We start from the raw sequence: 241,859 nt of genomic DNA on the forward strand, positions 1-241,859 counted from the left end.
ACTGCACAGCCTAGCCATCCGTGACCGTCACTTCTATAGTGACAAACAGTCCCACTTGAAATATATCAAGAGTTTCACTGAGGCCTTTATAGACTGTAATTACCATCCCAACATTGTACAGAAATGGATCTCGCATGTCTTTTATCTTTCCAGTCACCCACCACCTGCCAAAGTCCCACCATCCAGCCTCAGAGGAGCATTCTGCTTGTGGGTCAGTATCAACAAGGATTGGAGCAACTGAATCACATTATCCACCAGTATTTCAAATACCTCTTGTCATGCCCTGAAATGAGGAATGCCCTACCCACTATCATTCCCACCCCTCCCACAGTGGTATTGACCGCTCACCATATCTACACAATACCCTCATCCATCCCCACGTAACACCCACTCCCAACCCTGTGCCTCATGGCTCGTATCCCTTTAACAGAACTACATACAAGACCAGACCTAAACATTCTCCCACCACCTTTATTCAACTCTGATCACAAGCATCATTTATCCTATCATCAAAGGCAGGGCTACCTGTGAAACAAGTCAAGTGGTCTACAAGCTAAGCTGCAACCACTGTGCTGCGTTCTACATGGGCATGACACCAACAAGTTGTCTGTCCACATGAATGTCTACTGACAAATTGTGGCTAGGAAATGGCTAGATCACCCAGTTGCTGAGCTGCTGGCCAACACAACATTCTTCATTTCAATGACTGGCTCATAAGCTGTGCCCTCTGGATCCTTCCTGAGAACAGTAGCTTTTCTGAATTGCGCAAGTGGGAACTCTCCCTGCGATACGTCCTATGTTCACATAGTCCCCCGGGGCCTCAACTTTCATTAGTCTTTGTTCTTCAGCCCCCTGCTCCCTTCCCTGTTCCCACTCACGCACTACATGCCCTACTATTCCTCCAATGTACCCACAGCCGTTTTTCCCCTCTTCTTCCTGACCCCTCCCCCCCTCTGTTTAACCTATCAATGGCACCTAGCTGCCTAGCTGCCTTACCTTCTCTCCACCAGGGGGGGGGGGTCATTCAGCAGTCTTTCTTTCTTTCCTCCCCCCCCCCCCCCCCCCCCCCCCCCCACCCCACCTCACCACTGCCCTCTCAGTGACTCAATACCTCCACTATATGGTGAGTAGCACTCTGTCTTTTTCATAATATTAACAGGTTAAAAATTTTGCCTGAAAATGGCTACACACCCAAAAAAGAAAACATAAAATTGAAACGAAAAACAGAATTTGCATGAAACTTGTGTGTTTCAAATGAATGAGTCATTCAAGTGACCATATTGAGATAAATATTTATCTCAAAGATATTGCATGAAAGGTTCGAGTAGGACAACCCCACTGTGTGGTGAGATTGGCTTAAAGTTTAAATAAGGGCCCACTTTTCTGTGCACATTTTAAATAATTTAGTAGCATATAAACGACTTAAAAACTACTCAACCTCGGAAATTTTATATAGACCTTAGAGAAGATCAACAGGTGTGAAGAAAAGGAAGCAAAAAATCAAAAACTACAACATTTCTTGTTAAGAGGTTTACAAATAAGAAAGAAAAGTTAACAAAAATCTCAAACTAAACCATGCCAGAAAAAAAAGAAGAAACTCTAAAGAAACGGACATATAAGAGAATATTTAATCATGTAGTTTGGAGTAAACCAGTAAGACAGGGCATACAGAAAATAGTATTACACTCCTGGAAATTGAAATAAGAACACCGTGAATTCATTGTCCCAGGAAGGGGAAACTTTATTGACACATTCCTGGGGTCAGATACATCACATGATCACACTGACAGAAGCACAGGCATATAGACACAGGCAACAGAGCATGCACAATGTCGGCACTATTACAGTGTATATCCACCTTTCGCAGCAATGCAGGCTGCTATTCTCCCATAGAGACGATCGTAGAGATGCTGGATGTAGTCCTGTGGAACGGCTTGCCATGCCATTTCCACCTGGCCCCTCAGTTGGACCAGCGTTCGTGCTGCACGTGCAGACCGCGTGAGACGACGCTTCATCCAGTCCCAAACATGCTCAATGGGGGACAGATCCGGAGATCTTGCTGGACAGGGTAGTTGACTTACACCTTCTAGAGCACATTGGGTGGCACGGGATACATGCGGACGTGCATTGTCCTGTTGGAACAGCAAGTTCCCTTGCCGGTCTAGGAATGGTAGAACGATGGGTTCGATGACAGTTTGGATGTACCGTGCACTATTCAGTGTCCCCTCGACGATCACCAGAGGTGTACGGCCAGTGTAGGAGATCGTTCCCCACACCATGATGCCGGGTGTTGGCCCTGTGTGCCTCAGTCGTATGCAGTCCTGATTGTGGCGCTCACCTGCACGGCGCCAAACACGCATACGACCATCATTGGCACCAAGGCAGAAGCGACTCTCGTCGCTGAAGACGACACGTCTCCATTCGTCCCTGTCGCGACACCACTGGAGGCGGGCTGCACGATGTTGGGGCGTGAGCGGAAGACGGCCTAACGGTGTGCGGGACCGTAGCCCAGCTTCATGGAGACGGTTGCGAATGGTCCTCGACGATACCCCAGGAGCAACAGTGTCCCTAATTTGCTGGGAAGTGGCGGTGCGGTCCCCTACGGCACTGCGTAGGATCCTACGGTCTTGGCGTGCATCCGTGCGTCGCTGCGGTCCGGTCCCAGGTAGACGGGCACGTGCACCTTCCGCCGACCACTGGCGACAACATCGATGTACTGTGGAGACCTCATGCCCCACGTGTTGAGCAATTCGGCGGTACGTCCACCCGGCCTCCAGCATGCCCACTATACGCCCTCGCTCAAAGTCCGTCAACTGCACATACGGTTCACGTCCACGCTGTCGCGGCATGCTACCAGTGTTAAAGACTGCGATGGAGCTGCGTATGCCACGGCAAACTGGCTGACACTGACGGCGGCGGTGCACAAAATGCTGTGCAGCTAGCGCCATTCGACGGCCAACACCGCGGTTCCTGGTGTGTCTGCTGTGCCGTGCGTGTGATCATTGCTTGTACAGCCCTCTCGCAGTGTCCGGAGCTAGTATGGTGGGTCTGACACACCGGTGTCAATGTGTTCTTTTTTCCATTTCCAGGAGTGTATATATACTTAAGTATGGCCAGACTTTTAACTTGGACATAAGAAAGGGGTATCAGAAGCCAAACAATGACTGATGTTTATGCATCCAAAAAAGGGAAAATTAATGAAGTCCAGTATAAACTTATTTATTCAGTGTGACAGAAATGGATTACTTACTCCCATATTGTGTAAGTAATGTTTTTCACTCATAATATATAAACTACAGAATGATATAAACTAATTTATACCAATTTTTTTATTAGAGGTGACAATTCACTACATAAACAAATTTCCACAATCAGCAGAAACATCATTATTTATAGGAGCATTTACTACTTGGTTTAAAGTAATAATAATGTAGGGATCTGTAAAACTGAAACTAAACTGCTTAAATGTTTCAGGCCCAAAAATTTTGGAGATAGGAGAAAGAAAAGTTTGTAATTTTATAAACCCCATAAGACAGTTGCTGACATTCTCAAATTTAATTTTAATATGGCTACTTCCATGTGTGACCTGCCTCTTACAAGACTAGTTGGTGACCCAGAACTAGTTTGTGCACTGTATTAATGATTGTCAATTGGGTACACTCACCAGCCCCTGCGTGGTTTTTAGGTGGGTCCCCTACTCAATTTGACAATGCCAGGCTGGTTCCCAATTTCTTTCTAATAAAATATTATACACAGTTCAAATATAGTAACACAGAAATCAGAGTTTGCACATTTCACAAACAGATGCACACATGTTTTTTCTCCTGTAAGTTAATTAACTGATACTGTGGTGACAGGCAGGGTATTTGACCACAAAATTTAACTACATAAATTTACAATTTTTTTTTTTTTTAAATCTACTTCTGTCTAATAATATAAAATGATATATTTGCTATTAAGACATTAAATTTTATATCCAACACATTCTTATACTACTCGTGTACTTGGTAAGTATAGTAATGTCAACAGCTAATCATGATTAACTGCTCCCAAGCTTTTCAGGTATGGATTCATTAGACTCATTGCTCACTGCATGTTCAGCTTTTCTTATTCAAGTATTAGTATTGATAATGGATATAAATACCATTTCTGCATAAAAAGGCATAGTGGTTTAGACTTTTCTATTCTACCCTGCTTGTTTCTCCACATTTGACCAGTTAACTTATCTCAAGTTAATTAAATTTAATCACAGTTTGATTAATTTTCTCAACAACTGTTTAGTATGTTTTGCCTAATGTTAGGGAAATAATTTAGTGTTAATCCATTGTTACAGAAAATATTATTCTCATTTAAGCATAGTGTATCAAATTATATATTCAACTAATTGAAAAAACATTGGAATTATTCTTGCACACACTTTTTAAGTGCTGTGTGTGTGTGTGTGTGTGTGTGTGTGTGTGTGGGGCGCGCACGTGGAGATATATATATAAAGTACTGCATTCTAAAGTGATTTAATTTTCATTTTTCAACAGGAGCAACTCAACATTCCCCATCATATTTGTAATTTACACCATTGTGGATCAGTTTGTGTATTTTATGTGCGCATTTATATTTGACGCTCAAGTGCCAAGTGACAGTTTGAGTCCTGTTGTATACATGGGAACTAATAAACTTGCATATTATGGCAGTAGCCAGTTATTGAGAGTTGGGGAAATTTGCAAGAAAGTAATAGTGAACAGATGATAGTATTTTAGTAGGAGCAAAACATGTCTTATTCATTTATACTGAAGTATACAGCCAAAAAAGAACTATTTGTGCGTCAGATTTTTTGTAACTTATGTATTGTGAAAATAGGTAATTTGCTTGCAGTTACTGAATGAATGTGTGAAGCATGTATATTTGAAACTGTTGTTTTGTTTGAGATATATTGTAACAGAAAGTAAAGTAATACTGAACACATGAGTGCTACATAAGTGTGCAATTGTTTTCCTTCGATTCTTCCAGTTGAATCGTATAATTTATTTCAAACTTGTCAATCAGTATTAATGTGTACGTTGACAGCATTACAGAAAATGAATCTATATCTGCATGTCTGACTTTGGATGTTTTTGAAACGCATGTGCACATATATAATTTTCCACTTCATTTTACACAATAGTTTCAGAGCTGCACACCATTTTCTATAACATGCAATGATGTTAATAAAATTCAGTATACTGTCCTTAAAATTTATTTTAAAATGAAACATGATTTGAGATAGAGATTCGTATGCATTTATGTGTTTACACAACGTATATGTATGTATATATGTATATGACTATATTTTATATGTGTCCTGAATGTTATAATGCAGAAATATTGTCATCATGAGTGTGATCAAAACTCTAGCATTGTATCTAAATATTAATATTATTATAAAGATATATATCCTCGGATAAGAATTATATTTATAATTTAACAGTTGTAAATTTTAGTTTTGTGTATTTGCAACCTACGCTCTTTTCATAAGTCTGTGTAATTGGAAAAAATCTCATTTTCTTTGTAATTGGAAAAAACCTCATTTTCTTTGTAATTATGTGAAGATTTATATGTTTGTTTTTTATGTATTCCCTGTTTTCAGGCTTTCCTCACCCAGAACCAAAATAAAGCGATATACTTGAGAATGAAACTTGTTCATGTTCAGTTGTCAAATGCTGTTCAGCTTCAATACAATTTCGTGTAAGCATATTTGTTACTTGGCAATGGCCACGCCGCAGTGGATACACCGGTTCCCGTGAGATCACCCAAGTTAAGCTCTGTTGGGCATGGCTGGCACTTGGATGAGTGACCATCCAGGCCGCCATGCACTGTTGCCATTTTTGGGGTGCACTCAGCCTCGTGATGCCAATTGAGGAGCTACTCGAGCAAATAGTAGCGGCTCTGGTCAAATAAAACCATCACAACGACTGGGAGAGCGGTATGCTGACCACATGCCCTTTCTATCCGCATCCTCCACTGAGGATGACACGGCGGTCAGATGATCCTGATGGGCCACTTGTGGCCTGAAGATGGAGTGCTTTATATTTGTTATTTGTAAAGAAAATTAATCTTGTTTCTGAATGAAAATGTAAGACATTCAAATCGCATGATGATGATTTAATTGTTTCAGAGTTTACTTAAACTTTATTTTTCAGTAATTCCCCTTCATGGTATTTGTATATCACATCAATGAGCTTGAGAATAGAGGTGCTTTTCAATCTCAGAAAGGCAGTTTCAGAGGACAGACAAGGAAGAAAATACTGAGAATCCAATTAAGTAAATTACAGGCTGGGATAGACAACCCATTCTGCATGGTATCAAATTTTACAGTATGATTGTAGCCAGAAATACGTGCTGTGTAATAACTGAACATTTCTCTGAGAAGTGTCATTTTTGCGAGCAGAAGTAGTAAAAAAACTAAATTAAGATAAATGATGTAGGTGTATGCCACCACCTTAAGTAACATAGATAATTGTTCCATATGAGTTACAAATACAATTAAGCATTTCTCATATAACTCAGAAGCACCAGTTGTCATTTATTTTTAGGTTTTCTTTAGTTTGCTTATGTCTTTCCTCTTACCCCTCCAATTCTCCTCATACTGAGAAGCTAGTAGTCTTTCAATGTCAGCTGTCATAGCCTGGGAGATTGTATTCAAAGCAGGTATCTGCGTGACGTTGAAAGATGAAATCCCTTTGCCTTTTCTTCATTTTTTTACATTTTCTTCTGATCTACTCTGATAAAAACTTTCACCCTGAACAAGGACTTTTTCCTGGACTTCTCATTATCCTATGTCTTATATGGTGTTTGATGTAAAATTCCATGTTGAAGACTGTTGCACATTGTAGTGTCTAAAACTGTACGAGTTTGTCACAGTTGTACCCAGCCTTTTTGTCGCTGTATGGCACAGAATAATTTCAGTGAATTTATTCATGTCCGCAGTTACTTGTATTTTCCACATTTTTTTTTTCTTTCTCCACATTAACTATTTTGCCAGGAGGTAGAAATCTACACCCTGTTATGGAAAAACCACTACTTGGATAAGGAGATGATGTAACATATCAGTTGCTTTAGTATCTTTGTTCTGGTCTAAAAACTGACACTTACAAAGCAAAATGTTTTAATGATCATCATATAATGACAAAATAAATATGCTATTTCAATTGCTTCTTCAAGAAACCTGTTTTTCAAACTACATTTATGGTGTAGCAGTGTTCAACTTTGAACGATCTTCAGCAATTATAAAATTAGTTAAGTAAATCTAGCAACTATAATACCATGCCTGGAGCACAGTAACACCAACAGAAAACGGTGGAAATCCAGGATGGAATGTAACACTCCCATCATGCACTGGTGCTGCTGCTCGCAGTGTGGCCTCTGTTGCCTTAAACTGGAGTAGTATGTGCCAGTTGGGTTTTTGTGTGTGTGTGTGTGTGTGTGTGTGTGTGTGTGTGTGTGTAAGGGGGGGGGCCAAAAGCTTTAATTGTGAGATTTTTATTTTGTTGTGCCTATCTGCAACTCAGAATCTCCGCTATATGGTGAGTGGCAACGTCCTTTCATAATATTGTTACAACAGAAAACAGCATTCACACTAACTTCATCACCACCTTCCCCCCTCCCTCCCCCCTTCATACATCTCGTTGTGCCCTGTGTACTTTCTTCGTCTTGTGCAGCTGCTAAGCCATCTTTTCAAAGACCTACCTCTTTCCAGCTACCCCATCTTTGTGTCTCTCCCTACCCACTCCCTACAAGTATCAATAATTAGACTTGTGTGGCCATGGGAGTGTGCGTTTGGTTGTCTGTGTGATTATTATTTGTGTGTGTGTGTGTGTGTGTGTGTGTGTGTGTGTGAAGTGTAGGTTGTACTACTGCTGGAGAAAGAGCTAGTGATCAAAAGCTAGTGTGAATTTCTTATGCTGTGCTCCATGCATCAATCTGCTATAGGTGAGTGGTTGCCTTTCTCTTATTTGATGTGTTGTTCCATACAGACAGTTTGTTCTGGAAATCATAATTAGGGAAGCGGGTTGATTATCTTTCTATTGTAGAAGATTATAGAATGATTTTAGGATACAATTATGACTTATCTATGTATACTGGTGACTTATCCTGGTTCCCTTTGACCTTTTCTTTTCCCTAATTTCTGTGTAATGTTTAACACGTCAATCGATTCAAAACCTGCAAAAGCTGATGTCCCCGACAACAGTGGTCTCTAACACCTTTCTTGAGGCATCATCATACCTGTTCAACTGCACAGGTGATCGAGCATCCATGATTATCAGCCAATCACATTGCTGAACAGTGATATGAAAATATTTACATGGCTTCTGGCATCGCAACTCAAGAAAGCCGCATGTTTAGTCACCTCCAGCAACCAGACTCCCCTCGGAGGTGACGACAATATCTGTACCGCCCTTTGCCATTACAGACACATGATGGTGTTTGCTCGTCACCAACATTTCCCTGGTACCTTTGCATTGCTGGACTTTAGCCAGGCCTTCGAACGTGTAGACCATCCCTATTCGCGGGCAGTTCTTCAGCATATGGGTTTCCCTGGCGGTTTTATCACAGTCATTTTGTGCCTTTTGAGCGGCGTGGCCCTCCAAAATCGTGTTCAACGGCCACCACATGACCCCTCTTCACATAGCTCGATCTGCCCGGAAAGGCTGTCACCTTTCCACGATTTTATATGCTTTCACTTTGGAACCCCTGCTCCAGGGACTACACCGACGTTTGAAAGGTATTATGTACACTGGCACCATTTCTGTCGCGTGGCCTACGCCGACAACCTTGTTCTTTATCTGCCCAGTGAGGATGAAGTTCAAGCAGCACTGACATGGGTTGCAACTTACTGCGTAGCACTGGGCAGCTCCCTCAACATGTCCAAATACAAGGTCTGACTCATTGTTGAGGGCCTAGCAGAGAGAAGCATCGCCCCCCTTAGTGTCGCCGCCATGGTTCAATGTCTTGGCATTGAATTCACCACCAATCTCGGTCAGTCAGCGGCTATTAATGGTAGGCGTTTGCTGCAGACTGTCAGAGCTAGCCTTGCAGATCACTGGCTACGAGCCCTCGACATTATCCAGCGCGCCCAATATGTGAACATTTATCATGCCAAACATGGCTCAGGTACTACTGGTTCCAACTCTTCTGCCCCGACATCAGTTGATGGCATTGGGCTCCTTCCTCAGGGATGTTATTCAACGTGCAGTAAGATTCCCTTGCACTCCCTCGGGATCGTGGTGGCATGGGACTAATACTTGTGCCAAACAGAGTCACAGCACTGTACATCAACTCCCACCTCAAACTCGGGCATTGTTGTCCGCAAAGCCTCACTGGGCTCCTATTCCAAGACTTTGCACCAGTCTCATTGTCTGCCCCAGTTTTGGTCTCGGCCATCCCATCCTCCTTTTATCATATCTGGCGATTTTTCCTGGACTTCAGTTATGTCTACCCCTTACACCTTGTTACAGGAAAACAGTTGACTAAGTGTTACAACAATGCCACCTACCCAACCCCATCAACATTAAGTATCCCCAATGTGTGTGGCAGCACATATGGAAAGCAGGCCATGCCCGCTTTCTCAAATCTGATGTCCAATCAGCGCAGTATATCATGGGGAATGGCAAAAAAGTTAAACGATATCGACTGAATTGCATCTATCTGGCTGACTCGTTTCTCTGTACCCACCATGGAGTAGATGACACAGATGACCACCAGTTCCACTGTGGTCCAGCATCCAATGTCGGGGCACTTGCGTGCCATATTTTGATGTTTCTTACAAGCCAAACACCCACTCAGATTGCCACACACTTTTATTCTCGGAGGGGACTTATTAACCCACCACCAAAACTCACTCTGTGAACTGGATCTTTGGTCACACAATCAGTTATCTTTGTACTTCAAACCATAAGTCAGTGTTAGGATATTGGAATTATCTTAAAGAATGACATTGCATCCTAACATGCAATCCACACTATTAGCAGTACTTCTCTAATTCTTTAGGGAGCACCTTTAACAATCCACCTCGCAACTGGAACGTCCAATCCATGAGAAGATGAAAACTGATCTGAACCTACCTGAACTGAACAGAACCTAATCCAATTGAACGAGCAGACACATTTGGACATGCTTGCTGACTCAGGACCCGCTACTTGAGGTGCTCTAATATACTTCAGAGACAACAGTCTGTTGCAGCCACCTTTATTCACACATTATGTTCTATAAATGACATCATGAAGGAGATCTTTCAGGTATATGGAACGAGTCAGTTTATATGTTAACAGGCAGAAGCAACCAATGTGGGACACCCCTGAAAGTATAATGACGACAAATTATGACTAGTGCTAAACTACACATACTGATAATTTTGGGAATTACTATCTTTACATATATTAGAACAGTAAGAGCTACTTTGAGGAAAACCTCTTATTCTCCTCTTACACTTCTCAATCCTATTTTTTTAATCTAATATTTCAAACAAAGCAAACGTGTAACTTAACACAGACCGCTCTCATCTGTCTGTATACTGGCATAGTTAATACCTGTTTAATACAAACATTAGAGTTATGTGGACCTGATAGAGATTTTTGCATTATAATATAAAACTCCATTCTGAACTCTAGCTAGTTATGTGTAATACACTGCTCTGCAAAATTTAAGGGTACAGTAGATACATTGACATAACATATTAGCAACTCAGTGGAAATGAATGAAAGTGCACGAGTATGTTTCTAGAGGTCTCCCAGTAACGCAAAGAAAGCTTTGTCACATGTTTTGGGGGGTGAATGTGACTGTAATGCCAAATGGAGTGGTCCTGCAACACAAGGTAATTGAAGGAACCATAAATGACAGTGTGTGCCAATCAGCAAGCAGTTATAATGCACTGTGGTGGTGGCGGTGGTGGTCTTCATCACTACATGACCTGGAGTCAACATTTGGATGACTTAGCACAGGAAAGAATTTTCAGGAAACTGGAAGGAGGACAAAGTGTAATGAGTGCGGCACACGAGTTTGGTATCACAAAGTACATTGTTTCCTGTGCATGGGGAGGGTTCCAAACCACAGGTACTGCTGTCTGAAGGAGAGCAGATTGTCAGCCGTAGTCAAATACACTAGCAGATAACCCCTACACTGACAAGGGAACCTCCCCATCGCACCCCTCTCAGATTTAGTTATAAGTTGGCACAGTGGATAGGCCTTGAAAAACTGAACACAGATCAATCAAGAAAACAGGAAGAAGTTGTGTGGAAATATGAAAAAAAATAAGCAAAATATACAAACTGAGTAGTCCATGTGCAAGATATCCAACATCAAGGAGGGCGTCAGCTCAGGAGCGCCGTGGTCCCGTGGTTAGTGTGAGCAACTGCGGAACGAGAGGTTCTTGGTTCAAGTCTTCCCTCGAGTGAAAAGTTTAACTTTTTATTTTCAGACAATTATCATCAACTGTTGCATTCATTTGTTGCAGTTTATGTGACAAACTCTTATGTTTTCATCACATCCACAAGAAAACCCAAATCGGGCAAGGTAGAAGAATCTTTTTACCCATTCGCCACGTGTACAAGTTAGGCGGGTCGGCAACGTATTCTTGTCATGTGACGCACATGCCGTTACCAGTGTCGTATAAAATATATCAGCTGTGTTTTCCTGTGGAAGAATCGGTTGACCTATGACCCTGCAATCAAATGTTTTCGGTTCCCATTGGAGAGGCGACGTCATTTCGTCTACTAATTGCACGGTTTTCGGTGCGGTTGCAAAACACAGACACTAAACTTATTACAGTGAACAGACATCAATGAACCAACGGACAGGTCATAAATTTGCGAAAATAAAGAAAGCAAACTTTTCACTCGAGGGAAGACTTGAACCAAGGAGCTCTCGTTCCGCAGCTGCTCACGCTGACCACAGGACTACGGCGCTCCTGAACTCATACTCACCTTGATGTTGCATATCTTGCACAATGACTACTTAGTTTGTATATTTTGCTTATTTTTTTCATAGTTCCTCACAACTTCTTCCTGTTTTCTCGATTGATCTGTGTTCAGGTTTTCAAGGCCTATCCACTGCGCCAAATTATAACTAAATCTGAGGGGGGTGCGATGGGGAGGTTCCCTTGTGAGCAGTATGCAAGCAGAGACCCATATCAAACAGCAGGTGCAATTACAACCACATTTAACAGGACTGAAAGGCGTACAGTCTCTCAGTCCATAGCGGCACAGCATAAGGGTGGTTTTTTTTTTTAACTGAAAACCAGTCCGTTGTGTTTTGTTGATACCTGCACATCAGCAGCACTGTTTGTGATGGTGCAGAGAGCATAGGGACTGGACCAGATAGAAGTGGAGCCTCATTGTGATAAAGCAAGCTGGGATAAAATTACTTCCCCTCTTGTTTTGACATCTGCCTCCTTAAATTCATTTTTTCACGTTTAACTAACTACCATTAACATAAGTGAGCATAATCTGCATTTTCATAAAACAGAAAGGTTGGCCCTCAGTTTTAAAGAATATAACACCAGATCTAATTGTGCTTAGTTTTATGTATGTAATTGATTTTCTAATTTATTTTGGCAATTCCTAGTTAGTATATTTTGTTATAGGGTGAAATCAGTAATTGTTTCGTAACTTAAATACTATTCCCAGAATGAGATTTTCATTTTGCAGCGGAGTGTGTGCTGATATGAAACTTACTAATGAATTAAAACTGTGTGCCGGACCGAGACTCGAACTCGGGACCTTTGCCTTTCGTGAGCAAGTGCTCTACCAACTGAGCTATCTAAGCATTAAAATTGTGTTGTTGACATATAAACAGATATCAATTCTCTACTAATTATAAACATTTGGAAGACAAAATACTAGTAATCTTAAAGTATCTATTGGGCTCTCTTTGAAAACCTGTTAGCGAAACCAGCCCCTAATTAATTCCAAAGTAATTAACAGTTTTGTCAAAAGCATTGTTTGCATAACCATATACATTAATTTTATGATTTAAACAAATAATTCGGCTTAAATCTCGTAGCAGAGGGAACTGTTGATAAGAACCAATTTTTCGATGTATTCAGTTAATTTAATGAGTTAAGTTTCAATTGCAATTTCTGTAAATTAAACTTCAAACAATGTGTAGTTTCAGCACCTATTATTGTGAGGATATATAAGTGCCTGATTCTTGGTCTCGAGTCAGTCAGTCCAAGGCCAAGTTTCAGACAATAAATGTGTGTCGGTTAGAACAACAACAATGCATCAACGTAACTGTGAAATAAGTGTTACACAATTAGGCCATGTGTTAAAACAATAACAGTGTGTGCTCCATATGTACCTTTCTATTCTTCAAGAACTGTGAACTTTGTAGTTAGGTTTTTACTGCTCATAAACATACAATAGTACACTATGGTAGCAGTGTGTGGAGGTTTGCCTGCAAACTATTAATGAAGCTTATGGAAAGTTTAAACAGTATTGCACTGCCCACTGTGTATTATTGGGGGGTTGTGAACTCTGAAAGTAAAGTACTGTGAAATGCAATTGTGAACCTTTCAGCTACCTCATTTAAAGTAGTCAATGTTGTACTTTCACAACCCATTTTTTAGCCATTGTAGCAATACAGTACACCAACACCGAGGACAACAAACGGAGGAATAAAGAAGGTGAACTGCCGCAGCATTCTCTTCTTGGACGAAAGCAGATGCAAACAATAGTGATTCTGGACATACCATCAAACGGCAAGAAGTGGTAACAAGTAATGCACCTAGGAACATTGTCGAACATGATCATTTTGGTGGTCTAAGTGTTACGGTGTGGGGAGGCTTAATGTTGCGGGAGCGTACTGTCCTCCTAATCTTCGAACATGGTATATTCCCTGATCAACAGCATCATGAGGTCGAACTCCCTTTGAGGGGTTCATTCAGCCCTAAGTCCATTTTTAGGGGTGACAATGCAAGGCTGCACCGAACAGTGCAGGTGGAGGAGCTCCGGGAACAAGAGAATATTCGGTGAGTGTTGTGGCTTGCTTGTTCCTCCTAGTTAAATCCCATTGAGCAAGTGTGGATAGCATTGGGAAGATGTATTGCAGCGTGTCCACCTGCATTAACGACCCTCCAGCTGTTGTGACCGCACTGGTGGAGGGATGGGATGCCCTATCACAAGAATTCCTTACCAACCGTGTGGCTAGCACAGAAGAACAAGCAGTGCCATCCATGGTGATCACAAACGCTATTAAGAGCCACATCCTACTTTCTGTAATGTCAAGGGACTATGGCAAATCACAGAGACTTCAGTTTAATTATTATCTTCGAATAAAAGTGTCATTTCTGTTCGACTAGTTGCATATTTCTTTCCGTCACCTTCTGTACTGTAACAGTTCTTTCTGTGTATGGTCGAATTTTCAAGGCATGTTACATGGCAGTGACCCATCATGCAAAAGTTATCGTTGTCCTTAATTTTTTTTTTCTTTTAGTATTGTGGTTATGAATTAGTGTTTACCCTAATGCAGTATTGTTATGAATCACAAATCCTATTAAGAAGTGTACATATTATCATGCAAATGTAAGAATTCTTAGGTCCCCGAAGGGGCTTATATGAGATGTTTGGTTATCATGTTCAGTGTCCTTACTGCATCCTTCTGTAGTATACTTTTTTCCCCCCTTAGCTTCATTGTCCCAGAAGATTATGGTGTAGAACAGTATTGAGTGAATGTATGTTCTCAACCCTATCTACAAGTCAACACAATGCCAGAGATTTCGAAGTGTAAAGCAGGTAGAATTGAGTTTTCTAGTTAATTTATCCAAGTGCTAGTGCCACCTCATTTTATTACCCGTCTGAATGCCTAGGATCTTCATATGTGGAACCTCACCCAGTGTTTGCCCATTGGTCTTTACTTCCAGTCATTCTGATTTGTTTTGTAATTGCATATGAGTCTTTGTAAGGTTAATCCTTAAACAGTTTGCTGTGACAGTATTATGAGAAGGAAAGTTGCTACTCACTATATAGTGGAGATGCTGATTATAGCTTTCGGCCGAAAGCTATTATTGTGAGAGGCTTTTTGTTGTGCCTATTGGTGACTAAGCATCTCTGCTATATGATGAATAGCAACTTTCCGTCTCATAATATTGTTACATCTCATAATATTGTTACATCCCATTCTTGATTTTCCATTGTTTGACAGTGTGCTGCAAACCGTTTGTGAGACTGTCATTATTCTTCTGCTGTGTGTATTCGAGGCCTTGTGTCATCCGCAAATATCAGAATCTTTGAAGAGTTCTCCAATGTTCCATGTAAAGCATCTCAACATGCTAAGAGCAAGAGTGAGCCAAGGACTGCAACTTGTGGGACACCATATTTAATGTTTCATGTGTTCCAAATGTAGTTAGATTCCTGTTGCATAATTTTTCCCATGACCCTCTGTTTCCTGATGTTAATATGAAATTCCATCCATGCAAAGGGAATACTTATATAACATCGTTATCATATTAGTTTTCTCAGAAAAATTTCCCAGTGCACACATTCAAAGGCCTTGGCAAGTTCACAGAAAATGACAGTTGATTAATTTATCTTCTTTATTTCTGCTGCAACTTAGTTTGTGAGGTACATTGCCCTAGCAGTAGAAAAGCCTTTGCAGAAGTCAAATTGAACTGTTGTTAAAATGTTATTCTCAATTGGTTCAATTTTCTCTTGGCAGCCATCTTCCCAAAAAATGTTTGAGAACAGGGGAAGAAGGAAGATGGGTGTATAATTAGAGGTCTATTGCTTGTCTCTGGTGGTACTACCAATTACGTGCCTTTCAGGAGATACATCATGACACATCAAGTGGTTACAAATGTTACTCTTAAGTAGCGCTACCATGTCAGTACAAAATTGTTGTACTTAATGGTTTTAATGGTTGAAGTACCATCATAACCTCAAGAGTTATTTCTTTCCAGTGACTTAATGATTTTTTGATCACACCGACAAATGATTTGCCATACGGATGTCTAGTGGTGGGGTCTGCCTCTGTAAGCAAGTCTGTTAGGAAGAATGCTTGAATTTAGTAGTTAATGGTTTGAATTTTTTATCTTATGTATCACTGTGGCCATCATCAAGAAGTTGAAAATCATTTACCTTATAAAGTTTATTCATTCCTTTCCTGCCAAATAGTGATCTTTTTTGCCTTTGCTTTGTTGTAAAAGTTTTTGTGTGTAGTACATGATTTATGCCAGTTTGATGATATAGTATAGAGTCCCTACAGGAGTGGTATACACTTCATAAAACTTTGTAAGAAAGTATGTTCAGTCATCTGCAAACTCAGGTTTTCTTTATTATTTCCTGTGATTCTTTATACTACCCTTCGAGCCTGTGTGATCATTCTACTTCATATTCCCACAATTTATTATTCATTGACACTGTAGTCATATGATACTTCATTTTTGTGGAAAAGTTTACAGTTCTGAACAGTTAATGCAAGCTCCCCATTTTTATATTGCTTTGAAGTATTGTCAAAGTCTGAATAAATATTTGTGTAGCTTTCTTTAGATACAGATAACTACATATTCTGCAAAAAAAAGTCTGAGGTTACTGTGAAGATTTTCTGTACCCCTACATCTTTTCTTTGCAAAAGAGCATTTTAAAAACGGAGTTAAACATTTACGATTTTGTTATTTCTCTGTCAACATCAATTTCTGTGTCATTGGTGAGTGTGTGGACACAATTTTCGCTGCCACTGACACATTTAATATGTGAAAAGAATTTCTCTGTGTTACTTTTAAAAGTCTTTCATTAAGATTCTGTTACAGTAGTCAATGAGCACTTCCACATTTCCTAAAGTGTTTCACTCAGCATCCCTCTGTGTGTACCTGTATGCTTTCTCTTACATCTATTGTGCAATAGATCCTGTTTTCTTTTAGAAGTTATTTATGAAGGCTGTTTATGGTGGACGGTCCCAGCTATAATGGACTGTTCTATTGGGTACAGTCTTAAATTTAAAATCTGGCTCACAGCCACCCACCGTGGAGTCTAAATCCAAGTCAATCAATAAGTTGCATGCCTCGGAATTTAGAGACCAGTCACCTACACAATCTTACAGCACTGTAGGATGTGGAAGCTTCTGGAGGATGTGATGTCTTCTGCTTGAGTTCTGTATCTGCTCATGGTCCAGTGATAGATGTTGTGCAGTGTAGGTGTAAAATTGTGAGCTCCAGGTCACTCCTTTTTTTTATTTTTGTAAACTGCAGTTTTTCTGCCTGCTGAAATTATCAGTTTGATGGCCTCTCTAAGATAATTTGATTCATTTTCTAACCCATCAGAAATTGCAAAACCTTCTGGAAACATACCTGTTAAAGAGCTCTTGGATACATCAAGGTGAGAATAGTTTATGTGAAAGTGTTTCCTCACTATACCTCGACCACCCACGCCATCCAGATGATTGTGGTGTGGCACACATTGGCCATACTTCTGCTCTCACATTGACAAGCAAAAAATTGTTTATTATTATAGTTTGGCTTTCCACATGAAATATCTTCGACAAACTGTGTGAACACGGATTAATATGGGTGAATTTATGACTTGTAATTTTATTATTTGAAATTCAAGTATTTATGTAGTGTTTTTGACTGGACATTGCACTATTATTCTGAAAATGAATACTTAAAGGTTAACACACACATTCTATGTGGTGAATGTCCAGTTTCTATTTTTCCTGCCCCATCATTCAAAAAGTAGTTGAGTAAGCGACAGAAAAACACTTTTATACTAATAAATAATAATATGCTTACAGTTGTCGGAGTTTGGCATTTTCCATCAGTCATCTGACAGTTATGAACAGCTGATTTTTTTATTAGTCTACACAGCACTGTAATACAAGTTCAAGGGATTCTGTGGATTCCAACCTTGATTTCATTGTTTCCTATTACATGAGGAGGATACATTCTCGCACATAGCTCATCTTAAGTAAAAGAAAATCTGCTTTAAATGTCTAACCACCATTCGTAATATTTTCCCGCGACCTGTTAGAAATACGTTCGTTTCTGCGGTTGCAAGAAAGCGCCAGATAGCGTTACAGCACTTGAGCAGCTACGATGACACAGGTAGCCCACATGTAAAACATTAAAATATCTTACATTACGTTATAAAAGAAACAAGACACCAGAGGATACTTCAAGAGCGTCGGAATTTCGTTAACCATACTAAAACGCGCAATTCGGCTTAAAATGCGCATTTGTATGTAAATTTTCTTGGAGTACCAGTACTGTATTATCTCATGTTTGGTTCTTTATTTATGGCATAATGCCATAATTGCACTTAAAATGCAGTGAACAGTTGAAACTAGCCAATAGTGTGAAATCAAACACTTAGTTTAAAAGAAATTGACTGCCTCAACAGAAAAGATTAATAAAACCCAAATCTCTTTAGCAACCGGCAAAAATAACTTCATTGTTCTGTAAGGCGACTAATGTTTGACTGTCAGAAAGGTGGAAATAAAATCTAAAACGAAAAACACATTTTAGCCTCCCGTAATAACGCAACGTATTTTAATTCATTTGATAGCTCCCACCCACAAAAATCTGTTTTGTTATCATTTAACGTCAGAGCAATAAATGAAGCAAAAATAACAAAATCACTAAACGTAAACACAGGTCACGTCGAGACGACCCACCTCCCTACCGCAAGTCAGACTGCTCTGTGCATCAGCCCCAGATTTATTAATTTCCGAACAGGGGCGATATTAAGTAGTGGCGCTCAGCCACACTTCTGTAACCAGGAGCGGGAGAAGGTACCACTCAACTGCGCTTGCGCAAGAGCACGCCCGCAACTGCTCAAACGAATCTAATTTAAACAGTTGTCACGCCACACTCATCGGAGGCAATTTGTTGTTACAAAGCATTGCATAGTCTACCTAAAGCATTTGACACACTTGGCTGTTGACAGACGCTTGTATGAGCACTGTTTTGTTGTATACGGCGCATTTCCTTTGACATTTGAGTTTTTTTTTTTTTTTTCATGTTTTGTTGCTGCAGTATTATTCTGCAGTAGTGGGATACAGTAATGTCCTTTGTCAGAGTATTGGTTCTTACCAGTCAAAATCACAAAAATTTAACTGAAAACTAAAACAATGAAAACTTCACGGAATTCTAAACAATTTCCGGGTTTTTCCCGGTTTTCTCACAGATGAAAAAATTCCCGGGTTTTTCCCAGATCTCCCGGGTTGTATACACCGTGTGACACGCCCCGCTGTCTAGGAGAGCTGCCCCATTTTAATGCATCTTGTTAGAAACCTGCATCTATTTGTACCTGTTTTGCATATGTACCGCTTCGCATCAGTACTTATAACATGCTAGATTGGCCAGTGGGCCCCTTCTGCCTGTGATTTACCTCATGCCAAACCACAATGTATACTCTTCAGCAGTTTGACGGCCCTGTGGCCTCTATTCTACTTCCCAGCTGTTGGTACGCATAACTCACTGCAATCCGGCCCATACCTGGCTGTAACTTGTGCTCAGAATATTGCACGACACTAACTTTCCCTATCCTAAACTGTGGTGCCACTACTCTACATTTAGGACATTTGTAGACTAAGAGAAAGTTTTTGACAATGTTGACTGCAATGCTCTCTTTCAGATCCTGAAAGTGACAGGGGTCAAATACAGGGAGTGAAAGGCTATTTACAATTTGTACATAAACCAGATAGCAGTTATAAGAGGGAAGCAATGATTGGGAAGGGAGTGACAGGATTGTAGCCTATCTTCGATGTTATTCAATCTGTATGTTGAGCAAGCAGTAAAGGAAACAAAAGAAAAAGTTGGAGTAGGGATTAAAATCCAAGGAGAAGAAATAAAAACTTTAACGTTTGCCAACAACACTGCAATTCCATCAGAGACAGCAACGGACCTGGAATAGCAGTTGAATGGAATGGACAGTGTCTTGAAAGGAGGATATAAGATGAACCCCAAAAAAAGCAAAACGAGGATCATGGAATGAAGTCGAATTAAATCAGGTTATGGTGAGGGAATTAGATCAGGAAATCAGACACTTAAAAGTAGTAAATGGGTTTTGCTATTTGGGAAGCACAATAACTGATGATGGTCAATGTAGGGAGGATGTAAAATGTAGATTAGCAATGGCAAGAAAAGCATTTCTGATTAAGAGAAATTTGTTAACATCAAGTATAGATTTTAGTGTCGGGAGGTCCTTCCTGAAAGTATCTGTATGGAGTGTAGCCATGTATGGAAATGGGCTGCATATTAGTGCGAAATGATGGTCTTCAGACCGGGAGCCTCAATCCATTAAAGACACCTGCAGAAATGGCCTGCAGATGTGGCCTGTCCAGGAAATCCACTTGTGTGACCAGCTATTCAAGAGTCACAGACAGCATGTTTATGAAATGAGATCATGGTGATCAATTCATGCAACAGATAATTTGTGTAGACACTCTGAGATTCAATAATAATGAGGATAGGTAGCAACTTACTGTAAAGATGATCGCTGAACTGCAGTCGGACATGTAGAAGAGACAATCACACTCTCACAACTAAAGTTTTGGCCATATCCTTTGTCAGAAAACGACTGCATGTGCAAATTCACACAATCTCTCAGCCACAACTCATGCACACATGACCGCTGTTCTAGCCTCTGAAAACCAGTCCAAACAAACCACTCCTCATGCTTCCCTGTCTCTCATCGGCAACTGCTAGGCTAGCAGCAAGAAGTGGTGGCAGTACTGACTGCAAGCTGAGGGGAGTGATACCAAGGGAAAAAGCAGCAGGAATGAAGGAGTAAGTCACACGCTTATACAGCTGTCCCCAGCCAGCAACAGTGCTTGACATTTCAGTAAACAAACCATTTCATCTACTGAGACAAAAACGAGCGTTTTCCAGTGTGGCTTCTTTCTTCTTTCTTTTTTTTCCAAATATACCTGATGTTCCCATGTCACGTTTGAAATTCCCTGATTTCCAGAACTTGACGATACTGCACTTACATACAGTGTCAGTTTTTGAACATATCAGTCAGTCAGTTGTTTTGCTGTGTTAATTTTCTTGAGCGAAGTCTCATATCCACTTAATGGTGAGCAGCTGTATGTCGTCACACTTGGGCTGTCGTCACAAATGCCTCACCAGTTGATGGTCCCACATGTGGTTCAGTGACAATATCATCCTCCTGGTCATCAGTTTCTTCTCTCACACTTTGAATAATTTCATGCTCACTGAGAATTTGGAATCCAGGGTCTGAATAATCACAAGGAAGCAATTCACGTATATCCTCTACACTGCAGTCAGAATGTCCAGGGATCATCAAAAGGATCTTTCTTATGTCTTCAAGCGATATTTTATCCTCTGTCACTTCTCTTTCTTATTCTTTCTTTTCGTGCTGCTTCTTTCGTCTACGTCTTTCTGTACCTCATCTTTGGTTGAAATGCCTTTCAGTTTATTCCAAGCTCTTTCATAATGTGGTTGTTTTCACCAAATTCCATGCTTCCATTACCATGTAGGAGCACTCTTCTTTAAATCCAATTTTTGGTCATGAACCACAATGCTTTCATGTAGGAGTACTAGTTTCCTATGTAGAAAACAAAGTTGTTTCATACAAAGCCTTCCAAAAGAGTTGTGTCATATGCATTGTACAAAAATTCAGGGTCATCAGATTCTACTTTATTTTTGAATTTTTCAATAAAATTTCCTGATGTTTATGGGTGTGCCAATAGTCTTTCACCCCTTAAATCCAACTCATGAATACTGTGCCTTGCCTTGAATTTCTGAAGCCACCCTTTGCTCAATTTAAATGAACACAAACTGCTGATTTTCTTGAATAAAAATATGCTCCTTTTTTTTTTTTTTTTTTTTTTTTTTATTACAAACAATTGGTCTTGAATGAGAGTTTCCCAATGCTCACTGCTGCAAAACAACGTGAGTATACCATCTTCTAGCTCTTCATTTTCTGCTGCATTCATTGCTTTTCTCTATGAACTCCAATCTTTATTATCGAGGACAGACACAAAGTTTAATTTATTTCCGCTGAAGTTGTTACTACACTAAACATCACAGCTATCTGCTTACAACTCATGCCTTTGTCTAATTGTTCAAGGGCTGCTATTTTGTCTGCTAGCAATAAGACAAAGTGTCTCCTTTTAGAAGACATATGCTACACAGAAAATTAAAACACCACACAAAACAAAAGACACAGAAGACAGAATGTAGCGTGACAAATCAGTGTATACATTAAGGTGACAGCACAGGTCACACACCGCACTGAATGACGGGCAATACAAACACATCACTCTGCATACTGTATTCACTGTTCACTGGAAGATTTTGTCTTTTGATGCATTCACTGTGAATTGATTTCAAAACAATAAAGAAGTTCACAGTGTATAACAACTTTCAAATAAAACCAACAATTTTACTTATACAGTACACATTTCTTTTTCCTCAAAGAGATCGGGACAGTTGGGAGTTTGGATAATTGTAGTTCTACTACAAATGCAAACATTTGGATTGCTATCTGTGTAACAGAATGTTAATTACATCATTTCTTCAATCACTGTTGTGTGATAGTGCTGGTTCATGCCCAACACAATTAACTAACACTCGGTACATTTCAGGATAACAGTAGTAGAATAGCAGCAACGTGATTTCTCAACTAACTGTAATATATAGAACCTGTGTAGTAATTGCCATTTGAGTGGCGCCACAACATCTGTTAAGCAGTTACCTGCAGAAGTCATGTAATTACCACATAAATGAACACTGTTGTCTGTTTTGTAGCATTTGCAACTCGTGAACTGAAGACAATGTTCATTAAGTTAAATCATTCAAATTGATGCCAAATTCAAGAGAAGTTGTCTTCATATTGAACTTAATATGTATTTTGCAACCAGTGGTGCATGATTTGATTGCAAAGTAATGTTTAATGTGGCATATAACACATAAAATATTATTTACAAAATATCCATAAAGAATAATTACAAGTGCAAAATGGTATTAAAATAGGCTTGAAAAAGTATGAAGAAAACTGTGTTGAGTAGTATTATGTACAGTAATTACTTCTTTCATGATGATCGCAGTTACATTGTGAATGAGTATTGCAGTTACACAGAACAAATTTAGATTCTTCTTTGACCAGTACAGGTGTAATGGAAATTTTATTTAAGATTACGCTGAAATTAATTCACACCAGTGAATATTTGTGTCATTATAGATTATATAGAGGTGAGGTATATATCTTTCATTATTCATTTGTCAAGCTGTAGAAGCCATAGAACAAAGGAAGATAAGTGTTTTAATGTCTCATCAACAAAGAGGACATTAGAGATGGAGGAAAGATGGGGAGGGAAATCATCCACATCCTTTCAAAAGAACCACCCAGTATTTGTCTTCAGCAATGTGGGGAAATTACAGACAATGAATCAGGATGGATGAATTGGGATCTGAACTGTAGTCCTCCCAAATGCAAGTTCAGGCTGTAGAAATAACTGGTTAATTCAATTATCCAGAAGCAATACGCAACTCAGGTCAATAGCCCCAATTTATCTTTGCTCTCGTATATAGAAGATTGCATTTAATTATTTATAGCAACAATACATACAGCAAATTAATGCTACCAAAACAACCATGAAATGGCAATGGGGGAGAAATTATTAAAACTGTAGGAGAATATAACTGCAATTTGATATTACATTGTATTCACTAACTGGAAAAACGACTTTATTTGAAAAGGAATACATTGTGGCACTACATAGCTTATGTTCAATTCACATGGTTCATATTAAGAAAAATTTTTTTAAATATTTTTTTGCTCATTCGTAGCTGGTTCGAGACCATAAATGAATTATAGTAATGAATTTAAAAAAATATATACAAACTATCGGCGTTTGAACATGGCATTTCCGATAAAGGTCCGTTCATGTATTTTTAAGCGTTTCTTTTCTCTGTGTTTTCACTTAATTCGGACTTCGTAACATAAAAGCATGCAAAGACGACGATGGATCGAGGTGGAAGACTTTTTCTTTAAAAGTACAGAACCTTTTGTCATGCCAAGTCACGCAATAATTTTATAATGACTAAAGACACAAAATAAAACATACATTGTTTAGTAATAAGTGTGTATCCTGAAATATAAATACAATTTAAAATTTACTACACTCACATTGTGACTTATATTATGCAATTACGAGTGCCGTTTGGTTGAAACTCGTGAACAAAATAATGAAAAATGTAGTATTAATGGTGGTGCACCTAAATACGTCCGATCTGCACAAGACCTAGAAAACAAATGGTGACTCTTCCTCTTACACCAATAATATGACGATCAAAAATATTCAAAAGTTTCCAGCGGCTGCATACAATAGCTATACAGCTGTGGACTACATCTATGGCTCAAATTATTTATTTGATTACATATTATTACGTTTTCTCCTAAGAAAAGCTCAGCATGCAAATATGCCTTTAAACTGCCCCTTGAGTTGCGAGGCGAAAGGACACACCTGCAGGTGAGAAACTCACTTTAAAGCACATTACATACAAATACACATACATATCATATACAACATACATATCATAATATTTACACAAAACAGATTTTCAGTGTTTGAATGTGGTGCGTGCGCCTATAACATGCATAGTTTATACTCAGTCCGTGTGTTCATGTAAACAAGACGTCGCAGAGACAACATTTATCATCATGGTTTTCACAAATTTGGATTAACATTTAAAACAGGTACAAAATCCTAAAGTTACAACGCTCGTTAACATGATTACAGGATTAATCAATACAAAGATTATTTAATAATAACATCTTTTTGTATTCCTGTTATCCTCCGCCAAGCCTCTTTATCCAGCGCATGTTCCTTGTCGATGCTGCGATGTTCCATGACTCCATTTATGTGGTCTGTCCAAGAACGTCGTGGTCTTCCGCACATACGTCTGCCAGGTGGTTTCCATTCATAAGCCTTCTTTGGCCACCGATGATCTGCCATTCTCATCATGTGCCCATACCATATTAATGATTTTCTTTCCATTCTATCTATCATGTATCATTTGCCTTCATTCTAGCTCTTACTTCATCATTAGTTTTCCTTTCGATTCTTGATATTCTGCCACTCCTATGTTCGTTAACATGATATTAGAAATTGTTATTGCTGATAGTCTCTTTCGCACAGTATTGCACTTGAAATGTCTTTTTGTTTCACTTATAACTTCTTCACAGTTCCATGAACCGAAAACATACGATAACGTTATAAAGGTGGCAGTTAAATGTCATAGTTCGCTCTTTTGATACAGATGCATGTGAGCAATCACTTGTAGCACAGTTTATATTTCTGCACTGGTTACACTATTTATTTAGACCAATGTCACTGTTTTTGTCCTAGGTCGTACATCGCCTGACTGGTGGGTTCTCACACACAGCATAAGTTCGTGAAGACATGGAAGCAGGACCTTGTACGGCACGATGCTGGCGTCGTTATATGTTAGACATTTCAGGATTTAAGCTAGCTTCCTACTTCTGCAGAGTAGATATAGATGGAGGAGGAGTTGCTACATTTATTAAAAACTGCCATAAATTCAAGAACATTGACATTAATAAATTCTGTTTAGAGCAGCATCTAGAAGCATGTGCAACCAAGCACCTGTAGGAAATTATAATCTATTCATAAATCATCTAGAAGCTCTTTTGGATTATTTAACAGGAAGAAACAAAGAAATACAGATTTTCTAATGCAGTCTTCCAGTAAACAATTACTGCAGTTAGTAATGTTGTCTTTCAATCTAACTCACGCTGTAAATTTTCCAACTAGGATCACTAAATGTTCAAGGACAGCCATTGATAATATTTTTATAGGCAAATCAAAGGAACAAAATCATATCATAAAACCTGTAATAAATCAACTATCAGATCATGACATGCAGCTCCTTGTTTTAAATGTAAATTCTAAGCAGATTATCAAGACTGCTAAATCTGAGTACAGGAGAGTAGTCAATCAACCAAAAGTTGACTGTTTTAGAAAACTGCTCAAAGATATGAACTGGAAAGATGTTTATACTGCGCATGACATGAATGAAAAGTATAACACATTCATGAACAATGTCAGTACCATGTTTGAAATCTGTTTTCCTCTAAAAGTTACTCAAACTAAACAGAAGTCTATAATAAAACCATGCATCACACAAGGAATAAAGATTTCCTGTAAGAGAAAAAGGAAAATGTATCTGTCAACCAAGGATAGCTCCAATGCTGCTGACTTAGCTAAATACAAGGAATACTGTAAAATATTAAAAAAGTAATTCAGACATCTAAACAAATGCACTATGAGAAAAAGATAGCAATGTCAGGGAACAAAATGAAAACAATATGGGATATAGTGAAAGAGGAGACTGGTAGAACCAGAAAGGAACAGGAGCAAATAGCACTAAGGGTAGATGACACATTAGTAACCGATGTGTGTAGTGTGGCAAATCTATTTAACAAGTACTTTATATCCGTTACTGATAGAATGGGATTGTCAGGATCAGTAAATAATGCCCTTGAATATCTGAAACTAGCCTTTACAAATAGCTTCAGGTACATGAATATGTCACTCACTTCATCAAAAGAAATAACTTCCACAATAAAATCTTTAAAAACAAAGCATTCTAGTGGTTATGACGAAATATCAACAAAGTTAATTAAGGCATGTTCTTGTGAGTTTAGTACAATTCTAAGTTACTTGTGTAACCAGTCAATTATAACTGGGACATTTCCTGACTGGCTAAAATATGCAGAGGTTAAGCCTCTATTGAAGAATGGGGACAAGGAGATACCATCAAACAACAGACCGATTTCCCTTTTGCCAGCATTCTCAACAAATTTAGAAAAAGTAATGTACAGGCAGCTTCTCAACCATCTGACCACAAATAACATATTATCAAGACCACAGTTTGGGTTTCTGAAGGGTTCTGATAGCGAAATGGCTATTTACACCTACAGTGAAAATGTACTTAATTCATTAAATAACAAGTTCCAAGCAGCTGGTATTTTCTGTGATTTGTCAAAGGCATTTAATTGTGTAAACAACAACATCCTTTTAAATAAATTAAAATTCTATGGTGTCACAGGCAGTGCTGCTAAGTGGTTCATGTCATACCTCGCTAACAAGAAACAAAGGGTGTCAGTGCAAGGGTCTAGTGAATTAAGTCATCAACAATCATCATCAGAATGGGAAGAAATTACATATGGTGTCCCACAAGAATCCATCTTAGGGCCATTGCTTTTTCTTGTGTACATTAATGATCTCTCATCAGTTACACTGCCAGAAGCAGAGTTCGTTTTGTTTCTAGATAACACAAGTATCGCAATAAATAGTATGTCGAGTGTAGTTCTAGAAAGATCTCGTAATGATATTTTCATGGATATTAATAAATGGTTTAAAGGCAACTCACTGACATTAAACTTCGATAAGACTCACTATATGCAATTTATAACCTGTAAGAGGTTCCCACCCAGCATATGCATAAAGTATGAAGAAGAGCAGATAGAAGAGGTTGACAGTCTTAAACTCCTGGGATTACAACTTGATAATAAATTCAGTTGGAAGGAGCACACCCACCACAGAACTCCAGAAACGCCTTAACAAATCTGTATTTGCAATTCGAGCACTAGCAGACATAGGCGACATAAAAATGAAAGAGCTTGCATACTTTGCCTACTTTCATTCCATAATGTCATATGGTATAATATTTTGGGGTAACAAAAGATTTCAGAGTCCAAAAGCGTGTAATACATATAATTTGTGGAGTAAATTCATGGATGTCCCGTAGAAACCTCTTCAAAGAACTGGTTATACTAACTACTGCCTCTCAGTATATTTACTCCTTAATGAAATTTGTCCTAAATAACATATCTCTTTTTCCAACAAACAGATCAGTTCATACATACAATACCAGGAACAAAAATGATCTACACAAGTACTTAAAAGAACTTACTTTAGTTCAAAAAGGGGTCCACTACTCAGGAACACTCATCTTCAAGAATTTGCCAGCAAACATAAAAAAATTTGGTTACAAATAAAAATTAGTTTAAAAGGAGCCTGAAAGACTTACTTGTGGCCAACTCCTTCTACCCCATTGACGAATTTTTAATAGAAGCAAATGATGTATTGTATATTTTCATACTGTTAGTATTGTTATTCCAGTTTAAAAAAAAAAAGAAAAAAAATGTGTGACATGTTCCACATCCACAAGGATCTCCCCAACACGGATCTATGGAACGAAAAACTAATCTAGTCTAATCTAGTTTAGACCTGGTAAGAGTGCCCATCATTTCCGAGAACATTTTGCTCCCTGAGGACCTGTCCAAAATTCCTGCACCCATCGAGTGGTCTTCCTCGTTTTCGGAACAAAGCGACAGTAAGTGCAATAGGGTACCAGTTCTTTCTATACAGACTTGCAGAGATGCAGCGCAGTAAATGTCGATTTGTGATGCACTCAAAAGTGTCAGTGCACTTCACTATGACATGTTTTTCACGTGCTCAGTTTGTGAAGCGATATACAAATATTCGAACATAAGTTGTTGTGACGCACAACAAATGTCCGTTTACAAGTCTTTACGCAAATAATTCGTAACACGATTCTACATTAACAGTTTCTAAACAAATTTCAAACATTAATAGTTCATCATGTCTATATACATAACATTATGCCGTGAATAGTCTTTTACATTTATACGGTTTTGCACACCAGTTTCAAGGTAGTTATAAGTTCAGCGACGTGTAGTAAACGTCTGCAGATAGTTTCAAGTTATGTAAGTCTCATAACGTTTCCCATATGGGCATATGTAACAAGTACAGATAACTTATATAAGTGAGCATAAATCATTTAGCTTTACATAAATACATGTGAACATGTTATATATATTTTTACATAGGTACAAATTCACACAAATCTATTATATTTTGGCTTTACATAAGTATAGAGACATATTCCTCTCGTCTTCACACGAGTATGATTGATCACACAGAAATATTTTTCATATAGCTTTATATAACTTTACAATATTTACAGTATTTACAATCATTACAAGTTTAGATCTATGTTTTTGCTTTTGCAAATGATGTCACCTGCAGTAGATGAGGATTAGACACAACATCCCACACCAGCAATAAACCCAAGCCCACAACTACAAATTAGCAAATAACAAAAGCAATGAACTAACATCAAACACAAAAAATACTCACGACACAAGTGTAAGTGTGCAGTGCAAGCATGGCCCTAGTTACTCAAAAGTGTGTGTGTTCAATGGTGAGATGCATATCCAATCACTTTAAAGGTGAAAGTGTAAGGATTTAGAATGATTAAGGATTCACGTCAGCCAGTCGGTAGTAGTCGAAGACTGATAGTGCACACAATATAAAATTTGCTTTAAAATTATAAGTGGCTGCTGTAAGTATTCAGCGAAGAAGAAACTCTTGTTCCTCCTACTACTGCTGATAAGAACAGCTGAAATAAAACTCTTATACTACGTAGCTTCTCTATAGAAATACTATGAGGTACCTGTATTTGTTAGTTATGTATAACTTAAGCATGATCCATAGATACGATTAGATTAGATTTACTTTCATTCCAATTGATCCGTAGTGAGGAGGTCCTCAAGGATGTAGAACATGTCAGAAAAAGAACAATACATGACAAATGTTTTCAATTCAAACAAATAAGCAAATGTACCATTCCACAGGTCCCAAGTGGCATACTCGTCATTTTTAATGAACGCTGTATGAAAGAATCATTTTACAAATACTAATGCACTGAATTTAAAATCGAAAAAAATTTTATTTACTTATAAGGTAATAAACGTGTAATACAACTACTAAATACTTATTTACAATGAAAACATTACTGCACTGAACTGGTGCAGAAGTTAGAGTGTTACACACACTCATATATATATATATATATATATATATATATATATATATATATATATATATATATATATATATATAGAGGGTATTACAAAAAGGTATGGCCAAACTTTCAGGAATCATTCCTCACACACAAATAAAGAAAAGATGTTATGTGGACATGTGTCCAGAAATGCTTAATTTCCATGTTTGAGCTCATTTTAGTTTCTTCCACCTACACTCAATGGAGCACGTTATCATGATTTCATATGGGATACTCTACCTGTGCTGCTAGAAGATGTGCCTTTACAAGTACGACACAACATGTGGTTCATGCACGATGGAGCTCCTGCACATTTCAGTCGAAGTGTTCGTACGCTTCTCAATAACAGATTCAATGACCGATGGATTGGTAGAGGCGGACCAATTCCATGGCGTCCACGCTCTCCTGACCTCAACCCTCTTGACCTTCTTTTATAGGGGGCATTTGAAAGCTCTTGTCTACGCAACCCGGGTACCAAATGTAGAGACTCTTCGTGCTCGTATTGTGGATGGCTGTGATACAATACGTCATTCTCCAGGGCTGCATCAGCGCATCAGTGATTCCATGCAATGGAGGGTGGATGCATTTGTCCTCGCTAACGGAGGACATTTTGAACATTTCCTGTAACAATGTGTTTGAAGTCATGCTGGTACGTTCTGTTGCTGTGTGTTTCCATTCCATGATTAATGTGATTTGAAGAGAAGTAATAAAATGAGCTCTAACACGGAAAGTAAGCGTTTCCGGACACATGTCCACATAACATATTTTCTTTCTTTGTGTGTGAGGAATGTTTCCTGAAAGTTTGGCCGTACCTTTTTGTAACACCCCATTTTGCAGAATTTCCTGTTACACTGTAATATTCTAATTTACTTAAAAGGATATTGTGATTTACACAGTGAATTGCCTTTGACAGATCACAAAATATACCAGTTGCCTGCAATTTTTTGTCTAATGAATTAAGCACATTTTCACTGTAAGTGTAGATAGCCTTCTCAATATCAGAACCCTTTAGAAATCCGAACTGTGACTTTGACAGTAAGTTATTTGTGATAAGATGGTTATAAAGGCGATTGTACACTACCTTTTCTAAAATTTTTGAGAATGCTGGCAAAAATGAAGTTGGACGGAAATTTGATGCTATTTCTTTATCTCCCTTCTTAAAAAGTGGCTTAACTTCAGCAAATTTCAACCATTCAGGAAACATTCCACTGATAAATGACTGATTACATAGATAGCTTCATATGTTACTTAACTAAGAATCACAGTCTTTAATTAACTTTGTGGATATTTCATTATACCCACTAGATGCTTTTGATTTTAAAGATTTTATGATGGATATTATTTCTGCTGGGGTAGTGAGGGTGAAATTCATATTGGGAAAGTTACTTGAAATGTCTGGTCTGAGGTATTCCATAGCAGCATCTACAGAGCCTGACAACCCCATATTGTCAGTAACAGTTATAAAATGTTTGTTAAAAAGTTCTGCAACACAATACATGTCTGTCATTAATATATCATTTACTTTTAATGTTATTTTTCCCTCTTCTTGTTTGGTTCTACCGGTCTCCTCCTTCTCTATATCCCATATAGTCTTTATTTTGTTATCTTATATGACTATCTTTTCCTTGTAATATATTTGCTTTGATGTGCTCATTACAGACTTTAATATTTTGCAGTTTTTCTTGTAATGTGCTATAGCATCAACATCGGAACTGTTTCGGATTGACAGATACAGTTTTCTCTTTGTTTTACAAGATACCCGTATTCCTTGAGTAGTCCATGGTTTCTTTGTAGACTTTTCTCTAACCTTGGTAAGTTTTGGGGGAAAAGAGTGTTCGAATAAGGTAAGCACTTCAGGAAACTGTTCTTTCGGGAACAGATACTATCGTCATGTAGAGTTAAAATATGGCTTCCTGGCCATTGACCTTCTTGTGCAAACGCACACACTATGCCAGAACTCGTACGGGACTTGGTAGATTAATCTGCCACGAGTAATGAGTATGATGGGCAAACATCTCTTAGGCGCATGACAAATGTAGTGGTGTGGACATGTTGGGAATGTGAGTCTCACGGGGAGTGTGCAAGGGATAAGTCCCTGCAGTCGCGCTATCCTCTGTGCCCTCAGTGGCTCAGATGGATAGAGCGTCTGCCATGTAAGCAGGAGATCCCGGGTTCGAGTTCTGGTCGGGGCACACATTTTCAACATGTCCCTAATGAAGTACATCAACTCCTGTTTGCAGCTAGGGTGTCCATTTAACTACCGTTTCATTTCCAGCAAAGCTGCATGGTCATCTACGGTAACTGTTCTTTCGGGAACAGATACTATCGTCATGTATAAAGGAATAAAGTCACCATAATGCATGAAGCACTGTCGTCAGAACTCAAATTACGTATCATATTGCATGCATTACAATCGAGAACACTCGGCATGATATAAGATACGGTTTTAGTTGGTGATGATGCTTTTTCGTTAACACAAATAATTATTAACATTAACAGTAATAATTATTAACATTAGCAACAATAATTGTTCGAAACAAGCCGCATTAAGAAGAGAATGGTTTGCTAACTACTCTCTTGAAGATAGATCTGAACAGTCTAGTAGACGAGAACAGTCCCTCAGCCAGAATTACACTTGCTAGTATTTATCTTAATTCAGTTATATATGAGATGAAAATTTAATAGTCATGGGTGACTGGAATTCGAGTGTATGAAAATGGAGAGAAGGAAACGTAGTAGGTGGATATGGATTGGGGCTAAGAAATGAAAGAGGAAGCCACCTGGTAGAATTTTGCACAGAGCACAACTTAATCATAGCTAACACTTGGTTTAAGAATCATGAAAGAAGGTTGTATACATGGAAGAACCCTGGAGATACTAAAAGGTATCAGATAGATTATATAATGGTAAAGCAGAGATTTAGGAACCAGGTTTTAAATTGTAGTCATTTCCAGGGGCAGATGTGGACTCTGACCACAATCTATTGGTTATGACCTGTAGACTAAAACTGGAGAAACTGCAAAAAGGTGGGAATTTAAGGAGATGGGACCTGGATAAACTGAAAGAACCAGAGGCTGTACAGAGTTTCAGGGAGAGCATAAGGGAACAATTGTGAGGAATGGGGGAAATAAATACAGTAGAAGAAGAATGGGTAGCTTTGAGGGATGAGGTACTGAAGGCAGCAGAGGATCAAGTAGGTAAAAAGACGAGTGCTAGTAGAAATCCTTGGGTAACAGAAGAAATACTGAATTTAATTGATGAAAGGAGAAAATATAAAAATGCAGTAAATGAAGCAGGCAAAAAGGAATACAAACGTCTCAAAAATGAGATCAACAGGAAGTGCAAAATGGCTAATCAGGGATGGCTAGAGGACAAATGTAAGGATATAGAAGCTTATCTCACTAGGGGTAGGATAGATAATGCCTACAGGAAAATTAAAGAGACCTTTGGAGAGAAGAGAACCACTTGTATGAATATCAAGAGCTCAGATGGCAACCCAGTTCTAAGAAAAGAAGGGAAAGCAGAAAGGTGGAAGGAGTATATAGAGGGTCTATACAAGGGCGATGTACTTGAGGACAATATTATTGAAAGGGAAGAGGATGTAGACGAAGACAAAATGGGAGATAAGATACTGCGTTAAGAGTTTGACAGAGCACTGAAAGCCCTGAGTCGAAACAAGGCCCCGGGAGTAGACAACATTCCGTTAGAACTACTGACAGCCTTGAGAGAGCCAGTCATGACAAAACTCTACCAGCTGGTGAGTAAGATGTATGAGACAGGCGAAATACCCTCAGATTTCAAGAAGAATATAATAATTCCAATCCCAAAGAAAGCTGACAGATGTGAAAATTACCAAACTATCAGTTTAATAAGTCACAGCTGCAAAATACTAACGCGAATTCTTTACAGACGAATGGAAAATCTTGTAGAAACTGACCTCGGCGAAGATCAGTTTGGGTTCCTCAGAAATGTTGGAACACGTGAGGCAATACTGACCCTACGACTTATCTTAGAAGCTAGATTAAGGAAGGGCAAACCTACGTTTCTAGCATTTGTAGACTTAGAGAAAGCTTTAGACAATGTTGACTGGAATACTCTCTTTCAAATTCTAAAGGTGGCAGGGGTAAAATACAGGGAGCGAGATGCTATTTACTATTTGTACAGAAACCAGATGGCAGTTATAAGAGTCGAGGGGCATGAAAGGGAAGCAGTGGTTGGGAAGGGAGTAAGACAGGGTTGTAGCCTCTCCCCGATGTTATTCAATCTGTATATTGAGCAAGCAGTGAAGGAAACAAAAGAAAATTTCGGAGTAGGTATTAAAGTCCATGGAGAAGAAATAAAAACTTTGAGGTTTGCCGATGACATTGTCATTCTGTCAGAGACAGCAAGGGACTTGGAAGAGCAGTTGAATGGAATGGACAATGTCTTGAAAGGAGTATATAAGATGAACATCAACAAAAGCAAAACGAGGATAATGGAATGTAGTCGAATTAAGTCTGGTGATGCTGAGGGAATTAGATTAGGAAATGAGACACTTAAAATAGTAAAGGAGTTTTGCTATTTGGGGAGCAAAATAACTGATGATGGTCGAAGTAGAGAGGATATAAAATGTAGACTGGCAATGGCAAGGAAAGCGTTTCTGAAGAAGAGAAATTTGTTAACATTGAGTATAGATTTAAGTGTCAGGAAGCCATTTCTGAAAGTATTTGTATGGAGAGTAGTCATGTATGGAAGTGAAACATGGACGATAAATAGTTTGGACAAGAAGAGAATAGAAGCTTTCGAAATGAGGTGCTACAGAAGAATACTGAAGATTAGATGGGTAGATCACATAACTAATGAGGAAGTATTGAATAGGATTGGGGAGAAGAGAAGTTTGTGGCACAACTTGACAAGAAGAAGGGATCGGTTGGTAGGACATGTTCTGAGGCATCAAGGGATCACCAGTTTAATATTGGAGGGCAGTGTGGAGGGTAAAAATCGTAGAGGGAGACCAAGAGTAAATACACTAAGCAGATTCAGAAGGATGTAGGTTGCAGTAGGTACTGGGAGATGAAGCAACTTGCACAGGATAGAGTAGCATTGAGAGCTGCATCAAACCAGTCTCAGGACTGAAGACCACAACAACAACAACATGTGTTCCTAACTCAATAAATTTTGCCCTGCAGCTCAGATACTGTCAAACCATTTATCTTACGATCGCGCACGGTTGTCTCAGCGGCTGCAATATGTTGCTTATTTTTGTAATCAGCATAACTGAAATCCCACAACCACCTAAGCAAAGCATAGATATCCAAAAAGCAAACATTATTCTCCGTTCTCCACTTCATATTTCATTTTTTCTGCACACTACGAACACACATAACGTCAAAACTCATTTAACTAGTGTCGCCAAAGTTGGAACACGCCGAAAGTATTTTGTTTAAATAATTTCACCAACGAGTTGCGCAAACGCATGGCCCGTTTGCGATTTGGCCGGTAGCGCAGTTGCCTGCAATCTAGAGTCGTCATGTAAACTAGGCTGCTAGGCTGCGGCCCGCAAAACTAATAATTTTCACATGTTCTTGTTCTGCATTCTTTTCAACTTGAAACAAACATTAGCCTAAACCATAGGACGATGTGTCACATGTCATACAAAAATCTAAATTAAAATCAGGATGATACAAAATATTTGTGTTAACCAAAGAATGCTTAATCCTTATCAAAGTCTTTCTGACACTGGTCAGACCATATCCATATCTGATTCTTTTTGAGTAGGTTCCATAGATGTTTGCTGTTTAAAAGTTGGTATGGTAAAAATTGTCGAAAGAAAGAACAAAGTCCGAGGAAAGATTTCAGTTGCTTTCTAGTTCGTGGACTAGGAAAATTCCTGGTTGTGTCTAACTTTCCAGGGTCAGGTCGTATACTTTGAGCATTAATAATATGTCCAAGATATTTTATTTCACTCAAGCAAATTTCGACTTTTTGAGATTAGCTGTCACTCCAGCTTGTGCGAATTTATGCAGAATCTTTTGCAAAGTATCAATGTGTTGAGACCAAGTCTTACTAGCTATGAACAGTTCATCAGTGTAGAGAGTAACTGATTCAACCAATTCATCACCAAGTACAGTATCCAAGGCGATGATAAACACGCCTGAACTGTTGTTCAGACCAAAGGGAAAGACACAAAATTGATGGTTTTGCACCCTGAATTTAAACGCAGCATACTTTCTAGAATCTGGCGTGATTGGGACTTGCCGGAACGAGTTGGTCATATCTATTGTAGAAAAATACTTAGAATCTAAAAATTTCAGAAGTTGCTCTAAATTCTCAGGTTTCGTGCAAACAGGTAAAATAATCTCATTAATTGCACGAGATCCAAAACAACTCTGATATACCCATTGGGTTTCTTTACAACAAGTAAAGCGCTGCAGTAATGTGATGTGGAAGTTTTGATAATTTTCCACTCTAACATTTGTTTCAACTCATGCCACACAGAAGGTCATTGGGTAGTGGCACATTATAGGTTTTGTGGAATAAAATATGGTCAGGCTTAACTTCTATTTTATACACATATGTGTTGATCCTACCTGGTCGTTTGCTAAATACTTATATATACTTGGATAAAACATCATAAAGTTCATTACGTTCATCATGTGTGACAGCCGTTGTTTCTAATAACGTATTATTCATTTAAGTTACCAAGACCTCAAACTCGGCATCAGGTGCGTGTGTCTGTGCTTCAACGTCATCAGTGTGCTGTATTAACTGAATTTTGTTCCCTATACAATATTTATTATGCTTCAGAGTCCTTGTATCAAAGTCAATTGAAATTTCACTGCCCTTATCTCTAAGTACACATTTACATTGTGAGAAGTCAATAGTGTTGTCCTTCTCACACCATGTATTTCAACCTAAAATACAATTAGTGACCAGGTTTTGGACGACGAGGAATGGCTATTGTACGATTCAATTACCTGCCTTGACTGTCACGAATACCTACTTCTTAACCCTAGAAGACTTATTGCCTACGGCAGTTAAATTTTTCAGTTCTGGACTGGATATTCTGGTATGGGTTCAAACTTACATATTTTCATAGGAAAAGACACTAACAGCCGCTCCTGTGTCCAGAATAATAGTAGTGGGAATACCACTCACAATACCAGTAGTTGAAACCAAATCAATTTCATTGGTTGGTGAACAACATTGTGTGTTCATCAGACAAGTTTTCGTCATGATCATACCTTATGCATGATAATGTTTCCTGTATTCAACTGTCAGGTACATGCTCATTGTGCAGTTGCAAAGTGGGTGTGTCAAATAATAAACTTAAATTGAAGTAGCCCCCAATTCTTCCACAGCCACAACGGGGGGCACAGCAGTGACTGTTTCTAGTGTGACGTCGTCACATTTGTAGTGGGTGCAGGCACAGACGGAAGTAGAGTATCACTAGTTACTTCGATAATATTTACATTTGGGTATTGTTTATTGCAGTCTCCAAACTGGGGTGGTCATTGCGGTTTCATGTTTTGATTCACCTGCGGATTCGTAAATTACTCCTCTTTATTGATGGCCGCCGAATGAGATCACAGGTATTTTCTTCGTCCGCTAAAAGAACTTATGTAAGAGGGAATAGTGTCAAATGTAAATTTTCTTTGTTTTGTATACTTGCTGTACTGCCCGTTCTTGTCACACAACTGAATCTTAGCGACCCAGTAGAGCTAGTTCTTGAAAAAACTTGTTCTTTAGCTAAAGTCCCGATAATCGCGAAATAACCCGAAATTTTGCCGACATAAACACAAGAAATTCTTTTCAGGTTTTCTTGATAGTGCAAAATTCGTTTGAAAAAGACAGCTACTAGTTTCATCAGTGTCTATTGTCGCAATAAAAGTGTAATTTAACGTTTCTAAATCGTATTTAACTAACAAATATCGTATTGTTCACTATTTAGATAGGCGAGATAGACGCGACCTAGGCCTAAATTTTCGAGTTATAAACGTTTAAAAACCTGACCAAACACGCCTGATAACGTAAATTCTCTAAAATCAAAGTAATTACAAATTCATTCTTCTGTCATTGTATCTTTAAATCAGTACAAAAACAACACTCGCACATAAGACCTTTGTGCCGTTTTTTGTTTACACACAGTCCTTGGCAAATTTAAAACATTCTTTAAACTTAATTATTCCTTCGAAACTGACAATGAGTGAGAAATGTGGGAGCTGTTATAGGGTAGTGAGTAGAGGGATTTTTTGCCAATCTTGTTGGAAATATTTTCACTGGGGGGAATGCAGTGGGGAGAATGTTGGGAGAACAGGAAGGCTCTCTCCTGGAACTGCAGAGTATGCAGTAGGAACATTTTGATAGGGGAACAGGAAAGAAAAATCTGTGACCTTCAGGCACAGTTGGAGGAAGCAAGGAAGGAAATCATAAGGATCAAGGGAGATAGGGGGGAGGAGGGTGGTTGGGAATTGTCAGCTTGTAGGAGGATAGGAATAAAGGGATCGAGATCTGACAGTTTTATCATCAAAACCAAAATCGGGTAACTAACGCTGCCAGAGTTAAGTGGAGAAGAGCCTCAGGTAGAACAAGGTTCAGGAAATGTGCAGCACACTTCAGCTGAGACCAAGAAGCCTAGGAATGTACAAAGTGATAGAAAGAATAAATTGCTGCTGATAGGTAGTAGCCATGGGAGAGGTGTAAGCCCTCAGTTACAGGGCAGTTTAGGGGCAGTGTACCAGGCCACCAGTATCTTCAAGCCAAATGCAGAGCTAAGTAATGTGATAGAGGATCTAGGGTCTTTATGTAAGGACTTCACACAAGAGGACCATGTAGTGATAGTGGGTGGGGCAGGAGACAGTTTGGACAGGGATGGGGCATAAGACATAGGTGGTGACCTGGTAGAGATAGCGTCCCTGACTCAAGGCATCAACGTACACTTTGTTGAGCTGTTCCAGCGTCATGATCGACCACACCTTGATGTAGCTGTGAGACGAATCAGTGTGGGATTAGGGATGGTTCTGAGGACAGCCAACTGTGCTCATGTTTCTCTGGTGCCCGTTGGGACTATCAACAGATGGGGTTTCACTAAACATGGCCTACACATAAACAAGCGTGGGAAGGAAAGATTCGTACAGCTGATTCATGAAAGTATAGGGGGTGGATCTCGTGCCACACATGGTCAAATACCTGTTGTCATAGGTAGGAAAAGTAGGTCTTTTTTAGGATACATTCAGACAGCAGGTTCCCCTGCCTAAAGAGTATCTCCAGCAGATTAAAAAATACTGAAACAATCACACACAAGACAGATTTTAACACTTAAAATATCACACATACCAGATGTCAGAAAAAAAACCATTGCAAAGAGCAACATGGGGCATTTCACAGACTTAACAATCCTCCATCAAAACATGTAATCAACAAAAAATAAAATACAACTGTTAGAAGTTGAGCTCCAATCTCTGAACTGCACAGTAGTTTGTATTACGGAGCACTGGTGTAGAGACACAGAAATCCAACATGTAGTTTATCATAGTATTAAAGGGCAAAATCTTACTGCAGAAGTACTTGAAGGGGTGGAGGATCATGCATTTATTTCAGAAAAGGCACACATTTCAAATCAAGACATGACCTCAGTACAGTAATTGAAGACAAACACATTGAAATATCAGCTATTGATATCACCAAGAAATTAATGATTTTGTCTGTGTATAGAACTTCCATTGGTAGTGTGGACACTTTTTTCAATAAATTAACAGAAGTTCTGGATAAAGTCTCAAGTACAAAGGTCAACATGTTTCTGTGTGAGGACATTAACATCAACACTAATATCATATGTGAATCCAGCAGCACCTTCACAAACATCTTTCAAAGTTTTGGCATGTCCCTATTGGTCAATAGAGCAACAAGGATGTAGCTGTAAAAGATCTCGGACGATCAGACCATCTCTGTCAAATAACTACAGTAAAATCAGGCATCGAATCATTCCGTAAACTACAAGCCTACAAACGACATCTATCAGAAATCAAAATAAAAGATTTTTCAAAAGAACTTGAAAAACAATACTGGGATGAAGTGTATAAGGAAACCAACGTGAATATTTAAATTCTCCACATTGTCGAAATTGAACTTCGAAAAGGCATTTCCAAAAGTATGGAAGTCTGTATCAACATCTCACAAAAACAGATGGATAACAGCAGGTAGTAAGAAGTCCTCCCAAACACTTAAACACCTCAGTTCAAAGAAAAAGATTCACAATGATCCAGAAAGATACAAAAAGATCTATAGGAAGGTGCTAATTGCTGCAAAAAATTAATTAATGACAAAATAATATATAATCCAGAGAATAAAAGGAAAGCATTCTTGGATGTTACAAAAAAGGAAACAGGGAGAGGCAAACAAACGCAGAATAACATACTGCTAAGTGAGGGGGATAAGGTAATAAATTATCCACAACACTTATTCCAGATCCTCCTGCATTTCAGTACAATTTTCCATTGTTACAACCTCTCACCGCGCGGGATTAGCCGAGCGGTGTTAGGCGCTACAGTCATGGACTTTGTGGCTGGTCCCGGTGGAGTTTCGAGTCCTCCCTTGGGCATGGGTGTGTTTGTTTGTCCTTACGATAATTTAGGTTAAGTAGTGTGTAAGCTTAGGGACTGATGACCTTAGCAGTTAAGTCCCTTAAGATTTCACACACACAACCTCTCGATATACTACAGCATCATCCACAAAAAGCCTCAGTGAACTTCCGATATTATCCATAAGGTCATATATATATATATATATATATATACACTTCGGAAGACAGAGTAGACTTCTAGTCTCAGGAAAAGTCATTATACTCGTACATAATACGTGTTCCAAAATTCTACCACTGATCGACTTTACAGATATAGTTCTATTGTGCTGCACATCTTTTCGACGTCTCTTCTTGAAAACATGGATGACCTGTGCCTTTTTCCAATCTTTTGGAATGCTACGCTCTTCTAGAGACTTACGGTACACCGCTGCAAGAAGGGGGGGGGGGGGGGGGGGGCAAGTTCCTTCACGTACTCTGTGTAAAATCGAACTGGTACCCATCAGGTAGAGCGGCCTTTTCTCTTTTGAGCGATTTTACTTGTTTTCTATCCCTCTGTCATCTATTTCGATATCTACCATTTTGTCATCTGTGTGACAATCTAGAGAAGGAACTACAGTGCAGTCTTCATCCGTGAAACAGCTTTGGAAAAAGATATTTAGTGTTTCGGCCTTTAGTCTGTCATTTTCTGTTTCAGTACCATTTTGGTCACAGAGTGTCTCGACATTTTGTTTTGATCCACTTACTGTTTTGACATAAGACCAAAATTTCTTAGGTTTTTCTGCCAAGTCAGTGATTAGAACTTTACTGTCGAATTCGTTGAAAACTCGCATAGCCCTCCTCACACTACATTTCTCTATGTGTGATTTTTGTTCGTCTGCAAGGATTTTACAATGTTTACGTTTGCTGTGAAGTTCCCTATGCCTCCGTAGCAGTTTTCTAACTCGGTTGTTGTACCATGGTGGCTCTTTTCCTCTCTTACGATCTTGCTTGGCACATACTCATCTAATTCATATTGTATGATGGTTTTGAATTTTGTCCACTGATCCTCAACACTATCTGTACTTGAGATAAAACTTTTGTGTTGAGCCGTCAAATACTCTGAAATCTGCTTTTTGTCACTTTTGCTAAACAGAAAAATCTTCCTACCTTTTTTAATATTTCTATTTGCGGCTGAAATCACCGATGCTGTAACCGCCTTATGATCGTTGATTCCCTGTTCTGCGTTCCATTGAACATAAAGAACACTAATGCCATGAATTTTAGTTTGAAGAGGAAGAATGACAACGTTAAATTAAATGAAGTTGGCACCTCTATAGACTGTATAACAAATGCAAAATTTCTAGGAATGAATATTGATTCTCAATTGAAGTGGTGTGAACACAAAAAGGTACTTGCAAACAGAATGTCATCAGCATGTTATGCCCTTAGAATCCTATCATTAGTGTGTAACATGCAGTGTCTTTTTGTTACGTATTATTCATATGTACACTCATTTCTTAGCTATGACATTCTTTTTTGGGGAATTAAACCCATAAAATATGAGCACAGTTTTCAAACTCCAGAAAAGAGCCATGATAGTAATAACCAAAAATACTAGTCGAGCTCATCATAAAGATCTGTTCAAAACACTGTGGTATTTTAACTGCTCCATGTGAATACATTTATCAGTCAGTTATACACATCAAAAATAACATTGGTAATTACTGCACAAACAGCTCTGTCCATGACTGTGCAACAAGAGATAGACTCAAGTTACATTTACCAAGAAAAAAATAAACATAAAACTCAAAACATCATTTTCTACCAAGGAATAAAACTATACAATAAATTACTAAAAGAGATTAAAGAAATTGCAAAAACACTCTTATTTAAAAGGGCAGCTAAAAAGTACGTGTTATGCAATACATTTTATACATTGAAGGATTACTTAGATAAAACAGAGTAGGGGTTTAATAAAAAAATGTTATACAAATAAACAATAAGAAGAATGATTATGAAACATCCAGCATTCCACATAACACCTTCACTTCATGTTTTTTCCTTATTTTTTTCCTTTCTAGAAATACTTACCCCCAAGCTATGCATAGCACAATACTAACACCACTTTTTCTTTCTGAGCTCAACATCTTACTCATTATGGTCAGTAGCAGACTCAGTTTTTCAGGATAGCAAATGGGAAGTTGCGGTACAGAAAAATGGGCCAGAGATCATCAGTGTGTGTGTGTGTGTGTGTGTGTGTGTGTGTGTGTGTGTGTGTGTGTGTGTGTGTGTAAGTGTGTTCGTGTGTGTGTGTGTGTGTGTGTGTGTGTGTGTGTGTTTGTGTGTAGTGAGTGAAGTGTTATGAAACAATGTGTTTATAGTGTGTGCAGTGACTGATAGTGAGATATGAGTGAACAGTGTTGCAATGCATCATTTAATAAGTTATTTGTAAAAAAAAGTATTTATACCAGGAATAAATCTACTGATTTTGACTAACTGGAAGTCTGTAAATATATGTGTATATGGATTGGCTTATTTTAAATTGGTCTAAACTTGTAAATACTTTGACATGTCCTATATGTATGTAAAAAAGAGATCTACAGATGAATAAAGCTACTACTACTACTAGATACATTCCAGTTCTGAGTTAGCATTTGCGGTGGCGGCAGTTGCCACTGGCCTATATTATTGTTTTGCTGCAGTGCTCTCGCAGTGTTTTGACACTAGTCAGCGTAATTGTTACTCCAGTTCCACTGCTGCTTTTGTGGGGATCGATGGTTATTTTTGTTTCTCATAAAATTTTTCTTGTCATTCTGATAATTATTATTATTGCTGTAGTTGTTTTTGTTGTTGCGCGGTCTCTTATTTGGATTGCCAACATTAGAGTAAGAAGTATTAGAACCGTAGTCTGTGGTGTGTTGAGCATGTAAGTTATGTGGTGTAAATGCATTTACCATTTGAAGCGGTTGATTCTGTTGGCTTGTGTGTCCGACGGCAGCCGTCGTGCCTGAATTGGGTTTTCTACCCTGCGTATTTTGCATGGCGCTGGTGTAAACATTGTAGCAATAGTTTTGCCGTACGGAACACTGGTCCTCATAAACCATAACAACAAAATCGAGCACTGTGAGAAAATACTCTGCGTCGTTGTCGGGGATGTGCAGGAGTTTTTCTTTGATTTTAAACGGCAGTCTTGCCGTCAATGCGCGGACGATGTCGCGCGTTGCAATCGGCTCATCAAGGAAATGTTCTATATTCAAATATTTCTCGAAACACCGGCGCAAATTGCCATTCTGAGGATTCAATGGTTCAGGATCTACAATCTGCCTACGAAGTCGTTCTTGTACACATTATGACTAAAATTTAGATAAAAAGCCTCTCTCAAATTGTTTGTACGTGACGCATCTGTCGGCTTCATTATACGTCCATACAGCTGCGTCGCCTTGATATAACCGACAACATAAGATGTCCTCTTACGGTCACTCCACGTATGAGGAAATGCATTTCCGAAGGCTTTAACAAAGATGACAGGATGTACGGTTCTTTTTTCAGGTAGAAATGATTGAAATTGCCTTTGTATTATGAAGCTCTCCTCTTCCTTGGCATTATAGTTATGTTTAGTTTCCGAATGATTTCTGTTAAGGTTCAACTGGCGAATGGAAAGGTAAATGTTGTTGATAATTATCACTACTGCAATGCAGTGTCATGTCGAGGAGTGTACTGTTGCTGTTATGAGTATGTAGTGTGTGATGTGTATGATTCATAAATGTACTTGTGTTCATTGCCAAACTGTGTGTTTTGGTTGTTACTACCGTCATTGCACACTGGTTGTACGTAATTTTCAAACTGTTCCATTATGCAACGGCAGATTGTGCTGTTTGACTGATTACGTGTTTATTGTTATTTATAAATTCCGCGACAGTGCCGTGGACAACAGACGGCAATTTTTCTTGTAAGCACTCGTCAAATATTTGTCTTTTTGCTCTACCCAAATGTGAAATTCTCTATTGATGCATGAGAAATGGTTGTCAGTGCGTAGTCTCACTTTATCAGAAAGCTGTTTGTCAACTGTGTCAACCTTGTTTCCAACATCGGCAATACGCGTTTTTATATCATCATGCACTGCCAGATAATATTTAATCTGAGTAGCTACAGATTCGCATATTTTACTGAGATTGTTTACTTGTGCTTGCATATCAGTCACATCATTGTGTTTTTTTGTTGTAATGAAAGCTCTTAAAATTTTGCGTTGAAATCGGACACTTGTCCAGTCAGTCTGTCCTCGACATGGCTACACAAAGTGTCGTTCGACGTTTTAAGTGCAGCTAAATCTGATTTAATTTCATCACATGTTTTCATCTCATCTGTTTTAAAAGTGGCGCGTACAGGTATCATCTGTATGTCATGTTCTGTTATTTGTTTCATAATAGCATGGAACATTCTGGCAATAAGAGTCATAAGAATAAGCCTGATGCTAACAAACACAAACACAATGATTGGCCAGAAGCCATAGCACACGTACACTGGTGTTGTTGCGCTCTTGGAAGTAGGTCCTACTTCTGTGTTAGATATCTTATTACTAAGTTATGTTAAATGAAACTTTACGATATTCAAATGTAATAACAGCCATCAACGGTTTTCTTAATCACGCTTTAGCTATGTAGTTTTTTATTTCAAAAATCGTGTACAGTCACAGTCTCTGTACTGATGTCACGCTGTTAATGGTGTAATGGGTAGTTTGGAATTGTATTTAATGTTGTTGTTGTTGTGGTGTGTAAGTGTTATTGTGAAACATATGAAAATATAGCAACAAGAATAACAGTATTATTTGGCAGAAATAAATAAACTCTGATAATTCTTATTTATGTGCTGCTGAGCCCAACCATAACGAGTTTCACTAATTCCATAGTAGACATTAAAATGTTCGCACCAAATAAGTAATATATCACTCCACCATCTCTACCAATAACACTGGTGTCATAAATATTTCTATTTAAAGTCACTGATGAATTATGTTTGGAAAAATTAATCTCACGCAACAGCTATAAAATTATTTCATTACATAAAGTCTAAAATTGTTCTACTGAATGTTATTTTCACTTTTACAATATAAAAATTATAAATTCCTATCGGTTCTTATCGTGGGAGTTCAAATATTGTAATATCGATCGAAAGAATTAGTGTCTGATTAGTTCTGAAGTTCAAAATTGCCGCTCCATAATGGCGGGAAACAAAGCACGGTCTGGACTGCTGCGGACACGAAACACATTAATCGTTGGTTACACAGGGTGTTACAAAAAGGTACGGCCAAACTTTCAGGAAACATTTCTTACACACAAATAAAGAAAAGATGTTATGTGGACATGTGTCTGGAAACGCTTAATTTCCATGTTAGAGCTCATTTTAGTTTAGTCAGTATGTACTGCTCAACGGAGCACGTTATCATCATTTCATACGGTATACTCTACCTGTGCTGCTAGAACATGTGCCTTTTCAAGTACGACACAACATTTGGTTCATGCAAGATGGAGCTCATGCACATTTTAGTTTCAGTCGAAGTGTTCGTACGCTTCTTAACAACAGATTCGGTGACCGATGGATTGGTAGAGGCGGACCAATTCCATGGCCTCCACGCTCTCCTGACCTCAACCCTCTTGACTTTCATTATTGGGGGAATTTAAAAGCTCTTGTCTACCCAATCTCGGTACCAGATGTAGAGACTCTTCGTGCTCGTATTGTGGACGGTTGCGATACAATACGCCATTCTCCAGGGCTGCATCAGCGCATCAGGGATTCAATGCGATGGAGGGTGGATGCATGTATCCTTGCTAACGCAGGACATTTTGAATGTTTCCTGTAACAAAGTATTTGAAGTCACACTGGTACATTCTGTTGCTGTGTGTTTCCATTCCATGATTAATGTGATTGGAAGAGAAGTAATAAAATGAGCTCTAACATGGAAAGTAAGCGTTTCCAGACACATGTCCACATAACACATTTTCTTTCTTTGTGTGTGAGGAATGTTTCTCAAAAGTTTGGCCGTACCTTTTTGTAACACCCTGTTTAGTTACAAATAAAAGTCCATACACTAGAAATACATTTTGTAAATTTTACATTATATTTTTCGTTTGACCACTAATGACTATCTTTTACAATATTTAAAGGAACAGACCTCAGCTTATCTTCGATCTCATCCCCTTCATACATCATAAGAAGAATATGAGAAGGAAGAATTCCACAGACAATACAAAGCCAATACACTCTTTTTGTGGTATTACCTTTTGATATGTGGTTATTCTTTGTAGGAAACTGATTATAAAATAATAAAACAAATAGTTGTTATTTCACAATTTAATAATAATTCACAATATAATAATAAGCCGTTTCGCAGTCGAAAGACATTTTTGAAAAAACATTCCTTAATTGATAAGTCTTGAGCACTATCCCATAAAATGGCGACACAAAATATTCACATTGAAACTGCACTGCCCTTTGGGCTGGTAAAAAAATACATTTGTTCATAGAATTTTTTTTTCACCGTCCACTAAGTCAGTGCAACATATCATTCAATTTTCACTTTAGATAAAGAGTATTTAAGCTTGCTAAGTTTAGATAATGGTTAGATAAAACATCAAGTAGTATACCATATGTCTGGTGTGGTTATGGTAGTTTTAAATGGCTTCAGAACATGTACAGTTACTGAAAAGACTGCAGAGACTTCCTGGAGTTGCTTATGCCACCCCATCCGGAAAACCAGGAACAAAACCGTCCAACGAGCTTCGAAAAAGTCCAGTTACCTAATCTAACTGTCAGGCTTTACATGTTCATCACAGAAAATATTAAATCAGTTCTTGAGGTCAAAAGCGGACAATAAATGTTGTGCCCGCATCTCGTGTTCGTGCGGTAGCGTTTTCGCTTCCCACGCCCGTTTCTCGGGTTCGATTCCCGGCGGGGTCAGGGATTTTCTCTGCCTCGTGATGGCTGGGTGTTGTGTGGTGTCCTTAGGTTAGTTAGGTTTAAGTAGTTCTAAGTGCTAGGGGACTGATGACCATAGATGTTAAGTCCCATAGTGCTCAGAGCCATTTTAACAATAAATGTTTAAAAGTTCATTCTAATTGAAAGAAAATTTGAAGGAAGATCCTAGCGACATTGACTACTCAACCCTGTATCCAGTTGCTGGATCGGAGGTCGAAGAGAGATGGAAGCCTTTGCTGATGGAGGCTACTGCTGGTTCGCCTTACCCAGCACGTTGATGGAATGCCGGCTGCTGTCAACTGCACCCAGTTCTCGATCTAATATTTCTGGCACAGTTCTTGCTTCGACGTTTCACGTTCATCTCGTCCAGTGTGGCTACATGCAATATTTAAGATTAGTGTCAGTGACAAAGATATTATTTATTTTATGATGTTGAAGAAGCAAGTTTATCTCCATTCATACGGATTCACTCTTTTTTTTTGTGGAAGTTGTTCTGCATATAAACGCTGTTCTGGTTAATGTAGTGATTCACATTTCTTTTAAACAAATAACGCATGTATCACACTGCACTTTTTAAAGAGTCTGTTGTTCATCGTGTGCTTTGTTTATTTCTCACTGTCCATAAACATTTGCGCACTGTGTGGCGGAGTCGGCGTTGCACTCGCATTGTTGGCCGGTAGCTGACACTATAGTCTGTTTCAAGAGTTTATACTCGCGAGGTTATCTCGTTATATTAAAAGTCTGAGGTCTGTCCAAATAAAATTATTTTTTATTTTGAATTTTGTTAACAGTTTACCAATGGTCAGTCGCTGCTGCTAACGTATGCACTCTAAGAGTGTTCATATTATCACTGATTTGAGTGATGTTTCACTGCTTAACACAGTTTTAGAAAAAAGAAAAAACACTATTTGTGTCTATCCACTTGATTTTTAAAGTTCTCGTGAGACACCCAGCACAAAAATTCATTACTGCTGAGGCTCATAGTTCCACACAACAGACAATCTTCATATACTTTTACACTTACACACCAATGATATCTGCTCATATCTACATTTGGTTTTATGTCGAAACATGAAGACAAAAATTATATACTATATTGAGTGTCATATAAAAAATTGACTGATAGAATCTTCTACATTTGTCTTGATCAATAGATCATTTTGAAACAGTGTACATTTCAGTACATCTCCATAAGTTGGTATGTTTTATTTGTTTATAGTCATTTATTCTCATTCATTCACAATCGATTAAATCTCATAATTAGTATTTCGGTACAGATGACCATATTCGGTACACTCACTAGTAAGTAGCTCAACGAGCTAACGGCAAGGCAAAACCCAAAAGTTGAAAGTACCCAAAGTGGTACCCAAGCAGGCAAATGCTCCAAAAAGAGCCAAATCTGAAGTAAGGGAAAACGCGGACTAGCATTCAACTACATACAATCTGCTCGTGTGTGTGCACTACACATATCGAGGTAAAGTACATTCATGACTGATCCAAATTCAAAGATGCATGATATACTTAAATTATACACATATTTACTTCAGTATAACCTAGGTAGAAAAAAATCAGAAAATCTTATTTACATTAGAACATCTATTCTGACTGTTTGAAAATTTTACTGAGTGAACTTTCAAGGCTTTAAAACCATTAATTGTTCCCTTCATGGAACAACATTGGAGATACTAGAAGGTTTCAGATAGATTATATAATCGTAAGACAGAGATTTAGGAACCAGATTTTAAATTGTAAAACATTTTTCAAGGGCATACGTGGACTCTGACCACAATCTATTGGCTATGACCTGTAGATTAAAACTGAAGAAACTGCAAAAAGGTGGGAATTTAAGGAGACGGGACCTGGATAAACTCAAAGTACCAGAGGTTGTACAGAGTTTCAGGAAGAGCATAAGGGAACAATTGACATGAATGGGGGAATGAAATACAGAAGAAGAAGAATGGGTAGCTTTGAGGGATGAAGTAGTGAAGGCAGCAGAGGATAAAGTAGGTAAAAAGACAAGGGCTAGTAGAAATCCTTGGGTAACAAAAGAGATACTGAATTTAATTGATGAAAGGAGAACATACAAAAATGGAGCAAGTGAAGCTGGCAAAAAGGAATACAAACGTCTCAAAAATGAAATCGACAGGAAGTGCAAAGTGGCTAAGCAGGCATAGGTAGAGGACGAATGTAAGGATGTAGAGGATTATCTCATGAGGGGTAAGATAGATACTGCCTACAGGAAAATTAAAGAGACCTTTGGAGAAAAGAGAACCACTCGCATGAATATCAAGAGCTCAGATGGAAACCCAGTTCTAAGCAAAGAAGGGAAAGAAGAAAGGCGGAAGGGGTATATAGAGGGTCTATACAAGGGCGATGTTCTTGAGGACAATTTATGGAAATGCAAGAGGAGGTAGATGAATATAACATGGGAGATGTGATACTGCATGAAGAGTTTGACAGAGCACTCAAAGACCTGAGTCGAAACAAGGCCCCGGCAGTAGACAACATTCCATTAGAACTACTGATAGTCTTGGGAGAGCCAGTCCTGACAAAACTCTACCATCTGGTGAGCAAGATGTATGAGACAGGCGAAATACCCTCAGACTTCAAGAAGAATATAATAATTCCAATCCCAAAGAAAGCAGGTGTTGACAGATGTGAAAATTACTGAACTATCAGTTTAATAAGTCACAGCTGCAAAATAGTAACACGAATTCTTTACAGGCGAATGGAAAAACTGGTAGAAGCCGACCTAGGAGAAGATCAGTTTGGATTGCGTAGAAATGTTGGAACACGTTAGGTAATACTGAACTTATGACTTATCTTAGAAGAAAGATTCAGGAAAGGCAAACCTACATTTCTAATATTTGTAGACTTAGAGAAGCTTTTGACAATGTTGTTTGAAATACTCTCTTTCAAATACTGAAGGTGGCAGGGATAAAATACAGGGAGCGAAAGGCTATTTACAATTTGTAGAGAAAGCACATGGCAGTTATAAGAGTCGAGGGGCATGAAAGGGAAGCAGTGGTTGGGAAGGGAGTGAGATAGGGTTGTAGCCTCTCCTCGATGCTATTAAATCTGTATATTGAGCAAGCAGTAAAGGAAACAAAAGGAAAGTTCGGAGTAGGTATTAAAATCCATGGAGAAGAAGTAAAAACTTTGAGGTTCGCCGATGACATTGTAATTCTGTCAGAGACAGCAAAGGACTTGGAAGAGCAGTTAAACGGAATTGACAGTGTCTTGACAGGAGGGTATAAGAAGAACATCAACAAAAGCAAAACGAGGATAATGGAATGTTGTCGAATATAATCGGGTGATGCTGAGCGAATTAGATTAGGAAATAGGACAATTAAAGTAGTAAAGGAGTTTTGCTATTTGGGGAGCAAAATAACTGATGATGGTCGAAGTAGGGAGGATATAAAATGTAGATTGGCAATGGCAAGGAAAGAGTTTCTGAAGAAGAGAAATTTGTAAACATCGAGTATTGATTTAAGTGTCAGGAATTCGTTTCTGAAATAATTTGTATCGAGTGTAGCCATGTATGGAAGTGAAACATGGACGAAAAATACTTTAGACAAGAAGAGAATAGAAGCTTTCGAAATGTGGTGCTACAGAAGAATACTGAAGATTAGATGGGTAGATCACATAACTAATAAGGAGGTATTGAATAGAATTGGGGAGAAGAGGAGTTTGAGGCACAACTTGACTAGAAGAAGGGATCGGTTGGTAGGACATGTTCTGAGGCATGAAGTGATCACCAACTTAGAAATGGAGGGGAGCGTGCAAGGTAAAAATCGTAGAGGGAGACCAAGAGATGAATACACTAAACAGATTCAGAAGGATGTAGGCTGCAGTAGGTACTGGGAGATGAAGAAGCTTGCACAGGATACAGTAACATGGAGAGCTGCATCTAGCCAGTCTCAGGACTGAAGACCACAACAACAACATCATATGAGAATATAGATCTGATCAGGAATTGAAATTACAGTAAACATATCATCCGGTTACAGATGACCTGAAATAAACCCTTATAAATTAAGACACATGAGTAAAAGAATTTAAAATGAAACTACCCCATAATTACTATTTACATATTTCACAACGGTGCTTGGCACTGAATATATTTTGTTACTTGAAACCAATGAACTATGATTCTTTTTGCAAATATTTCTAAAGGTCCCTGTGACAATAGAGTCCCCTCAGTGTTGACATATTGCAGTAAACAGAAACGGTCACGAGGAATTGAACTAATCTTGAATGGCCCTTCATATAGTAGATGCCACTTCTTATTTTTCTTCTTAATTAGTGATGGCTTAGGATGCATTCTAAGCAGTACTAGTTCGCCTGTTGAGTACTTCTGTTTATTACTAACCTTTCTATAGAATTTAGTTTTGCGAATTTCGGCCCAGCAAGTTATATTATTTAATGCTATATCGAGCTTTTGTTGATGGGTCATCCTTTGGTCCTTGTATTTTAGATCGTAGATTTCTCTGGCGAGATCTATTATTGCTTCTCTATCCCAGAGAAATTCGAAGCCCTAAATTATTGGTACAGACAGATTTTCCATAACTGGGAACATGCACTTGAGGCTATCATTTCCAAAGGAAAGCTCTATCTGCGTCTAGAACTTCAATGTCTGTGACATCTCTCCCAAAACTCCTACAACGTTACAGTTGCTCACTGGCAGAATCGGTAATCTCTTGATTTGCATAACCCTCTTGAAAAATTGCCCACTTGTCACTGAAATATTTGCGAAAGTATCAAGGAGTACTGAGGTAATAATTCCATTTATGAACGCATTAACTGTTGCTTGTATATATTCTGCTGTTTCACTGTCAGAGACGACATCTTCTTGATACAATTCGTCCTCTAATTTTGTTCCATCCTGATAGCTAATCATATTAATTCTGTTAGGAATAGACCTATTGCGTTCATTTTGTAGTCCGGTTTCCTGACGAATACTTACAGGAAACGAATCTAGTTTGTTCGATTCTTTGTTGCTTGTATCATACCCAGTAATACTTCCACATTTATTATTATTTTGGTATTATTAGATGGAGGTGGTCTGTTTGGATCCCACGACTGTGAAAACGGACTGTTTGGTACAGGTACAGTCTGTATATAATTTACAGGCTGCCCTTGGTTTGCAAAATTGTAGTGGGGTTGCCAATGACTCGGCCCTGGCTGTTGCCAGTACTAATTGTCATCATGCATATTTTCCGGTCTATCTCTGTATGGACTTCCCGATTTGCTATCGTTTCTCTTTCTTTTATTATTTTGATGGTTATTATTTGCATTCTCTGATTATCATTCACATGTTGATAATCTCGGTTTCCTTGGTGATTATGATTACTGGGATTGTCCTGTTTCTGGTGACAGTCATCTTTTCCACTGTAATTCTTAGTACCATTAAATTTATTTTTATTCTTCTTTGGACTATTTTCGCCCCTAGTACGATTGTTCCCATTCTGTGAGCTTTTTCCATTGGAATAGTTGTTATTAGAATTTCCTGTATTGGAACCTTTTCGTACATATTCCTGGACCAGGTCTAGTGAGTCTATTACAGACAGAAATTCTTTAAGGTCATTGACTGTAACATTGAATGGCTTTTCCTGTATGTTAATCGGTAACCTTGCTTTTAATACTCTCAATAGATCTGGGGTAGTGACCGGCTCGTCCCAATACCAAGTCATATTGATGTACACTCCTGGAAATTGAAATAAGAACACCGTGAATTCATTGTCCCAGGAAGGGGAAACTTTATTGACACATTCCTGGGGTCAGATACATCACATGATCACACTGACAGAACCACAGGCACATAGACACAGGCAACAGAGCATGCACAATGTCGGCACTAGTACAGTGTATATCCACCTTTCGCAGCAATGCAGGCTGCTATTCTCCCATGGAGACGATCGTAGAGATGCTGGATGTAGTCCTGTGGAACGGCTTGCCATGCCATTTCCACCTGGCGCCTCAGCTGGACCAGCGTTCGTGCTGGACGTGCAGACCGCGTGAGACGACGCTTCATCCAGTCCCAAACATGCTCAATGGGGGACATATCCGGAGATCTTGCTGGCGAGGATAGTTGACTTACACCTTCTAGAGCACGTTGGGTGGCACAGGATACATGCGGACGTGCATTGTCCTGTTGGAACAGCAAGTTCACTTGCCGGTCGAGGAATGGTAGAACGATGGGTTCGATGACGGTTTGGATGTACCGTGCACTAATCAGTGTCCCCTCGACGATCACCAGAGGTATACGGCCAGTGTAGGAGATCGCTCCCCACACCATGATGCCGGGTGTTGGCCCTGTGTGCCTCGGTCGTACGCAGTCCTGATTGTGGCGCTCACCTGCACGGCGCCAAACACGCATATGACCATCATTGGCACCAAGGCAGAAGGGACTCTCATTGCTGAAGACGACACGTCTCCATTCGTCTCTCCATTCACGCCTGTCGCACACCACTGGAGGCGGGCTGCACGATGTTGGGGCGTGAGCGGAAGACGGCCTAACGGTGTGCGGGACCGTAGCCCAGCTTCATGGAGACGGTTGCGAATGGTCCTCGCCGATACCCCAGGAGCAACAGTGTCCCTAATTTGCTGGGAAGTGGCGGTGCGGTCCCCTACGGCACTGCGTAGGATCCTACGGTCTTGGCGTGCATCCGTGCGTCGCTGCGGTCCGGTCCCATGTCGACGGGCACGTGCACCTTCCGCCGACCACTGGCGACAACATCGATGTACTGTGGAGACCTCACGCCCCACGTGTTGAGCAATTCGGCGGTACGTCCACCCGGCCTCCCGCATACCCACTATACGCCCTCGCTCAAAGTCCGTCAACTGCACATACGGTTCACGTCCACGCTGTCACGGCATGCTACCAGTGTTAAAGACTGCGATGGAGCTCCGTATGCCACGGCAAACTGGCTGACACTGACGGCGGCGGTGCACAAATGCTGCGCAGCTAGCGCCATTCGACGGCCAACACCGCGGTTCCTGGTGTGTCCGCTGTGCCGTGCGTGTGATCATTGCTTGTACAGACCTCTCGCAGTGTCCGGAGCAAGTATGGTGGGTCTGACACACAGGTGTCAATGTGTTCTTTTTTCCATTTCCAGGAGTGTATATCAATGTAATCAGGAAACACTATAGAATTTAATAAAGTCATACAAAATTTCGATGTTTCCACCATTTTTGAGTACCCTGTATCCTTAACTTTGCGATGCCCCTACCATCAATTAGCGTCATTCGACTGCCATCTTGTGGCTATAATTCGAAGTGCCATCACAGCATTTTAATTTTACTTGTTAGAAATTTTGTCGTACGTGTTTGTCGTTTTTTCCATTTCCAGGAGTGTATTTTTCGAAGTATTTTCGCAGAGAGCTCATCTTCGGATTATATACTTCTGCATTGTAAACCACTTTTCTAAGTCTTTGTTGTATCGAAGCTTACCAAAACTGATCAAGAAATGCTCTCTCAAAATCACTGTACGTTTGCAAGTCTCAGCGGCATTTAATACCCAAAGCGAAACGTCCCACGGAATATGTGATACCACGAATTGTATCTTCTGTTCTTCTGCCAAGATTTCATAATGGGACTTCTGAAGTTACATATAAATACAACTGGGTGGATATTCTTTTTGCTCTCTTCATTGAAAATCTGAAATTGACGATGTTTCATGAGGCTTTTTTCATGCATCAATGTACTCAAATGCTTGGATTGGCTCTCATTAGCAGGTGATGTCCTCATTTTGCTACAACTACAATCCACTTCTAGTTTTGAATTTCTAGCCAGTGGCTGTGGTAATAAAGGTTGGTTATCATGGCTTGACTTATCATAACTTGCAACAGGGGTCGCTGGCAAACTTTGTGTATTACTCTGATTTATAACATGCATGACCAGTAGACGAATGTTGTGGTCTATTCTGCACTGCCACACTAGCAATCAGCAAATGTTCAATTTTAATTTTCGCTGTCAGGACCAGATTTTTCATTACTGGTTTCTGACATTACCCCTAAGTTTCGATTGTCTAGATTAATAACTCTAGCCACCTACATTTGTCCTTGTTTCTTCATTCGGTTTGTATTTTACCTTCTATCATGTCTACGACTGTAGTCAGCGTTTTAAAACTAGCTTCTAAGTTACTGATTTCAGTTTATATATCATTTACTTTGGTGGGAATATTTGCCAATGGTTTGATCGTGTCTTTAACTGCATATATCTCCTCATTAAAGAGTGCTGACAATGCTTTATCCCTGTTGATTATCACTTAGTTAATATTTTGAACAATTTCTTTGTCCCGCTGGATAAAGACTTGATTGATTTGTTCTAAGAATTTTCTTTCTCTTTCCTGTTCTTTTAATTCGTGTTACTCTGCTTTTAAAGAATTTGCTTCTAAATGCTGCTACTCTTTATGAGCTTCTTCTTCCCTACGTTGCTTTTCTATCAATTCTAACTTGACTATTGGTAAGTCCTGCCCCTTGCCTGGTGAAATTGTTATCATCTGCTTCTAGAGCTTTCACTACTGGAGTGTCACTCAATACTGGCAACTCCTCATTTTCAGTATCACTTGTCATGTCGGATAAAAGAATATTATCATCAACATTCGAGCTATCTGCCTCCTGCACAAAGTGTGCAGAATGTGGCTCACTTGAGCATCTGACACTAAATTTAGTATCAGCCTGCTTATTCGTTTTAGTCTGCTTCTTAGGCCTAACCATTTTTATCAGCGAATATCTCACACTATAAAGCAATTACAACAAATTCAGATTCCCCAAAATATTCTATAACTAACACAGGAAATAAACACTACAACTAAAAGTGTGTTTGTGTACACAAAAATTCACTAGATACAAAAAAATATTTGAAAATGCTTCTCGCAGCCAGAATATGATACTGTTACTTATTATGGGTGGAGTGAGTTCATCTGGGTGGTGCAAAATTCAGTATTGCACAAACAGATGTTAGTTGCTTGCTTGTGATATATGTGCTTCTGCTCCTACCTGTAGCTGATATGCTACGCTATCGGTGAAACAGGGCTGCACACTGCTTATAAACTGCCAGGTGATAGTTTGGTATTTACAGCAGTATCTTGTACGTTTGATTGGTACATGAAAAAGCAAACAAGATAAGCATAAATACCTTACAGTGGCAATCTATACACAAAAAGAAATACACTGATTACAATGTTTGTACTTGAGCCCCACGTGACAGGGCAGCAATGTAATGGGTAATTTGAAGTTCTAATTAATGTTGTTGTTGTGTGTGTTATTGTAAAACATATGAAAATGTAGCAGCAAGAATAACAGTATTATTTGACAGAAGTAAATAATTCTTATTTATGTGCTGCTGTGCCCGATCATAACGAGTTTCAAAATTCCATAATTGAGATTAAAATGTATGCACCAAATAACTAATATATTACACCATCATCTCTACCCATAACATATTTCTATTTAAAGTCACTGATGAACTAGTTTTGGAAAAATTCGTCTTTCACAACAACCATAAAATTATTTTATTACGTGAAGTCTGAGATTGTTCTACTGAATGTTATTTTCACTTTCACTTTTGCAATAGAAAAATAATAAATTCCTGTGGGTTCTTGTCCTGTACGTTCAAATATTGTAATATCGATCGAAAGAATTAGTGTCTCATGATTTCTTAAGTTTAAAATTACCTCTCCGTACGCTCACATAATAGCGGCAAACAAAGCATAGTCTGGACTGCTGCTGACACAAAACTTAACACATTCATAGTTGGTTATATAGTTACAAATGAAAGTCCATGCAGTAGAATTCCATTTTGTAAATTTTGCGCTTTATTTTTTCCTTTGAACACCTGTGACTATCTTTTACAATATTTAAATGAACAGACTTCAGCTTACCTTCGATCTCATCCACTTCATATAACATAGAGAAGAAGAACATAAGAAGGAAGAATTCCACAGACAATACAAAGCCAACACATCCCTTTTGTGGTATTACCTTTTGTTATGTGGTTATTATTTGTAGGAAACTGATTATAAAATAATAAAACATATTGTTGTTATTTCACAATGTAATAATAAAACACCATATAATAGTAAGTCTTTCCGCCGTCAAAAGTCATTTTTGAAAAAAATATTCGTTAATTGATAAGTCCCTAACACTGTCCCATACACTGGCAACACAAAATATTCGCTTTGACATGACAATGCGCAGTGTGAAAATGGCTCAGGCTGCTTTCTGTTCCGAAGTGAAACATGTGCACGGAATACGGTTGAAAAGTGCCGAGAAATAGGTAGTTCTTAATGTCTTTCATAAATTTATGGAGATAATCGTCTTTTAAGTTTCCCACGGTTGTATACAATGCATTTGTTAGGTACACCCAACATGTATGTATAGGGCAGTTGGTAGCTTAATGGAATGTGAATTAAATGCGGTTATTCGTGCGTTGGTTCAAATCTCCCCAAAATCATTATGTTTCTCTGTCAATTTGAAAGACCTACTTCCCGTAATTATAAAACTCATCATCATTTTTTATGAATAATTCACGTCTTCTTGTTTCTAATTAGATATTGGACGCAAAATCCCTGTTTCCATTTCAAACACAGATTCTTAATTATCGATGTTTTATGAAAGACTTCATAAAAGTTGTTTAAATTAAGAAAACATAACAGTTTAATTTTTCCAAGCAGAAATAAAAAACCAAGTCCTCTTTATTTGGACTATGTACATCGTTTTATACCACAGAGGAAGATAAGTACCGTAGAAATATGAAAAACAATAATTTTCACAACATCGAGCACATTATACATACAAGTGCTGCATTTTTAAATTTGCCCCCTCCATGTCGTTAGACATGACCTCAGACGCCAAAATGGGTACATAACTAGATTAATCATATTACTGGTAGACGGTCTGTTTTCTAAATTTGCTTCACCAGAATAGTCAATAATATGTCACTCGTTAGTATTCAAGTCAATCGTAATATCACTTTCCTTATTTAATGGAATGTCAGAGTTGGATTGTGTCCGTGTTTGCAGTTTCTGGTTCTCAACCTTTGCTAGTTGTTTGCTGGTCAGTACCATGCCACACGTAATGTATGACACAATAGCAATTTAAGATCGTTTGTGTAATCAGAATAAATCTAAAAATTAATCTCGTTGTGCGACAATGTCTGAACAAGAAAATTTATTGTCAAAAATAATGGTGGAATTTTGAATACTGCACGCCATATTACGTCGCATATTACTAAAGTCGGCTGTATTGTGAACTGATAAATCTCTTGTTGCACTGTATGAGTAATGAAAATAATTTTGGAAACCGCAATGTAGCTTAAAATGACTGATACGGAAACGGAAAATTGTAATAGATCTATCTACCAAGCAATTTACGATAGGACAAAGTGCTTGGGCAAGATTGCTGATGTTAAGATGCGACGCCTTACCTTGTATCCGCGATTGTAGCGTAATTCCATGTGTCAACTTAGAATCCAGTAATTTGTCTTACTTCAATGTATTCCGATCTCGGATATCGTTTTCAATAAACATGTAACGAAAGGAAGACAATATAGTACATATAACAATGCGTCAAGAAACGAAGACGCCAATTTAATTAAATTTTTCCTCATTCATAACTGAATCGAGACCATATAATGAATTATAGTAACGATTTTTTTTTAATATACAAACACTCGGAACTTGAGCATGGCATTTTCGTCATGCATTTTTAACAGAGTTTCTTTTCTCTGTGTTTACACTAAATTCGGACTTCGTAATATGACAGCATCCGAAGACGACGATGGATCGAGGTGGACGACTTTTTGCTTAAAAGTGCAGAACCTTTTGCCATGCTAAGTCACCCATCAATCTTACAATGACTAAAGACACAAAACAAAACATACATCGGTTAGTAATAATTATGTATTCTGAAATGAAAAGACAATTTAAAATTACTGTACTTACGTTGTGACTTGAATTATGCAGTTACGAGTGCCGTTTGGTTGCACCTCGTGAATAAAATAATGAAAAAAATGTAGTATTAATGGCGGGGCACCTAAATACATCCGATCTGGACAAGACCTAGAAAACAAATGGTGACTCTTCCTCTTTCGCCAATAATATGACGATCAAAACTCATAAAATTTTATCAGCCGCTGCATACAATATTTATACGGCAGTGGACTTTATCTATGGCTGAAATTATTAAATTCATAACATGTAATTACGTTTTCTGCTAAGAAAAGCTCAGCATGCAAATGTGCCCTTGAAGTTTATCTGCAGCTTTACTCGATTTATCTTTTCCCTTTATCCAAGAAGTGTAGTGTAACTCCATTTTGTGCAACATGTTGATAGGTGTTTCACATGAAGTGTAAGAGGTTAGTAGTTCCATTCTATACTTTTTCTTGAAGGAAACGTGAGGCAATATAGCAGCATACGTATTTGCAGTCATGCATCAGTGCTTACTGTATTATAGCTTATGTGGCTGGATGAAATAGGTAGAGCTACATCAAAGTTTTTACTCATAGGAAGCAAAGATTGTCTTTACTTAGATAATCAGTTCAAAGCAATTACATAGCGCAGAATGACTTCATACATAGAGCACCCAAACCATTCTGATTATACAGGTCTTAGTATCATCTAATAACAATATTTACAGTATAACTGCTGCTGATGCTTTGCTAAGAGAGGCACCTGATGAATGAGATTTGCTATTGGCAGTATGCATAAGAATGAGATAATCCAAAATAAAAATAAGAGATTCATCAAACTAAGTGAAGGCAAAGCCCTAGGTGCTTCCTCAAGTTCTTGCAGTTTCATCTTGATTTAGTTCTTGATATTATTGCACTGATGGTTCATTTAGGCTGTTTGTTTGGAAATTACTAAAGTTTATTTGCTAGAACACTCTACTAATTTGAATTGTATTTCGTTTTGAGTTGAATATAACTCTAAATTGACGCTAATTTGGCTTTCAGTCCATTTCCTGACAAATACTTGAATGATTTCCAAACTGCTCTGACTGTTCTGTTGTATGTCTCGTGAATTTTGTAAAATTTTGTGGCAGTTGGTTGTCAGTGCTGAATGCAGACATGTGTAAAAATCTTCACCGTTATAGGGGGTATCCAAACTGTATTTTTGTGTCTGTTCCCCATCTCATAATTAGTGAAATAACAGAGTGCCCATTCTGCTAAAAGCTCAGTTTCAGCAAATTCTTAAATAACAATCTACAGTTAGTAGGAATGCATGAATGGAAACATACTGTTCCACAGAACTCGAAGAGCTCCTTGCTTTTCGAAATTTTCCAGTGAGGATTACAATAAGACTCTTGTTTCACTCTATGCTGAGGAACCCTAAAGTATTTATTTTCTCACGTCATATTCAGACAAGTGTTATGATAGGTATAAGAGAAGGAAATGAATTAGATGCTGGTCAGCAAAGTTATTTGCTTGTGTACTACCTCTGAGTCCAGAAAAGCTGCTTAATTATTTTTTGTGTGCTTCATGAATGTGATATCGTCTCACATTACTTTGTGAGATTTCTTTGGATCAAAATAGCATGGACAGTCCATCACCAGCAAGCACACTTCATGCACACATGACTGCCAACTCCAGCACATCGTAATTTGGCTCTCTAGCATCTCATACACCCATGATCACATTCTGGCTTTGGCAGCCAGACTGTGATCATGTGTATGTGAGAGTTGTGTTTGCATGAGTGTGTTGTGTGTGTATGGTGTCTTGTTCTGATGAAGGCCTGTTTGGCCGAAAACTTTGTTTGACAGCATTTTTGTTGTGCCAATGTGCAACACAGTATTTCCATTATCTGGTGAGTGGCAACTTTCCTTTTCATAATACCGTCATTATTCCATTCTGAATTTTCCATTGTTTAATCTCAAGATCTTATTTAGACTTAATTTCACTTGAATTTATTGTTGCATTTATCATCTTGATTCTTCTGTTTGCACTGGTGTAATTAACTTTTATTAGGGCACTGGAAATGGAAATGAGCATATGGCACTGTTAGCTGGGAGACCCCCATTCGGGGGTGTTCGGCCGCCGAGGGCAATTACGTATTGCACTCGACACCACGTTGGGCAACTTGCATGTCGGAGATGGGGTTTCAGAAAATATCGTTCTTGTGAAACACAACTAGCTCTTTATGCTCATGAAGTAATAAGTGCTATTGACAGCGGATGTCAAATTGATTCCATATTTTTAGATTTCCAGAAGGCTTTCTACACCGCTCCTCACAAGCATCTTCTAACCAAACTGCGTGCCTACAGAGTATCACCTCAGTTGTGCGACTGGATTCATGATTTCCTGTCAGAAAGGCCACAGTTCACAGTAATATGCGGAAAGTCATCGACTAAAACAGAAGTAATATCCGGCGTTCCCCAAGGAAGTGTTATAGGCCCTCTAGTGTTCCTGATCTATATTAAGGACATAGGAGATAATCTGAGTAGCCGTCTTAGATTGTTTGCAGATGATGCTGTCATTTACCGTCTTGTAAAGTCATCAAAGGATCAAAACGACTTGGAAAATTATTTAGATAAAATATCTGTATGGTGAGAAAAGTGGCAATTGACCCTGAATAAAGAAAAGTGTGAAGTTATTCACATGAGTACTAAAAGAAATCTGTTAAATTTCGATTACACGATAAGTGACACAAATCTGAAGGCTGTAAATTCAACTAAATACTTAGGGATTACAATTACAAATAACTTAAATTGGAACGATCACATAGATAATATTGTGGGTAGAGCAAACCAGAGACTGTGATTCATTGGCAGAATACTTAGAAGGTGCAACAGGTCTACTAAACAGACTGCTTACACCACGCTTGTCTGCCCTATTCTGGACTATTGCTGTGCGGTGTGGGATCCGCATCATGTAGGACTGACGGATGACATCGAAAAAGTACAAAGAAGGGCAGTTCGTTTTGTATTACCGCAAAATAGGGGAGATAGTGTCACAGATATGATACGTGAATTGGAGTGGCAATCATTAAAACAAAGGCCTCTTTCGTTGCGACGGGATCTCCTCATGAAATTTCAATCACCAGTTTTCTCCCCCAATTGCGAAAACATTCTGTTGCCACCCACCTACATAGCGAGAAATGATCACCACGATAAAATAAGATAAATCAGGGCTCGCACAGAAAAATTTAAGTGCTCGTTTTTCCCACGTGCCTTTTGAGAGTGGAACGGTAGAGAGACAGCTTGAATGTGGTTCATTGAACATTCTGCCAGGCACTTTATTGTGAATAACAGAGTAATCATGTAGATGTAGATGATTTACACCTGAATGGCTGCTCATGTTTACTACTTTGCATGCTTCACAATAATAAGTCATACTTCTCATTTACAAGATGCATCTCCCCTTTCCAAATGGTGCAAACTAAGATAGATTTCTTCCAAGTTTCAGAAACTGTATTAATTTACTGTCTTCACACTGTACAAATACAATTAGACACTTGACATTTGTGAAAACTCTCCAAAAGATATAATACAGCAAAGTGTAAACATAAGAAAAGCTACAACAAGCACTCAAATATGACAGCAACAGATGCTCTCTGTTCTTAACATCAGGTAAACAATTATGTGCCTCAAGTCCATTGTGAAGGCATGTGCTATGTGTCACAGGTACTGACTGAGCACAATTCAGTGCATGGCTGACAAATTAAACTGCTTGCATCTCACTGGCTGTAAGTAGTCTTCTCTACTGTTACCCTTCAATTGAGACAAATCCACAGATACGCCTGCTTTCACAAGTTGCACTTTTAGATTCCTATGGCTATCAAGTCTTGCTACCATGTCTGTGCACATGATCAGAAGTCATAAGCTAGAGTAGACTGTCTTGCACAGTATGCTGTAGGCACCTGGATACTGCTATATATAGCAAATATTCGAGAATGAGGGTCTGGTTTTTTGGTCTGGGGGGCGTATATATGTGAGCTGGCCGCTGGTCCTTCTCCAATGGCAGCACACTCACCCTGGAACCGATAAGAGGTCAGAGGGGCAGGGCATTTCCATTGGGTGTCGATGACTACATTTGCCCCAGTTTTCTTGTTTAGTCAGCTGCTCCAGAAGCCCTGCCAGAGCTATAAGATTTCACAACTTCAGCTTTCAAAGGTGCTGGTTGGTGTCTTCTGTTTTGTTGATGTCTTGAATACGTGCTCTTGCTCTATGAATAAGCCTTCTTGCTCGGTGGTGCCTGGACTTCAAGCTGTTGACCATTTGTTTACCTTTCTGTGACATCGTTCTGCTGACTGATGCAGGAATAATTCATCACCCCAGAGAAACTGTGGTGCAACAACATGAATGAGAAGTTAGTGCAAAACAATCAGAAACCAAATTGAGATCAAACTGCAGAAACTTGAGGAAATGCATTGAGACTCTGCCCTTCAGTCAGTTTTGTGAATCTCTTATTATTATTTGGATTTTTGTTGTCTTACGCATCAGCCAATAGAAAATCTCATTCATCAGATGCATTTATCGGCAGAGCATCAGCAGCAACTATACTTTAGTCATGATGAGTAGAAGATACTAACTATGGTATGATCAGAGTGGGTGCTCGTGTTTACTGATTAATTGCTTTGAATGACATTTGTGCTGGTATATGAGAGCTAACATCCCAAAGATGTTCGGGCTCAAATGCGGTTCCCCTTTGTCAAAATGTCTTGGCTCAAAACCGTCTAGGGGTTGAACTGCACATGTGGCATTACACACTCTAAATTAGCCACTTGTGATCCTTTTGTTAAATTGTCTGGCTGATGGCAAGTTTGTGAAATACAAAGTTAACATAACATATAATAACAGTAATAATAATATCGGGAACTAATTAACGACACATAACTGATGTAGGCCACACAGTTGCGATTTGGTTAGAACAATGTTTATTCAGAAAGAAAACTAATAGCGAAAGTGGTCTTTTTTAGAGTTACTGTTACACTCAAGTACATATTCATTTGACACAGTTTGATCATTCACAATCTCATCGCGAAATACAAGTTATCTACGTAAAAAGTTACGAGTTCACACCAGGCGCACGGCTGCTCACCGCTCGGAGACTAAGTCCTGTGATACCACACAACGTTTCACTTCCTAGCTGCCTAAAGACCGAGCGTCTGCTTTCGTGTCTCAATCCGAACTATACGCTTTGGTGTCTTCAGCTGAACTGTACTCATTGGTGTCTAGACCAGAACTGCCCTCTGCATGTCTCCGACCGCGATATTCGCGCGCCGAACATCTTCGCTCAACTGACTAGCGCAGTTTCCTTTCCTGAAGCCGTCCATCTGAGTGCTACATTATTTTACATTTTAAGATATTTAAATAATCAAATCTTGGCCACTTTTACGTTCTAAATAAAGTAATAATAATATCCAATACATAAGGGATGTTAACGCACCTAACAGCCACATTAAGATGAGGCCAATCATGACAATGAAACACTTGCACGAAATGCACATTAGTGCCACCAGTTTGAATAGCTATCTTTACCAGGTCACCATCTACATCATGTTCATATGATCTGATGGAGACTGTGTTTTTTCAACTAGGGTGCAGGGTAACAGTAGCACAGCACTAATAAATATTTTATAATCGTTCTTTATTACTAGATGGGCATTCTATTAGCAAAAGATTGAATGGCCTTTCATACCATGTGCACAAATTTTTACATTAAAAGGCTTTAGTACTCAAACAAATGTCTCATTTAATTGCAAACTATGTAGGAAAGTTAATCCAACAGCAATAGAGAGTTTTTTAAACTTTGTCAAGGAACAAGAGTGGCAGGATATTTATAGTGCCAATGACATAGATGATAAATATAAGCTTTCTTTAACGCATTTCTCATGCTCTTTGAGAGCTGCTTTCCACTAGAACATTCTAAACAGGGTACTAGCTGTAATAGGTAGCCCGGGTGGCTGACTAGTGGGATAAAGATGTCATTAGAACAAAGTGGGATTTACATCACAATGTTAGAAGTAGTCACAATCAAGCTACAGTAGCCCATTACAAACACTATTGTAAGGTGCTCAAAAATGTTACTAGGAAGGCAAAGAGTATGTGATATGCAAATAGAATAGATATTTCACAGAATAAAATTAAAACCGTATGGTCAGTTGTGAAGGAAGTGTCTGATCAGCACCACAAGGTCGACAATATAAAGTCAGTTTATAGTAAAAATATTTCTGTTACTGACAAATAAGATATATGTTCAGTATTTAACAATCATTTTATGAGCATTGCTGGTGAATTAAACAAAAATTTAGTTTCTACAGGAAATCATAAAACTTTCTTGGCAAATGTCTTTCCGAGTTTGATATCTGAAATACTACTCTGTGATACAGACAAGAGGGCGATTGAATCAATAATTAAATCACTGAAGACTAAGGACTCTCATGGTTATGATGGAGTGCCTAGCGGAATATTAAAGTACTGTGCTATGCATTTTAGCCCTGCTACTTAGCCGTATTTGTAATTTTTCCTTTAGGAATAGTCAGTTTCCTGAACGAATAAAGTACTCAATAGTAAAGCCGCTTTATAAAAAGGGAGAAAGGGGTAATGTAGAGAATTTTAGACCTATTTCTATGCCATGTACAGTTCAGCTATAGAAGTCATTTAACAACAGAAAATGCTATATTCTCCTTTCTCTATGAGGTACTAGATGGGTTAAACAAAAGGTTTTGAATGCTAGGCATTTTTTTATTTAAGTAAGGCATTTGATTGTGTTGATCACAAAATATTGCTCCAGAAGTTGGACCATTATGGAATATGGGGAGTATCTCACAATTAGATCACCTCTCACTTTAGCAACAGACAGCAAAAGGTCATTATTCACAATGATGAGAATGGCTGTGATGTGGGGTCTGAGAGGGGTACTGTCAAGTGGGGAGCGCCACAGGGATTACTGTTGGGGCCACTCCTGTTCCTTATTTATATAAATGATATGCCCTCTAGTATTACGGATAACTCTAAAATATTTCTGTTTGCTGATGACACTAGCTTGGTAGTAAAGGATGTTGTGTACAACATTGGCCCAGTTTCAAATAGTGCAGTTCATGATATAAGATCACGGCTTGTAGAAAATAAACTAACGCTAAATCACAGTAAGACTCAGTTTTTACAGTTTCTAACCCAAAATTCAACAATACCTGGCGCTTTTATTTCACAGGATGGGCACATGATTAGTGAAACTGAACAGTTAAAATTTCTAGGTATCCAGATAGATAGTAAGCTGTCATAGAAAGCCCACTTTCAGGAGCTTGTTCAAATGCTGCAATTTTACTATTGGAATGGTATCTAAAGTGATTGATCGTTTGACATGAAAATCAGTCTACTTTGCTTATTTTCATTCACTTATGTTGTATGGTATTATATTTTGGGGTATCTCTTCCTATTCTAAAAGATGTTTTTCGCTCAGAAATGGGCAGTTTGGGCAATAAGTTGTGTAATTTCACGAACCTCTTGTCGACTACGGTTCATGAATCTGGGTATTTTGACATTGGCCTCTCAATATATATATATTCCTTACTGTCATTTCTTGTTAACAACTCTACCACATACCAAACAACCCTATGACTGTAGCGAGAAAATGTATGAAGGAGACGTTTTCTTAAGATATCCTCACTGATGTTTTATCTGGATGGTTGTAGTTGTGTCACAGAATAGATAAAAACCTGAAACCCAATGCAGCCTTCGCTTTACAGCAAAAAAATGGTTCAAATGGCTCTGAGCACTATGAAACTCAACTGCTGTGGTCATCAGTCCCCTAGAACTGAAAACTACTTAAACCTAACTAACCTAAGGACATCACACACATCCATGCCCGAGGCAGGATTCGAACCTTCGACCGTAGCAGTCGCACGGTTCCGGACTGCGCGCCTAGAACCGCGAGAGCACCGCACAACCCCATTACCTCAGAGCATTCATTTCTCTCTTATTGCCCCAGTGGTGGTTAGGACAGCTAAATCAAAATGTAAAAATGACCAATCGAGCTGTCCTTCTCTGTATACATTCAATATCCCCTGTTTGTCTTATCTGATATGGGTCCCATACACTTGAGCAATATTCTAGAACTGGCCACACAATAGATTTGTAAGCAGTCTCTTTTGTACACTGGTTACACTTCCCCAGTATTCTAGCAATAAACCAAAGTCTACCACCTGCTTTACCCATAACTGACCCTATGTGATCATTCAATTTCATATCCCTACAAAGTTTTACACCCAGGTATTCGTATGAGTTAGCCGATTCCAGAGATATTAATATTGATATTATAGTCATATGGTACTACGTTTTTTCATTTTGTGAAGTACAAAATTTTGCATTTCTGAACATTTAAAAAAAAAAGTTCAAACTTGTGTGAAATCTTATGGGACTTAACTGCTAAGGTCATCAGTCCCTTAGCTTACACACTACTTAACCTAAATTATCCTAAGGACAAACACGCACACCCATGCTCGAGGGAGGAATCAGCTGCACAGTCCATAACTGCAACGCCTTGGACCGCTCGGCTAATCCAACGCAGCTGAACATTTAAACCAAGTTACAAATTTTTGCACCGCTTTGAAACCTTCTCAATATCTGGCTGAATATTTAGGCACCTTCTTTCAGACAGTACTTTATTATAGATAACTGCAGCATCTGTAAAAAGTCTGAGGTTACTATTAATATTGTCTGCAAGGTCATTAATATACGATATCAACAGCAGGGCCCAACACAGTTCCATGGAGCACAGCTGAACTTACTTCTACATCTTACAAAGTCTCAGCATCCACGATAAAATGCCATGTCCTCCCTACCAAAATGCCCTCAATCCAGTCACAAATTTCTCTTCATACCCCATACAATTGTACTTTTGACAATAAGCATAGGTGTGGTGCTGAGTCAAAGCTTTCTGAAAATCAATAAATACTGCATCCGCCTCACTGCCTTGATCCAAAGGGTTCAGTGTGTCATGTGGGAAGAGAGCAAGTTGGGTTTCACATGATGATGATTTCGAAATCTATGCTGGCTGGCACTGAAGAGATCATTCTGTTCAAGATAGCTCAGTATATTTTATATCAGAATATGTTCTAAGATTCTACAACAAATCATTGTTGAGGATATTGGACAGTAATTTGTGGATTATTCTATTTTCTAAGAACTGGGCCGGGTTTTCTTTTGTTCAGACACTTTAAGGTGGTCCTTCTGCAGAAGATGCTGTGATTAGTTTGTTGCATATTGGCTGCTACAAGCCCCACTTCTTCCAGTAAACCAGCTTATAGCTCATAAAGGTAATGAATTTGCATTGCATGGCGGGTACAGTACTGTTGCGTAGCTAAGGTTGGCAACAAAGTAAGCCAACTTTCACCAATCAAAATATGGGCCATGCTAAAACATGCTCTTAGTACTCTGCCTGCAGTCAGGCTAGCAGCTTGTAATAAAACGTTCAATATACCAGTCTTATTAAAGATATTCTCCACCAAAAGAATAAAACATATCTTATAAAATCTGGTGTGCTGCTTCTTGATGCTAATATCAAGAGCTCAGATGGAAACCAAGTTATCAGCAAAGAAGGGAAAGCAGAAAGGTGGAAGGAGTATATAGAGGGACTGTACAACGGCAATGTACTTGAGAGCAATGTTATAGAAATGGAAGAGGATGTAGATGAAGATGAAATGGGAGCGTGAAGAATTTGCACTGAAAGTCCTAATTCGAAAGGCCCCAGGAGTAGACAACATTCCATCAGAACTACTGACAGCCATGGGAGAGCCAGTCCTGACAAAACTCTACAATCTGGTGACCCTCAGAGTTCAAGAAGAATATAATAATTCCAATCCCAAAGAAAGCAGGCGTGGACAGATGTGAAAATTACCGAAATATCAGTTTAATAAGTTACAGATGAAAAATAATAAGGCAAAATCTTTACAGACGAATGGAAAAACTGGTAGAAGCCGCCCTCGAGGAAGATCAGTTTGGATTCCGTAGAAATACTGAACACATGAGGCAATACTGACCCTACAACTTATCTTAAAAGTTAGATTAACGAAAGGCAAACCTACGTTTCGAGCATTTGTAGACTTAGAGAAAGCTTTTGACAATGTTGACTGGAATACTCTCTTTCAAATTCTGAAGGTGGCAGGGGTAAAATAAAGGGAGCGAAAGGCTATTTACAATTTGTACAGAAACCAGATGGCAGTTGTGAAACATGGACAATAAATAGTTTGGACAAGAAGAGAATAGAAGCTTTTGAAATGTGGTGCTACAGAAGAATGCTGGAGATTAGATGGGTAGATCACATAACTAATGAAGGGGTATTGAACAGAATTGGGGAGAAGAGGAGCTTGTGGCACACCATGACTAGAAGAAGGGATCGGTTGGTACAACATGTTCTGAGGCATCAAGGGATCACCAATTTAGTATTGGAGGGCACCGTGGAGGGTAAAAATCTTAGAGGGAGACCAAGAGATGAATACACTAAATAGATTCAGAAGGATGTAGGTTGCAGTACGTATTGGGAGATAAAGAAGCTTGCACAGGATAGAGTAGCATGGAGAGCTGCATCAAAGCAGTCTCAGGACTGAAGACCACAACAACAACTACTAGCGTCCTATTCTTCAGTTCATACTAGTAATAGCGAAGGCGCAAAGACCGACATACATAAAATTTGTATTCCTTAGTTAAGTTGATCTATATAGGTCAACTGAAGAATAGGATACTGATGCTAGCGAAGACGAAAAAATCGACGTACGTAACATTGGCGGCCTTTATCTTAGTTGAACTACGCGAAAATAAGCGACATACATAAAATTTTTAACCCACACAATTTTCTTTAACGTTCAATACTAATAGTGTTGACTGAAAATTATCATAGTAGTTCTAGTAACGGTGAAAAATCCTACAACAGTATCTCGTATTTCAGTTGATCTATATACATCGACTGAAGAATAGGATACTAGTGATAGCGACGGTGAAAAGTAGTGACATACATAAAATTTGTATCCTGTTCTTCAGTTGACCTGTATAAATCAACTGAAGAACAGGATACTACCTTCTCATAACAACTGACATACAGAATGCCTATGTTACGTATGTCGCCTTTTTCGTCTTTGATATTACTAGTATCAGGTCAACTGAAGAATAGGATACTGAACTGAACTGAACTGAAGAATAGGATACTAGTGCTAGCGAAGGCAAAAAATAGTGACAAGATTTGTTTCCCGTATTGCAGTTGAACTATATAAGTCAAATGAAGAACAGTATACTGCCTTCGTAGTTCAACTGAGGTGTCAGATATCAATGTTAGATATGTCGCTTTTTTCGTCGTTGGTAGTAATAGTATCCTATTCTTCGGTTGACCTTATAGGTCAATATTGAAATATGAAATACAAATTTTTCGTATTTCGGTCTTATCGCCTTCGATAGAACTAGAATCTACTGAAAAATATCGTAGTAATAACACAGTCTAACATATTATGTTAGACTATGGTAATACTAGCGCTAACGAAGGCGAAAAAAGCAACAGTTGTAAAATTTGTACTCCATACTGCTGACGAACCCTGCTTCAAGCCTTCCATTCTCATAGGAATAGATAAATCCATACCTAAAAACGAAAATCAAAAAGTAAAAATTATCCAAAATGAAAAACAATGCTTCCAAAGTATCTCAAACTCACTATGTGTGAAAATAACTACCGAGTTAATTGGAGCGAACAAATGATTTAAATTAATACAAGCGCCAAAAATTGGGCACATTGTTCTGCCCTGTCATTTAGTTAGTTGCGTGTTCCATTGATCAAACTCACGGTAACCGTTATGTTGTGGAAAGCGTCAGGCGCATAAGAAATGCGCACATTCATTTATGATGATGTGGAGTATGCACAATGTGTCAGACTTCTGAAAATTTCCCAAGGAGTGTATCTTACATCATGTTGTTATACACCAAATTTAAAGGAGAGATAATTATAGGTTCAAAGTTACTACAACAAAATTTTTTAACGCGCACCAACGTAGTTAACGACTGAAAATAGTTCAAATTTTGTTTAGCACTTGCAAACATTCAAAATAACAATACTCAAGAGCCTTGACAATCAATCAATGGGAATCTGGAATAAACACGAACAAACAACAACACTTGTAGAGCTTCTACAGAAAGTTTTACTAACAATGTTCATCTTCGACCCTTGTAGATGTATAGATGCTCCTATTCCTTAAAGAGCATTACAGTGCCTTTCTAAAACCAGCAACGTACACTATGTGATCAAACGTATCCGGACACCCACAAAAACATAAGTTGTTCGTATTAGGCGCACTGTCACCTACTGCCAGGTACTCCATAACGACCTCAGTAGCCATTAGACGTGAAAGAACAGAATGGGGCGCTCTGCGAAACTCATGTACTTCGAATGTGGTCAGATAACTGGGTGTCACTTGTGTCATACGTCTGTACGCGAGATTTCCACACTGCTAAACATCCCTAGGTCCACTGTTTCCGATGTGATACTGAAGTGGAAGCATGAAGGGACACGTATAGCACAAAAGCGTACAAGCCGACCTCGTCTATTGACTGACAAGAGACCGCCGACAGTTGAAGAGGGTCGTAATGCATCTATCCAGACAATCGCACAGGAATTCCAAACTGCATGAGGATCCATTGCAAGTACTATGGCAGTTAGACGGGAGGTGAGAAAACTTGGATTTCGCAGTCGAGCGGTTGCTCATATGCCATACATCACGCCGGTAAATGCCAAACGAAGCCTCACTTGGTGTAAGGAGCGCAAACATTGGACGATTGAGCAGTCGAAAGACGTTGCGTGAAGTGTCGGTACACGGTACACAATATGGCGATCTGATGGCAGGGTGTGGGTATGGCGAATGTCCTTTGAACGTCCTCTGTCAGCATGTGTAGTGCCACAGTAAAATTCTGGGGCGGTGGTGTTATGATGTGGTTGTGTTTTTCATGGAAGGGGCTTGCACCCCTTGGTGTTTTGCGAGGCACTATCACAGCGCAGGCCTACATTGATGGTTTAAGCACCTTCTTGCTTCCCACTGTTGAAGAGCAATTGCATTTTTTAACGCGATCGAGCATCTGTTCATAATTCATGGCTTGTGGCGGAGATGTTACATGACACATCCCTATAATAGACTGGCCTGCAAAGAGTCATCACCTACATCATATAGAACACCTTTGAAATGTTTTGGAACGCCGACTTCATCCAAGGCCTCACCGACCAACACTGATACATGTCCCCAGTGCAGCCCTCCGTGAAGAATGGGCTGCCATTCTCCAAGAAACCTTCCAGCACTTTATTGAACGTATGCCTGTGAGAGTGGAAGCTGTCATCAAGGCTAAGGGTGGGGCGACAACATATTGAATTCTAGCATTACCGATGGAGGGCGCCGCGAACTTTTAAGTCATTTTCAGTCAGGTGTCCAGATACATTTGATCAAATAGTATATAAGGGGATACCCAAATAGGTCAAAATTATTTTTAAAAAGCTATATATCTTTTCAAATAGTTTACAAAACAACCTTATCCCATTAAAAATACTCTCCATTACAACTAATACTTTTGTTTATTTGTCCGAAAGAAAAGATATCATCGGTGACCATGCAGCTCGTTAGAAAGAAATTACAATGAAATGAATACCCTTAGCTGCATACAGGCGTTGATATAAGTCAACGGGGGGAGGGGGACGACAGTTGAAAATACCTGGTCAGGGCACACATTTTCAGCTGCCCCCCTTGACTTGTATCAACGCCTGTATGCAGCTAATGGTATTCATTTAATTGCAATTTTATTTTAATACTTTTGTCTCACAGGTGCTTTCACCGTTTGAACCATTTTTTTTGTAGTCATCTTTAAAAATGGGTGACAGTTCCTTCCTGGTTTTCTTCTTCAACGTTGTGAAATCGGTGTCCTCTTATGCCCCTTTCCATGCGTGGAAATAAGAAAAAAGTACACCTAGCCAGGTCGGATGAGTAAGGTGTGTGGGGGCAGCAGAACCATGCCACTTTTAGCCAAAAACCGTAACGGAGAAAGTTCTCTGTGTGTGTGTGTGTGTGTGTGTGTGTGTGTGTGTGTGTGTGTGCGTTAAAATGGCTCTGAGCACTATGGGAGTGCTGTGGAAAATTTTGTACTTACTTACAAAAAGAAAAGAAAAATCGTTCAAATGGCTCTAAGCACTATGAGACTTAACGTCTGAGGACATCAGTCCCCTAGAACTTAGAACTACTTAAACCTAACTAACCTAAGGACATCACACACATCCATGCCCGAGGCAGGATTCGAACCTGCGACCGTAGCAGTCGCGCGGTTCCTGACTGAGCGCCTAGAAACGCTAGACTACCGCGGCCGGCCGTGTGCGTGCGTATGTGTGCAGGTGCATTGTTGTGGTGGAAGCACTAGTCTCCTGATTGTCACAGATCGGGTCTTTCTTGACGAACATTGTGGCGTACTCTTCTTAAAGTTTCCAAATGGAGTGTTTGATTGATGCTCTGACCTGGGGGAACCAACTCTGAATGAACTAAGCCCTTGATATCAAAACAGAAAATCAGCATTGTTTTGTTGTTTGGTTTGACATGACATTTTTTTGGACAAGGTGACGACGACTTTCATTGGCTTGATGTTGCTTCGTTTCTGGGTCGTAGCCATAGCACCATGACTCATCACCAGTAAGCGACTTTTGACAGAAGATTTGGATCAGTTTCAAGCTGTCGTTTCAAAGCAAGGGATGTTTCAACTTGACGTTCCTTTTGATTGTCAGTCAGAACCCGATGGACAAACTTGGCAGCAACACTTTTCACTTCCAAATCTTCTGTTAAAATTCGGTGAACCGAGCCCCAAGTTAACCCACTAATGACTGACAGTTGATCAATTGTCTGTCGAAGCTATGTGAGCACATGCTCTCGAATTTTTTCAATATTTTAGTCGATTCAGGCAGTTGATGGGCGTCCAGAACGATGTTTGTTATCAAACTACATGTCGCCATTTTTAAATCGAGCAAACCACTTTTACACTTCCCCATACCGGTATCTCGGTATGCTGTTTTCAACATTAAAATCATTTCAGCAGCTTTTTTACCAAGTCGAAATGAAAATTTCACAGCTGTACATTGTTCACTTAAACTGGCCACCGAAATAAACGAAAGAAAACAGCGCTAACAAAAGCACAGCAGATTAAGGGAACAAGCCTTGTCGACGACACAGAACTGGCAATTAGTTGCCCTATACATGGCCAGCGACAGAAATGTATGGTGTACAAGCTCCACCCACGGCAATGTTATTCCCCTCTATTTTATCCCCCCCGCCTCGTATTATCACTCTCCGCTCTGCATACACCAATGACTCACCTTTGTAAAACTGCAAAGCATTTTGTAATTAATTTTGTGCTTTTCTGTGTTCTGTTTATCGTCCAATGCACACAGTCTAGTAATTAAATTATTACCATTACTGTTTACATTTCAGTCACAATATATCACCGTGGTGTTTTAAATGTGTATTTTTTCATTTCACTACAAGGACTGACAGATTCTTCCAAAATGCCAGAAACTATGGCATATTCAGATATGCAGAGTAGGATTTTCACACGAGTAAAACTTACAGTTGCAACTTTCTTTCACATAAATATGAAGTTTAATGTACATAAAGTCATTTTGAGGATGCTTTGCAGTTATGACCATCCTGTGTGTTCTCATGGGCCACTTGAGAACGAGGAATTTGCTTCTCTGCTGAAATCGAATAAAGTGACTTTTTCCATGTATTCCTCAAATTCAGTATTAAGTGACAATGGAATCAGAGTTTTGGCATACAAATACACATATAAATGGTTGGCTTCTACTGAAACAATTTCAGGTATAAGAAAACTGTGAAGATGAATTTTGCATCTCACACCATTTGTGATGCAAAGTGCAACTGCTTGGTGACTTTAAACAAGTATTCAGAGGGTATACTGCACAGATCCAGCCCCAACCGGGGCAAAAACTTAATAGTGATGCCCTCCGCCCACTCGAGCATTTGAGATTGGGCTTCAAAAATCAAATAAAAAAAATCGATTTTTCAAAAATAAGTTTTTTTAGAGCACTGTCTTTCTGAAGAATTTGATATAAAACATATGTTCGAGCAAAAGTAAGGCCACACCTCTTCACACAGCATTCTCCTACCACATGTCACTGTATTTCATGTGTGGAATTCAAATGTGTGCATTTTGTAACAGAAGTCATCAAACACATACAGGACAGCAGAAATTAAAATGCCCTGTGGTGCCTCTCCTGCTGCTCCCAGTCGGCAGGTTTGACATCCTACCTCCTTAACAAAAACCTCACAATCAATACTGGGTGGGATTATTTTTTACCTGGAGAATACGAACTCGTCAGAAAATTTGCAATTTTTATTGCCTAATAGCTAATAAATTTCCCTTTTGCGCAACAAAAAATATAGGAAACAAAAGCAGTACAGACAGGAGACAAGCCAGATAGTGCACATTTCTTCAATCCTTTGGTCCCAGGATTTTTTTTTTTTTCTCTCTACTCTTGCTACAGTTCTACATGGCATGCTTTCCGTTCTGTGAAATATGTATTACCCCATCAAAGTTAATCAACATTTTCCTAGAAGAAAAATCAAAATGATGATGTCTAATAATGCAAAAAACATTAGTACGAATAGTACCAAAGACTGGTGTAGTTTCTCGATTTGATTACTTCTATTTTGTCACTGTCTGCTAGATAAAAAGACTTGCGTCTTTCTAACATTGCAGCAGTTAATTGTAACACATGCCAAAAAGGAAAGTGTTTCGTCACGAATGGTCATTTTCATGTACCAAATTTACATAAGCAACACTACAGAATATACCGGGCGATCAAAAAGTCAGTATTAATTTGAAAACCTAATAAACCACGGAATTATGTAGATAGAGGTAAAAATTGACACACACGCTAGGAATGACATGGGGTTTCACTAGAGAAAGAAAGAAAATTAAAGTCCACAAAATGTCCGACAGATGGCGCTGAACAGCAAAAAGTCAGTGACTGCGCATGACGATGCGCCAGCAGTCGCAGCATGTTGACGTTACTTGAAAAGGCGCTTTTAGTGAAGCTGTATTATCAGAATGGGGAATGTGCTAGTTCAGCGTTGCGATCCTATCGCCATAGGATGGGGATTCGAATGGGTAAAAGTCCATTGACAAATGCAGCTGTGGCAAGAATAATTTCGAAGTTCGAAGCCACGGATTGTTTAGACGATAGACTCCGCAATGGCCGACCGAGCACAAGGCGTAATGGTGCTGAGACAGTTCTGGAAGAAATGGAGACTGTAGCTGGTTCGTCTATGCATGGGGAAGTCAGCGCTCATGCAGTCGCACCGGTATTCTATACACTACTGTTTGATTGGCACCTAGGTATACCCTTCCGATGCTGTCCGTACAAAATCCATCGGTATCATGAACTGTTACCTGGCGATTTAGTGAAGCGGAGGGCATTTGCGATGTGGGCGTTTCAAAAGATGACGATTGGTTGAGTAACGTGTTGTGAACGACGAAGCTCATTTAACGCTCCGAGGATCTGTCAATGCCCATAACTGCAGTATTTAGGCAACCGAAAATCCTAGAACTGTCGTGGGAACGCCATTGCATGACGAGAACGTCACGGTATGGGCTGGATTTACCACATCTACCGTTATCGGGCCGTTTTTCTTCGAGGAAATGCGTGATTCTGGTTTTGTAACTGCTACCGTGACGGGCGAGAGGTACGCCGATATGCTACGGAATCACACCATCCCCAACCTGGCTGATAAACACCTGCTGGAACGTACGATGTTTATGCAGGATAGCGCTCCACCCCATATTGCTCGACGCATGCAAGATCTCTTGCGCGCGACGTTTGGTGATGATCGTGTGCTCAGCCGCCACTTTCGTCATGTTTGGCCTCCCAGGTCCCCAGACCACATTCCATGCTATTATTGGCTTTGGGGTTACCTGAAGTCGCAAGTGTATCGTGATCGACCGACATCTCTAGGGATGCTGAAAGACAACATCCGGCGCCAATGCCTCACCATAACGCTGGACATGCTTTACAGTACTGTTCACAACATTATGCCTAGACTACAGCTATTGTTGAGGAATGATGGTGGACATATTGAGCATTTCCTGTAAAGATAATCATCTTTGCTTTGTCTTACTTCATTATGCTAATTATTGCTATTCTGATCAGATGAAGCGCCATCTGTTGGACATTTTTTAAACTTATGTATTTTTTTGTTCTGATAAAACCCCAAGTATTCCAAGCATGTGTGTCAATTTGTATCTCTCTCTATCCACATTATACCATGATTTCTTGTTTTCAAATTTATACTGACTTTGATCACCTGGTAATTCACGAAGTACCAATATCAAATGCCTAGTAGGCCTCGAAAAGTTTTGTTAGGAAATAGTTTGACATTCATTCATATGCTCCACTTTCTCAAGCACAAGATTTAAAAGTAGTAGCACAGAATTTCTATATAAATTTGGGATTGCCATATTCTTACATATAATTTATGTGATGTCCCTGTTCCTCCTCCTTCCTGCATCTAACAATCTAATCATCTGTAACCATTCCTGCCTTTCTCAAAACTGATTCTCCTCTTAACTTCACTCACCCTGCCAGAATGACTATTCCAAGATCAGTACACTTAGTAGTGTAGTGATCTTGGAAAACCTTTGTCAAACTTTCATTTTCTTGACTACACAGAGAAGATAATATGTGGTCTTTCTTACCTGTTATTTATTTCCACTCTGGTAGACTGAATCTGTAGATTTCACTGATAATGACAAGAATACTTATCATTCACACACTCAATCAATGACATAAACAAACAGCATTTACCCGTTTGGCTCCACTCGTATAGCCCTGCACCCTTTGGTCTGTGGGAAAGTTTTCTATTTCTCCCAAGAACATCACGTACACTACACACACATTAAAAATCAACTTCAGATATCTAACTTTAGAATATGTTCGAAAACCGACAGTGATGTGCTTCAACATCATATGAACAATCCATAGACCTACATGTGCTGGATGCTTTGTGAAACAAGGCTTTTTCTCTCTCAAAAATATGAATTACTGCCAAAAATTGCATTCCCCCGACCCAGACCTGCACTGATCTTACCTGGTTTCTGTTTGATAGGGGATGCCAGAGTGATACAAAGGAATTGCTGGAGGCGTATCAACAGTCTTCCTGGCATATGGTGGTAGACTGTTCTAATAGTCCCATACGAAATTATAGTAATAATTCTAGTTTGAGGGGCAATGTGGGGCTGAAGATAATCACACAAGTGAAAAATAGCATTTTTTGGATTCCTCGATGTTTCAAGAAAGGCTTTGGAATTAGTTGTCTTCCACTTACCATAAAATTACCAAACAACATCCCTTTAGAATACAAAAACTATCCATTACCTTTCCAGTCAGAAAAAACTGATGAGTAACTGACTCCGGACTTCCTCTGCTTTAGCATAGGAAATGCTTATTAGAATTCTGTTTGGCAGATTCTTTGCTTCATAACAAGAAACAAAGCCTCTAGGAACAGTTACCCATTTAATTTTGCTGTTCTTTCAGAGAACGAAACTTCTGATGCTCTCATTCCTTTGCAGTCAATCTCCTACAAGACACACATGCAGAAATCAAAGGAAAGTGTAACACGGCTGAGATATTATGAAATACTGATTCCAATATTTTTTCATGTTGCGCACGTTTGTCGCTACCCACAGTTGAATGGCCCTTCTCTCATTTTCATGAAGTTCTTCCTTTACTTAGGGGGTGACCTCTCAGGATTTCCATGCAAACTATTGAATCATATTCAACAAACTGGCCATGTGTGGTTCCATCGCTAATTTCTCTACTTCTTAAGATTGATCATGAAATTTTGTTTCATGTTAATGTGCCCTCACAATATATTGAGCTCCTGCTGGTGAATTTTTTAAAAACCCAAAAATTATTAAAAATTTTAATTTCTAAACAGTATGTGCTAATATAAATTGGATATTTTAATTTATAAGTTTCGGGCTTGACAATACTACAACTATACTTAAATCCCTTGTCATTTCATATAATTGACAACAAATTCATAGAAACCAGCACTGCTGTTATTAATAACAATCTATAGGCACATCACGCTAGCCAAGCCTGTATTAAACTACTTGAGCAATGTATTTATGAAATAGGCTCTCAAAATGTACACCTAGCACCAATTAAAAATGTAACATAGCCTACAGTTTCCAAGAAAAGCATTCCAAAACAAGTTTAAAAAACAGAATTTAATTAAAAACCCAAGTTTGCTGTTATTAATTGAGGAAGCTGCAGCTCGTGAAACTTCCAATACGCATTTTGTGATTGCAGTAGATGATTAATGTAGCAGGCTAAGTACCTGTAGGCAGTAACACAAATAAGAATGCCAAAAGCAGTCAAAACAGCACCATGCATCACAGCAACTTCCGTGTACTGACTGTCATCATTAGCTTACCTGGCTTGATGGTTTACCAACATTATTCTGCAGCAGAAAAAACTTGTAATAAAACGAACCAATACATTTATTCTGGTTAACTGACAGTTGAATTCCGTATGAGTATTATGAAATTCCCATCTTTCTACAGAATCAATTTCCCCAAGACTCATCCAACAGCATCCTTTATCTGCATAAATATATACATGTATAAGATCACCTCACAAGTGCCACAGTAACTCGAGTTGCAAAATATGTCAGAATCAGATACAGTTACTTAATCAGGACAACACTACCTCATTCAGTCAATAGATGTATTACCTTTATACCTGCAGTACGTTTCAAAGTTCTCGAGTGTCCTTGCCCTAAAGATGACCTTTCATTATCGCTACATTTATCAGAAATAAAGTTTTATCAAAGGTTGTGTGTGTGTGTGTGTGTGTGTGTGTGTGTGTGTGTGTGTGTGTGTGTGTGTGAGAGAGAGAGAGAGAGAGAGAGAGAGAGAGAGAGAGAGAGAGAGAGAGAGAGACTGCACTGTACCTTAATATAGGAGCTTAAATCGCAGATGAAAGTTTTGTGCTGTGTACGTGTTGTCCACTGTTCATCATATGATTATTTATATTCTACTCAGAATTTTCCATTACCGAGTTTGAAGAGTATACTAATGTTTGGCATCTCCAGCCAATCATCCTGGTCGGCCCATTTTTTGCAAGTAATCAACAAAAAGTTCAAAATCCTTTTCAAATGTAGCAGTTGAGATTTGTGTTCAATTTATTAGCTTGAGTATAACTTTGCCTGATTTTAATAATCATATTAATTGTTTTACTTGCTATCATACTTACTTTTTTTTTTTTTTTTGTTTATTCGGCCTGTCCATGGGATTGAAATTATTTTATGTATGTACTTCAATTCAGTTTTCATCACTATATTTTTGTCCATATCATTCAATGCTATCATTATTTTTTTACACATTCGATTCAATTAATTTTATTTACAAAACCTTATTTAGTTTGAATCTTAATCTTTATTTTAGCCATAGTGGAGTTTCGTTTATATCTCACACAGGGGTAGAGAGAGAGAGAGAGAGAGAGAGAGAGAGAGAGAGAGAGAGAGAGAGAGAACCACTTCACAGCCAATATAAACAGATAATTTTCCTTGTTTTTTAGCCAATGAATTGGTTTCTGTGAGTGTTTAAATTTTATGATAAACGAAAAATAATAAAAATCAGTGACAAAAACTCTTAACAATGGAGGATGGGGAGAAAAGGGAGGCAGGTGGAGAGGGGGTGGACAGGGGCAGGGAGAGGGGGTGGACAGTGGCCGGGAGAAGGGGTGGACAGGGGCAGGGGGATGGGAAAGGCTGAGGAGGGAGTTGAGAGGGTCTGAGAGGGAGAGGGAAGGGGGGGAGAGGGTGCAAATAGAGTAGTTAATATTGTGAGTAAAATCAGTAGAAGATTAGAAATAAAACATGTATTTACACTAATTAATTGAAAAAAGTAATGATCACTTTCATGTTGATCAAGAGGTTACAGGGAAGGATTAACTGAAGGGACAAACCGTAATCTTCAGCATACCAGTCATGCAACTAATCCGCTGTGCTTTATCTGCCAGTTTGAAAATTAGTATTATTTTCAAGGCACTCATGGGCCACGAGAAACAAGTTTTTGTTGATTACCTGTAAATGAAGGCCCACCATGGCAAACGGCTGCAGGGTGTAATCCTAGCCACCGTATACATGATTTCAAAAAATCAATCACTTCACCTTGTAAGCATAATTTAGAAGTAACAGTTGTCTCATATGACAAACTTTTTTTCACTCTACCATTCTAATGTGGAGAGTTGGAATAAATCAGACTTGAAAACTAAACACATCAACTAGAATTTCTCACGATTGGAATGTAAGTAAAAAATAATGTTAGTTTTTACAGTTTTAATGTAATTTTTAACTTATTTTTGTTCTTACAAAATTTTAGACATGTTATATGGATGTCTGTATATTAACACACACATATACATACACAAACTTAGCACTATTACAAATTTATTACAAATGTATACAAAATTATGCTTAATATGAGTCTGGCATATGTGGTTTCCTCTACCATATGGCTTTGACAATATTTAAGAACCAACTAAGGATTACATGTCATTCTGAAATATTTTGAGTCAATGATGTAATCCGTTACTCAGTAGAACTGAAAAAATAACCACAACAAAGCAACTTTAAATTATCACATGGCTCATCTTAAGTTTATCGTTTGTCTGTATACATATGATAGCAAAAAAATGTGGACATAATTCAATGTGAGCAACAAGAATCGCTGATCTCAGCAAGCTAAATACAAAATGTTTGTTATCAAAATTTTCTGGCTTTATAAAAAATATTTTTTATGTCCCAGTCATGGAATATCACACATCCAAATGATACCTACATAATTTTTTAAAGGTTAGGCTTGAAAACAATTCTTTTTTACATTACAGCATGTGATATGTATGGCCAACAAAGTTATGAATCTATTTTAAATAAAAAGTCAACAGTAAGTATGTGAAAATGTAGTATGCATCTACATACCCTTTAGAAACGAAAGCTGTTTCAGTTTCTTAGGAGACTACAACTGAGCAAAATTCAAATCAAGAAGTACAACACAGACCTGAACCCTAAAAATTCTTCCATAATCAACATAATTGATTCACATTGCAGTTATCATAGATTCTCCAAAAATCTATCAAAACAGATACAAATACCACAAAGAGTGACTAGGAACCATATCATAGCAGAAATCCTGTCTCAGTTTGTTTTGCCTTCTTTTTACAGACCAATTTAATGTGATAATACTATACCTTTTACTGTACAAATAAGTTATGTGAAATGCTGATACAGTTCATTACTGAAATGCAGTTCACCCAAAATAAAGTGCTGAACACTAAATTTCTCTTGCCCACCACTATAGAAACAGATTTAAATGCACAGATCATTGGGCTTAGAACAGTTTATCATACATACTGAGATCAAGTATCTGCAAATCTTGTGCAAAACATACACTACATTTTAACTGCATTAATTCAGAAAGGTAAAAGGCACATTTTTGATCATATATACCAGTTATCTAAATTCATCTACACTATTTACAATGCAGGAAAATCAAAATTGCTCTTCCTGGTGGGTCATTTCTAGCAATAACATTATTTTAAATGTAGAGTCTGCCAACGAAGTGCAGAAAAGATTCCTATTATTAAACTTTATTATTGCATTTAACATCTGAGCTTGGACAAGACTTAATTGTTATTTGATGGAGTTATCATAAATGCTGTAATATACAGTACCTAATTTTTCTTTTTTGTAGATTGTCTTGTAAGCAAGCACAATGAAATTGAGAAGGAGTTGTCAAAGAAACAAAACTCAAGTATTGTTCTATCATACTTTTCACGGTAACTTTCATATTTTGATGAATATCAACATAAAAATATTCAACATGAGAGTAGCAATATCAAATTTAAAACCTTGATGAAAACTATCATTATTCTAAATGCATTATTTTCTAAATACTTAAAAACAATACATAACAAAATACACAACAAACAACATGAATTTCCCCAATCCCAAACTACCAGTCAAAACAATAATAATAGTAATAATAATTATTATTATAATAATAATGTGGGTACAATAAAACACACTGAAAATTTACCAGTACAACAAACTTTACTTCTTTCACAGTTGCATTCTATAGCATGGATCCGAAACCCCCAAGAGTAATCTGAATGTAATAGTTAAACAAGAAGCACTTTTCTGAATAAAAGATACATACGTCTCACAAAAAGAAATATTGTATGATTAAGAAAGACGGTTCTTGTTTATTATCCATTATATTGTCTCACTGTTTATGAAAAGTGTGTCACAGACAGTATTAAAACTGTAGAAACACCAATTTGATGTTATTCATGGACAAAAAAAGCTACAATAACTCAATTAAAAATAGCCATTTTACGAACCATGCCATACACAATTCTTCGCAAAACTGGAACAAACATAAACACACAGTTTCTTTTTGAAAACGACTTAAGAACAAAAAGATTATTACTCAGGTCAATAACATAATATCCATATATTTTACTCCCATTAAACACGAGTTCTGAAAGTTGATGCAACTTCAGATCATATAAAAAACATTTGCAAATGAACTGTTGGAATTTCTGGAAAGGTATTTTGTCAAGTAACTAGATCCTTCTCCCAATGCTTCCCATAAAACCATAAAATTCTTTACAAAATTCTCAGTACATGTACCTGATGCTTACTGCAAAGATATGAGTTTGTATGTCATTGAACACTGATCAATCTTCTGCAGTTTAACATCTAGACAAGTAGAACACTGAATTCTGTAAAATTTGCAAGCAACAAAATGACTAAATACAAACTGCATTTTCACAAATATTAAGCGAAGGACACTATGCGACGAAGCTTTAATATTAAGATGGTTCAACAATGTCAGAATGCATACAGGGCCAAAAATGTCTCTACTGATCAAGTGTTCCTCAGCAAAAATCTGCATTTCCAACTTTCCATAAAAGTGTACAACTTTTTTGTGCTAGACAACACTGTTCAACACCAGACACAGAAGTATGCATGCATCAACTGACAGAACACTCACAGCTCTTTCACTTTCGGAAGACGAACGAGTTTGAAACAATAAAATATTTCCTAATTCTAATAACAAAGTGTACAGTTTTCACACAAATGATAGTAAAACAGTGCTCATAAGCACTGAATATATAAAAATTATTCAGTAATGCAGTAAATAGATTAAAGGTATATAATACACAAGGGGAAAACTACCTTATTTTTAAAAAAATGCCTATTGTCACTCGTAAAACCTACCCAATTTTTGACATCGTAATGCTAGTGGAACTTGCAGGGGGAAGGGGGGTGAAATAACAAGGGAGGAGAGAACGGGGATGAGAATCTGTGGCAAGTTGAAGGCTAAGTGACTTTTCTTCTCTTGGTAACTGCAAGGCACTGACTGAAAATATAGCATTTTTCCCTATCAATAAAACATGAACAAGGGAAAGTAAGGGAACTTTTTGTCAAAAACAGTTTTTGAAATGACTGTCTTGCACATCTCACAAGTAACTTTAAGAATAAAACCTGTTCCTAAAAATGCTGCACAAACATATTTATAAGTCCCCGTCCTCTGGCTTTATTACGACACGGAGCTTTTAGATCAACCCACTAAGCAAATGGCAGGTGCTCACTTTTCAACATATAAATATTTAGTCATTTAAAAATTCATGTTTGGCAATATGAAGGACAGCACACTCCGTGACTTTTGAGGTTGAAGAAATAAATGCAGAGAAAACACTACAGTCATTTCTTCATCAATAGTTCAAGATTTCAGGCCTCCTCTGAGTGAGAGCTACAGTCTTCTTTCACCACCCTGATAGGGACTTCCTTCTTGCCACCACCAAAGTCAAAGGAAACATGTGCCTTATTACTGCTTCCTGATGTGTTTGAACTGGCACCAACAGGACCCACAGAGTCTGCACGTACACGTCCTGACCCACCAGACAATCGACGTATTCGTTTTTGTTGTAATGGATGCCGCTGCCGTACCTCAACACTATAACTCTCTGAGACACTTCTATTTCGACGCTTGATCATGTGCAGTCTTCCTAAAAATTCTTTTGGATCTGCAGGCTGGAATAACAAAATGTTATATGAAGGCTCTGTAGATGAATACAGCAATTTCAATACATGGGTTATCTACCAATTTCTACATCAAACAAGATGTCTCTCATTAAAACACAAACTACAAAATTATATTCTAACACCTCACCCCCCCCCCCCCCCCGCCCCCCCCCCACACACAACGAAAGTAATTGAAATTATGACCCATAACCTACATTATTATTATGATAATCACTGTGTGAACTCTCATAGTTCAACAATTCATCTACAGTGTGTATCAGTGTAGGACTGTCAACGGTGCCACCACAAATGTTTGCATACAGGCAAATTCCCATAAAGTTATTTACATATAATGTGATGTGTCACATTGCATAACTTAATACCACAAATATAAAAAAATTATTAATTTATCTAAATCTACATATCTCTGCTATCAAGTGTTCTCCATTCTGCGTAAAATTATTGCTTTTTAAATGACATGGTTACCTTTGATTGTAAGATCATTTTTTTTATAAAAGCCAGTACTGCAATTTTGTTCTTCAGTGCATTTTAAAACACTGTCCACCTGATAATGGCAGCGTGGCTGAAATTGCATTAGTGAGCTTTACATATAAATAAGTTTGTGGGCAAAGGTGACCAATATGTCATTTAAAAAATTTTCACATGGCTGTGAACCTCAGCTGTGCCCTCTATTTTTTTAGGTTGCTTTATAACAAACATTACTTTAACTAAGCTGTAACTATTCTACCACAGGTGTGTGTGTGTGTGTGTGTGAGAGAGAGAGAGAGAGAGAGAGGAGAGAGGAGAGAGAGAGAGGAGGAGAGAGAGAGGAGGAGAGAGAGAGAGAGGAGGAGGAGAGAGAGAGAGAGAGGAGGAGGAGAGAGAGAGAGAGGAGGAGGAGAGAGAGAGAGAGAGAGGAGGAGGAGAGAGAGAGAGAGAGAGAGGAGGAGGAGAGAGAGAGAGAGGAGGAGGAGAGAGAGAGAGAGAGAGAGAGGAGGAGGAGGAGAGAGAGAGAGAGAGAGAGGAGGAGGAGGAGAGAGAGAGGAGGAGGAGGAGGAGGAGGAGGAGGAGGAGAGAGAGAGAGAGAGAGAGAGAGAGGAGGAGGAGGGAGAGAGAAAGGAGGAGGACAGAGAGAGAGAGAGAGAGAGAGAGAGAGAGAGAGAGAGAGAGAGAGGGGGGTAGAGAGGGGGGTAGAGAGAGAGAGAGAGAGAGAGAGAGAGAGAGAGAGAGAGAGAGAGAGAGGTGGAGGGGGCACAGGTGTCATGTGATAGCCTATTTCAAAGTAACTATGACAGTGGCAATTTGCAATTGCTTCTTTGGTCACTAAATAGATTCTATTTTTGTCTATATTTTCCATCTTCATTCTAGCAAGTACAATGTAAAAATAATTATCTCTGGTGAAACTTAGCCCAACACAGAAAATCCGCATAACGTGAAATGTTTACAACTCTTACTCTCTCACATACGATGTGTGCTCAAAAAATTCTGGAACATTCATAATTTCGTGTAAATGGTGTGTTGGACCGAAATGCAGTTGGCATTACTACACACGCGTGTGTTTGTTGTGCAACTGCTGCAAGTTTCATTGTTGTATGTCTGTCAGTTATTGTTCAGTGTTTTATTGAGCAGAAGATTGTGTCACACAGTTTGCCAACTCAGAGCTGGCAGTTACAGGAGCAACACACCTGCACTGAAACTGGTGTGAAACTCAAGAAACCTTTACAGACACACATAAAATGTCGCAGAAACCCTACGGTAATGAGTGCTTAAGCCATACTCAGTGTTACAAATGCTTCAGAAGGTTTCAAAATGGCTGGATGGAAGTTAACGATGACCCTAGTTCAGGATGCCCTTCGACATCTACTGACAACGCTAATGCCTGGAACATCAACTAAATAATGTATGTCAATCAAATACTGACTGACTGAGAGACTGCAGAAGAATGATTTGAGTTGCATCATGTCATGATATCATGACACAGGGTCTTGGAATGTTGACATGTTGCCACCAAGGTCGTCCCATGGCTCACGAGTCAAGACCTAAAAGACGCTCACCTCGCAATCTGTGAAGAGCTTTTGGATCATGCAAATGAGAACAGGATGTTCCTTAAGAGAATTGTAACTGGTGATGAGTCATGGGTCTATGGATACAATGTGGAATTATGAGGGTAATCCCAAAAGTAAGGTCTCCTATTTTTTTTATGAGTACATAGACCTGTTTATTTCTACAATGGTTTACATCAGTTTACAGCTTGAACATTTAGCTATTTTTCGACATAATCACCGTTTCTGTAGATGCATTTTTGTAAACGCTGTGGCAGTTTTTGTATGCCCATGACATACCAGCTCGCCGCCATGCTGTTCAGGAAGTTATGACCCTCTTCTTTCACCTCGTCGTCGGAGCTGAATAGCTTTCTGGCCAAATGTTCTTTTAACCTACAGAACAGGTGATAGTCACTGGGCGTGAAGTAGTTGGTTGATTATGTGCCACTGAAACTGTTGCAGGAGAGCAATGGTTTGTCACGCGATGTGTGGGGGCGGGCTTTGTAATGGAGAATGTGTACGCCCTTGCTCAACATTCCTCTTCTCCAGTTCTGAATTGTCTGTTTGAGTTTTTTCAGAGTCTCACAGTACCTGACAGTGGCTCAACCTTCAACACTGTCTCCTCAGAAATTGATGATCTCCTTGCTTCTTTGCTTATCATGAATTTCGGTCCGATATGTTGCCAACTCTCTACACCACTTACGAACATTTTTGACATCCATGCACGACTCACCTTACACTTCCGTCAATTGGCATTGGATTTCAATCGGCGCGGTGCCCTTTGCGTTAAAAAACCGACTAACTGCACGCAATGCGCACTTGACGCTAACATCCAACGGGAGCTCTATTCTCAATGGCTGCCAAAGCAAGACTGAGCGCCTCAGCGTAGTGTGTACATGTTTACACATAGCGTGTGAAGCACTCTTCACTCTTCATAACAGTGTGATCAACTGCTATACAGAGTTCTGTACTTATATATATAAAAAAGAAGACCTTACTTTTGGGATTACCCTCGTATATGTAAATTGAAGGTGGGGAGGAAGGAAAGGAAAGAGATTACTGATGTCAGTTGCATCAGGAAGTTATGTGGAATCAGCAGCGACGAGCGAAAATGTTTAACGAATCAGGATTCTAACTTGTAATCTTCTGCTTACTAGTCAAGTGTGCTAACCTCTGCGCCATCTGGGGCATAGTGTTATCACAACTGCACTGACTATCTCGGTACGCCTCATGGCCGACCCACACTGCCACTGAGAGTCATATGAGGACACTTTTTGATGATATCCTTGCACTGAAGGACAGATGAATTTGAGTGAGTTGTGTGATGCTCTACTTGAAGGAACATGCTAAAACAGATGAATGGCCTCTAGCTCAATGATTTCCTTAAATTGACACACCACTTAGTTATTGAACATGTGACTCAAAAGTGTAGTGTTTGTTACCCTATTGGAGAGTATTTACTTCACCTAAAAAGTATCCTTCAGATTCTGGTTCACTCCTTCTGTTTAACTGTTATAAGCCCTTATTTAAGAACAGCATTTACGCAAAAAATATGTAAGTCCCCAGAGATTAGCTAAAAAGGGGTTTTACTGTCTGCTTTGAATGTAAACATATTAGTTTTATCCGACTATTAGGGAGTCTACTTGTTACTACACCTTTTACGTTGTCAATCGTTAAAGCAGCGAATGCTCTGAGTGGACACAAGTTATTTTTATCTATCTGGGACCTGTAATGATGAACTGTTCTGTGGAAACACTTGCCACCATCTACAAATTTATCAAATTGCAGTCCATTCTCAGTTTAATAATACAGTGTCCTGCTTGAGAGTGTATATGATGATTCTACTGAACAATAGTGAGCCTGCAGTCAATGCTTGGCTGTTACATTAACTAGTTTTGTAGTTTCGTCCAAATACATACCGCGTAAGTACACAAAAACTATCATTTCACATCTTTACCGCGTTTCTTGTCTTTTATGCATCACTTTATGAATTGTACAAAATTCTGTTGCTATCTCTCTCAGTACTGAGAGATGTACAAAGAAAAACTATAGCTATGAGAGCCAGTTTAGTTAATCTGCTCTAAAGGTAAATATGTATCCTGCTGTCTAGTCAGATAACTTCACTACTATTTCCCCCTGCTCACAATGGTGTAAAGTAGACATTTGTGTACATACACTAACAATTTGTTGTGACGGAGTAGTGGACTTCACTAAGTATATACTTCGTTCTTGGTTTTTGGCATAACCCACGACAATTTTTTTCTGAAAATTATAGTAGGAAAAGTTCTACCAGAACATACAGCTGCCACCAAACAGCTCCTCCTGTCACCCCTTCCCAATCATTGTTTCCCAATGTCATGTGCTCTGAACTTCACCAGCCACATATGTAGACCATGCCCCATCCACTCCACCCTTCAGCATTCCAAGCCTGCATACCTACTGTCTCCCTCTGACTACCTAGTCCCACCCCCATCCCCTCTCCTCCTCCTCTCTTTCTCCCACTACCCACCCAACACAATCCCCCCATCAGTCCACCAGCCGAACTGCAATCTTGGCAATGTGTCCTGATGACACGAAGTAGGTGCAAAATTACGTTGTGTGTGTGTGTGTGTGTGTGTGTGTGTGTGTGTGTGTGTGTGTGTGTGTGTGTGTGTGTGTCAATGACGACTCATACTCGTTTTGTAAAAATTATTGATACCAAGCTGGTCTTTCTGAATCCTTTTCATCAGTATGGCACTACAAGTTTATCATTCTTTTCTAAAAGAATGATAGGTCTTAGAGAAATTGGCAATAAATTTACTAATTTTGTCTTTAAATTATACACAAATACAGAAACTACATGATCAAAAATAAACATTCATTGTATCACTAACAGGTTAACTAATTTTGATTGCAGAACTCACCTCAACCACTCTGAAATCCTCAATGCTCTTGAACTTCGAAAGATGTTCTTTCAATTTTGGGTTAACAATCAAATTTGCACTATGCTTGTAATATTTCAGGAAGGCCCAAAATTTTTCTAGACCATATAACTGCCCTGAAATTAATAAACATGCCAGTGTAATGGAATGTGAAGTAAAGACGTATTTCCATTCTTACAACTGAAGAAAGGTGTTAACACAATGCACATAGTATCTTAACTTTGCCCTAGTATCATATTTTAACAAGGTGATACCTATGTCAGTTTTACAACAGAACTTCAGCAATATACACACATCAAAAGAAGTTCTACATCAACCCAGTTCCCAGAACTACTGAAGATAGACACTGATTGTGGGTATTTTATCACAGACACAGTCCCTTTGACTGATCAAAGATGTCACTAAACCCATCCAAAGATGTAAACAACCATGCATCAAGAGCACCTCAGACAGAGGGAGCCCAACAGTCGATCGGTTCCAGTCATTCCACCAGCAAGGAGGTACACGGCTCGTGTTGTCTATAGTTCAACCATGCCTAGACAGTCAATACCGTAGCTCAATCGCATCCACATGGTTACTTTGTGCCAGGAAAGTCTCTCAATAAGGGAAGTGCCAGGCGTCTCAGAGAGAAACCAAAGCGGTGCTGTTCGGACATGGGGACAGGAATTGTCAATGGAACGCCTCACTCACAATGTCACCATGTTGAATAATGCCTTTCATGCAGCCACAGAACGTCATGTTACGACTTGAGCTGTGTACAATAGGCTGCATGATACGTAACTTCACTCCCGACATCTATGGTGAGGTCCATCTTTGCTGGCACCACCTTCTCTTCACCAATAAGTGTCACATATTCGCTCAACCAAACAATTGTCAGAGCCATGTTTGGAGGCAACCCAGTCAAGCTGAATGCATTTTACACACTGTCCAGCGAATGCAGTTAAGGTGGAGATTCCCTGCTGTTTTGGGGTGGCATTATGTGGGGCTGAATTATGCCATTAGTGGTCAGGGAAGGTGCCGTAACAGCTGTACGATACATTAATGATATCCTCTGACCGATAGTGCAACCATACCGGCAGCATATTGGTGAGGCATTTGTCTTCATGTACAACAATTCGTGCCCCTATTGCGCACATCTTGTGAATGACTTCCTTCAGGATCACTCGACTATAGTGGCCAGTATGTTCTCCAGACATGAACCCTGTCAAACATGGCTAGGATAGATTGAAAAGAGCTGTTTATGGACGACGTGACCCACCAACCACTCTGAGGGATCTACACCGAATTGCCAATGAGGAGTGGGACAATCTGGACCACCAGTTTCTTGATGAACTTGTGGGTAGTATGTCATGACAAATATAGGCATGCATCAATGCAAGAGGAGGTGATGCTGGGTATTCAGCAATCTGGACCACCACTTCTGAAGGTCTCGCTGTATTGTGGTGCAACATGCAATGTGTGGTTTTCACGAGCAATAATTAAAAAACGAAAATGATGTTTATGTTGATCTTTGTTCCAATTTTCTGTACAGGTTCCTGAACTCTTGAAATAAAGGTGATGCAAAACTTTTTTTGATGCGTGTACTTCCTAGATGCATACACAAACATGAAACAGGCATATACAGATCTCAGCAAGCAGGTTGTGCAGAGAAAAGGTAGCCAGACTAACATTTGTCTCTTACATATAAAAAATACCTTAAAATGAAAGAAAGTATAGATTATTTACCACACAGAATAATAATCATTAATCTTTGGATCAAGAAAACTTAATGTCTAATGATATTTATTATCATTCTTCCCACAGCAAAGACAACCTCTAAATCTATTACTTGTCATGCAACACACAAAGTTAAGAATAATAAACAACTGCACAGCAGGGATATTTCATGTTTAAACACAATTCACTGACAATAATAAAGTTATTTTGACTGTTCCTAGAAGTACAATATTTTGCTGAACCAAGGTAAGCCAGTATCTTTAAAACATTCAAAAAAAATACCCTCATTCATGCCTGAAAAAATTCCCAGACTTCTGTTTCCTGTGTATGAATACTTTTTACGCAGTACAAACGTCACTGCTCTTCTCCTGGAAGGAGAGAGAAAAAAAGAAGCTATTGTTCACTTGCATACACCAAATTGCAGCAGCAAACTGAACTATGTACTCAACTAATAAAATGAACTGCATTCAAACAATAATGTACAATATTATCCTGATCGCAATATTGTAATGTACCTAGGTTTTATTTTTACACTAATGAGCAACTGAATTACATACTTCCCTTGTAATGCATAGCACCTCTTTTCGTTCTGGTGATTGTGGCAACTCTGGAAGGCTGTTCTCTGCTGCTTCTACAGTTGCCCACAGTTCACAGATAATTGTTGGAGGAAGTTCTGAATGTATACTTAACATCTTTGACAACACTTACTAAGATGGAGTGGGACATCAGCAGCTGGACGTCATGCTGAATATGAAATACGTTCAACATATTCTCAATTTTGTAACGAAGGAGTGGTGTTGTCTTCCTGAAAGTTACATGTCTCTACTGTTGCACATGACCTGGCACCAGACAAATACGATTCCTATAGAAGGGACACTGACAGCTCTAATAAGTCAACTTATGTACAGCTGCAAAAGACATGTAATGTGGCAGAATAAAGAATGGAAAACAAAGGAACTAGAGTGGCCTGTGTAATGCCTTGGTAGCGCAGTAATTAAATCTACACGTGGCAGCATGTCACTGTGTAAGAAAGCAGGCGGATCCTGGCCATCTGTTATGTATTTCTTCCCTCTACCCTCCCCCAAAAATTATTTATTTTGCAAATATCTTCCATACATCATTCATATGACCTGCACAGTATCTAAATGCTAAAATACTGACTCAGGGCTTAGCCAACTTAACTTTATGATCTACTACCTCCTTTTGGTTATTTAGAATCCATCCGTATTCTTAGTTTGCCTAAAAACCATGCTAATTACAAAACATCAACAATTTCAGATTTCATTGCCATTGTAAATATAAACCTATCAACTTCCTGATAAACTAGATCAAAAAGATATATAAAGAAGTCAAGTATTCTTATAACCAATGACGAAAATATAATAGCAAGATTTGCATCTTTGGTTAAAACACTGTTACTGAAACATCATTTCCATATGCAGGCAAACTAGCCATATTATTGTTATCTGAAAGTTCCCATTCAAACAAATCTTCTTCCACTGTTCAGTTACTCAGAAACACAAATGTAACTGTAATTTATGAAAATCCAGCAAACAACAGTAGGTACATTCACTCCTAATTACTGTCTTCTTATAAAAGAGGCTTGCTAGAAGCTATTTTAAGTTAGTCTGCATTGAGTTTCAAGGGAGCAACATTTACTCCCAAAAATACAGAATAATGTAATTAGTACCATGGACTGTGCCAAATTTCAATAATGTTTACTGTGACAATATGTCCAATTTGTGAACTTTGGTGTCACAATATTGCAGAATGTCAGTGGAGTATGTGGCTAGCTGTTTATATGTGGATAATTGAAGTAGATGAGACTTAAACTGGCCATAAACAGCAGTTCATTCATTTGATGTCCAAATTCAGTTAATGTGGTATGAACTAAAAATATGGTGTGGACTACATCACTGACAAGAGCTTGCTTTTAACACCCATGTTTTGGACCCTGACAAGGGTTACAGCACTTGTCTTTTATCCCCACTTAATACATTGTACGAAGGTCATTATTAAACATCCGCATACTGTAAACAGAAAGTTGCTAAGAACAGATTACTCTCTTCAGATTTACCCAAGAGTACGATTGTGCTTATGAATGTGCTAATCTAGTGAGCCATTCAAAACCCATAGAAGATCCAGCATGTTGAGCTCCTGGAATATGTTGCTCTGGAAAACAATATCTGCTTACCTGTCAAAAATAGTTGGAGTTTCAAAAGACTGTTGTAACATTCCCACCACATCAATGGCATAAACACTGATTAAAATAGATATGATTGTAGTTTCAGTAAACAAAGTGGCATGGGCCAAACAGCAGCCAATCTTAGTTCTTTCTCAAGTGGCATGTTTGCTAGCAATGTTGTCATATGCAGAGAGCAGTTCCGGGCAACATGCAGAAAATGTTATCAGTCAACTGTGAAGTAATTTCATTTGAGCTATAGCCTAGCTAGTCAAGTTTTCAGACACCCACTGGATTCTCCTACTTTGCAACACCATACTATATACTACGACGGCGCAGTCTTTTGTGAATACCATATCACACCCTGACCTTTTGAGACATTGAGAAACTTCCTCTTCCCTCAAGAACAATACTAAGGCCATGGAAAGCCCTTTTTTCCAATGAGGAATGGCTCATTAAGAGACAAGGCTATAAGAGAGAAGGTGTAGCTGACATTCTACCTTTGGCTATCACTTGTTACTATGAAATGAATTGTGCAATTAGAGACATATGTAAATCCCTTCAGACAGTCTGAATGCACCCACCACACACAAGATAAACTGCAACAGTATTATGAAATATAAATCTTAATCCAGTTTGAGTGAAACGCCCTTCAGGGAAGTTAAGCACAACCTTCTCTTTACATTTGTCCATCAAAATTATATTTGCAAGATAACAACATTGTTTCTTATGCCCTAGAGCAATGAACCTTTAAAGCTCAGCATGTAGGGCAGCTGTACTGACATTAATATTAACAAGCTCAGTAACATTTTATTTTCATAGTATACTTTACATTCTCTTATAAATATAAGTAGTGCATATTCAAGTCACTGATAGCAACACAATGTTGCAGACGACTTGTTAAAACTGTTCACAAGTATATAACATTGTTTAATTTAGTTGCAACACGATATTATCCTCAAGTAGAAAATGTGTGTTAACTGGTGCAATGAACTATTGATAATAGGCAGTTATTTCAACCAAGAATATTTCCTACAGTATTTCACCAAAAACACACCAATACCAATAATAATAATAATAATAATAAACATCAAAACTGGAGAAAGATGACATGATTTTTCTTGAGACTTGTTCAACTGCATATCAGAAACAAATTTTAATAGTGGCACAAGGAATAATTTGTGAATCTGATGAAACAATAATCGGATTTAAAAAAAAGTGAAAACAGACTGCTCAGTTTCTCCAAATGATGTAGCTATAATGACAGATGACTTTTAAATAGGAACAGAACAAATTCACACACTGAAAGAAGTATCAGAACAAACTGGCTTTCAAATACATAAAAAAAAAGAAGACAGTAATATCAAATATCATTGACAATACAACGTAGCTGAATGGTAAGACATATGAACAGATTTAAATATCAGTGAATCAGTGAGACTAGAGAAAGCGGCACATTTGGCATCAGTGGGTGGGGACAAAGTTCCTACATGATCAAATGACGAAATAAATAAAAACAACAGTAACATAATAATTACAATGAAAAGTCTGAAATCATTAATTATTATTATTCTTCTAATTTCCAGAATTCAAGAGCACTGGTCAAAGCTACACATCAGCAAATTAACAGTATAAAATGATGCCTTTTAATTTCTAGAAGTTGCATCATCTCATCTACTCTTAGAAATGGTATGTACAGTTTATATAATTAATGGAAAATCTCATATAAAGATGTGAAACAAATACTAACCAAGAGATAGAGGGGCTGGCCAGTACTTACCTCAGCTCAGTACAGCTGATAAAAACACAAAAAACAACCGAAAATTTAAGTTCCTAGCTTTCGGAATAAATGTTCTTTCATCAGGGAGGAGAGAGGGGAAGAAAGGGAAGAAGAGAAAGTGGATTTAGTTACTCACAACCCAGGTTATGAAGCAACAGGGAAAGGAAAACAGGGAGGGTAGCAAGGATGGAGGCATGGTTGTCAGAGGGAAGCCAAAGATATTCTGGCACAGTACCTAAAGTAGAATATCTTTGGCTTCCCTCTGACAACCATGCCTCCATCCTTGCTACCCTCCCTGTTTTCCTTTCCCTGTTGCTTCATAACCTGGGTTGTGAGTATCTAAATCCACTTTCCCTTCTTCCCTTTCTTTCCCCTCCCTCCTCCCTGATGAAGGAACATTTATTCCGAAAGCTAGGAACTTAAATTTTCGGTTGTTTTTTGTGTTTCTATTGGCTGTACTGAGCTGAGGTAAGTACTGGCCAGCCCCTCTATCTCTTTGTTAGTATATGTACAGTTTATGACAAATGTGGCTACGGGGCCAATAACTGCAGTGACTAATCAGATGCCATGCACGGAAGATTTGTTAGAAATTGTATCTCGAAATCAGCAAGAACTATAGAAGTCAATCTGTAGTGGGAATTCATCATTCAAATAGTCTGCAATTTGTGGCAATAGTCTTGACAGTACATGCTTGCTGCTATTAATGCACAAACCTAGAGAAACTATGAAACCCAAGGGTTTTAGTCAAGATAGGTGTTCTACTTCCATTGCAGCAAGAGCCTCTGTTCCCAAATACTTGCTTATAATTTGGCAAGTGCATTAATATTGCGTGAACTTCCACAGAAAATGTCATCTTCAGAGGAAATATTGTGCTCCGATAAATCAGCCCATTTGTTGGGTATTGTGGAGTTTAATGTTCCCCCATCAGAGGCAGCCAAAATTTGGGTGTGATCATAGGTTAATGTCTGTTAAGTTCAACTATTCCTCCAGTAACTGTTTTCTCAGCCAATTTGTCAGCGAGTTCTTTTCTTGGTATCGATATACATGTGATGCGAAGCCCACTATTTTGTAAGTCAAATAAGAAGTATTTAATACTAAAGAGACCAAAATGATCTATCACTTCAGGCAGATGAAAGAATAACAGCAAAAGTTAACAGTTTTCAAGTTCCAATGTCTCTAGACATTGCTAACAACTCTGAAGTGAGTAATGCTGCACGCATTCACAGGTGTGTGTCACTCATGGACCTTGTACTTATGGTAAACATAACCCAAAGGTTAATTAACTCTGGACCCATCAGAGTACATACCTACACAGTTGAGGTGTATGTGGAGAGCAAAGATAAACAGGCATCAAAGGACAATGGGGGCTGCTTTCCTTAACACCACAGAGCAAATCATTCACTGTGTCACAAAGTGAGTTACACACCACAGGGAGAACCCAGAGTGGACTCTGTGGTCAAGAAATAGTGAACTGGGGATTCCTGCACAGAGCCTCCAATCACGTATCAAATGTAGTACCTTTTCTATGCTGATGATGTGCAAGCAAGCCTTTTCTGAATTACTTTATTAGTAATTCGGCTGTCACCTATGAGTATGGTACTATACTAATATCCATAAGCTCAACATCAGGTAGTTCCGAATTACAGCACAGCCAATGGTTTGGGAGAGTGATGTATTTCATTGTGGATCAACTGCCCTGATGCCACTCACTATGACTGGAGACAGCTATCACCTCATCTTTGGAACCGTTACCTGGCATAGCAATCACTGCATGAAGGCACTGACTGGATGGACATGCTCCTAGGTCCTAATCCTTAGCATATATAGGATACAGACTCTTCAGATGTCAGTAGCGCAATCTCTGCAATAACAATGATTCATGAAATTTTACATGAACATTTCTCAACCCCTCACCTTTCCCTAGGATAGAATGGTTACTGTGTTTGATGTCAGGAGAATACACACACGTTCACATAAGTGGGAGGCTGCATGGAATCGTCAAGCACACAAAAGGTAAGGCATCCTTCCTCCGATAGTTTGCACTGTTGTAAAATCAGTAAGATTATGGAGCTCCATCCATAAATGGGGCATAATTATTTAAGCTGAAGAAGCTGAGGGTATTTTGCAAGCGGAGCTGTTACTGAAGTTGTGCTGATAATAGCAAAGTTGTCAATATGAATAGAAAACAATCAAGTGTCAGTGTACCTCTTACAACAGACAGGAGTTATTGTGAATCTCTTCTAGTCCTTTACTTCACAAATAAAGCGCAACTTCCGAGTACTATGCCATGCATGTATACTACTTAGAAAATTTACACATCTTGTAAAAAACTGACAGAAAGACCTTTTCAGTACAATGCCATATTACATGAAGAATACCAACCTGATTCATAGTCTGCAATCGTTTCCTCTTGAAAGTCTTGATATACATCTGGTCTAAATTTTTTTTCAAGGCCATAACTATAGTACCTGAAGAGACACTCCAATCCATATCTGAAAAACAAGACGATTTATTTCAGGGATATAACATAGTTAATACATAAGGTTTGTTCAACTAAAATTAAGACCGACTGAATAGTGTTAATCATCATCACAGATTTCTGTCAAATGACCTGATTTGATGAGTGACAAGTCATCACGGCTACAAGTATGTAACAAGTTATCATATTTTGCTTTAGAAATACAAAATGTAAAGAATAGAATAGAATATTTTTATTCGCCTTTCAGTATTTTTCATACAATTGGCTTCGTCAAAGTTTACAATGGAGTACAGTTAGGTCAATAAACACTTATATACACAGAATTATTTAGTTTATTTAAGAATTGAAAACATTTATCACTTATCAAAAGCTTATATTATAATGAGTATTTCCTAGGAATTCTTCAATTGTGTAGAATTCACTGCATTTTAACCAATTTTGCAATACACTCTTGAATTTATTAAATGGAGCTGTACGAGCTGAGTATGGTAACTTATTGAAAAATTTTATGCCCAAATGTTTATAGTTATTATGTACAGCAGCTAGCCTCGAGAAAGGAAAACCCAACTAGCGACTATTTCTAGTATTGCGTGTGTGTACATCACATCTCGTGCTAAATTTGTCCAGATTTTCTTTAGCATACATTAAACAGTTATATATGTACATGCTAGGTACTGTCATTACATTGAGATATTTAAAGTGGTTTCTGCAGGAATCTCTGGGTGCTAATCCTAGTATACATCTGATGATCTTCTTTTGGCATCTGAAAATACATTTTGCTCCCGAGGAATTACCCCAGAGCAAAATTCCATACTCCAGATGGGAATGGAAGAAAGCAAAATATGACTGGAGTAACAGCTGTTTGCTCACACTGCTTCTCAATTTGTACAGTAAAAAAAGTACACGGGCTAGTTTGCTGCACAGGCGATTGGTGTGTTCTTCCCAGGAGAGTTTTTGGTCTATGTGCAATCCAAGTAGTTTCACTGCTTTATTTTTACTTTTTGTAGCTTTTAGGTTAACAATTATTTCTTCTGTTTTTGTATTGTTTATGCACAGTTGATTGGCCTGACACCAGTGACTAGTCATTTGCATTATTTCTCTGTTGTTATCCAGCACAGATTGTAAATTGTCACCTGAAGTTATTAGTGTTATATCGTCAGCGTACAGTATATTCTTACATGGAATATAATTTGAGAAATCGTTAATATAGACAATGAACAGGAAAGGACCAAGAACCGAGCCTTGGGGTATTCCTCTTTTTATAGGGAGTATTGCTGATCTCTGTTTATTTGCATATACAAGCTGTAACCTATTGCTTAAATAAGATTTGAATAAGGTGAGTGGTATATCTTCAACACAATAGTATTCTAATTTTTTAATGATTGTCATGAGACACTGAACCAAATGCTTTGCTTAAATCAATAAGTGTTCCAGATATATGCAGCCTCTTTTCATATGCTTCATATACGTTGTTCACCAAAGCTTCAATTGCCTTTACAGTTGATGGGTGAGACCTGAATCCGAATTGCTGTTCATTTAGTAGTTTATTGCTTTCAAAATAGCTGTATAGCTGCATATGCATACAATTTTCTATTATTTTGGATATGATTGGTACTATTGATATGGGTCTGTAGTTGTTTGGGAGGTTTTTATCAGCTTTTTTATACATAGGTAGTATAATTGTCAGCTTAAGACATTCTGGAAAAATTCCTTCATCTAGTACTCGGTTTGACAGTGAGAGAAGTGGCATTTTGATTTCCTTTGCTACACGCTTTATGATGAAATTACTGAGTCCATAATAGTCTTCTGTTTTGGAATTGCTTAGTTTGTTTAACAATTTGCAAATGTCATTTAGGGTGATAGGGGTCCAAGTAAATTTCTCACTAGTCTGTTTTGTATGAATGAGTAGTGTTTCTGCATCTGTGGTAGAATTATTGAGTGGAGTGGTAGTGGCACTATTTACAAAATAATCATTGAGTGTATCGCAGTCTATAGGGATGTTGTTTTCTTTATTGATGTTATTAATTTCCTGTTTTATGACTTTCCAAGCTGCTTTACATTTATTTTTGGAATTCAAAATATATTCATCATTTGCATTGCACTTAGCCCCTTTTATTTCTGATTTGTAAAGTTTTCTCATATTTATGTAATTTGCCTTGTCTTGATCACTTTTTTCCAGACTTATCCTTCAGAATTAGGAGTAGTATCCAAAGTTTGTTAAGTTTTGGAGTGTACCACTTTTTATTAGGCCACTGCTTATGTGTATTATTAGGATGTTGTCTTTTTGTTACAGTGGGGCACGTCTTTTCTACAATGTGCTTCATTTCTGTGAGGAAAATAGTAAAGCATTTGTCAGTTGTTTTATTATTATTAATTTTATGAGACCAATCAATTTCCTGTAATTCATTAATCATGTTATTTACATTGGATTCTCCTAGAAGTCTACATGTTACTTGTCTTTCTTTAGGGTTGAGTTTTGTATTTTCTATTCGAAGCCATAGTCCTGCATGATCTGATATTCCTAATTCTATTACATCACATTCAAGAGTATCTTTATATACATTACTAATTATGTTATCAAGACATGCATACTGTCTGTGGAAGCTATGGCATAGCAAATTCACACTTACCATCAGCAAGCTGATGTTTTAGTTTTTTGAAAAACCTTACATTACCTGAAAAAAGAAATGAGCAGTGGGTTGGGGTGGTAAGCTCGGAGGCCAGGCGGGACGGGTGGGAGGTCGGACGGGACAACAAGATTCTGGAGCAAATTACACTGAAATCCTACAGCAGGGAAAAACGTCTCCACATCTGGCTAACATAACAGAATGTATAATACATAACTGACTAAACAATGAAATTTAGAATTTTGTCCTTTTTGAGCCACGTTCTTAGCTTTTCCGATTTTTTTTCTTTTAATTTATTTTTAAATTCCAGATGAGTTTTCTATATATCTATTACACTTGCATGGCAATGGCATTAACAGCATCACCATTTTATGGACTGCTGTTTATTTTCAATAATAAACTTCACACTTACTGTGAACTTGTTAAAACCAATTGTAAAACCCAAACCCAAACATTTCATATGTCACTATTATTTGTCTAACATTATAATATGCACTTACCTGTAGCCTTCATGAGCATCCTCAACAGCCAATGAACGGAACTCCTTGTACATGTTGCGGTTGAAGTTTTCCCGCAAGAAAAATGACCAAAACCGGAATAATGTGTTCATTTCTTGTGACTGTCCGATTCCTAACCTGTTCCTCTCTTACCATAAAAAAACAACTGATTAGTATACATACTGTTGAATGATACAATTTCACACACACAATTACTAGTACCATAAGAAATATAAATTTTGGGCCAAACATATCACACTGTGGAAAGAAGGTAATGAATTACTTACCTTTCAAGCACCTTGAGTGGTACTTGTGATAAACTTCTTGGGTGAAATTATTTTCCTTGAGGAGTGAGTGTGAAGGATGTTGGAAGGCTGGCAAAGAAGTAGGAGTACCACCAGAAAGAAAACCTTCACTTGGGCTTGTTCCTGTACTGCTTCTATAAAATAGAATTTCATAATGACCATTTTTATTTGCAAATCACAAAATACCAGAAATGCCACAAACCACTCTAAGAAAATAATTTACACAAACAATACACCAAAACTATTACACCTAATTTTTCTAATGAAAAAACCAGGATGGAATGAAGACAATATTATGAAAAGGATAGATTGCTCCTCACCATATAGTGGATATGTTGAGTCAGAGACAGGCACAACAAAGAGACCACTAAACAAGTATGCTTTCAGCCAAAAGGCTTTCTACTGAAGTAGATGAAACACACACACACACACACACACACACACACACACACACACACACACGAGAGTCTCTCTCTCTCTCTCTCTCTCTCTCTCTCTCTCTCTCTCTCTGTGTGTGTGTGTGTGTGTGTGTGTGTGTGTGTGTGTGTGTGTGTGTGTGTCCCTCAGAGGAAAGCATTCTGGCCAAAAGCTTACTTGTCCAACAGGTTTCTGTTATGCCTATCTGCGACTCATGGTGAGTAGCTATCTATCTTTTTCATAATAATGAAACTTAATTCGTGATTATATTTCAATGCTTAATGTGTGTACCTCTCTTTAAATTCTTAGTTCTGATTCTTCCCCTTCACACGGCTACTTGAAGTGTCAGTGTAGAGGATTTGTTTTCCTACAAATACAGCCATACAAGCTGATTCCACAATAAGAGCTCCCTAGTTTGCTTATCCACAAATATGTCAAAAAGCTGGCCACACACTGTTTTGATACAAATTGAGAAACCTTCCCCTTGTTTTTAATAGCAAAAGAAAGTTAACTGAAAAGTTTTCTGCTATCATAGATAATCTTCTTCAAAGTGTTCCTCAGCTGGAAACCAGTTGTTAATAAACCATAGCCTACTGTCATTCCACAAAAAACCACCCAAACAGAGCCCTATCATTTCAAGTCAAAATAATATTCCTGTGGTGTACAAATCATCCCAGAGATTTCACGTTGGATTTTATTCTTAATAACTCTGGAAACCACCAACAAAACATACAGAACCTTCTTCAGTGATTTTAAGAACCCACCACAGCCATCTGTTGCACTTACTACATGTCTTTGAATTTAGCAGCACCACTATAAAAAGATGGTACTATAGTAGTCTTAAGATGGTTGTCACACAAATATTAAATGAGGAGTGAGAGCCTTACAAATTTTCAATTCCCACAAATCCTGGAATCAACAATGTAGGAAGAGAGATTGCTACTTACCATAAAGAGACATGTTAAGTTGGAGGCAGGCACAATTAAAAGGCACTTACACAAAGCTATTGGCTGCACCCTTCATGAACAAAAGAGACACACACACCATTCATACACACAACGAATCACAAATGACGCATGCCTGACTGTCAACTTTGCCAGTACAGGCCAGAATGCAACTATCATGTAGGATGACAGCATTGTTTGGCAGGGGGTGGCGTGGTACGGGGGGCAGAGGAATGCTGTCTGGTTAAGTGTGGAGGGACTAGAATGTCAACATGCACAGAAGTGGGGGAAAAAGGGGGGGCAACAAGGAGAGGTCCAGGGAAAGATTTGAGGGTGCACTGGCAGAGAGTGGCAAACAAATAGGCTGGGACACGAGAATGGGGAGGAAGTGATAGGACAGGGGGTTGAAACCATTTGGTAAAGGGTGTAAGGACAAATATGTTACCACAGGTTGAGGCAGGGATAATTACGAGAGCAGGGAATGCGTTCTAAGGCTAACTCCTATCTGCACAGTTCATTTCTCTCCTCACTGCTATGACACCCCACACACCTACCTTCTACATGATCCCCAAAATCCACAAACCCAAGAATTCTAGACACGCCGCACGCGGCCCCACCGAAAGAATTTCGGCCCTCACTGACAAATATCTCCAAGCAAATGCCTTTAATCTAGCCACCCACTTCCTTCACAATCAAGATACCAATCACTTCCTTCACTGACTTACCACCATTCCCATCCCTTTACCTCATGGATCCCTACTTGTCACTGTTGACACTTCCACCCTGTACAACAACAACCACAACAACAACAATGAACATTACTTCCCCAAAGTCCTTCACTCCAAACTCACTACCTCATTCCTCATAAACCTTACAACTTTATCCTAGCCCACAACGACTTCTCCTTTGAAGTGAAAGTATACAAGCAAATCTGTGCCACAGCCATAGGGACCCACATGGCACTCTCCTATGTTCCCAGCCTCCCAAAATGCCGAACCCCTAGTCAGGTTTAACTTCATTGATGATATCTTCACGATCTGGACTCAGGGCCAAGACACACTATCTCTATTCCTTAACAACCTCAACACTTTCTCTCTTAACAGCTTCACCTGGTGGGCCTCCTCACCCCAATGTGTCACCTTCCTAGACGTTCACCATCTCCTCTGCGATGGCTCTATCTGCTCCTCCAGCCACATTAAACCCACCAACCAACAACATTACCTGCATTTCAACAGCCGTCATCCCTTTCACACCAAAAAATTCCTCCCACACAGCCTAACCACCTGGAGATGACGTATCTACAGTGACAAGAACTCCATTGTTTAGTATGCCGAGGGTCTCACCAAGGCTATCACAGACAGGCACTAAACCCAGATGTCATCTGCAAACAGATCTCCTGTGTCATTTCCCCTCACACCCCCAACCCTCCTACCATTCACAAGAAATGGCCACTAAGGAGTGCCCTCTTTGTTATCTAGTACCATCCCAGAGTGGAACAACTGAACCACATTCTTTGTCAGGGCTTTGATTACATATCGTCGTGCCCTGAAATGAGGGACCTCTTACCGGAGATCTTTCCCACCCCTCCTTAAGTGGTACTCCTTCGCCCACCCACTGTCCACAAACGTCCTTGTCCATCCCTATACCATTCCCAATTACAACCCCTTGCCACAAGGATCATATACCAGTGAAAGATCAAGGTGCAATCCACCCGCCCAGCAGTTCCCATTCCAGTCATGTTACAGATTTATCCCACCCCATCAGGGGCCAGGCCACCTGTTAAAGCAGCCATGTCATTTACAAACTCTGCTGCAACCATTGCACAGCTTCTTATATTGGCTGTCCACCAGGATGACCCACGGCCAAGAGCGCCCTGTGGCACAACATGCAGCTGAGCTTAACATACCTGATTTCAATCACTGCTTCACTGCCTTAGTCATTTGGATCCTCCCCTCCACCACTAGCTTTTCTGAACAGCACAAATGGGAGTAATCTCTAAAACACACTCTCTTCTGCTCCCAAATTATGCCAGCCCAACCTAAGTAACATACTGTCCCCACATCCTCCACCTAACAGTTTCCACCTCTCTGTCCTGTCATCTCCTCTCCATTCTCATGTCCCAGTCTTTTTGTTTTGCTTAGGTAACCAATTGCAGTTGCAAACATCTGCCTACACCCATTATCTTTATTGTTATGGTTGGTTGCTTGCCTTTTGACATGTTTAATTTATGTAACATTTTGCCTGAAGCTAACAGCAAAAGTGTTAAGTATATTACTATCCTGCAATGTGAGTTCAACACTGCACAACATAAACTCAACATTTAAGAGTATCCAGTAAAGAAACATTCAGGGATAGCCGTGTGAATTTGTTATTAAGATAAAATTTGGTAGGATCTTTATATTTCATAACAGACTCCAGCAGACAATGTAACTCTTATAAAACAACTGTGGGTAACTATTGGGCAGTTGTGCTACAGTAAACAACAACAGCCACTTGCATTTTTTTAAACCATACTGCCAACCACTGACTACAAAATCAAATCTCTTTACTGGAAAACAGATAATAAAGCTATTTAAAACTATGTCACACAAAGCTCTTTCAGTTGCTTTTCACATATTTCTTTAAATTTCTTCCTCAAACACAAGTGTGAGACCACACAAATACAGTATGTATTGCTCATGAAATTTCAAAATAAAACACACACAATACTGCTGTGTGAACATTCCTGCTGCAAGGAAGACAAAGTTCTTCACTGCACTAGTTAACATTCATCTTTTATATTGCACATGTTCTACACTCACTTATGCATATAACAGAAGTGAGCTCTAGCATGTGCATCACTATACATCTCTTACTCTAGTAACTACACAAAGGCTTATAAGAGATATGTAATGAAATCACTATTTTTAATTTATCCTGAGACAGAAGTTTATATCTGTTTTAGTATGTATTTACTGCAAATATCAAAATATTATTACAGTTTTATTATGTATGTGTTAGCAAAACCTCCTGTTAGTCTAAACAGATGCACAACTAACACTAATTTGGCAGTATCAACTTTGTAGTGTTCTGATGACAATACCAATGATGTTTGCCTTCAAGATAAACTTACACATGAGAAAAACTAACCAATCTTGGAGTCCTCATTTGCTTAGCTTGCTATACAGCAGACATCGTCAAGAGACATCTAGGTCAGTATAACCATTCGCTCTCATTTGTCACTTTCAAAGAGAGCGCTTGGACGTCATTATGTAACACAAGTAAAGAGCAAATAAAGTGCACTGTCCTCAGAGGAATGACCGCATGTTAGACGCTATTAGATATACTTATTACTCAGTGCTTAAAACAGAGAGAAATAAATATCTTTGTCTTTTATAAAAAGTATTCAACATAAATTTCCATGACTTTACAAGTTTGCAACTACAATTCTGTTGATGCTTGGACTGAAAAACTTGTGCAAGCAACTTCTTTGCATGATGAAGAGAAGAAAATCTACCCCCAGAAGCTTCATTATAGAGTTCAACCTAGAAATTCAGCTTTGAATTAGTAATGCTCAGAAAGTAGTACCAGACATTGATGCTTTAGGGAAAAACCAGAATAAATAGAATTCATTTAAATCTAGGGTTTTTAATGTTTAACATGTGAACAAAAATGTCCCAAAATACATGTTGCTTGTCTGAAAACGACATTTACTATAAGACTACTTCAATCATAAAAAATATTTTATTTCATATTTACATGCCCCACATTCTTTGCATAATCAATTAAAAGTAATGAGAGTTTGATTTCATTGTTGTTTTTCATCAATGCGACTGTCTTAGGAAATAAATTGGCCACCAAAGGCATTAATTAGCCACTGTGAAGTGACATCTCCAAATATCTAAAATTAGCAGCCTTAGAACAGACTGACTGACAGCAGTTTCTTGCAATGGAGCAGCCTTGTTCAGATTCCTCCCTCCCTCCCCTTGACCTGTTGCTCACTGCTGTGGCAGGAGTGCGAACCAGATCACACAAGCAGAGTGGTGAATGGGTCTGCTTTACAGAATGCTTTAATATACCTGAGAGGTTGCTATACCACATAAGGCAACTGAATCATTTCCTCCAAACTACTTTCACCATATACACTATCAGGGGGTGATAGGACAGAAAAGTATATATTGAGCAAGAAGTACCCATATTCTATATCGTATTTGAGAATTGTATCTTACCTCATCATTTACAGATTTTCTCATTAAGCCCTTCCCTTTCACAACATGACGTATAACTGTCTCTCTCTATTCTCCCCCCCCTCCCCTTTCTATTCTTTAACTGTATCATTTGTCCCTATTTGTTCTCTATCTATATCTTCCATTACTCCTGAATGATGTTACCATAACACTTTCGCACTACCATTTCTTCCTCATACTGACCACTGTGTGTGTGTGTGTGTGTGTGTGTGTGTGTGTGTGTGTGTGTGTGAAAAAAACTTTTGATATGCACATCATCAGTTTGAACCAGATTGGGTAGAAAACTGGCTACAATATAGTCAGAAGAGACCCATAACTTTGATATCTTGACAGAAATCTGAACTCTGTGTCTCATAAACCAGAGTTGGTATGGCAGGGTCATTTTCACATTCTGGGGATTTGTAACAAGTTAAAACCAAAATTCAACCTGCAATACTTCCTTACATGCAAAGTGTGTTATCCACAGACCAAACCAATTTTGTCATTTGTTTCCTTTCTAACCTTTTTCTATTAACCAGTGACTATTGCACTATCCAGCACCTCTGGACAGGATACACATGCAGTAGCAGAGGAAACCAGGAGCTCAATAGGCACTGAAGGAAAACATGTAGCAATTCAAAACGAGCCAAGCACATCATCAGTTTGAAGCCATGAGGCATGTACTTCCCCATTAAAGGCAAATATATGCTTTTGAGTTTCTTTCCAACACACAGTTTCAATTTTTCATAAATGTGCATTCATCACAGCAGATGTAGATACAATTCACTAAAATGCAGAAAAATATATTAATCTGAACCTCCCTGAGTGGCAATATTTGTGTGCAAATTAAACATCTAAGAAGAGTAAAGCATATGGTGGGTGTACTGTTCTGAGACTGAGGACATCTGCAACAACCAACCTCAGAAAATCACAGCATTATTACAGAAGAATGGTAAGTCACAAATTATCAACTCAAATGTCCTTCATATGCTTTAGCAAAGCACACCAAAGATGGAACCTAAACCTTGGTACACCTTCGCACTGTGTTTTGTCATATCACAATTTGGGCATGTCTAGTCCAGAACCTTAAACTTGAGATATTACTGCTCCAAAAAGCCAGAACTACCGGCCAAAGAATGACTATGCTAGAACGGTGTGCAGGTAATAAGTTGGTCAAATGAAGCTCTCTGCTTGACGGAGAATACTTTACTATGTGTCGCCAGGATACCCCTCCGGATTGACGTTTTGGAATTAGATCAGCATCAACAAAATATTTTCACATTTGGATGAAAAAGTTGATGACAGAAATTTTGTGAGAAGATTGCACCACAGTGGAAAACACCTTTGTTTTAATGATGTCCACCCCCAAAATCCTATATCGTGTGTATGACACACTGTCCTCTATTTCTCGATAGTACAAAATATACTGCTCTTCTTTGATCTTTCTTGATGTACTCCATTAATCCTGCACTGCAGGTACTCCAAAAACGGACGTACAACCTAATGTAGCAGACTCTTTGGTAGATCTGTCGCAATTTCTTTCTACATTTTATGCCAATAAAATGCAGTCTTTGGTTTGCCATTCCCACAAAATTTTCTATGTGCTCTTTTCAATTTACGTTGTTCGTAACTGTAATTCCTAGGTGTTTAGTTGAACTTACAGAATTTAGTTTTGACCGATTTATACTGTAACTGAAGTTTAAAGGATTCCTTTTAGCACTTGTGCGGATGACCTCACACACTTCATTATTTACGGTCACAGATATCTTTTCTAAATCATTTTGCAATTTTTTTGATCTTTTGATGAGTTTATTAGATAATAAACGACAGCATCACCTGCAAACAACCTAAAACAGCTGTGTTTAGATTGCCTCCTAAATCATTTATATAGGTAAGGAACAGCAGAGGGCCTATAACACTACCTGGAGAAATGCCAGACATCATTCCTGTTTTACTCTATGACTTTTCATCAATTACTACAAACTGTGACCTCTCCATTAGGAAAACATGAATTCAGTCACATAACTGAGACGATATTCCATCAGCACGCAATTTCACTACAAGCCACGTGTGGCACAGCGTCAAAAATCTTATGGAAATGTAGAAATATGGAATCAATTTGAAATCCTGCATCAATAGCTCTCATCACTTCATGAGAGTAAAGAGCTGTGTTTCACAAGAACCATGTTTTCTATATCTGTGTTGACTGTGTATTAATAGACCATTCTCTTCGAGGTAATTCATCATGTTAAAACACAATTTATGTTCCAAGATCCTGCTGCATATTGATGTCAACAATATGGGCCTGTAATTTTGTGAATTACTCCTACTACCTTTCTTGAATATTGGTGTAAAATGTGCAACTTTCCAGTCTTTGGGTACGGATCTTTCATCAAGCTAGTGGTTGTAGGTGATTGCCAAATATGGAGCAATTCAATCAGTGTACTCTGAATGGAACCTAACTGGTAAACAGTCTGGATCATAAGACTGACTTTTATTAAGTGATTTAAGTTGCTTCACTACTCTAGAGGACATCTATTTCTAAGTCACTCATGTTGGCACTGTTCTTGATTCAAATTCGGAATATTTACTGCAATTTTTTTTTAAAGGAATTTTGGAAGGCTGTGTTAAATAACCCTGCTTTGGTAGCACTGTCATCAACAGTATTTCCATTGCTATCACACAGAGAAGACACTGACCATGTCTTGCCGCTAGCATACCTTCCCTGACCAGAATCTCTTTGGATTTCCACACAAACTATTATAATCATTTCACACTGAAGTCCACATTACATTCTGAGCTTTGGTAAAATACCACCAATCTCGGAGATGCTTTTTTCATTGTTCCTGCGACAGTGTCCTGACCTGTTTTGTGCATCAAGGAGGATCGCCTCCCTCTTTTGTTAATTTATATGGTACAGATCTCCCAATTGCTGTCGATTCTATTTCTCTGAATTCAAGCCACATCTGGTCTACACTTACACTGTTAATTTGGAAGGAGCAGAGACCTCCTCCCAGGAAGGAATCAAGTGAATTTGAATAGGTATATTTTTCATATATTTTTGGATGATTTGGGGGCTGCAACATACAATCTCGCTACGACAAACCTTTGTTCACTAATCCCCCCTCCCCATACCCATTTTGACACTCGCCATTAGCTCAGGATTATTATAAAAACTATAGTCCTGACAAGTAACTAAAATAATATGCATAGAACTTACCCAATAGATGTAGTACGGGGACGGTGCTCTCTCACATCCATGATCCATCCCACATGGTGCTCAACTGGAGGGTTACTACCATGTCTCGTTTTCCTCTTCCTTGGTGTTAGTGGATCAACTAGGTGCTCATCTTTCACCACAGGGAAGAAGCGCGCTGCCCGTCTACGATGAGTAAGATCTTTGGAAGGCCTTCCAGGAGGAGCTGGCCTTGTCTCTGCAATCTGGGAAGAAGTAGTTAATAAATCAAAGTAATTGTAGGTATTACTAACACATTAATTAAAAGACATTTTGTTTATTGAGGTAGTTCAAACACTGAACTTCAAACTGCTACAAATTTTCCTGTAAAGTTCATACCATATTCGAGAGAGAGTGTGTGTGTGTGTGTGTGTGTGTGTGTGTGTGTGTGTGTGTGTGTGTGTGTGTGCGCGCGTGTAGGGGGGTTGCACTCACTACCAAACAAAAGCTGCACAACATTCACTTTCATCATTGTATTCTGATGAATACGGCAACAATATAGCTATATGTGGCAGTCATATGCCTATCTTATCAGAGGACACATTTGTAAGCACTAACATTTGCAATATTTTTTATGTCATCAAGCACTTAAATTCAGGTAAGAAATGTAACATACAATATTAACTGAACTCTCATTTCTGCTCGACAAAATAAAAGACACAGAGTGCAAAGCAACCACATAGACCAAGTAATAGCCAGGTTTAAAGATGAAGTGAAAATAATTTACCATCCAACAATATCACAAAAATTTCAACATGAAATTACCTGTTCCAGCCATCACTGGTAGTTTTTGAAAGTAGCCATCACTGATGTCTTTCCAACAACTGAAATGTTCTTTTCTTAAAGAAGTTGTTCTGGGGAACTTTAGTTTCCACTGCTGTTTGTAATTATAGTATTGTAACTTTTAGCGGCTTGCAGCACCAACCATTAGTTTTCTCTGTTAAGCTACATTCACACTGCTGCATTTGTCGCAGAAATTTGTACCCGACACAAGTAGCGGATAAAAGTATCTCGGCATATGTACACTGTGATTTTGTGCAGGGACATGTGTCTGGCAGAAGTAGTCAATGTGAGCATTCTCACTGATGCCAAATAGTGAGCCAGTTTCACGGAACACAGTGTCCGACACAGAACTTTTATTTCTTGCACTAGCAATGCGAATTTAAGGGAGAATAATAGGAGAAAGGAAAGTAGGTAGCGGGTGCGTAACTTTCTCAGTAAATGGTGCATTCACAGAGCTTATTGTTCAGTGATAAGTGACTTAAAAAGTTCAAGGGATTAAGGATTTCAAAAATTTTGTTTGTATGTCTATGATCAACTTTGAAGTATTGTGAGATATGACAGCTCAGTACTACACATTAAAGCATACAAAGTTTTTAGAAGCTATAACCCCTGATGAACAACTTGTCATTACATTATGCTTTTTGGCTACTGAAGATTTGTACTCAATGTACATGCATAGGATAAATACAAGATTAGTGATATAATACCATAAGTGTTGGTTTGTTTATATTCTTCACTGAGACCAGTGAAATGTAGGGAACCACTTCCATATGTACAGCTCTTGTCTGCCCAATCTTGATGTCTTCAAGGAGAAATGTTTGTTACATTCATGGATAAATTGAGACCCCAGGCAGTGAATTTTGTTGTTCAATTCTTTACCTGAAATTCTGAATAAAGATGCAAATTGCGGAAATGCACGACGGTGCAGTTTTTATAATCGGTGTATGTATGATCCCATAATGAATGACTTTCACGAAATGCTCCAATTAGTCTAACGGTATTATTTTTTGTCCAGTCCATCTTCACAAATTGCTACTAAATTTACACAGCTGATCACTGTGAGCAGCTGATCAAGCAGATGTAGCACTATGAGTCTGCCTGTGGACTGGTGGCACATGTCGGGAAGAGGGTGGGAGTGAGGGTGACAAATAACAGGCGCATGTGCCAGAACGGAATATTTCTTGGAATTCTAGCATCCATGTCACAGGCACATACTGCAGAAACTTAAAAAATTGTGCCACATCTCATCGGCTACATGTGCAGGGCACAAGTCTACACGAAAATCTCAGTATGAACAAACTTTATAGAGATTGCACTAGCTCTCAGTTTTATTTCAAAATGCTTAGGCTAGTATTTTGTTTAGTATTTATATATATTATACACAACTGAGGAGGAACAGGGACTGTGCTTGGCAAGTGCAAATGCAGAGGACACTTGCTATTGTCCCCCGACAGTTAGGTGTGTTGTCCAGTCATCAGGGCATCAGGCCGTTGTCTGGGCTGCAGTGATGCAGAGGCAAATGCTACGGCACATCTGGTGTTGACTGAGATCCCTAAAGAGCACTAGAAAGCACAGTGATCTGATTCTAACTATGTTCTCAGCCCCTCTGGCGACTGAGAAGGGTCAGGGTTGTGAATGTGGGTGAAAAGAACAACGGTACTGGACACACAGCTCTCCCTTTATGCTTTGATAGCATACAAAAGGTTCTGCCCATTGCTTCTCCTCCCCTAGGAAAACTTGTCTGCCAATCAGTTTTTGTCAGTAAATGCAGAACACTATTCAAAAAGGTAAGAAATATGGGTTTTCTGCCCAGTATCATTAAGGTCTGTAATACCTGAATTGATTATTCCCTCAGCTCTAAGACACTCCCTGAAACAAGATCATTTTCCGATGTACCCTCTCCACACCACCCAATGCCCTGTAACCTGCAGATAATCCTTGGCAAACCATGACATTTCCAAGCCATTTTCTTTGCCTCCCCCAAGTTATCTACCTAACTCTGCAATCATTCTCACTATGAAACCTTCCCCCATACACTCACCCACTTTCTCCAGTGGTAAACACATCAACGGGAATGCAACATGAGAAGTCACTCATGTGGTTTATCAAGTAATACGTTCTTACATGGCTTATACAGGAATGTATATCGCAACTCAACTGGCTGAACACAATGATTTGTCTGCTTGGGGACACTAAGTACCCAGTTGCTGAAGCTGCCCCCCCCCCCCCTCCTTTTCCAGAATGACTCAAGGGACCTCAAAAATCTGCTACAACACATAGGATATTTGGAGTTCCTTACCCAGTACTAGTTCACCTGAATCGTGGTGAGGCGAAGTGCTCTGCACTATATTCTCTCATCCCTTTGGACTTCAGTTTCTCCCTAGAGAAAGATGTGCGTATTCACACAGAAAATTTCTGATGCCAATGTTCCCTCCATTCTGCCTTTTTCCTTCAGTCTAATACATATCCTTGCATCTTTCATGTCATCCAGATGCTGAATTATTATTATTATTATTATTATTATTATTATTATTATTATTATTCCTTATTATATAGTTCCTTTGATCTTCCCTTCCTCATATCCAAGTATGTGGTTGGCCTTCCTCTGAATAATTACTGCGCTCAGAACAGTTTTCTTCTCTCCTACTCTTCTCAGATTTATTCCATTCTTCTCCAGCATCACATTTCAAAACTTTCCAGGTCTTTTTCTCAATTTTTATAATAGTCCACGTCTCCACTCCATACAGCGCACTGCTCCAGTTGTAGCACTTCACCAGTTCCTTCCTCAGTTTCAAGCTCAACTTGTTGGTCAGTAGAATTTTTTTGTTGAATGCAGCTTTGGCCATGGTAATTCTTGCTTGAATTTCGTTTGTGCAGTGGGCATCCCCATCAGCAAGCTTCCCAAGTACATCACCTGCACCAAATTCCCCATTTCTTGCTTGTCAACAGTTTCTCCCATTCTGATATCAGCATCACTCTTGACTTCTGGGTGTCGATTTCCATCCCATATTTCGTTCCAGTTTCCATCAACTGGTTCATCACATGTTGCAGTTGTCTTTGATTTTTTGCCAGCACTAGCAAGTCATTTGCACAATTGATTGTGTTAAACTGTTGTCCTGTTCTGGAGTTCCCGCATCCTTTCAAAATTTCCCTCGCTAGCTATTCTCCATACAAGTTGAAGAGACTAGACTTCCTATTTCCACACTCCATAGTTCAGTTGCAGCTTTACTCTTTGCAACAGGTACAAGTTGAGAATTAGTCTGTGGCTTCTCCAGTTGATTCCTCTCCCCTTATGGATGCTCATCAATTTCGTCCAGCTGATTCTGTCAAAGGCCTTCTGCTAACTTTTTCGTTAAAAGCCAAAACTCCCTACAAGAAAATCCTCACCAAGCCAATGGCATTTCTAGTTACTTTCCCTTCCCTAAAACCAAACTGGTCCTCTCCTATTACTAAGTCAATTTTTTGTTCTACCTATCTATTGTGTAATCTTGCAATGGTGTTCACCAAGTATGAGATCGGACTGGTTGTCCTGTAATCCCTACATTTCTTGGCCGATTCTTTATTTTCAAGAGCAACCATTCTGAAGTCCAAAAAGTCCTCAGGCCAATCTCTAGTTTCATAGATTTTGCTGATAAGTTGCATCAGCGCTTTCAAATCTCTGTTTCCGGTACCTTTCAGCAAATCCAAACGCATTTCATCTCCTGTAGGTTTCTTCCTCTACAGGTAGTTCATAGCCTTCTCTAATTCCCCTGTTAAGAATGCTTGGCCCTTTTTCACCTTTATGAATCATCTCTTCCATGTTTATTTCAATGTCTTGCAGGCCTTGTTCAGTGACCATTTGTCCTCTAGAGTCTTCTATTCTGAAGGTCCTCACTCCTTTATTTGCAATCCCTCCAAACTCCTTCATTTACTGGTACCTAAGGCTGCACCTTCTTGTTTGGAGTTCCTGTATTTTGTCATACATGTATTCAATGTACTGTTACACTTCCTCATTTCCCCCCTCTTCTCCAGCTTTCATTAGTGACCCAGGATTTCCTCACTCCCTTGGCTTAAGTCTCACCTTCACTCTTTAAAGTATTCAACAAAACCAGCTTAACACTTCAAAACTGCACTTGCATTTTCACCTTTCACTTCATTTAATTGCTACTCCAAGAATTCTCTTACCACTTGTTGATGTTGATGCGGATCACAACCTTTTCATTACAGACAACAGTACAAGGTTGAAGAGGATCTGACAGCATGGGAAAAGAAAGTGGAGACAAGACCTGTAGAAGCCCAGAGAGAGACAATAAAGTGGTAAGAGAATCCTTGGAGCAGCAATTAAATGAAGTGAAAGGTGAAAATGCAAGTGCAGTTTTGAAGTGTTAAGCTGGTTTTGTTGAATACTTTAAAGAGTGTCTGATGAGTATGTAGTCTATCTGGTAACTATTAACATCTTCTGGGCTCTTCCATGTGTACAATTTACTCTCCATTTTCTGAACAAAGCATTCATCCCGACCGAATTGCCTCACCGACCGAATTGCCTCACCGACCGAATTGCCTCACCGACCGAATTGCCTCACCGACCGAATTGCCTCACCGACCGAATTGCCTCACCGACCGAATTGCCTCACCGACCGAATTGCCTCACCGACCGAATTGCCTCACCGACCGAATTGCCTCACCGACCGAATTGCCTCACCGACCGAATTGCCTCACCGACCGAATTGCCTCACCGACCGAATTGCCTCACCGACCGAATTGCCTCACCGACCGAATTGCCTCACCGACCGAATTGCCTCACCGACCGAATTGCCTCACCGACCGAATTGCCTCACCGACCGAATTGCCTCACCGACCGAATTGCCTCACCGACCGAATTGCCTCACCGACCGAATTGCCTCACCGACCGAATTGCCTCACCGACCGAATTGCCTCACCGACCGAATTGCCTCACCGACCGAATTGCCTCACCGACCGAATTGCCTCACCGACCGAATTGCCTCACCGACCGAATTGCCTCACCGACCGAATTGCCTCACCGACCGAATTGCCTCACCGACCGAATTGCCTCACCGACCGAATTGCCTCACCGACCGAATTGCCTCACCGACCGAATTGCCTCACCGACCGAATTGCCTCACCGACCGAATTGCCTCACCGACCGAATTGCCTCACCGACCGAATTGCCTCACCGACCGAATTGCCTCACCGACCGAATTGCCTCACCGACCGAATTGCCTCACCGACCGAATTGCCTCACCGACCGAATTGCCTCACCGACCGAATTGCCTCACCGACCGAATTGCCTCACCGACCGAATTGCCTCACCGACCGAATTGCCTCACCGACCGAATTGCCTCACCGACCGAATTGCCTCACCGACCGAATTGCCTCACCGACCGAATTGCCTCACCGACCGAATTGCCTCACCGACCGAATTGCCTCACCGACCGAATTGCCTCACCGACCGAATTGCCTCACCGACCGAATTGCCTCACCGACCGAATTGCCTCACCGACCGAATTGCCTCACCGACCGAATTGCCTCACCGACCGAATTGCCTCACCGACCGAATTGCCTCACCGACCGAATTGCCTCACCGACCGAATTGCCTCACCGACCGAATTGCCTCACCGACCGAATTGCCTCACCGACCGAATTGCCTCACCGACCGAATTGCCTCACCGACCGAATTGCCTCACCGACCGAATTGCCTCACCGACCGAATTGCCTCACCGACCGAATTGCCTCACCGACCGAATTGCCTCACCGACCGAATTGCCTCACCGACCGAATTGCCTCACCGACCGAATTGCCTCACCGACCGAATTGCCTCACCGACCGAATTGCCTCACCGACCGAATTGCCTCACCGACCGAATTGCCTCACCGACCGAATTGCCTCACCGACCGAATTGCCTCACCGACCGAATTGCCTCACCGACCGAATTGCCTCACCGACCGAATTGCCTCACCGACCGAATTGCCTCACCGACCGAATTGCCTCACCGACCGAATTGCCTCACCGACCGAATTGCCTCACCGACCGAATTGCCTCACCGACCGAATTGCCTCACCGACCGAATTGCCTCACCGACCGAATTGCCTCACCGACCGAATTGCCTCACCGACCGAATTGCCTCACCGACCGAATTGCCTCACCGACCGAATTGCCTCACCGACCGAATTGCCTCACCGACCGAATTGCCTCACCGACCGAATTGCCTCACCGACCGAATTGCCTCACCGACCGAATTGCCTCACCGACCGAATTGCCTCACCGACCGAATTGCCTCACCGACCGAATTGCCTCACCGACCGAATTGCCTCACCGACCGAATTGCCTCACCGACCGAATTGCCTCACCGACCGAATTGCCTCACCGACCGAATTGTCTCACCGACCGAATTGTCTCACCGACCGAATTGTCTCACCGACCGAATTGTCTCACCGACCGAATTGTCTCACCGACCGAATTGTTTGATTCACTACCTTGTCTGACCACACCCATGATTATGGTGTTAACTGCTGCTCTGCCATGTCGGCTCGTACATGTTAACTATTAGAATGTCCACTGCTTCTGCAATTATTTTCACAACCACTGAACAATCACTATGACACACTACTTTAGTCAAACTCTGCACTGCTTCATGTCCCATCACTACAGCTATTCTACATTCAAAACTTTTTCAGTGAAATAAAACACTGTGTAATTACCTGACAGTATTTCACCACTACGTGGGTACCTCACATTCTTTGAAATGTTCTTAGATTCCATCTCCCAATCCTAAAATTAAAATCGCCATCTCTCTCTCTGACACTACATGATGTACTGTCCACCCAGACGAATGGGGACTTTTTTTTACTCCAGCATTATTGTCAGTCTTCTGACATTCAGGATTAACAATAATGTAATAACCTTTCCATTTAATCCCCTTATTGCAGTATCACGGACAAGCAACCTGACTATGATTGGCTTTGCTCTTGAGTCTTCAAACTTGATCATCTAAAGCATCATTTACTCTGTGCATCAAGTCGATACTGCTGCCTGATATCAGTCTACCTACTTTGTCAACTGCCTACCCCTACAACATGGACATTGCACGGACTTTCAAATTTCTTCCTTTTTTAATCCATCTTTACTTCTAATTGTCCTTTATATTATTTTAGACTTAAGCCGGCAGTTTTTATGTGGTAGTATTTTTGACAGCCTACTCCGACATCCTCTCTTCACTCCTGTCTCCCCTTGTCTTCATGACAGATGCGTCCCTCTCAACTGAAGTGTTTATTGAGACCTTTCCAAATTTCCCCAACCTATTTCTTTCTTCTCTCTGAAGAAAGAATGTTGAATTCTTGAAGACAGTAATCCTATTTTCTACTTTTAAGTGCTTCTATCGGCAGTATGAGAACTTTTGTCTTTCAAAGGTAAGTGCTGTCTAAGCACCCATCATTTCACATAAACATTCAAATGTTTTACAAATGCAACAAGCATCAACAATCTTAGTAAGTGTATGACCAGTTATCAGGTGCCTCAGTATTATTTGTAGCACAACACGCCATTACATATACCTGTGTATCTGATATCTGTCTAGTGGAAGAAACACAGCTCAAAGGGAATTCAAAATTAATTTTACTCATTCTTAAGTTATTTTCAATGGTCACTTTGTCCACTGGTGATAATTCTTACTAATTGCGTTTAATGTCCACTAAAGATTTCTAATCTGTTTTCTTACGCAATATTTGGAAGGGGGTCTCCGGTTTCTGTATGCCATTGAGCTGGAATCTGTGCCATTACATTAACCACCCACACCAATTACTTCATTTGACACCAACTTGAAAATTATGCCTATACAAATTCCAGCATGTGTGGAAAACACACTGGCATCAAAAGCAATGGTGGGATGATGCAAATGCAAGTTTACATTGTATGTGGAAATGCTACAGAATTCCATGTCTGATTACCACTGAAGAAAAATGGGTGTAACAATGTTTAGAGTGTGTATTTCATTAAAAAAGCCTGCAGTGTGATTTTACTAATTTATTGAAATATTATTTACCATTAGCAATGTAGCAGTACTGGTATGATGTCAAACAATTCCACCAGTCAAAAGAGTGTATAAAAACAAGTCGGCAGCATACCTCTTCTGATGCACGAGGTATTTCCTCTTCTTTTCCAAAATCATGTGATTCTGTTGACAGTGAAGGAGGTGGAGGAGGAGGAACTTCTGGATTCAATTTCTTTGGAAGACGTGGAGTCATTTTCTCAAAATCTTCTCGAGTAATCACATTTACTGTCTTGTAGCTACCTGTCTGCTGCACCTGAAAGTGCAGCCATCCTTTAGTAACTACAAAATTAAAATGCTTTACATTAACACATTTGCAACTGCAATGTGGGAAGAGAGAAAGTATTATCACTTGTCAGATTGTTACAGTATGCTATTAGGAAAGTAGGTATTTGCATGAAAGATACTGATTTAATGAATACTGAAAGTGATTTGGGAGCATGATCAGAGAAGACGCAGCAATTCTTAAGTATTTATGATATTGAAGAGACATAACAAAACTACTTTGACAAGTAGCAACTTACCCACTCATGTTCTCTCCAGAGATCTTCTTCATAATAATGAAGACCATCATTGATTGCTTGTGCTAGATCCTGAGTTATTTTGACTCTTGTGGTCCAGTCTCCTGTGCGGTCATAACCTTCGTGCTTTGGGTACCTTGATGGCTGTGATGTCTGAGTTACAATTAAGATCTTGTTTATTTCTCGGTCACTTAACTCGTAGTCAGATTCATCTTCAGACCTACATAAATTTTCAAAATTAACAATAGACATCTCTTAGTGCCTCATTATTGTTGCTATAGCAGTTAATATAGAAGATATGTGAACTAGACAAAATAAGATCGGCAGCTCCAAGGCAAGTTTATTAGCCTCTTTACTTCCCATACAATATTTTATTCATGTTGCAACTCTGTACGCAGCTGTCTGCTTCAACAGGATTCACAGATGCAAGACTGACATCAACCTACAGATTGGTTTGTAAACCATACTTCTATACAAGGAACACTATTATTTGACATGAGATTCATGCTCAAACCTTCCTCTGAGTTGTTAATATACTCAGCCAACCCGTTTCAAGCTGGCATAAAGCTCAATCCTTATATTCCCTCCAACACATTAATACTTCACAGTTGGAAATACCACCTAGCCATTATACTTAATAAATGGCCCACAAGTAAGCAGTATTAGGCCACAGCGAGTATGGACTTTGAGTGTCAAGTTAATACAAGCAGTTCATGGGATGGTTTTCACTATGACTGTTCGCAAATTTCGCAGAAGTTAACAAACATTAAATAAATAATATTACGCAGACAAGGAAACTGACCACTATCCTCTGACACTGACAAACATTTCTCCTGATTGCGAAGTTAACAAAGCTCTTACAATAAACCAAAGCTTGATCCCTCGTCAAGTGGAAAGAGGGAATTGAAAAGTAACTTCTGTTTATCCTCTGCTGCAGTTTGTAAAGTTAATTTAAGAAATTGAAACAGAAAGAAAAAAATTTATTTGTGCAAGTCAGTTAAAATTCACTGGATAAAACATCAGTTTTCTAACAAACAAGGAAGAGTGAATACAATTGAAGCCACAGTTTCAAACTAAGATTTATTCTTTTTTTGACAAGACTCGTAAGGGAGGAAATGTCATTTCATTCATTCTCAATAATTTTGAGTTTGTAAATGCCATCAAATTTCACAGAAAAAGTGTGGTATGTATGAACTGGACTAAAGACTGAATCAAACAGAGTAGCACAAACACAAAATTAATGTGTTGTGTGGATTTCCGCCCCCCCCCCCCCCCCCCCCCGAGAAACAATTGTCCATTAGGGACACACAACTATTTCACAAACTGAACCTTCAGACAGGCAGTCCTCTCCTGGTATATGATCTTGAAACTTCAAATTTGTTGTAATGCATTAAACATTAATCCTGTTAGAAATTAAAATACATTACATGAATAGGCACCAAATATTTCTTATTCCCTGCAGGTTACCAGCCTCAAGTAAATAACATCAAAATTTTACAGCTGGCTGTTACATCTAGTATGTGATTGCCATGTAAAATGTAGGAAAACGGATGTGACGAAATCAGAAAAACCAATAGTGGATATTATTACTTGAAAAGACTTGTTTACAAAGACAGAAAAATGGGAAAGCTTACCAATCAGTGAATGTGTTATGCCTTCCCGATGGAACTGGATTGTCCAGTTCTTCATCAAATTGAAAATTGAGATCTTCACGATCTTTAAACTGATCTTTCTCTCTCTTTTCATCATTTTTTTTCTCCTCAGCTTTGTCTTTTGTGGGTGGTTTCACCTTCCTTTTAACCTGAATGAAATTGAAACATGGTGTTTGAACGTCTGCATGAACCAAACCACTTACTTAAAAAAATCACCTACTTTTTCGAGACTTTTTTTTATTCCTGGGGTAGTTAAATTGAAGTAGCCGACCTTAGTATTTTTTCACCACTGATCAGATCCCATCATGCTTAAAATGTTTAGCACAGAAAAACTTATTTCTATTTAAATCACTGCCATAATGATTAAAACCACACTAATTACCTGCCGCCAAATATCATCAGGAGATGCTTCCCCTAGCGGTATAGGTTTCTTATTTTTGTCCACCTTGGCCCGCTCTGCAGCAAGTGCAACACTTCCTTTCTCCAACATCTGATCTGTAGGAGAACTTGTGCTGGATTTGCCTGGGAAATGATATACACATTTTACACTTGTCCCAACACATACTAAATAATACAGCCTAGCAATATGCAATGAAATCTCAGTTTGTTATCTGTCCACATATAGTTCCTTAAGACTTCAAATGTCTTTACACCATCATTGATTATGTAGGATCTAAATGTTTTTGACTTTTCTCTCAAGCAGACTTGCTGCATATTTTGTAGCCAAAAGTTTATTCTGTTTTGCACTGCAAAAACTATTTGCAGTACACTAATTGGAATAATTAAATATAAATCTTTTTAATTTTTATGTGTGTTACTGATTACGTTGATATAAAAAATGAATTTGCACAAACTTTTCCAAATTCTCTAAATCAATTTTTCTGAACATAGCAAATCATTGTCTGACAATTTGCTTACCTTCTGCACACATTCGTTCGCTGGGAATGTCTTCTGGCTGTTTGTTAGAGCTACTATTGTCATCTTCTGATTTTACTGCTACTTCTGTGTCAGATTTTTCTCCTTCCAGGTCTGAGTCTGCTTCTTGGCCATCAGCTTGTCCCCTACTTTCTACCTGAAGCCGTACATTCTCTGGAACAAACTCTGGAACATCTGGATTCAAGGTATCCACTAAATGGGCAGGATTTTGGACAGGTGGTGTAGCTGTCATATTCACTCCCGGTGAAGTTATTACCGTTCCTGCATTAGCAACCCTGCTAGCAGCATAGCTCTTATAACCACGCATAGCAACTGCTGGAGGCATGCAAGGTACTGAGAAGCTTGCTGGTGGGAAGTGGTGAATGCTACTCGGTAACTGATGTGGCATCATCATTGTACCATTCATACTAGCAATTGCCATTGCTTGTCGACCTGTAGGATCTTGAATAGGCCACTTAGTTGGATTCTCTTTTGTCCGTACCTGTGCAAGAAGGCAGAACATCATGAATCATTATTCTCAATCACACTTCTGTAAGTATATTATTAACATAAAAAGAATAAGAGTTTACTATTAACACTTCTACTGTTGGGGTATCTTATTCTGGAGTATTACATTGAGGAGGGGGTGGTGACGAAGGATGTCATCACATGGAAGTGCAAGATTTTAGTGGTCCCTTTTTGAAAAAGTGATGTATTTGTTTTTGTACGAAGTGATGGATCACAACAGTACTGTAGAGAATAGGAGAAAATACATCAAAACAATATCCACAGATCTAATTCTGAGCAAAAAGTACCATTACTGAAGTAAAAGGTAACAAAGATATAACGAGGTAAAGTAAATTTACTTGCCATTACAAATATTTACCCTTACATAATGACTGAAACAATTTCTTAGTAAGTGGTATGTGATAGGGACAAAAGTTGTTACAAATAATGTTTCAGAGAAATATTTACAAGTTAAATTCTATTTTTGAAACAGTCCACAGAGATATAGGATGATTCAAGCATAAATTCCATGTTGGTTGCTATTAGTCTCTGCTTGTCCCTTCTTCCTCATATAAGCATGCTTGCTTAAGCTCTCATTAGATGATCTGCATGTACTACATAGTCATTTTTGTGAACACACTCATGGTTGCCTTTTGGACATCAGTCAACTGTCAACTGTCAAGGCACATTTATTTGGCAAAATTAATGAATAACCGTACTAGTGCTTCCACTATTGTCACATTGAAAACAAAACAAACAGCACGCAGTTAGATCCTCATTATATCTATAAATCTAGGTTTATCAGATTGAGATATGGACTTTTACTTGGTAAAAGTATTTTCGTAACATTAAGAAAGCGTTGAGTATAAAATAAATAAAAAAAGAGTGCTTTGTGAAATCATTAACACGATGCGTGGCAAAAAAAAAAAAGTCTTATGCACACACTGTTACCATTTAAAATATTTTGTATCAAAATCCAAGAACATTTAATGTGATCTACATACTTCCCTAAAAATTTATTGCATTTGGTGTTTTCCAAAGAATTAACAGCATGTAGCCTATGAGGTAAACACACTTTTATTGCACTTCTTAGATATGTTGGTTCAACTGGTGTTGGCAACACTGGAACTTACATTTCATCAGTCAGGCTAATGTCTGAACATCTTGTATTAATCAAGTTCCAATTAGTGTCCACATTTGAGTTTATTCTGCTGATATCCGAGTTTATTTCGCCTTATAAATTACACATTTGGGATTACTCTGCTGACATTTGAGGTTATTTTGCATTGTAAATTAAATAAATTTGGTCAAGACTCAACAATACACAAGCATATTTAATAATAACTGTAAACTTTCTATCATGCAAAATTTAATAATCAAATCAAAACAAAAACTAACCTTAAAATCAGTTATCTCCAAAACTTCTGAATCCCTTATTGCATCCATGACAACTTTCAAATCCGTACTCAATGCCTGAACACGATGGAATGAAGCAATTAAATTTATTGGAAGATAACCATCTGAATCCATCTTCCGTCGAAGAAAAAAATCTCTTAACAGATTTTCCTCACTGAAGTAGTATTCACTGCAAATTCAAGGAAATTTCAGATTCAATTAGTTTTGTTTACTACAAGTAGAGGTGAATTTTGCACTCCACTACCTCCTACAAAAAACAAGTTTAATGTATTTCCCGAAGAGATGATAATACCTTTAAGTAGAGGATGTTTCACATACAACATGTGCATTGTTGTTCACGAACCGATATATCGGAATCTCAGTACTGGTCACCCGTTGACACACTGCCCCTTTACACAACACTAACTGAACGGAGTTAGGATCAGTTGCGGAACGAAGTCCGAGAAAATTGTTTCTACATTTAACACTTCAGGCTGTGCACACCTCTGTAAGCAGGTTCCACTGTTGTTGTTGTTGTTGTTGCTGGGGTCTTCAGTCCTGAGACTGGTTTGATGCAGCTCTCCATGCTACTCTATCCTGTGCAAGCCTCTTCATCTCCCAGTACCTACTGCAACCTACATCCTTCTGAATCTGCTTAGTGTATTCATCTCTTGGCCTCCCTCTGTAATTTTTACCCTCCACACTGCCCTCCATTACTAAATTTGTGATCCCTTGATGCACCAGAACATGTCCTACCAACCGATCCCTTCTTCTAGCCAAGTTGTGCCACAAGCTTCTCTTCTCCCCAATCCTATTCAATACCTCCTCATTAGTTACGTGATCTATCCACCTTATCTTCAGTATTCTTCTGTAGCACCACATTTCGAAAGCTTCTATTCTCTTCTTGCCCAAACTATTTATCGTCCATGTTTCACTTTCATACATGGCCACACTCCATACAAATACTTTCAGAAACGACTTCCTGACTCTTAAATCTATACTTGATGTTAAATTTCTCTTCTTCAGAAACGCTTTCCTTCCCATTGCCAGTCTACATTTTATATTCTCTCTACTTCGACCATCATCAGTTATTTTGCTCCCCAAATAGCAAAACTCCTTTTCTACTTTAAGTGTCTCATTTCCTAATCTAATACCCTCTGCATCACCCAATTTAATTCGACTACATTCCATTATCCTAGTTTTGCTTTTGTTGATGTTCATCTTACATCCTCCTTTCAAGACACTGTCCATTCAGTTCAGCTGCTCTTCCAAGTCCTCTCCTGTCTCTGACAGAATTACAATGTCATCGGCAAACCTCAAAGTTTTTATTTATTCTCCATGGATTTTAATTCCTACTCCAAATTTTTCTTTTGTTTCCTTTAATGCTTGCTCAATATACAGATTGAATAACATCGGGGAAAGACTACAACCCTGTCTCACTCCCTTCCCAACCACTGCTTCCCTTTCATGCCCCTCGACTATTATAACTGCCATCTGGTTTCTGTACAAATTGTAAACAGCCTTTTGCTCCCTTTATTTTACCCCTGCCACCTTCAGAATTTGAAAGAGTATTCTACATCTACATCTACATCCGTACTCCGCAAGCCACCTGACGGTGTGTGGCGGAGGGTACCCTGAGTACCTCTATCGGTTCTCCCTTCTATTCCAGTCTCGTATTGTACGTGGAAAGAAGGATTGTCGGTATGCTTCTGTGTGGGCTCTAATCTCTCTGATTTTATCCTCATGGTCTCTTCGCGAGATATACGTAGGAGGGAGCAATATACTGCTTGACTCTTCGGTGAAGGTATGTTCTCGAAACTTCAACAAAAGCCCGTACCGAGCTACTGAGCGTCTCTCCTGCAGAGTCTTCCACTGGAGTTTATCTATCATCTCCGTAACGCTTTCGCAATTACTGAATGATCCTGTAACGAAGCGCGCTGCTCTCCGTTGGATCTTCTCTATCTCTTCTATCAACCCTACCTGGTGCGGATCCCACACTGCTGAGCAGTATTCAAGCATTGGGCGAACAAGCGTACTGTAACCTACTTCCTTTGTTGTCGGATTGCATTTCCTTAGGATTCTTCCAATGAATCTCAGTCTGGCATCTGCTTTACCGACGATCAACTTTATATGATCATTCCATTTTAAATCACTCCTAATGCGTACTCCCAGATAATTTATGGAATTAACTGATTCCAGTTGCTGACCTGCTATTTTGTAGCCAGTATTCCAGTCAACATTATCAAAAGCTTTCTCTAAGTGTACAAATGCTAGAAACGTAGGTTTGCCTTTCCTTAACCTATTTTCTAAGATAATTCGTAGGGTCAGTATTGCCTCACATGTTCCAACATTTCTACAGAATCCAAACTGATCTTCCCCGAGGCCTGCTTCTACCAGTTTTTCCATTCATCTGTAAAGAATTTGTGTTAGTATTTTGCAGCCGTGGCTTATTAAACTGATAGTTCGTTAATTTTCACATCTGTCAACACCTGCTTTCTTTGAGATTGGAATTATTATATTCTTCTTGAAGTCTGAAGGTATTTCGCCTGTCTCATACATCTTACTCACTAGATGGTAGAGTTTTGTCAGGGCTGGCTCTCCTAAGGCTATCAGTAGTTCTAATGGGATGTTGTCTACTCCCAGGGCCTTGTTTCGACTCAGGTCTTTCAGTGCTCCGTCAAACTCTTCACGCAGTATCATATCTCCCATTTCATCTTCATCTACATTCGCTTCTATTTCCATAATACTGTCCTCAAGTACATCACCCTTGTACAGACCCTCTATACACTCCTTTCACCTTTCTGCTTTCTCTTCTTTGCTTAGAACTGGATTTCCATCTGAGCTCTTAATATTCATGCAAGTGGTTCTCTTTTCTCCAAAGGTCTCTTTAATTTTCCTGTAGGCAGTATCTATCTTACCCCCTAGTGATATTCGCCTCTACATCCTTACATTTGTCCTCTAGCCATCCCTGCTTAGTCATTTTGCACTTCCTGTCGATCTCATTTTTGAGACATTTGTATTCCTTTTTGCTTGCTCCATTTACTGAATTTTTATATTTTCTCCTTTCATCAATTAAATTCAATATATATTGTTACCCAAGAATTTCTACTTGTCCTCATCTTTTTACCTACTTGATCCTCTGCTGCCTTCACTATTTCATCTCTCGAGCTACCCATTCTTCTTCTATTGTATTCCTCTCCCCTATTCATGCCAATCGATACCTAATATCCAAACTAAAATTGAAAACTCACAAAGTAACTGAGCCAAATTCTGTTGCTCAACATCAATGAGGGAACAGCTTATTGCAGTATGCACACAATATAGGGGTTGATCCTGTAATGTTATTGTTCTAACAAAGAAAATTGTAGGCAAACTCACATCAATTATGTCATGAATCTACAGTAAATGAAAACATGAATGTGGTGTGCTGTTAGTGCAATGCAAGATTATGTGATCTACCTCTTCTCATTAACCCAGAACTTCTGACAGGAAAGGAAACAACATACTGTGTTACTTTTTCAGGGCATTAACAATGAACAAAAAGACCAGTTATTTCACACAGAACACAAGAGCACAATCTGCAAATGTTTCTACGAAATAATTATGATATGTTTTTGACTACAGGAGCAATACTTTTAACAATATCATGGATGGATTGGTTGTGTGTGTACTCTTGCAATGACCTGTATGAAACACTGTAAATTTTTCATTACTTGACAGTTCTCTGAGAATAGGTTGCAAATATTGTTTGTATAGCTATAAGAAGGTACAGTTTTCTGGAAAGGGGTTGTTCAATAATATGATGGATTAAATGTACACTAAACTAACATTTTCACATCATAGATTTGACCCTGATTTAATTAAAAAGGGCTTTCAAAACTCCAACACCAATTATTCTGTGATTTCATGTACCTTGATAAATGCAGCCATTCTTCATCAGAAAAGAACAACATCTCAGCATCAACTTTTTAATGTAATGACTGCAATAACCAGTTGAAATACTAATCTTAAGCAACAGAAGCTGATTGGTCAGTGGATGCATTATTGTTACTTTGTTATGTTTCAGTTTGAATCTGTGCACAGCTACTGACATGCCAGTCTGAAGTGCTGAGTAGTAAAAGAATTTTGTTGGGCTTACTTCTGAAGCCACTCATAACTCATTTAGGGTGAAACTGATTTATCATCTACCAGTGGCCAAGGAATGACCAAGAGCATTACCAATGATTGGAACACTGCTCCCCAAACAAAGCCAACACAGTGCTTGATTCATACTTGAAACAACCTGTGTTACTAACCATATAGTAGTGATAATTATAATAACGACAACTGCTTAGGTATTAGAGGAGGGCATTTATTACCACACCAAAACACTGAATAATTCAAAAATAAAGATGATGGATATGAACACAAAAAGTAAAGGAAACAATATGAACTGACTAGAAAGATTGGCCAGTACATATATTTACAGGATCCAAGATTCAGTACTACTGACCAAGACAAACAGGCAACACCAGCTCTAACTTTCAGAACAATAAGTATCTTTAGAAGAAAACGAGAATTGGTAATGAGAACTTGTGCAGGTGAGGGGACATACCACACAGCTGTTAAGAGGAGGAAGAGAGTTAAAGGTGAACGAAAAGCACTAGAGAGAGATACTAAAAGACAGTGGATTAAAACCACTGTTCCAACCACTTCAAAAATAATTGGATGGACAAAGCAAGAATCTTAGATCCTTCTAACAAAAACCCGAGCCCAGTAGTTTGAAGAAAGCACTGCTCACACCAGTTTACAAGATGAGTAGCAGAAGTGATCTAGAAAATTGCTGCCCAAAAACTTTATACCTATTTACTGTAGAATCTTAGAACATATTCTGAGCACAAGCATATTAAGATGTCTTTAACAGAATGATACTTCCATGCCAACCAGCAAGGATTTTAAAAACATCGATCATGCGAAGCCCAACTCTCAAATTTCTCTTATGACATAATGAATGCTTTGGATCAAGGTGGTCAGGTAGATGATGTATTTTTTGCTTTCCAAAAAGCATTTGACTTAGTGCCACATCTACATTTATTGCCAAAAATATTATCATATAGTGTATCAAGTGAGCTCTGTGTGTGTGTGTGTGTGTGTGTGTGTGTGTGTGTGTGTGTGTGTGTGTGGGGGGGGGGGGGGGGGGGGGGAGAGAGGAGGAGGATTAGAGTTTGGCAAGTCATTGGTCCTGACCTAGTAAGACCTAAGATTTTTTTAATTTGGCTACTGGACAAGTTGTTATGCAGGAGATACAAACAACACAAACAATCAGAAAATAATGCTCTCCATGCTTACTATGAAATTTCCCTCCAAATATTATACAATAGGTAGCAGGTATAAGGTAATGTGAAGATGAACATTTGTCAGTGAACTGTTTGTCTCCTTGCCCGAAAATTAGCTACAAATTTTGCCTACTGTTGGCATCACCAATCATAAAACACCACTGACTTCTGGGCTCGAAATTCATCTAAATGGCTTGTCATCAAAGAGCTTATTTTTAAATAAGAGTCAAACGCTCTGTGATTTAAGAAATTCATCGTACATTATCACACATAGCTCCATTGTAACTTCCAGGATGGTACTTTGATAGTAACGCTTTTCAACCCACCATTTGGAATATTTTCCCGTGAACTGTTAGGCGTCACCGAGCTTGCGGTGGAGTACCAGTACTGTATTATCTCATGTTTGATTCTTTATTACAGCACAATACCATACAAGCTAGAAGTTGAAAAGGTGCACTTGAAATGCAGTGAACAGTGTGTGAAATTGAACACTTCGTTTCAAATACAGTCTGCCTCAGCGGAAAAGATTATTAAAGAAAATTTCTTTAGCAAATTGACAAAAATAACTTCATTGTTTTGCAAGGCAATTAATTCTTGACCGTCAGAAAGATGGAAATAAAATAAAATCTGCAACTAACAACACATTTTAGCCTGCTGTAATTATATGTGAATGTATTTTAATTCACTTGATAGCTCCTGGCCATGGAAATCTGTTTTGTTTTCATTGACGTGAGAGCAGTGAACTAAGAGGAAACAGCAAAATCACTATATGTAAACACAGGTCACGTGGAGACTAATCTACCTCCCCACTCTAACTCAGACTGCTCTGCACATCAGCCCCCAATCTAAGATATTTCCGAACCGGGGCAATACCCCGCCACTCCCTCGAGCGTTTAAGATAGGAAGACAAAAATTTAAAAAATCGAATTTTCAAAAATGTTCATTTTGCAGCGCGCATCTTTCTGAAGAGTCTGATGCATAAAAGATGTGTTCGAGGAAATGTAAGACATGTTATTTGGTCTTGGTGTGCCAAAGGGCAGTGCTTCGCCTCCTCACACAGCATTCTTCTATCGCACATCACTGTACTTCGCCCTGTGAAATTTAAACGTGTATATTTTGTAATGAATGCCATCATACCATATTCAGGACAGTTGAAATTAAAATGTCCTGTGGTGCCTCTCCTGCTTACAATCGGCCGGTTTGACATCTTGCTCCCCCCTCCATAGACAGAAACTTCCACATGGGAAAAATATCTTAAAAACAAAGATTCCAAGACTTACCAAGCGGGAAAGCACCGGTAGATAGGCACAACGAATAAAACACACACACAGAATTTCGAGCTTTCGCAACCGGCGGCTGCTTCGTCAGGAAAGAGGGAAGGAAAAGGAAAGATGAAAGGATGTGGGTTTTAAGCGAGAGGGTAAGGAGTCATTACAATCTCGGGAGCGGAAAGACTTACCTTAGGGGGAAAAAGCGCGCGCGCGGGTGTGTGTGTGTGTGTGTGTGTGTGTGTGTGTGTGTGTGCGCGCGCGCGTGCGAGTATATACCTATCCTTTTTTCCCCCTAAGGTAAGTCTTTCCGCTCCCGGGATTGGAATGACTCCTTACCCTCTCCCTTAAAACCCACATCCTTTCATCTTTCCTTTTCCTTCCCTCTTTCCTGACGAAGCAGCCGCCGGTTGCGAAAGCTCGAAATTCTGTGTGTGTGTGTGTGTGTGTGTGTGTGTGTGTGTGTGTGTGTGTGTGTGTGTGTTTTATTCGTTGTGCCTATCTACCGGCGCTTTCCCGCTTGGTAAGTCTTGGAATCTTTGTTTTTAAGATATTTTTCCCATGTGGAAGTTTCTTTCTATTTATTTATATACACCCTCATCAGAAAATTTGCACTCTTTATTCCATATCAGCTAACAACTTGCTGCTTTGTGTGACATAAATTAAATATAGAATACATAAACCCAGTAAAGACATGACACAAGCAAGACAACACACATTTCTTCAATCCTCAGCTCCTACAATTTTTTTCCTTCTAATCTTGCTACAGCATTACATGGCATGCTTTACTTTCTGCGAAAGAATCTATTACCTCATCAAAGTTTGTCAAACGTTTTGCTACATGAAAAGTCGAAATGTCATTGTATAATACTAAAAAAGCTGTTGATGCAAATAGAACCCAAGACAGGTGTAGTTTCCCAATTTGATTACGTCTATTTTGTCACCGTCTGCTACATAAAACAAAATAGGCCTTTCTAATCCTTCAACAATTGTAATACACACCAAATAAACGAGACTATTTTGACACAAATGGTCTTTTTTGTAACGAGAGAATATAATTCACAAAGTACCAATATCAAACGCTTATTAGGCCTACTACAAGCAAAAAGTTTTATGATAGGAAATAGTTTCACACTTCACTCATATGCTCCAGTTTCTCAAATACGAGATCGAAAAGTAGTAGTACGAAATTTTTATACAAACTTGGAATTGTCATATTGTTCCACAATTTGTGTGATGTCCCTGTTTCTTCTCCTTCCTCGTTAGAGCTTGTGTGATGTCTCCGTTTCTTCTCCTTCCTCGTTATAACAAACAGTCTTGATATCACTAGTTCTGTAACTATACCTGGCGATGTCAAAGCTTATTCGCAGAATAACACCACTAACTCTGCCAGAATCACCAGTTTAGTTATCCCGCGATTATTCTCCAGTCAGGCGTTGATACACGTTCGTACAACATGTTTTTCGCGCTTCTTCCAGAATAGAACTTAAAGCAGCTGCTAGCCAGGGACTGTGCAACTGACCTTTACTAGTACAGTGATCTGGCCAAAATTTCACTTTCTTGGATACACCGAGAAGATAATATGTAATCTTTCTTACCTGTTATTCGTTTGTTTCCACTCCGGTTGTCTGAATTTATGGATTTAGCTAGTAATATCAATGCTCATCATTTGCAAATGCAATCAACCACACAATCAGACAGTGGTTGGCATTCATCCGTTCAGCCTTATTCCGCTCAGCTCGTATAGCCCCTTTTGCCTGTATGAAAGTTTGTTTCTACATGTGACAAGGATTCCCCTGACAGAGACATCTTGTGCACTATGCACGCATTTACAAATCAACTTACGATTCATTCAGAAATAAACTTAGAAAGTGTTCAAAAATGTTCAAACACCGACAGATGCGTTTCAAAGTCATATGAATAATTGATAGACTAACGTGCGCTAGATGCTAGTCGCTTCATGAAACAAGGTTTTCCCCCCTCAAGAGTATGAATTTGCCCCCCACCCCCTCCTAGATCTGGGCCTGCTGCACATGCAAGAAAGTGGCAGCTTGGGCGCTCCAGTATAATTTTTCCCAGTTGCATCTAGCTGTTTGCTGCGACAGCTTACACAGCCAACAGCCATATTTCTGTAGCCAGAAGCGGGAGAAGGTACTACCCAACTGCGCATGCACATGATCCCGCTCGTAACTGCTAAAACGAATCTAATGTAAACAGTTGCAACGTCACACTCATCGGAGGCAATTTATTGTTACGGTACATTGCATAGTTTTCCTAACGCCTTTGACACATGAGCACTGTGTTTTGTTGGTGTATATGGCACATTTCCTTTGTAATTTAAGTTTTATTTTCATTTTTTCTCTCGTTAGTGTTTTATTGCTGCAGTAGCGGGATACTGTAATATCCTTTGTTAGAGTATCGGTTCTTACCAGTCAAAATTACAAAAAAATAACTGAAAACAAAAACAATGAAAAATTCCCGGAATTCTAAAAAAATTCCCAGGTTTTTCCCGGTTTTCTCCTGGGTGAAAAAATTCCTGGGTTTTTCCTGAATCTCCCAGTTGTCCCGGGTCGTATACACCCTGTATTAAGAAAACAGCAACAACTGGTGCATTTAATCCTTGTGAACTGGAGCAATCTAGTGCAATCAAACAATGTTTTATCTGTGTGGATGAGAACCAGCTGATCAAAGAGAGGAAGGGAATGTTGAATACATTCAACTGTCAAGAAACACTCTTACTTTCGCAGATCAGGTATTTTTTAAAAAAGTAGAGGGAACTTTATGCTTCAAAAAGAATGGCATAAGAAGTAAAGAAGATAAAGCTAGAAAAAGGGATACTTGCACATCCCAGAGAGCAAGTGGAGAAAGCAGCTTATACAAAGTTAGCTGAAAGGTTACACATTTATTTTTATTTACAATGGACAATGTAAGTCGACCCAGCCTTTTTAATCTTTCCTAGTCTATCCCAATCTCCTCCCTGATGAATGAACTATAAATCACTAGAACTAGTATTGCAAATTTACTTTTATATGTGTACATAACAATGAAAAGTCCAGGATAGAATAACAACAGTATGGCAAGGAAAGACTGCAACTCACCACGCAGAGGAGTTAACTGAGTTGCAGACAGGTACAACAAAAAGAATAATAAACGTATTTGAGCATGTGTCATTTAGAAGGCAACAATAAAACATGAAAGCATAGAATGAAAAGGACAAACACTGAATAATGTAATTTCTCCTGAAGGGCAGTATTGATCAGTAATTCTGTACTTGCTCCTGAGCAATTTGGAAGTAATGTTTGATGCTTATCAAAAAAGAAATGGACCTGATTATGTAAGTCACAAGATCCAAATTGATGTGCGAGAATAGGAATAGCAGGGTCACATTCAAAGAAGGTGGGGTGGGGGGGTCAAATTATTGCACCTTAAGTGAAGTGACACCAACACGAAAACAGGTCTGCTGACAGAAATAAATGCATGTCCTTCAGTGGTAGTGAAAAGTCACATGTCAATGGTCAGATACAGAGAATCCATTTGCAGAAAAATTGTAATTCACTAATTCTGTGACAGGCACATAGACAATACACTGACAAATGATCTGTGCCTTACTATTTTCTCAAAATATGGGAAAAATAGTTGTGACAACATTTTTCAGCCTGTCTGAGTAAAGATTATGCTATGGGTGTTGTGTTATGTTCTTCATTACATTATTTTTGTGTTCTGCACACAATATTGTCTAATGAAGGCAAACAGCAGGTTTATGGAAAGGGTAAATTACTAATCACCTTACAGGGGATGAGGTGGTCGCATACACAGGCACAGTTCAAATCTCCTAAACATTATTTGGATAGTGCGAGCGCGCTCGCGCCACAAGGCCTTTTCTGACCAGAGACAGTGGTTGGTGTGTGTGTGTGTGTGTGTGTGTGTGTGTGTGTGTGTGTGTGTGTGTGTGTGTGTGTGTGTGTGGAGAAAATAATATGCTAGCATGATGTTGACCGTCCAGTAGTGTACAAATATTAAGTGGTTAAGTTTCTTGACGCCAGGGCATTCTACTCAGCAGCTTTGAACCCCCGTAAACATTGTTAACAAGTTGTACCGTATCTCCCTCCGCTGCCAAACTCTAATGGCGCGGTGGCTGATGGGCGTAGCTAGGTTTGTTCAAATGAAGATGGTTGGTTGGTTGGTTGATTGGGGTTGAAGGGACCAAACAGCAAGGTCATCAGTCCCTTGTTACAAAGGCGGTCAGTTCCGACAGAGGGACAGCTCGGAAGAGTCAAAAACGATAAAAGGTAAAAGGCTAAAAAAGTGCAGTTGTGTCGTCAATGATAAAAACACAAGGAGGGAAGTCAATAAATGGGCAACCTCAAGAGAGGAAATATCCCACCTGTGATGCAGTACAAGCAAGACCACATGCTATTTAAAAGCCTTCAACCGCCAGAGTGTAAAAGGGCGGATTGTAAAAGGGATTAAACAAACCTAAAAGGCGATAAAAACAGTAAAAGAAAAAAGAAGGAACATGGCCAGGGAGGGGGGTCAGGAATCTCCAAGCACAGCCTACAGTGGGAGACATCCCAACCCTCACCGCCCTGCCCCTACTCCAGAGGGAGATGAAAATCCTTAAAACTGAGAATAAAAACCACTTTCACGGAGGAAACTGAGAACCAGTTCAACCATCCGGGAATCGTCTGCTAATATTAAGGGTAAAGTGCAGGGAAGTCTGTACTTAGTACGCAGAGCTAAAAGAAGGGGGCATTCCACCAAAATGTGGGCCACTGACTGGAAAGCTCCACAACCACAAAGTGGGGGTGGCTCACCACGCAAAAGAAAACCATGGGTCAGCCTGGTATGGCCGATGCGAAGACGACAGAGGGTGGTTGAGTCCTTTCGCGAGAGGCGTAAGGAAGAACGCCATGGGACAAGTGTCACCTTAATTGCACGAAGTTTATTAGACAAGAAGGTAGCCTCCCAGGATGTGGCCCATGATTGCGCAAAGTGGGATTTGAGATGAAGCCGTAAATCCGCCACAGGAGGGGTGACAGGAAATGGGGGGTAAGTGACTGCTCCCCCAGCCAAACGATCAGCAAGCTCATTTCCTTGGATGCCCACATGGCCAGGGACCCAAAGGAAGCTAACAGAACAAGCAGCATGGTGGAGATCAGCGAGATGGTCATGAATGGAGGAGACCAAGGGATGATGGGAGAAACACTGGTCAAGTGCCTGAAGGCCACTCATTGAGTCTGTACATAACAAAACGCGATTGAGCTTGGACTGTTTAATAAAGGCCAGGGCCCGGGAAACCGCCATCAATTCCGCAGTGAACACCCCACATGCATTTGGCAGGAGATGATTTTCCATGCCTACAGAGGAGGTGAAGGCATAGCCCACACGATCAGCAGATTTAGAGCCATCAGTGTAAAAAACAACAGCATCCCGAAACTCAGATAAAATGCGGCGGAAAAAACAACGGAACACCATCGGGGGAACGGAATCTTTCGGACCTCGGCAGAGATCCATCCGAACTCGGGGCCGAGGAACTAACCAAGGAGGTGTGTTGGGGAAGGAACGTGGGATACAGGAAAAGGAAGGAAGCTGAAAATCACGGCGAAGAGACGCTAGGCGGAGCCCAACCGGTAAACCCGCCCGAGGGCGGGAGTCAGGTGGGCGACTTCCTTGGGCAGGGAACAGGATAGAATAGGAAGGATGAATGGGAGAGGAACGGACAGCGATTGCATATGAAACCAGAAGCTGGGAGCGCCGAACGGAAAGGGGGGGGATCCCAGCCTCAACCAGGAGACTATCAACAGGGCTAGTCGGGAAGGCACCGATGGCCAAATGGATACCACGATGGTGGACCGGATCCAAGAGGCGCAATGTAGAAGGGGCAGCTGAACCGTAAACTTGACAACCATAGTCCAAGCGAGACAACACTAAGGCCCGATAAAGGTGGAGGAGAGTGGAACGGTCAGCACCCCAAGAGGTGTGGGCAAGGAAGCGAAGGACGTTTAGTTTACGGAAACATCCTATCTTCAGGCGTCTGATATGAGGCAGCCAAGTGAGCTTGTTGTCGAAAAGAAGGCCAAGGAAACGAAACTGTGGGACCACAGGTAATCGTTGTGCATTGAGATAGAGCTCTGGATCGGGGTGGACTGTCACACGGCGACAAAAGTGGACCACTCGTGATTTTAAAGGAGAAAACTGAAATCCGTGTGAGATGGTCCATGCAGAGGCACGCCGTATAGCACCCTGGAGCTGCCGCTCTGCAGCGGCCATCGAAGAGGAACTAACCCAAATGCAGAAATCATCCACATACAGAGCAGGAGTGACCAAAGGACCGACGGAGGCCACAAGTCCATCTATAGCAATGAGGAACAGAAGTACACTCAATACGGAACCCTGAGGGATGCCATTCTCCTGGGTTCGTGGAGAACTTAAAACTGTACCAACCCTAACCCTAAACGAATGATGAAACTAGAACTGGCGGATAAAAATCGGGAGTGGGCCCCGAAGACCCCACTCATGAAGTGTAAGTAAGATATGATGGCGCCAAACCGTATCATAGGCCTTGCGAAGGTCGAACAATACAGCAACCAAATGGCGGCGCTGGGAAAAGGCCTGCCGAACTGCGGATTCCAAGCGAAGTAAATGATCGATCGGAGACCGTCCCTCTCGGAAGCCACACTGGTAAGGGGACAACAGACGCCGAGATTCGAGGACCCAAGTGAGCCGACTGGCTACCATCCGTTCAAGTAACTTACAAACAACGTTCGTCAGACTAATTGGCCAATAGCTGTCGACGAACAGGGAGTTCTTACCGGGCTTAATGACGGGAACCACGATGCTATCCCTCCATTGAGAAGGGAAGTCACCCTGGAGCCAAATACGGTTAAATACCCGGAGAAGATGTTGCTGTTGTGGAGCACTGAGATGTTGAAGCAGTTGGTTATGAATGGAGTCTGGGCCAGGGGCCGTATCATGAGAAGAGGAGAGTGCGGAAAGAAGTTCCCATTCAGTAAAAGCGTCGTTGTATGATTCTGACTGGCTGGGGGTAAAACATAAGGCGGAAGCTTCGGCCCGCTGTTTCTGGGGAAGGAAAGCAGCCGGATAGGAAGCTGATGCCGACGCTGTTGCAAAATGGGTCGCAAGGTGTTCCGCGAGAATCAACGGGTCCGTGCAAAGGCCATCCGGGAGGTGAAGACCCGGGAGGGTAGACTGCCGATGGCAACCTTGGAGAGAGCGAAGTGTAGCCCATACCCGCGACAGAGGGACAGCAGAACCGAGGGAAGAAACAAAGCGTTCCCAACACATCCGTTTGCTCCGTTTGATTAAGTAACGGGCTTTTGCGCGAAGGCGTTTAAAGGTAATAAGATTGGCAACGGATGGATGCCTCTTAAGGTGTTGCAAAGCTCGACGGCGATCACGGATGGCAACGGCAATGTCCGAACTCCACCAAGGGACCTGCCGGCGGCGAAATGGTCCAGATGAGCGCGGGATAGCAAGGCTAGCAGCGTGAACAATCGCGTCAGACATGTCACGTATGACATCATCAATACCATCCGACAATGAGGGAGAAAAAACGACCTGTGCAGTATACAGAGGCCAATTGGCACGTTTGAAGGACCAACGAGGTGATCTGTCCATAGGGGAGCGGGAAGGGAGCGAGAGAATCAACGGGAAGTGGTCACTATCGCAAAGGTCGTCGTGCGGTGACCATTGTAGGGAAGGGAGGAGGGAGGGAGAAGAGAGAGAAAGATCAATGGCAGAAAAAGCTACCATGACCGGCACTGAAATGGGTAGGGGAGCCATTGTTAAGAAGGCACAAGTCGTGGTCGGTAATAAACTGGTCAATGAGATGACCCCGACTAGATGGAAATGCACTGCCCCACAAGGGATGATGTGCATTAAAATCGCCAAGTATAAGGAAGGGAGGAGGAAGTTGCTGAAGGAGGGCACTTAAGGAGGCAGGTGTAGGAGTTCTGTCAGGAGGGAGATACAGATTGCAAATTGTGACCCCAGAGTCCAGGTGGATCCTAACAGCAACTGCTTCCAATGTAGTTTGGAGAGGAATCCACGTGCTGGCAATGTCCGTTCGGACCAACGTGCAAACTCCGCCAGACGCCCGTAGGGGGCCGACCCGATTTCGACAGAAAGCACGGAAGCCACGGAGGGTTGGTGAGTGACCACCAGTAAAATGAGTTTCTTGTAGAACCACACAAGCCGCAGAGTAAAACGAAAGAAGGGATTGCAACTCCGGTAGGTGACGGTAATAGCCATTACAGTTCCATTGGATAGCCAAAGAACGATGAGTCAATTGGGGGGTGAACAGGCTAATGTCAGTCATGCCGGTGGGTCACCACCCGTCACCGACAAGGAGGGGGCGACATCCATGAATAACAGGTCAGAGTCAGGTTGTGAAGATGGGGACGAGACCTCTGGCGACACCAGAGACTCCTTGTCCCGGGACTTGTGCTTCTTCTTTCTTTCTGTTTGGGATCGTGGAGGGCTGTGCAACAAAATGGAGCCAGCCACAGCAAGATCGGGAACAGAAAGAGAGCGGGCGATCTGGGGGCCCGCAGACCGTGGTTCTCGTGGTGGCCGCGTGGCAGCAGACCTTTGGCCTGGAAGGTGCCGGGAAGGGGGATCCCGCGAGGGGCGCCCATGACCGGCAGACGCCGAAGAAGCAGGACACTTCTCCAGCCGGGGAGAGGAAGCGGTGCCTGGAGGGGATGGTGTGGGAACCGCAGGGGGAGGGGGGAGGAAAGGGGTTCGGGACTGGGGTAAGGAATGAGGAGGAGGGGGTGAAGATACTACTGAAGCATAACTAGTTGTCAGGGTCACTGGATGAAGGCGTGTATACTTTTTACGGGCCTCGGTATAGGTGAGACGATCAAGAGTCTTATACTCCTGTATCTTTTTCTCTTTCTGATACACTGGGCAATCCAGTGACCGTGAAGAATTATTCCCACGACAATTTACGCACACAGGTGGGGGAACACAGGAACTTCCCTCATGGAACGGATGTCCACAGTCACCACAGAGGGGGGCCTACGAACAGCGCGAAGACATGTGGCCAAAACGCAAACACTTGAAACATCGCATAGGTGGTGGGATGTATGGCTTCACGTCACACCGATAGACCATAATCTTGACCTTCTCAGGGAGGGTGTCCCCTTCAAAGGCCAAGATAAAGGCACCAGTGTCAACGCGGTTGTCCTTCGGACCCCTCTGAACCCGCCGAACAAAGTGAACCCCCCGCCGGCTTAGATTGTCCCGAAGTTCCTCATCAGATTGAAGGAGGAGGTCTCTATGGAAAATTACACCTTGCACCATGTTCAAGGACTGGTGTGGGGTAATTGACACAGGAATCGTACCAAGATGGGTACAGGCACGGAGAGCTGCAGACTGGGTAGCTGAAGCGGTTTTAATCAACAGCGACCCAGACCGCATCTTGCTGATAGAGTCCACCTCGCCAAACTTGTCTTCGATGTGTTCAACAAAAAACATAGGTTTCGTATGAGTAAAAGTATCCCCATCAGTTCTGGCGCAAACCAGATAGCGAGGGAAAGGTTTCGCCCCCAGCCGACGAGCCTGGCCCTCCTCCCAGGGGGTAGCCACGGAAGGGAAGGCGGAAGGGGCAGAGGAAGCAGCACGTGAAGAATCTTTTCCAGTCAAAGAGACGGCCGGAGAACGGCCAGAGTTGTGGACTCTTATGCGTTTCATGAGCATAGTGTCCGCCCTGATACCACCCACTCCGATGAGGGGCTCTCCTCATGGGCGCCACCCAGCCACAGCAAGGGCCGTCTGGCACGGCGGCCATTGCTGGGAGTTCCGATGCTCCAGGACGACAAGCAACCACTCCTAGGCTTACATGAGGTGGTCACAGCTCAGGTATCAGACGTGTGATCCCTGTGTTTTCAGGGGGCTCAACCAAAAGGGTACATAGTGACCCCATCACACGGGCTGGCTACCGTGCTGGCTATGGACCCTAGCGTCAATCAACGACGTAAAGGAAACGATGGAATCAATGATGATGGCACACGCCGGAGACACTAGGTAAGGTGCTCTTCCCCAAACGGCTCACACTACGGAAGAAAATTTAGTGATGGAGGTCAAACCCCAGAGGGGACCAGAGAATACCAAAAGGATGAAGGAATTACAGAACAAGGCCGAATTGCAAGGTCAGCAGAACCAGGAGAATAGCAGGGCCAACATAAGGAGGGACACCATAAGTAGGGACACCAAGAGAGGGAGAGGAGAGGTCGGAGGGAAGGATGAAGGACAGGAAAGGAGGGGAAGGGAAAGGAAATGCAGCCCGGAAAAAGAAGGAAGGCTGCAATAGCTCGGGGCCCCGTGCTCGCCACGCACGTACTCACGAAAGGACCGCGAGCCCCCTGGGGGGTCAAATGAAGATATCGTGAATAATCACAACCATGTCAAAACTGTCTCCACTGCGCAAACATACATTCGTGATTGTTGTGATCACTATGACACCTTTGTCGAACATTATTTAGCGTGTTTCGGCGTATGGCCATTTGGAGTGCTAGTTGACACCATCATTCAATTTGCATTGCTCGAACATTTTTAGTGTAAGCACAGCGCAGGTTATGTGTTGTATACATGCTGAGCAAAACATGTTTCGAGGATTTATTCTCATTGTGAAGTGCAGTATTTACGTATGTATATTTTATGATGTTACACAAACAAACAATGTGGGTGATAGTGTGCGTGCATACTTCCCAGACAGTTACCAGTTCCAGTTACATCAGCAGTTTTTATTATATAATAAACCTTCATCAGATGGTGAAGAAGTTCCTGACCAGTCTTTTGAAGCCTGTTATGTACATGTATTATACATAGAGTGCAAGGGGTTATCCTATATGTAACTTTTACAGCGTACGACATTATTTTCCACATTTTACATTTTCCCGTAGTCTACACCATTTATTTTTTTAAAGGTCCCTTCAATAGGGTAAAAGTGGGGATTCACTGTAATTTGTTTGTAGCCATTTGCTCTGATAACTTTGTTATGATGATGATTAATTAAATGTTGGACAAAATGAAGGTCACATGATACACCACATCAATTCTATTATGGGTTGATCTTCCTTCATAAGCTTTTTCTAGTTACTGGTGAGGCTGTACAAAGTGGTACTGGTGAACAGCATTAAGTGTTTTCTGCACTGCACTCACTTAACTAAGTAACACTGGGTGGTGCAATATGGCAGTCTCCCAGAATGTAACCAATATTCACAGCAAAGCAAAGTCATCCCTTGAGCACAGGAAGCTCTGACTAGTCACCACACATACATATAAGTAGAACACTGTAGCTCAGGTTTATAATTCATATTCATTTTAAATTTATACAACAAGAATGGAAAAAACTTCATACAAACAAATTTTGTTGGCCTATCTATTTCCGCAAAGTTGTCAAGTGACAATATGTAATCAATTTCTACCTTGTAAAATTACCTTCATGCATCAAAGGGCTATCTTTCAGTAGTTATTTACTTTTAAATTAAAGAATAATGCAAGTTAGAAAAGTATACAATCTTTGTTTGATTTTCAGACAACTGTGAACTCACTTTTGGGTGTGTGCACGCACGCACAGAGAGAGAGAGAGAGAGAGAGAGAGAGAGAGAGAGAGAGAGAGAATTACACATATAAAATATTTAAAAATGTACTTTTGAACCAATTTTTGTTCAGTCATCTCACAATTTTAAAGTGCACTGTTTCAGCAGTAAACATGATTAAGCTGATCTATTTCTGAAGATTATACCAGGTGTACTGGTATGAAATGAGCGTTAAGATACAAATGTATCGATAGGGAACATTTGTTGTGAACGAGCCTTAATTTTTTTTTTTGGTTGGTATGACATCTGTCAAAGACATTTAGCATACATCAAGTCACGGAACAAACAACATATGTCTCCATCGTGTTAAAAATGTCGAATTTTGTACCAGAGAGTGATGATTAGCGGAAAGCATTAATGTTTGTTTGTGTTTGAAAAATAGTGCTGCAGCGTCACATCGAATGCTTGTCGAGGCATATAGTAATCATGCTCTATCAGCAACATGCAAAAGATGGTTTCAACAGTTCAGAAATAATGGTTTTGATGTAAGAAATGAAGAATGTGAAAGACCACCAAAAAAGTTCGAAGACGCCGAATTGCAAGCAATATTGGACGGAGATGATACTTTGAGTCAGAAGCAAATGGCAGCAATGCCAAATGTTGCACAACAAACAATTTCTGACCATTTGAAAGCTATGGGAAAGATCCAAAAGTGTGGAAAATGGGTGCCACATGAATTGGATGAAAGACAAATGGAAAACCAAAAAACCATTTGCCAAATTTTGCTTCAAAGACATGAAAGAAAATCAATTTTGCATCGAATTGATACTGGCGATGAAAACTGGATTAATTTTAAGAATCCTAACCGAGAAAAATCATAGGTTAATCCAGGACAACCATCAACACTGACTGCAAAACCAGATCGATTTGGTAAGAACACAATGCTCTGTTTGGTGGGATCAGAAAGGTGTGGTGTATCATGAGCTTCTAAAACCCGGTGAAACTGAATACTAATCGCTACACACAACAACTGATCAATTTGAACTATGCATTGATCGAAAAAAAGACTACAATGGGCCAGAAGACATGGTAAAGTAATTTTAATACACGACAATGCACCTGCACACAAAGCAAAACTGGTTCAGGATACAATCAAAACACTTGGCTGGGAGCTGCTACCCCACCTGCCGTATTCACCAGACTTGGCCCCTTCCGACTACCATTTGTTTTCATCAATGGGACACACACTGGCTGAGGAAAACTTTGATTCCTACAAAGAAGTCGAAAATTGAGTGCGATTGGTTTGCTTCAGGAGACAAACATTTCTTTTGGCGTGGTGGCCACAAACTGCCAGAAAGCTGGTCAAAATGTATAGAAAGCAATGGTCAGTACTTTGAATAAAATGTTTTTACTTTTTAATTCAATATTAGTGTTTCATTAAACACACACACACACACACACACACACACACACACACACACACACACACACACACACACACACATATTTCATACCAGTACACCTGGTATAGTATTCAGAAAGTGTTCAATGAAATCCCCTTAGATTTTTCAATCAATAAGAGTTCCAAAACTTTTTCTTTCAACTTGTACAATCAAGTGCCTGGAAATCTTAATTCTGACCATGTTCACAGCAAGTAGTAATTACCTTTCACCAAAAATGTACTCACATTTGTTTCCTGATATACTCCTTCAAGGTGATGTCATCCAAATGCATGTAACTGTTGTTTCCATAATAAAATGTACCCATATATGGTGTCATAAAACCAGATGCATCACCATTCATGCCATAATTGTTAACCTAGAACATATAAGCATTATTTATTAGTAGAAGATTCAGTGATGCCCATCAAAATTTCATAGAAATCAGCTGAAATAATATCTAGTAAATCACATCACAATGACATACCAGAAGCTAAGGAGTAAGGGCTCACTCTAGCAGTTCTTTTATGAGTTGATATAGCACAAAACAAGCTCTGAGCTACATTAGTTATGTCAGAAAAATATAAGACACACTAGACTCTTGCTAATCCGACCATTCCTTGCACATATGGGTTAGCGGAAGTATCAGATTATTAAGCATCTGAAATTTACTGTAAACACATAGGGATTATACGGGATGTTCAAAAAATCTATAAAAACCGTCCAAAATCCATCGATGAAGTGAAAACTGCAATATTCACTTCCACTGCTTCTGTTACAGAATAAATGTTACAGCTTGTGTTTTTAAACATGATTAGATGAACTGAACTGTGTATTCAACAACAGGCGGGACACATTCAACATTTAATGTGAAAATTTGTAAGTAAAAATGAATATTCAATAAATTGATAACTTTTATTTCACTGAGTTTCATTTCAGTATATTCACTGCGGTATACGGCACACCCGGCTAACAATCATACGGCACTGCGGAGACACTTTTTGAACACCCCGTACTTTATCAACTCAACAGACATATACATTTTCACAGAAAACTTGGTCCTTGAAAGGGTACATATATACAGCAGTATCACTCACTATGAAACATGCCCACATTTTTAGCTGCCACAATGATAGGTGAAGGCAGTATGCTTTAATAGACAATTGAATTACTAACATTACATTGGTACAGCAGGTTTCTGATTGTTGCATAATGTACTCCAGAAAGATGTCTACAGCTTTAGCATCAGGATTGAGAGAGATTTCTTCAAGTTACCTCACGTACTCTTCCTCATCACTTATCATAACTTTCTTGTGAACTTTTGATTATCTCTTTTATCTACTCAAGTCTTGTCATAAGTAACTGCTCTGCGAAGAACCTCAGTTCAACGTAACTCTAATTTTGGGTTTCTGTTTGAAGCCTGGCATAACTTGTTTCCTTTTAGAAGCCTCTATTTCGAAATAAGATAGCATTGTTTAGCAATGTAATTATCTAATAACATAACTGAACATGAAAATTCACTACTGTATGCATCACTGTTGCTTGATCAGTTAGAGGCTGCATGTATGCCAGTTTACTGACAGGCAAGATTAGTAAGAGTGTACTGTGTTTATTTTGAATGCACAGTGTAAGTCATAATTACTATTCATATGAATATAATAGAGGGAAACATTCCACGTGGGAAAAATATATTTAAAAACAAAGATGATGTGACTTACCAAACAAAAGCGCTGGCAGGTCGATAGACACACAAACAAACACACAAAATTCAAGAGTTCGCAACCCACGGTTGCTTCGTCAGTTAAGAGGGAAGGAGAGGGAAAGATGAAAGGATTTGAGTTTTAAGGGATAGGGTAAGGAGTCATTCCAATCCCGGGAGCGGAAAGACTTACCTTAGGGGGAAAAAAAGGACAGGTATACACACACATATCCATCCGTACATACAAAGACAGACCAACTGCTTGTGTCTGTGTATGCGCAGACGTGTGTGTGTGTGTGTGTGTGTGTGTGTGTGTGTGTGTGTGTGTGTGTGTGTGTGCGCGCGTGCATACACCTGTCCTTTTGTCCCCCTAAGGTAAGTCTTTCCGCTCCCGGGATTGGAATGACTCCTTTCCCTCTCCCTTAAAACCCACATCCTCTCGTCTCTCCCTCTCCTTCCCTCTTTCCTGACAAAGCAACCTTTGGTTGCGAAAGCCTGAATTTTGTGTGTATGTTTGTGTGTCTATCGACCTGCCAGTGCTTTTGTTTGGCGAGTCGCATCATCTTTGTTTTTAGATAGAATTACTATTCAGATAGATATAAAGTAAATAACAAATAAATCACGAAAAACAAATCTTTAATGGAAACATCAGCCAAAATCAAAGACAGAAATAATATTAGAAGACAGAATATTAAACACACACATCAAAATAAAACCGTCAATAACAGTAAGGAAGTTTTTTGTAAAATCAAATAATGGAAAATCCAGGATGGAATGTAGCAATACCGGAGAAGGATAGTTCCTACTCACCATATAGCGGAGATGCTGAGTTGCGATAGGCACAACAAAAAGATTCACACAGTTATAGCTTTCGGCCATTAAGGCCTTTGTCAGCAGTACACACACACACACACACACACACACACACACACACACACACACACATGAGCGTGTAAACACAACTTGCACACACATCTGCAGTCTCAGGGCTGAAACTACACTGCGAGCAGCAGCACTAGTGCATGATGGGAGTGGTGACTGGGTGGGAGTAAGCAGGAGGCTGCGGCGGGGACGGGAAGGGATAGTATGGTGGGAGTGACAGACAGTGAAGTGTTGCAGTTTAGACAGGGGGCAGGAGAGAAGATGCGGACGGGAGAGGGTGTGAGTAGAGGAATGGAGAGAAATAAAAAGACTGGGTGTGGCAGTGATTGACGGCTGTGTAGTGCTGGAATGGGAACAGCGAGGGGGCTGGATGGGTGAGGACAGTGACTAACAAAGGTTGATGCCAGCAGGGTTATGGGAACGTAGGATGTATTGCAGGGAAAGTTCCCACCTGTGCAATTCAGAAAAGCTGGTGTTTTTGGGAAGGATCCATATGGTACAGGCTGTGAAGCTGTCATTGAGATGAAGGATATTACATTTGGCAGCGTGTTCAGCAACAGGAAGGTCCACTTATTTTTTGATCACAGTTTGTCGGTGGCCATTCACGCGGACAGACAGCTTGTTGGTTGTCATGCCTACATAGAATGCAGCACAGTGGTTGCAGCTTAGCTTGTAAATCACATGACTGGTTTCACAGGTTGCCCTGCCTTTGATGGGATAGGTAATGTTAGTGACCGGACTGGAGTAGGCAGTGGTAGGAGGATGTATGGGACAGGTCTTGCATCTAGGTCTGTTTCAGGGGTATGAGCCATGAGGTAAGGGATTGGGAGCAGGGGTTGTGTAAGGATGAATGAGTATATAGTGTAGGTTCGGTGGGTGGCAGAATAACATGGTAGGAGGGGTGGGAAGGATAGTGGGCAGGACATTTCTCATTTCAGGGCATGATGAGAGGTAATTGAAACCCTGGCAGGGAATGTAATTCAGTTGCTCCAGTCCCAGATGGTACTGAGTTACGAGGGGAATGCTCCTCTGTGGCCGGACTGTGGGACTTTGGGAGGTGGTGGGAGACTGGAAAGATAAGGAACGGGAGATTTGTTTTTGTACAAGGATGGGACAATAAATACGGTCAGTGAACGCTTCAGCAAGACCCTTGGTATATTTTGAGAGGGACTTTTCCCCCCCGTTGTGCGTACATTTCATCCTTTACCTACATTTCACACAAATTTGGGTGTATTTTTGTGTAATTTTTTGGACGTATTTCTATTTTCTTAAGTAATTTTTCGCATTTTTTTGCACTACCATGGATCTTTGCTCCTTCCATCTGCGTCAATACAAACAAGTTTCCTTATCCCTAGCCAGAGCCCAGTCCCACATACTGTTCCTGCGTTTTTGCTTGGCTCATGAAATCCCCCATAATGGCATTACCATCAAAATACCCATATCTGGTTGCCACCACTCTTTCCACAATGACCTTCACCTGTTCAGATTCCGTCAATCCTTATCCCTCACCAACGTAGTCCTGCAAAACCATATTAACCAAGCCCAATCCTCCTTGCAGTACCTTCCCTCCATCTGCAAAATTCTCCTGCTATGTAATCCCAAATTCCTGGGACCCATAACACATACTGAAACTCTTGCACTGCAGGAACTAGAGCAACATGCACACCACCACCTCAAAAAGCTCTCCTTCCTACTCACTTCCTACCCCGCCTCGGAGTACCACTGTCCACCACTTCTACGACCTCCAAACCTCCCTCACACTCCCTCATAGCTGACAAACCCTGTCTCACAGACCTACTACACTAGCCACATTCTCCAAAACTCTCTCCCACCACCACCCAAACCAGAACCTAAACAGACCTGCAACACAGTTATAAACCTTTCCTCCAGAAGCCTTAGTCCCACAGAAATATCAGTTCATTCCACCCCCCCCCCTCCCCCAAGTTAACTTTCCAGAATTTCTTAAACTTGAACCTTGCCCCAACATCATTCCCCAAATCCCTCAACATGCAAACTAACCTTACATCTGCAGAAAGAACTGCAATCCTCCATCTAAAAACTGATCCCGACCTTATAATCCTGCCTGCTGAGAAAGGCTCCATCACCGTTGTTGCGAACCACAAGGATATTGTGGCAGAAGGACTCCGTCAGCTGTCAGATACTTCCACCTACAAACCATGCCACAATGATCCCATTCCAGTAATCCAGCAGGAACTCCAGTCACTACTCAAATCCTTAGGCCCATCCAAGAACCTCTCCCCGCTCTCCCACCTTCTACACGCTTCCTGAAGTCCAAAAACCCAACCACCCAGGACACCCCATAGCGGCCAGTTACTGTGCCCCCACTGAGAGAATCTCTGCTCTCGTAGATTAACACCTTCAACCTATTAGCCGGAACCTATCCTCCTATATAAAAGATACTAACCATTTTCTCGACCCTCTCTCCACAGTTCCTGTTCCTTTACCACACGGTGCCCTGCTCGTCACTTTTGATGCCACCTCCCTGTACAGTAACATTCCTAATGCCCATGGCCTTACTGCTATCGAACACTACCTTTCCAGATGCCCTATGGATTCCAAACCAACAACCTCCTTGCTAGTCTCCATGACTGACTACATCCTCACCCACAATTACTTCTCCTTTGAAGGCATTACCTACAAACAAATCTGCGGTACGGCTATGGGCACCCGCACGGCACCATCCTACACTAACCTATTCATGGGCCATCTAGAGGAATTCTTCCTAAAAACCCAGAATCCTAAGCTGGTTCAGATTCATTGATGACATATTTGCTATGTGGATTGAAGGTGAGGACACCTTATTCACATTCCTCCAGAACCTCAACAACTTCTCTCCCATTTGCTTCACATGGTCCTACTCAACCCAACAAGCCACCTTCCTAGATGTTGACCTTCACATCAGAGATGGCCTCAGTACCTCTGTCCATATCGAACCTGTTAACAACCAGCAATACCTCAACTTTGATAGCTGCCACCTATTCCATACAAAGAGGTCCCTTCCGTACAGCCTAGCCACCCCTGGTTGTCGCATCTGCAGTGACGAGCAGTCCCTTTCAAATTATACCAAGGGTCTCACTGAAGCCTTCACTGACCATAATTATCCCCCCATCATTGTACAGAAACAAATCTCCCGTGCCTTATCTTTCCAGTCTCTCACCACCTCCCAAAGTCCCATAGTCCAGCCACGTAGGAGCATTCCCCTCGTAACTCAGTACCATCCGGGACTGGAGCAACTGAATTACAGTCTCTGCCAGGGTTTCGATTACATCTCGTCGTGCCCTGAAATGAGAAATGTTCTGCCCACTATCCTTCCCACCCCTCCTACCATGTTATTCTGCCACCCACCGTACCTACACTATATACTCATTCATCCTTACACAACCCCTGCTCCCAATCCCTTACCTCATGGCTCATACCCCTGAAACAGACCTAGATGCAAGACCTGTCCCATACATCCTCCTACCACTGCCTACTCCAGTCATGTGATTTACAAGCTAAGCTGCAACCACTGTGCTGCATTCTATGTAGGCATGACAACCAACAAGCTGTCTGTCCGCGTGAATGGCCACCGACAAACTGTGATCAAAAAATAAGTGGACCTTCCTGTTGCTGAACACGCTGCCAAATGTGATATCCTTCATCTCAATGACAGCTTCACAGCCTGTACCATATGGATCCTTCCCACCAACACCACCTTTTCTGAATTGCACAGGTGGGAACTTTCCATGCAATACATCCTACGTTCCCATAACCCTGCTGGCCTCAACCTTCGTTAGTCACTGTCCTAACCCATCCACCCCCCTCACTGTTCTCATTCCAGCACTACACAGCCGTCATTTCACTGCCACACCCAGTCTTTTTCTCTCCATACCGTTACTCAGCCCCTCCCCCGTCCGCATCTTCTCTCCTGCTCCCTGTCTAAACTGCAACACTTCACTGTCTGCCACTCCCACCATACTATCCCTCCCTGTCCCCGCCGCAGCCTCCTCCTTACTCCCACCCAGTCACCACTCCCATCATGCACTAGTGCTGCTGCTCGCAGTGTAGTTTCAGCCCTGAGACTGCAGATGTGTGTGCAAGTTGTGTTTGCATGAGTGAATGAGTGAGTAAGTGAGTGTGTGTGTGTGTGTGTGTCTACTGCTGACAAAGGCCTTAATGGCCAAAAGCTATAATTGTGTGAATCTTTTTGTTGTGCCTATTGAAACTCAGCATCTCCGCTTTTTTGTGAAATGTATTATAAGTTTTTTTTGTCACAACTTATACTGATTGTTTTTTAATAAGTAATAATTTTTATTCATGACAAGTGGCTCTCACTTCCAACAAACTCCTTAAATATGGAAACATCTTGGGGAAACTTAACATAATCAAATTTCTTTGTTTAAGGTGGACAGGAGGGGACCACCACTCGTGCGCGCACCCCCCCCCCCCCCCCCCCCCACACACACAGCTACCATTTCAACATATTTTTTGAGTGTTCCTCCTTTACTTATATGTTAACATAACAGCTTAGCTACACACTGCAGTGACGTCTGCCCAAAATTATTCAACATTTTTACAGCAACACTGGAATAACCACCGCTTTTACCAATTTTCTTTAATTATCCAGAATGGCTTTACTAAAAATGCTTACGTAAACAGAAGTTCAATACCTTACATTCAAACATTGGAAAATACTAGGTGGAATAACAAGAATATGAAAGGGTGGATGCTCCTCAAAACATGCAGGAGGCACTGAGAGGCAGACAGGTACAATGAAAGAGACTGCTTTATAAAATTCAAGAATCAGACTATCTCCATTAGGCTTATATCAGGATAGAGGGCGAGGAAATCCTATCCACATTCCCCAGGACCAACATCATCTTCCAATTCATTTCCACCAATCTTCTTCAGCCCAACAAACCACTTTCCTCAATGTAGATCCACCTCTCAAAGATGGCTACATCAGTACCTCTATCCACATCAAACCAAGAATAGGCCTATCTCCATTTCAACAGCAGCCACCCATTCCACATCAGCAAGTCCCTTACACAAAAATTAGCCAATTGTGACTGTTGCATCACTACTGACAAGCAGCTCCTCTCCAAGTGTGCCAAAGGTCACACCAAAGTCTTCATAGACCTAACTTAATGCGCCCCCCCTCCCCGTACACTTTGTCCAGTAACAGATCTCCTAGGCCTCATCCTCCCAGTCACCTACTACCCCCACATATCCACTGCCAGCCAAACAAACACCAGTCTCGTGACAAAGAGACACGCACATTCTCTCCGGAGTCAACTACTACTTATTGTGCCCTGAAATTAGGAATATAATGCCACCTCCTACCATAGTGGCATTCAGCCACCTATCCATCCTAAACAATATCACTGTCCAGCCATAGTCCACCTATGCTCACAACCCCTTGCACATGGCTCATATCACCGCCATAGACCCAGATGCAAGACATCTTCCACACATCCTCCCTATGCGACATACACTGGGCCTGTCACATGCATCATCCATCCCATCAAAAGACAGGCCAACCTGTGTAAGCAGCTATGTGAGCTGAAAACTTAGCCATCTACTTTCGTATGACCACTAACTAGCTGTGAAAGTTCAAATAAAACTATTTATCTGTGTCAGTCACTTTTTATTTTCTTCTACAACATGTTTCGAGAGTTTACACTCGCATCTTCAGATGGAAAACAGCAACATCTTGTTATATGTGTACCACCTGCATGCAGCTAGTAGATTGTTTTGGTTTCATTTTGCTACAAAAAGTTAACAGGCTCTTGGTATAATCATATGGCACTAAGATTGTGCATCTGAAATGGCGACTGAGTTACTTACAATCTGTTCCAGTATACAGAACCTTGCAGTTTGTCATAAATGAACATTTATGACTTTATTTTTTACACAGAAACAAAAACCACTGATATAAACACACCAAAGGTTGTAGCATTGTAAAGATAGTACTTTATCTTAGAGATCATTCATGTCTAATTTACATTGTGGATCAGAGACACAAATAGCAATTATGAAATTCTTCCTTTTTTACAACATAAAACAAAATAGATAAAGTAAGTGTGCAGACTTAGCATGAAAATACTGTTTCTCTACAGTGCTTTTTAACTTACTCCCTAGATAGAAGGCAAGAAGACTAATAATGCATCATATACCCACAAAGCTTTTAAAGCAGCTCATTGCCACTGAACAGCTTTTTCATTTCATGTGTTCTGTCCACGTTTTCTGCCGTGAATGAAAATTTCCATCTCTTCATAAAGGATTGAATTTATGGTGTTTGTTCATTTTGTGAAATGTCATTAGGATTGTCCACTATGTTATCAAAGGAATATCCTGTGTCCTGAATGCAGTAGCTATAGCAGATTTATTGGATGTGATATATCTAAATGCATTAATGTGTTCTTTGAGTCTAGTTCAAAAGCTCCATCCGGTCTGACCTACATTTTTCGTGTTGAGCATTAATTGCATTTTATCTTGTAAGAAAACCCTACACTGTGATATCAAAAGTATCCGGATACCCCCAAAATCATACGTTTCTCATATTAGCTGCATTGTGCTGCCACCTACTCCATATCAGCAACCTCAGTAGTCATTAGACATCATGAGAGAGCAGACTAGGGCGCTCCATGGAACTCACGGACTTGGAACGTAGTCAGGTGATTGGATGTCACATGTCTGTAAGTGAGATTTCCACATTCCTAAACATCCCTGATGTAACAGTGAAGTGGAAATGTGAAGGGACACATACAGCACAAAAGTGTAGAGCCGATTTCGTCAGTTGGCTGACAATTAAAGATGGTTGTAATGTATAATAGGCAGACATCATTCCAGACCATCACACAGGAATTCCAAACTGTATCAGGATCCACTGCAAGTACTATGACTGTTAGGTAGGAGGTGAGGAAACTTGGATTTCACAGTCGAGCGGCTGTTCACAAGCCACAAATCTCGCCGGTAAATGCCAAACGACGCCTCGCTTGGTGTAAGGAGTGCAAATGTTGGACAATTGAAAAGTGGAAAACCGTTGTGTGCAATGATGAATCACGGTACACAGTGTGACGATCCAGTGGCAGGGTGTGGGTATGACAAATGCTCGGTGAACATCATCTGACAGCATGTGTAACGCCAACAATAATATTTGAAGGCTGTAGTGTTGGTATAGTGTGGTCGTGTTTATCATTGAGGGGGCTTGCACCCCTTGTTGTTTTGCGTCGCACTATCACAGCACAGACCTACATTAACACCCTCTTACTTCCCGCTGTTGAAGAGCAATTTGAGAATGGCAATTGCATCTTTCAACACGATCGAGCACCTGTTGATAGTGCATGGCCTGTGGCGGATTAGTTACGCAACAGCATCCCTGTAATAGATTGGCATGCACAGAGTCCTGACCCGAGTCCTGTAGAACACCTCTGGGATGTTTTGAAACGTCCACTTCGTGCCACACCTCATTGACCAACATCGATAAATCTCCTTAGTGCAGCCCTCCATGAAGAATGGGCTGCCATTCCCCAAGGAACCTTCCAGCACATTACTGAACATATGCTCGCAAGAATGGAAGCTGTCGTCAAGGCTGTGTGGGCCAACACCATATTGAATTCCAGCATTACCAATGGAGGGCGCCACGAACTTTGAAGTCATTTTCAGCCAGGTGTCCGGATACTTTAGATCTAACAGTGTAAAGTGGAGAATTCATCTTTACTGGTTTTTGTATTGTGTGGCAGTCTATATTACCTAATTTATTGAATTTACTGTTTGTGCAATGAGCTCCTTTAGGAGCTTTGCACGTATACTAAATGGTGCACTGTATCTGTTTCTACCTCCTACTTCCCAAACCCATGTTACTGTTGCATATTTTGCAATGTAATACCTTTAAAAAGATGATGTAATGAAAGAAATAATTTCATAAATGCCGTATGTATCTCTGATCCACAATGTGTACTAGATATCAAAATCGTGGTAGGCAAAGTACCATACCTTTGTTTCGCAACAACCTTTGATATGTTAACATTCATGGTTCACATTTCAGTGTGGAAAATCAAGTAAAAAATGTTCACCTATGATGAGCTGCAGGGTTCTGTTTATTGGAACAGATTGTAATTCCCACGCCATTTCAAATGAATAAACTTAGTGCCATATAACAATAACAAGTGTCTGTTATACTTTTTGTAGCAAAATGAAACCAAAACAAAGAACTATCTGCCTCCAGCTGGTACACATATAACAAGATATTGCTGTTTTCCACCTGAGGACGAGAGTATAAACTATTGAAATTAGTCGTGGGAAAAAATAAATAGTGACTGACACAGATAAATTGTTTTATTTGAACTTTGACTGCCAAAACAGTCCAATTTTCTAAATATATATAAAAAAAGAAGAAGAAGAAGAAGAAGAAAAAAAAACAGTCCAACATTGACAACATACGGTAATTTCAAGCTGGTTACTGTGTGAACAGCTACTGCCAGACTGTGACCAAGAGAGAGCAGGATCACCAAACTGCTCAGCATGACATCTAACACAACGTGCTAGGCTCCATCTACTGTTTCACAGCCTGCGAAATATGAATTCTTTCTGTCCTCCACCTGCCTATTCCCTTCCCCTGATTTCAATCAAGGCCCCCCCCTCCCCCCCCGCTCTATCTTCAGCTCACCGGAAGGCCTTTACACCTTTTCTACCTCCCCCTCTTCCAACCTTTCCCCAAAATCACAGCCTCCTGATGATGCACCTAGAAGCCCACTACCCCGTACCCCCTGCATACTCCCACGTACAGCACATTCATGTTTCCCCATCACTGACCTGCATCTCTTCCCACCCCACACCTGTTCAGAACCCCCACTACTCACCCCAACAGAGATAACAGTTTTTCACAGACACAGTCTGGCTTTAACATTCAGAGACAACAGTGGCTATATGCGTGTGACTTGTGCTTGTGTGTCTTTTCTTGTCCAGGACTGATGAGGACTTACTCTGATAGCGGAATTTTATCTAGCAGTCTTTTTCATTGTACCTGTGTGCCACTCACCACCACCTCTATGTGGTGAGTAGCAATTTATCTTTTCCATATTATTATGACATAGAAGAAATATCGAATTTAATTGATGAAAGGAGAAAATATAAATCTTCAGTAAATGAAGCAGGCAAAAAGGAATACAAACAACTCAAAAATGATATTGACAGGAAGTGCAGAATGACTAAGCAGGTATGACTAGAGGACAAATGTAAGGATGTAGAGGCTTATCTTTGGAGAAGAGAGAACCATTTGTATGAATATCAAGAGCACAGATGGAAACCCAGTTCTAAGCGAAGAAGGGAAAGCAGAAGGGTGGAAGGAGTGTATAGAGGGCCTGTACAAGGGTGATGTACTTGAGGACAGTATTACGGAAATGTAAGCGGATGTAGATGAAGATGAAATGGGAGATATGATACTGCGTGAAAAGTGAGCACTGACCTGAGTCTAAACAAAGCCCCGGGAATAGACATCATCCCATTAGAACTACTGATAGCCCTGGGAGAGCCAGTCCCAACAAAACTCTACCACCTAGTGAGCAAGACTTATGAGACAGGCAAAAGAAGAATATAATAATTCCAATCCCAAAGAAAACTGGTGTTGACAGATGTGAAAATTACCGAACTATCAGTTTAATAAGTCACGGATGCAAAATACTAACACAAATTCTTTACAGACGAATGGAAAAACTGGTAGAGGCCGACCTCAGGGAAGATCAGTATGGATTACGTAGAAATATTCGAACACGTGAGGCAATTCTGACCTTACGACTTATCTTAGAGGAAAGATTAAGGAAAGGCAAACCAACATTTCTAGCATTTGTAGACTTAGAGAAAGCTTTGGACAATGTTGACTGGAATATCCTCTTTCAAATTCTGATGGTTGCAGGGGTAAAATACAGGGAGCAAAAGGCTATTTACAATTTGTACAGAAACCAGATGGCAATTACAAGAGTCGATGGGCATTGAAGGGACGCAGTGGTCGGGAAGGAAGTGAGACAGGGTTGTAGCCTCTTCCCGATGTTATTCAATCTGTATATTGAGCAAGCAGTAAAGAAAACAAAGGAAAAATTCGGGGTAGGTATTAAAATCCCTGGAGAAGAAATAAAAAATTTGAGGTTCGCCGATGACATTAGTTCTGTCAGAGACAGCAAAGGACTTGGAAGAGCAGCTGAACGGAATGGACAGTGTCTTGAAACAAGGATATAAGATGAACATCTACAAAAGCAAAACGAGGATAAGGGAATGTAGCCGAATTAGGTTGGGTAATGATGAGGGTATTAGATTAGGAAATGAGACACTGAAAGTAGTAAAAGAGTTTTGCTATTTGGGGAGCAAAATTACTGATGATGGTCGAAGTAGAGAGGATATAAAATTTAGACTGGCAATGGCAAGGAAAGCATTTCTGAAGAATAGAAATTTGTTAACATCGAGTATAGATTTAAGTGTCAGGAAGTCATTTCTGAAAGTATTTGTATGGAGTGTAGCCATGTATGGAAGTGGAACATGGACGATAAATAGTTTGGACAAGAAGAGAATAGAAGCTTTCGAAATGTGGTGCTACAGAAGAATGCTGAAGATTAATGGGTAGTTGTTTGACAAGAAGAAGGGACCGGTTGGTACGACATGTTCTGAGGCATCAAGGGATCACAAATTTAGCATTGGAGGGCAGCATGGATGGTAAAAAACGTAGAGGGAGACCGAGAGATGAATACACTAAGAAGATTCAGAAGGCTGTAGGCTGCAATAGGTACTGGGAGATGAAGCTTGCACAGGATAGAGTACCATGGAAAGCTGCATCAAACCAATCTCAGGACTGAAGACCACAACAACAACATATTCAGTTAGAAATACTTCAGTGACAGTCTTTCAAGATACAAAAATATCTGTTGTTCCATATCCACTAATAGAACTGCACATATTCAAAACTTGCAGTATACTGTAACACTATGATATTGCACCTGTTAATTCATGGGTGTGGTACTAGCTTCTTACTAGGAGAAAGTAACTTACTTCAACAGAAGAACTCAGTATGTTACAATTGTTTAGAATATAATAGGCAGTGCACACAAATGTGTTGACCTAAATAACACAAAAGGTAAATACCATATACATCACACAATTATAAAAACTCAATTGTATATATTGATGAATACCCTTTAAAATGAATTCAAATTCATCCAATTTGTAGATAATGCGCCTAACAAAAGGCTAGTGACTCTCACCAGGCTGAAACTTGGGTCATTTATTTCTCATTGTTGATCAACGACGAAAAAATTCTGTGAAGAAAATTTTATAGACTGACATCACTTAAAAACAAAGAAATGTCACATTTTTGCATGGTTTCTGACATTAAAAATTTTCACAGTAGGCGATTCACCTCTCTCAACATGGCTTCCGTTGCTTTTGCTATGCATGTGCTGATTTACCGATTGCAAATGATCATATACGGTAGCTACATATAGTTGTAAGTTAAATAGAACATAGCCAAAACGGTTGGTTGGTTGGCTGGTTTGGGGAAGGAGACCAGACAACGTGGTCATCGGTCTCATCGGATTGGCGAAGGATGGGGAAGGAAGTCGGCCGTACCCTTTCAGAGGAACCATCCCGGCATTTGCCTGGAGTGATTTATGGAAATCATTAGCCAAAACGAACACCGGTCTAAAGCTTGCTGATGTCCAACACCTTACACAGGATCATATTACCAAAGAAGACTGAGGTAAAATGTGTAAAGTACAGGGAGGAGATACAGATCATTGTGCTAAGAAATATGTTAGGAATATTGCAGTGGAATGAATTTTAACATGGCTGAGTGAAAACACTGAGGTGAACTCTCATCAGAATGAGAACAAATTTAGCCATGTATAAAATCTGAAACAAAATTCAGCATTTAACTGCTGTTAATTCATCATGCTAATAATGTTTCTACCAGAGTGCATACATAGTTTTTTATATCTCATCTGTAGAATTAAACGCATTTTTATGTTTATCTTTCAGTGCCTCTAACATACTACAGTTTCCTGAACATTTTTGTATGCTGTACATCGTGTTTATGGTGATGTTTGCAGTTCTGACACATCTGTAAAAACTGTAAATTCAATCTTTTCCAGAAGCAGGGCACTTCTCAGGCTTATAAAGGCAAGCTGTCAGAAGAAGTATTGTGATGCTAATACACAATGGGCACTAAAAGCCTATTAAATAGAGGCAAAACAATTTCACCCCTCTTACAGTATTTTATTATTTTTTTCTCCCTCAAAACTTTTATGTTTTCATAATATAATATATATTGTGTGTACATGTTAGTATTTCTGTTTTATAAAAAGGTTGAGTTGAAAAAATGATCCCATTTTTAAAATTTCTTTTAACATCTTTTTTACTTTTGTTTTGTAATAACAGGCAAAAATCTTTTTTTTTTTGAGTGATTCAATCATATTATATGACTAAAAATATGAGAATTTTTAGAATTTTTAATAGTATTTGAAATGAACACTAACTGGTAATTCTGTAACTTGATGAGATGATCTTGACTTTCCTAGTTTTGAGGCAACCAGTGTAACAGGTTATGCTAAGGAGAACATTTTGTTACCTGGGAATACTCTGTTGGAAAATCTGGGTAGTCAATCTCTTGTGACTGGGACCGACGGAAGCCACCTGCTCCTCTGCCAATTCCTCTTATATTTCCACGTAGTCCACGGCCCCGGTACCTTGGTGCTGCTCCTCTACCACCTCTGTAATGTGGCTGATAACCTCTCTCAGATGCATCGAAATGATGCCAGTGATTTTCATTATCATGATGGCCGAAATTCTCTGATCCTGCCAGACATAAGTCATAAATGTAACAATATATGAAATCTTGCTACTCACTTTATTACAAAAATTATAATTACTATCATGCTGCAAAGAATTCTGTACTCACCTACATATTACGATAACATGCAGAATCTGTTGCATCATGTTGAAAAACAATACTAAATACAGTTGATTCAGTTCAAGGTCAAGTGCATGAACAATGAGTACGTCAACTGATCTTTATAGAGTTTTCATGAGCTGCCATGGAGAAAATTACATATTTTCTGTTCCAAGTAGACAGAGACAATATTTCCAGGCAGAGTACAAACAGTTCAGTTAGTTGATCAAAAATTTATTTACCCTGTTTCAAAAGTTCTTGCAAATATTATGAAACAGTGAAACAATGTAGACAGAGTCGATACTAGTACTCATTACGTAGCCACTGTGATAGTTAATTTTTAATTTTGTCATTGGCATCTTATTTATGGAATTAAGTTCATTCGTATATGGTACATCAAAATCGTCTGTACCATTGCAATCTGCTACAGAAAACATTTAAACAAACATTAAAAAATATATACTTATGATTTCTTTCTGATGGAAGTCTGATAAATACAATTCTTTCAATTGTATAATGACTGGAATAATAACTACGTCATTCCTTCACTGTGGAAATTCTCAACACAGAGTATAAATAACCATTGTCATCCATATGGTTCTTACTGCACGATAAAGGCTGCATATGTGTATTTCCACACACTATGGTCTTCAGCTACATGCACATACCCACACTTCTCATGCATATTTTTTAATGTCATCTCACAAATTTCATTAGGTCACCATCTTTAATATCTTTAAATCCAGTAAAGCACTTCCTTCATCCACATACCAAACTGTTTGCTTGTCTACATGTTCTGTCCAATTCTGTTTCAATTTAATGACAGCAATAATTATTTTCTCTACTTCACTGTACTCCATAATCTGTTTGTTTCCCTGTCTTTCCCACAGTGCATCTAACTAGTGCTTGCTGAGCAGCCTGCAGATTTTGAATAACTCAAAACTGATAACAAACACCAATTGCAAACTTTTTCAAACTATTTTTGTTTATTAATTTGTGTGTCAATCCACTCATCTTAAACTAGCCCAAACATAAACATCTTGTAAAAAGCTTCTACAATTTCACTATTAACTTTTAAAATCTCCTTTTTATCATGTGCAATATACATTATTTTAGTCTTCTTACAGTCAATTTTCAGGTCTACTATCGAAGTTCCTCTACTGAGCCCTTCCAATTTTTGTTGCCTGTCATTTGCACTACATGAAAATCTTATGTCAGCAGCACAAATAATGTTCTCACATGTTCCATTACGACTTATACATTCTTCATTTACCCAAATTAAGAATCTGATAAAGGCATGCATATTACTTTTGATTCTGCAGCTTGTTCTTGTTTCACTCCTACTTTGAATTTTTCACTACCTTGACAAAATGTAATGGAGGCCATAGCAGTGACGTATCTTCTTCAGTACATATCATTGCCCCCCCCCCCCCCCCTTTTCTTTCTTTCAATGGCTGCTTGAACAAATTTTGATGACACTGGGGGGAAAAAAAAAGGAGAGAGAGAGAGAGAGAGAGAGAAAAAAAGAAAAAGAAAAAAATGGTCAGTCATAAAAATGAATTTGAAAATTGTCCGCTACCAAACCCAGCATTTGTTTTATTAACTGACGGTAATCCGAGGGAGGGAATTAACAGGTTTATAGTTGTGTTTCTTGTTTGTCTCTTCTTTTTTTGTTTTGGGGAAATCCTCTCCTCTGCAGACAACATATATAATTTTGCAGTACCCTTTTGTATTACTTTCCCATTACCTCTAACCATTTCAACTGAAACATTATGATCTTCTAGTGCCTAATTTTTCTCCATGTGTCAAGTGGCTGTGTGTGTGTGTGTGTGTGTGTGTGTGTGTGTGTGAGAGAGAGAGAGAGAGAGAGAGAGAGAGAGAGAGAGAGAGAGAGAGAGAGACTGCAATGCATATGCAATACTGTTATTTGCCGTGTCATCTGCAGGCTTATAGGGTTAAATATGATGTCAACACAACACACATTTGTTTGTTTTCTTCAAATTCTCATTGTTTTCATTTGCGTTTTTGGCAAATTTTTCATTACTTACGTCTTCTCAGACTCCTGCAAAATATTTCTTCCAAATGTTCTCCTTTTATTGTTTACTTGATACTCTCTCCTCATTAATATCTGCTTTCCACATTTGAGATGTGTGTCTTTTGCTTTCTTTGCACCTGCAACAAGTTTTGCTGTTTGGATAAGTGTCTATTTTAAATAACTGCCTCACATTTTGTCTCTGTCTGTGCAACTTCCATTTTTTACAATGTTGACCATGTTGCTTCATTTAATCTGGTATACCTCCACATATTCTTAAAGTATCATAATCTGTATTTCTGGATTCTTCTTGACAAATGTTTCTTTCTCGAGTAACTTTACTCTCCATCTTATGAATCTATGGTAATTTGTAATTCAACAGTGGTTTAATAACAACATTCACATTCCCACTAATTCTTTGTGGAGTACATTCCAGAGAGTCCCTACTCTAAGAGGGAAGTTTCAAGTAACAGTGCATTTTAGGCAAATAGTGAGAATAACCCTTATTCCATATTTTCATGTGGTTCTGCAGTCTTAGCAAAACAGTTAATTGAAAGAAGGCATTGGGTTTCTGATTAATTTATTAAAATTTATATTCAACCATTTTTCAACTCGTATGACACTATCTAGAGACAAAATGTCAAATACACACATAGCTGTACCCACTTCTCATTTCATGTACAGAGTATTTCCTCATATCTTTTTCGTGGAAACCAACCCACGAAAACAGAAAAAAAACAACTATTATAATTGGCTACTGTCATTAAAGCATGAGTTAATAAGGATGTATTTAATGTGAAATCAATATACTTAAATGCTACACTTTATAAACTACTGCCCAGTAATTTGTCTGGAAGCACTTTACGTGACAAAATGTTTAAGCTAAACAAGAGGGTTATAATGGAAATACTGGAAATTGCAGAAAGAAAAACACTGAAGAAAATTTCAAGACCAGTTAAAGAGTAAACATAATAAAGAAGACATAATAACAGCAAACTTCATATATAGTTTCTATGGCCACAGCCAAAGGAAATCCCAACAGTCTGACAAAAAGACCGTTGCCTTATTTTGGTAAATTAAAAATGGATAACACATGGTGCAAAGAAACTGGAAGGGACATGAAGGAACTTTGAATTACTCCATAATACACTGGTGAATGACTGCCAAACAAGAAATTACAAGATTCCAAAGACTGAATATTTCCATGAAAACACAGATCTGTAGTCACCTGGAGAGAAACATCAAGAAATATGGAAGAATGGAGAAACAATTGAAATAAACTTAGTCCACAGTGACTCATACTTAAATGAAGAAATAGCTATTGATGCTTGTTCATGAAACAAAAACTTAAAGGGTAACATTATAACAACTTTGGAATAGTTGTTGCTAAAATTCAGTTCTATAGGTTGGCTCCACTGAAAAAGTACCAGTGGACTTTATACTGCTGCACTAATCTTCTACGGGTATGTTTATAGATTTGTGTATTGACAGTTGCAACAAAATCAATATTATAATTAGTTAAAATGAGAACAGTAATTAATTATTAATAATTAGTACTTCTCTCTCAATGCTTACACATGACATCAATTAAATAAGGTTTCAAGGAAAGTATGGAACAATAATAACCATCATCTTTTATCGTACACATTTGGTCGGGTAACACACCGCATCTCCATCATCGGTTTTAAGGTAGGGCGACTGTTTAAATTGGCCATCAGATCTACAATTTACGACCTTTTCTGGGATCATTTGTTGGGAAAATGGTTGATATGTTTTACACTTTTTTACGTACTCCAATAACGGTTTCACGTTGTAGCAAATCTCTTCATTTCTCTTTCTGTCCTAATTTGTGTATCCTGCTGTCTGGCATGTTAACATTCTTAGCTCTTACATCTGTCTTCAATAAAAACAGTAGCTTAAATCCAAGATATTTAAATTCTTTAATTTTTCTAAGACGATTGTTATTTATACAGATTTTGCTCGGCATGGGGTTCTCTCTAAATTTTTCTAATTTATTTATCAGCTGATACGGCCACTTAGTATTTATTAGAAATATTTTTAACCTTGCTGATAGTATTTGAAGTCTGTTGCAACTTTTATTACTGGTGATAAATGTCTTTTACTTATTAGTTATTAACTGACCGACCCTACCAGAGCATTGAGTTTTTAAGTTTTTACAGGAGATTTATGCTATGTTGCCAGACCACGTATAGTCTGTAATGACATAAAGAAGCTGTGAAAAATTTTCAATATGAACATTAAGTTTCCACAGTAGACTTAAAAGTGGTTTTTGCAGGGTGTATCATTTTCTCCAGACTGCGGAGGCAAGGGTATTTTAATTCTTTCCCATTCATTTTGTTTGTGGACTTTTCATATCAACTTCATCTTCTGTAGTATCTATCTTTACATAATGCCCAATAACATATTAATAAATAACAAGTAACACTCCCTCAACCCCCCCCCCCCCCCCCATCCCGAATTATTCCCAATTCAAACTCTGAAGAGGGTTTACTGACTACAACACATAATTACACTGAAATAATACCACACTGAGAACAATACTAAGGTATCAAACAACACTGAGACTGTAAGAACACCTTACATACAATCATAATCTCGTCTCTATCACATGTGTAAACAACCACATGTTCCTTCAAGCACCGATACGTTACATATATGCAAGTACACTTATTACTCCAAGTATTGTGCTTTGGTTTTTGACACTATATATAGTGTGCATCAAAGCTGGGACAATTTCTAACTGGTATTTTCAGCAGGTCATTATAGCAGCAACACATGCAAGAAATCTATATGACATCCCAACTACTCACACACGCATGAAGTGTGTCAACACTTCCATAACACTATAACTGTGTTGCTAAACACATTTAACGACATGATTCTACACAGCATTACTTGCTTGCAAGTGATAACTTTTTTCACACTGATCATGTTATTTGTCAATGTCAGCACAAATTTTAGATGTAGGGATGTAACACGGTCACATTCTTCACTCAAATGAGGCTTTTGACATAGTTCCACACTACTGTCAACTTAGTAGGAGATATGGTAAGATGTGCAATGCTACTTTCTTTGTCAGGTGAAATTTAATGCATTAATTTCCACAACAGAAGCAATTTAATACCAGGTGCCTTATAAAAACTTGATACTATCACTGTTGCATAAAAAATGCAAATTGTGTAGATTCCATTTCCATTCAACACTTGTAGTGAGTGAAATGTGTGGATGAAAGAGTTGTAGGCAAGCTGACAACTCATACAAATTTTACATAGATCCTGTGTAACAACAGTATTCAGAGACAAAAATTAAATTGTGTACGACTGGTCGTGACGATACAAAACTTTCGAGATTAACATCACTAAAATGTATGCCCACCTGGAGTGATTATGAAGTTCTATTAATAATGAAAAATGGGTGAAAGTAATTTTCTGAATCTGTGAAAACTGCACACTCACTCACCAAGCAGTCAAATGTATATTCAAAGCCATTTTTAAATAATAAACCATACCTCTGGATCCACACGACTTGACTTACAGTCAACTACACCCACCTCAATAAAATACGTCTTGCTCAGGGACATAGATATCAGTACAACTTTTTCTATGTTGGGAAAAGAAAGTAATTTTTTAAGCTCATCACAGTAAGGTCAAGGTATTTAATTTTACCTTAAAAGAGAAGAGGCAGCCCAAAATATTTATATGAATTCTTTAGGACTTAATCAGAATATGTACTAACTTAACTGACATTCAAAGTACAAGCAAAATTGTCAAAGTTATGAAAACTGAATAAAGCCATACTCATAACTATTCCCAAAACATGTTCGCTGGTAATATTCTTTTATCAAACATATCAAATTGAGGAAAACTTCTAACTAAAAACCACAGTCCCAAATACCACCAAAGCCTTTAATTTAAATATCAGTATATGTATTCCCTCTATTAAATCTTTAACTTTGCATTTCATCGTCAACCTACTCACTAAACCCTTTCCTCAACACCTTCAAACATTTATCCATTAGCTTCTAACAGGAAGGCCAGAATAATGAAACCTTGACATTATGAATCATCCACTCATCTCCTTTTAGCTTCATGAAATTTCCACTTTTTGGAATGTGCACAACAACTGGAAGCAAGACTCCACTAATTCACGTTCCCCACTCAACGAAGCACACACATATTACTACTCACTAGTGATAATAGAAAAACATCATAGTATTTAATTTTTTATCAGAAGAAGAAGGGCAGGAATGAAGGATACACAGTGGGAAGGGAAAGGGAGAGTGAGTGAGAAACACTAAGTTAAAAGATTACACAGTACTATGCATTGTTAATATTTTGTTTAGCACATAATCATGCTTCATATTAAACATCAAATCACACAAATGTGTCATTATTACACACTGAAAGCATCTGTTTGCCCTCCAATTGGTGGAAGTTTGTTAAAATGGTAAGCGAGGGGGATCAAACAGTTTAGTTTATTAATATTTCATTACCGCGACACTGAAAAATATTGTCTAATACTGGCCAAGGACAAATTAAAATTTACAATACACAAAGAAAGTTAAAGTATGATAGCTAAAAAATGTATTTTAACAGTTTCATAGTTACCATAATCGGCACTCCGCTCTCTGTAGTAAGCACCTCGAAATTTTGGAGAATGGTCTCGTTTGCCAGGAGCCTTCATGTCGATATCAAGTGGCACCCACTTCTGTTTAGGGTCTGGTTAAAGAAAAAAAGGTGGAAAATGTTTCAAAACCCAACCCAAGTTAATTACTTTTATTTGACTTATATAAAAAGTGAGATCCTTCATAGAAAGCTGGGGATTTGTTTCAATAATTTGTCTCATTGACTTCTAACAATCGGCACTTAATATACATAATTTTCCTCAATCCTAAATTGCATCCACTAGCAGTAGTATTAAAATACACTTTTGCTATAACTGAAAAGTGGAAAAGTGGTATGTCTCATTAAACACAAAATTGGAAATTCTCTTCTCACTAAATGTCATAATGTACTGAACACAAAGACAGGCATGTTAAGAAAACATCATTAGCCTAGGAGCAGAGTCAGTCTAGGGAAAACTAGCCAAACAAGCAAGTGGCACATTGGAGAAATTACAGTACTGCTTTACGAGACAATTGTCACTTACAACAAACTTTTTTTTAAACACAGAATTAGTAATACAAACATAATACAGGAAGAAATGTGTTATTCTCACTTAAGGGCATTACTAAGCATGAAACTGACAATGTTAAAGAGACAAATTGCATGAAAACTTACTTTTTTTTGCAGCTGCTGGTACACTGTTTGATCTCCGGTTTTCTTCTGCTCCAGACATTGAACCATTCAGACTTGAAGTCCTCTGCTCAATCTTTTTACATTCCTGCTTCTTTCGCTCTACTTTTTTGTCATCAGTTTCCAAGCAATTACCATTTTCTACACTGGGTGTATTCTGCTGTTGTGGACTGTTTACTTTTGCACTGCCAATGTTCTTTATCATTTGGGCTGGACTTGTATGGACTTTCTTCTGTGTCAGAACATATTCAAAATGAAATACAAATATAAGCACATAGCTCAGAAATGAAATAATTAAAAACAAATATGTCTTCAATGCAAAATGCTCAGTGACAAAGATTTCAGCACTTTTCCTATGCTGGGAAAAGAAGACAGTAACTGTAGCTCATCACAGACAACAAATACTACTGTATCACATTCTTGTGTCAACAAATGTAGTTTACTGAGTCCAACAGGAAATTTACTAAATTCAAATACCGTGTTTCTGCACAGTGAGATGTCATATGTCCTTGAATCCGCCCCATCATATAAACAGGCACCACCATAACTTCCATCCCTTTACAGAAATGATACTGAGTTGCCCAGAGTTTCCTGAGAAGACCGAACCCATTTACACAGTTTGTAGGATCAAGTGTCGAGGTGAGAATCTGGTGGAGTAACCTTCTGCAAAACCTCTCTCCATTCTTGACACACATCATATATAAGAGCTGCATCTTGCATCGGTCAGTGTAGTTTTCTGGATTAAATGTGCTGGCAGGTACATTCTGTAGCTGATTATACAGAAGTGAGTTCTGATAAGTTGCACACTTTTGGAATACACTTTCAGCTGCTTTTTGCCCAATTGATGGTGGTGCAATATTACATAACATGACAGCCACGGAAGTGGTGCTGATTTAGTAGTGCCGCTAATTATTCTCATTGCCCGATTTAGCCTATCATCAGCTTTGCAGGCATTTGCACAGTTCTCCCAGATTGGAGCACAGTTCTCTACCGTAGAGTGAACTGATGCCAATGAAACAGTACAAAGAGCACACACATTTGCACCCCATTCTGGCCCAGCTACTTTTCTAATATCAAAGCAGATCACATTTTCGAAGTTGTACCTATTGTTACTACCTCAAAATTTGACAACAGGTACAACCTTGAACATGTGTGACCTGAATATCGAAGGAATCGCTATGTACAATGAAGGTGGTAGAGTATTTTGACCAGGTGGAGCACGTAATGTACTTATACTGTAGGCAATAACACATACATTACATTGTTTCCAAGTATGGCTGCCTATGAACTGTTCATGAAACACAAGCAAGCAAGAAGATGTGGATCCATGTTGACAACTGTTGGTAATTATTCAAGATAATGTATCCACCATAAAATTTTCTATGTAAAAATATTTTTCTCACCCTGTTTCCCAATCACTAGCAGCCAAACAGAGAGTAAAGAATACTGCTGCAGCCAAAAAAAAACCACTTGAAAATAAATCTGTAATTGGGGCGATGGAAAAACACACACACACACACACACACACACACACACACACACACACACACACACAGAGAGAGAGAGAGAGAGAGAGAGAGAGAGAGAGAGAGAGAGAGAGAGAGAGATGGGAGCAACTTGTTTCCTTCTAAAACAATCCTTTACACTATTTTGATTTTTCAGGGAAACTCATTTACATGTCGTTTATCATGAATGTGTAGTCTTGATGTGAAATATTGTGAATTACAACAAAAAGGTAGTACTTTAAGAATATATCTAACAACATTATAGTGTAACTTACAAGGCAGCTAGAAAAGCAATACCTTACAATCAGATGCAATTTTATTCAAGAAAAGAATAATGGGAATATCTGAGTCAATCTGCTTTTTATAGTTTTGCTTGAAAAGAAATCACTTAATCTTCACAGTTAAGTCCGTGGTAAAGTTGAAGATAAAAGGAGTAAAAGATATTACATTGGCAGCAATGAAATTGTACCGATAGGCAGTTGCTGGTATCAGGGACCTTGTAATATCTAATATACCTTCCCCGTTATTGGCAGGAATCAATTAGTTAGTAAAATTCTTTTGGGCAGTGGACTGTGTCTGTCATATTGTAAATGTGGGCTCCTGTTGCGAATAACCTCACTCATGTATGTAAAGCTACGAACTCAAATCAGTGATAGATTGCGTTGCATAATTTAACTCCTGTACATCACTAAATGTTTGCAAGATTGCACAATTCTGCAACATCCTAAAAGAAAAGGCGTTTTCAACAACTCTCCGTTAATGGTAGTTTAGTCTGTGTTATGGAAGTTTTTCAATAAATTATGTGATTGGTGAAGTATCATACTTTCTTAAAAACAAGGTTACAGCTATGGTCAAAGGCAAGTGAACACAGAAAGACGAAACAGAATTCAATCTGAAACTATGCAGAAGTCAACTGCAGTCCCACTAGGCAAGCAGTAAGGTATCTTGCTCAGAGACATTGATTTCAGCATAACTCTTCCTATGTTGGGAAAAGAAGACAATTGTTTAATCTCATCACAGCATGTAGATACCACTGCCACCTCTATCTTGAGACTTACAAACCATGCACAAAAACAGTAAAACCCATTTTAATTATGTGTGGGAAATGGTAATTATAGATTGATTAAGCTGACTTCTAATGTACATACTGTTTGGTGTTGTAGTGGTTTTTAATCTAATGACATGACAACAATGAAATTGTGCCAATAATTTTATGAGATTTTGGCATATGTATTTTAAAACACAATTTCTTTATGACCATGAAGAGCTGAGACACTTCATTTTAATGATACACAGTGTATGCTCAAAAAGTGACTTTAGCAAGTTTGATTCATACCATCAATAATAAGTAAAATGCCAGTATAGTGTGTGACTAAAATAAAATTTACCTCTGAACGTCCCAATGTTGGCCAGTCATCCACATCAGTGAAACTGCCTTCCTGAAAATTAAGATTGACTTAGTATCGCGCATTTTTCTCCTCTCCTATTGGGAGTCTCATTTGCCAGTCAGAAGTCTTATTCAAACAAGAGGACACAAATTACGTTATCGAAACATTTCTCATTTTAAGTGAAGTATAGGTCGAAAACATGTAAGGAATTTCATAACGGCAAGAATTACTTTAAAAATAGACAAAACATATGTTATGAAAATTATTCAAAAGTATCACCAATGTGCTTGGGTCAAATTGAAGACAAGCGTTACGTAGGGAGGTGGAGGGGTGGGGGGGTGGGGTGGGGGGGATGCTACCAGTTAAGGGGAAATTTTAATGCAAAAAAAGGGTCAAAAACTAACGAGTAACTGTTCAAATATAATGTTAGAAGCGAAAGACAACGTACTTTCACAAAATTTGCTGAGACATACTATTACTTTGTCATTAAGAAAATTAACTTGAGAAAGACGAGCGAGGCTACATGTGAAATTGATAATGTTTTACCATACAAGGAAACCTTACAGAATGGTAAGATCCTAAACAAATTCAGAATGAAAGTTAATAACAGAACCTTATGATGTAGAGTATATGTAGAGATTTGAGGTTATGAGCAGTGTATAAATCAATTAGAACAAATTCACTGTATTAGAAAATTAAGATACTAAGGACAAAGATACTTATAAAACCAGCAAACGTTGTTACAAGTATGAAAAGAGCAAAAGAAAAAACTTTTAATGGGACAAGGCAGCCATTAACGAGGAGGTAACAGTTATAAACGAACAATAGGAATGCAAGAGCATGAGAGGGTGTGACATGACACACTGCTATGATGAAAGAAACGTTTGCTAACAAGGAGGGTATGAAGACAAAAATTTACATTGGGTACACACCACATAAGCATCAGAGATGATGGTGTGGTATAGAAACTAACAGATGGAATAATGCAGGAGGGGGAGAGGGGCCAGGGGAAGGAGCAGAATGGGGCAGTTGCTCTTGGACACATGAGCAACTTGTTATAAGGTACAAAATAGTCTTAAAAATAGCACCAATTGAATTGATTTTAATTAAATAAAGGAGTAAGCTGACTTTAGAAGTGATTGTAACACAAGAAAAAAATTGCTAGTTGTGAATGAAATAAGAGAATGAAGCAAAGAGTGCAAATAATTTTGTCTGGTATGCACAGAATTTGAGAAGCTTTCTAATGGAGTACTTTCCTTAACTAAGTGAGGTTTTCAAAACTTAAGTTTCCAATGAATCAGGATGAGTAAGTTTACAATCACTGCATGCTACTAGTTTTTGACAAAGAGAAAAGTACTTTTAACAGGGGAAATGTTCAAGATTGAACAACGCCCAATGAGACACACATTGTGTCAGATAAAAAAAACACCCACTTAGATTAAACATCAGACTTGAGCTGATGACAAAATTGTGGCTACATTGAAAATAAAACAGATTTGGACAGTACACATACATAGGCAAACGGATGACAGATGAACGAAGTAAAATCTTTGCGAATACAAAGAAATAAGAAGGGACAGAGATGATTACCTAATGGAAGGTGAGTAGATGAAATTAGAAAATATGCAGGAGCAGCACAAATGAGTATAACTGAAGATGACAACAAATGGGAAAATCCACAAGAGAGTTTTATCCATACAGTTAATATCAAAGTAGCAACAGCAGCAGCTGTATTCATTGACATCTAGCTGTTTACAGGACTGATACCATAGCAAAAGCCAATGAGAGAACTCCCTTGGCAACACCACCTGTACCATTCATTCACTGTTTTCAAATCTCTCTGCTACTGCAGGCAGCGGCTACTGTATCCAGCTGCGGATAACGCTCATGTCTGGTATCATAAATAGTTGTGACCCATTTCACTGTGTGCTTATTGTCTCTCTGTAGCATGTCTATCTTGCACTACAGAATATCTCAAGCTTGCACCTGAAGTGTGCAGAAAAATGTGGTTGCTAAACAGATCTTCGGAAGATAGGCTACAGGAATTGGAAAATACTAGCAAGGAACTGGCATAAATGAAAGAAGAAGAAATGATCTGGCGATCTTTTTGAGAAAAGAGGCAGTTAATACTCTTGAAAAACACCATGAAACAGCAGCTGAAAGTGGACTGAAAATTTCTTATAAAAGAAACAATTACACGAAAAGGTTTTTCTTGATACTTAGGTGGATAACCTATGTTTATACAGTTTGGCAAAAATCTCAAGTACCCAAACCTCTGGATTAAATTGGAAAGAAAGAAGCATTAAATTACAAACAGCTTACAGACAAAATTATTTAGTTGGACAGATAAAAAATCTACTCACCAAATAGCGGCAGAACACACACATAAAAGACTGTTATGATAGCACGATTTCAGAGCCAGTGGCTCCTTCTTCAGGCAGAAGGGTTGAAGGCGAAGGAAGAAGGGTGAAGGGTGAAAATAAAAAGGCCTGGAGAGGTCTAGGAAAAGGGGTAGATTTTGGGAGTCACCCAGAACAGTGGGTCAGAGGAGACTTACCATACAGGTGGGAAGGAAAGACTCAGCCGCTGATTGGTGATTAGATAATTTATCTAAAAAGCTTATAGAATTACACAAAAGAGGTGCAACGAAAAAAATCAATATCTCATAATGCAAAATTAAAACAAATCACTGTTGTTAAATCTGAAGCGATATATTCATCGTAGTCTGTAGTCATCAGATGCAAATCAGTAAAGACACAGAAAAAGAAGAAAGGAAAATACTAACTAAAATTTTTGGTATAGCCTGTGTTGAAGAAATTTGGATAGGCAGAAGTCTAATGGGTTGTATCAAACTTTTGGAGAAAATCTCACACACATTCAGGAACAGAAGACTGAAATTTTATGGCCATTTTCTGACATTCACAGAATGAACAATAATAAAATTGACCAAAAGCATTCTCTAGCTTGCTCTTTCCCAGTACGTTGAAAACAGCTGGATACTTAAAAATAAAAAATATCTTCATGAAATAGGCACGGCAAACAAAATTTTACAGAACAGAGCTGCTGTCTGTACCTTAATTGACAAGCATCAGTTCAAAATCACACCAAGTGTTAAATCTAGGACGACATGGACATAAGAATCTTAGAAAAAACACAGTGGAAAGACGAGATTTTGGGAGGAGGAGAAAGAGGAGGAGGATCTACTTTAACTAAACTTTTGCTGTGTTAATATCATCATATGACTTCCAATAAGAGAAAAATTATGAAAATTAAACTGTACCTTCTTAAGACAGCGTATCTTGCTCAGAGACAAAGACTTCAGCATAACTTTTCCTATGTTGGGAAAAGAAGACAATTGTTTATGCTCATCACAGCATGTAGATACCACTGCCACATATAAATTTACAGCTGATCTTAAAACTTAGCTGGCTGATCATTAAGAACAGCCTATCCAGTTTCTCCTTCTAAAGGCAAGGAAGAACCCCTCCCCCCCCCCCCCCCCCCTACCAAATTAACTACACACAATTCCGCTAGCCAAACCCAGCCACTAACTGTTAAACCAATACAGTTATTCTGCACAAAAGCGAGGCAAAACTTTGTAAGAGAGCAGTCTTTCCATACCATTATTTCTAGGTTGATGTCATAGCATCAATTACTTCCCAATGAGTTTCCTGATATTCCCTGCAGAACAGCATTCTTGGTACTGCCATAGACAGTGGTACTAAAAATTTTACAGTAATCATAACTATAAAACAGTAATTTTAAAACTGTGGAACTCACACGCTGATTTGTGCATCTTCGGTCCTGTGTCATCTTCATGACAAATGGTGGCTGTGCTTGTGTACTGGCATTTTCTGTGGAAGACAAAATGAGTGAAGTGTTAAAACTTTTTTTACATATAGATGCCACACAACAAAACTGAACAACAACATTTCTCTGTACTGTAACACACATGTCTAGGCTAGGATGGCCTTACAAGATGGAACTCGAGTACAAAAAATAAATACAGTAGGAATAAACAATAATAATATTGCAAATAAAACAAAAAAAGAATTCCAGTTAATTGAATCATTAGTTAAGAATAAAATTTTGGGAACTTGGTAGTTATCTACAGCATATGAGACATGGCATGTTTGTGTAAAAGACAAATGAGCAAGTAAGTCACCTTCACATAAGTAGCCTCAATACAAACAAAAGATCATGCATGGCAAGGTGTACTGGAACTGCTGACATTAAAACTCTACCTTTAGTACAGTTCTTCAATTTGCTTTCCACATTTCACCAAATAGTTACAGTAAAAAGAAGTTTTTATGCTAACTGCCTGAACATATCTTTCCCAGGCAGACATAACTGCTTCACCAGTTTTCAAAGGATTTTACTGTGTTTGCTGATATTACAGTAACAGAAGTTCGAGCATTCAAAATACCTGCTTGTCACCAGAAATCTCAAAGTTACTCCTAATCTCCCATCTACATTGATTACCTCACTCATTAATGTATTCCATTTCTCTATTTTATCTTGCATCAACATAATACCTTGCTGTAAGATGCAGGATTCCTCAGAATATAGTTTATGAAATCTACAAATGATAGACCACAGCAATCAGTCATCTTTTTTGCAGCTTTTATTTGGCAAATCTAGAGTTTGGCTAGTGCCTAGCCATTATTAATGCATTATTTCATAGTATAATCTTGAAAGAACTATGGCAGACACCCGAACAACAGGGAACTGCCATGCATTGATGCAATGAAATAATGCATTGATAATGTTTAGGCACTAGCCAAAATCTAGATTTGCCAAATAAAACCCGCAAAAAAGGAAGATTGATTGATATGCCCTATCATTTGTAAATTACATCAGTCACTGAGTGCATCCATGTCCCTAATGGAAGGTAACCTCATTTATGAAATCCTTCCGGCCTGTGGGTCGTATGTGTCAGTAAATTAACGTGACAAATTGCTCCTTTCTTTCAAACCATTCACAGACCCATTCTTCCTTTTTTCTGTTGCCTGCAAGCTTTACTAATGTAATTGCAGCTATCACTTTCTTTTTGTGTTCAACGTCTTAACCATTTAAAACTGCATTAACTGACATATTTTGTCATTATTATTGATGGTGTGAAGTGGCTTGAATATACTGAAGGTCTGACAAACTACTGTTGTCAATAAATATTGAACATGTACAGGCCTCTTAATTCTAACATTAAAATTTTTCTCTCTGGTAGTGGAGATATTCTGTAGTTGTACTAGTTTAAAATCTTTGATCCAACAAAATTTCACAGCACTAAATGGAATATTTATCTTTGAACCTGATGCTGGCATAATAGCTGAAAACCGGTTCGTGAATAATAAATACTGTGAAGTATTACACCAGTGTTTTGTGTGTTTCATTCGCAAAGTGTAAAATATTCTACCAAGGACCGACGAAACAGTAAATGCAATTAATCTTCATATATATATATATATATATATATATATATATATATATATATATATATATATAGAGAGAGAGAGAGAGAGAGAGAGAGAGAGAGAGAGAGAGAGAGAGAGAGAAGGGGGGGGGGGGGGCACGTTCTAAACTGCGAAGTCAGTGATTACGATATAACGTTTTCAGTGATTGTTTTACTTCTATTAACTCCTTGCTATGTATTGAATTCAACAGATTTATTTTCTTTATCACTGTATCTTAAGGATGTTAAAGGATTAGAAGCTTTCATTTATTTCGATGGGATTACTGATTCACTCGTTCGTTCGTACCCAGTGTTTAGTAAATCCCATTATCTTGGGGACCCTTCAGACTGAGAATCAGTGTCTGTGCGGTAGTAGCCGCCGTTGGTTATTTGCATAAAAATTCTAACAAAATATGACTACCGCTGACACACGTCTGGGCAATTTTGCGACTGCATTTTCCGATGCAGCGCAATTACCGGCATCAGACAATTTTTTTCCACACATTAAAGCGTGTCGACCAGTATCAAAGAAGTCATGTCTTATTTTGTGGCTGAAACTGAGTACGTATCATTAATCAGACACTGGAAAGCAATTAATTCACAAAACGCCCAATATTTGTGTAGCTTCCCATAGGGTGCCAAATGGCTGCCAGCAGCAGAATACACCCACGTGTCGGGACAGCTGTGCGGCGGACGTGCAAGTGCTACGTGGCTCAGGCACTGCCGTGTCCTTGAAGGGGCGAGTAGCGCAGCTGCCAGCCGCGAGCAGCCGGCGTGACCTTGGATTGAGGCCGGGCTCACTGCGCAGCGAACTGGCTGGCTGGCTATTGCTCTCGAGCTTTGCTGGGGTAGTATTGGCGGCGCTATCGCGCGCTCCGTCTCTCAGGATGTAACAGTTTTTTCATTACTCCAATGAAACCCCTAAAGCAAGTTTTTTTTTCTCCACTCCGCGTCTCGAAGACGATGGGGCACTTTTTCTCTAACATCTTCCGTACAGTAAATGCCCTACGTTGATCGTTCTGGTGTGTGAATTTAGCGCCACGTACTCTGCTACGCATTAGAAGCACAAAAAGCTCAAGAAAGTATAAGCGGTGAAAGGGGGGCAGTGAGCAAAGCACGTTTGTTTTACACCATAGAAGTGGCTATACATAGATACTGTGACTAGACTAAAATCTCAGTTGTCAGATTTACTGATGACGTATCTAGATATTTTCAAACACCAAATTTTTCCAAGTGTGTCGCTAGTGATTGGTACATTTTTCCTGCATGGTAAAAGTTATTTTACAAAATACTTTTACTTCAAAGGCGTAAGAAAGGCCAAATTTTATAAGGATACAATACTAAAATGTAAAGAATTTCGCATTAAAAAAAAGATTAAATACAACATATCAAAACGAGTACACATTCAATATTTTACGTCCGTCCCATACGGAACATTTCTGGTTGCAAATAATCGTCTGAACTGATATGGTACGCTTAGTGGCGTCTTGTCTGAAGTTTGCGACATTCCAGGTAATTTTGTCGTTTTAACCAGGTGCACTGAGGAATCATTCTTCCTGCGTTCTCCTTTACTTTGGTGTTGAGTTTTGTGATTTGCGTTGTGACGCATACGCTGGGGTATTTTCAACAAATGTGTAGGTTCTCTTTACGAATCAGTTTTCTGTGGCTGAACATTATTAGCAAATCGAACAAAAATTTTCTTTCGGGTTTTTCCGCTCCTGCCTTTTTCCCCTTTTTGCGAATGCTGGAAAGAACGGTCGAGATGTGTACTCTCTGACGTGACAACGTGTTTTTAAATGGTGCTGCTTCGTAATTTAATGACGCAAAATCCCGTAGTACTTGAGATGGCCAGTAATTAGACATGAATTTCAAAATTGCGATAAAATACTGGACACATTACTATATAATACACTTTTTCAAAATACATTAAAGTAAATTTTAAGGCAATACAGAAGATGAATATTAAAAGGCACACCACAGAACAAGACTCCCCTTATTGTGGATGCGAAAGAATGTGCTGTGTGTAACAGTCCTCCACCGCTGTCGAACATTGTCCAGTCAATTTTCTTGTATATTTTAATAAAACTTTCCAAATACCCATTGAGCACATACGTATGATTTTAATAATAGTGACCTAGTCGTTATGGTTGATTCAATACGCGCCACGTACTAATATTACTTACTGTTACATTTATATTTTAATAGAATTTTTTGCCTTTATTTACGTGCACAATGAATATAGGTACCGAGACAACGCTACACAAACTGAGACACTTCTTGGTTCTATAAACGTGCAGTATCGGAAAATATTTGTTAGCGCTCTCTCTCTCTCTCTCTCTCTCTCTCTCTCTCTCTCTCTCTCTCTCTCTCTCCCTCCCTTTCTTCCTTACAGACAATGCCTACCTCAGGCACATATCTAAGTCCGCATAATTTTTAAAGAATTGCCATAATCAGGTATTCCGCTTACCTGAAAACTAAACACGGCTCCTGAACACATGACATAAAAACTTGAGACTTAGGATATTATTTTATATTGCATGCCGCTAGGCTATTCTCGAATAGCGGGTGGATCTTGCGTTTCGAAGTACGTTAGGGATGCCTTGGAGGCGATTTTCTTCGAACCCGAGTTCAGAATGGGAGGAAGCAACTGCTTTGTCCGAGTCAAAGTCTGAAGGAGTATTTATGCCATCTATCATTTCTGAGTAACAGCACTGTGTAAAAACGTCAAATTCTTAATGCATAAAAAAATCAGAGTTACACGTGTTCATGTTTATTGAAAACTAAAAGCAATTACGACCCATTCTCATAGTTTAATACACCAAAATGGCATTCAGCACTGAATCCGATCAAACTGAAGGCCATGAAAGGCAACAGACGTTTCAAATAATACTCATTTGAGGTTCGATGTATCCTATTTTCAACTTTCCGTCTAACAAACTGTCATAGCGCGGCTCACGTGGAGGGTGGTGTAATATTTCTTTCGCGTTGAAGTCTCTTGCATTCAGATTGTGTGGCGTGTTAAGATTTTAAAATGTCTTCCTAAAAAAATAGCCGTGTCCCGCAAATATTACATTTCACAGTATTTGCGTCGACTTCACTTAAATAATTCCTAGTCACAACTATTAGGCTTTCCGTCTGAAGAGCGCCTAATAATGAAGACTGGCCCACGCAAGGAATAACTGAACAGCACGTCAGCTATTAAAGCCTGACTGGAACTCTTAGCCATTATCTGAAAGTTATCTCTGGGGTTTTTCCAGTTTCCACACCCCAGTATTCTTCTGTCAAACACGTAAATTCCATTAATCCTTCCAACACTGGGCAGACCTGAAACGAATTGTAAACCACGACGTTCCACTGTGGAAGACCGAGGAGGGTCCTCTTATTCTCCCCACAGCGGGCAGACCTAAGGACAAGTAAAAACCGACGTTCCATTGTGGTGGGCTGAGGTAGGTCTGGAAACGGTAATACATTTCGACAACGTTGCCGCTCCTACTTTGAAGTTTCATCTCAAAACTAATGGTGCCGGAGGCGTAATTTTCATTGAAAGTTCCGAACTTTTGGGACGGAGACGAAGCTTCTGTTACATCCCTTGCACACTCGGCCCAGGGAGCTTACACAGCCAGAGGATTGGTATTTGGAAATATTGCTCTGTAAGAGAGAACTTAATATCACCGATGAAATGCCTTTACATGTTGCACTACATTGGCGGTATGTCAGTTTGTGCAAGTATTTAAACGCAGTGTGCATCTAAGTGCTATATAGATTAATACAGGAAGTTTCACAGTAGGCCCGAAAATCTACAAAAATGAATAACACGGGGGAAAAAAAAATGCTAACAGTTAACAACGAAATTGTTGAGCCTGTCCATCATTTCCGTATTTATGGCAGTTGGAAACTGGGGCTAAATAGGAGGTTTAAGTAGCAGGTGAGTAAGAATGGTTTGTTCTCTTGGTAAACTAAAAAATCTTTCAATGTTTCTAAAAACAATATATTTACAAAACCGTTTGTTACAAATTATTAATTATGACACACACACACACACACACACACCATTCAAAATTGGAGAAATGTATATATATATATATATATATATATATATATATATATATATATAATATATATGGGTTGAATGAGAAGTAATGGTAACAGGATTATAATTCATACCAGACTTTATTTGCCAGACGTTCACCATATTACATGCCCTGAATATAATTGCCACACATGTCAATCATCTTCCCCCACAGAGGTGGTAAAAGTCGTACAACGTCTGCGCATCCATCTCTGTCGATGTCTCGCAAGGACCGCCCTATGGCACGAAAGATGTCTTGTGTTGTAGCGCATGCCACGAAGAGGTTCCTTCATTTTCGCGAACAGACTGTATTCGCACGGACTCGTATCTGGTGAATGCGGTGGATGTTCCGATATCCCCCACCCCCACGTACGCAGGCGGTCCTGCACGGCGCCCTCGGGTAGCATCATCGCACACTGTCGTGAAGGACGATGCGATGCAGCGTCAGAAGCAAAAACTGTCGTGCCACTTCAATCTTGATCCACGCACGTTGTTCCTGTTTCCTGAACACACTATTAGGGAGCTTGAAGTTGCCTCCCACACTTTCAGACAGAACACATAGAAACTGACTCAAACACAGTATTCGCCGCTCACTGTACTACATACTACTGACCTTACCTATCAGCGACACACAGGTGTGCCACGTGACTCAAATCCTTCATGTTACGGCAGTGGTGTCACTAAATGTGATCGTAGTAACAAAGGGGAGAGCAGAATAAATAATGTCAGGGTATCCGACTGGTGGGAAACCAAGAGTGACAAAACACAGACGATATTCTATGGAACCAGGGTGAAGGGAGAGGGGGGGGGGGGGGGAGAATGCAGGACGAACGTGAATGTATGCTGCTTAGAACCATGCTGTATGGAGAAATACGGTGGCGGTCTTTATCCAGCAGACTATGGAAAAATGCATGTAAAACAAAAGCAAGTCGATATACAGGCTACAAAAGGCGTCATATGGTGTCTGGTGACCAGGAGAGACGTTACAATTCATCCTCGTTCTCTCGAAACTAGTCCTGGACGATGCAAGCTGTGTGAACACTAACAAACATTGTACAACGGGATGGACCTGACGTGCCAAAACGGCCACATAATCCTTGGCAGTTATGTGACGTTTCATAGTAACCACGGGTCCATTCGAATGCCACAATATAGCACCCAAATCATCGCCGAAACCCCGCCATGTTTCACTCTAAGGACGTAAACTCTGCCGGAAGTTGGAAATAGTGTGAATCAAGACACATGGGACCAAATTATTCTTCAACTGCTCCATAGTCCAGCTCCTGTGGCTTTGTCGCCATGTTTTCCTGTTGTGTGAATTTCCATCACTAATAAGCAGTTTTGGAATTCCAGCTCTAACTATGATTATTTGCTTATGGAGACGTCTTCGAGTTGCTTTAGTTCGCGAGTGATCTTTGACGCTGTCGTCCTCTTATTTTTCGTCACAATCTTCTTCAAAGACTTGTCACCGCCGCTCGACACATTCTTTCGTCCGCGCTGTGACATAATTGTTGATATTTTCCGCTTTCCTCGAAGTGGTATAAATCTTTGATACGCCCCTCTTGAAACACCAGACACTTCGTCCCCTTTGGTTACAGAAGCACCCACCATATGAGCATCCACAATATGCCCACGTCAGAATTCACTTAGCTCCTGATTTGGCCACGACTGAAACCTGCAACGTATTGAGGGCATTTCACAGGTGCTGTTTGTGGTCAAATGCAAAAGTGCAAACATAAACAGTTTCCCTAGTCTCTGCACGTATATTCAAGCATGACTTTCTCACGGTGTTCCCATACTTTTGTCCAAAGCCTGCACATCAATACAGAAAGTTTATCAATACACAACTTGATACCGAAATCAGTTGTTATTCTGTACAACTCTATCATTGAGAATTCAATGACGGAGACCTACTCCAATTACTGTGGCAATTTCATTTTGAATGTCACACTGACAGTACGTTTATACGCGGAAATTGTTCAGAATACCTTCATATGCCAAAATCTCACCACAGCACGCTGACACAACATATGGCTATTATGTGAGAGACTGTAATACATGACTTCTACAACCATCGAACGTCTGATGTAGCGACTACCCCCTTCTGCTGGGAAACTAAACTTCAAAGTAGTTTTTAGTGGAATTCGGGCTTCAGCCTGAAATATTACACTAGGGGGCGAGAGATGCACTGTGCCTTTCCGTATCGCAACTGATGGAAGTAATTTGTGTATTTACTAACCAGATTACACACACGATGTAAGCAGCTAAGAATTGTTCCTCCCTCGTGTGATGACAAGTGCTCAGGACTTGAAATGATATTACACTTGTTTCTTACAGAGAGCAACAGCATCAGAAACAAAGCCGCGAGGAAGTCTGTTACCAACAGGTGTAGCACAGCTGCACGCCAATGTATTTGCGTGACTGTAGCAACCATAACTGGGACTCGAAACCTCTTGAAGGAACATTCACAGTTACATATCACGGTAGCATTATTTTCATCTCTGGTCAAATACTAGGCCCGCCTATGACCGCTGAATGGGGCTAAAACCAGCTTTCCCTTTACGGAAATAGTGGAACTTTTTTGTATCTGATTTTCTTAACGCAAAAATTTCACTGTCCTCTTCTGTCGGTAATACTTTTTCAAGTTACCTTCGGGAAATTACAAGTTACCTGCGTCACTGCATGCAACGAAAAAGGGTCCCCTCCCTCCAGTTCACGCAAATTTCCGTCTACGTGATATAAGCTTCCAATGGGCCGTCTGAAATAAATTATACATCTTCCCGAAAGATAACGCCAGCCACCATCAGAATTTGAAAGAGGATATTCCAGTCAACATTGTCCAAAGCTTTCTCTAAGTCTAAAAATGCTAGAAACGTAGGTTTGCCATTCCTTAATCTAGCTTCTAAGATAAGTCGTAGGGTCAGTATTGCCTCACATGTTCCAACATTTCTACGGAATCCAAACTGATCTTCCCCGAGGTCGGATTCTACTAGTTTCTCCATTCGTCTGTAAAGAATTCGCGTTAGTATTTTACAGCTGTGACTTATTAAACTGATAGTTTGGTAGTTTTCACATCTGGCAACACCTGCTTTGTTTGGGATTGGAATTATTATATTCTTCTTGAAGTCTGAGGGTATTTCGCCTGTCTCATACATCTTGCTCACCAGATGGTAGTTTTGTCAGGACTGGCTCTCCCAAGGCCGTCAGTAGTTCCAATGGAATGTTGTCTACTCCGGGGGCCTTGTTTCGACTCAGGTCTTTCAGTGCTCTGTCAAACTCTTCACGCAGTATCGTATCTCCCATTTCATCTTCATCTACACCCTCTTCCATTTCCATAATATTGTCCGCAAGTACATCGACCTTGTATCGACCCTCTATATACTTCCACCTTTCTGCTTTCCCTTCTTTGCTTAGAACTGGGTTTCCATCTGAGCCCTTGACGTGTATACAAGTGGTTCTCTGATCTCCAAAGGTCTCTTTAATTTTCCTGTAGGCAGTATCTATCTTACCCCTAGTGAGATAAGCCTCTACATCCTTACATTTGTCCTCTAGCCTTCCCTGCTTACCCATTTTATACTTCCTGTCGATCTCGTTTTTGAGACGTTTGTATTCCTTTTTGCCTGCTTCATTTTTATATTTTCTCCTTTCATCAATTAAATTCAATATTTCTTCTGTTACCCAAGGATTTCTACTAGCCCTCGTCTTTTTACCTACTTGATCCTCTGCTGCCTTCACTACTTCATCCCTCAAAGCTACCCATTCTTCTTCTACTGTATTTCTTTCCCCCATTCCTGTCAATTGCTCCCTTATGCTCTCCCTGAAACTCTGTACAACCTCTAGTTCTTTCAGTTTATCCAGGTCCCATCTCCTTAAATTTCCATCTTTTTGCAGTTTCTTCAGTTTTCATCTACATGTCATAACCAATAGATTGTGGTCAGAGTCCACATCTGCCTCTGGAAATGTCTTACAATTTACAACCTGGTTCCTAAATCTTTGTCTTACCATTATATAATCTATCTGAAACCTGTCAGTATTTGCAGGCTTCATCCATGTATACAGCCTTCTTTTATGATTCTTGAACCAAGTGTTACCTATGATTAAGTTGTACTCTGTGCAAAATTCTACTAGGCGGCTTCCTCTTTCATTTCTTTGCCCCAGTCCATATTCACCTACTATGTTTCCTTCTCTCCCTTTTCCTACTACCGAATTCCAGTCACCCATGACTATTAAATTTTCGTCTTCCTTCGTTTCCCTCCGCCACATACCGTCAGGTGGCTTGCGGAGTATGGATGTAGATGTAGACTATCTGAATTATTTCTTTGATTTGATCATACATTTCATCAATTTCATCGTCATCTGCAGAGCTAGTTGGCATATAAACTTGTACTACTGTAGTAGGGGTGGGCTTCGTATCTATCTTGGCCACAATAATGCGTTCACTATGCTGTTTGAAGTAGCTTACCCGCATTCCTATTCATTATTAAACCTACTCCTGCATTACCCCTATTTGATTGTGTGTTTATAACCCTGTAGTCACCTGATCAGAAGTCTTGTTACTCCTGCCACCGAACTTCACTAATTCCCACTATATCTAACTTTAACCTATCCATTTCCCTTTTTAAATTTTCTAACCTACCTGCACGATTAAGGGATCTGACATTCCACGCTCCAATCCGTAGAATGCCAGTTTTCTTTCTCCTGATGCACTGTTGTGGGTAAAACTTCAGTAGACGTCCGACACCGATGTACCACAGAAAAATAAACAAGATGTGTATCTACTACTAAAAAAATAATAAAACTATATTTTAAGGAAAATAGCGGCTGGTCATTGGAGCTTTTAAGTGATTACATGAGATGATTGGGGGGGGGGGGGGGGGGGGGAACAAATAATACACACTCGTTCGATATACGTTCTCAAATTACCCGTAGAAAGGCGCACCACTATGTCTGACACCGCAACATATTCTAACCCAAGCGCCAGACGTGTGTGACAATACCAATTGTAAAAATATTTGCTGCTCATTTCATTCGCAGAAACTTAAACTGTACTGTTAGGTCATAAACACACCATCACCTTGGAAGTCTGTACAGAAAAAAACAGCCGTTCACCGTACACCAAGTAGTTATGTCTCCCTTCAAGTAAGAGTCATTGCAATTTTTACTGAAATATTATCCAAAATAATACAATTTAGCTCACAAATTTCCCTCAACAGGGCTACCGCAGCCCTTGTTTGTCATTGGCAAATTTTCGTCGGGAATAACATCTAAGTTTAGTATAGTTTAGTCTGCGGCTACTACACTACGTTAAATGGTGAGAGGGGCATCTTAGGCCTACAGCACCCTTTTATGATATAATCCGCCGAGTTAGCACTACATCCCAGCAACAAACAGTACACTGAAAAATCACAGCTTGTGGAGTCTACTTTCCGCTCCACAGAAAACAGAACGGTAAGGCGTCCTTTCTCTGTGACCTTGGCTGCGAGCAGCCAAACAACATAGCCCGTTACCTTCCTCAAATCGTCCACTCACGTTCCACGGCATGGTAACTACTCTGCTATCGACAATTACCTATTATTCCGCTTTCACAGTTGCGAGCATGTGCAATCTGTTATAAAGAATTTATGGTACCTTCCTGCCAAAAACCTGTCTGCAGTCAGCATATATTATATGCAGTTTTCGGAGCTACTGCTGGTAGCTCCATGGAGGTATATATAATAAAGGGAGATGGCGCAACAGACTTCCGCTGCACACTGCTTTATAGCCAGCGCCGCCATGTTAGTATGTCCAAAACATTAGCAAACGATTGCTTCTGGTCCATAATTTCTATGGGGCGTGCCAGTTAATGCAATTTGCGAATTTAGCGCTCTACAGCTGCGACAACTGTTGGCTGTTCCTGTTTGCAAAGCACTGTACTGTTCGTTTACGAAAATGGATACGCGTATTATTTATACGTTATCTCTGCTAAAAAGCACATTTTTTCCCTCATCCATATGCTAATCATGTTGTTCTGCCAGCAGTACACAGAAATAAAAACTTCAGTACCTATGAACATGTAAGGCAACAGTAAAGTTCCAAGTCCAGCTAGTAAGGACATCGGCTCATAAAATTTCACAAAATCGGACAAACCCACACCTAAAAGTGCGTACATATTTACATAACATTGAAAATTACAGAAAATATTTCTATTAATTTAATAAGGAAGCCTAACAACCTTCTAAAAACGCAAAGTTGAAAAAACGCAAGACGCGAACCCACTAAATGTTTTGTAACACGGCGACTACCAACTACGCTACGCTGGACTTCGGCAATGAATGACCTTTTATGTGACCATCTTCTGAGGCTTTAATCGCTGATACGTTATTAACGGATATTTAATGACAACAAATGATGCGTTTCTGATGAATCCTCAAAGTGTTGTTGCCTTAAAACGGCATACTTTCACAACACGTGTTAAAAATAACAAGAAAATAAAAACCAAAATTCTTTAATCTTCAATATGAAGGCCATCATTTCATTACAACAAATTGTACCAATAACGACGCGCTTTCGAAAAATTCTCAATTTGCTGGTACTCAGAAACAGCATAGATACAAAGGATACAAGTAGTAACATGAAAACCACAAAATACGATCAACTGAAAATGACATACAATAAGGCGTTTCTAAGGTTTTGCTTGCGACGTAGATGGCGTTCTTGCCCTCTTACTAGTTCAACCCTTGGTAGCACGTTGCATAAATATCGCAGAATTCACTTTGCGTTTCACGCAAGACAACGGTTCTTGTTCCTCAACCTGAGGTAAGAGGAAGTCACGTCACAAAAAACTTACGGCTTCACGCCAAAGTTAACTCGTCCAGCGTGTAAACGGCGTTACCTCCAAAAGGAGGCAGCACGAGGATTGAGACAAAAATGATTGACATGGTGAAATCAATGGTGTAGCGGAAGGAACACAGTATTAGATAAAAAATATTACTAAGTGAACGTGCCTGCGGAAGGACGTTTTTTAATTAGATACTGCGTGCAGCTGTGATAGTACGGAAAAATAGAAACAATAGTGGTAGTTACCGTTCTCGTAACGACTTAGCAGGAGTAACACACGTAGTTTAATTAGTTCTTGATGTAACGAAAACAGTGTTAGCAGCTGACAGAAGTAGTGAGAATGAATATAGACTACGTGAAAATTATACAACCTGCTACAAGGGTGGTAGTTTTGAGTGTTCCGTTTGATAAATGTCTACACATTTCTCGATGCTGTGTAGACTGGTGCGTTGCCAAGAAGCAAAATGCTGTATCCGCCAATTACTGTGCGTTGGGTATCTACAGTAACATTCCTCCTCTGGTCTCGGGTTCATTTTATTTTGTGAAGTATGAAGTGTCATTTTCTCTCTTCAAATCATATTTCTATTTGTATTGGTATGCAGGAACACCAAACCAAACATTTGGTCCCTTGGTTTACAGTGAAACAATTGTGGCGCCAGCATGTGAATCTTCGTACACTGTCTTCTGTCGAACAGCTAAATGGGTGAATAAACACTATGTCTGGCTTTGTTTGTGAAGAACCAAAGAAATCAGTCGTCTGGGGCAACAGTTTGTGTTTTTGGCCATAAAAAAATTACGTCTTCCAGACCACAAAAGTTTCACGCGGATCTCTTACTATAATCCTTTAGTTTCAGCTGTGATACGACGACCAGAGAGCACCTATAGCTGCCAATTCAAGCTTTTTCAATGTTAGAACAACGCCTTCTGCATCAAGCGCCAGGGACTTGTGACGCTCTACACCGTAAAATGACAGTAGCAACAAATGACTACCGAGTGTGTTCTAGCCTCACTACCTAACCTTGTGTTATCTTTCGTAAGGACTGCAAAAAGTTGATGAATTACGAACAACATTCAATGCCGCGAGCACACTGATGCGCGTTACCCTGATCTATAGGAATTTATACTACACACTATACATTATTTTTATGTGCAATGCGAGTTAAACCCAATGCGTCATTAACAATACTTTGAACAATCGATACTCGTAACGAGAAATAGCCGTTATGCAAGTGAATATACTGATGCCAGCTACGCTGCTAAATTCTCTCTTCGGTTCATGCCAGGTCCACTACACTTGCGCAACTTTCATAACAAGAACGGACTGCTTAACGCTTGGGCATTACACCATAAAAGGTATTATCACACCGGCCAATGAACTGTATACTACGGTTAGGTACTTATATTTTAAATATCATGAAATTGTGGTGGAAGCGTCTAACAAGGGTACTTCGGCGATGAACACTTTAAAAATTCATCAACGCCACTTCCAGAGTTTGGACTAAAAAATGCCCCCTCCCCACCCGTATTTCCGTTCTTTTAATCCGAAGACTGATTCAATGCAGTAAGATCGATTACTATCTATCAGGGTAAGACATGGTGTTCATGCAAGACGAAAACTGAAATTCAGCACGGAACTCTAACGCGACTCTCGGAAACAGTTCACTTAAGCAATCTACACAAGCAGTAAATGAAATCAGGCAGCGGTGTTTCCGATAGCCTAATTTTACCACACAGCTGTTCGATGTTACACCAATCGGCGTTGAAAGATACTAACAATTAAGACCCGTGAGCATCTGCAGTATCTGACCTGCCACAATTTAAGTACTGCAAATTAGTAAACCGGTACAAGAAATAATTTTGAGACGTCGAGAAATGGATCCAATTATTTTCCGCCAGATTACTGCACAATATATCACGTAACTTAACGTTTCCTCACACGGCAGTCGCGTGTGGCGAAAAACCGCACATCGTTTTCGATGTTGTCCACTGTAGACAGGGGGGAAAATGATTCTACACTTTGAACGAGGGCTATGTTTCGCGGTACGGTAATTGAATTATTATTCGTGCTGGAGACTGCGTGAGACATTAGTTAAAGACTACACATTTTAATTAAATTTTAGCACTCAACATAACAGGTGCGAATAATAGTACAAAACTATATATACAAAGTGAAGAAAAATTCGCGGACTCTGACTTCGCAGCGCGATTCCTCGCAACCGGCAATACAAAAGTATATTTCTCAAAACTTCGTCCTGCGCATATTTCGGGCAGCAAATGGAAGTTAAAGATCGGCAATCTGCCAACACCATAATAACGTGTACGCTAACTACGTCCGTCAGCAAATATAGTAGTGCTGTGCAATTGGTGCATGGGATAGCTTTTTTTGGATTAGTATGCTGGAGGTCGCGGGGTCGATCCTGGGTCGAGGATTATTTATTTTTATTTGCTAAAAGTAGTCTGCGTAGCACGGTAATGCCGTCTTAATCGTCGTACATAGATTATAGTGGGTCTTCTAGAAAACATTTCCATTTATGTTGTACGAACACAAAAATGGAGATAGAACCGATTACATTGGTCAGCTTTTAAAGAAGCCTTTTGCACGTCGTACATGCGAATTGTTTCGCATCACTGCGTGTACTAGATCCCAAACCTGTAATCTGTGTACCCAGATGGTCCAATCGAAATTATTTGCAAAGCGCGCTGCTAGCCCTACTAGTGACGTAAGGCCCTAACGAAATGTAATAGACCTGAACAAGACAAGAATAATAGGTGGTATTAATCGGTGGAATGGGACCATTAGGGGGTGAGTAAATATAAAACAAGTTGGGAATCTAGTAGATCCAATTGTGCAAAACAAACGACGAACAAAAGGTTTCTTTAGAAGCTGACCAATGAAAACGATTGTATTTCCATTTTTGTTTGTATTGTGTAATTGCAAATTTCTTCTAGAAGACCCAATGTAATCGCTGTATGACGATTAAGACGCCAGATTAAGTACCACGCAGACTACTTTTAGCAAATAAAATCAAATAAGACCCGTCCCAGACTCGGAACCCTCGACCTCGTGCACTCTAACCCAAAACCCACCTCCTGCATGCTAACCAAAAACGCCATTTCCTGCTCCAGCTGCAGAGCACTACTACATTTGCCGACGGGGGTATTCAGCGTACATGTGATTACGGTGTTGCCAGATAGCCAATTTCAACGTCCACATACTAGCCGAAATAAACATAAAACGAAATTTGGTTAGATTTTTGTATTGTTAGTATGTGAGGAATCGCGCAGCGACGTCCGAGTGCGCGAATTTTTCTTCACCGGAGGGATGGCTCTTGGACAGGCCTCTGATCGAGAATACGAATACAGCCTAGGGATGGGAGAATGAGCACAACAAAAATTCTATAGCACGTTGTTCTGGGTGCGAGACTTGTGCTGACGTGAAACAAAACGTTTTAAACAGGTTGAAAGAACATTGTAAAGGTAACCAAAATATATGCTTTGGCAGTAAACCTAGAATATTGTTGGGGCAGACTTTGAATGTGAATCTCTCACTATTCTTGGCATAAAGTCCAAAAATATTCGCTCACGTCCAAGGTTCTGTGGGATGACATACATATAGTCATCAAATACAATGTGTTCCGGCATGCAAATACGTAACAATATTCTATTTTGAAACTGAGAATTTGCCAGTTGTAGACAAGTTCGTGGCTGTCTGAACCAAACCACATCGCCACAATGAATACATTGCCAGAGGGGAGTACGCCACGAATTTATTTGGCACGCATGTATTCTGGTGCAACTTTCCGCAAGTGACCTTGAACCAGGAAAATGGTGAGAACTGGACCCCAGATAATAAGCTAGTTACGAAACCGTGATAACTAAACAAAATAACGGAGAATAAAAAATGTCTTAACTGATGCGCACACGTGTTTTCTATACGGTTGCTCAATCATCGGAGCAGTTTATGAGAATTCCTCGTCAACAAAAAGCATAGCAACCGAACAAATTTAGCACCGACTTTGAAGCTAAGCAGAAAACAAGTTAATAATGACCGCCGTTACCGTAGATTCAGAATCATATCGAGATTAAAAAAAGTCCTTAACGGCAGCGAATTCACGACGCTCATTTCGCGCCCAGGTTTTACTTTACCTCGAGTAACGTTAAAACAGCACTTAAAAGATTCAGTAACGAAGGGGAAAAAAAATTCTAAGACTTACGGGGCGACCATATGGTCGGTCACTCAGTGCCCTTGGCGCCACGTGGCAGCGGTGTTAGGATATTGAATCTTATTAAAATCTGCTTTCGATATAGGAACGGAAATACGTGTGGTATAACAAATTTATTATTGCTATCACACTGAACAGAAGCACAGACATTCCTCCAACATTTCCGACGAAGGAGTTAACCGCAGAAAAATCACGAAAACTGCGATATTCTTGCAAGCATTTTTTTCTGTAAGTTCATTAACCCGCTTTTTAGAGAACTTACAGGACCACGAAGGTATGAAATGCAATCATGAAGTTACTCTGAACTGCATCATCACTGCACAGTACTACTAACACAGATGAATCTAATACGTCGCGAGCTTTTAATAAGTTCTTATATGAATAACGCCAACACAGCTTTTGAAATAAATAAGTACTACTTGTAACTAAGAAATTGAGCAGGAGTTTAACACAGCTTTTATTTTCAGTATGAACAACACACAGAAGCACCAATGTGTGCGAGGGGCCCTGAAAGGTGCGGTCACCGCGTGGCGGCGTTGCGCGTAACATTACATAAAGCAGACCCAACAGGTGGGTATGCGCTCACCTTGTGTGGCGTATCTCATCCTTTCCTCCCATAGGCACGAACGGGCGGGAATAAGCGAATTCTCCAACAAGCTAAACCTAACGGTCCCTTTCGACAGAATTTGGCAATAAACACGACAGACGGCATGCCACTGCGCGGCCCAGCACGCCGACAGCGAGAGAAAGCGACCGACACAGTTCGGCCCCGCGGGGAACTGGTTACCGCATTACCTGCACTCGCAAAACATTCACTTTTCGCCACGCTACAACTGCTCGCCCGCGTTCCTACGGTGAGATGTATGCTCCACATGTGCTTTAATCATAAAAAACTGCTTTTATTTTTGATTACTCCGAACAGACACCAGACTCCTGAGATTTTGGCTACTAATAACACACTAATAATGATATGGTAGCCGAACTTAAGTGATAGAACAGAAGTTATGTAAAATATGAGAGGCAGAGAGACGAAATTATTTTCTTTGAAGAAAGGGAAGCTAACATTAAATGCTAATTGTAACACAGCAAATGAAAATATACTGTTTAAATTGCGACTGAAATATATGTTAACTGCTTGAATCGCACCAGGCTATATACTTCAAGTTCTTTTAACAATGTATAAGTATCTGGCAGTCGAAAAAGGATAATACTACGTTACTATTAGTTACGCTCGCTTTCCCTCTCGACAACTAAGCTCAACCAACTCCCATTCCACCTAATTGAATGGTAATTTCTGTGAAACTTTATTGTGCATACGAGTCCCAGGGTTGATCTCAATAAGATCCCTAATGTTGAATGCAAATGAAGTATGAAAGATTATATATAAAATAACTTCGGACAATATAGCAGCAGCTTGCCTCTGTCATATATAAATCGACCAGCGTTATTGTCAGTCCACGTAAGGGAAACAATACGAATGAATAATGTATAATTCAACTCCCCTTCTAATTCACGCCAAAGCGGCGAAAAAATGAGTGGAAAACGATTTTAGGGAGCCCCGCACACATGCGGCGGATCGCAGCGATCGATCGCTCATTACTCTGAATTCCCATGCAGTCTGACGATTCGCCTGTGACGTGTGACGAATATGGTTGGGGCCCTGTCTAGTTATTATCCGTAGATGTTTTGTTTAGTTTCGTTTTGCCCAAACTGATTGGGAGACGTGAAGATCAGGCCACAATTGTAATTTATATCGAACGGAACGCAAATATAAATATAAAAACGCCGACTTTTCAAAACAAAGCATTTTGAAGCTTGTGCTGTCAAAATGGAATCGATGGGAAATTAACAGTAATTGTCACTATACACTGGGCTCCAACTAATTTTGGGTCATTCATCAAACTACTACATTCATTACTGAAGTACTGAACTTACTCTCTAAAATAACTTACAGTGCTCCTGAAAAGTGTTTTAAAACAAGTTAATTACATTACAGTCAGTTTTTTTAACTTTATTTTTTGCAAGTGTTCGAAAAGGCACACGATCAACTGTCACTGCCGCTAAACACAGCAGTTCATTTTCCATAGCATATTTCTCAAAACAATGGCGTTGGTAATATCCGTAGAAATTGCTTGGTAAATCGCTCGTGTTGACGGGCTCGTAACGAGCAACGGATTGAAGGTAATCGTCGCTCCTGTGCGGGATACTCGATGAACGTATTGATAATCATTACTACGATAATTGCGCGTATAAGGGGCAGTCAAATGAAAACCGAACACCCGCCACAATGGGGCCATGAAACTAATCAATTCTAAAGTAATCACCACGAGTTTTAAGATATTTATCACACAGGAAAAAGAGAAGATAGATTCTTTTTAAAGTAGAATGAGGCCGGCCGCTGACGGATCAACACTTCCTCGTCAGACTGGAACAGACGTCCACGCTCGTCGCCAAAAAATGATTTGGTATGTCACAGTGTCTCCCAACCAAATTGCAGAAGCGTAGCCTTTGTCCGATTGCACAGAGCAACACATTTGAACTGCGCCTTGCTGCGAGATGACAGTATGTGTTCTTTACGATATTACATACGCTAATTACGGAAATGAAACCAGAAATGTTCAATCACGTCCCAATTTTTCTGGAAAAGATACGCCACATATACCACTTCATAGCAACTTGAAATGAGTCAGTAACAATACAGGAGGAATTTGTAGTTGATTAATAAACAAATCATGGAACAAAAGTAACCGTGTAACAAAACACAAAATAAATGAAAATAGTACGAGAAAGCTGAATAAAGCCTGAAATGTACTTACAAACTTTTTCCTGGAAACTTCTGGCATGTGGGTGGATGGTGAAACTTGTACAGGAGCGTCCAGCAGTAATCTGCCAAAAGGTTTTGTGACAATCTTTCCTTGTATCAAATTTCTCAGTGAAATCACCATGTTCATCACACCTCCAAGATTAGGTGGAAAGAAATACAAATGGGAATGGAGTGAATGTAAGGAATGTAATTTCTGAGACAAGTTGCACCCCATACCCTTGCAACAGTCCAGCACTGTTCCATCAGTTCTCTGGAATTCTCAGACATTATGTTTCCCAAGAAATTGTAGCATACATCTTTAAAAGCAAGCCAAGTTGACTTCTCAGTATCAACAGTAATCTCTTTCAAGTCACAGATCTGAGGCTCAATGAAAATTCCTTTAACTTATGGTGTACTAATTGCAGGAAATTTAGGTAGTAAAAACTGAAAACCCTGGCCATCTTTGTCCACTGCTTTCACAAAATTCATCATGAAGCCATATTTTTTGATGGAGTGTTGGTAACAGCACACTGCCTGTCTCAGCAAGGGGTTCATCTGAGTTTCTCCAGGAGGCTACTCTTTGACTACATAACACGTGTTCCTTGCTCTACTATCTCAGTGTAACCACTCAGCATCCCCAGAACTTCGATATGACCACAGATTTTCCATTTGTGTTTCGAACAGCCAGTATTCTTCAGGAGTAGCCTCATGTTCTAGTGGGTTTCCTTTAACTAAACGCAATGGGCCACTGGTATCGAAGGTTTCTCGTTTATGTTAGGAAACAGAACAGCTTTGAGTCTAACTCTTTGAGGAATCCACAAATAGGCGTCATTCTACCCGACTGTGAATCCTCAAAACTTTATAAAAAGTTCGACGTTGCACGTAATACTGAAGCGATAGTCAAGCCACGTTCATAGGATTTGTCGACATACGAAATATGTTCTACAACTTAAAATGGCGCAAAAGTTTGAAATTCTCATGAAAAGCTACACGGAGCGAAGAATATTATAAAATATGAACGAAGAACACGAGGGATCAAGAGTGGAAGACCAAGAATGAAAAGTTCGAATTTAAACTGGTTGTAAGACTGGGATGCAGTCTTTCGCCAAAGTTTCGAGGTGAGATTAAAAGTTCAGGATGAATGGACAACAGTGATAAGATTCGTTGTGACACTGCTATACTCAGTGAAACAAAAGAAAAATTACAGAACCTGTTGAATGACACGGAGAGGCTGATCAGTACAGAAAACGGATTGCGGGTGAAGCGAAAAAAAGACAGAAGTAATGACGTGTAGTGGAAACGATATTGCAGAAAACCTTATCTAAACTGGTAATCTAGAAGTAGTGGAAGTGAAAGAGTCCTGCCACCTTGCAGCAAAATAAACCATTAGGGTCATTCTGTGGTTACGGACGTACCATCTGTACATGCAGCAAAGGTTTGATTACGAGAGCTGAGTTGATTTGCCATTAAACTATGGAATCGGATGTAACAGACGTAACACAACATTCACTTTGCATGGAATGATCCACGAAAGACGAAGCAAGGACATTAAGAGCACACTAGCAAAAGCAAAGTGAGCGTTCATCGGTAAAAGAAGTCTGTTAGTATAAAATATTAATCGTAATTTGAGGGAGGAATTACTGAGAATGTACATCAGGAGCACAGCACAGTACGACTCGGTTGTGTGCAGAATGGGAGACGAATGAAACATCTGAGAATAACTTCCATGGTACTGGAGGAAGCTGTACAAGAGGAGGGGGGGGGGAAGAAGAAAAAAAAAATAGAAAAATAGAAGAGATTGGTTTACATCCAACTAATAATATGGGACGTTGAGTGCCAATGAAATTATGAGGTGGGAACAGGAGGAGGAGAACGACGATTCTATGGAAGTACCTCGCGCCACTAAGTGGTACAGCAAGTCGCAGCCATAGCGAGTGGACGCAGCAGGCGAGCACTATAATAGCAGCGTTCGCCCATTAAGTAACAAGATCACTGGCGCTAAAATACAATGCCACAACTATAGGCGACGTGGATAAAGCGGCCCACAGTCAGCAACGACGGCTTATGATTCCTGAGGAGAAAACCATCCCGTCTTCACAATGGAGCACGTGCCAAAAACTGGAAACTGTGGCCGATAGGGGAGCCGATGTGTCCGAATATACATCGACTTACCTCAAGCGACGTTTTTGGGGTAACAGTTATCGATTTGCTGCAAACAGATCAAACACAATGGCTTATGCTAAAATCACATCAGTAAACTTAAGCTTTGGTCGCAAATTTCGATGGCAGGTCATTGTCGCCGATGTAGGGTACCCAATCACTGGCGCGCTTTCCACACAGGGTACTAGGAAAGTTTTGCAAAACGACGCATTAATAAGTCGCAGAAGGCTGATTGTTGCTGCGTTCTGAGAATACTTCACCCTTGTATTGTAGCCGCTATACCAAGAAAAATGGTTCAAATGGCTCTGAGCACTATGGGACTCAACTGCTATGGTCATTTAGTCCCCTAGAACTTAGAAATACTTAAACCTAACTAACCTAAGGACATCACACACATCCTTGCCCGAGGCAGGATTCGAACCTGCGACCGTAGCAGTCGCACGGTTCCGGACTGCGCGCCTCTTCTGTGGGCGCACTCGTTTACTTGCAGGGTTAGGTGAAGTGATTGCTATGGCATCGTGGTCACGAAGTGAGATTCGGGCAGTTTTGCGATAAAACTTCGGGTGCGGTTTAAACATAGGCCAGGGCTTTGAAGAAATGACTGCCGCACTCCGCGATGTGATTCCACATCGTACAATTATGTTCAGGAGGTACTGAAAAATCCAAGTAGGCAATTTCACTCTAGAACGCTTAGAGGACGGGAAGGCCAAGATAATCAGTAACGGAGGGAAACATTGGTGCTGTGAAGGAAAATGCTGGATGAAGACAGGCGAGTGACCTCTAAGTAGATAGAGGATATATTAGGGCTGAAAGCGCCAGCAAATCATTCGATTCTGCATGATCATTTGCAATTAAAGAAATTTCACTCTCTGGATGCCGCATTGAAGGACGAAAGAACAAATGACACGTCTGACTTGGTGGCGGGAGATGTTAAAGAAGTTTTCTAAGGGACAATCTCAATATGTGAATAACATGGTGACGAGACATAGGTGATAAGACTAGGCTGTACGATTATGACGTCCCGACTAAGACTGGAAACAAAGTTTGGATATTTGAAGATAACGACGCACCAGTAGCCGTCAGAAAATCCCGATCAGTAAAGAAGAAAATGATAGCTTTTTTTCTAAAACGAGTGGAATTGTGAAACGTGCTTTTTGGACACACAGAGGGCAGGCAAAGCTAAGCGGTACACTGAGCAGTGCCTGCCCCAAGTCACTCAATCTTAGAAGAACTAACAAACGAAATCAAGAATGGACACTTCGTTCCTCCCACCACCAAAATGCTCCAATTCACTGCGCCAAAGCATGCATCGAATACTTGCGGGGTACAGGACAAACTTCTTGAGTACCCTCCTTACAGTCCAGATCTTGCTCCTTGTGACTTTGAACTGTTCCCACATGTGAAAATGTACCTGACAACGAGTGTGCAAACTTCTTACACGAACTTGGGAGACTGTTTAGGAACTAATTTCGGAGAATGGAGGCGTGTATTCAATGTGGCGGAAATTACTTCGAAAAAATTAAATAAATAAAGCTGTATTGTAGAACTTTCCTGGTATCCTTTATTATCTTCCAATGTACTGCTAGATCTCCGTCATCAGCTAGGTGCTACCAGATCTCCGTCATCGGCGTAGATACCTGACTACCAAAGGAACGTCAGACAGCCATTTTTCGATTCAACCAGCTGAATACAGTGCGCGAATTGCGGATATACCTACGCACGACGAATTTCTAGCGAACTTTTCATTTGCAACCATGAACTTTGGAACGTACGCAACACACTGCTATGGCTAGATAAGAGAAACTGCTCTCCCTCAACCTCACGCGCATCTCACACTGATGGTGGACGCATCCGAATTTATTAGTACTAGCAACTTCAACCTCCTCAGTAAAGTTCCCTCTTGAGTCTAACGATTGCTGTATCTCAGTACACTTTATAGACTGTGGAACAGCCGGCCCCCTCTTCCCCCTACTTCCTCACTGAACTGTGATTACGGGAATCATTGTTTTTGGCTGACAACTTGAAGAGAGTCCTAAAGCAGCTATGTATACAGTTTGGATGTCAAGAGCCTATTAACGCTCATCCCTTTTGGCCATTGCTGATTATATACGTGATTCCGGACACAAACTTAAGCAGCCATCTTAGACAATCTGCACATGACACCGCCGTTTACTGTCAACAAGTGACAGATAACAGAACTATAGTCATTGTGATGTCCTCCTTGAGTGTACAGGAACTGTTGAATTTTTTTAATGATAAGCAACAAATTTACAGCTCCTCAATATAACATCAACAGATTAGTTAGAATATATTACATTGCAACGATGATTTCGAAAAGGCGACTGAAGTCAGTTTTTTATTGGCATGGGCTTACACTACGCTTGTCTGTCCGCTTCTGTGCCGCGCAATATAGGTTTATTAGACCTGTTAGAATCGATTCACTGGACTTCGAGAAAGATAGAATGGCGACTTCTTTTGAGAGATCGCGAAATAGAAGTGTCACGGATAGAATGTGAGCTAGGATGGAGATCATGAATACAAAAGCGTTTTTTAATGTGGATAAATCTTCATGCGATGTCTACTTTCTCCAACGAATCCCAAAATATTTTGGAAACACCGGCTTCTATAGGCAGAAATGACCATCGACATAAAACAGAGCTCGCTATAAAGCACTTGAGTGTTAATTTTTCTGCGGGCTGTACGGGAGTAGAAGGCTTGCGACGTGATTCAACAGTGGTGTCTTCTATCTCCTGACAAGTAATTAAGTGTAAATTGCAGTAATTCATGTAGATTTGAATGCAGAATGGAAGGTTTAATGATTTTGAAACAAATTTCTAATTTCTCCACAAACGGCCGAGAGGATCTTTTGTAGAGGAGCCTACAGTTTTACAGAAGAGCTCGATAGCGACTAGGATTCAAAGAAAAACTTACGAGTTCTGAACACATACCAATGGAAAGCTCGAAATATTTCAGCTATTGTAAAATACTGCTAATCCTGGAGTGTTTCGTTGTTGTAGGGCAGAGTGTTTGGAAGTGATGATGACTCAATACAAATCGAAATCAAATAAATTAAGAAAGGAGTCTCCAAAGCACATAAACCCATCCCCTGAAGAACACAGGCTTTGGACGGCTACTGTCGCAGTGAAATAGTTGCTGCGAGGTGCTAGGACGACGGAGAATTCAGTCCTCCCGACGCAAAACCGGCCACGTTTGCCTTTCGACAAATTGCAGATAAGGTGTCGCCGCGTCAGCTACGATAGTTTTATCTTCTCGCACAGTTAATGGCGAACATAATGTACTAGCTGATGCACTGTCCCGCAAAGGCGCCATCATGATGGAACAGGATTTCTAAGCACTAGTTCTCGCTCAAGACGTGAACATAAGTTGAAGTCCTTCCTCACTGCCCCATTACTTTCGACGATTCCACGTCTCGCACTACCAAACTCAACGTGATATTGTGCGACTTCCTCACGTTGTGGGTGTGACAGCTTGTGACGTCAAAATTTCAACGGGTGGGTCACCAATCTCGCTAATACAGTCCTATAGAGATGTTAGACATCGGAACTGCTAGATGACGCCGCCTGGTTAGAGGCGCCATGTCACGGTTTGCAAGGCCCCTCCCGCCGGAGATTCGAGTCCTCCCTTTTGGCCTTTGCTGATTCCGGACACAAAATTAAGCAGCCATCTTAGACAATCTGCACACATGACACCGTCGTTTACTGTCAACAAGTGTGTGTGTGTGTGTGTGTGTGTGTGTGTGTGTGTGTGTGTGTGTGTGTGTGTGTGTGTTTACGCTAAGTTAGTTTACGTGGTGTGTAAGTCTAAGGACCGGTGACCTCAGCAATTAAGTTCCTTAGGAATTTACACACATTTGCACATTCCATCCCTCTCCCCCCGCCCCAGATAACTGCTCACCAAATCAACAACTGTTGAAGTAACGATCGCTAGAAACGATCTACCTGTCAAATAAGCAATTTGAACCGATCCATGTTGGCATGGTTTGCCCGTTAGCGCCGCCAAAACACACACACTATCTGATGGGGATTGACATGTTTTTCATGCTGTCAGGACTGCGTGTTTCTTAGTGCACTCCACACTACAATAGACAAGGACAGGAAATTGGGAGTCCCATCTACACAAAACATTAGTAACGTTGTCGGTTATGAAATTATGCATAGCAGCCTACCAGTCTCCTGCTAGTAGCAGCACTGAACGCCTAGCTGCTCTTGCTTCATTCAAAATATCATGGCTTCCAAGATTGGACAGACCGTTTGGAGCAGCAACTCGCTGTGACTGCTTTCGTGCATAGACAAACACTCCCGACTGCCCGGTGAATATCTAGCTGACGAACGCGATGTCACTATATTTCATAATTCCACTATTAGATAAGGAGGAAATGACACCACGAACCAAGAACTATGGCTACATTACAGAACAACCCTGTTACGACAAACATTATTTCACAGTCACATTCCTTGATTTTTAACATAAAAACTGTCACTTTGCAATCTAATCTAGACGCCACTAGTCAGGATATCACCGAAAATTATCACATTCGTCAAATGAAAACACTGCAAAATCATTGAAAGATATATTTGACCAAATTTGTATACTTAACCGACAGCGAATATCGAAAACAGGAAAAAAATGAAAAATCGCATTCTAATTGACTCGTCGTGTGGAAAAGCTGGAAAAGGTAATTACGTCTGACTGGAAAGACTGTTCCTATTACAAGTGTTGCAAAGCAAACTCACAAGCAACACAGCAGCTAACAAGCTCCAGACGAGGGCAATACACATAGCTGGGCAGTTAGCCGTATTGCGACTACCTCTTAACGAAGCTGCATCTTGCTACATATCGCCAGTGATCTTCACGCCTATGAGCTGCTTCAAGAACGCCAACTCCATTACACACAGTGACTTTTACTCAACCTGCGCCAGATTTGCAGCTAGATAGCTTAGCGCGAAGGCCGTCGCTAAAATGACGTGTTTAAAAGTGTTCGTTCCTTATCGGAGGAACAGCATTCAGCTAGTTGAAATGAACGAGATTATACACAAAAATAACATCCGGTCTTTACAAGTATCTGTACACGGATCTTCTCTACACAATTTTTGGCCATCGGTGTGTTTCTGCATCTGGCTTCCTAGCTTTGTTAAAATTGAGTACGAAACTCAGGAGGCTGGCTTTGTATTTCGTTTTTTTCAGAGTCGCAAATGAAAAGCTGATCCAGAACCGAGCAAACAGTTTCACTGCTGTACAGGGGCTAACAAATTCAAATCTAGTCATGTGATTTTAAGCTCATGGCCATATTTTGACGGATTCGCCATAATAATTTATCATTAAACTCTGAGGGTTCTTTCTCCCGTCCTCTCCAAGAACGTGGTCTGCCATTCTGTCTCTACGTCTCCATCATGTTGGACTGAACGTCAATCGCACTTTAGACAGGCGCACGCGTGTGACACAAACAAACTACTCCGCAGCTGCACAAACGTTGTGTCAGATTCGCCAACAGCACTTCTACTGCAACAACATAAAACTTATGACCATGTGTTACCTAGGCATAACACACCTGTCAAATTATTCTTTCGATACCTAAAATGGATCGTATTTAACTCCAAAGTTAAAGACCATACAAAAGTTGTGGCTTTCACTCAACGCTCAGTGTTCGATTCCCGCTTGGATATCCTGTTCCGCAACCTGCATTTAACGAGATTCACCTCTGGCAAAACTGTATATCAAAGAGTCTTTGCATTTTGATTATTCTACGTTACGGGGATAATTGAATAAATTAATTCACAGTGGAAGACAGGTCGTAGGAAATGGCGCAAGTCAAATTAACACAGACTGATAACTGCTTTAGCTCTGTATATATCTGTATTAGATACTTACAAGTTTTGAGTCACTGTGATAACTAAGACTTCATTTTAATTCCGTAAGTTTTAGACTTCTTACAGCATTCGTCTACTTTTACAAATGTGCTGAAGAACCCAGCAGATGAGTGCCCTAAACCTTCATACTGGGGTCAATATGACCCTATAAGAGAATTGGAAATATGTATCTCCCTTGTTTTCAAAACTATTATTTTCAAAACATGCAACTTTCATCCTCAAGTCAATTGTATCCACTTCTGTTTCGCTCATTTTTATATTTACAACAGATTCCATTTTTTTTCACAGTCTTTGCATTGAGTACCACTGGCATCAATATGACCAACTTTCTTTGTTTCTAAACATAACATTTATGAAACAGTGACGAATTCTATGTTGACTAACTTCCAAAAAACTCCTGCAACAATGAAAACATTATATATTTAGTTTTCTAACCATTGTTGGAGTTTCTTGCATCAGCTGTTGTACCCTTCCTAATACCACTATGGTCAATATGATCCCATTAGTACATTGCAAACTGATATCTCCGTTGCTTTTAAAGCTTTTTTTTTTTTCAAAATATGCCACTTTCTCTCAGAGTCAGTTGTGTCCCAGTGATGTTTTGATCAGTTTTATATTCACAACAAAAATTTATTCCTTTTTTACGCACCTACCACTGAGATTAACATGAGCGCAATCTAAATTTGTTGTGTTTCTTGAATGTAATGTTTATGAAAATAAAATCATTAAAGTTACACTGAACAGCTGTAACGTTTTTACGTTAGTTCATCAAAATAATGCCAACATAGTGTAAATCACTGGGGTTTATATGACCCCAAAGGTACTCAGTGGGAGAACAAAATCGTAGTAGTACTACGATTAAATGTCACGCGAACATACTATACATCTAACGGACGCAAACAATCCCGACGAGACTACATAACTGCCATTTTCGTAGATCACTTAAGTTGCAGTTTTCAGCCACAGGAAAATACAGTACTTCTAAACAAAGGAGTTCTTCCTTCTGGAAAGTCAAACAGTTAAGTCAACATCGACATAATGCCAAGAGCTAATGACGGTAAAAGTAAATAGCAGCTACAGACTGGCGATAATGACTGCTTTCGAAACGGAAGTTCAGTGTTATACAACTACATCCACCCACACTATTTGAAGTTTTTTACAACACCTCCGTTTCTACGCTGTCGTATGAAAGACTGAAAGTATTACATACTTACAACACGCCAGCATTTCCGAGACAAGGAATTTGACCTTAGGTAGACTGTTATAGCGCATACGACATATATCGCATCATCGAAACAAAACTGTCACCCGAAGTGGATAACATATCGGAATACCCACGTTAGGATGTCTGAATGGCTTATATTGGGAAACATATCAAACTGCTTTGCTTTCTGGGGATCGACACATACTCTGGAGCACTCAATTTTGAATGCATTTTCAACCATTTGGTTTGCAGGCTCTTTCCTTCACAAATTCATAAATTAATCTGTTCTGACAATATATTAGAAGTGACTGACACGATCTTGTGCATAATTATCCTATAAATATTTATTCAGTCCAAAGAAAGTTCACAAATGTAGCTATCATTGGTATGAGAATGGTACGCTGGCCCTTTGCAACTACTACAGAAATTTTCAAAATAAGCACTTAATGTACACCATATGTACAGCCCCAAACATAAATGAGAAACTATTAGACTGGAATTTCCTTTACAAAACGCAATTTCACAGTTACGCTACAAACTCTCACGCACCCCTTACTCCCCAATTGTCAATTAGGGCCAAGAAGTGAGCATATATAACTTGACCGGGAAAAACTTCCATTATATTCCGTTTATGTTAATTTACGATAAACTGAATATTTTCCATCCGAAACTCCGCAAGATGCTATAATCCCATTGGTCCATCCCCCACCTCTCTCTCTCTCTCTTTTACAGATCTGCTGTTTATTGTTAGTAGTATTACCTGCAACATGTGCGGCCCAAAAATATTCTTCTTTCAGTGTGCCCCAGATAAGCCAAATGTTGGGCACCCCTGTACTACACCTTTTCACGACTCCACTACACTACAGTTTCAGAAGCAGAAACTCGGAATGACAATCAAAAATTACTCCGAATATTTCATTCCGTCATTTTCGCTGGAAGCCTATTCAAGTGTGTATAGGGCTGTCCGTCAGGTAAGCCAACAGCCTTCCGATAACCTTGCACTACACATTCAAGGAGTGTTCAAAGGCTGACCACAGTAGCACGATACAATTTGAGATGACGCTAACGATGAGATTTAAAGGTAGTACTGTCTGAAGAGGAGATGACGCTACCGATGAGAGTTAGAGGTAGTACCGTCTGAAGAGGGGATATGCGCCGCAAAATGTATTCGGAGAGGACGAGTGTCAGCCTTTGAAATGGCTGCTTATTATGTAAACAAGTTGCTCAGTTTCGAGATATGTCACGCTATAAGAACTACATTTTCAGGCGCCAGAATTACTATATAGGAAAGAAATATGCTTATCTATTTACTTTTCAAGTATATGAGAAATCTGTAGCGAATCCATCGCTGAAAATCATTAAGTAAAGAACCAACAAGAGCTGTATTCATAATTGAATCTTTGCTCAGGAAGCATTTCAAAATTTATGCACTTGTTTATACGATTATAAATCCAAACTAGCCATGACAACATTTCCCCTAAAACATTTATGTATACCAAATCATTGTCCACAGCTCGTGGTCGTGCGGTAGCGTTCTCGCTTCCCGCGCCCGGGTTCGATTAACGGCGGGGGCAGGGATTTTCTCTGCCTCGTGTTGTGTGATGTCCTTAGGTTAGTTAGGTTTAAGTAGTTCTAAGTTCTAGGGGACTGATGACCGTAGATGTTAAGTCCCATAGTGCTCAGAGCCATCTTTTAACCAAATCATTATTTCCTGCCATTTTGTCATTCTACAGGGTGCAAGTTTAATGTGAGCACACATTTTATAAACTGATCAAGATATTGAAACAAAATTTCACAGTAAATCTTTTTTTTCATTACAACTGCAATGTTTGTTCATTTCACAGTGCTATCAATTTCAGGGTTATGATTCCATATTAGGGCACCTCGTACAGAAACAGAGTGTAATCTTACGATCAAATTTAGCTGCTTTCACCCCACTATACTGTAACAGGAAGTACATTAAAATCACAGAAACGTAAACTAATTCAAACCAGCACCAGGCCAAGATGTTGCCTCAGCTGTAAGGAAACCAGTTTATGGAGTAAACCCACTAGCAACTGACAACTTCCTATGTAGTTCTTCCATGAAGCATAACAACTTAAAACAAGCATTTCTGCTTCAATAGGGAACAAAATACTTCTAACAGCTGTTAAAAGTAACAGTGATGCATATATTAACGACCTCTTTTGGGGAAAAGGTGTTTGAAAGTTTGCTTAACATCATCACACCAATAACTGCTGCCACTGGGTACTTTGGGCCATCAGAGTTTTTACAAGGCAACGAAAGTGAAATTGCCGAGTTTTAAGCCTTTTTGTGAAAGGGTTCACTTATGATTAATCTCCTTCCGCAACATTAAAAATGCCGCTAAAAAGTATTTGTTTCTATTTTAAAAAAATACTCTGCAATACCCCATCAAAGCTATGATTGACAACGTTATACTCGCCCCTTTGCGGCCTGTTATTTGCAAAATATGTGCCTCGATACCTAGAAGCGTCATTAAAATATTGCGGAACGCGGATAGCAGCATTAAAGTTTCGCAAGACCTGTAAATTTAACACGAGTTGGTATGGTTCTGAAGAAAGTATCGGTTTGGCGACGTATCAAAAGCGGGAATTTTCAAAATACCTGGGTAGTTACGACTGGCTTGATAACGGGCAAACTGCTATCTGAACGAGCGCGCACTGCGTCCTTGAGGGCAAGTGGAGAGGCTGGCTTCCCGCGACATGTTTGTGATAGCTGGCGGCTGAAAGCGGGCTCTCCCGTAAGGTCGTGGCGCTCTGCCTAGCAACAAGAATAGACGACGGCACGGCACGCACACGGGACGGGCTGGTCCGGTCACTCCCGTGCGTGCTCAAGGTGAATTTCTCCGGCTTGCTACGGCCGCTCCAGGCATGGGCGTGTGCCCGGCACCTCCCTAGGCGCGAGCACAGATGCCTGTCTCACACGGGGGCCCCGTTCCCACTGTCATGTTTCCGCGGTAAAACAGATTCTTCGTTATACTTCTGTGTTTGCTGCCAGAGTCTAAACTGTCAAGTACATCCCCCGTTATGTCCAATTGAATGGAAATGCAAAATCAAACAGTGGAACCGAAGATCTTAAGAAATAGCTGAAAGCCATTACAGGATTATTTTTTTTAATAATTTTATATTCACGATTCTTGTATTTTTAAATTCAACTATGTGAAATTTATTTATAAATCTTACAGAGCAAACACAGATTTCATCTTTATATGTCTACATTAATGTGTATAAGGATTCTACTAATTTAAAGAAGTTAACTGTTCTGGTGCATCTGAACTGGAGAGAGAGAGAGAGAGAGAGAGAGAGAGAGAGAGAGAGAGATGGAACGGTAAGCAGAAATCGGGGTGGTGGTAGTGGTGGAGGATATAAGTGGGGCGCTATCGAGAAGGGGCGTCAGGTAAAACGCAGTGAAGGAAGAAAAGTGAAGAGGGAGGAGGAGGAGAGTGGGGGAATAGACGGGAGAGGGGATTGCGATAAGGGGGACTGGGCGGGCAGGGATGATGAGCGGGCAGGGGGGGGCAGTGAGGTGGGAGGGAGCAAGCAGGGAGGGAGGGAGGGAGGGAGGGAGCGAGGGAGGGAGCGAGTGAGTGAGTGAGTGAGTGAGGGAGAGAGCGAGCAGGGGGTGGAGGCGGCAAGGAGGGAGGGAGCCAGCGAGCGAGCAGGGGGTGGAGGCGGCAAGGAGGGAGGGAGCGAGCGAGCAGGGGGTGGAGGCGGCAAGGAGGGAGGGAGCGAGCGAGCAGGGGGTGGAGGCGGCAAGGAGGGAGGGAGCGAGCGAGCAGGGGGTGGAGACGGCAAGGAGGGAGGGAGCGAGCGAGCAGGGGGTGGAGGCGGCAAGGAGGGAGGGAGCGAGCGAGCAGGGGGTGGAGGCGGCAAGGAGGGAGGGAGCGAGCGAGCAGGGGGTGGAGGCGGCAATGAGGGAGGGAGCGAGCAGTGGGTGGTGGCGGCAAGGAGGGAGCGAGCGAGCAGGGGGTGGAAGCGGATCGATTGGGGGGGAGGCGGCAAGGAGGGATCGATTGGGGGGGGGAGGCGGCAAGGAGGGATCGATTGGGGGGGGGGAGGCGGCAAGGAGGGATCGATTGGGGGGGGGGGAGGCGGCAAGGAGGGATCGATTGGGGGGGGAGGCGGCAAGGAGGGATCGATTGGGGGGGGGAGGCGGCAAGGAGGGATCGATTGGGGGGGGAGGCGGCAAGGAGGGATCGATTGGGGGGGGGAGGCGGCAAGGAGGGATCGATTGGGGGGGGAGGCGGCAAGGAGGGATCGATTGGGGGGGGGGAGGCGGCAAGGAGGGATCGATTGGGGGGGGGGAGGCGGCAAGGAGGGATCGATTGGGGGGGGAGGCGGCAAGGAGGGATCGATTGGGGGGGGGAGGCGGCAAGGAGGGATCGATTGGGGGGGGAGGCGGCAAGGAGGGATCGATTGGGGGGGGGAGGCGGCAAGGAGGGATCGATTGGGGGGGGGGAGGCGGCAAGGAGGGATCGATTGGGGGGGGAGGCGGCAAGGAGGGATCGATTGGGGGGGAGGCGTCAAGGAGGGATCGATTGGGGGGGGAGGCGGCAAGGAGGGATCGATTGGGGGGGGAGGCGGCAAGGAGGGATCGATTGGGGGGGGGGGAGGCGGCAAGGAGGGATCGATTTGGGGGGAGGCGGCAAGGAGGGATCGATTGGGGGGAGGCGGCAAGGAGGGAGAGTTTGGGGGGGAGGCGGCAAGGAGGGAGAGTTTGGGGGGGAGGCGGCAAGGAGGGAGAGTTTGGGGGGGAGGCGGCAAGGAGGGAGAGTTTGGGGGGGTGGCAAGGTGGGAGCGTTTGGGGGGGGATGCAAGGAGGGAGCGTTTGGGGGGGTGCAAGGAGGGAGCGTTTGGGGGGGTGCAAGGAGGGAGCATTTGGGGGGGGGGTGCAAGGAGGGAGCGTTTGGGGGGGGGTGCAAGGAGGGAGCGATTGGGGGGGGTGCAAGGAGGGAGCGATTGGGGGGTGCAAGGAGGGAGCGTTTGGGGGGGGGTGCAAGGAGGGAGCGTTTGGGGGGGGTGCAAGGAGGGAGCGTTTGGGGGGGTGCAAGGAGGGAGCATTTGGGGGGGTGCAAGGAGGGAGCGTTTGGGGGGGTGCAAGGAGGGAGCGTTTGGGGGGGTGCAAGGAGGGAGCGTTTGGGGGAGGGATGCAAGGAGGGAGCGTTTGGGGGAGGGATGCAAGGAGGGAGCGTTTGGGGGAGGGATGCAAGGAGGGAGCGTTTGGGGGAGGGATGCAAGGAGGGAGCGTTTGGGGGGGGGATGCAAGGAGGGAGCGTTTGGGGGGGATGCAAGGAGGGAGCGTTTGGGGGGGATGCAAGGAGGGAGCGTTTGGGGGGGATGCAAGGAGGGAGCGTTTGGGGGGGATGCAAGGAGGGAGCGTTTGGGGGGGATGCAAGGAGGGAGCGTTTGGGGGGGGGATGCAAGGAGGGAGCTTGGTGTCGCAGAGGGAGCAAGGGGGTGGGTGGGGGGGAAGGGCAGGAATTAGGGGGGCCAAGAAGTCCCCATAAATCAGGATGGATACTGCAGTGATGTATGGGGTTTAGTTTTCACTGTGTGGTATTGCATTCTTGTGAAGCAGAGAAATTATTAAACTGGTTATACTACATCTATAGTTCAATCTTTTCAGATATACCAAAATATTGACAACTGTGATCATCATCATTACTAGCAGTAAAATATAATATGTATATGTGCAAATTCAAGGTTATGGTTTCATAAAGTAGATGAACACACTACCTGCAACCGCATGTTCTCCCCTGTTTTCTCCAAGCAAATTTCTGCTCCTGATACAGATATTAGGCTTTTTGTTAGCCTGTATTTGGAATTACTTTGTTTGTGTGTACTTTGCATTTAAGCCAAATCACAACTTACACATAAGATAAAATCATACAGACTGTGTGCAGAAGTCATGTACCCCCCCCCCCTTTCCATATGTCAACTATTCTCTATTTTATCTCAGGCTTAAAATTGAGAACAACTAAAAACTAAAATTTGAACTAGTTGGTGAAAAGTCAGAAAACTGGACAGTTTAAAACCATTTTTTGATGAAGTATTTCACATATTAATGACCAGATGTCACTGTCCAAAGGAGATTATGGAAATGTGATTTAACTACCGAAATATTGTGCCTACTGGACACTGATATCCAGCCATTCACCAACGAACTACCTCATCATGAATTATGCAGGGAGAAGTTGATGAATCACACATCCCTGTCTATTATAAGAGCGATTTAATTTCACAGAAATGTTTTGAACAGCACTCTCCTTTAGAACAGTTAAAAGTAGAGTTTTGTGGGTTGGTACCTAGGAGGCTACCAGAAACTATACCGAATGTAGGCATACCAATTGCACACAATACACCCAAGACCTGAAATATCAGTGAATTTGATTGTGGTCATATCACAGTTATGATCCCTTAGTTTCTCTCCACATGACTGATTAATGGTGTGCCTTCATGAATACAACAGAGTTGTTGACTGCACTTCATGCACAATGTTCTGGTGATAAACCGAACTATCTCCTCCAGCTGCTGGCAGCTGTGCAGTTATGCTTACTCACTGCCTCAACAATCTTTCGTACAAAGCTACTATTCATAGCTGAGTTCTACTCCCTGCACCAACTATGCCCTCTTATGCTCATATGTTTTTCAAAGTTTGCATTGTTATTCTATGAAACACACATTCTCTCCACGTTTTCCAGCTACCAAGACCTTAATTGATTATGTTGCACCAAAAACTTGGTTGTGTGAAAAAAAATGCTGGTCTCAGCAGATCAATTATTAATTCATGCTGGGCAACCACAACCTGTAAGTAGACATGAAATCCAGAACTACTTTCTAATGATGGAGTATAGAAACCACCAGCTCACTGGCACATAAATGCAACACATTACAGGAAAGATACATTAAGGTGGACTCAAGAACACTGTCATTTGACGTGAAAAGCAAAAAGCATAAAATAGGTTCTCTGCACTAATGAATCACAGTTTCTGTTGATGTGTGCCCATTGGAAGGTAGGAAATCACTAAAAATCCTCTCGGAGATGATTTATCATGTTAAATAGTGTATCATCAGGCATGTTGTATAGGAATTCACATGTAGTGGATATTATTTAAATGGAATAAAACTGAGATCCTGATTTATTTGTTATTGTGTCTCACAGCTAACAGTACACATCTTACACTGCAATCATGTGCATCTGTTCGTCAACATCACCTCACAGGTGGTCAGATCCATCAACACTACAGGTGAACTATAGCTACAATGGGTGACCTCTTACGCTACTTGGTAAAAAATTAATTGCCTAATCAGGTCCTGGGATCACATATTACTGACCATTCACCACTCCACCCTGTACCAGTGGCATCATTTGAAGAGGTATGGAGTGTGACTCAGTGGAACAAGGCATACCTGGGTAGAAGAGGAGAAAAGGATCAGCAGTGTACTGTAAGTTTTCGTGCAGGACTGTTGTCAGCACTTTCCGTTGAGGCACAATGGGAACAAATGAAAGTGTGCCAGCTGTTTGTGTTACGCAGCTGATGAGAGTGCAGGAGGCAGACAACATGTTCCAACAGTAATACATTTGGAAAAAAAGATGAAATATTGCTGTAAACGAGGATTATAAATTTAATTGCTCCTTGTTTGGGTTACAGCTCTTTATACTGAATACTATCTTCAAGCCAAGGACAGCTTTGCAGCCTCTGACATATTCAATAAAAGCAGTGAAATATTTCTCTGCTCCGCATTGCTATGCCATCAATCTGCACGATTCACTAAGGAAGTGGCTCAGTATTTTTAATTAAATCATGGGAGAAAGTAGGTGGATCAATGATTATTAATATATCAAAGTGTGTGTCTATTATTAATGAAAACTGACGCATCTATCTTCTCACATGATTAAATTAAAAAAGCACTGATGCGCTTACTCAAAGTGACAGCTTTCTCCGTACTTCCAAAAGATTCCATCCACGCAAACCTTTGAATCTCACAGAGTAATTTCACCACTATGTTTGATTCGTTTTCATCTTTCTGCAATTAATCTGTGAGAAACGCACCAATGAACAATGTCACCATGCAGAATTAAATCACTTAAATCCATAGTAAAAAAAAGACTTATTATGAAAGTTACTAATACACTGAGAAACAGCAAACAAAATGATGATTTAAATTCTGGCACTAGAAAGAAAAAGACAATGCCTCTGTTCTTGCCTCTCATTCATTATGTCAAAGAATCATCGCTCTGGCTATGCAAAACTGACATGTTCCCAAGCCATGAGCAGTAGATAAGCACCACCACGATTGCCACTGACCCTAACCTAGACTTTAAATGACTAAGTCGCATACTACAAATCAGAGATCCTGGTTTCAATACCAGTAAATCTAGGTGCGGGGTTCAATCTCCAATCGCACCAAGAAGTTTTTCTGTCACATATTTTAGCTTTCACCTCACGAAATTACTTGTTAACATGGAAGATATGAAGCTGTGGCAAGGTATATGTGATAAGTTTAATGTAACTGTAGTTCCACCTATACGACAGAGCAAAGGCCAGACAAATGCAATGGCACACCACCACCAATAAAGTAACATGGCATTCAAAACAACATTTGGGTCGATAAAGCTTTGCCTTTATGGAGAGGTATCTGCTTAGCATTTTCTCTCTCTCTCTCTCTCTCTCTCTCTCTCTCTCTCACACACACACACACACACACACACACACACACACACACACACACACACACACACACACACACACACACGGAGGATGGTAATCAACACTCGAAACAGAATTATTTTTGCCTCAACATTAAATTTTACGTTATGAATGCACTGACATTGAGCTCATGTTTCTACACACATTTAGAACACATGACTGGGACAATGGTGAAACACTGCAATTTTGTGCAAGTAATGCACCACAACCTCACAGCTTAACAGCAGTGGCATGCACAAATCAAGATTCTCTATGTAACAGAGAGAAATCCAAACAAAACCTACAATGTGACATCATACAGTCTGTATAATCCGAGTCAACAATTCTCAGATACACCAGTCGGATAAGCCAGTCCAACTCTAATATCAGCCACGGCACTTAAAGGATGTTACGCAAAAACTGTCATTTTGAAAAGCAGATGTGGTAGTATAATAGGCTTCACATATATTGGTAAATGGAGAAGTCCAATACAATTCCTTTCCTGAGGATGCAATATCTTGTGTTTATGAGTTACTGCAGAAAGGAGCATTTGTTACTAAACAAGTCTTGACACCCTAAAGAAAACTCTCGTCAAAGATAGTTTATCATCACTAATAGTGGTTCTTCACAATCTACGATTCTGCTAACGAAATTTTTGAGGCTAGAAGTTCGGAGAAAAGACACAGGTTTCAAAGTAGGATACTGTGGTGGAAATCAACCAGGTGGCATAGCTTGACAAAAAAACAATGGGTAACAGACTACTGCTACTGCCAGAACTAGGTCTAAACACTGGTAGGTGCCTTAGAAGATTTTCTCCTGCTTTTTAAATCAAATATGACCAGAGGTAACAATGGAGAAAGGGGATTATAATGCATTCACAAAAAAATTCTAATAGAATCATTGATAACACGGATGGGAAAACCAGGAACTACAGGCACTCATCACATTCCTCAAAAAATTCTTTAGCCAAAATGGCGACAACTTTGGTAATGCAGAATGTGATTCTCATCAGTGCTGCATTGTCAAGATAAGTGAGGGTATTAAAAGTACAGCTTTTGGAATTAATTAACTCCATAAAGGATACTTTGTTGATATGAAATCATTGATAAATGTGCATAGGCATATCCATTACCTTTTTAATACAATTTAAGCCCAACAGTGCTGATAAAAGCACAAACTAAAAATAACATTAAAAAAGAAAAAAATCTACTAGTAATTTTAAATACCACTCTTCACTCTCTCAACAATATGTTTTTTTAAAAAAATTGCTATCACAATTAATGCATAAGTATATTAGTATCACATTGGATCAAGTGATCTTCTGATATAAGATACTGGTTTTGTCTCAACACCATTAAGTTGTGGTGCGTGACAACATATGCAAACAGGAAGAAAACAGAATACTGGCAATGTTATATTTTAGATATATATTATTTTCTGGACTACAGGTTGTGGTGGACGACAGATTTGTGGTGTAGCACAAGGGTAGATTATGTTGAAAAATGACAATTCAGTATGACTTGGCAAAGCCATTGAATGTGAATATGAAGCCTTAGTTATGAAATATTGATCCTCAGTGCAATCTGAGACAAAGGTTAGATCGAAAGATGATTGTTGTTGTGTAGTGAAGCAGCATCAGATGCATCATTTTATACTTTTGTGTTACTTCTGCTTGAGTAGACTCGATTCAAAAACTTAATTACAAAAATAGCAATATTATTAAAAAAAAATCACATGGATTCTTCAAGCTCTTGCATCCATAAAATTGTCATCAAACACCAAACTGAAGTCAGCTTATCATGTCTGATAGAATTCCATTTGAAACACATTAATGGCCTACTCTTAAGATTGTGTGTTCACTTAAAGGCTGTAATGAAGCTTCAAAAGGAAATTTCGAACAGTTTAGAGCTCTACGGAAATGTCATTCCTAGGTCTCCGACCAAGAAAGATTAGAAATAAAGTGAAGACATAAACAACAGGAGTTCAGGATGTTGTGAAAAGGTAAAGGTTCTAAAATAGAGACGGTAGGACGTATCACTATCTTCCCAATTTTTCATGTAGATATGTTCAATGGGTAAAATCCACTTTTTGCACCATGAAGTACAAACAGTAACTGTTGCTTTATGTATTCCCCCCCCCCCCTTTCCTCAAGTCATTGGAGCCCACTACATTACACCATGTACATTTTAAAATGGCAAATGCCATAACATCAACAATAACAGTCAGTTCCTCACAATCATAGTAGCTTTGAATTTCTGAACCCAACAAGGCAAGGAAGCGAACAAATTTATTCAAGAAATATGTCATCAAAAAATCCTGTTCCTTAGTTCATCACTTCTCTACGAGAACCTATACATTTCAGCTACAGGAAACCACAATATTTTCTATCAATTTTATGAAAAGGGTAGTTGCTGTTAACTACATAGCGGAGAAGCTGAGTTGCAGATAGGCACACCAAAAAGACTGTTGAAAAGTGAGCGTTTGGCTAACAACGCAATCTTCGAAATTAGACAACACACACACACACACACACACACACACACACACACACACACACACACACACAGAGTTGCCAGAGACTGTGGTCGGGTGTGTGTGTGTGTGTGTGTGTGTGTGTGTGTGTGTGTGTGTGTGTGTGTGTGTGTGTGTACTAATTTCAAAGGCCTTGTTAGCCAAACGCTCACTTTTCAACAGTCTTTTTGGTGTGCCTATCTGTGAGTCAGCATCTCCACTATATGGTGAACAGCAACTAACATTTTGGTAATATTGTTACATTCCATCTTGGGTTTTACAATATTTACTAAACTGTTCAACACTGTAGAAACAAAGGAAATTCCTGACGTGAACAATGCTTAACATAAGGGAAATACAACCACTCACTTATATCAGACTGATGTGTGTCGCAAAAACACAAGTAACTGAATATATATATATATATATGTGTGTGTGTGTGTGTGTGCGAGTGTACACCTGTCCTTTTTTTCCCCTAAGGGAAGTCTTTCCGCTCCCGGGATTGGAATGACTCCTTACCCTCTCCCTTAAAACCCACACCCTTTCATTTTTCCCTCTCCTTCCTTCCTTCCTGACGAAGCAACTGCCAGTTGCGAAAGCTTGTAATTCTGTGTGTGTGTGTTTGTGTGTTTTGTTCATGTGCCTGTCTGCCGGCGCTTTCCCGCTTGGTAAGTCTTGGAATCTTTATTTTTAATATATATATATATATATATATATATATATATATACACACACACACACACACACACACACTCCTGACCCCACCGACACCTCGCACTCCTACCTTCTACCTACTTCCTAAAATTCACAAACCCAAACATCCTGGCCGCCCCATTGTAGCTGGTTACCAAGCCCCCACAGAACGTATCTCTGCCTATGTAGATCAACACCTTCAACCCATTACATGCAGTCTCCCATCCTTCATCAAAGACACCAACCACTTTCTCGAACGCCTGGAATCCGTACCCAGTCTGTTACCCCCGGAAACCTTCCTTGTAACCATTGATGCCACTTCCCTATACACGAATATCCCGCACGTCCAGGGCCTCGCTGCAATGGAGCACTTCCTTTCACGCCGATCACCTGCCACCCTACCTAAAACCTCTTTCCTCGTCACCTTAGCCAGCTTCATCCTGACCCACAACTTCTTCACTTTTGAAGGCCAGACATACCAACAATTAAAGGGAACAGCCATGGGTACCAGGATGGCCCCCTCATATGCCAACCTATTTATGGGTCGCTTAGAGGAAGCCTTCTTGGTTACCTAAGCCTGCCAACCCAAAGTTTGGTACAGATTTATTGATGATATCTTCATGATCTGGACTCACAGTGAAGAACAACTCCAGAACTTCCTCTCCAACCTCAACTCCTTTGGTTCCATCAGATTCACCTGGTCCTACTCCAAATCCCATGCCACTTTCCTAGATGTTGACCTCCATCTGTCCAATGGCGAGCTCCATACATCCGTCCACATCAAACCCACCAACAAGCAACAGTACCTCCATTATGACAGCTGCCACCCATTCCATATCAAACAGTCCCTTCCCTACAGCCTAGGACTTCGTGGCAAACGAATCTGCCCCAGTCCTGAATCCCTCGACCATTACACCAACAACCTGAAAACAGCTTTCGCATCCCGCAACAACCCTCCCAACATGGTACAGAAGCAGATAACCAGAGCCACTTCCTCATCCCCTCAAACCCAGAACCTCTCACAGAAGAACCCCAAAAGTGCCCCACTTGTGACAGAATACTTCCCGGGACTGGATCAGACCTTGAATGTGGCTCTCCAGCAGGGATACGACTTTCTAAAATCCTGCCCCGAAATGAGATCCATCCTTCATGAAATCCTCCCCACTCCACCAAGAGTGTCTTTCCGCCGTCCACCTAACCTTCGTAACCTCTTGGTTCATCCCTATGAAATCCCCAAACTACCTTCCCTACCCTCTGGCTCCTACCCTTGCAACCGCCCCCGGTGTAAAACCTGTCCTATGCACCCTCCCACCACCACCTACTCCAGTCCTGTAACCCGGAAGGTGTACACGATCAAAGGGAGAGCCACGTGTGAAAGCACCCACGTGATTTACCAACTGACCTGCCTGCACTGTGACGCTTTCTATGTGGGAATGACCAGCAACAAACTGTCCATTCGCATGAATGGACACAGGCAGACAGTGTTTGTTAGTAATGAGGATCACCCTGTGGCTAAACATGCCTTGATGCACGGCCAGCACATCTTGGCACAGTGTTACACCATCCGAGTTATCTGGATACTTCCCACCAACACCAACCTATCCGAACTCCGGAGATGGGAACTCGCCCTTCAGTATATCCTCTCTTCTCGATATCCGCCAGGCTTCAACCTCCGCTAATTTCAAGTTGCCGCCGCTCATACCTCACCTGTCTTTCAACAACTTCTTTGCCTCTGTACTTCCACCTCGACTGACATCTCTGCTCTTACTCTTTGCCTTTAAATATGTCTGCTTGTGTCTGTGTATGTGAGGATGGATATGTGTGTGTGTGTGTGTGTGTGTGTGTGTGTGTGTGTGTGTGTGTGTGTGTGTGTGTGTGTGTGTGCGCGGGCGCGCGCGCGCGAGTGTACACCTGTCCTTTTTTCCCCTCTAAGGTAAGTCTTTCCGCTCCCGGGATTGGAATGACTCCTTACCCTCTCCCTTAAAACCCCCATCCTTTCGTCTTTCCCTCTCCTTCCTGAAGAAGCAACCTTCGGTTGCGAAAGCTAGTAATTCTGTGTGTGTGTGTTTTGTTCATGTGCCTGATATATATATATATATATATATATATAGAAACTTCCACATGGGAAAAATATATTAAAAACAAAGATTCTAAGACTTACAAAGCGGGAAAACGCCGGCAGACAGGCACAAGAACAAAACACACACAGAATTACTAGCTTTCGCAACCGATGGTTGCTTCTTCAGGAAGGAGAGGGAAAGACAAAAGGATGTGGGTTTTAAGGGAGAGGGTAAGGAGTCATTCCAATCCCGGGAGCGGAAAGACTTCCCTTAGGGGGAAAAAAAGGACAGGTGTACACTCGCGCACACACACACACGCACACATATCCAACCGCACATACACAGACACAAGCAGACATATTTAGGCGTGTGTGTGTGTGCGCGCGCGAGTGTACACCTGTCCTTTTTTTCCCCCTAAGGGAAGTCTTTCCGCTCCCGGGATTGGAATGACTCCTTACCCTCTCTCTTAAAACCCACATCTACATCTACATGACTACTCTGCAATTCACATTTAAGTGCTTGGCAGAGGGTTCATCGAACCACAATCATACTATCTCTCTACTATTCCACTCCCGAACAGCGAGCGGGAAAAACGAACACCTAAACATTTCTGTTCGAGCTCTGATTTTTCTTATTTTATTTTGATGATCATTCCTACCTATGTAGGTTGGGCTCAACAAAATATTTTCGCATTCGGAAGAGAAAGTTGGTGACTGAAATTTCGTAAAAAGGTCTCGCCGCGACGAAAAACGTCTATGCTGTAATGACTTCCAACCCAACTCGTGTATCATATCTGCCACACTCTCTCCCCTATAACGCGATAATACAAAACGAGCTGCTCTTTTTTGCACCCTTTCGATGTCCTCCGTCAATCCCACCTGGTAAGGATCCCACACCGCGCAGCAATATTCTAACAGAGGACGAACGAGTGTAGTGTAAGCTGTCTCTTTAGTGGACTTGTTGCATCTTCTAAGTGTCCTGCCAATGAAACGCAACCTTTGGCTCGCCTTCCCGACAATATTATCTATGTGGTCCTTCCAACTGAAGTTGTTCGTAATTTTAACACCCAGGTACTTAGTTGAATTGACAGCCTTGAGAATTGTACTATTTATCGAGTAATCGAATTCCAACGGATTTCTTTTGGAACTCATGTGGATCATCTCACACTTTTCGTTATTTAGCGTAAACTGCCACCTGACACACCATACAGCAATCTTTTCTAAATCGCTTTGCAGCTGATACTGGTCTTCGGATGACCTTACTAGACGGTAAATTACAGCATCATCTGCGAACAATCTAAGAGAACTGCTCAGATTGTCACCCAGGTCATTTATATAGATCAGGTAGAGGTCCTAGGACGCTTCCCTGGGGAACACCTGATATCACTTCAGTTGTACTCGATGATTTGCCGTCTATTACTACGAACTTCCTGACAGGAAATCACGAATCCAGTCGCACAACTGAGACGATACCCCATAGCTCCGCAGCTTGATTAGAAGTCGCTTGTGAGGAACGGTGTCAAAAGCTTCCTGGAAATCTAGAAATACGGAATCAACTTGAGATCCCCTGTCGATAGCGGCCATTACTTCGTGCGAATAAAGAGCTAGCTGCGTTGCACAAGAGCGATGTTTTCTGAAGCCATGCTGATTACGTGTCAATAGATCGTTCCCTTCGAGGTGATTCATAATGTTTGAATACAGTATATGCTCCAAAACCCTACTGCAAACCGACGTCAATGATATAGGTCTGTAGTTAAATGGATTACTCCTACTACCCTTCTTGAACACTGGCGCGACCTGCGCAATTTTCCAATCTGTAGGTACAGATCTATCGGTGAGCGAGCGGTTGTATATGAGCGCTAAGTAGGGAGCTATAGTATCAGCGTAATCTGAAAGGAACCTAATCGGTATACAATCTGGACCTGAAGACTTGCCCGTATCAAGCGATTTGAGTTGCTTCGCAACCCCTAAGGTATCTACTTCTAAGAAACTGATGCTAGCAGATGTTCGTGTTTCAAATTCTGGAATATTCCATTCGTCTTCCCTGGTGAAGGAATTTCGGAAAACTGCGTTCAATAACTCCGCTTTAGCGGCACAGTCGTCGATAACAGTACCATCGGCACTGTGCAGCGAAGGTATTGACTGCGTCTTGCCGCTTGTGTACTTTACATACGACCAGAATTTCTTCGGATTTTCTACCAAATTTCGAGACAATGTTTTGTTGTGGAACCTATTAAAGGCATCTCGCATCGAAGTACGTGCCAAATTTCGTGCATCTGTAAATTTTAGCCCATCCTTTCGTCTTTCCCTCTCCTTCCTGAAGAAGCAACCATCGGTTGCGAAAGCTAGTAATTCTGTGTGTGTGTTTTGTTCTTGTGCCTGTCTGCCAGCGTTTTCCCGCTTGGTAAGTCTTAGAATCTTTGTTTTTAATATATATATAAACAATAGCTATCTTTTTTCTACCAAAAGTACATACATTTGCTCACACAAACACACACAGAGCCAAAATCACACTCATGTAGTGAGACTGGTTATTGATTATCGATTTTTGAGAGAAGGTGCCAGGGCAGATGGAGGTGGGGACTTTGTAAGAAAAAGCACACAATACAATGGGGGATAGTGTGATTGTGCAAGGCAAGTCTTTTGAAAGGTGACTCAGCAGCTAAATAACAAAGTGAAATTATTTCTGAGTGTACAGTTTAAGAAAGATGTAGAGAGAGGGAGGAGAAGGGAGGGTGGAGAGGAGGAAGGCAGAGACAAGAAAAGGGGAGGGAGGGAGAGCATGTGCATTGGAGGGAGCAAAGACAGTACAGAGCCAATTCACGCATGCTTGGATCAGAGAAACTTGGACTGGAAGGGAGTAACCAAATAACCTGTCTAGTGAAGCAGTTGTTGAAGTAACATGTGTTGTGGAGCACAACACTGGTCAAATTTGCAGTTTGCTACAGTTTGGCAGTGGCTTTTCGTGAGAGTAAAGAGTTGATTACTTGTTCTGCCCACACAAAGCTGTACAATAATTGCACCCGATATATAAAATCGATGCTTTCAAATGTGGCTCTGCCTATTATTGAGTAGGAAATATCCCTGAATGGAGGTGGTGGGTGGGTGTACAGACAGATCTTGCACCTGCGTCAACCACAAGGGATGACCCATGGGATTGGCGTCCGAGTGGATAAATCAAATTCTGTACATCGTTGGAGGGGGTATTGTCTACCAATACAGGCTCTGGTAAAGTTATTAGTATATTTTGACAAGTCCTACTTCCCACTGCAGATGTGGTGGACACGGTTCGGAAAGTTTTCTTGCAGCCAAAACATTTCTTCGTCAGGAACTCCTTTGACAACAGCCAATTGAAAACCCCACAGAACATTATTTAAAGCAGCTCCAGCTTCCCTCCAATCATCATCATCCTCCTCCCATCCAGTTGTCCCATGGTTATCGTTCTGGAATTCCTCACTAACCTGGCCTCACATTGCTTTGCCAAATCCATTCCCGGTGAGAGCAGCATCACTCCTATGGAACATACAGCTCCCCAAAAACCTGAAATCCAAATAATATTTACTAATTATTTCTCCCTCCTCACACTACACTCCTACCATTTGTTTACTCTACAAGCTAGCCCCACAAGTTTCTACAAGGGGTCACTTTGTGGCTGAGTACAATGCTCCCACAGAACAGGCCTCTGCTTTTGTTGACCAACACCTTTGAACTATTTTCAGAAACCTAGAGCCCTACATTCAAGGCACTGCTCATTTCCTTTGCAACCTTTCCACAGTTCCTATTCCATTACCATGAGACTCCTTGTCTGTCACTGTGTATGCCGTATCTATGGCTGGCTTTTCCAACGCCACTGTAATAAACCCACCACCTCTTTCCTAATCCTCCTAGCCAACCACATCCTAACCCACAATTATTTCACTTTCAAAGTCCAAATCAATGAACGAATCTGTTGTATTGCCATGTGCACTCACATAGTGTCATCCTAGGCCAACTTATTTGTGGACTAACTGGAGGAATCCTTACCATCCAGTCAAAACCTAAACCTCTTGTCTGGTCTAGATCCATTGAGGACATTTTAATGATCTTAACTCATGAAAAGGGGCGCCCTTTGCTTTTTCCTCCATAGCTTCAACACCTACTCACAAATCCATTTAACCTTTTGCCTTTGGGCCATTCCCTTGTGGGCAATGGAACACCTGTCTGTCTGTCTGTCTCTCTCTCTCTCTCCACCACCACCAACCAAAGTTCCAGTCATAGATATCTTCTATCCAATAAAAGGCAGAGTTGGGTGCGAATGTAGCTATGTTATATATTGACTACTGTATAGAATTCTATGTGGACAGGACAATTAACTATTCATCTGAATGGGCAACACCAAACTGAAGTAAACCGCAGACCTGACCATCCTGCTGGCAAACATGCTTGCACCACAACCTAAATGACTTCAACAGCTGCTTCACTATATGGACCATATGGCTACTCCCTTCCAGCGCAAGTTTCACTTAAGTACACAAGTGGCAATTTCTTTCCAGCATATCCTGCACGCTCACAACCCCTGGCCTAAAACTTCACTAATTTGTTTTCCAATGCCTCACCTTACCCTTTCCCTTATCTCTTCTGCCCACACCATTTGTTCCCCACCCAGAACTGCAGATTGTGTGTGGGTTTGATTGCAATGACACACAGCAATTTCAGAAAGTAGCATTACTGCTTATACTTATTCGTACACTAATACAAGAACTTTTGATTTTAATTTCGGTCATCTGTGTTTGATAGTGGGGTAAGAATAAAAACATCAGCAAGTCTGCTTTACAAGGGCTTTCATGCTTACACATATTACAAAAATGTGCCATTTCATTTATACACCACATTGAAGATCTATCCTTCACATTTCGTTTTTAGAACAGTTTTTTATGCTAAATTGGCAGTAAATGCAACTTTGGTATATAAAACCTTGCCCCCTCTAAACATGTTGGTTGAAACAGAATGATATATTCCTGAGGAAGAATTATAGCATCTGCAGATGGCGTGCAGGCCCTAATTGATATAATAAAGTAAATTTCGATCTACTTAAAGCTTCAGAATAAAAAATAATCCTCAAAGACTACAGGTAATACACCTCCCTTTAGGAAAGAGAGGACTATAAGTCCTATATTCCATAAGGGAGCTAAGTATTCTGTTTTTCAATTCCTTCCCTTGAAATGATCTTTGAAAGAGGGAGAAAAGTAATAACTTTAATATTGCGTAACTAAGCTGCAAATACAGTGAGTCAAGTGCTCGTTTTCTGCTGTGCTTATTTTTTACTTTTCACAGGATCTTTCTCATTGGCTCAAATGTGATAGCCTCCGCCCCCTTTCCCTTCCCAGTAATCTTGGTTGTGGCGACAAACCAGTCTGTAATGCGTGACAAAATGGAAAGCTGTGAAAGCCAACGAATGCAAAGTACAAATGTGGTAACAGTTTTTTTTTTTCAACAGACGAAGATGTACAGCCTTTCTACACCATACAGCATAGTTTTTATCATACTTTATGATAAATTAGGGAAAAACTGTAGTACACAACATAAATCTGCATGGTGGTACATGCCTCACATCTGACATGAAAAACGTGAGGGCAGTAGGTGGAAGGGAGAGCACTATGTAACTCTTATCCAAATTGAAATAGTATGTCTTGTCTTGGAAGTGACAAGTTATATATAAATAAATCTTACTTCAATACAAATAGTATCATAATTATACATTCAATCATATTTGGCAAAGAAAACTTTTATGTGCTACTACCAGAGCACAAGAAAAGTATACCGAGTGTCGCAATTTACGATAACTTAGGTGAGTAGATAACACATAAGCCAGTACTGTTGCAGTTTTTTTATACCCAAGCACTGTCCTCTTCCTACTTCGTAGTAGAAAGAATTCTTAAAATGGTTGGGATTAATGTTGTCTTAATAACCGAGATTGTTCAAACAATATACCTATAAAACAGACAAGATCGTATTTTCAAGTGTTAACTTTTTATGAAGAGTTGTTGGCAATCATAGGCCCTACGGAACGATATCATTTAAGCGGAATACACATTATGGCTCCAGAAAATCCGTACATACATTCAATGCAACTTACCTTGTTGCTGCGGCTGCAACACTCTCCGACCCGTTGGCGAATTTGACTGGAGCATGCTTTGCGACTTGCTTTCTAACTTTCCCGTAATCACTGATGCAGCATTTCGGTTTGCCGTCCAGGGGTTAACCTTTGGAATAGGAGCTTCGACGTACTTTATCTTCTCAGAAACTTTTTCGTCCTCTTTACAACCGCCTTCATTTTCTGAGTTTCGTACATCGCCCGTGGTCTCTTCGTTACATCCGGCGTCAGTGATTCTGATGCCACTCACATCAGAAGTACTCACATTTTCGAGCCCTTCTTTACTTGCAGTAACAACGCTACAGCTCTCTCCATCACCACCGGTAGCATGGTGATCTGTCATATGAGACTGCTGTTTAGTCGATTTCTGGTAACAGTATTTACCCACAGCCGGCACTTCCTTCGTGTTGTGTTCTTTCGTAACTGTTTCTGAAGTCTCGCCTATATTTTCTTTATTACTGTCCGCAGATTTGAAATTAAGCACCGCATGCGCATATGATGCGCCAGCACTCTCACGAGCCTGTGAGCAGTCATTGGAATTAGCAGCCACTTGTGCCGCCATATTGATTATTATGCCGCAACACTAGCACGACCACGAGGCGAGACGCAGTTACCTGCCAACGTAAGAAAACATCATCATAGAAGCCACAGGCATTTCTAATTATAAAGGAAGCAATTTATGGATTACTAAACTGAACGAATGGTAGAGCATTTACAGAAACCAGACACGACCAATAAAATAACAACATACAATATGTTGATGAAGCACAACTTTTGTAAATAAACAAACACGAGACGTAAACAGAAAAACAAATGTGCGGATTAAGTATCTGACTAACGGGAAATAATGATCAGGTTACAACGAATATCTTATTATCTAATGATCTAACTAACAAAAAAATTTCAAAGCTATTTCTCCCATATAAAATAACTTACGTGCAAGCTTAAATAGTTTTAATTTCAGTAAAAACTGCCAGAAAAATCTACTGCCTCCGCGCTACACGTCTACACACTGAATTTACTGTTAGTGTTCGCATGATGCAAGCACTTTCTTCCTCGTGGCTTGCATCCTCACCCAAAACACATGGATGTTGACTGACGCCACTCAGCTCTCCTTCACGTGTGTGTCGCTAGATGTCGCAAATGTAGCGGTACATATCTCCCAGCATCGGAGTTCATTACAAATAATGTATCATCTTATTTCATTTCGAATTGAACTTTCCTTGTGATTTAACCACAGGATTACATTAATTGTTGCCATTTATTGTTAATAATATATCACAGTGAAATAACTTTTTTGCTATCGCAGTACTGCCACCATATCAAAAATGTCAACACTGACACTGAATTATCACAAGACACAACGGAATTAAAAGCCACTTAGTTCGTTTCATGTTTCATTCACAGTATTTTGTGATAAATGAACGGCGATTTTTTTCAGTAAATATTTGATCGTCGTTGCAAATGAAGTATAAGAAATGTATTTTACTGCACACTGACTAATTGTTTATCAATACACGGAACAATTGTACCAATGTAATAATAATAATAATAATAATAATAATATAGGAAACGTTTTTCGTTGTTTACATCACCAAGTCAGCTAAAAAATTCAAAAGAAGCAATAGTCCCATTCTAGAGACCTCCAATAACGTCAAACGAGCGAGGAGGCGTTGTGGATCAGATATTGGACTGGCATTCGGAAGGAGAGTGGTTCAAATGCCCATTCGGTCATCAATCGCAAATGATTCCTTTGAAAAAGATTAGGCCAACCTCCGTTATCATCGAGTTTTAGTTAAAGGTTCACTCCGTGTCAGATGAGCTGATGGCATGTTAAATTAAAATCATCCCTGCAATAGTTTGAAGGTGGACAAAATGTATTTTGAGAGAATGCACAAACTAGACTAGAAAGAAGACAGTTAAGTGAAGCCACAGGGATTTATTGGTAGCTGGTAGCTACTCACATTTCAAACACTGCAGGATCTTAAAAAGGAAACTCATTAAATATTTTCCATCAAAAATAGAACGACAGTATCGTGAAAGTACAGCTGCCCCACCATACTATGGAGACACTGAGTGGCAGATAGGCACCACTGTCCATCTGTGAGTCAGTATCTCCACTATATGGTGAGTAGTAATGTTCCTTTTCATAACACTGTAATTATTCCGTCCTGGATTTTCCATTACTTCATAAATAGAAAGGATCATGTGTTACCATCAAAAATGAAAGAGGAAGTAGAATTTTACCAAACTGTTTCACGAGTAACAGAAAATAATGTGTAATACAAGATGTGCACCTAGATGTAGATGAGTTAATATTCCACATCAATGATCTTTCCTTCATGATGGACTATGCAGGACATGATGGACAAATGAACTGGTGAAAAATTTGTTTGGCCATTTCAGTGCATCTTCACTAAAGTGATTAAGAATGTCTATCAGTGTTTAAGAAATTAATAAAGCGTTTAGTAGTGAAAAATAAGTGGACATGTAAAATGAGAAATGTGGAGGCTCTACAGAGAACCAACATGGAAAGAAATATTTGGGAAACACTGACTAGAAGAAGGGACAGGATGACAGGAAGTATAGTAATACATCAAGGAATAAAGTGACTTCCATGCTATTAGAGGGAGCCGTAGAGGACAAAAACTGTACAGGAAGACAGATGGATTGGAGAGGAATTTATGGTGAACCACATAAAAATTTTAAAAGTAATATTTTTTACTTTTTATGGTTACAAAATGGTTGGCTGGTAATTGCCTTTAGGAGGTGAAATCTTAAATACTGCCAACAGGGTCATAGAGAAGTATACATAAATGTCTTAGCTTTCACAACTGTTAGTTGCTTCCTCAATAAGGAAAAAAAGGTAGTTCAAGAAAATTAATAAGCAGTGTTAGGTCATTAGGATTGCAGGTTGCGAGGCAGTTATTTATTTATTTATTTTTTTTTCCTCCCTAGCGATACAACTAACCAGTTCTGAAAGCTAGAATATTTTTTTCTTCTTTTCTATGTATTTATTAAATTTTTAGAATTTTAACAATTGCAATTAAGTAATGGCCAGACATTTTGTCTCCTCATAATACTCTCAAATGAATTTTTGTTTAAATTGTGTTTTCTTAATAAAGGAAACTGTTGTTAGATTATGTACTGGAATTACTGAATCACCACCCCTTTCTTCACCTGAAATGTCCAGAGATGAACACCTGTGTTTGAAATTGACAATGCTTCACACGGTTCAGTTGTGGAATGTGTGTTCATTTAACCTTGATGAACTTTCAAATTAATTAATTAATTCTTTCATTCATTTGTGCAATTTGTTCTGTAAATACTCTCTTGAAGGACAGCCTTAATAGATGTTGAACAAGTCAAGTTATATATTAACAGGCAAAAGCTACCCTGTTGGCTACTTCTTTAAAGTGTACAGTAGTCCAATCCATGAACAATAGCGGTTTGTGCAGGTTGAGATAGAGATGATGATTGCATTGCTGCTGGTTCCAAGTGACAGTGCAGTATTCGCAGTCACATGCTTTGTGCTTGATGAAAGCGTGTATCCCACGAATTATGTCTCTGGCTTCCTTGTCTAGAATTTGTCTCTTGACACCGCCACCAGGCATCACATGTTGCAACAAATGGAATAATAATTCACCGAATAACTCACTATGATCACATATAGTGCTTGCACTGCATACAACATTCGTAGGAGAGCACTCGGAACACTACTGTATCCTCATTGGCTGTTGGAGAGCATGTGGCATAGGTACGTAAAACAAGCCTAAACTCGATCACCATCATTTGTGACTCCAACTATAATAAATTATGACCAGCACTTGTCTACTCGTGCCAATAATTGTAATAATTACATCCAGATCACTTTATATGTCCATGTTAGAAAAAGAGCAGCTATTTGTAAAAAGCCACTGCTGTTTCTCCTCGTGTATCACTCAGCTGGAAGTTTTATCCAAAACTTCATACACAGCATTTATGTAACTTTTCACAGCCACTATCAACTGTCCATATACTGGCAAAGTCAGGTTTATCTCATACAAATAGTAGAGTTATGCAGAATTTACATTCATGAGTCCAAGTATTCCGAAAAATTGTTGAATTAGTGGCTAAGGAGATATTCTTTGACTTTGTTTTTAAATATTTGGGGATGCTGAGTTACTCGCTAGATGTTAACTTGTATTAGAAAATGAAACTCCATCCTGAGACCTAGAGAGGGATGCATAGTATATAAGGAAACTATTTCTACTTCTAGAATTGTGGTTGTCAGTTGCTCCATTCGTCCTAAATTCACCCTTGTAAACTGCAAATACCATTAGGAATTATATGTATTGACCCATAATTGTAAGAATTCTTGGGTCCCAGAAAGGCTTGTGCTAGATGTTCGGTGATCAACCTTACAAAAAATGTGATTGCACTCTTCTGTAGCATGAATACATTTTTCACCTTAGTTGCAATGCCCTAGAAGATCACGCAATGCAGCAGAACAGAGAAAAAGTAAGCAAAGTGTGCTAGCAATCCTGCAAGAGAGATTTTCGAGTACGAGCAGGCAGAACCGAACTTTTTAGTTGATTTATCCAAATTCCAGTATAACTTTATTTGATTATCAACCGTATGCCCAGGAAATTCACAAACCTGTAAGTCTTTCAGGAAATAAGCCTCAGTTCATAGATTGGTTACAAAGGTAAGTCAAGGGTGGCACTAAAAAGTCAGCACAAGATTTTAGTACTTCGCCTGAGATAACATAACATGATCTCTCTAACAGAATTGGCAAAACTGATGGTTGGCGGTAGAGTATTTATCACCTGTCTAGGTAAATTTATTGAATCTGCTTTTGTAGTTTTTATTCCATGACTAATAATGCTCCAAATTGTTGTTATTGTCAGTATGATTGGTTCTGCCATGTTTATTTATATCATGCCAAATAATGTTCCAAATTGTGCTTCCCTTCTTCTTGGATTTTTTATTTTTTTGTGTACAGCACATGCTTTTTTTTTTAAATTTTTGATGGCACACTGAAGAATTTGGAATACTGCTTGTAGTGCATTTCAAAGCCTGGATTAGAGTTAGTCCTTTGCATTATATGAAGCTCTCTCTTCCTGGTACAGGGTGGCTATAATTAAACTTCCACTACTTGAGAGTGCCTCAATGAAATGAGTGATCATAAGACAATGAAACATTGTGGAAAGATTTGTAAGGACACACGGAAGAGAAATAATAAGTAAATTTAATTTTCACATGAGAGGATAAATTTGTTAATTGTGTACTTTGTTTCAAGCTACAAACGTTTCTCATTGTGATGACCATCTACATCCGTGATATCATGGACAAGCAATAGAGATAAAATTGTTCACAGCACTTTTCAAATGGTGGGTTGCGGATTATTCAGGTGTCATGACACAGCTTGAAGATTGCACATTGAATCCAGCATCCTCAGCTGCAGAAACAGTAACTTCTTCAACAGTTTATGGCACATTTGGCTGTTTGCCTCTCCCAGGAGCAATTTCCAAATTGAACATCCAAATTATGTTCTTCAACCAGGTGCAGAAGAGGACTACTCTGTATTCCTTTAATGTGTCCATACTCATGAAGTGCAGCAGCACCATTGCTGTTGTTATGATAAAACAGCTTTATGAGTAGCCCTACTCACATTGCCCACATCCATGTTGATTATCTGCAACTATAATGCATACTGATGCTTGTGTTTCAGCCCTACTTTGGCATACCAAAACTGCCACCTACTGGCAATTCACGACACTAACATGCCTAACAATGCAAATCTTGCAAAACACAGTCTGAACATCATTATTATATAGCTTGGTATCCACGTGGTACATATTTTCTGTCTACATTGGTTCAAGTAGTGAAAGTGTACTTATAACTAGCTTGTACAAGGGATTTTGATTCAAGATATTAGTCACCCCTTTTCTTGGCTTCCACTAAAATGTCACTAACCTGTAGTAAAGAATAACTGGGTTCATAATTGTGTAAGAATATTTTTAGGGAAAAATTAGATTTCTCATCTAATCTGTGTTCTTGTTAAATTTCTTGCCATTTTTTATGTTGTAAATCCTCTCTGAACAATGTAGCTGAATAGACATTTACACTTCTGTTAGATTTTCTTTTTCTTTTCTTAGTTAAACTCAATTGATAGGGGTGTGTTGTAGCCATTTGACTGGCATGGTTAGGTAAACCATTTATTACAGGGCTTGCATCTATTTCCTAAATACTATTGGATTTAGAAATAAATTACCAACTGCTGTTGCACTTTGTGTTCCCATGCATGTTGTGCAAGTTACTGTGGCAGTCATACTAAAGCTGGGCATCATTAACTATCAGAGCCCTCAATCGGAGCTATCCAAGAGGCAATCTGTATTGAAATTTCCATATACAATCACTTTCCAGTTGTTTCTATTGAATTTTATTAAGTAATCCATGTAATTGCCTGATAAACATGAAGAAAATCGTATTGGGGCCTATACAGACTGTCTGAATTGCTCTCTTGTATGCTTCTAATTCTATTGCAGAAGTACAGTACTCAAACAGCTGTTCAATGTAGTATTCACTGTGATCTATAGTGAAGGATTTTTTATGTATATGGTAGCCACTCTCCCTTTTTTCATATTATGCGTACAGTAATACTAACTTGTACCCATCTAGCTGCCTATTTGAATTTCAGATGATGATGATGTGTTAGATATAGAAAGTCTGTAGAAATAACAATAGATTTTTCAGTGACCTGCATTGGGGTGAGAAACACGTTTTTCTAGTTGAGGAAGCTTCTTCCATTTTGATGAAAAATCTTGCAATCCAACTGGATGTTTTGATGGGTCAACAGTGTAATTATGCATCAGTCAGTATACTTACGCATAGGTCAAGCATACCTCCTTAGGATGTAAAGGCGAAGCGACTTGTGGCAACTGTGGTAAGGCTGCTCATGAAGGAGTTGGTTGCTCGTCTCCGGCTAAATGTATTAATTGCTCTGGGAACTACCCTGTTTGGAGTAGGGACTGCCGAATATTTTTAGAGGAACGCAAAGTCCAGGAAATCAAAACAACCAAGCGAATCCCCTATCGTGAGGCCAAGAAGATCTATAAGTCGATGCAACCTCCCACATTTGCTACATCTTTCGCATCCCTGGTTCAGAAGCCTACTCTAAAAGTCGATGCCTCAACGCAGACCGAGGTGGTGAGTGTTGGCACTAACAGCTGTCAGTGCACTTGCAACACAGCCAGTGTTTCAGAGCCGGTAGCCCCTACTCAAACGGCAGACAAGGGGCCAGCCCTTGTCGCCTCCAACAGCTGAGGCTGTTCCCAAGCCCAGTGCGCCAATTACCACTCCCACATCAGCTCCCCCAAAGCCCACCAAACCACAGAAAGCTTCTGTATCGCAGTAACACCGGGTCAAATCCCGTGGTAAACCGTCTGACCATGCGGCTGTTGTTTTACATGAGGCTTCATCTGACTCTTCCCCAGAGTTGATGGAATATGACGTATGTGTGGGGCAATCAACTCACCCCACACCTGCCCCTCCACCTGCTGCGGTCTCCCCGCCCCGTCGGTGAGACAGGATGAAGGTGCTACCCCCAACATAGATGGCTCCCATACTTCAGTGGAACTTGAAAGGGTTTAGGACGCATGTGGAGGAACTTCGTCTATTCTCTCAGAGTAGACCACTGTGTCTCTGTCTCCAGGAGACTTATTTCCATCCCTCATACTCCTCTGAGCTGCGAGGCTATACACTCCACAAAAAGGACGACCTGCGTGGAGAGAGAGCTAGAGGAGGTGTAGGTATTTTCATCAGGACGGACTACCGCTCCTCGCCTCTCTCGCTTATGACGACTTTACAGGCTGTCGCTGTGTCTGTGCAAGTACGTCATCCATTGACTGTCTGTTCACTTTACTTGCCCCCACATGAGGCACTTGATGAAGTGGCCCTCACTGACCTTCTTACACAGCTCCCCCAACCATTCATTATTTGTGGTGGGTTTAATGCCCACAATGTGCTTTGGGGCTCTGCAGTTACCTGCCCCAGGGGTAGAGCAATTGAGAGGCTTCTCCTGTCATCCTGTGCCTACTTGCTCAATGGAGGACAGAGTACTCATTTCTGCACAGCGACTGGGTCGTTCTCTGCCATTGATCTCTCGCTTTGCTCTCCAGCTCTTGCCGCCAGTGCTCACTGGGAAGTGGTCGCTGACTTGCATGGCAGTGATCATTTCCCCATCTGGATTCACCTGCCAGATGGCGTGGGCCCCGAAAGGAGACCACCACGATGGGTGTTCAGTGGAGCTGACTGGACACTTTATAGCCAGTTGGCCCAACTCGAACACTGTGCGACTGTTGAGGTGTGGGTGGATCATATTACCGAAACGGTCCACCATGCCGCTGCAGCATCCATTCCACAGTCCATGGGCCCCCGGAAGAAGCCACCTGTGCCGACTGCCGCTCTGCCATCAGGACCAGGCGTGCGGCTCTGCGTCGGTTCAGGTCTCGGCCGACTGCTGAGAATCTTGCAGTATTTCGGGTGGCAAGGGCAAGGTGTCGCCGCCTTATTCGTGAGAGCAAGAAGAGGTCATGGCAACAGTTCCTGAACACCATTAATCGTTCCACCAAAAGTTCCATTGTGTGGGAGACCATCAGGAGAATTTCTGGCAGAGGAGGGAGGTGTCCCATAGCTGCTGTAATGAATAACGGCACTCTCCACACGGATCCGCGAAACATTGCCCAGACTATGGCAGCGTATTTTGCCACAGTTACTGCAACAACCAGTCAGGATCCAGGTTTCCAGCGCCATAGGGTCGTTGCTGAGAGATGTAGTCTGAACTTCCAGTCCACATCTCATGAAGTTTACAACTGCCCATTTTCTATGTGGGAGCTGGATTCTGCATTGTCTGGAGCTTGTGACACCTTCCCTGGTCACGACAGGGTCCATTACAGTATGCTATGGCACCTCACAATGCACAACAAAGAAATCCTCCTCGCACTTTTTAATGGAATTTGGGCGTCGGGTCACTTTCCTGACGCGTGGCGTGAGGCAGTTTTAATCCCTTTTTTAAAACCTGGGAAAGACCGCACGAGCCCGAGTAGCTACCGTAGTGTTGCCCTCACTAGTTGCATAGGGAAGACCTTGGAGCGGATGGTCAACCGCCGCCTTGTCTGGATGTTAGAATCCCGGCAACTCCTTAGTCGCTTTCAGTGTGGGTTCAGGAGGTTTCGTTCCACCTTCGATAACCTGGCCCTACTGGAGGCGGCTATACAACAAGCTTTCCTACACCGTCATCACCTTCTAGGTGTATTTTTGGCTTTGAAAAGGCCTACAATACCACTTGGAGGCGCCTCATCCTGGAGCAACTTCATGAATGGGGTTTTCGGGGTTGTCTTCCTCTTTTTATTCAGTCTTTCCTCTCGCCACGATATTTTAGATACCGAATTGGTGACGTCCTGTCTGATTGCTTTGAGCAGGAGAACGGTGTCCCTCAGGGTAGCGTTTTAAGTGTGACTCTCTTTGCCATCGCTATTAATAGCATTACGTCCATAGTGAAAAGTCCTGTCCTGTGTTCTTTGTTTGTGGATGATTTCTCTTTGTTTTGCTCTTCTTCAAGCCTTGCAACGACAACTCGTCAGTTGCAACTTACGATTAGACGTTTGGATGACTGGGCGTGGAAGAGTGGTTTTAAGTTTTCCACCGAGAAGTCTGTATGTGTTCTTTTTAACCGTTCTCGTTCAATTTTAACCTTTCCTGAGTTGCGGATGAGGGACACTATTCTCATTTTTAAAGACACGGTGAGGTTTCTGGGGCTCATTTTTGACTCGAAGCTCACGTGGTTACCTCATCTTAAAGACCTGAAACGGCGGTCACTTAAGGCTTTAAGTATTTTAAAATGTCTTAGCCACAGTACATGGGGAGCTGACAGGACTTGTCTGCTCCAGTTTTATAGGGCGTTTGTGCGATCTCGGCTCGATTATAGGTGCACGGTGTATGGGTCTGCAAGGCCTTCTTACTTGAAGATGTTGGATGTTGTGCACCAGGAAGGGCTTCGGTTGGCCACTGGGGCATTCCGAACTAGCCCCATACCAAGCCTCTGTGCACAGGCTGGTGAACCGCCACTTCCTATGCGGCGACGGCTACTTACAGTGCGCCAGGTGTATAAAACTTTGTCCACACCATACACCCCTGCATACCCTGCCATTGCTCAGCCTCCTTTGGCACAGCTATTTCATAACCGGCAACATGCGACGCAGCCCTATGGGATTCGCGCACAGGATTGCCTCGCTGCGATGTCTATGGCTGGTCTTCGTGTTTTGCGTCGCGGTTGGAGCAGATCCCCACCTTGGCTCCTCCGGAGACCCAAACTTATTTTAGATTTGACTAATTTTAAGAAAGATCGCACACCAGATTTTACATTCCAATGTCTGTTTTTTAACATTTTAGATGTGCATCACGGTTTCACTGTCGTGTACACTGATGGCTCCAAACAGGAGAATTTCCTTGGCTGTTCTGTAGTGTTCCCTGATCAAGTTACCCAGATTCGCCTCCCTGTTGAATATACCGTTTTCATAGTGGAGCTCCACGCGATCCTGAAGGCACTGGAGCAGATGAATCGTGTTCGGGGCAATCGATTCTTCTCTGCTCCGATTCTCTTAGTGCCTTATACTCACTGCAGAACCTGTATCCGACTGAGGCGATGGTCCAGCTGATACATGACCAACTGTACTTGCTCCAACGGCGGGGTACAGAAGCATCCTTCTGCTAGGTGCCTGGTCATGTTGGCATCTGGGGCAATGAACAGGCCGTTCGGGCTGCCAAGGAGGCCTGCAGAGAGCAGGATGTGGTCCAGTGTCCTATTCCCTTGCAGTCAGTCATCGCTACACTCCACAGGCAGTGCATGGAGTTGTGGGAGGACGAATGGCTGGCGGTGATGGCCAATAAACTGCGGTTGATAAAGTCAACCACTCGGCCGTGGCGTTCCTCCTGCTGGTTGCTCAGGCGGGAGGAGGTGGCCCTCACACGTCTTCGGATCGGGCACTGTCCTCTCACACATCGCTTTTTATTACGTCGGGAGGATCCACCGTTTTGTGATGCTTGTGGTGTGCACATCTCTGTCCGGCACATTTTAACAGGCTGCATTTTATACCGTGATGCATGGGCAGAAGCACAAGTTGCTGGGGATCTGCCTTCTGTTTTAGCTAATGATGAGACGTGTGTGTCTAGGGTTTTTAAGTTTTGTGATGTGTCTGGACTCTAGCCTAAAATTTTAGGCTGGAGGTTTTAGTGTATTGCAGAGTGGCTGACTCCTTCCCTTTTTTCCTTGCGGTCAGCCCGCCACTTCCATCTGCTACATTGTTTTAGCTTCTTCTATCATTTTCTTCCTGTCTTGTCCATGTTTTACTGCTGACGCTCTGCTTCATCCCACGCTTTGGTGTGGGTGAGCACATGTTTTTCGACGATTATTACCCAATTTTTCTGTTCCGTTTTATATTCCTGTTCTGGGATTTTTCTTGACACCCGTCTCACTAAGTTACTGAACGGGCGCTGAAGACCTTGCTGTCGCGCGCCCAAAACCCCTCTACTACTACTACTGCTACTGCTATAATGATGTCTGTCAACAGTGTTTATATGTTTTGCTGGGGTCATATAACGGATGTTTGTCAGAGCCAGTTGAGTCGCCACAGTCAGGTGCGCCAATGGAAATAAACTGCATCACAGGTCAACAACAGAACCACGCCACTGTAACCTCTCAACTAAATAGACAGGATTCCAGTATAATGCCTTTTTGATACAGGGGCCTCAGTCTCCATAATTAATCATCCTTCGTTTATCCGAGTGGTATCTCCATCCTAAACGTCTGTTAAGAGCCAAGCTGTGGGCATATGCTCATTACGAAAATCTGATACTGCGCCAGGTGGGTCTGGAATTAACGTGTAGGCAAGTAACCATAACCCTTCCTTTTTTGTAGTGGGAGCACCCTCAGTGGGAAATATTTTTGGCCTCATGTATGCAGCATTTGGGCTTTCTTTCTAATACTCACTCTAAGCAATTTATAATGCTGCTCCATGTTCAGTATAGATTATCTGTGTCTTCAGTATGCTCCTTTGTTTTCTCCGGATCTGGGAAAGGCTTCAAATTTTTTCTGCCACAGTGAATTAATAGAGTTGGCAGTACTGAAAGTTTTCAGGGCCTGCCCGATACCTTGTAGTTAAAGTAGAACCAAATTGCTTAGATAAGTTACAAATACTGCCCCAGATTTCTTTTAGCAGATGGTCATTATTTTTAATCAGTGCTCCAGTGATCATGCATGCTATGAGATATTCTTTAAGGCACTAGACGCATTTTGAGCATGTGGAAAGGAGATCTTTGATTGAGTTGATGGATGCCTTGTTCCAGAGTAATTACATTGTAATGCTGCTGCACAACTGGACTTTGGCATTTGTCAATATATGTGAGAGATATTATACTACCAGATCTGCTTCTTAAAATGGCAGCCTTTGCCTGACATCCTTTAACGTAACAAAGGAGAATGTTCAGAGATACAGAATAAGTCATGTTATACACTAATTAAGGGAAGCTGGTATCAGAATCTATACTAATTATTAAACATTGTTAGACTCCTATAAATTTTTTATTTCTTGTCAAGTTAAACATGACACATTAGAATTAACAAGAATGCCAGTACTTTCAAAAACTGCTATTTCCTTATTTATATTAAATAAGTAGATAGTTTATTCCATGGCTCACAGATTGGTTATACAATACATCAAAAAAATTGTGTGGAAAAGAGTCAGTTTACAGACTACAGGCACATGCCTGTTTATTGCTCAATGCCTCACCCATTCAATAAGTAAAAAGCTATTCCAATACATAAACTTGAAATGTAGAGTTTACAGTTTTGGTAAATACATATAGGACATTACAAGCACTCTGACAAGACTATCTGTCATACACGTTAGAGTGTTCTGCAGACAAGTTTGTGAAAGAAGCTGTGCAAAGTGATTTATGAATAATTTTATAAAAAGTCACTATCATATTTCATCAGCTGGCTATTTTTGCACTCACTTACACTACCACTCTTTCTCTCTCTCTCTCTCTCTCTCTCTCTCTCTCTCTCTCTCTCTCTCACACACACACACACACACACACACACACACACACACGCAGAGAGAGAGAGAGAGAGAGAGAGAGAGCTACTTTTGTGCACTTCATAGGGAAGCTCATCTTTGTAAGTATAGAATGACTCAAATCTAAGGTATAATTACAACTAAGTGTTATGGGGAGGGTGAGGGGACGTATTTCTGTTGTAAGAAAAAGGCTCTCTCAAGTATGGCATGCTAGAAATTCAGAAGGAAAAAAAAGTATGACCGAATACATTTCAGATGAAAAAAAAATTGTATAGATTTGAAAATTGGTGCAGAGGACAGAAACAAAAAATTAGTGACTCGAAAAGCAGGAAACCTGCAGCTAAGATCAAAAGCATTTCTGTGAAGCATAGAATGATCAATAAAGGGCACCATTCAAGCAATGAATGCATCTCTCTAACTAAAGTAAAAAGCTCAGGTCTGAAATAACATTTTACAAAATGTGAAATTAGTCTACTGTTTGCCAAAGAAAGTAATTCAAAAGAATGGTACCTGTGGAAAAGGCACAAATGAGGTAAATAAAATTTAGAGTTATGAGATTAATGAGACAGAAAATTTAAGATATTTTTGCTACAAAACAGTCCAGTAATAAGTGACCACACCTTAATGGCATGATATTTTCCTTTCTCATATCTGCATATAAATTCCAAAAAACCCAGGCACAGTAGATTCTCTTTACCCTAGTACTAATTAAAGTCACATTTTTCATGCACACATCTTTCATCAGTCCATTAAAACGAAAGAGAGGTGTGTTGCTATGCTTTCTAGAAACATGTACCAATATAACAACTACAAGCAGTGGGCAAGAAATTTCATTTTCTTCTAACACAGCCATTGTTATCTGTCTGATCATTCTAGTTCAGCTGTTTTGTAACCAACTACCAATGAAAACCAAGGGATTTGTGACATTTTATACAAATATGTAACATATAGCAGAGGAAATCACTAAACTATTATAAGCAACTCCTGTACAGAATAACATAAGCATGTCACAAAAAAGGCTTTAACTTATATTTAAAAATGTGAGTTACCTCTCACATTTTTCAGTTGTGCTGAAAGCCTATTGAAAACGGAACCCAAAGAACAGTGTAGGTTACATCTTTCTGAACAGTGATTACAAAAGTATTAGTGAAGGGCAAATAGTATTTGTGTGTAGTGCTCGTTGAGTGAATGTACCAGTTCCTTTTCAATGAAACATCCACGAATCCCAAATTCCAGCTTATGAACAGGGATGACAGCATTGACATTGCAGAATGCTTCAGTAATGACCGGCAGGAAGTTCACCAACTGACAATGTAGGTCATTCTGTCAATGCTTTTCTGGGCTAAGAATGTTCCTTTTGAATGCACAGAGGTGTCACAAAATTTGCTACCCATAGGAGCTAGTGGAATGAAAATAAGCAACATACACGAGTTTTCACGTTTCAGTCAATCCCAATGACACTGGATTGTAAACAACAGATTTCAGATGCTGAGATACTTCTTCTGAAACCTATAGCAAATAATAAATGCCTGTCTGGGTAAACTTAGTTTATTTACAAGTTAGTTATACACATAAATAAAAAACTGGATCTTCCTACCCAGGAAAACCCCACATTTAGTATTAAATTTTTCACCGGTTGTAGTTCCAGGTTGGAAATATTCTCCAGGAGATTTTAGTGAATAATCAAGATTATCATTAATCATTAGTAACATTATCAACACTGCTGAGTGTTTAGAGTTTATCAACATTATCAGGCTTCTTTAACTGAATCCAAGAAACATTCTAGATTTAATCATTTCCTAGTGAACCCTGCAGATGAAGTCACAGTCCATAGAGATGCAGCAGAGTGAGGTGCAATGGTCAAGTCCAGTGTAAGATAGCAAAGGTGTTTCTAGTGGTAGCTGACTCATGCCCATTGTGAACTGTCTTAGCACTATTCTGTGGATAGTAACATAGTCCTTCCTTTGCTTGCCCTGTGTCTGGTTGGCATGGCTGGCAATAGCGATACAACTTTACCATGGAACTGTGGAATACACATTATAAATGTTGTAGGTATCCATATCTGGCAGATATGTAGGAAACTTCATCCACATAGGTGCCAGGTAAGCTGAAACAATCCCTGTCATTTTCGTAGGGGATGAGGAAGTGCAGCTATTGGTAGCAGCGATGGTGGTGGCTGAGACATGATACTAGCCTCCGAAGATAATGTCAGATTGGTCTGCACTGGTGGTAGGTCTAGCACTGAGTTAGAAAGATATTTCATCTCCTCTGCTGGGCAAAATTCTCCTTGTGATGATGATGTGAAATCCAACTTCCACTTTTCTCATATGACATACGGAACACCATGGATCCAGGCAGTCAAGTAGTGCAGTATTTCTTGATTTTTGAAAAGCATTTGGCTCAGTACCACAACTATGCTTTTCATTGGAAGCATGATCGTATGGCACATCAAGTGCAATCTGTGACTGGATTAAGAAGTTCTTGGTAGAGAGGGCCCAGCATGCTATTATCTTGACTAAAGACACTGAGAGACATAGAAAGATATTCAAATCTGCCCCAGGGAAGTGTGTTGGGTCCCTCACTCTTCATGTTGTATGTCAAGGACCTTGTTTTTGCAGTTGAAGTAGTTATCTATAATGAAGTACTGTCTGAAAAAGCTACATAAATTGAACAGAATTTGATATAAAATGACATTCTGGAGAGTGATCATGATGAACATACTTTTTTTTATTTGTCTTGTCCACTAAGTGTTTTGTATAAAATTATTAGTTTTGGCTATGCAGCAGCCATCTTCAGAATCTACAATGAAAGTAAAACAAAGTACATTATTAGCTATTAAATTTAGAGATTAAAAACAAATGACTGCAGTTATACAAAACACGATATACACTCCTGGAAATGGAAAAAAGAACACATTGACACCGGTGTGTCAGACCCACCATACTTGCTCTGGACACTGCGAGAGGGCTGTACAAGCAATGATCACACGCACGGCACAGCGGACACACCAGGAACCGCGGTGTTGGCCGTCGAATGGCGCTAGCTGCGCAGCATTTGTGCACCACCGCCGTCAGTGTCAGCCAGTTTGCCGTGGCATACGGAGCTCCATCGCAGTCTTTAACACTGGTACCATGCCGCGACAGCGTGGACGTGAACCGTATGTGCAGTTGACGGACTTTGAGCGAGGGCTTGCGGGAGGCCGGGTGGACGTACCGCCGAATTGCTCAACACATGGGGCATGAGGTCTCCACAGTACATCGATGTTGTCGCCAGTGGTCGGCGGAAGGTGCACGTGCCCGTCGACCTGGGACCGGACCGCAGCGACGCACGGATGCACGCCAAGACCGTAGGATCCTACGCAGTGCCGTAGGGGACCGCACCGCCACTTCCCAGCAAATTAGGGACACTGTTGCTCCTGGGGTATCGGCGAGGACCATTCGCAACCGTCTCCATGAAGCTGGGCTACGGTCCCGCACACCGTTAGGCCGTCTTCCTCTCACGCCCCAACATCGTGCAGCCCGCCTCCAATGGTGTCGCGACAGGCGTGAATGGAGGGACGAATGGAGACGTGTCATCTTCAGCGATGAGAGTCGCTTCTGCCTTGGTGCCAATGATGGTCATATGCGTGTTTGGCGCCGTGCAGGTGAGCGCCACAATCAGGACTGCATACGACCGAGGCACAGAGGGCCAACACCCGGCATCATGGTGTGGGGAGCGATCTCCTACACTGGCCGTACACCTCTGGTGATCGTCGAGGGGACACTGAATAGTGCACGGTACATCCAAACCGTCATCGAACACATCGTTCTACCATTCCTAGACCGGCAAGGGAACTTGCTGTTCCAACAGGACAATGCACGTCCGCATGTATCCCGTGCCACCCAACGTGCTCTAGAAGGTGTAGGTCAACTACCCTGGCCAGCAAGATCTCCAGATCTGTCCCCCATTGAGCATGTTTGGGACTGGATGAAGCGTCGTCTCACGCGGTCTGCACGTCCAGCACGAACGCTGGTCCAACTGAGGTGCCAGGTGGAAATGGCATGGCAAGCCGTTCCACAGGACTACATCCAGCATCTCTACGATCGTCTCCGTGGGAGAATAGCAGCCTGCATTGCTGCGAAAGGTGGATATACACTGTACATTGTGCATGCTCTGTTGCCTGTGTCTATGTGCCTGTGGTTCTGTCAGTGTGATCATGTGATGTATCTGACCCCAGGAATATGTCAATAAAGTTTCCCCTTCCTGGGACAATGAATTCACGGTGTTCTTATTTCAATTTCCAGGAGTGTACTTCTCATTCTGCTGCCTGCAACAAATCATAAGATGTAAAATAACATGAGTAAAAACTGCCACGCATGCTTCAGCCAGTTACATATAGGAAGCAAAGTGATCCTAAAGATCATTGATGCACACATACCATGTGAATAATTATACAAAGTAATTAAAAGGAAATCATTTAAAAGTACAGATCTTTAAAATATTTTCAGTTGTATATAAGAAAGCAATATTTTTTTGAAAAGCCTTTAAACATATGAAAAAAAAAAACATTTATCTTCTGATAGTTTAAAACTGTTCAGAATTTAAAAACTGTCCAAAAAATAAAAATTGATTACAGAAATCATTCTAAAATTTAATACAATGTGATGGCTCATATACAGGAAGAAGGATGGAATAAAATTTGAGAATGTGTATATTGTTCTGTTTCTAATATTCAAATTTATGTTTCAGTTAGAACAGTAAGTAATTAAAATGAAATGACACAACATATTGAATCTTTTCTTAACAATTATTTCTCAGCAAACCTACTCTGAAATACCCTGACAAGCTTTTCAGACTGTTTCTTACTACTCTGTATAAGAAAGTCTACTGTACAATAATATATGGGATCAAATTTACCCTGTATCTGTAATTGTAAATATATACTGACATATCCAGTATTGCTCTAAACATCGATCAAAGAATGAATAAATAAACTCATCAAGGAAATGAAGAACACAGGTCATACGCCATGATCACAGTATAGAAGCTTTTATTGTGCAAAGATGACTAGTTTTAATAGCTTTACGGTGCAGGCATAGTGCTGTGCCCCAAGCTTGGGAGAGTCATGTTCGATGCCGATAGGCAAGGGTAGTACAAGGATATTGTCTGCTGTGTGCATTTTATCAACAGTTTGTTCTTTTATCAAGGTATGAAGATGCGTGGAGTTCCATTTGTGCTATTACATCATGTAATGTAACTTGGCACTTTTATAATAAGTTCCATAAGATCTGATGATGGTAGCATAAGACTGCTGAAACCAGTCCTCTTGGAACAAGAAAAGTTTCTATACTGTGATTCCAGTATATGAAGTGTGTTTTTCATTTTCACCATTTCCACAGAGATCACCACACAGTACAACATACGTACCTTACAATATAAATTTGTCATGTACTGTAATTCCCAGAAGTATAAGAACAATCAGTGATATGGAACAGATATATGAACAAAAACAAGCAAATCTCAGAAACTTAATATATACACTGTGTTAACATTAAACTACTATTACAGTGTTTAATGCTATGCATGAGTATGTCAGTTAAATTTAACCAGTAAATTACAAAGAAGGCTGCCACTTTGAAAAAAGCTGTTTTTCCCCATTTAAATTAAATAGCTGCTGTGTATTTCCTATTGGCAGCTTAATATTTATTTGATTACACTGATATTTGCAAATAAAATTGTTACTACCCAGCCAAGTGAACTAAAGACACAGTAACTGCACCATAATGTTTTACCCCTGAGACACAGGTAGGGGAGTAGTGACAGTATACACTCAAATAGTTATAAGTGGAGCTCTATCTTGTACTGCATGTCTCTATGCCTACGCCCAATTAAACATCAATTAAATGCTAATGGATACTTCTGTTTGAGAATATGCCTCACACACTATCACTGCGACAACATTTATTCACAGCCTAATGTGTCTGAATAAACAAATGGCTGCTTTAATTCTTATGCTTAACATTT

General features: G+C 40.2%; 2 protein-coding genes across 7 annotated transcripts in view; one reads left to right on the forward strand and one right to left on the reverse strand.

Annotated features, from left to right (window-relative positions):
* Positions 1 to 5,668, forward strand: part of LOC126281242 (ubinuclein-1) — a 338,292-nt gene extending 332,624 nt beyond the window's left edge. For all 3 annotated transcript variants that reach the window (XM_049980023.1, XM_049980024.1, XM_049980025.1), the window contains one exon: positions 4,533 to 5,668. In XM_049980023.1, coding sequence (XP_049835980.1) covers positions 4,533 to 4,564 — 32 coding nt within the window. In that variant the 3' untranslated portion in view covers positions 4,565 to 5,668. The remainder of the gene's footprint in view (positions 1 to 4,532) is intronic.
* A 76,073-nt stretch (positions 5,669 to 81,741) lies between these two features.
* On the reverse strand, positions 81,742 to 224,033 carry LOC126282237 (la-related protein 1B). Of its 4 annotated transcripts, XM_049981820.1 has the most exons (20): positions 223,675 to 224,033; positions 222,721 to 223,352; positions 173,801 to 173,874; positions 170,021 to 170,071; positions 167,113 to 167,359; positions 166,441 to 166,551; positions 159,460 to 159,686; positions 144,514 to 144,644; positions 124,680 to 124,866; positions 122,778 to 123,276; positions 122,242 to 122,381; positions 121,842 to 122,008; positions 120,211 to 120,427; positions 119,763 to 119,942; positions 110,845 to 111,065; positions 102,041 to 102,192; positions 101,757 to 101,901; positions 98,533 to 98,642; positions 90,455 to 90,588; positions 81,742 to 85,518 (listed from the first exon to the last, which is right to left on the reverse strand). In XM_049981820.1, exons 2-20 carry the CDS (start codon positions 223,298 to 223,300, stop codon positions 85,216 to 85,218), a joined length of 3,876 nt encoding a protein of 1,291 aa, XP_049837777.1. In that variant the 5' UTR covers positions 223,301 to 223,352; positions 223,675 to 224,033; the 3' UTR covers positions 81,742 to 85,215. The 4 variants fall into 4 exon arrangements, with proteins under 4 accessions (XP_049837777.1, XP_049837778.1, XP_049837780.1 ...); XM_049981821.1 differs by lacking the exon at positions 166,441 to 166,551 and having other exon boundaries at positions 223,675 to 223,865; XM_049981823.1 differs by lacking the exons at positions 222,721 to 223,352; positions 223,675 to 224,033 and adding an exon at positions 191,164 to 191,351.
* Between the last annotated feature and the right edge of the window lie 17,826 nt (positions 224,034 to 241,859).

Source organism: Schistocerca gregaria, chromosome 7, assembly GCF_023897955.1.
Source record: "Schistocerca gregaria isolate iqSchGreg1 chromosome 7, iqSchGreg1.2, whole genome shotgun sequence".
In the NCBI taxonomy this organism is placed as follows: domain Eukaryota; kingdom Metazoa; phylum Arthropoda; class Insecta; order Orthoptera; family Acrididae; genus Schistocerca; species Schistocerca gregaria.

Coding starts and splice junctions, on each gene's coding strand:
- LOC126282237 (XM_049981820.1), bottom strand. CDS start 223,300: ATGGCGGCACAAGTGGCTGCTAATTCCAATGACTGCTCACAGGCTCGT. Junction 159,687..166,440: donor AGAGCGGAGTGCCGATTATG/GTAACTATGAAA, acceptor TATGTCTGGCAG/GATCAGAGAATTTCGGCCAT. Junction 144,645..159,459: donor TTCCAACAGAGTATTCCCAG/GTAACAAAATGT, acceptor TATATGTTCTAG/GTTAACAATTATGGCATGAA.